Raw genomic sequence first — 243948 nt, 5'->3', positions numbered from 1 at the left:
TAATGTCATCCTTTTTATTTGATATTGCATTACAGAAGTTCCTGTCCTTTTACCTTTCGTGGCTCTTTGAGGACATCTATTACAATATTACCAGATATTGTTTTAAATTTCCCCACACCAACTGAATTTGATTCAGTTGCCCACACAGGCATCTGGTGTGGTCTGAGATATCCTAAGGTGTTCTTAGGTTAAAAATCTGACTTGAAAGAACGTTTTGAAACTCATCCCCCACTTGTCTCCTTTTGTCTCCTGGTGGATGAGTCTCAGGGTTTCTAAGACCTACACATGGGGATTCCAGATGTGGGTGAGACCCTACTGGAGATCAAAGACATTCTGGACCAGCTGCTGGATACTTGGAAAGGTACCTGAGGGCATTTTGTATCACACCAGATGCTTGCACGTGGGCAACAAATCAAGCCAAACAGATTCCTTTTCTTCCTTCCATTTTTTTTCTTTTTGGCTGATGAATTACAGTAGACTATGAGGTTTTTAAAGTAAGTATATCTGACATAAAATTCATCTAAGCTTTTCTGTTCATGCAGAGTAGTGTGATCCAGATTGTTGTATGAAAGTCAGGCTAGCAGAATACATTCATTCTCCTCCTGCACTGACCTCAGGCCTGGAAGCAGCAGAAATTAGTGTTGCTGCCTTACCTACAGCAAGAAAAAGGAAGGCTGATGTTATAAGGAAAACCTCATCAGCCTCAAGCTGTGGAGGCACCAGGTAGAGACAAGGCTGTGTGGGGGGACTGTGATCATCTCTGCAAAGTGCCATGACTCTGCATTTGACTGGTTTTTGTAGGAGAAAAGAAATGAGACCTGCATTTAAGAACTGGATAAAGTCAGTGAAGGGAGTGATAGAGAGAGGTGGTTTGTTCATCTACAGAATCATTAATAACTCCACAGTAAATATTTTTAGTATTTTTTCTTTCATTGAAGCATTTATAGAGCTGACCTGCAACTAGAACCAACAAACTTCCGTCATTGGTAGAAACACATCAGTAGTAAGATCAGAGGGGCAATAAAAGCCTGGCCTAGACAGCAGTTCACCGTGTTCAGACTTTAGAGTTGTGTCCTTCGTCCTGACTGAGGATCAGGACCAATCTGACTTTCAGTTAGTCTGGATGCAAAGTCAGAACTTTTCTCCTCCTATTTCCACATTCCCCCTTAAGCATGAGTTAACCTTACAAATGCAATTATTAAGAAAATCAATTTTTTAAATGTTTTGCCCCTTGGCTTTGTTTTCATTCCTGCAGCTATTTGAATAACTAGCAGATGCTTGGCCAAACCACCTGCATCTCTATCATTGCTGCAAAATCAACAAAGATTATGAATGTGCATTATAAACCATAAATTCCTGGATACTTGCCACCAGTTATACCAACAAATTTAATTTTCTTCTTCACTTCGACTGTTTACTGCTCTTTATTTGCTGCTTGAATTTATTCCCTGGAAATGCTCTGGCACTTGCAGTACTAAAAGTGCTGCAGTGCTGAAGGAAGGAAAAAATGGGCTACCCGAAACTTGCATAGTGTGCCTTTTACAACAAAATTCACTGTTTCATTTAGCAAACCAATACAGATAAGAATTTTTTGTCATAGATTAAGGTTCTGGTTAATTTTTCCAGCATTTATATTCAAAGGTACTCCTAAGGAGAGCACTTCAGTAGTTAACCTAACTGGCCTCTCTGTACTCCTGACCTCTGCAATTGAATGGAGCTGAACCAGAAGTTAGACCAGAAGTTAAATATTACTGTCATAGTTGTGAAAACTTCAGCATATTATCAAATGCTAATTTTGCATAAAAATGCAGAAATCTATTGTTCAGTTGAGATTTTAACTAAATGGAACTACACAAATTTTTTACCTTTTTTTTTTTTCATTTTGATTGAAAATACCAAAAGCCACTCTGAAGAGAACATTTTAGCTTTCACTTACAGGGTTACTTGGAGGGGTTCTCTTTTGGCATGTGCAAATGATGGTGTAAAAATAAAACCACATCATTTAACGAAGTGATATTAAATGTGACACTAAATGTATAAATCATTCTGTTCTCATATATGTGGTCATGAAACCAAACCTGTTATGTTCTGATGTAAAATAGCAAAAAATAATCCAGAAAAGTAATGGTCATGCAAGTTTTATAAACAGTGATTTTTATTATTGATTACAAGTAAGTAAATAAATTGAAGGGGAAAGCCCCTTAAATGAAGGCACTCTTCTAGATCAAAAAGGAGTTAAAAGGCAAAATAACCCTCTTGTCTTCTGCCATGGGTTTGTGTATACACAGAGATATGAATTTGATAAGCACTTGGTTAACCTCTACTGGCCTGCACTAGCATCAGTTTAGATGAAAGTAATGATTGTTTGTGGCCTTAGAAGGCTGTGAACCATACAGGCTGTGGCTGCAGTGAAGTGGCACTGTCAGATCATACAACACAACTTGCAGTGAAGAGAAGTGGTTGAGCAGCTCTGGGCCTGGGATGTGAGGCCACCCTGCAGGACAGGGATCCATACCACTGTGCTGCCCTGTGAAGGGCACTGCAGTCCTAGGCAGGGACTTAGGCCACTAGATCTCACTAAGCTCTACCATTAAGACCTTTCTTACCTTGAGGTCAACAGCCCTCCAGAACCAGCTCAGATTTTTACCCAAAATAGCCCCAAGCTCTTCTGCACATGCCCAGCCCTGGCAGCAGAAGAGCTCACATACAACATCCGGGCTGGGCCTGGCAATGACATGTGCTGCTCCTCTGGCTTGAGAGGCTCAGCATGGCACTCAGTGTGGGATTTTATAATCCAGCATCCCACAAAATGCAGCAGGGGTTAATTCTGTGTCTGACAATGCTGTGTGCAGGGGTAGGAGCAGGATACAGCTGATGGGGAACAGCCCGGCGGCAATACAGTGTCTGTTTAGTGAACCACTGAACAGTTTATGTAATACTGTAGGTGAGTTCCAGGTTTTGGCCAGGACCTCCTTAAAATCTCCAGGACAGAGCCATGAAGTTTCCAGGAATGTTTTAACTTGTGTCTTGGTTGTTGGGGGGGGGGTTAATCTTTGCTGTATCTGCAGATGCATACAAACAATGTAAGAATGAGGTGTTTTCTTGCTGGAGAGGAATGTTAAAGAGATGCTGCCAATTTTAAGCTTTGGGGGGAAATACTTTTATTTTAAAGAATAAAATTGCTTTAATATTTGAAAAGCTGTTCTGCTTTTCTACAGAATTTGCTGAAATACCTTTTCAATGTTTAAGAAAATATTTTAACTTTCTTCCAAGTCTAGGGAGCGTGCAGCTTGGGCCATGGAAACTTATTAACAAAGGAGTTTGAAATGGGCTGTCTCCTCTTCAACTGCTCCAAATGTTTGATCTTGCTGTATCAGCACCAGTTTGGTGCTGATAAAAGCTTGCTATTGTGTAACTGTAAGGAAAGTCAACTGTCTTAAGAACAGCTTAATTTATTAGTCATTGGGCATCTGAAACTAGAAATTTTTGCTTGTGGATCCCAGGCTTTGGAATGCTGTCCTATGAAATCTAACACTGCAGCCAGATAATTAGACCTGATATCAGGAAATTGTAGGTCCAAATTAAACAGAGTCCTTGAAGCAGACCCTGAATATGATATGCATGTGAAAACAGACCTAAATTGTGCACGAGCAATAAGACTCTTATCAATACGGAAACATGAAGGATTCCTTTCTTCCATCCTTGTTCACCACAGACATGGTCTGGCTACACTGATGTTAGTGGGAAACATCCTGGCCTCATGTGGAGGGGAGCATGGAGTGTTGAACTGACAGCAGAATAGGTGGCATGGCCTAAAGAACAGTGCCAGAATTGGACCTACTGAAGGAGGAAAACTGTTGCTTCAACATACAGAATGAAGCAAGGGGCTTCTCTTGTTGTAGTTAATCCCTTTTGCAAAGCTCTTTACTTCTGTGGTGTGAGACATAGCTCTATTCTTCAAGCACATCTTGTAAAAGTTATTTTGTATTGAAGAATAAGGATGTAGCAATCAAATGGAATTTGGAAGTTTTTTTTTGCTCTGGGCTGTAACGAGCTTTCAAGGCTGCTTGGTGATTGAACAGGCTACTGCTACTAGGGGAGGAATTCAGGGACTGAACCTCACCTAGCCTGAGTCACTTGCTTTAGGCATTTGGAAAGTCACCCTAGCCTCTCTCTAGAGTTAACAAAGACATACCACCACAGAAAAGCCTGAGGAGCACCAGGCTCTGGGGCTGCTTCTCAACCAGCATCCTACAGACCCAGCCTGGGTGAGCAGCCAGGGCACAGCCTGCTGCACAGCCATGTTGCAGAAGAACTACATTAATAGAAAGGATTGCTCAGAGTACCTACACAGGCAGCATAGAGTCAAACAGAATAAAAGTGTTGGTTCCTACACTGCCCCGTTTCCTCTTTCTTTCTTGGGTCCACAGCACATTTAAGAATAAAAAGATTTCTGTGAATAAATACTGGTTTGTGGCTGATTTCCATACTCAAAAAGTCTTTATTCATGTGCACCACATTCCTCCAGAGAATGTTTTTGTACATATTCTAAAAATTGTAAGTATTGGTCTTAATCATTCACAATTTTAAAATATTTTAGGCTAGGAACACAATATCTCTTCTTATATATGTCTGTGTCTTTAAGATTACTGAAACATGATTATGAATAATTTCTAATTGCTAGGTATCCAGAGATAAGAACCTCTTCTTATTTTTTAAGGTGACGATTACAAAAAAAAAGAGTTTTCAAAGTAAACAATAATGCTTAAAAATACTAATGATGAAGATAGTGATTTAGAAATCAACCTATCTAGAACAGGCTTAGAAATAAGCCAAATGTATGCTTGAAGACAGGCATTCTCAATTACATGTGTGGCCTCACATCATCCCTGTCCACCTCCCACACTGTACATCTCTGGTGTAGTTGTAAATAATCACTTTTTACCTTCAGAATTGCTCACTAGCCTTTTCTCTGTCTTTCTTCCAAGATCAAGCCTGAAGGCTGGAAAGCCAATTGGAGATACAACTTGCCTGTCACAGCTGACTGCCACATTCATTCACTGGAGAGGGACTTTTCACAAGGGTGCACAGTGACAGGACAAGAGGAAAAAGGTTTAAGTTGCAAATGGGCACATTTAGATTGTGTTTTAGGAAGGAATTCTTTACTGTGAGGTGGTGAGGCAATGGAACAGGTTGTCCAGGTTGGGGATGTCTCTGGAAGTGTTCCGGGCCAGACTGGATGGGACTTTGAGCAACCTGGTCTAGTGGGAGGTGCCCCTGTCTATGGCAAGGGGGTTGGAATTAGATGATTTTTAAGGTCCCTTCCAACCCAAACCATTCTGTGATTCTTCAATTACCAGTTTGACACTGAATTCACAACCTGTATTTCTTCTACCTCCTGCCTTTCCCAGCACCTCTCCCACCTCCTCACTTTGACTTCACCTTCTCACTAACAAATCCAAAACCACATTGCAGAGTTATTAGTATCTGCCTGCCTTTGTTTTGTCAGTAATACATGATTTTTAAATGAAAAAGTGATAATTTCTCAACAAGCCATTCCCATGCAGTCAGGAGGAAGCTAAGGAGGAGTATGGCATCTGTGTTTTACTCTTGATTTAGCTGGGGACTTAATTAGTAAATGTATTTGTCAGACTTTCTGGCTGTTACATGTCTTTAAAATAAATGACTGTGGTGATATGATTGACAAGGACTGTGCAGAGAATAATGACTCCCTAAGTAATTATGTGTTTGCCAGCTGTGGCAACTATTTGAAAGGCTGCACTTCTGGCCAGAGATTATTAGCTTATATATACCAGGTTACATACTTTCATATAATCTATTGCTTAATGCTTTATCTCCCTTGAGGGCATTAGAGATATTAGGCAAAAACCTGGATTCACATTGAGGGATGATTTGCTTTAGGAAGAAAGATGTTTTTATAGTGAATAAGCATTACATGCATCATGTAAAGATTCAGCCAAGATTCTGGAAAATGATGACTGAATCTGGGTACATTTCTAGAATTCTCTAAAGGATTTATTTTTCCAATGCAAGAGAACAGAAAACTTAGTCTTCTAAAAAGAGCCAACTTGCACATCAGAACCATTGCTTACCACACACTAACATTTGTGTTTGTGTGTGTGACTCTGATTTACTTCCCGCTGAAAGATAAAATAAAATGGTTGGAAAATCTGAAGACAGGTGCTAGTAAGGGCAGTAACCATATTATCACACACAATCACACTAGTTTCCTGGACAGCTGAAATAATAGCAGCCTGATTTAGTGCCTTGGACCAGTTTCTACTGGGTGACTGCACTTCACAGTAAAGCCTGCAATACATCTGTCATCAGAATTGACAGCACCTTGAATGTGACACTGAATAACTGTGGCAGGTGCTGGGAAAATAAATCTCCACATCTGCCCAGGCTTGGTTTCACTTCTTGGAGAACCAGGGAGATGATGGTTTGAGTAACAGAATATTTTCACCATTAACGAACTGGACTAAGTTTTACAAGACCTGAATTAAACTTTCAGCTCAGCTCATATAAAAGAGGAACAATGATGTTTTTGGTGCTTTGCTGATCCCTTTTATTATCAGTATATGGATCATACATTATCTGTGTAGAAACTTCCTTTTCTGAGTGAAATGATATGAGGATATAACTCTCTTTGGAGAGAGGAGCTCCAAGTACTGATACAAAGATGGTTTGAAAGTAGTGTGCACTGGAAAAACTGGTTTTTAGAAAAGAGATATTAGGTCTTAAACATGATCCCTTGCAGACAGTCCAAATCCCAACAGCAGCATGCATTTTGAAAATTAATTCAGTCAAGAAGTTAGCAACAGTGCAGGCAGAGAAAGAAAAGGCAGTTGTAAACAGCAGAGAAATCAGAAACTGGTGGAGTGAACATCCTACAAAGGACTCAGGAGGAGGGAATGCAAATGATGGTATCAAACAGAATAAAATACGGTTTAGGAGAAGAAGTAAGGAAGAAGCACTGAGAACAAACAATGCTGCATTCAGAACTGGTTGGGCAAAAGTGGTTTGAATGGGAACATGGAGAAAGCTCTGCTGATTTCTAAATAACAGATAAAGATGCTGAGATAAATTAAAGATATTAAGGTAAATTAAGTATCAATGAGCTATAGACAGAAGCAGGGCTGGAGCAGCATGCAACAAATTAAAAACCAAGTTAGTGGAGGGGAAATAGTTGAGATAGTATTGAAGAACAAGGGCTCCACTCAGCAAAGATTTAAAGTGATGATCACAGGAAAGAAAGAAGAGAGAATAGAACTGAGGGACAGAAAGTCGAAAGGGGGAATGGGAGATGACTTGAAACTGCAGAGATGAATTAGGGGACTTGAAACTGGAGAAGGAATGTAAGTATTAAAGAGAGATCACATAGATAGTTATTGCTTCTCCTTCATTCAGAAGTATTTTGGGGGTTTTTATTATTTCCTTATCTACTTACTCATGCAGCACTTTTTGTATTTACACCACAGTTGCATTACATGGTTTTAAGATTTGTTATTTCAAGCAGCTTGCAATATGACCTTAGGGGAGGTTTAAGGTTTTATAGCAACCTTCTACCCACTCACCACCTCTTCTCAGGAAATTTCCAGTTCATTCCTGCCATGACTGAAATACTGCATGATAGCATCTTTACAAAGCCTTCAGAAACAGCACCAGGCCAGAAGCATCTTATTGCTTCCCAGTTAGTATTCTCTCAAAAGTCAGTTTAATCCCACATATTTAATGCTGCAAGCAAGCAATTTCAGAAAATTAAACTGGAATTTCCCTATGTGTTTATGACATGGCAGTAATGATAGATTTTTATTTGTAGTTAAATATTATCCTGCAGTGTTTACCAATTAAACATTCAAGGCACACAGGGAAAGTGATTGTGGGCTTGATTGAAAGCCAGATGAAGGGAGAAAATGTCATCGATTCAGCTGTGGTTTAGAATTGATAAAACCAGCCCAGAGAATGATTTGTGAGTAAATGTGGGCATTTCACTAATACACAGGAAGTGTGAATGCTTGCTTTTAAGGGCTGGAACACTTACAAGATATTTAACTCCTAAACACTTTATAAATAGAGCTCTATGTTGCTTTCAGCAGAAGGATATACTGTAAATGTGTTACTGGAGGCTACCATTCAGACAGACTGCACATAATCCAGGCAATGGAATATGCCATGCAGGATGGATGCCATACGAATAGGACCACTCTGACAATAACACATGCACTATTAAAGTTGAGCTCCATGAATTATTATAAAGTTAGAAGGCTTACTAACAGAAGTAAGCTTAAAGCTAATGCTATTCACAAGATATAATTTGACCAGAAATATTACCTACAAGCACAGAACTATGGTCTCTTTCCCATCAAAAAGTACTATTTAGATTTTGAACAAAACACGGGGGAAAAAAACTCAAATACTTTTTAGCTTGATATTAATGAATGAGAAAGAAAAACACTAGGAAAACTATGGAATGGTTAAGGCTGGAAAAGACCTTTGAGATCAAATCTAACCATCAACCTAGTGCCACCATCATGTTCAACATTCAACCATGCCCTCCAGTGCCTTACCCACATATTTTTTAAACACTTCCAGGGATGGTGATGCCAACAGTTCCCTGGCTAGCCTGTTTCAATGCCTTACAATGCTTTCAGTGAATAAATTTTTGCCTAATATCCAATCTAAACCACCTCTGGTGCAACTCAAAACCATTTCGTCTTGTCCTGTCACTTGCTACCTGGCAGAAGAGACTGACCCCCACCTGGCTACAACCTCCTTTCAAGATGTTCAAGAGAACAGTAAGGTCTCCCCAGAGACTCTTTTTCTCCAGGCTAAAAAACTCTAACTCTCTCAGATGCTCATCAAAAGACTTGTGCTCCAGACCCTTCATCAGTTCTATTTCCATTCTCTGGACTCACTCCAGTACCTCAAATAAATCTAATTGAAAGTAAAGCAAATTTGTTGCCGAGTGGTCAGTAGTCTAAACAGTGCTATATGCAGGCAATAATGGGCTTGCTCTCTTGTCCAGAAATCAAAGAAAATTTTTGGAGTCCCTTGGGTTAACCCTGCAAAACCACAATCATGTAGTCTCATAATAGAAAGGATCCAACAGTAGAAATGCTGACAAGAAAATATTTCCAGGGAAGAAGAATACTTAAAGAATAAGGTGCTTACTAGTATATCCTCTGACCATCTTGGCTTTGTCCTGGAGCTCTATTGCAGCCCCTCCCTGTGATCCCATGGGACTTGTTTCCATACCAGTAGGGGAAGCACTAGAGCCAGTACTGTGCCTGGGGATCAGAGGGACCCCAACATCAGTACTCAAGCCTGTTTATGACAGGATAAACTGTTATCTCCTAGGGCCAAGTCTTTTAATCCATCTACATAGTTTCAGCTCAGGACAGTGTGGGAAAGCAGAGCTGGGTGCTGCTCCTACACTCCTGCAGTTCTGCAGCCAGCAAAGGCTCCACACTAAGTCTGGCTGCACTGAGCTGCCTGTAACACAAAGGAAAGCTGGCCCATCCACCAGGGGAGCCCGGGGCTCCTTGTGCAGTGGCTCTCAGTGCCACAGTTGTAACCATGTCAGAGTGCAATCAAATCTGTGGAAAAGTTTTCTGAGAGAATGGAGTCAGGCAACTGCATAATTTGTTCCAAGAAGTGTGCATGACATATTGGTTAAGTTTTACAGCTTTGTTTGACATGCCCAAAAGTGGCTGACACAGAGAAAATGCATCTTGTCTTTTCCTGAGCCATTTTTGTTGCAAAATCTATTATTCAGCATTCATTGGTCAAAAAATGAATTTGTACACTTTCTCATTAGTTCTCACACACTTCCTAAGCAAAAAGTAAAAGTTAAAGGCTGGCAGTTCAGTATTGTTTATTGTTACTTGGGGCTCTGTCAGTTTGAGTATGCGATGAAGAGAAATACAATAGTGCACAATTTAAAACAGGAATCAGGAAGAAAATATAATCCAAGAGCTTCATTTCAGCATTCTCAAATATCTTTTTGAATCAGTGTCTTTTGGCATTGGCAAGACACCAGCTTGAGGTCTTTTGGTACAATGAAACACAGTATCATTGATTATAACAGATGTAGCCCTTGAAAACAGGGCTAAATAGAAAAAAGGTCAGGAAGTAGTGAGTGCTCAGAACACAGCAGCTTGAATTCATCAGAGTGCAAAAACAAGGCCACCGTATCACTGCCTAGATCAGAAGAGAAACCTAACCAGGATTTCTAGTACCCTGCAGGTATGACAATACATTCTTTTCTTCTTACAGCTTAACCCCTGCATAGAAGCAATCCCAAAACACTGAAAGCATAGGAGCCAGACCAAACTAAATTACCCACCATTTGCTTTAGGTCATAAAAGCAACCTTTCTGTCAAATTTTAATTGAAAAATTAACATGTTTCCACACCAGAAATTCTAATGATATTACCTATTCACTTATGTTTTTAATTTTGCATGTCATGCTGGTAATGTTGGGATTGGGAAATGACAGGAAACAAAATAGCTACTTGCTTTTATTTCAGGATTCATGAACTCACAAAAGTAAGACTCTGAACAGATAAACTTAAAAATAAAGAAAATACAATTGCACGTTATTCCATAAGATACTTGAAGTCCTTAGATTACAGCACGCTGTAATCTTTTGTGTAGCTTACTCTGTTGAAGCAACTTGCATCTTCAGTGCCTATGCTTTGATATAAATCTTGTAAAGGGAGTTTTTTGCTTCCAGCTTTTTTCCAGACAGAGGAAATTAATGCCAGTTTGAATTCTGTATAAAAAATTATTTTTCTCTGTCTCTTTTTCCAAGTCTGCATGACTTTCACCATTTTCAGCCCAAAAGTCAAAATAGATACAGTTCTCAAAAGTTCTGCCTTTGAAAATTATCCTCAGGTGTTACCAGTAGCTGCAGGTTCTACTGGAAATCCCCGTAAAAATTGGAAAATCTTCCCTCTTACAATTTCCACCTCTTACCTCTTTGAAGAAAACCTTCCAGAATTCTGATGCTAGGAAGAAAAAAAAAAAAAAACAAAACAACCCTACATTTAAACTTTGCATATAGTAAGTATTTCTATCTGATTACTTTTCTGATTTTCTTGTATTTGAGGTTAATGTTGCTGCCAATAATAGTCATTAGATAGGTGTTGCAGCCAAAACCTCTAAGCAAACTGTGATATCTTTTGAACAACTGCTCACTCATTGACAATATCTTTACATGCCATTCTGTGTTCATCAGAAGCTCTTTCAGTTTAAAATTAACAGAGTAAAGAAGTAAAGAAAAGTAAAGAAGAAAAAAAGTAAAGAAGAAAACCAAAAAAGAAGTCTAACCTGTTACATAACATATATTAAAGACTGTAAAAAATCATACCATAATGGAAAATTTGTGTAGAGTATTAGAGAGTATTATTGTGCAGAATACGTTATTCCCCAGAGGAATTTAGAGCTACCTGTTGAATTTGTATTTTTTAAAATGTCACAGCTGAAACAACTTTCATCCTCATGGGTGCACAAACTAACAGAGAAAGGAAGTACTGTTACCACCAATTTTTGGGAGGAATAATCATTAGAAACTTAAGAATTAAAACACTGATCTCCTGACTCCTAACCTACTGCTCTAGTTTCTCTCAAAGTATCTGCTGAGATATTTTAGTAAAGACTGAGCTGGTACCAGTGGGGACTAACTTCTGCAATCAGGATATCTTAGCTGACAAACTTCGGAGTTGGAAGGACACATAAGTTTTCTGATGTTTACAACAGGCTGTTTCAGGCTGAAAATTTTTATGTTAATTCCAAAAGGCACTTTGCTGTAATAACTGCAAAATACTGCTTTATTGAGTTCTGGTGAAGTTTTGATAACAGATTGCAACACATTATTATTGTGTTACCTTATTAATGGGTCAGTATTTTTATGTAGGCTTTGGAGAATTAACTACTAGACTTTTGTCTGTTCCTCCAAATTTGGTTTATCTGTTTTAGCTCTAATTGTGCAAGAATTTAGATGAGCTATAACTTTGGATTATATTCTTGACTCTACATTTTGATTTACATTGCACTGAAAAAACATACAAATGTATGATTAGATGTCACTTGGCAACTTGTTAGAGGAACTGACTGTGGAAAACCATGAAGTCTTTCATAAAGTCCTTTCAAGTTTTTCTGTGATGTTATTTAATGAACTCAAAGATGGTCTGACAGCAAATAAAATGAGATCATGGCCAGCTGAGTTGATCAGTATTATCTTACTGTATTGCTTTTTCCCCTGGAAAACTCATCTCTCTTTTTTAAGCACATGCTGTTTCTTATTTACAATAGAAAATGGAGAAGTTTGTACAAAAGTTTCTGCTAAGGAGAAAACTTGAAAAAAGTAATCATGGTTCTCATCCCCACAAGGCAATTCTTATTTCATGTTGAGAGTATCACTGAATAGAAGGAAATTAATTCAATCTGTTCAAAGCACTCCACGAATGTGGAATTCACCTGAACTGTTCATAGGCAACAGATAGAAGAACACATTTTATCTGATCTGGTTTAAACTGCAGATGAGATAAATATATCTCAAAACTGGCTCTCTTCTGTTTCTGAATGCAGTCAAGACCACCAGATCAAATACAGGCTTCTGGATTGTAGACATCTGAGTTAGAGGAGATGAGCTTCCTGCGCAGGGTGCACAGGAGAGCTGGTGCAACAGCTGTTCTGCACTGGTACCTTGGCCTATTTACACAGGCACCTTTCCTTAATCTGGAAATCCCTTTACAGAAGAGACCATTCTCTGACTTGGGATTCGTATTGTACTTGCAATCAAAAGGTTCCCTCAGGACAGGCATAATGGTAATACCTCACAATGAGAAAACTGAACTCATCAATAAAGTAACACCCCTTATAGAGTTCCGAAGGGTTGAGTTGAGTTTATGACCTAATTGTAGCTAGTATGAGTTATTGACATGTATTTAAGCATTTTGTTCATTCTCCTTGGTTTTATGTTTTGAATGCTGTTACATACAATTCTGCCTGGAAAGTCAAATGACCAGGTAAAAAAGAGTACTGATCTTACCTTGTCTGCAGTGCACCAGACAAATACTGACACTCTGTCCCTTGAAGGTAGCATTAAGTCTGTCTTTGACTTCAGTGCCAACAGAATTTCACATAAGAAGCCCTGAATGCAGTATATAATACAGATACAAGAATAAAATTCACACTATCATTTATCAGCATTTCTCACAGAGTGAATGCTGAGGCATCATCACTCAAAAGATAATTGGAAAAGATAACTAAAATGAACAACTTTATGAAAAATAATATTGTAAAGTTTAACAATATGTACATATAAAGTACACATTACTGATGTCTAGTTAGGGTAAAACATCTTTTCTATTGTGGGTTTTTTTTACATTCGTCTCTTTTGCTCATCTGTTCCATTGCCTCCATGCTGTCTGGATGAATTCGTTACTCTAATTTTAATCAATTTACCATCCATTCTACTCTGTGCAGGGATTCCCTCCCTCCATAAAAAAAACTTTGATCAGAAAGAATATTATTATCTTCATGTTATGAGACTAAGATTACAAATTATCACCCCACATATATTTTTTTCCTGATATAAAGTTTTACAAGGAATAAAAGAAATTCTTTCACCCTGATCGGATTGTTTATGGTTTGCTATAACATTTACATTGTTTCAATTGTAGCTGCTAATGTTGGTTGGAAGAAAGAAGAATGATATCTACTGGATACAGAGTGCTGTGATGACAAAGAGGGGATTTACCTTTTCAGTGTGTTTTCTGATATCTAGGGGTAACTGTCGTCTCTGAATTTCTTGCTTTCAAGTGTTTGAGTCTTTGCAGCAGCTTCTCACGCTGCTTCATGTAAACAATATTATATTCTTAGAATTTATCTGTATGTTTTGCATTCTTGTTCTCTGAGAGAGAACTTGACTGATGGTCATATTGACCAATGGACTCTCAATGGAGTCAGGAGGTTGTAACCTTTTTGGGCCAATCTTGGCCCTCTGTACAAAATGTATATAAGCCTATTGAAGTCAGATAATAAAGAGCTTTCCATGATTCACCAAGCTGCTGCCTGCTGTCCTCTGTGAAGGTCCACTCCCACGTCACAACGTGTTGCCCCTCTAAAGGCTTGGGGTAACAGGTAACCTCTTCTTGAAGTCACCTGCATACCATGGGAAACGATAATCAATAGACAGGATGCTGTAACTTGAAGGGATTGGGGAAACTGGTTTTGTAACTGTAATTATTGGTTTTGTAACAGTAATTACTAGGAAATATGAACAAAACAGAAGGAGAACAGAAAAAAAAAAACCAAAAACCAGCAAACAACCAAAACTAGCGTAATGTAATAGAAAAATGATTCTGTTGTATTGCTGGTGGAAACAAGGGCTATCCTAAGGTCACACTCAGCCACCCCTAGCACTGGTTATCTGACCTTGCCTGAGCTTGCTGTCATTCTGCTTTGTGTGCAGGGAAATGAGGCACCAGAATCCAATTTTTACTGTCATGTTCTTTTGATTGTGAACCACCGGTCCTGTCCTGTACTCTGTTGTAGTGGTGTGTCTCTCACTCTTGGACACACACTCAAGCCTGGAAAACCTGGGCATCTGCCCTGAATAAACACCTTCTTTACCACTGATTGTGAGTCGCTCCTTCTCTGACATAAGCACGCTTCTGCCCGGGTCTGGACCTGCCTAAAACTTTACGATATCATGACAGAGCCCAGCAAGCCTGAAGGCTCTCTGGGAATGGTGACACTCTGTAAGCCACCACTTGGGAGTGGTTTAGATATTCTAACACACTGATGCAGCCATCAGACATAACTTCTATAGTTTAGGTCATAAAAGACTAGTACTGGCAGGTCCTGTCAATGCCTGAGGAGGTGCATCCAGACAATGTGACAGTCATGATAGAAGGTGGACAACCCAGGCAAGTCCTGTGGTTGCTATCCAAGATTATGATCATCTGATGTGGAACTGGGAATCACCTGATGAGCTGCCCATGGGATCAGATGATGACTGGGGACAAAGCAAATAGGGGAGATCATCTGATAGCAGTTATATAAAAATGTTCCTCAAAGGCTCTTTTTAAACACCAAGAGTGACTTCTTATAGGACATAATTGTTCTGAGAGATGACACAGATGTTAAGGAAAAGCTTGATCAAATGTTGCTGCATCACGTGGTGAGTTCACAGGGAAGACTGTGGTTGAGATGGACAAGCAGGGTTCATCTAGCCTTTCCTTGTATTTGGTTTGGGTGTGAGGAAATACTCATTAGGATTCTGGGGAATTCTGTCAACTGGTCAAACATCTATAGAGAAACACAGCAAGAGAGTCTGTCAGGTCTGTGGCATTTTGGCAGTTGGGAAAAACCCCAACCCCAAACCTCTCAGTATGTGCAGGTTAGAGGTATGATGTGGGCTAAGCTTACAGGATGCTGCTGGGAAGGCAAAGGTAAGGAAGGGTCTGTAAGTGGTTTCTGTAGCTACTTCTCAGTGTTATCAAAATAATTTGTTAGTTTCTGTCAAGATTGAAACCTGCTTAGCGAGTGTTTTAACACAAGTAAGGTGTCCCTGAAGATGTGCAGGATGACTTGGATCCTGGGATGACTGGAATTAAGGTCTCACCTCCATGGTAAATAACCTCTGCCCAAAAGAAACAGACTGAAGTGTATTTGGACCAAAGGAAAGACCAGCAGTCTGACTGAAATCCAGCAGAGGGTTCTCAAAAAGCAGGGAGTATAATAGGTGCTATAATTTATGGTAGCACTTATTTAAGTAATTAACTCTTATCTGAGTTTGCTAACTTCCTGAAATTATTCTCTTGTTCTGTGAGAAGTCTTACATCCTATGATATAATTTGACTCTCCAGGGTCTTTCTTTGCAGAATTGAAAACAAAAAAGGGGAAAAAAAGAGTCTTTATTCATCTTGTAATTCACTTGAGTAAGTTTCCTGTTGAACTCAATATGCTTGTTTTTAAACTTAGAGATTTTTCTCATAATTTCCAGTAAGATGTAGACGCCACACTGCTTAAATTTAATTTGAAATGGACAGTTTGTTATCCTTTTTTTTTAAGCCTCTAGAGCTATGCCCCAGCAAGCCTACATATTAGATAGAAAGCATCCAAGAGAGAGGGGATAAACTGCATTTTAGTAAACAGTAACATGCTCAGGCACAAAAGTAGAAATAGAATTAAAGAAGTAAATTCATTACAATAATCAGTTCTAGTTTTCTTAGCTGTATTAAACAGTTGTTTACCTCTAGAAAACACAAATTTCTTCTTATATAATAAGATAATGCTGTTTCACAAAGTGGTGAATTTCATGTTTGGTCACAATTGTGATACATTTTCACCTCAAATAATTTCTAAAACAACCATTAACTTACAAGACCCTTTCCCATCCCACCCCACAAACATTTTTTCTAAAATGAAGTATTATCTTCTCTCTCCTACCTCTCAAAATTTACCATGACCTCTGTCAATGGTAAGCAAATATTTAAGGACTAGAGATTTGTTTAAAAAAAGAAAATTCCTAGGGAAAAACTGATCCAGTTGCACAAACAGTGAGGATGATGAAAGCACTTTCAGAGGTTTGCACCAAGTTCTACCTCTCTTCTGTTTGCAGACCTTGCTTTTCTCATTTTGGTACTGTCTTCTAGCAGGCACTTCAGGTTGGGGTTATATGTTTGCACATGATATTCTGTTTATTTAATTGTATTGCATTAATGTTTAACAATACTCTGAATATACAGAAGCAGGCATGGAGAGAGAACTTATGTGTATGTATATTTTAGATAGATATATTTAATTTCAAGGTTTCAATTAGCATTATGAAATGGCCACATTATTCCGAAGTGATAAAGCCATGAGACATACAAGTGTTCCCAAACAAGGGCTAACGCAACATTGGGAATTCCTGTCTTAAATGTGTCATCGCTTTAGAAACTTTAACCGCTCAGGAAAAAAAGTCTACTATTGTTGAGCAACCCTAGTGAACCCTAGGCTGGATTCAGAAGGAGCTGAAATTAATGAATTTCTGAATGGTAATAAACATGAGGAAAAAAATCTTTTCCTTAAAGGATGTTTCTTAGCTGTGTATGAGGAGAAGCTGGGTTTAACTTTCATTCCTGAGGTGAACTTTGGATTGTGGCAGTTGTAGGTGAAATATTTTCAGAACAATGAAAATCCAGAGATGGATGTAGTCAGAGAGGATGAACTGGGAACCTGTGGTTAAAAATGCTATTACAACCTGCTTAAAAAAACCCTTGAGACTTGAAAACTTGGTATTTCAGCCTCCTGTGATCTTGTATGAAGAACAGAGGTTATGGAGGCAAAAACACATATCTAGAGCAGGTTACTACATACTGTGCAAAGCCTTTGCCCCAACTATTTGCCAGTGCAAGATTGTTCCCATCAGCTGGTGTCTTTTATCTAATCTGTCCAATCTACCTGTAGAGGGTATAGTCTCTGCCCTTAATTTTCAGCACAAAGCTTTTCAAACACTGGTACCTCAACCTTTTTACAGTTTCAACTTTTGCAGTTTCTATTAGTTTCAAAACATGCACGTAATCTCACACTGAATAAACTCTTTCCAAGCAGTCTGTGCTAATCTTAACAATGTGATGTCATCCAAAATCCACAGCATTTGTGAAACATGTTTTAATATTCCAGATCTTTTGATCTTGTCTCATAAATCAATCCCTTCATCTCTTTAATTATTTTAATTGCTCTCTTTTAAATTCCCTTCAGTGTAATTTTCTAACAGGAAGATTCCCTAAAATATCCCAGGCATGACCTAGTTAAGCAGTATGCACAGAGAAGTCATGCCAAAGAAGTGGAAGAGAATTGTATTAGTTCCTTCCTCAGTGATGGGATCCTTTACATGGAGGCTTAAATTCTGTGGGCTTTGTTTTTATGCTTTTCTGTAAAACCATTTACTGTAATTTACTGTTTGCTTTCAGTTCTACATATTGATATTGCAGGTTTCTTCCTCTTGTAGGATGTTTTCCTTCAGCTCTACCAAGGCTTCCAAGATGAACCTTTTCTTTTTCTTCTTTTCCACCCTTTATTGAGTTTGTTCATGTTGTTTTGCCAGCTTTCCCAGTTCCACCTAACCCAATGAGCAGCTGCAAAAGCCATTTATGGATAATAACTGTCCTTTAAGTCAAAGTTTAAGAAAGACTTCATACTGTTCTTTGTAATAACTCATTAGCCTTTTCAGCTCTTCAGCCCACTGTGAAGCCATAAATTTCCATCATATAAAAAAAGGACACAGTAAGACCACTGTTCTTTTTTCCGTGGCAGATTTAATTAAAAAGATGATGTTTCAACTTCTCTAAGTGCCAGTCTGAAATGGTTGGCCTTAAATTGCAAAACTAATGCCAGGAAAAGATTTGGATGACATATTGATGTTCCTTTTTTTTTTTTTTTAAATTTCATTTTTTTTTCCTGTAAATCCAGGAAAGTTGTTCATGTGTATGTAAGGGCATAATTTAGCAAGGCACTTGGCACTTAAAAACAAATACATTTGAAGGTACTTAGGTTGCAGCATCACTATTATCTTTTTCCAATTATTCCACAATGGAAAGACAATGTAATAGGTTGAACAGAACACAAGGTGTTGCTCCCACTGAAGAGAGTAAAAATTAATCCAATGAGCTTGTTTATGGAATGAGGTAACTGAAACCACTGCAGCAGCCACAAGCAAAGGTGAGAGATGTAAGAGATTTTAAAGAGCAGGGATTTTACTGTCTTGTGGCAGTTGCATGTCTGGACTAAAAAAAATGTAGAGAGATTGAAGTTGGCAGCAAGGAAGCATTGATTTTGGTTAAATTAAAAAAAAAAAAAAATAAAAAGAGAGAGGGCACTAAGAAAAGTCAGAATTCCTGATGGAATGGCAACAAGGATACACAAGCCACCAAAACAGAACTATGTAATCCCCTATAATATTCAGGGCTGGACCAAAGACATTGAATGGGACCTGCAAAGCTGAATATTTTAGCTAATCAATCATAAAGCCCCCCAGCCTCTCATGTATGAGCTGTGTCAAATGAAGACCATCTGAAGAAAGGATAGTCACTACAGATGTGCAGATGTCTGTGCATCTTCTGATTTTTGCACATTTCCAGTGAATGTTTCTGCTTTGCTTAGGGTGCCTGTTTGGAACTACAACTGTTCAAAACAAGGATACTGTAAGTCTGCCCTGAAAAAAACCTCTTTGAAACTTATGGAAATAATCACGGTAGCACATTAGATTACACACTAACAATTACTTGTAAATCTCTTCATTTAATTGTGGAATCATGTGAAACCATTGATGCCATGGCATTGTGCAAATCCATTCTCATTCATGCAATAAAATTAAATTTGCCAGCTGGCAAAACTCCCAGTAACTGACACAGCCAAACATCTTCCCCTCAGCACTCAAACATCTCAGCACTGGCGGAGCCACACCTGGAGTCCTGTGTCCAGTTCTGGGCCCCTCAGCTCAGGAAGGACATTGAGGAGCTGGAGCATGTCCAGAAAAGGACAAGGGAGTGGGGAAGGGTCTGGAGCACAGGTCTGATGAGGAACAGCAGAGGAAGCTGGGGTTGTTTGGCCTGGAGGAGAGGAGACAGAGGTGACTTTATGCTCTGTACAGTTCCCTGAATGGAGGCTGTAGACAGATGAGGCTGGTCTCTTCTGCCAGGCAGCCTGTGACAGGATGACAGGACACAGCCTTAAGCTGCATCTGGGGAGATTTAGGTTGGACATTAGAAGGAATTTCTTCACAGAAAGGTTAATGGAATGGGCTGCCCAGAGGGGTGGTGTAGTTACCATCCCTGGGTGTTTTTAAGGAAAGACGGGACGTGGCCCTCAGTGCCAAGGTCTAGGTGACACGGTGGTGGTTGGTCACAGGTCACATTCGACGATCTCAGAGGCCTTTACCAACCTAATTTACCATATGCTTTTGTGATTCTGTGATAAATCCTGCAGCTAACTACTCCTGTATACTATTTTTCTGGGCTTGTAATTGCATGTGATTAATGTAATTTGTGGCTTCAGCACGCTGTTTCTACACTTACCCATTATGAATAAAAAGGACTTTAAACAAAAGGCTGTAAGGACTCCCTGGCGGTGGAGGGACAGCGGGCCCCTCCGTGCCCGCGGCGGGCGGCAGGTGACACCCAACAGCCCCATCGCTGCCGGGACCGCGCCGTGGCCTCACGCCAGGGCCCCAGAGGGGATTCCAGGGGCTGGGTGCGGGCGATCGGGACCCCCGAGGGCTCCGCGGGCTCTCCGGACACGCCGAGCGGGGTCTCAGGGCCCGCCCCGGCCCGCCCGGCCCCGCCCCGCCGCGCTCCCCCCGCGGCGCCGCCGCAGCCCCCGCGCATATAGGGCCGCTCCGCCGCTCGGGCCGCGCCGCCGCCGCCGCTCCAGGCATGGCACAGGGCTCTACCTCACTATGGCAGCAGCAGCGCGGCACAGCACCCTGGACTTCCTGCTCGGCGCCACAGGTAACCGGCCTACAGGACGGCGGGGGGCGCGCACCTTCTTCCCCCACCCCGTGTCGGTGTCTCGCCGGGGCCGCCGGGGATGAGGCCCACGCGGTGCCGCCGCCCCCCGCCGGCCCTTTCCCCGCGTTCCCGCCGGGCTGTGTTTGCTCCCGGTACCCGCCGCTGTCCCTGGGCGGGCGGGCGGCCCGCTCCGGCCTCCTGCCCACAGCCCACCGCCCGCCGCCTGGGGGGAGCCGGCCGGGCCGGGCTGGGCCGGGGGGATGTGCGGGTTCCCGCGGCTCCAGGCGGCTCCAGGGCGCGCTCTCCCCGCGGGGGCCGGGGCTGCCGGGCGGGAGGTGCCGGACCGCGGGGCCGGGGGAGAAGGGAAGGAGAGCCCGGCTGTTGGCGAGCGGCCGGGCCCGGGCACCCCCGCGGCCGCTGCGGCTGCGCCGCGCCTGAAGCGGGTGCGACGAACGGGGCTGGGGCTGCCGGGAGGGAGCGAGGGAGCGCGGAGTCACTGCGGGGCCGCTCGGACCGGGGGCTGCACCGGGGCTGTGGCACGGCCTGACCCCGCGAGTGTCTGCCGGGAGCACGGTCGGGAGATGTGACGACAACCACGTTTCCCGGCGGTCGAGCCGGTCGAGAGGTTTGATGGGGGAAGGGGGAGCTGCCGTGGGCGCCAAAGCGCCTCGCTGAGTGCTGGGGCAGGCCGCGGGCCCGCTGTGGCCTTCCCGCTCCCGCACCCGCCCCTGCGCCCGGGGCCGGCCTGGCCTCCCGTGCCGAGCCCCTTTCTCCTTCCCGGTGTGGTGTGAAAGCAGTTCTCTGCGTCTGCAGACAAAATCTGTTAAAAGCTTGGTCTGAGAAGGAGGTTCCTGACCACAGGGGCTGTGCTGCGAGCTGTCCCCTTTGTGGCATTGCTGCATGTGCGCTTCAGAGAGCCGGGGGCAGGGAGGTGGTACTGCGGTTGTTTGCAGAGAGTGCTTTAGGCCAGTGTACTCTGGTTTTCACAGCGAAAGTCTTTCAGTTTCCCTTTTACACTGGGGTTTTTTCAGGCCAGGTTAGCCACTCTAATGGTGACCTGAAGGCAAGTGGAGTAGCCCTGCTATTTTCCTTGCATCTTGTGCTTGACTAATCTAGTATAAGCAGAATTGGTAAACTGGACTAGTGTAAAAATTAGTTTCATAGAAACCAACCATCTCCCAGAGTGACCTCTTTGCCTCTGTGGTTCCCTGAACTCTCATGGGTTGAAGAGTTACAGCAATGACTGGCTTCTACAGAAGGGTCAAAATTGCCAGGGATAAAATAGGCATATTGACAATATGCCATAGCTGTGTTAGCTCCTGTAGGATATAAAAAGCAATGCTTTTATAGTTAGATAATATGGTAAGGATCTTAACTATTGCTTTGATTTTAGGTAGACTTTTCCATTTGCCTTTACTTTTGAGGACAATATTTGCATCTTTCTCTGACCAAGATGGATGTACCTAATCAGGGATGGGTTGATGGACCCACTGTAGAAGTGTTGCTGTGTAGATTAAAGGAAGGAAGAAGCATTTTTCCCTTCTTATGTTTGTCTCAGCAAAGCAGACATCTTCATTGAGACATGAAGAACTTTATTTCAGCTGTGACAGCTCAGTAGTTGGTTTGTACTTTTAAGTCAAGTTGTTTCTCTTGTCTAGTATTTATGGTTCAAAGCACAAAGAGTCATCTAAATAGAAATATGTAATGCAGTTAGTAAATGCACACTCCTCCTTTTGTTCCTCAAAACATTATCTGTGTCCTTGTTTTTGACAAATGTGTATTTTTATATGGGTATTAATCTAACAAAATTTGCTGACTTATCACAGATGGCTTAACAGGGACATTAATGGTTATCTACTTCCAAATTCTCTGCCATGGGCAGCTACATCTTGGGCTAGGTCAAGTTACACTGAACCCCATCCAACCTGGCCTTGAACACTTTCAGAGATGTGGTATCCACAGCTTCTCTGGGCAGGATCTCTCAATGCTTCATCACCCTCACAGTAAAGAATTTTTTGCTGACATCTAGCCTAACCCTACTCTCCTTCAGGTTTAAGCCATTCCCCCTTGTCACTCCAGGCACTTTTGAAAGTCTCTCCCCAGCTTTCTTTTAAGTTCCATTCAGGTACTGGAAAGCTGTGATTAGGTCACCTCAAAGCCTTCTCTTTTCCAGACTGAACAATCCCAGTTCTCTCAGCCTTTCCTTGTAGAAGAGATTCTCCACTGAGTCCAGCTCTTGCCAATTTAGAAAAAGGATGTTGTGGAGGATTGTATTAAAGGAGTTACAGAAGTCCAGATAAATGGCATCTGTACTTTGTAGGAAGGTTGTACAGTAGTTTGTTTTATTGCAATGCATCTTACAGTAATTGTATGTGGTAATGGTGTTTTTTTTTTTTTTTTTTTAAGAATCTGTTTGGTCTGAGAGTCATTATACATGGTTGAAATAATCACTTTTAACACAGCAGCTATCTAAAGACATCATTGTAATTGCCTACCATCAAGACTGAAGGTGGTTATAAAGGCTGAAATGTTAGTAGTTCTGTGGGATATGTTTATTACTTTGTTCTCTGGTATGTATGACTTGTCCTTATTGAGGCTCTTTGTGAGTAAAGGATGGAGGCTGTCTTTGTTGCTGGCAGGGAAAAGATCCACAGAACACAGCTCTGCATGAGGAAGATGGGATTTTGTCATGTGTTAATACTTGTTCAGCTATTAGCAACTGCTTGTGCTGCAGGATGGTGTGGATGGGTTCTGGTGGGTTGTTCTCACTGGCTGACATGCTTGGCGTGTTACAAACCCTTTCAATAACAGCCCTGGTTTCTTCAGGCAATCCAGTTGCCTTGAGTATTGGACTGTGGAGCTTGTCATGTACATTCTTCAGGACTCAGATGTACTCAGCAAGGATCTTGATAATGATAACTCCTATGTAGCCATTTCTTAGTGTTTGCAGTCATCTCTTCCATTAGGTTGTTGGAAATGCCTGCAATGTCAATGAAAACATGGGTCAGGGGAGTTAGAGAAAACAGGTCCTCTTGTGTTGGTTTGAGATGGGGGAACACAGTATTGCATTGGGAATGGGGTTGCATGAGATGATTAAAGCTATATACTTCTGCTAAAAGCTGCTAGTTTATTCAAACTTTTCAATAAATTTTTGTGTACTACAAAAATCTGTATACTAGTGAAAAAAAAGACCCTTTTGCCTGTCCTTATAATTATTTCCTCTAATTAGGCATCTCATTAGTTTCTTAGGAATAATAATAGTCAGTTAAATATTAGCAGGGGTGAAACTTTGATAGCTGGATAGCATAGCCTGACTTTCAGCAATGATCTTCTCAAGAGCTGATTAAATTAGCAACTATAGAGCTCAGCCCTTTCAACAGAAATATTTGCTTATCTGTGACCCTGGAGATAAACAGCTTTAGCAGGCAAACAACATAGTGTTCCCTATCCTAAAATACAAAAAGACTACTTTAACATTTACAAAAATGGACACCGCTTGCTGCCCTTCTTTAATTGGGGCATAGAAAGCTTTAGTTGTCTTTTTTAGTTGGAAGAGCTGAATTTGAGACTCCTCAAGTTACTTTGTTTGAGGACTTTATTATGAAAGTATATAGATATTTGATGCCTTATACCTGTACAGAGTTGATTTTAGATTTTACTGTATGTTGTAAATCTGCTTGCATGTGGGAGTTTTTCCATCCATTCATGAAGTGTCAACTAAGCTTAGTCTTCTTGGTTGTTGAGTATTGAACTGATTAATGTTTTTCAGATTTCTCTAAGGGTGGGAAGAGGGATAATATGGAAACCCTTGTGAGATTTGGGTTCCTTACTTCAGAAAGTTGCTTTGAAGGGCAAATTAGTTGGAAATCAGTTTGAATTTCTCCGTGTTTGCTGTTTGCAATTATTGCTGGGGGGATTATATATAGTTCATGGTACAGTGGCACAAACAGTTGTGCCCATAATACTCAGGACCAGGGCACAGATGAGTGAGCTGGTGGAGGAGAGTAGTAATTTCCTGAGCTGGCACAGTTACTAAAACAAATGCTTAGGAAGCTCTTGGATGAATTATGCACTCTGGGAATGCTGGGGTTGGAGTGAGTGCAGGTAGGGCAATGCTTAAATTTTTAAGTAAAGTGTTAAGTGAACATATATGTGCACATGATCTGGTTTTCCTCAAATTAATGTTTTTAAGGAGATAGAAGGGAATGAACTTTTGTGGGTTGAGCATCCTCTGCGAGTAGCTTTCTGCTTAATTCTGACACTGCAGGGAGGAAAAATCTTAACTATCAGGTGTTCTGAGTTACTCCTAAATATTCTTTGAGTATTGAAATTTGTATGTAGGCTGTCAAATTGTTAAATACTTGTACTGAATGCAGTTAAAATAATTTCATTCTTCCCTTTGTTTGGATTGGAAGTCTTAATGTTCTTCATGGAGCAATACTAAAGTTTAATGTGCTTATTTTTGGCTCTGCTGATCTAAACTTTTGAGAAGCAGAAAGACTTGACAGGCTTTTTTGTTGAGTTTCCTTACTTTAAGAACTAATTAAGAAAATGACTTTCTGAAAGGGTAATCTCCCAGGAGGAGGAGTGTTTAAGAGAGCTAAATGTTGAGGGTGGGGTGGGGTGTGCTGTCTTGGCTCTTTCTTGCTACCATTTCTGAAATCTCTACCCTAATTTCTATCTGGGAAAACCCTGCCTGAGTTCAGTTTGCTTGTGTGCTTTGAATTGTCTTGCTGTAGTAAAGGCAATTTGGAACTGGTGCTGGTTTGGTTTATTGAGCAGATAATCAGTAGTTCTAGATGTTGAATCATTGTTCATCCCCCGTAGTAAGGGTGGAAATAGCAGAGAATGGAGCAGGAGATGACTGGCATTGAAAACTTGATATTTTTCTTGAACTTATGATTTCTGTCTCAAGCAAATCAGTCTAGTGTATGAAGGAGCAAGATGTCAAGTCCAGTATTAGCTGAAGCCTAAGATAATAAATGAAACTCATCAATAAAAGATTTGCACTTACCTATGTAGAGAATTACTTTTAATTTGATGTTCTCTGGTGGGTGCTTTTGTTGCCTGATGTACTAGAGGACCTAGGACTTTCTTTGTTCCTGTGAGACAGATTTTGCTTTTGTGGTTGGAGCTGGCTGCAGTTAGCTGTAAAAACACGTTTAAGTATATTTGAACTTCTTGAGGGAATGGTATCTCTGATCCTTGTAGCTAAATTCAACTGGTTCTGTCAAGCACTGGATTGTCTGAACTGCTGAAACATCTGATTGCAGTGATAACATGCAGATTATAGGCTTATCTCCTTGCCTTATTGATTTATGGTATGTGAACAAAATTTGCTGACTCTTTAGCTATGATCTGTATGTGATGACCATGTAAATAAGAATTAAACAAGACTCAAATGTCTCTGGAGCTTGCAACTGTGTTATCAACCTCGGCTAAAGGTGTGTTTGCAACTGCAGTTGAGGAATGGGTCTGTTTTGGTTGTGTTTCCTTAGCAGCCTCCATGAGTGGTGTGGGCTCAGCCTGTGCCTTTGTCTGGGCTGTTGTGAGCTGAGCCCTGCAGGTCTCCCTGGTCTAGTTCTGGCAGGCCTGGACTGAGAACTGGCCTGCTGAGTGTCAGAGAACAAATGGGGCTTGTCAGGAGGTGTTAATACAGGTATTAATAGCTTTCCATTTTTAGCAGTGAGGACTGTTTTGAACTCATTCCCTGATTTTGTTGGTTTCTAGTTTTGAAGATTAAAATGCTCTATGACTGGAACTCTAAAAATATAATTATCTGATTCTCCAGCATGATGTCAAGTTCTCAATGGCTGCTTGCTCAGGCATGAAGGAACTGTCACCTGCAAAGGTGGAGGCTAGCAGTGTGGGAGATGTTTTTTGTGAGGCTCTGGTTTGAGGCTATAGAGCAAATTCTTGCAGGAAATGAAAACTGCTCTTGACACATCGATGTTTCCCATTTCACATACTTTTTTGTGACTATGCCTCTTAAATATCAAAATCGTTGAAAGGAGAGGAAAGTATATAGGACAAGTACTATGCTTAATAGGTGATTAAGTGGCTTGAAAGAGGCAAGTGACTGGAAGAGCTGATACTATTTGGACTTGCTGAAGTTCTGTTACTGAGTGTGTTTCCTTCTCTGTGGCTTTTTTTGTGTGAAAGGGCTGCAGGTATTTCAACAGATGCTAAGGTTTAAAATGTGAACTGTCTTTGTGTGCCAGTTGGTGAGCTTCAGTTGTGTGTTGCTGGGAGACAAATTAAATTTAAGGTGTTGAAACTACATTTGTTGATACTAAGGCTCAGGTGGAGGCCTGTGTTGTTTTGGGTTTTCTTTGAAGTTACCAGAGAATTGCTTTGTGATCTGTTTTCATGTTTCCAGGAGATGGGCATTTAAAAAGTTAGCTGTAGTTGGATGCCATATCATTATTAGCTGCAATTAGATGCCAGGTATAGGAAAATACTTTTAAAGCATATATATTTAATTAAAAATAGAGAAAGAAATAATTTGTAAATATCAGAATGAATGGGGGAGACTCTAATAGTGATTGAAAATATCTTTCCTAATGTGCTTCCAGCATCAATGGTCTTCTAAAATTTTGCCAAAAGCTAACAAAGGAAAACCCCATCACAGGTCTCTGGGGTGGATTCTTTTTAATTTTCCTTAATACGTTGTGCTGCAGGAATCATTGGAAGTGAGCCTTCAGAAAACAATGAATCCACAAGTAGAGGCACCTTGTATTTGTGCAGTAAATTAGATTTTTCATTGTCCTAATACAGCAAATAAAATAAAGGAAAGGTAAAGGAATAACTTATTTTTAGCATATTTATTCTATTATGGAAGTGGATGGATTTCATAGACCTATATTTGCTGAAAACTTGAGATCTTCTGTAGAATTCTCCCTTGAAAGTGATTAGGGAGCTAATACAAAGGTGGTAGTAGTGCAGGGGAGGAGAGTTAAATTCTCCTTTTTGTAGGTGGGTATTGTTAAACTTTGAGAGCTCATTCTGATCATGGTTGTTTTACCCACAATTTCCTGAAGGACGCTTGGATGCACGGAGTGACTCCCATTAGCTGTGGTGATCACATGGAATTGAGTGCCAGAAAGTTCATGTCCTTGCTGGTGTGACACAGTATAACTGGATTTGCCTGTATTCAGTATGTAGCTGGAAATCCTTAAAAAATAGGAGTGTGGGAGGTATACTGTGGAAACCTTTAGAAAAAAGCAACCTTCTGCTCTTTACCTTGCGTAATACACAATGCAATAGAGTGAGTGCACTAGGAAACTTGATCTGTGTTCTCGTGTATGAATGAGTAGTAGATGACTATTTCCATGTGCTGCCCCCTTAAGCTTTGTGCCATACATGATTTGTTGACTTCTGTGTCTAAGTCAGCATAATCAAGATGGCCCTCATGGGTGCAAATTGATTGAAAGGAGTAATTTTAGTATAATTTTCTGCTTCCTACTGTTTTCTTTTGCAGAGCTGGCAAGGACGAAACAAAGGATTTTTCCTGTGTGTGTTCTGATGGGAGACTTTGAAACTTAATAGCCAGAATGTCTATGTTGCTAAAGCCAGTTGTTCATTTGCATCCATTAACGTGTCAGGAGAAAGCTACCTGCTTTGTTCTGGGCAGTTCTGAAAGCGGGGCTCTTGGAGGGGGTACTGTCCTGTGGGGTTATTTTGTTGTTGGAGGACAAGGCTCAGTGTAGGCGACTGTTGGCATTCTGACTTTAGTTGAGCCTGTGATACTGCTGTGAAAACTTCTCTAGATAGTCTGTTAGCACACTGATAGCACCAGTGTGCTCTGCTCACTCATTTTCCATGCAGGCAGATCGTTTTAACTAGGACAAAAGAAGTACAATTAAGTTTTCTAGTTCTAAGAAAAAGATTGCAGTGCAGGAGTTGATTACAAGTGATAACAAGTTATCTGCAAATTATTATGTACTGCTCTATCCTCTCATGTTCAATGGAGAGGGAGACCTAGGAGGAGGAGGCAGCTGTTGACTTTCCATGAACTGTTGTGACTTTTAGCTTTTTTCATTTTCAGTTTCTGTTTTCCAAGTGCTAAAGGAAATCTAGGACATGGAAAATACATGGGCACCTGAAGCTTCTCCTTGGCTCTGGATTTTTAAAGTTTATGAAAAACTTGCTCACTAAACATTTCTGCTGCACACGTTTTGATTCTGCAGTGTTTTCATGGTTAAGATTGAGATATAATATTGGCATTGGATAAATGCCTTGGGTTAATTTGTGAGTGAGAGATTCCCTGTACACCCTGAAGCCTGAGGACACTGTTTCCAGGGTGGTGTATGGGGCCACTGTTTGACTGTGGTGGGCTCAGTGCCAGGACATTCAGGTGTGCAGCTGTAGCAGGTTAAAGGCACCCCCTCCTGCTGCTCGTTTTGAACTGCCCCTGGATCTCAGCTACCTAAAAATGAATCTGTCAGCTGTGTTCCTTCATTGCTTGTATGTGAGGCCCTCCCACCCTGTCTCTGTATTTCCTTTTCCTGTAAGATTTTTGAAGAGTTAGAGTTGATAGGTAGAGTGCCTGCATGCAAGGATATCAGACTTGCAAAACACAAGGATTTTTTACAGTGAAACAACCTATACAGCTCTGAACTGAAACAATATGCCAGCACTTCAGATTGCTATTAACCCTTTGCATATTCTGCATCTTGATTCTTAATGCAGAATCATATATAAGTGCTTTGATGTGTTCTATTGTTTTGATTATGCTATATTCTCACTTGTTAGAAGAAATGATTGAAAATCAGGGTAAGAAAAATTTGAAGTTGGAAATGGGGTGAATATTTTCAAACTAAAATTAATCTGTTCCTGTAGCTTACTGAAATTTTGTTAATCATAGGACATGAAGTCTTAAGCCAGAATAAAAATAGGTATATTCTGGCTCAATAGCAGATGACTCCAACACTGAGCTCAGGTGTCAGGCTGGAACTGGCCAGTGTAGTGCATGAGGCCAGACTTGATGCTTACGGTGACTCTGGACTTTGCTCTCATGTTCACGTATTACTGTCAAGTACTGACTGCTTTGCTGCTCAAATTCAGAGGAACATCTGCGACTGCTGCAAGTCTTCTCCTCAGATGTGCTGGGGTTCAAAAACCTTATGGCTAAACTAGGCATTAACTCTCCTGAAAAATACATATATTTCAGATCCTGTACATAGTGAGTTTTGTTCCTGTTCTCTAAAGTTGAAACTCCGGGCATTTTTCATTCCTTCTGGCAAATAATTATCAAATACCTAAACCAGTATTTTATAGTTGGTACCCAGAGTTTGTTTCTTTTGTTCCTGAATAAGAAAAAAAAAGTAATGACTACTTGAATAAACATTCAGATGTAGATTCAAAGGTGTTCCTAATGGTTTAATCACCATTGTCCTATTTGCTTATCAATGCATGATAAGAGCATATCTGAGCTTGGAGTGAGGTGGTGACAAGTGGATTTGAGGGAGAGATCCTGAGATTGCTGAAACTTCCTGATGCCTTCAAGCAACCACTTATGCCTCAGACATTTTATAAAGGAATCTCCAACTTGGGAGAATTAATTAGCCCTCCAAGGCAAATCTTGTGTGGTATAACTCAAAGGATACCTGGTAAAAGAGCATGTTGTTTTAATTTCCTAAAGTTAATGGCATAACAGGGAGAGCTTAATCAAGCTTGTGCCTGGGTTCTTAGCAAAGAACTCTGCAAAACTGGGTGATGAGCTGTATGTGAGGGGTTGGTATGTTCATGGAGCAGAAAAATATCAGTGATGATTTGTCTTGCAGTGTCTGCCAAGATGCACCTAGCAGGATTCCCTAAAGCTGTTGAAAACAAGCTAAATGTGGTATGAGTACTTCAGTTCTTTCAGTCTGTTCACCATCTTGCTGCTCTCTTGCAGGAGCTGCAGAAGTGAAGTGCTTTAGGAGTTGGTTGGACATGAGTTCAACTTGGGTTCCGTGTCATTTTACTCTTGGCCCTGGGAGGGTATGGGATGCATTAATAAACAGAATTCTTTAATATTTTTGTGGGAGTGAATTAAGAAGTAAAGGATGGAAATGGGCCTTTGTTTTGAAAATGATGGAGAAGGTAAAGGAGTTAGACAAGGAAGCAAATGCAACTGAGGAAGTGGGGACCACATGTTGGAAGTGGCCAAAATTCTTTGTGAATGTACTTGCACTGAAGCAGCTGCTCTTACCTTCCCCAAGTAGGGCAGATGCCTGCCAGAAGCTGCAAATTTAAAGTGAGCATTGCAAAGTTCCCTTCCCAGTGCAAGGCTGCAGAGGTTAGAACCAGTTAAGAACTGTGGCTCATAGTTATAGTCCCATTCATCTATTCTTTTGATGTCGGAAAAACATGTTGGTTTGATTGCTTGCTCACTTATTACTACTGTAACCATGGTTACTGGGCAGACAAACTGTGCACTCTGAGCCTTAATTATTGCCTGTGCCATGGTAGAACCTGACACTGGATAAGAAGTCTAAAAACTTACTGGTACGGATGATGCAGGTTATTGCAGGAGGATAGGGGAAGGAAGAAGTTTCACGGTGGTAGTGGACTGTGGTGTTTCATCAGTGGTGCTCCTGACTAAGAAGGAGAGTTAAATAATTCACTGTGGTCTAACAGAATTTAGTTTTGCTAGTTCTATTTGCCTTTAGTTTGCAGCATGGAGTTAATGAGTGAGATGTCAGTGAAAAATAAATCTGTCTCAGAACATGCATTGAGATCAGTATTAGCAATAAGCAAAGACTTCTACTTTTATTAAGTATCCTTGGCTACTGGAGAATTGGCTTGCTCTTGACTTTGTGTTTGAAGAAAAGTAAATACTCTGTTACTTCAGTCTGTCTGGCTGAAACATTCAGGGGTAATTCAAGTCTGGGGTTTATAGGCAGGCAAACATAATTTTCAAGCAATCAGATTTTTAGCTTACCCTCTTGTGGAGTTGGATAGAGGTGATTGATTGAACTTTGATTTATTTGGTATGGATTTTTTTTCCACTTCTTTGTAGCTTGTACAACTCCTGTTTATCCTGGAAACTGTTGCTGATTATGCTGCAGACTACTGGTTTCCAATGCATTATGCATTTTGGGAGTGGGATAGAACAAAGTAAATACCTTGGGAATAACTCTTCAAGAAAGTCACAATGGGGAAGGTTGTGTCTGTGCCGAAGCCTTTGGTTGGAAACTGTGCTTCTGTACTGTCTGTGTCAGGTGTTTTCTCTGGTAGATACTGAATCTTGGTTACATTGTTGCCATATTGCATGACCACAGTGCCTCAGTTCTGTGTTTTGTGAACTAGACGTGGTGCTATTTGCCTTATGGGGACAGCCTGTAGATTGTTTTGTTAGGTCTCCCCACTGATGCTGGTGTGATGGTCTTTCCAGTTTTGTTCCTGTTCTGCTAAGTGCAGTTTTAAGAGCATCTTCCACTAATTCACCTTGTCAACTCCAAAATAAATAGGCAAAATTTGCAACTTGTTTTTGAGACACTTACTTGAAGAAACTAAAATTGTTCATTAAAGCTGTGTTGTGGGTAACAAACCCCCACAAAACTGTACAGCAAACTTGAGACTTCTGAACTTTGTATATTCTGACTGAAGAAATACCTTTATGGACAAATTATCTGCTTGCTTTTGAAGGTAGTTTTAACAGAGTAATGTCAGTGTTTTTCCCACGTGAGTTTTTGTGTGCTCTTCTGAGGGATCTTTTCCATAATATTGTGAATATTTCAACTGGTGACTTGCTCTGACCTGGTTGTTTGAAAAAAGGATGTTTGTGTTGGGGTAGAGTGAATAGGTTAGTCTTCAATGCCTATCTAGTTATACAGCTTAACACTTTTTTGAGGTTTCTTGGCAGTGCTGTGGTGGGTTTTTTTGGCATTGCTGTTTGTGTGCTAAGTGATTTTAAAAGTAATTATGTGAGTAAAGACTTGTGTGGATTGTGATACACTACGTGACCAATAGTAGCTGTAATAAAGTACTCTCATAACATCCAGAGTGATAACCATTTTTGCTCGAGTGTGTCAAAAACTGATTTAAAAGGAAGTTGTTTGGATACCCATGCACTCAGGAGTGTCTCTGTGGAGATGAAGATAGGCAGAAGAGAAGATACATGAAAGAGTGTTCAATTGGTACTTCAAGAAAAATTAATACAGGCCAGGAAAAACTTTCCAGCCTCTAAAAAACCACAGAAGTAACTTGAGTGGAAAATCCTCACTGATTATTTTTTCTCTTTTAATCTTGCAGCTGATTGTAATGCCGTTCTTAAAGCTCTACAGCCCATTTTTCAGGAGCAGGGAATGACAGAAACAGTTCATAACTGGGAAGACCATGGTTATTTAGTGACCTACATCAAAAAAAATGGCAGGTGAGTGGATTTTCTTTTGATTATGTCTCCACTGCACTTCCTTAAAATATTTATTTCTCCCTCTATTGGACCTCCTGTACTGTTGACAGGGCAAGCTATACTTTTATCAGCCTTGTATATGAAGTAGTTACGATGAAACAGAATATTGTTTCTAATCTGGACTATGTCATCTTGCAGTTTGGATATCAAAGTTGAGCTGGTCAATCTGGTCTGTACCATAGAATGGTGCCTTGGTCTCAGCACTTGTCCTTCCAGATGCAGGACAGCTCAAGTCAGTTCAATGTATTTGTAATTTTTCTGACCATTAAATGTCTAAACATGTTGGGAGTCTAACCTTAGCATGTGAACAATGATGGCTTTGTGTCCCTCTGTATTTACATGCCGTTATGTGCTTCAAATTCTCAAGCAGCTTCTGAAGTAATTAACAGCATGATAAGGGTGGTTGGTGTCATTAGTGAAACAAAAGCTGAGTCTGCTGGGACAAACTGATAAACTAAACTACATTCGCTTTATTTCCTGATGCTGCTTCACAGTGTGAGGGTTAGTTGATTATGGTATTCATTAATCTGGTCCATTTTATAAGTAACTACCTGGATTTTATTGCATTTAATTTCCTTATAGTCATTCAGTTACCTGTTCTTGACATAACTGTGGCAGTTGCTACTTGTTTTTTGCTTGTTGGATTTGTTTTGTTTGGTGGTTTGTTTCTGTTTGTTTGATTGGGATTTTTTTTGTGGGGAGTTTTTGGGACTCAAACAAAAATAATAAGTAAGTGGATATGAGTATTTCTATGTTTATCATTCTCAATTGTGCTCTATGAAGTTTTTAGTGTATTTCAGTTAGCTTTTCAAATGTGGCACTGGCTTTTTCAAAATTATTTGGTTTTTATACTTGAAATGCCTAGAAGAAACTGTTAGTTGTATTTTGCTTTTGTACAGCAGAAGTTATTTAGTATTTTGCTTTTGTTTAGTCTGTCTTTAGTTACATGTGCTTTTTTATTTCTTCCTGAATAATTTGATCAACACTGCAATTCTTGTAACCTTTTGTCTCTGAGTTGCTGAAAAGATAGTGAAGTTGGTAATTTTCTACTCTGGTTCTAGCCTTCCTTTCTATTGAGTTAAGCTTTCATGTCATTTTCGTAAAAAGGTAATATCCAGGTTCTACAAACTCTGAAGAATTAAAAGATAATATACCTAAAAGTAAAAAGAAGTTAGAAGGTTAAAAGGTTGGGTATATTTGATTACATGGCCTCATGTTGCTTTCCTATGTTTCCTTGAGTTTGAGGGACATGACATGTGAATTCTCATATTGGGTTTTCTTTTTGTGAATTCATCTAATCATTCCCCTTAGGATGACAGCCTCTTCTAAAGGAGCAGTTTCAGTGTGAAATTGCCTGTCTTCTGATGTGTTCCAGGAACTTCCTAGAAAATAGTCTTTTGTTGAATAACTTTCCCAGGAGATAAGTGAACTGGCACCTGGAAGCATCTCTGAGAAAGGTTCTTAAAAAACCCTAAAATTTAAAATATCTGACTTGATTGTTCTTGTTACACTGCCAGTTGAATGTGTGTGCAGGAGAACTTTCTGTGAGTTCTGGGGCCTCAGCAGTTTTGTTTCCTCTGGTTATAGAAAAAGCCTGAATACTTTTTTTTAACAGTATATTTCTGCTAGTGTAGTTTGTATTTGTTTGATGTAGTTTCAGTTAACTTAAACAATGAGGTTGTAAACCCATAAAACCCAACAGACTGGACAGTTAAAAAAACCTTGCAAAACAAACACATTTCACAAGTTATAAGAATGAACTGATGAGCATATGAGGGATTTCATACTGACTATACAGGCTTTATTTTAATACCAGCAAGTTTGTCTGTACTTTATCTTAGTGCCCTAAAGTATCATACATCTTTAGTTAGCATAAAAATATTCCCTGACACAACTAGGAAGAAAGTAGCCAGGGCATGCAGATTTTTCCTCTTCTTTCCCTGCAAAACAGTGAGTGTACTTCATTTCCAGCAGCAGCTTGTGGTAAAACTTGGAAAAACAGAATTGTGGTGGAGGGGTAGGTATGTCATGAGCAGTTCTTGTAAGGATGGCTGGCTGCAACTTGTCGCAAGTTTCCTGGAAGGAGAGATGGAATGGATGCTGTAAGGGTTTTTTGAGCATGTGCACACAAACATGTTTTCAGCCAGCCAAAGGTGACTGAGCAGTTGCAAGAGAGATGTGCAGTTGATGTAACAAGCTGGGTACTAATCCCCGGGAAAAATATTTGAGATGAGATAGTAATATGTTGCTAAAACAGTTTGGAGTGCACTCCAAAGTTTGCTGAGATAACCCCATAGCCTGCAGGGTGCCCCTGCTGCAGTCTGTGAAATTGTGGGCACTGCTGTTGACAAAACTGTCTCTGACAAAGCTGCCATGTGAACAGCCTCATGGAGGGCTGTGCTGGTTGCATGAATGGGAGCTGATTTGGGGATTAAGACATGCTTTCCTGTTGTCATTATCAAAGCAACAGATCCCTGTTCTCTTTTGTCCGAAGCTAAGCAAGCAAAAGTCATATGTGGCAACTCTACCTGGTCCATTTACTTTGTGATTTGTTTTGACAAAGAACCTAATTGAGGGAGGTTCAGTGGAGACATTTACTAACAGGGTTGTCAACACAAGGCTCTGGAGTGGGGCAGGGAATGGCTCACTTGAGCCACTCAAGTTCTCTGAAGTGGTGGGATGGATGGATTCCTCTCTGCTTTCCCAGCCCCCTTGCCCAAACACGGCTTGGGGAACAGTAGCATGTGCTGGAGAGCTCTGTCTCTTGAGTTTTGAGGCCCCAGCAGTCTTGTTTTTCTGAGCTGTGTGCTTTTAGATTCCTTGTAGAATCGTTTGTAGCATCACATTAAGCAGCATGCTTTTACTGAAATGTCACTATATTGGACTAAACAGTTAAAAGTTAGGTTTAAAACATGTGAACTTTTTATCTTATTCAATGTATATGTAACTTTGTACAGAGTCGTAGTACCCCGTATATTTCAACAGATTGAGAAGTGTTGCTGCATCTAAGTTAAGGAGAAAAATCAGTGAAGGTAATCTTTGGAAACTGATATCTTTCAACTAATACTTTAATTTCATTACTGCTTGTGAGAAAGTAGCCTTTTATTATACTGCATAGAGCCATGAGACTTCTTTCCTTGTGCATCTATGCTCCTTTTGTCGTATTTCACCTTGAAGTTCTTCAAAAACCCCCAAAACCTGAGTCATTGTTTCTACGGTTAGAAGAGTGTATTTTAAAAAAAACCTCCCCTATGCACATATCCATTTTTAACTTCAGTGTCTGAGTTGTTGTTTAGAGAAGTATAATCCTACTGGTATTTGACTTGACTGTTCACAGCAGTGCAGGCTTTACCCAGTTGGATTTGGTTTGTATGTCACAGAGATGCTGATGAATATGTCAACACTGTGGAGGGAGAGGGGAGTGTGTTTACTTTTTTCTTTTCTTTGTTAGTCTTTTGCTAACCACTGTGTATGCTAGACAGCATATTTTAAAGGAGCAGGATGGACATTCCTCACCTCTTTTTTTCAGGCTAAAATGTTGTAGTTGCCTGTGGGGTGACCCAGAGTGTAAAAATGGGCTGAAGAATAGGAAGCAGTTAGTAGGAATCAGCAACAGCCTCCATGGTAGCTTTCAATGGTTTAGTTTTCTTACTCTGTAAAAACAGAATGGGCTAATGGTATAATGAAGAAATGTGATTGCCTAGCTCCTTAATGTCCCTCAAGTACTTTGTAATTAAGGTGAAGAACACTATAAAAGAGTATGTTTCACAAAAGACCAATGGTATGCCATTTTTTAAAATTTTACATTTTCCTGGTATAAGCAAATTTTTATTTCTTCCCTCACTGAATAGTTTGACAGGTGATGTGTTTAGTGGCAAGCTGTTTTTGAACCACTTGAAATATTCTATTTTATAGTGATTCAAAGTTAGCAGATAAAAGCTTTGACAGGTAAAGAGGAGTTTGTGGGTACCTGTCTGTCTATCCACCTTTATTCTCTGGGTGTGGTGGTTTAGGAAATCCTTTCTTTCGTATGTGAGATTGCAATGTTTCAAGTAACTAAGGTAGTATGATACATTTTTGGGTTAGAATATTTTGATCTCTGTTTCCTAGTTCTGTTTCCAGCAGTTACTTTTTGATTTGTGCAGTTTGGAATTATTTGTTGACATCTGATGTTTTCTGATGTTCAGGTGCTGAGATGCAAGACTCAGTAGAATTGTGTCTGTAGCTGACACCTGTTTGCCCACAAGCACAAAGAGCTTGAGTGCTGCCTTGGAGGATGTGACAGATAAGCAGGTGCAGCAACAAGTGGAGTGTTCCTACAGTGGGGGCTGCTTTTCAGATGCAGACTTCTCTGCCAGATGGAAAGGAAGAGGATACCTCCTCACTGAGTTTTTTTTCCCCTTGCTGCTTTTATGAAATTACATGCAAGCACGCACCAAAAGTATGGCAGGGGCTTGTTTTTTAAAACAGGTATTATATTTTTCAGAAAGATGAGACAGGAGAGGCTAATTTTGAAGCAAACTTGATTTTTCCCCTCATTTGGATTCTAAAATAATTTTCCTATATTTTCATAGGTAGGAAATACAGACTATTCTGATTGTTTTAAAGAACCTTCTTCCACATATTAAAGGAGCTGCTGTTGATAAAAACCTTTGTTCATATATGTTCTGCCAAACAGACAAATGCAAAGTGACAAAAGCCAGCATAGCCTTTGCTGTCTGCTGACTGAAGCTAGTAACTTTTGTGAGTTCAGCTTTGGCCTACCCCTACTGTCTTAATACTACTTAATACTGGACTGTTCACTTTTTTGGGTACACTTGTACTATTGGCTATGTGCTTAAATCTTTATAGGCATTTTAGCTTATTTTAAGTGTCTGTTTTTATTCAGATAACTTATATAAGGTATAACAAACTCAAACCTGTATTATTGTTGAGAATTTTGAATTTCATTCGGGGTGGGTTTTTTTGGTTTGGTTTTGTTTTTACCATAAACTAGCTGAGAATATCAGCCAGAAACATGGAACTCGAGTTTTATCCCATTTTGTCCCCAGCAGGCCTGCTGCCTGCTTTTCATCTCTTACCCCTTGCCTCAGGTGTCAGGACCCTGCTATTCTGCTAGAGGTGACAATTGGATGAAATGGTTGGTTCTGCAGTGCTGTTGTCTCTGTATTGTAATGTTGTCATATCACTTACAAATGTGAAGTTGTGTGACTGTACTTTCGGAGCAACTCTCCTCCTGCCTCTTGCCTCCCACCTGAAAGCAGGGACAGGAGCATCCCCTACTGAGGCTCCCATGGAGTCAGTGGAGTCACAGGGGAAGTGAAGGTGTCAGCTGTCAAATTTTAGGACAGCTACGCGATTCTTGTAGGAAATTAATTTAAAAGAGAACATGAGTCATGAGGCAGTCAATCTTTTGCTTCTTTTGCCAACAGCAACTCCCAGAATATGGAAATAAACTGATAAAAAGTTTTTCTAACAGTGAAAATATTTCTGAAGCCATGCCAGTTTTCAGGGAATCGAATTACAGATCTCTTATGAACTGCATATACACATTTCTGTCTGTAGTGCCACAGCTTCGAGGGCCTGTGGACTTCACCCTTTTCACTGTGAACAGTCGTGTCCAAAACCTGCTGGAGTGACCAGTGGTTCCATCTTTTAAGTTCTGCTCTTTTGTCTTTCTCTCCTTTTAAAAAATCTGAACTCTCATGTAAACAGAATCCTGACAGGCTTTTGTGTTCCCTAACCAAAAACCTGTGCCAGAGGACACCTAGTGGGGAAGCTCCGGCATGGAGGGAGAGTTGCTCCAAGGTGGTGACGGTCTGTGGGCTCTGCGTGTGCATGTGTGTAGGAAATAGAAACGCCTTTTCTTCCCGGTGGCAAGACCTGTCTGCTGAGTCTTTCCTCAAGACTCGAACTGCCTGGACTCATTGTCTGAAGAGAACTGGGTGACAATAGTAATGCATGAGAGCTGCAGATCACTGCTTTTCCAAGACCAGCAAGGTGTTTTTATTCTTGAATTGCTTCAGTCAGTTTCATAATTTGATTGTTACCAGAAGTTATCTCCAGATAACACAGAATAGTCAGGGTTTTATCTCTGACTGCAGCTGGGGTCTGAAGGTCCCAGCACAGTGGGGGAGGTGGTGTTCCTATTGGGGCTGACAGTTTGCAAAAGGAGCTCTGGAAGAGACAAAAAAGATGGGAGTCGTGAGGAGATGAAAGATAATATAAACTTGGTCACAACAAGAGTCGATTTGTATTTTCCTTTGGGGCTGAAGTGGGGTGAGAAAAGCAGACAGGCATAGAATGGAGCATTCAGAGAATGATACAGCTTTATCTGAGGCTTGTGTTGTACTACTGCATTTCTATCCCTGAATACCCTTCTTTCTTTGCTCAGTCATTCTTGTTCTCACCCCCTCTCCTGTGCTTTTTTCCAGTGTGTTTTTTTTTCTTCACTTCCTTTATGTAATCCCCTTGCAGCCTTTCTGTTTCTTTTTGTCTTCTCCCCTCCCTAGAATAGGAAGGATACTGCCTCTGCTACACTGTTTCCTTGTGTCCTTCCCCACCGCCCTTAGCTCTTGTATTTATTGGGAGTCTGGAAGATTCACTGTTCACCTGATGTCCTTACCATGGCAAAGCCTTCCTCTTCGGTCTTTAAATGTTCCTGTAGTAAAAATACAGTAGGAGTTTTGTTGACTTTGCATCTGTATTCATCAATGACAGTTTGCTGCTGCAATTTCTATGCCAGTCAAAGCTGTGGTTTGCTCTAGGATGCTTATTGTTTCTCACTTACAGATTTTTATTCAGCTTTGAATGTGATCAGTATCTCTGAATAGTTACTATTATAAAAACCACCAAAACAAAAAAAACCCAAACAAACAAAAAAACCCCACACCAACCCCAACCACTCTGCCCGCAAAACAAAAGAGGCACATCCCCAGAAGTGAAAAGGAAAATACAGGGGAAGGAAAGTGTCCCGCTGTTTTCTTAAGGCTTGTTTTCAATTAAAAAGCCCAAACCAAACAAATACACCTGTTTCCAGCAGGCCTTATAGACTAGCAAGCAGTGTATTCTCATTGAATGTTGTTGTGGCTTAAACACCCTGTTTTACTGCCTTGCTTCCTGCTGGTTGTATTAGTTGTGTAGTGATAGGCAAGTTCTTGCAGCTTTGTTTGCTCTTTGTGACTTGCAGAGGAAGACTTGAGCTGGCACAGCCAACAGTTAGAGATGCTGAGGAAAAATGGAAAAATTTATTCATTCTGAATTTTAATCTAACTTGATTTAGATTTTCTTTCCTTAATCTGATTTTTGATAATAAATCTTTCATCACTGTCTCTTTTGTAGTTTTGCCAACTTGAGAATTCACCCTCATGGATTAGTGTTGGTGGATCTGCAGAGCTACAATGATGACATGAAAGGAAGACAAGAAGTTGATCAGGTATGAGTGTTGCCTATTTTACTAGGATTACCTAACTGTATGGGGAGCTCCTTTTTTTCAGGTCTGGATGCTCACAGGTGAGCAACAGTAGCACCTGTTAAAGTTGCACACACATGTGAATGCATGATTGCACACACTTTTGCAAGTACTGGGCCTTGTGTTCTTTGTAAAAGTTGTAAAGATACAGCAGCCTTGGTTAGGGCTTGAGTCTCCTCAGCTACTCAGGGCAGTGAGGACATGAGATATTTGGTCTGCAACCTAGTGTATTAGTGTGAGACTTCTTTGTATTCTCTGTTCTGAGAGATGGGGAGCCTCCATACTCAGTCTTTTGCCCCATGGAGAAAAAGAACTTCATCTTCCCTGGCATGAAGGCTCTAGACATTGAATACTGCAGGGAAAGAGCCATTGCTGTAGCAGGAATGGAACTTTAAGTGGTTCTCATGTTCCCTCTTTGGCTGTGTTGTCCTGGAGAATAGCTAAATGCAGTGATGACAGCTGCTGAAATGTGCACATTCTTGATAGTAACAAGGCTGAGGCGGCCAGCTAGTTACTCATGGGCTTCTGGTGTTACATTTCAAAGCCTTTTCATAGCAGGTGCTATGCTTTATTGACATCCAGGTAGACTAATTTAACAGATATTTTGCATTAAGTGCTGATCTACAAATTCTGCCTCTTGTTTGCTATTTTTTTGCAGCTTCTAAACAAAGTAGAAGAAAGAATGAAAGAATTGTTTCATGGTAACATAAAAAGGGTGAAACGGTAAGTTTGTACCTCTACTTCTGTATGTGGCTCATCTGCACAGTTACTAAAGATAATAAGCAAGTTATGCTTTGCTGTAATGCAGTGAATAGCCTGGAGTATGAAGGGATGGATGGGATTTTTTTTTTAGTTTCTTGCAATGCTTGCATGAAATATTGAGAGAAAATGCAACACAGAAGCAGGAGTAGACTGTTCTGAAAGGGCTGGGCTGCCAAGGGTGGCAAAGGAATAGGCCAGGGCACAAACTCTACCCTGTGGACCAGATCCCACAGCTCAAGGAGGAGATGAGCTGATGATGCTGACCAGGATCAGACCCAGCCCTGTGACTGCCAGGCTGGGCTGTAGTACTGAGGCAGCTCTGAGCATGAGCTGGGTGTCAGGGATTGGCAAAGGCTTGGGCAGGGAGGGATAGAACTGCAATAAAGCTCTGGCACAGGGACCAGGGGGTGAGGATTAGAGCTAAAATGGAGCTCAAGGCCATAGAGGAGACTTTGCCCTGACAAGGTTTCCTGCAGATCTTTCTTATGTCTCTGCTGTGCCTCTTGGTGCTCACTGTGGGCATGTGTGATTCAGGGACCTGCCAAGAAAATAAATATGTAGCACATTCTTATAATTAAACTTAAAGATGGAGACTTTGCAAGCCCTTTGTCAGTATGGACTGTTTAAATTCAAGGCTCTGTGTTAAAGTTTAAGGACTCAAATTGCAGCTCATGGGCCTGGTGCTGAAATAACTTTCATACTGAACGTGGCTTGTTGTTGTCTTTGTGGTGGCTGTCTGGCAGTGACTGATACCTTGGAGCCAGGGAGCACTTACTGTAGGCATGCACATGGTAGAAAGTGCAGCAGGTACTTCAAGGAACACAAAAGTGTAAATGGGTCAAGAAAAGTGAAAAGCAAGTGTGAAATCAGCAAGGCTCAGTAAAGCCAAGGAGCAAACTACAAAATAGGAAAACAGTTAAGCAGTACCATGGCAGAAAGTAGATCTGAAGGTTATGAGAGACCACAAGTAAAATGGTAGTAACTTGAAAGTAGTATTATACTTGCATATTATTTCTGTTCTACGCTTGTATGTAAAACAGGAAGTAGTTATCTTGTTACTTCAAGCTGGTAAAGCCTCATAGAAGATGCACAGTTCATAAAAACATAGATGATCTTGCATCTGTGCTTATGGAGGAGAAGCTTTCTGAGGCTGTTTTGATGCTGAAATGATAGAGGGACTTTGTGGAATCCACGTGATAGGAATTTCTTAAAAACAGGTCAGGAGAACATCTATGTGGAGTGGTCTACATTTTTTTGTTACCTTAATGTAGGAAGATGAACCTCTTAGAACATACATCTGGCATGGATCTTGTCACTTGCTTCTCAATGTGTTTTTTTGCTTGTTTTTGATTTGTGTGTTTTTGGGGGTTTTTTTGGTGGAGGATGGTTCTTTTCTATTTGTTTTGCATCGTTTTGGTGTCAGCTGCAAACATTTAGCTGCAGTAGGATGAATGTAGCTGGAGAAGTTTTCCTGCCTTTTAATGTTGTTGCAAGATAAGGTTGCTCTTGCTCCCACCGTGTGCTGCCATCTGGCGGCTCACTGAGGGTAGGAAGTGTTTCTGGAATGTTGATTGGGAATCACTGAGGAATTTGAAAGAAGCTTCCCTGTGTCTGGTCTTCTGCTACAGCTTTCTGGAAAAAAATTCTTTGTGCCTACACATTTTGCTTAAATGCAATCCCTTTGATTGTTTGCTGTAATTTCAAAGATAGTATGTCTTTACAGGTGAAATACTGGTTTGAACCAACGTGCATCTCTGTGGAATTAAAAAAAAAAAAGCCTAAAACCCACAAACAACAAACCCAAAACAATCTTAGCAGATGCTTGGACCACTTAAAAAAATTCAGACTGTTGACTGATATCAAGGGTTGTGTTTATGTAGTGCAGGCTGACCCAGCTCAGTTTGAAATACTATAGTAGTTCTTTTGTTGTTTCTCTGTGTATTAAAATGTGTCTCAGCATAGCTTCAGAGTGAGATCCACTTAATCTCAGAGAAATGGCATTCTTAACTGAACTGAAGATGGAAGAGGTTTTGTCATGGTTTTTTGCCTACATTCTGTTTTTGTATTGTATCAATTTTTAGTCATGAGCTGATTCTTCTACAGAGGCTTATACATTATTTAAATTCTGTCTCTTAGAATAGCGAGAAATTCACAGGTACATTGTAGAAGTTCTACATGAAGAAGAGCTGTGTATATTATCTGTCCCTTAGCAAGTTCTGTGTATTTAACATATGACTGGTAGATTTCTTATATCTGTTAAGTGTTAAATGTGGTAAGTTTTTTTTTAGATCTCTTGTAAAAATTATTTATTATGGTGAATCTGTAGTATGTTTAAAGTGGATTTTTAAAATAATGAACATTCCAAGTTTTTGTAATCTTCTTTCATATTATTTTTTCTAGGTTGCCAGCCATTTTGAGGGGAGGTGTCATTGATAGATACTGGCCCACAGCCGATGGGCGCCTGGTGGAGTATGACATAGATGAAGTTGTTTATGATGAAGATTCACCTTTTCAGAATATTAAAATTCTGCATTCAAAACAATTTGGGAATATTCTTATTCTCAGTGGGGATGTTAGTAAGTATCATCTCATTTAAGGATCTCTGGCTTGAAAATGTCAGAAGTGTTGTTTTCCATCCTGCTATGGCAGTTTTAATGGATGTCTAAGGGTAATGGTTCAGATGCTGAAAATTGTTTGTGCATGTACACTTATATCTGTATATTCTGTATATATCTGTGTGTTGCTGTATATTAAGGATGTTAATCAGGCTGACCAGTGTAAAATCTAGAGTTCAAAAAAAAAAAAAAAAGGAATTTCCAGAGTTAGTGTCTTTGCTGCAGAAAGTGGCCTGGGAGAATGTAAGATGGTGTTCTATAGCAGAACTTGCTTTCCTCCATTCTTTTATATGAGCTCTTCTCTGTTGCCAGTCCAACCTTCTGAAAGCTTCTCTTTGACAGTAAAACAAGCTACATTTTCAGTCTTCAAAACACAATGAAGTTCTAAAGAAATATGAAGTGGGACCTGGTGTGTGTGTGTGTGTATAATCCTGCTGTTCCCTTCATTTTCTAAAGAAATTTCCTGCTTGGTGAGGTATAGGACAGTTGTATCTCAAACCATTTAGCTGCTTTATTGGTAAACATCTTTTGACTCTTCTTCAAAATATTAGAACTTGAACTCTAAAGTTAATCAAAATAGTGACCCAACCTTTATATGAGAGTTTTTATACGTGGTACTTTGTGCCCGCTGACCTTTGTATTTTCAAAAATGAACTTAGGAGAAGATGGGCTACTGTTCTTTAAAGCTGGAGATTGCTGTTTGCTGGAAAATCTAGGCAATAAAAGGACTATGCTTAGTAAAGTCTTAGTTCTTATGTTGAAAAGAACTGACTCTGGTAAATGAAGGACATTGCTGCCGAGGGATAGAATACCTATTTTCACTCTAATGGCAGAGTAATTAAGAAATTGAAATACAGCTTTTTGAAATCATGGGAAGTACCTCTAACAATTCAATTTACCTTTGTGCAACTGTCAAGTGGGCTTCTGTGCAGATGGCAGCTGAAAAGCATGGTTCTTGAATTCGTTAGCAAGGTATTTTCTAATCCAGACAGATTTGTATTAGAAATCATCAAAGTGGGTATTCAATACTTTTAACCAGAAATTTTCATCAGAGTTTAATATGGAGATGAGATTTTGCTTGAACATTATGATAATGTGCCTTGTAGAAAGGGAAGTATGCCATTACTTATTTCCCTTCTGTGGGATTTTGAAATAATGCTTTGTCTCATTTTGTTATTGTGTACCCTTAAGGTGATGATTGCCAGGCAGAATGACAGGATATGCCACGATGTGCTGCTGCACAAAGCTTGGCCCTTGTAGCACAGGTCTGTTGTTGCAGCTTGGGAGTGTTGCTGCCTGCTTTGAAGCTAATGCTGGCAGCAGGCAGGCTGCAGGGCCCTTCAGCACCTGGGTGTTAAAGGTCGTGTTTGTTTCTGTGCAGGGATCACTGGTGTGCATTGAGGTTGCTCTTTTTAGCTGGGGTCCACAATGGATTTTCAAAAATTTTCAGATCTGTCTCTTGCAGGATGAGTCTGAGATAAACCCACTGAAGTATCAAGTGCGAGCATCAAATTAAAAAGACTGATGGTTTTGCTCTGCTACTTTTTATCTTGGCGCTCAGTACTTCACAATGGTGGGATGGGTGTTGTTGGGTTTGTGTGGAGAACTGGAGAAATCGTGCGTGGGATTCTGAGAAGAATCTCATTACTTGGACTGTCTCTGAGAGACAGGTTGTTTCTGAAGATGTTCTTGCTTTGGTCTGTATTGTATCACCTCTGGATTAATACCAGTTAATGAGAACTACTGAAAATTTAATAATTCTGTCCAATTCTCTCTTTCTTCCATTCAGATCTGGCAGAAAGTGACCTGGCATATACTCAAGCCATAATGGGCAGTGGGAAGGAAGATTACACTGGGAAAGAAGTGCTAATCCTAGGAGGTGGTGATGGAGGTATACTATATGAGATAGTCAAACTGAAGCCAAAGATGGTTACTATGGTAGAGATATCCTTTGACAAAGTGGCCTGTCATTCATATCAACCTGACCTTTCTGCTGATACCTTAGCACTGAACACAGTTACCTGTCAGGTTCTGATTTGCATGAGGAGATAGATTCTAAAATGAAATCTTTTTGTCATCTTAGAGACCCAGTGACTACATACTTGTGCATCATTGTGCAACATCTGCTTTCAGGTTCCCAATCCATACTATAACTCTGAGTAGCAGTTTACATAAGGCTGGAAAGGAATGCCTCTGTCATCAGACTGATGCTTTCTCTAATAATAGGAGACAGGTCTGTCAAGTTTGTGCCTTGGGCTCACTTCTGTCTTTTTGAGTTCATCTGTTTTTCTAAAGAAAGCTATAAAAAATAGTGCCTAGGAGCAAAATACTGTAATCAATAGGAATGTGAGGACTTGACAAACTGTATTGATAAATTGGCCAACTCTGTTTTAAAGGTACCAACACAAATCAAGCTTTCAACATTCTGTAGTTCATCTAGTTTGTAACATAAACCAGTGTTAACCATATGAGATATTGATTGTCCTAGGTTTTGGGATCCCTTTGCTAAGACTAAAAATAATTGTTTTAAAAATGTAGATTAAAATCTTAACCTAGTTTAACCTTACGGAGTTTTCAATTGTCTTAGAGTTCACATTTCAGGCTTTCACTGTAATTATAACCTAAAGTATCAAAAATACTGGTTAAAACTAAAAATCAGCACTTTGTAATAATCTAATTGATTCTGGAGGCCAGTACAAAAGGTTGGCTATTGCAGTGTAGTATATCAATAGACACATCTAATCATCTTTTTGTGAATGCCTCTTTGAGAACTTGTCTCTGAAGAAGTAGAATCTCTTACCTGTATTATTTCTGGAATGTATTATGCCTTGACAAGCTTCAAACATTGACCAAATGGTGATTGACGGGTGTAAAAAACACATGCGTAAAACGTGCGGAGATGTCTTAGACAATCTGAAAGGAGAGTGCTACCAGGTAATGCTTTGTTTTTCTTTCATTACGAGTAATTTCAAATACGTGTAGACCTAGTCTGGAAGACTGCTGTGGCACGGTTTTGGGGACAAGTCCTTTGACTCAAGTTTGGGAAGCTTTTTCTCCTTTTGTAGGACACTTGTATGTTTTATTAACTGGAGTTCATGTTGGAAGTATTTTAACTCGGTCTTCAGACTCCTAAAATTAATTGTATATGTAGCTTTTGAGGAATGTGAAATAAGAGAATGTTTGCTGTAACGTAGAAATGAGGAGGAGATAGCAGTAAGAATGTCATATTTAACATCATTCCTTATTCTGTTAAAAAGGTAGAAGAAATGGGTATTTTTTAGTTGTTCTATGCTGTTGAAAATATCTGAGTTTATAATATGTATTTAATAATTATTTTTAACATGCAGGCAAAATCCCTTAATATTTACACTACTATTATATTAAAAATAAAAGCTCCCAACAGATGTCTTGCATCCCTGCAGCTGAAGTCTTTTTGCTGCATCTGACAGCACTTAAAAATGAGCCCAGGTTTAATTTAACATGTTTCTGTTTTCATTACTAGTTCTTAGATATTGTCAGATATTAACTTACAGGAGTGAGCTAATAAAAACACACAAAAAAATTTACAGAGGAGTCATATGCTACTCTGTGGAGATCAGTGGCCCTTCACATACCTAGTTTAACTCATCTGTTGGAACTGCTAACTGTTGTCAGCATTTGGTAGGAAGAACAGTGGTCACAGATCTAGGAATTTCAGTCCTGGAATGCCCGTGTTTTCATTGTTATAATTCCTACAAAATTCCTCCTTTCTATATGATGTAAGAGGTTGAAAGTGGAGCCTAAAATTAAACATGTATTTTATTTTGTAATTTTTGTCTTAATTTCTGTGAATCCACATTTGTTCTTTTTACCTGGTCAGTTTTAGGGTATTTTTAGGACTAGGAACAATATTTCATTCTTACAGGTTCTAATTGAAGACTGTATTCCTGTACTGAAGAGGTATGCCAAAGAAGGAAGAATGTTTGATTATGTAATTAATGATCTGACAGCTGTTCCAATCTCCACATCTCCAGAAGAAGGTAAATCTTCTAATTTATTTACTTAAACATTCTGAGAATTTTCAACACTTCTGTCCTTCTGCTGCATAATAGTCTGCAGTCTGCTTTCATTTTCTATTCAAAAAGCAAATCTGAGCAAAAGAAAAAACATCTGTTTGTAAATTTTTTTGTGTTAGAAAAGACCATCAAGTGCCTAGTACTCTTTTAAATCTCTTATTCCAGAATAATACAAACCCATGTAGTACTTGAGAAGTATTTGGAGTTCATATTCCACTAAATTTTCCTCACTTCATAATTTATTGGAAACTTCAGGAAAATTCCTTTGAAGCAAAACAATACTCCTGCCATCATTGCCATTGTGTATGGTTTGCATTTGTTTTTTTTAATCCAGGCTTTAATTTTTTTTAAATTTTCAAGTCTTGAATATGTAATAAGTAATCAAGCCAATAATGTGCTGTTCTGTTTTACAATCATTCCCCATATGCAGATTCCACATGGGAATTTCTACGGTTGATTCTTGACCTCTCAATGAAAGTCCTGAAGCAAGATGGAAAATATTTCACACAGGTATGATACTTGGATGTAGTAAACTACTGTGTTATATCTACTGCAATTTCCATATTTTCAGTTTAAAAAAATAACTAAATCTACTTGGAGCTGGTTTTCTCTTTTAATGACTTATCAGGCATTTTGCATGAAAGTTAGGATTTGCTAATTGACTTGTCTTTTTCATTATTTCAGCTGAATATGTAGTGCTTTTGTCTGGAGTTTAGAAGCATAATTTTAAGAATCAGCAAGGCATACTGCAGAATATTGAAGCTAAACAATTCTTGGAAAAGCAGAACAGATGTACTTCATGAAGAGACACATGGATTTAAGCTAATGTCTCAGTGTAGAATATGGAAATTTGTCAGTCATTAAGGTGTAAGCGTTTGACATAGGTGCAGTGGGAAGAGAAAATTAGTATAGCCACCTCAGAGATAATAGAATTGTGGTATAGCTTTCCGCAGAAGATACTTCAGGTAATCCTGAATTTGGAATGCCACAAAGTTGTGTGCAATTGTACAAGAATGTGACAGGAGCCAGCAGATGGTTCAGTGAAGTCTCTGAAGTTGTATTTCTTTTGTCATGCTCATAAACTAGTCTTCTGATGTGTGGAGAACCTGAGTACTGTGTTTTGCCGTAATATCCTTAAGCTTGAAAATATATAGAAATTAGTTTACTGTAAAATTGTGCAGGTTTATAAAGAAATGCAAAACTTGTGGAATGAGGTTTCTGGCAGTTATAATGTGCTGCTCTATTTTAAAATGCTATGGTTGTATGGGCAAGAAAACTTACCTTGTGGTTGAAATATGATTAACATGGTTTTACCACAATGTAAAATTTAATTTCTGTCAGGCATTTGTCCTGTTCATAGTGGAAATATTTGTGGCAGACCTTGATATTAAAAGGACACTAAATGTTTTGGAAACAGCAAATGGTTGTGTTGCAGTTGCCACACTTGTAGCATACACAGTGACACTAGCTCTCCTTACTGGAATGATACATAGTGGTACTAGCTCTCCTTATTGGAAGGAATGTAAAGAATTGTTTGAGGACAGGTTTTGTTGGACTTTGCAGAAAGACTCTTGAGAAGAAGCTTGTGCTGAAAGCTGAAGTGATGGCTGTGCTGCAGCCAGAGGGCAGGGGAGTTGTTCTGTGTCAGTTGGAAGCAGTTGAGGTGGAGACTGGTGCAGCCCCTGCTGATTGTTTTGTCCTCATGGGAGGAGATAAGTCAGCTCTCCAGCATATGCTTGTACAGAAAGAAAGGACAGCAATCCTGAACCAGCCCTGGTAGGTTTTAACTGCTGTAAAACTATGCAATGTTATATTTTGTGGTCCCAAAGCAACAAGGTGGTATATGGCAGGATGGGAAAGAAACTATATTAAAATTGATGTGGCTTAAAATTAGACTTAGAGCTAATGGGTAGCTGTTGTGAGGACTAGAGTATAGAAGCAGTGTCCTCTAGCAATTTAGTCTTCCTGAAGATGTTGGAAAAAGGACAGTTAATACTGGGGCAGACAGATGTCAGCTTTTGGTACATCTGTTGATCAGCCCATTTGATGGTCCTTGTAACCACTTCCCAGCTGGGCCTGGAAAAAACAAAGTAGTCCTCTGTGAAAATGGAATAACCCTCTCTATTGTGTTTACGTGGCCAGGTTTTGGTAGCTGGGGGCAGGGATGGGTGCTGTGGGAAAGGCTCCCTATGTCCAACAGAGCCAATGCCAGCTGGCTCCAGCATGACCCTGCTCCTGGCCAAGGCTGAGCCCATCAGTGACTGTGGTAGTGCCTCTGGGATAAGATTTTTGAAGGACCAGAAGCCTTCTGCACAACAGCAGTTGCAACCAGAGAGAAGTGAGAATATGTGAGAGAAACAGCTCTGCAGACTCCAAGGTCACTGAAGAAGGAGGGGCAGGACATGTTCCAGGTACCAGTGCAGAGATTCCCCTGCAGCCCATGAAGCTCCACAGGGGAGCAGAGATCCTCCTGCAGCCCCTGGAGGATCCCATGGTGGAGCATGTGGGTGCCTGAAGGAGGCTGTGATGCTGTGGGAAGTCCACACTCTAGAGCAGGCTTCCTGGCAGAATTTGTGACCCTGCGTGGAGCCCATGCTGGAGCAATTAATGAAAAACTGCAGCCCATGGAAGGACTCATGTTGGAGAAGTTCACTGGGGGACTGTCTCCACATTGGAGCAGAGCAGAGTGTGAGGAGGAAGGAGCAGCAGAAATAACAAGGGATGAACTGACCTCAGTTCCCATTGCCCACCCCCATCAGTGCAGTGGGGAGGAGGTAGAGAATTTGTGAGTAAAGTTCATAGTGGGGGGAAAAAAGAGGAATAGGAGAAGGTGTTCTTAAAATTTGGGTTCATTTCTTACTGTCCCACACTGATTTGATGAGGAAATGGAGTTTATTGCCCAAGTCAGATCTGTTTGCCTGTGATGGTAATTGGTGAGTGTTCTCTCCCAATCCTAATCTCAGCCCATGAGGCTTTTGCAATATTTTCTCTCCTCTGTCCAGTTGAGCGAGGGAGTGACAGCGTGTTTTTTGTGGGCACCTGTCATCCAGCCAGGGTCAACCCCACCATGCCCTCAGACAACTCAACAGTCTGGTCCAACAGACTGCTGGGATGCTTTAAATAAAATTACCTGTCTATAACTTTGTTAAAATTACTTAAATTTAAATTCAATTAAACTAATAGAAGCTGGCTACTTGGAGGATTGGTTAGACTATAGACAGACTATAAACATGACCACTACCAACTTTGGCAGCTTAGTTACATGTTGGGAACTCGTAAAAGATTTTGAATGTTCTGTTTGCTCTTAAATGCCAGTGGATTTAGCTCTGTGTATTAACATTGGGAATTTAAATTACTTTTGGTCCAACTATCTACTTCTGCTTATGTTACATAGCAGGCCTTGCTGAAGAGATCATGTGCCTTTTAAGGCAGTTGTGTTTTTAAAATGCAGGACTCTGCATGCCCCCCAGCCAGTTTGCAATTTGATTCTCTAAAACAAAAAATATTAAATATCGTCAAGAAAAGTGACTGAGGGAACGTCCACTTGTGAGAGCTTCATCTTTGCTGTGATGAGGAAATGTCTCATAGGAAAAATGCAGCAAAAGGATTGTTGTCCTGGTGACTACTAGCCAGCAATTACAGTTGCCTCTTCTGCCTTGGCATTATGTTGTAGTAGTGCTGAAAATTTTTGTCCTTTGTAGTCTGTCCCCTTGCATCCTGAACAGAATCGTGTGCTTCTAGTTAGGATGTCATTTGTTTCAATGCCGAAGAACTGCTTTACCCAAAAGTGGAGTTGTGTTCACAGAATGCCATCCTTTCCCATACTGTATTGCTGCTCATCTGTCTAAATGTCACTGCTGGGGGAAAATAAAAGGAAATGCTCATCACCTCTTCATTGAGCTCTGCACAAGTTTTGGAAAATGCTCTGATCTGCTCATGAGTTGTCAGCAGGCAGGGTCTAGTGCTGTCTAACTCCAGATGGATATAATTTATCCGAGATTATAAAAATAATTATTTCTGGCATGCTGCTCTTAACATACCTGGTGGCTCCCTCGGGGTTCCTTCCTTGGTGATTCTCAAAGTGGTCTCCAAATGCTGCTGCAGAATGTCCTGTCACCACTAGGTGGAGGCAGGTAACTGCTGTTGCCTGGCAGTTTATTAACATTTATAGAGATTCTGCCTGTGGAAGGTTTTTCAGACTATTTATTTGCATTCCTGGGGGATATAAGAACTTATGTAGCCAATTTTAAGATGCAGGAGGTACTTCTTCCCTTTTTTCAGCTCTGGAAAAATACAAAAGGGCAGTTAATGAATGTCATTCTCTTCTGCTTTAAGTTTGTGTCTGAGTGTGTTTGAGGAAAAATGCCTCCATACTGTCTTTGTGCAAATAGTAATCACAGTTTAGAACAAAAATTTGTGTGAGTAGCAACCATGCTTTATACACTGTTGCTTTTCTAGCTGCATCATCCATATTAAGTATTGCAGCCTACACAGGATCTGCAAAGAGAGGCATGAGCTTTAGGGCCCTTAGCCTGCAGAACTTGAAAACCTGTCTTTGGACTTAAGACTTGAAGTTTGTTTGTGAAAACTTACTGTTAAACATAATCCCACCCCTCTGAGGTTCAATAGCATGCTCTTATTTCCATTCTTCTTCTCAAGCTGGTGCTTTGAAGTGTTTAATGATATGATAGGATATGAAGCCATGTCTGTGAGGTGCTTGGTGTTACGTTTTCCAAGAACAAACAGTTAGAGATACAGGCTCCCAGCCATCACAGTGGAGAGAAATGGGAGTTGATGAGTATCTTGGTGTTTCCTGTGCTCCACTTTCATCTCTAAACACCTTCCCAGCAACTTGTTTCCAGACACATCAAGTGTTTTTACAGTATTGGACTTCGTAAAAGTATGATCTTTAGATGGCCCAAGTGATTTCTTTCAAGTGTGTATATATACTTGTAGATATCAGCATGGTAATGTGGCTTATGTTTTTCTGAACCATCACTCTGTTGTGCCTTCAAAGTAGTGTGTGAGGATTGTCTCTAGAGCTGTGAAACCATGCTCTATTACGTGCTGAGACTGGTTGTAAGGTTGTCTCTGAGTGACAGTGGATTATGTGTAGCTAAGAAAATGCCCTTTTCTGTGCTAAGTTTTTGTTCTGTTGATCTAATTTTTGAGGTTGCGAAGGCTGTCATTTTCAGTCTGTTTATGTAGTAGAACCTTTAAAAATACCTCTGAACAGGAATTTGTGACTTCCTGGTTGGGGTCACTCAGCCCAGGCAGGATAGAAACTCAGACCACTCACAGGTTCCAGTAAACAGCACTGACCCTGGTGCAAGGGATCATGTGTCTCCCACATGAACATGTGGCCCCTTCACTAAGCTGTCTCTTCCTGGCCACTCTCTTATACAGCCCTCTAAATGTGCAGACAATCATCATGTTGCTCCATAGTTAGACTCCTTTTTTTGGCTGCTGTGTGGGCTTTCTAATTAGCACTTCCAATGAGGGAGCAAGATTCTCCATGACTGAACCATGAAAGGAGGCTGGAAGAATGGCTGTATTGTCCCAATGTGAGCTTCTGTGATTTCTTGGTAGTCCGAGAGACTTTAAGGAACAGACATTTTCATTCCTTTTGTTACTGAGAGTTCAGCCAGTGGAGGTACTTACGGTCAGGTTTGCCTCTATTATTTCCTTAACAGCCCTCGCTGTCCCCCAAAACCTAAGCTTAGCTTTGATGCTCTGTGTGTCATGCTGTCTCACTGTGAATTAGTCACTCTGAAGTGAGGAAGGATAAAACCCAGCCATGGCCATGTCCAATTCTGGCCCATCATAGAATAAAAATAGAAACCCATGCTAAAAAAAATCAAACCTTTTTGGAATACAGTCACAAAAAAAAGATGTCCAGTGACAATGACATGTAAGAAATGTAAGACGTGAGAAATCAAGACACATAAGAAATGGCTAAGTATAGAAAAAGGATCCTTTCACCTGCTTTCAACTCACTAGTTTACTTTTTGAGAGTTGGAGGAAGCATAGTGACCTAAGCCTGTAACCAGTAACCAGTTGATGGACACATCCACTTTATAGATAGGCAGAGTTAACTGGAACTTAGTGTTAAACTATTTTTTTTTCTGACTTATTTTAAGGAATGTTTTTGTCTGTCCAGAACTGTACCTGTTATTTAAATTTGTTGTGCATTGTCCTGTAGAAACCTAAAAGCTAAGCCCATGGAACTACAGAGTTTATGCTTTGTGGGAGCCCAGAGAAATGGATGTTGGGAGCCCATGAGCTGTTGAAGTGAGTGCAAGCACTGAGCAGACTCAGGATGCAGAGTCTGTGAAACAGTTCAGGAGTCATCTATCTTAAGCAAGGTCTTAGAGATAAAGATTTGTTAATCTCAAAGTTAAAACTACCTCAAGTACTTTCGTGTCTTAAAGATCCATCTTAAGGGATAAAAAAACTTCCATCACTCTCCTAGTTCTTACCTGTCAAATTGTTTGACATGGAACAGAGATTAAGTGAGGAGGGCTGGGAAGAGGAGTCTGGTAGCAGTTTCTGTGTATGTTGAAAATTTGGCTGAACCCTGTGGGAGAAAAAAGAAAGCGATTTTGCTTTTTGAAAGCATGTAATTGGTGAGTCATCTGCTTTAAACCTTATTAACAGCATTCAGTATTAGCTATTGTTTGAGTTATATGGTGTCTGTTCAGAACAAACAATGCATTGCTCTGCCATACAGCTCTTCATTAGGCAGTGGAAATTAAAGTGAGCACAGGTTATTGGACAGATCTCTGCATTGCATTCTGGGCTTGGTTCCCTGTGGCATCTTAGTGATACTGGAACTTCTAAGTGTGATTGATAGTGTTACTAACACTGTAGTCTTGGTTAATAAAGCAGTTATGTTTTAAGGAAAGATGTTAATAATAGTGATTTTTCAATAAGTTTATTGAAATAAGCCTTAAGTTTTGTAGATTTGGTTTTTGGAGTGTTTAACTTTGTATTGAGTAAAGCCAGATAGTTACCAAAAATAACTATTCAGATCTATAAAATCCTGTAGTACTTCTCCAGAAGAAGGAGGTTGATAGAAGAGCCAGGTGAGTTGTCTGAACCTTTAGGCAAGATCTTGATTTGGAGATTAGGGAGTTGTGGGTTTGAAAAGTAAAAATAGTTTCTCGGCCTGTTCATTGTTCCTGTAATTTGTTTTCCATGGTGTCTGCAGTGATTTGTCCCTTGCTAGAGAAGGGGGAAATGATGAAGTACTGAAGCAACAGTCTGGGAAACTGGATACTCTTCTATCATTCTGTATCCTATTCAACTTCCTACGTAATAGTGGTGTGCTCTGTAAATTACCTAGCAATGTTCCTATTTATGATTCAAATTACACACACAGGTTGTTTTTTAGTTTTCTTTTGCATTCAGTCTAATGTTGAAACAAAATGATATGTTCGGTAAAGGGCAGCTGAACCAAAAAAACCCACCACAATCCCCTGGATAATAACAGGTTACTAAACAAGTACTGCAGCAGTCTGTTCATTGTGCTCAGTTAGTGTTAGTCTTATACCTTTTTTGAGTCTCATTTGTTTTCTGATACCCAAACATGAACAATTCTATATACAATATGTCATCTTCCTTTAACAAATAAACAAGTACTGGTTTGTTTGAGCAATATGATCACAACTATAATCAAACGTGTTTTATGCAAGTTCTTTTGAAGGAAAGCTTTCCCAAATATGATTCTTAAAAGATGAGAGAGTGATAAAATAGAATGGAGTCGTAGGATTTCCTGGTGTGGAAGGGGCTCACAGCAATCAAAGTCCAGCTCCTGGCCCTGTCTGTACAGGACAACCCCGAGAATCACATCATGTGCCTGAGACCATTGTCAAGATGCTGTGTTAACCTCAACTTAGAAAAGGTTTTCTTTTGTACTTGTGAAAACTTGAGCACAATCCAAAAAAAATTGAGCAAAAATTCAGAGGAAGATGAGTGGAATGAATTCTCTTTTCACTTCCTCTGGAAATAGAAATGTTTTAAATACACTGTGAAAAAATCCTACCAATAAAAAGTAGAAAAAAATAGCATAAATCTCAAAGTCAGAATGTACATTTTGCACTTTTGGTTCTAGTCATCATCTGATGTTGTTACATGGAAAAAGCAATGTAAATGGAGCTGTTTAGAAATACTGATTTCAAATGTGACCTCTGCTTGTTTTGGCCTCTGCCTGTTATGTTTTACAGAGCACAGATAGTACTTGTTCAAACTCATCTTAGTTCCTTGCTTTCTGAAAATTAATTTTCAGTTGCATTTGTGTGCATGTAATAATTTTAAGGCCATTTAACAAAAATCTGTGAGCACTGAAAATAAGCTGCACAGTAAAACAAGTCTTTATGAAAGACTCTACTCCTGGATTTAAAAGCTTTGCAGTGTCTTAGGAGAGCAACACAATGTGTGAAACATAGGGAGTCAGACACTTAGGAGGCATTGAGTAAGTCCTTGGTTCCTGGGGTCCTCATTTTGAGCTATAGGTCCTAAAATATTGAGTAAGATGTGACTGTAAGGGAGTTAATTTTTTTCATTAGATACAGCTTTTTCTAATTAAGCTGTGTTCTTTCAGTCAGGTGCAGGTTACGTTTTTGAATGGCAGGAGCAAACAAGATATTGCATTCAATGGTCAGTTAAAAAAAACCCCCAAAATTGTGTGCTTATGTGTAGACACAAACACTTTCCAAAATCATTCAGAGCAACAGAGATCCTGTCATTCCATAGATGGAGGCTATTGCTTTAGACTCCTTTTCTTTCTAACACAACTTCTGTGCCTTGCATTTCTTGCATCATTTTGTGGGGCTTTGGCTCTTGTGCTGGATCATTAGGAACTGTGTATTCAGTAACATAAAAATTTCCTTCTTGTTCTCTTTTTTATCTACTGTGGCAAACCTTCCTTCACTATAAGTAGCAAAATGTGTGGGAAAGCTGAGGATTTTTATATTGAGAGTAATTCTGGAAAATGCTATTTAATGCTTCCATATCTACTGGTCAGAAATCAGAGGAGGAAAGCAGGCTTTGTGCTAGATCACTGTAAAAGACATCTGTACTACATGCTAGTAAACCCAACCATTAGGGGAAGATGGGGACATGCATCTCCTGAAGATCTCATCCTGGCCTACATATGGCCAGACTGGCACATACTATGTGGGCAGGAGAGTTTCATAGTCATCATATAACTTGCTGTTGAGGTGTAGTGTTACAGCACAGTTGGTTTATCGTGTTTGGGGCTTATAGGTTGAGCTGAAGATTCCTCAGGAAATTGGTGGAAGTAGATCACAAATCAATTCATTTGGCTGTCAGTGTACCAAGGCCTTTTACAACATCTCCACCCTAAGGATGATCACAGAGTTGTTATCTCTGTGCTGTGCCACAGCAGCAGTGTACTTCTTTTTGGTGAGTCTTCATTCAGTGCCTTATGCCTGGAAAAAAACAACCTGAGTCATTTTTATACCACACAGTGGTGACTGTATTCAACTTCTCTTAATTTCAAATTAGTGTCCAAATAACTTGTATTTGCCACACTCTTCCTAAGACTGTTGAATTTAAGGTTGTAAAGTATTTGCTAGTCTACTCAGTTATGTAGTCAAAAAACTTGACAAAGTTTTTTTTTTATTGATCTTACACAACTGACTTTTATTGCTTTGGATAGTTGGTGTTTGTTCAATCTGGTGTTCTGATGAGCTCACTGTAACCACTAAATCTTCAAATGTGTTATGGATATGGGGAATTCAGACTTCTAATTAGAGTTTTCCCCGTATGGGCATCCCAGGCATACATTGCAGTAACTTCTGCTTCTTATTAATACTTATCTTGGGACAAGGTAGTGCTTGCAAATAGGAGTTGCTTGGGGGAGAGTTGGGTGGGGTTTTTGTTTTCATTTTTTTCAGGGGGAGGGGATAGGTGTTTGGTTTTTTTAGGGTGGGGTGGTGTTTATTTCTTGGTTTTGGGTTTTTTTTAAATTCCTCATTCTTTGTAATCCTTGATGTGTTTGTATTCCAAGAATGGTATGTTGTTTCACCTCTAAGACAAAAAAGTATAGGAATCTCTTCCTTTTCAGAAGCATAACATGTGGAAACTCAAGACAACGTAGCCTGCAGCCAGAGAACTTCTGTATAATGATGTATTTCATCATACTGCTTTGTGAAAGAATCTGTTTAAAATTAATAGGCTATAGTTTGTTAATAGTGCATTTAAACACTGTAAGATCTAGGCAATGTTAAATAACTGAGAAAAATCTGGATGTTGTAATACTGTTTGCTAATACATTTAAGCAACCATAAAGAAAATGGTTATGCAGTAGATTTTATAGGTAAACAACACATGGTGGTCTGTTTTAACTGGAAGCCCTCATATAATGGCTGCTTCTGCTAATGAGCGTATAGATAATCCCCCTATACTTACCCTTTCTTGGAGGATACAAATTGTTGTTTGCTGTAGGCAGAATGAAGACAAGCTGTTCAGTGTTTGCCTTGTAAATATTAAATATTAAGATCAGCATGTATCTGGTTCTGAAATATGTGGGAGCCTTGCAGTAATGCCAAAATGTATATATTAATCTGAAATTTTGCTTATTTGCTTGATTGTGACAGATTTTTTTTTTTCTTCAGGGAAACTGTATCAATCTGACTGATGCCTTGACTCTGTATGAAGAACAGCTTAGCAGGCTTTATTGTCCTGTGGAGTTTTCAAAAGAAACTGTGTGTGTTCCCTCCTACATGGAATTGTATCCTTAAAGACTGAAGAAGACTGGAGAGTGTGTATTAATAAATCAAGCAGGCATAGATTAGTTGGAGGTAATGAACTCAAGCAGAAAGGCAGTTCTGATTTAAACACTTGATGTTTTTTTCATAGTAAATGAACTACAGCAGTTTTATTTTGAGGATAATTGTAGGAATTGTTTTCTAAAAGTGCTGTGAATTCACAGCTGGTGAAATGATCAGCACCTTTCATGAACAGACTTTTGTTAATGTTTTTAAGTGGTGTATGTGATGTAGGATAAACTGTACGATAAGAGTAATGCTGCCTGAGAGTTCTAACAAGGCTGTATCTTACTTTCTTTTCTCTTTTACAAAAATAAGAAATTAACTTCATATAGATCAGCATGGTCTAGATCTTTAAATATTGTCTGATAGAGCTATTCTTGAACAAATAGCTCAGACTTGATTTTTAAGGCCAGGGAATGGAGAAGATTGGTTCCTAACAATCATTACTAGTTAGTGTTACTGGAAGAAAATATTCCAAGTAGAAGGGTATGCATATTCTCAGCAAAATTCCTAAAAATAGTCCTTCAGAATTTTTTCAATTTGTGGATATCAAGAAAGGTATATAAGGAGCCTAGAACTTTCAACTTCAAGCCCTTAGTGTGAGAGGGGCATTTTGATCTACTGTAAAGTGGTTCTGCTAGCTGCTTTTGCCTTGTGTTTGCTGCTTTTGTGGCATCTCCCTGGGAATGTTTCTGCAGGGTGAAGCCTGCTGTGGCTGTCTCTCTTGACAAGGAAACATCTTTCCACGATCTTCTTATTCATAATACATTAAGCACATGGTACTGCCACAGCCTCTCTTCTGTTGTGTGTGTTAATTTGCCTCCCTTCTGTGTCTCTAAACCTGGCAGTGTTCACTGCTGCAGCCTCACGTGACCCTGTACTGACTCCAGGCTGACTATAGCCAGCTCCTCCTGCTTCTCATTATTGTCAGCTCTTGGTGAAATGCAGATTTGCCCTCGCCTTTTCAAGACAAAAGAATGTGAAGGATGTCAAGATACTTGCCCTTAAAGCTTACAGAGAAACTGGTTATTTTTGCCTTTACAACTGCCAGACCTTAGTAGAACATGTATGTGCTTTGAAGAGTAGGCATCTTTGAACTGCTGAGTCAAGAAGAGAATCCAGGGAGATTTCACTTGAGTGTTTTGCCTACCCTTTATGAGCTACCAGTAGTTTTCAGAATTTAGATATAAGTAAAAAGAACTACATTTTAATTGTTACAACTGTTACCTTTTTTCCTTAACTGCTTATTTTCTCCAGATGGGTATTCTACACGATTTGGAAGAAACAGACTGGCATCTGAACATCAAGATTATTTGAGATTATCTTAAATGTACATGCTGCATGGTGCATATAGGCCTGCCACATGCTGCATATTGGCATCTTGAACCTTTAAATTATATGCTGTAGATGATCCTGAAACTTAGTCATGCTATTGATTGTGAATTCTTTAAATTTTTTTTTATTATTATTTTAATTTAAAAGCAAATGGAAAATGTATATTTTGACAAGCTAGGGTGTTATTTTTGAACGTCAACTTAAAGATGAATAAGCAGCACAACTGTATAGCTGCTGACTGCACTGAACCTTTAGAATGTGATCCTTTTTATTTTTTTGTAGATCTTCACAAACTGGTTGATTAAAAAAGACATCTTTAGCATTTCATCACTGAAGGGTGGTCCATGGAGTTTTTGTTGATTTTGTTTTTCCAACAAATTTTTCATTTATGGTGCTTTTGAAAATGGGAGAGGGGTTTTGTGTGGTTTTGGTTTGGTGTTTTTTTTTTTTTTTTTTTTTAATGAACACTGCCGTGCTTCCATATAGAGAAGGACATAACTAAAAAGAAAAAATCTTTTGAGAGAATACCCCAAGTCCATTGTTGCAAAGGGAAGAAAGCCAGTCTTAAGTTTTTATTTGCCCTAGTTTCATTCATCATTGCTGTAATCTCTGCTGCAGAAGAATCTTTGGCCTTTTTAACCTCCTGAAGTTCTTTAGTTGCTGCCCTCCTGATTATTTGGATTCTGATAAAGATTTGACAGTAGCTTTGTATGGAAGCAAAATGATCAAGGCTGGGTTTTCATTCCCCCACAGTGCAAGAAATTGAGTGTAGTGAGGTGCATTTGGCCATATCTTCTCCCCAGCCTTACAGGAAGCACTAGATTTTTGCAGTAAGGGTTGGCTTAGAGGATGAATAAATGTGGGTGTGATGTGATCTATCATTATGTGCACCTGTACTGAATGTTTTGAAGCAAGTGTGTATGTATGCTTCAGCAGGGTCAGTGATGGTTGTATTGCCACAGCTGGCCCATATTGTGTGAGGCTCTTGCTCAGTGAGACTCACTTGCAGTGTAAAAATCAGTAGAAGCTGAGGTGCACTGTAGTTCTAAAAGAAGATGCATTTTTCTTTAGCAGTTTCTCATGCTGTCAAAAGTTATATTTTTGTAAGAGTTTGCTATGTATCAACTAAAATACGTGTTTAAAAATCGTACTTGAAAGGAGGTAGGAAGCATGTGACCAATATGTGCATTTTTTACTTTTCCAAGGTAGAATAAAATGTATACTGTTTCCCTAAACACTCTTATCCTGAACAATAATCTCATTCAACATCCATGTCAACATTTTCTTAGTTTTATGGAGAGAGTTGATTTGCCCTGCCCACCAAGATACTGCTAATGAAAACAAACCAAACAAAAGCTGTCCTTTATGTTCTTAAATCATACATAAAGAAAAAAATTATTGCATCCCACATATATCTCTTTGTAGAATCTGAGCAGCCAATGCAGAATTCCAGACAGATACTAGAAAATGTGCCAAAATTTGCTTTTTTTTGTCTATAATTGGTCTTAAACTATTAAAATGTTTCCAGTTTGGATAGCCAATAGAAGCATTTTTTCAGTCTTACTATTTTAAATTTTCTCAGTTAATTCTCTAATATACCCAGGATGCAGTTCTTCCATGGCCTACAGCTTGTGCATCACTGAATGCTCCTGAAGAACAGAGTTTCCCTCTAAGTAGAATAAAGTTTCCTGCATTTCCCTGAATGTTCTAGCTCTGTTTTAGGCATCCTAGAAAATACTTTGATATTATTACCTATAATCTAGTAGAGACTCTTCATTTATGATCCAGGACTGCAGTCAGTTTATTGTCTAGCTGCAGATGAATACGGATATCCTATAAAGAGGTGTATCCATAACTTTGCAAGCGTGAATATTTCTATTGGTGTGATTACTCATGTAGGTGAAATGAAGCACACAGGGACAGAGCTCAGAGCATCTGTGTTCCTGGGTGAGCTTGGCAGATGTAGAAATCAGTCACAACAAGTGGGGGTGGTTTGGTTTTTAGCAAGGAGTGATGACTTAATCCGGTCATTGTACCAGGGCTTGTGCTTCCCTTTAGCATCACTGCACAGGGAGCTGCTGTTCTGTTAAGATTCCCAGAATGACCAGAGGACCTGAATTGGATATTAATAGCTGAGAGGCAGCAGTGCAAACTTTTCAACTAATAGGGTACGAAGAGAGTAGGAAGATGTTTTTTTTTCTTTAATTTTTTTAATGTAGTGTTTTGAAGTGATAGATGCAGTATAAAACAATTCAGCAAACACTGAACATGATATTTTTTTAAGTTGCTGAATTGATTCTAAGCAAATATATACACATTGTTAGTCTTTATTTATTTGTTGCTGTAGTGTCGATTTTTTTTTTTTTTTTTTTTTAAAGAAAAACAAGTCTCTGTGTTAGAATTTTCAAATGCAAACTGCTATAGCTGATCAGTTTTCCGTGTTTAGGGCCAGTTGGGAAAAGGCTATGATTGCTGCACTAGATATGCAAACAGTTCCCTAGACATGGTTAACATTAGAAGTTTCTTAATTCTTTGCACTAAATGCTGCTTCCACCTAGAAGTTATTGACTGATAGTAGCTTGTGCAAGGAGAAGACTGCTGGCGTTGTATCTACTGCACCAGTGCAATGCACATGTTAAAATAAAAGTACACTGTCATTACTTGTGTGTTTGAATTGTTAAATCCATTGTGGATTCAGTGTTCAAATCACAGAATTGATGGGTATAAGCTTACCATTGTACCTCCTTTTTCCTTGTCACATAAAGGTACTTCCTGGTCTTTTTATTGAGTATCTTTTCTGTCTCAGATTAATAAATTCAGTTATTTTCCATATAATAAATGCTCAGATAAGATACTCTAGTGTGGAACTGCGCACTGATGTTTGTAATGAGGGAATCACTTGGGACTTCAGTGACATTTGCCTAGAAAGAGTTAATTTTCTGTACAGCATTTCAGATGTGAATTCTTTGAAGGTCTCTAAGTGGAAGTTTGAGTTTTTCTGCTAAAGCAGTAAGTTGGCTTTGGGTGACAGTGTGACTCATTGCATGGCACAGAGAAAAGACAGGCTTAGGAGAAGTCAGTATGACATTGAGAATGATGGAAACTGGCACAGAAATTTAGGAAATGGAGAAGGGCACAAACAGGACAAGCACATCAAAGAAGTTATTAACCTTACCAAATCACACCCCAGAATGTCATACAATGAAAGAAAAACATGACTTCCAGAAAATATAGAGATTTACATGAATTCCAGCTAACTGAAAAAGTGAAGTATTTACATCTGCATTAAGTACAGTGATAGTAGAAGGCTTACTAGCTTGGAAAAAGAAAGGGGGAAGGCTTAACTTGGGAAAAAAATCTCAAATATAGACTGAGGGTAGAATAAGGAGTAATTTTGCAGCGCCTACATGCACGGTAGGGAAGATAGGTATCTTGGGTTTTTATTTTTGCTGTCTGAGACTTTGAGGTGTTGACAGCTTGCTGGAGGGAACAGGGCGAGGGGACGGGTGAGAGGAAGAGAACTCAATTTCTTATTTTAATTGAGGAATAGGAGACTGCAGATGATGTTGCCTGTGGGTAATAGGAGAAAGCTGACAAACTTTGCCCACAGAGAGAAGAGTAGCTGGAGTCATTAGAGATGTCGAGGGAGCAAGTGAGAGAAGTAGCAAAATAAGCAACTGCTGCAGTGATTAATAACAGCATTGAGCAGCATAGAAGTACCTTTTTGAAATGTGGAATGCTTTAGGAAGCAAGGAATGTGGAGTGGGAGCTGGGAGGATGTGAAGAAGTTCATACTGTGGTCATACATTAGGGTGAATTTGAACTTCGGCGGTAGAAGTGAAAAAGATAGAAGGAAAAGTAAAATGTGAAATTAACTTCATAATTGGAAGTGTGCTGAGAAGTATTCCTGTGCAGCATTAAGAGTGGAAAGGATGCAGGGACAAGAGGCATTAAGTTGGAAAGGAACTGGGGAAATGAACCAGGAGAAGGAACAGGACAGCACAACAGATGGGATGTGAGGATTTGAGAAACACATCTGGACATACAAAAAAGTGCCAGTCATACTGCCCAGCCTGTCCTCTGATGGTATTGGACAGAGAAGGAAGAGAAATTGAAAACATTTGGGTTTGGTTTTTTTTTTAACTGAGTAATGAGTGCAAGATGTCTTCTAAGTATTTTAGAAGGAAAAGAGTTTAACTGCTGGAAATTAAATGAAGACTAAAAGGAAACTTCAGATTAAGGAATATTTAAGGGTAGGCTGATTACTGAAGCAAATAAAGACAAACTTTATGAAGTCCAAGGGCAAGGCAGCTGTGGGATTTAACTGTCAGGGATTGTCATTGAGCATGGGAGGGAAGGAAGGCAGAAGGATACCAGTGGCATCTCTGCTGTCTTCAGCTCATGGAACTGGAAATACTAATCAGAACTGGCAAATGTACAATAATAATTAAGGAGCACTGCTATGGCCATCTGACTTCAACATGTCATGATAACTTTGTGTGTTACTGTTTCATGATTCAACAATGAATGTGCCATATTGCCTGTGCAGCCCCCAAATACAGAAGTATTTCATTGCTGTATAATGGAAACATCATGCAACTGTTCTTTGTATAGGCACAGAAATGCACCAGTGGAATAGAACAGTAGTTTTAGTAGATGGGAATAGCAAAGATGAGCATGTACAGCTCCTCTGTGAAGCCTTTTGTTGTTCTGGTAGCTGCTAGTGTTAATCTAACACTTCCCCATTTAAATTTAGTTAAAGATCAAACCTGATGGGTTTGATTTTAAAAATTATTTAATTTTATTCCATGCTTTTTTCCTGATTCTGTACTTAGGCTCCTCAGTGGGACATCCTGTGAAATTGCTTCCTAGCAATTGGCATGTCTTCTTGTAACACAGGTGTTTTCAATGATGTTTTATAACCACTGGTTAGTTAATTGGGGTGGAAGGATGACAGGTTTTTATTTTCAGGAAAGAAATTTTTGACAGCTCATTGTTTAAAATCACAATGAAGACTGACAGAACACTTATGGGAACATGCACAGACACTTCTTCTTAGAGAGGACCAAATACTGTTGGAGATTTTCACCTGTGTCTTGAATTAAAATGTTTCTACTAGGATTGTAGAATTCTTACAGTAAATATAACAGTTAAATACTAAGGAAAGGGAAGTTACCTGCTGGCATTTTCTGGAGCTGATTTGCAGGCAGCTTTGTGGCTTAAGTTATAGTCAAGATGCACTTAATAGAAGCATGAAGGTAATCAACCATTAACCTAACACTGTCAGCACTAACCCATGTCCCTGAGTGCCATATCTACTTCATGGATGGTGACTCATCTGTTTCCCTGCACGTTCCAGTGCTTCACAATGCTTTCAGTGGAGAAAATTTTTCTTAATAGCCAGTGTAAACTGTCTGTGGCACTAAATGAGGCCATTGGCTCTTGTCCTACTGTTTATTACTTCTGAGAAAAAGAGTGACCCCCATTTCTCTCCTTTCAGGTAGTTGTTAAAGAGAGCAATAATGTCTCCCCAGTCTTTTTTCAAGGCTAGAGAAACCCTCTTGCCTCAGCTGCTCCTCCAGGGTTTGTGCTCTAGGGTCCCACAGAGCGAACCCCCAAAGGCCTCTAGAGGCCCCCGAGTTACTCTGTTCCTGACTCTTCACCCACTGCTGGGGCCTCACCCACCTCTGGGGGCAGTTCAATGGCTCCTGGGAGATGGCCTCGTGTGCAGGGACTTCTGGTTTTTGCTTCTCTTTCTGCCCTGCTCCAAGGAAGGGTTGCCTGTGTCTCCTGGGCAGCTGCAGAGGCCGCTCACGGTGCAGGTAAAGGGGTGTCTGGGCCTGGTGCAGGGAACCTGCAGGACGGGCTGGGTGCAAAGTGACAAAATGCTGTGCAGTGGAGTTGGGAACAGCCCTGTGGGCAGCAAGGTGAGAGAAGGAGGAGAGAAAGCATTGCAGGCATCAGAGGAGAGATTTCCCCTGCTGCCGTGGGCAGGATTCCAGTGGAGTATGGACTTCCCTGCAGCCCTTGGGGGGAGCTAGGCCAGATAGGGATCCACAGGACCTGCACTGGAGCACATGAGAATTTCCTAAAGAAACTACAGCCCCTCTGGCAGCAGGTTTATCCTGAAGGACTGTGTCCCTTGGCTGGGATCCCACTCAAGCAAGGGAAAAGTGTGTGGAAGATGGAGCAGCAGGGTAGAGTTGGTGGTAGTGACTAAGCCCAGCTCGGTGCCTTGCACCTCTCAGGGGAGTGGGGCAAGGAAGGGGCAGGAGTGAATCTGACCCCAAGACAAAGGACTTGGAATGTGGGAGGTGTCTAATCTTTGTTGCTCACTTCCCTGCATTTTTAACTGGCAGCATATTGAATTTGCTAACTGGTAAAATGATGAATGGAATGGAAGCTCAGCTGGAAGGAACATCTAGAGCAAAAAGAAATACCTAGTCCAACTTCCTGACCACCTCAAAGCGATGAAAAGTTGGAGCATGTTGTTAAAGGGCATTGCCCAAATGCCTCTTAAATGCTGACAGGCTTGAGGCATTCACCACCTCTCCAGAAGGCCTGTAGGATGGACATTTTTCTTAGGCCTCCCTGGAACACCTTGAACCTTTTAAAAAAAAAAAAGGTGATATATTAGGTGTGACTGGGAAAACAAGAGAGGAATTTAGTGCTCTTCTGGGTAAGTAGGGCAAGAGACAGCCTCATTAAAACTGAGGAGCCCAAACCATTTTCAGGTTGCTGACTGCTTAGCCTGGAGGCATAAAAATATTAACAACTTTTGGAACTTCTGGAACAATGAAAGAGGTTGTTATCTTGAGCTAAATCTAAAGAGCCAAACTACTGCCAAAGCCTTTCTATTGCAGTGTGTGTTTTCAGCCTAGGGGTTGTGCTAGAACTATTTTAAGAGCTTGCTCCCAATACAGACCTAATCCTTAGGTTTGCTGAGGATAGAAAGTAAGAGTCCCTCTTGTTCACTGTCTCTCTAAACTTCTGTTTCTAGAAGTGCTGCAAATGCTTATGAGATATATGGAAATTTTATTAGCTGTAACTTCTCAAAGATAAATATTTCAGACTTTCTTGACTGGAGTGTTTTCTAAGGTCTGTTTAACCCAGTCCCTCCAATGCTACAGGTTATGGGAGAAAGTTGCTGTGGAGTCATTTATTCCAGTAGCTGTGCCATGTCAGTGGTCCCAGCTATCTCTGCACTCCCATTGCTTTGGCCTCACCTTGTGTTGTCCCCTCTGCCATGAGAGTTTCAGGGAGCTCTCCCATGGCCATGTGACCAACCAAGTGGGTTAAAAACAGGCAGGCAGAGATTTAAAGGGGAATGGACAACTGATGTTGCCCAGCTACACTGCTGTAATGAACGGATGAAAAAGCTGTCTGTGCTTTAGACAGACCTATCTGGCTCCTCATGTTCTGGCAGAGCTCAGTGGTGACCAGGAAGGGGAACTGGTGGTGGGATTGAGGAGCAAGTCATGCCAGGTGTAGGATATGGGGTAAATGTTTAAAATAAAGGCTGCAGAGCATCATGGTTTTTACTTGCTTTAGAAATATGGAGAGGAGTTGTTAAGGGGGCTACCCCTTGTTTTTTTCTTGTCTTTCTCTGACCCCATCTACTGAATTGCTCATGGGTCCCTTCCAACCCATAGATATTCTATGGTATTATGATTTCAGTCATCCAGAAGTTTCAAATCATTTGAGCTCTTGAGAGCACGTAAAAGGTGAGCTAGTAACTTTGATCTAGTGGGAATTGAAAGCTTTATCTGTGTCAGTAGTTTGCTGGTGGTGTAGCTTTGTTAGGTGTATGTGTTGTTTTTCAGTTACTTGTTGCCATTCATACCTTCAAAACTTTTAAATAAAATTTTATGTCACCAATTTGGCTGTCCCAGTTGATTTTGGTTACATGGACTGATTTTCTTCTGTTCTTCTGAGGTTAGGTTAAAAATATGATATTTTACTCAAGTTTCAGATACATTTTCTCACAAGGATTTTGTTTTAAAGAATATGGAGACAGCACCCATTTCGTACCACATGAGCTTCCTGGCTCTTGACCTTCTTTGCTCTCTTCTTTAAAAAGAAACACACATGAGGCCCATTATTTAATTTCATTTTTACTAAAGCAAAATCAGCAATGTGGTTTTAGATACCTTTGCAGAAGGAGTGCTGCTGTATGCTATCACAAAGGAAAGCCCCTGCTCAAGGAGTTACAGTGGCAGGGTGCCTGTGTGGGCCATGGTGAGTTCCTTCATCCAGTGGAAGTGTTTTTCTGTACCGAACATGCATTATTTGGGAGAGCAAAACGACATGGTCTAGGTCTGGATTATGCTTGTGACCTGGCTTTCCAGCACTGCTTGGCTCTCTAACAGTGAGTGAATAGTTTTTCCAGTGAACAGAAATGTCACCATTTTTAAGCACTTAATTGTGAACAAATTATGCTCAAATACATCTGAACTTCAAACACACTAAAATACATTTTATGTCATGCTGATCAAAATATATTTAAATAGCTTTAAATATTTTATTGTGCATCCAGATTCATGCTCAATGGAATGAGCATGATTCATGCTCAATGAAACTCCATGGATGAGTTTCATTCAGTATTTTATTTAGTTTAAAATTATGTTTTATAGTTGCTTTTATGCCCTGATATGGGGAAGAAAAATATGTGGTTAAAATAAAAGCAGTAAGCCATAAATGTTTTTATGAAATGAGGTTGAAAACATCCCATACCTCTTAAGAGTGAAGGCTGCAATGCCCCAAGAAAATGTAGTCATGGCATCGCACTATGAAAGCCTAGATAGGAGTGTGAGTTTATCTGATTGACTCAGAGTGAAGTGAGCTGCATTTGCATCATCCCTGGTAATGTGTTCTGGAGCTCTGAAAAGTGTGAGTAGTGACAGGAAAGGGAATGAATTAATTTCAGCAATGGTCAGCACCTTGGTGAAAAGCAAGAACATGGCACTGCATTTTTTCAGGCTACTTTTCCAGGGGAAGACTTGGAACCAAAGAAAGTTAGGAAAGGCCTGTGTAAGAGGAACAGGTCTTAGCCTCCAGGAAGTATAAGAAAGACCTGTGAGGAAATGGAGGGCTTTCACTTAAAACAGTTGATATCCTGGGCTATGGGACCACATTCTGGCTGGTTACAGCACAGCCTGGGATCCTCATCTCTCTGATGCTCCTGGTACATGGAAATTCTCATCATGGTCTTACCAGTGTTCCTCTGTCCTGAGCTGCCCTGAACATGGTGGGGACTGAACCCAGATGTGGAGTTAAGGCAGGTTTGGAAAGCCAGTAGGAAATCCTTTTGTGTGTCTTAGTCCAGACGTAGTCCAGCTGTGAGTGCTTTCTCTCTGTTTTGGGGAGATGGAATATGCCTCTCCAGGCTCATATTTTCTCTCATTAATTGCTGCTTCAAAAGCCATGATACTCTAGTTTGTTTTTAGAAACTTACTGCCAGCCTGCAGACTTCTGCTTAGGTAAAGCAAATGCTGTATGTTCTGGCCAATCTGAATTCTGTTAGTAGTCCGAATTACAAGACACTTATCAAATCTATCACTTTTTTAATAAAAGCACAATCTTCATGGAAGTTTTACTTGAGTATTGCTTTAAAGTTGGATAATGATTTCCCATTTCAGTCAAGCAGTTCAACCAAGAAGAGGCTAATCATGTTTGCAGCAATTTCAAAGAACTAGCAACAGAAACAGCATTAAATTATTAAAGACCTATGAATTTATCACCGTCTTTTAGTGGACTAAGACTCTGTTATTTTCTTGGGAAGTGCATATTGAAGAAGCTAAGGAAATTTTTTCAGAAGAGCATGATCCTTTGCAAGTTGTAGGCAAGGATTTAGCTTTGGTCAGCATAATTTTCCTTCCCTTTAAGCAAGCTTGGTCATGACTATTTTTGTCATTGTTATTAACTTTCCTAACAGTATTGCTAATTTCTTTGCATGGTTATTTAAATGTCTAAGAGTAGCTAGTTAGAGCCATACTGAGGCTCTTTCATCAGTTTCCTTAATCCAGCTACTTGTTCTTAGGTTGATGAAAATTTATGGGGAGCAATACCATTTAACGATCCAGCTTTTGATCTATAACAAGTAGTTTGGGTATGTTTGACAGTACGAAGATCCTTGTTCTAAAACCTTGTGTTAATAGTAAAGAAGACCACAAAGCTTTATTTGAACAAGAGACGTTGGAAACTTAAGGGAAGAGCTGTCAGAGACATAGCAATTTGACTTGTAAAGATAATTATAGTTGGTGCATAACTGATTTTTGAGGATTTCTGCTGCTTCGGGAAAGCAAATGTTTGGTCTTAATGATCCTGTCCCATGGGGCCTCATGCTGTGGTTTCTACCTGATCTGACTCTGGTCTCCCCTTTACTGAGAACTTGCTGGCTAAATACATTTAAACTCTGCTGAGGGGCTTCTGCTTAGCATTATTAGATATGTAGATACTGGAGTTGCACCGAGATGAGGACAAGAACAGACAATATCTAGAAATACCTCCACTGAATTAATACACAAAATCTCACATTGTCAAGGGGCGTTTTATTTAGGACATCATATTTAATGTGTGATTTTTCTGGCTTTTAGCTGCGTGTGAAGCAAATTTTAATCTCATTTTGAGATGAAGAAGAAAAAAGAAAAAAACTTAGTGGAATAAAATGCTTTGAAATAAAACTAACTTCACAAAGACCCTGAGCTGGTTGTAGCAATACCCTGGAAGAGCAGGATTTAGTTTTTTGGGTTTGTGGTTGGGGTTTTTTTTTGGTGGTTTTCTTGGTTTTTTGGGTTTTTTTGCCAAGCTGATTTCTTCTGAAAACAGAGATTATGCAGTTGTGCTTCCCTGTCTCTGTGTCCCCTCTCTCCCACCCAGCCTTCCCATGTAATGCTGGACCTTGCCAGCCAACTTCAGTCAAATTTGACAAAGGGGATCTGGGTTCAAAGATATTAATTCTGACAAGTCTTTGCCTGGATGAAGAAGAGTCTTGTTTCTGCTACAAGCCCTTGGTTAGGTGCATTTGCTGTGCAGAGGAATGTGACCCCACAGCCCCTGTGCAAGAAGAGCTTTCACCAGAGCTTGTGCCTGATGGGACTGCTGAGCTCTACTGCCTTGGGGTTAAAGCACTTGCAGGAGTTTTTGCTTCACTTTTTTTGGTTTCCTACAAAAGTTAGCACAAGCAAGCTCTGAGTAGATAACAGTGACAGAGTGCCTGTTACCTGTTCAGTGGCACCTCTGTGGAGCGATTGCTCTGCTCCTGGCTGCAGCTGTCTCTGAGCTGTGTTGCTGCCAAAGACAGATTTGTGCTGCTGGAGATCCAAGTGGGAGAGCAGGCAGGAATCATTGCTTTTGCAGAGGCAGTCATGCTTCTCTGAGAGACAGGAGGTCACAGTGGAGGGATCTCTTTGGCAGATGCTGAAAGCAGTCACGTGCAGGACTGGTGGCTCTCCTCTTAATTTAAAATGCCAGTGAATGTGTGTCTCAGTGCATGCCTGGAAATTCATTCACGGGACACAAACTCCTTGGTAACCAAGCTTCTTGCTTCCACTCATGTAAATAGACTTTGACAGCTGTGAGCAAACATCTGGACAAAGCAAAATAAATTGGTAAAGCTCTGATGGAATGATGCAATATTTTAAGGAAACAGCAGATACTTATTTTTGTTCTATCTCCCTGTATCTACAGCTGTGATCACTGGAAAAGTGACATTTCCCAGCAATGTCTTTATAGCCTATGTATGTAATTAGATTATATTAAAAAAAGGCAAAAATTTTTCTCTGAGTTATGCAAGGGTATATTATATATTTCTTAATCCCCAACTGAAATGCCTTTCTACAGCCCATGTCAGCATGCACCTTTGTTTAGTCAATACAGCAGGATGACATATGGGAAGGATGCCCGTGTGATGGCTCTGTCTAAACACTCTCTGGCTGTAGTGTGAATGTGGTCTTTAGGAGAAGTAGTGTTTGGTTTAGCTAGAATTTAATGTGCTTCTTGACGAAAAATTGCCGGAAGACCTAAAGCAGTTCCTTCTGCTCGAGAACATATGCATTGCTTCATTAAAGTGCTTTTTCAAAAGCACCAAATAAAAGGCTTGCAAACTTGAGTGGAGTAACTTTAATCATCCCAGATGTTGGGTTTCATAGTCGGTTGCTGTTTGGGTTAAGATATAAGCACCTTTTGGTCAGAGACTTCAATGTTTCCTGCAGCAGGGAAAAATTTTACTTGGATAATGAGAATAGCTTAGTCTACTTGGAATCAAAAAAGAAAAAAATGATTTGGGGTATTAAATGTTGGAGAACAAAGTTTTCTGCTTTGCAGGGTGTTCTCCTTGCAGTTGCAGTTACAGTTAGTGGAAAAGCTTGCCACCAGCAGTGTTTGGAGCCCTGCAAATCCTGTTGGCTCAGTATTGACTCCTAATTAATGACCCACATTCTCACAGATGCACTGAGGCCTTCTGTGATGTGGCTGTACCAGTGGAAAACAATAGAGTAATTTATTTCCAGCTGTATCTGTCCCATGAATGTAGGACATGAAGTAGTGCCAGAGTGTGGTTTCTGTTGGCTGCAACACAGAATTTTTACAGCTTTTGTAGCCAAGGGAGTGTAATTTATAAAATTCAGAGATCTGATGACAACTGGTCAAGTTGTCTTCAAATGCAGCATGTTGGGCTTTTCTTGAGCACTCTGTGTATGTAAAGCCCAGTTCTGGCTACAACAGCTGCATAGTTCAGAAAAACACTTCAAGGCCCAGGGTGAAACCCCTGAAATGGGATGGAATATAGCCTTTACTCTGACCCACACTAACTAGTCTCTTTCAATGAAGCCAGCATATACCTCTGTTTCTATGAGGAAGCCACTCAAGCTGTATCTGGTGTCTCTGCTTCCATCAGTGTGACGGTGGCTGTGTTTTCCTTCTACCATGGGCTGAAAATGCTCAATAGTACATCACCAAAGCTGTGATGCTGTGATTGTGGACTGCTCCTGTTAAGCTGTACTTGCACTAAAGTGCATTGGGCACCTCCCAGGTAGGGCAAGTCTTTAATGTGCACCATGAGGACAGTGTCTTCTGAGGCAATGTCTGTAACTCATGTGTTGATGTAACCTAATATATTTTACCTGTGTTACATTGGAGTTTACATCTAGAACTGAACCGGGTTTTTTTCTCTTTGTGTAAAAAGTATCAGTGATTGTTTTAATATGTTCTGAAGTTATCTAAATGCCAGAAGGGTTAAATATTTTACAGTACTCAGGCTCATTTTATGCATGTTCTTTAAGCAAGCTTGGGCTGACCATGTGCTGATCTCAGGCTGTTTTGCTGTTCCAGACATTCACTAACACCTATGCAACTGGTTTTGACTGGTCCAGTGAAAACTGGGAAATATGTGTGATTTTGTTGATCAACTGAATAATCAAACCTCACTTCCTTGGGCCAATCTATATGAGGAGAAGCTGATATGGTCCTATTGATTTTAGCTCTGATAAGTGCTCTATTCTGACTGATGTAATGGCTGGAAGTGAGAATTGTGTCTTCTTGTGGAAGAGCAGGATAACACACACTTGTGTGTGTTTGTGAGTGTACATTCATGTGCATACACACACACTTATATTCACAGACAATGAATAGAGGCTGGGACACTTCTGTAGTTAAACCCAGAGCATGTTCCAGAGGGTTTTCCAGCTCTGGCATATAACCATGGATAGAATTTTTTGTGCATTGCCCTGGATTTGCTGTAAGTGCCAGAGTAAACCCATTGTTTGAGTGGAATCTTAGTCAGGTGGAATTCTGAGTGAATGAAGCGTGATTTGGAGCATGGAGCATTTAGTTATTACTTTTTTGCCCCCTGTGTCTGTTCAATGTTTTATGAATGTTTAGTAGAGTCTTTGCACAGCCTCATTAAGTCTCTTATTGGGCTGCAATGGCCAGGAGTGCTGTTAGCAGTTCCAGCAGGAATTGTGGCCATGTATCCTGTACCTGCCAAAGATCTGCTGGAGTTGGGATGAGCAAGGCAACCAAATCCTAGAATGCTCATCAAAAATGTGAATTAAATTCCACAGGTTTCTGTCACAGATCATCGGTATCTGGAATTTACATGTGCTCTGTGCACCTTTTCAAACACTGCCAGAAGTGGACCTCTGCAGCTGTTGCCTGCAGCTGTTTATGGTTTAGCTGTAATTTCATAGTTCTGTACATGCTGGAGAAACCAAGATGGTTTATTGACTACAGGCAGACTCTACAGCCAGAGAGGAGGATGCTTTATACTGTGCCACAGTGTAAACAAACCCACAAACCCAGACATGGAAAAGTCATTCTGTTGTTGATTTGTGATTTTTCTTGCCACAAGGATTAGGTGCTGCTTGGAGCTGACTTGCCAGAGTACTCCTGTAGTTGGAGCTTGCTGGATTTTGTTGGAGTAGCTCCATGTTCCCATAGTCCTCACCTTCTGGTGTTTGGGAGAGGGAATGAATTGTCCAGCTTCTCCCTGCTCCTTCCTTTCTATCTTGCTATCTTTCTTCCTTGTTATCTTTCCCTCTTTCTCTGTCACAGATTTCCAAAGAGAAATAACTGGTTGCTGCTTTGTCTGTTGAAAGCTGTTCTTGGTTTCTGGCTTGATGTTGTCCTAGAAAGAGATCAATTGTGACAATGCAGAGCCATGCAAATTCCCCAGGCAGTGCAAAGGAAAGCTGCTTTATTGCAAAAAACAAGCCTTTTTAAGCAGTTAGCTGGTTATCAGTTTACATAATGTTAAGGCACGACAAGCCCAAGTCAACCACCCACCATACACCACGATGTGGACATGAGGCAGTTATGCAGCACGTCTCTCACATCTCTCTACCCTTATTCCAGCTGAGTCACTCTCCCATAGTTCCCTTCTAATTAGCCTAAGTAGCAGGCCCGAGCCATGATTTTATAAGAGTAACAAGGCCCTTATTTTATAAGGCTATACCTATATGCAACAATCAATGAAAGCAAAATCCCGCTAGTGAAACACTGATAGAGCATGATGTTCAGTACATACTAGTACTTCTCAAGGGGGAAGAACCTGAAATTTAGAAATTCTGCAGGAACAGATAATTCAGTGTTGGTTGGAGGGACATTAAGCTAAGAGTACGAATTGATCTAATTGCTCAACATTTGTAGTGTTGAGGTTCAGTAGAAAAACCATCAGGTAACCAACAGCAAATACTTGTCAAAAGGTCCTTCTGAGGTTTACTCAGTGGTCGGATCATGGACACAGTGGATTAAGTGTTGAGATCACACTGTCCATGCATTTTCTGGGTCAAGATCCTGCCCTTTTGGCAGCCCCTTTGAGACCATAGTGATTTCTGATATGACTACTCACTTGCACCAGCATTACACAAATACGTTCCCAAACCTGTGCTGGTAACAGTCTTGTGCTGAGTATGTATTATAACCAGATATCTGCTCACACCCATGAAGTCATTCATATATGAGTGGGAATTTTTGTACTGGAAGGCATGTGGTCCTCCTGGTTCTGCAGTTTCATTCCCCTCTCCTGCCTCACCTGGTGGATGTCAAAATAACAGGTTATATGTGGGACAATAGGCAGGTGAAGAGGAACAAATTTTTTTTCCTGTTACGTGCCAAGCAGAGGTGAGAATGCCCTCTTGGAGCTTCCTGATGAAGAGGGACAAGAATAAGAAGGCATTTTGAGGGCATTTTGTTTGCAGGACCCTAACAAGGCAGTAGAGGGGATTGAGAAGTGAGGATTTCAGGACCTTCAAACTCTAAGTCTTCTTTTAGATAGAGTGTGCTTTCCCTTTATGTCCATGTGACACCCAGGGCAATTTGTGTGCAGGTGCCCACATGGAAAAAGGTTTCAGGCTCCAAACTGATAACTGCCATCACACATATTTTGTGACACATGTAAGTCTTTCTTCTCTCTACTTGTGCAACTTTTTATCAGCATGGTTGGGGGCCAAGATGAGGACTTTTAAGTCCCCACAAAAGTAAGTAACTCAGGCATATAAACTGTTGCTGAGGGCATGGGGGTGCCTCTCCTTGCATCCTTATGTTTTGTGTGAGAGTCCAGCTCTTGAGAAAACAAGAGCTCTTCAGAGGGCTGAATGTTACACTCAGCTTAGAAAATTCACCCTGAAATGGCTAATTTTTTTACTTGATGAATGGAGAAAGTTTGCTACATGGAGAGAGGACTATCAAGTCTACTCTACTGAGAAATCCATATAAATAATTTTTTTTAACCCTCCACCATCTTCAAGTGCCAAATAGATACTTTTCCACTAAGCTCATAGTAGTACTTGACTTTGAAGCATAAGATCATCTCTTAAAATGTGTTGTGTACCAGCAAGGACTGAAATATCTAGCCTGGAAAAAAACAGATCTAGCTTTTAGAGCAGGACTCTTCTGTAGGTTGTGCTGATTATTGCTTTGTGCTGCTTGACTGTGATTTTTGGCACACAGCGTCACATACCAAATTCCCGAAATAAAATGCTACATGATATTCTAAGAGTTCTTATGAAGCTTTAAAAAGGGATTTGTCTGCTGAGTGGGTACCTCTTCTGGTGAAGCCAAATGATGCAGCAGCAATGGTTTAAAAGGAGAAAACTTTAGTCAGCAGATAATTAGTCTTTTTAAATAAGTGCAAGGAGAAAAAAAAGAAAACCTTCCATCAGACTTGTGTTTGTAGAAGTTGTCAGCAATCCTGCTTTGACTGGAGAGGGTGTGCAGCTCTTTGAATAGTTAAAACATCTGTTCAGCGACGTTGTGAAATGCTCGTGTTTGGAACCCCTGATAAGGGGGACTGCTGAGGGCTTGGCTCATAGAGGCTCCACAGGCAGCAAGAGCTGCACAAACTGTGGCCACTCCTTGCCTCTCCTCCTCCTGGGCAGAGCAAAACAGAGGAGACAACTACTATTTTACATGTGATTTTGCTTTGAGAGGGAGAGAGCAGGAAGTGCCTAGGAAATGGTTCACGACAGAAACCTGGAGTTTTAAATAGGAGAGAGGAGGAGGAGAAGAGCTCATGGGCACAGTTTGTGAACAGTTGAAACACTGACACAACAGCAGCAGGGGAAAACCAGACTTCTGCGAGAGCAAGCACATCCCAAGCCATCCCGATGGAAGGAGAGACAGTCCCCGAGGCCAGAGGAGCGTCCAGCAAAGCCACTCGGATTGCCCTCGGAGTCTTTGTGAGTGGCACTGTCGTGCTTGGCGCCGCTCTTTTCTTGGGTAAGTGAAAGCATTGACACTAACCTGAACACAACCCTCCCCAGCCTGTCTGCTGGGTGCCCGTGTTTCTGCCTCATGACATCTTCTGGTGAAAATCTAAATCTCTTTTTCTTTCCCTCCTTTTTATATTTATCCTGAAAGGGATATGAATCACTAAAGGAGTTCTTGTTGTGGGAATCCTAGAGCTAGGAGATGCAATGTGAACTCATGTAACATTTTGAATGCCGAATATAAATTTGGATAATCGGTTGAATGTGTTCTGACCAGAACTGGGTTCTTTCACAGGACGGAGAGAAGAAGGTGAGATTATGTTGGTTACAGATTCAGCGGTTGTGACCAATGTGGAGTAATATTCTCCGTTTCCTGAAAATGAATCTGTGTAGTGCACACATTTTATGGAATCTTTTGGATTTCCCTTCATTTGGTTTTCATTTAGGGCTTGACTAAAATTCCTGTAGAAAGCTTCAATAGTGCATATGTGTGCACATTTTTTAGATCTTTCTGATCTTCTAAGATGAATTGCGAAGTCGCCTGTACAAAAGTCATAAAGAGTGCATCTAGGATGAAATTGAAATATTTTCGTCAGATATATAAACTGTAACTAGATGCAACAGAGAAGGAATTAGTTTTTCCCCTCCCAGATTTGGAATTGCCTGTAGATTGGTTTTGTTGGAATAACACTTGAAAGCATATGTCTACACTTCTGAAATTACATGTAGAGTATAAATATGCCCAGAAAATCCAACCAAAGAGGAAGCTGAGTTGTATTGTGTAAGAACTTTGCAGAGTTGGAGCCTCTTTTGGAAAAATTCAGCCCAACTTTTTGTTACTTTGGACCAACACAAATTTCCCTAGATTGGTGGAAGCCTTGCCTCTAAGCATATATTTTGCTTTCCTCCAGTCTTTTATGATATTGTGATCTTGTTTGAAAGGTCTGCTTTGTTTATAGTCACAACATAGAAAACAATGTCAGGTTTATATAGAATAATTAAAGCACCAGGCTCATTCTTGGTTAGAGTTTTTCTGCTCTGGAGCAATTTCTGCAACTTTTGCAGGCAAATGACTTCTGTGTTAGTGATCCCATTCAAGTCAACAAAACTTTTTATAACCATAAGCAAGTTTGAATCTTCAAATTTCTAGATAAAACAAAAAAAGTTTTTCACTAAAGAATGGAGTATAAACACCAGGGAGTAATAATGGAGAGAACTTATTTCTTTTTGCCTGCACTAGATTTGTTTGATTTTGCTTAGAGCAATAAAAGCAATAGACATTTAATAATAAGAGCAATAGACATTTACCACCACAGCCTCTCAAAAATAGAACTACTTTATCCATAGGCCAGGTGTAAAAATGTAAGCAAATATATTAATACTTGTGGACAGTTTTCCAAGTGTGCCTGTGGCATGTTCTGTAGGCAGAGATTCAGTGTCAAAATTTTCATTTGCATAACTGCTAAGAAAAAGAAAATGCTGGCCTTGGGTCAACCAAAATGCTTTTAGGGTTTGTTTGGAAATTGTCTGAAATTTTAAACCTAAAGAATCAAGGAAAAAAAGTTAAATTGTTTTGGTTTAACATTTTTTTGGTTATATGTTTCCATGCTTCATTGTGACATGGTTTTGTTTGTTAAGTTTGAGCTTAATATTCTTTTAGTTTTATTTAACTGTAGAAATGGACTTTTTTTTCTGTCTGTATGAAACATTTCTGGCACCTCAAGATGTTCTTTTTTTCTTCAGTTTTCATTTAGTCTGCAAAACTTGGTGGTTTTGGTACACCTGAAATCAATTTTTCAGCCTGAGGAGTGAAATGTAGCTTTCTCCTGCTTTCTTCTTCTCGTAGTTGCTACAAGTCTAAGGTGGACGTGGGAGAATCAGGGTTTGATATTTACTATTCCTTGCTCATACTGGCTGTGACCTCCCTGTGACTTCAGTGAGGAGCTCCCAGGGCAGAGCATTGCTGGGGTCCTGCCTGTGACACTTTGGTGGGAGTGGGGGCTGTGACAGGGCAGATGTCACCTTCTCCTTGGAGAAAGAAGATTGCTCTCCAGTTCCCTTGGGTGAGAAGACAGGCAGCTTTGATTCTCAATTTGAGAGCCTCTCCTCCTGACTTGGTAGTCCTTTAGGCTTCTCTCATCACAGAAATGTTCACATTATTTGCTTCTGTACATTTGTATACTGTTTCCCTTATAGATTTATTTTTTAAAAAACTCAATTGTTGTGTGTATTTGCTTAAGAATCTGGAAACAGGCTTATCAAGGAAGAAGCTAGGATGTTGAGGGTTATAACCATGACTCTAAGTAATAACATCATAATTAGTCATCTTAACAATAAAAAGGCAAGAGAACAAAAGTGTGAAAACTTGTTTCTGTTAAAATTAGCTCTTACTTAAAATGGAGACGTTACTGCCAAAATTTGATTTTAATGATAAAATTGTAAGTTTCCCAGTTGAAATGGCATTTTTCTTTTGTTTATAAGTATCAAAAACACAGGAGCTCCTTCAGATTAAGGATGAAATGATGTCTGGACTTTTCCCTCCTTTCTCTGCTTTGTTAAGAAAAGAGTCTAGCAAACATTCAAGACCTGGATGGATTCTAAAGAGCTAAATTCTAATCAGCCCTATAATCAGGGAAAAAAGGTGTGTTTGGAAGAGTGCAACACTGAATTAAAAGGGACATTATCCATCATTTGTAGTTCATCATTATAGTGGCTCAAAATCATATTCTGGAGGTCTCCACTTCTCTATTTTCTCCTGTTCTTCAGTATTTCAATTACATTCTTTTTATGCCTCAAAACCTTGTGTATTTCTTGGTTAATTTACAAAGGTGTTTGAGATATTGTGTTTCACTGAACCAATGCAAGCTTTGAAAAAGCTGTCCAGAAATAGGTTTACATTCCCATTTTCTGGGAAACTCGGATTGAAATCCAGCTATTTCTGTCATTAATTGCCATTAAAACTGTGAGACTGGAAGAGATGAAACAGCTTTATATTTAATTCTAGTTTTAGGACCTTTTGTAAAAAAGAATTCCTGGGTTGAAATGATGTCTCACATTTTTCTATCACTTTTGGACAACATGTAACTACAGCAGAAATTGCTTTATAACTATCAGCACTGTTAAAGCTATGGTACCATAATATATTCCATTGTTGGTTATTTTTTGTTCAGTGTTATTTGCTTTTTTCATTTTTGCCATGGACTGTTATTAAGATAATGGATATAATGAGACATTTCTTTATGCCTACTGAGCACATCTAGTGAGTGCTATTTCACCTATCCCTTGGGATTCTCCCTTCCTAATCCCAAGTATCAATTATCTGCATATTTTCTGCCTGAGAGCAGTGTCTGAAATTAGCAATTCCTGTGCTTAAATTTCAGTGGCAGTTGTAATACATGTTTTTAAAAGATGAGCAAAATTAACTGACAATTTCATAGTTCTTCTCAGCAAGGCTTTTGGAAGCAAATGCAATTACAATACTTTTGGGAGATGTTCAGACAGAAACTGGGTTGTGCCTTATAAAGCACAGCTAACCCTATGCCCATTGCAATCTGCTTTGTTCCAGGCTGGAATAAGGAGACCCTGGGAGTGTCCTGTTGGTGCTGGGCAGTGCAGTGCTGCTGCACGGCAGTGTGAGCCCCCAGCTCAGGGGAGCTGTGGAAACCCTGCAGAGGGTGGTGAGACTGCTCCATGTTGTATTTCCAACCATGGAAGGTGCAACCTGGTCTAGTGGAAGGTCCCTGCCCATGGCAGAGCATTGGCATTAGAGGATCTTTAAGGTCCCTTCCAACTCAAGCCATTCTATTTTCCTGTGTCTCCAGGCTCTGGAGGATGGTGATAATGCCGAATTGTTTGTATTGTGGTGGTGCTCACTGTCAGTGAGTAGGGCTGAAGTGATGCTACTCCAGACGCTGTGCAGAGACAGCCCTTGCTCTCTGCTGCCTGTGAACAAAGAGGGGGAAGGAAAAAAGTGGGACTAGGAGGGGAAAATGATTTGTACGAGCTGCAGTATTTACATAATATACATTCTAAATATTTACTTAATATACATTCTAAGTGCTCTAAATAGCTGCAGTCAGAGAGGCACTGGGACCGGAGGCTGCACTGATATTGGAATGATCAAGTACACAACATTTGGCTGCAGTTGTCAAAATTCATTGCAAACGATCTCATTATGGTTTTCCATTTTGCAGTTAGCCAAGGTCTTATAAAGTTTCATCCGAAGCAACAGTACTGCTTGACTGCAGAATGCATTGAAGCTGGTAAGCAGCAATTTTATCCTCTCAATTCTATCATGATTATAGTATGTTAATGAGATATTTATACCATTTAATTTCTCTCATTATACATTTTACTCAGAAAGCTTAATTAATGAGGGAGAAAGAACAATAACCCCAAACTTTTTAAAAAGTCACTGTTCAAGTTGCTTCAGTTTTGTTTATTTTGTACTATTAAAATTCATGTTTTAATTTGGTCTAATACTAGTCCAACTAGATTGGCTCAAAGTTTCCCATAGGGGTTATTGTTCCTTTTATTTTAATAAGAAACAAAATGTTAACCTTCAGGTAGATTTTTTTGCTTCCTCTCCAGTTATCAGAAAACTAGCAAGTGAATTGTTTAGCACAGAGATGCTTTTGTACCAGATCTGGCACACACTTTATAGGATTTTAAATTAAAAGAGGGTAGATTCAGATTAGTTGTATGGAAGAAAATTTTTATGGTGAGAGTGGTGAAACACTGGCACAAGTCACTCAGAGAAGTTGTGGATGCCCTATTCTGGAGGTGTTCCAGGGCAGGTTAGATGGGATTCTGAGCAACCTGGTCTAGCTGATATGTCCCTGCTTATTGCAGAAGATTGGACTAGGTGACCTTTAAGGGTTCCTTCCAACCCAAACACTATGATTTTATGACTAGGTACTGAAAAGCTACTGAGTCTTGGGCTTGTCAGACTGATCTCTCTCTTTCACTGACAATAATAACTAGTAAGAAAGCTGTCATAAAATGGAGCTGAAAATACAATTATCTTCTCCAATATACTGAAGATCAGAATTTGATTTGTTTTCTAGTGCAGTATTCAACTAGAGGTAAACTCTGCATAGTTACTGAAAAGCTAATCACAATCTACTTAATATGTATCACTACTAAATTCCTCAGGCAATTAATTCTATCATGGCAACAATGGAGAGCCTGTCTTCAGGTGTCTGGCTCCAGTGGCTCATGTTCATGCAAGTTCAGTCATTGTTGCTGCGTGGCACTCAAGAATATTCATTGCAGATATTTTGTCTTTATTGTTTGTTTGTTTGTTTCCCATTAATCATAATTTCTGGACTGTGGCCTCGTGTAATTCTCTGTTTAAGAAAAAGTGTTCCACAAAAATCAATGTAGTGTATTTTTACAGCTGCTGGCATCTTGAGCAAGATAAATCAATCTGTAGATCCATGTGAGAACTTCTATCGATTTGCATGTGATGGCTGGATATACAATAACCCCATTCCTGAAGATATGTCCAACTATGGTGTTTATCCCTGGCTGCGACACAATGTGGACCTCAAACTAAAGGGTAAATAGATAATTTCTAAAAGTATTTGGTTGGCTTGTCACTGTGGCTTGGTAATTGGTTGGGTTTGAGATGGCCAAAAATCTCCACAGTTCTCATCACTGGATAACATCCAACAGCCTGACTTGATGTTCTCTTTTAAGTATATTTTTCTTTTATTTTGAAATTGAAAATCACATTGAGAGATACTGAATTTAACATAAACAGATTTTGGGAGGAAGTATAGAACTGTTGGGAATTCTGGGAATTCTACCAGTTAAGAATGAAGGGATGAAATGATACTGATTATACCAAAAGGAAAAGACAAGGAGATTTAACTCTTTCCCCCTTGCAGCAGATGGTTAGACCAGAGTGCAGGAGCTCAGCACACACATGTAAGAATGTCCCCAAGTCAATCATCAAGCCAGGGCAGTAGGCTGTCTCTAACAGTTGCCAACAGCAGGAAAATATAATAAGGCCAAGCCAGAGTGATATTTTTCAGTGCACTCACCTAGCCCTTGGCAGAGGCCATTTTCAGGCTTCCGGAGATGGAGGTTGTTTGGGTATTGGGTTTCCTTCCCGCTGCCATTCAGGCTGCCACTGAAGTACCTGGGCTATCATCAGTGAAACAGAAAGTTACTTAAGAATATTTCTGGAGGAAAAAAATAGCCCCAGGGTGGAAATATGTAGGAAGAAAGGTATTTTAATCTCTATGTGACTTGACTTTGGGCTATACTCTGCAGTTGGCTACCTCACCAGGAAGCCCTGCAGACCAACTGGGGAGAAAGGGTGATGATTATTGTTAGGTAAGAAAATCTTCCCAGATTCTTATAGTCTTGGCTAAAAGCGAGTCATTCAAAAAAAGGAATACATGTGAGATTTAATATTGTTGGTGGTGTGCTCAAGCTTTGCCCACCTTGAGTACATAGTTGATATATTAATTGAAATAAGAGCCTGGCTTGAGCTCACCACAGAACAGAGGTCAGTTTTAGGATTTAATGCTTAAATATAGCACTTATTTTTCTTTGGATTTTCTGCAGGAACCAAAGCCCTTCTCCAATTGCTTTCTTCAGTCTTAGGGTATTCAATTTTCACATCGTTTAGTATTTTAAAAGCTGCATTTGGGTTCAGAATATGAGTTTTGGTTTTCAGTGTAGTATATGATCTCAAGATTTGCGTTTAAATTCTGCTGAAGACGTCACAAGAAAAGGAAAAGAAATATTGCCAGAGCCTGTTTTAAGTTATGCTTTTCATTCTAATTGTTCTGTTGCCAGAATTGGGCTGTATTAGATAACAGCACATCCTGCATGAACCATAGCCACAAAGAGGCCAGTCTTAATTGAATATGGAGTAGCAAGCTGTCACTGTCATCCTTAATTTCCTCTTTTTACAGGTCCTAATCAAGGACATCATACTAAGCCAGATTTTTATTAGATTTTGTTCCTGCAATCCCTTTAGAAGTTGCTAATACATAGCTAGAAAAAATGCAAGACAAAGACAGAAACATCCAAGTGGGAAGTATTTGCTTAATGGAAACTCCATATCAGATAAAGGCAGTTTATACAAAATTATTTAATAGGAGACCCTTGGCATGGACAGGAACAAACTTGTGAAATGCTGGTTGGTGTACAGGAGTGTTTTTAAAATAACATTTGCCATCTACTCCTTAAATTTTTACTTCATGATCTGTCCAAAATATATTCTTTGTAATTAAAAAAGAGAAAAAGTATTGGTAGCTGAAATAACAAGCATAACTTCAGCCTCTAGGTATATTTGTGTTTTCTCTGGAGTTATTTCAATATATTAGCTCAACACTGAGTTATTAATTTGTGTATGACCACAACCTTGCTAGCAGAAGTTTTAGCAAGAGGAAGAGCTCTGCATAGAGAAGGAATTATAGGGCTGAATAGACCTTGGAAGCAAATTTAATCTCTCTTTTCTCAAGAACTCTTAGTAGAACTTTTTACCACATTGACATTTGGTAGATTAAAAAAGCCTCAGTCTTTAAAGACCTGGTTATTATGCAAGTTCTATGCTCTGAAATACTTACCATATTAAAGAAAACTATCAATCTTAAAGTGATAACAGGGCTTGGCCAGAAAGACGTTTTTTATATTTGATTTTCTTTGATGGTATGATATAGATGGAAACATTTATTCAGGCTATATATTAAAAAAAATTATGTTACTTAAATAAACTATTTGGACATCTAATCTGTTTTCTGGTCCCTGAATGTTCCTGAGCCTACTTCTGTTCCTGAGAAAGGGATTTTGGGCAAAGACCTGTTACACAGGTTGCACAAGTGTACCTTCAGTGTTCTGGAAGCTTCATTTTTTTTGTTCAGGAGCAATTTCTACAGAAGAAGATCTTCCAGTGGATAATGGGTAGCAAGTGTAAGAATTAATTTGGTATTACCAAAAAAATGTAATTGTAGCTATTTAATGTAATGTACTGAGCTCGCCCTGTATTAGGTATTAGTGGGTTTGAGAACGAAGCATTTTTTCTGTTTGTTTTGTGTTTGGGTTTGTTTGGGGTTTATTTGTTTAGTGGCAGCTTGTTTGTTTGTTTGTTTATCTTTGTGTCTGTGTGTTTTTTGGGTCTTGCCTAGTTTTCTTTTTCCCTGTTTTTTTTGGTTTCTTTATTTCGGGGTGTTTTTTTTGTTGTTGTTGTTGTTGTTTTGGTTTTTTTTTTTTTTCTCGTTGTGTTTTTGGGACTTTTGGAGGTTTTTTGAGAAGTTTGCAAGAGCAAACAACATTGCAGCTTCAAAAAAAGGTAGAAAATTTTTTTTGTTGGTGAAGGTTTTTGGTGCCTTAGTAGGGAATTCCAAAGAGAGGAAATGGTAGTAGGTCAATGTAAAGTAGCTAAGAACTACTGGGTGGTGGATTTTTTGTCTGCATATCTCTGATTGATTAAAGGATCCAGATTAGAACCATTAATTTTGAGGTTCTTCTAGAGCTGCAAAATGTAATGTGATCATGAAAAATACCTTTTTTTAAGATTTGCGTTTATAATGGGGTAGGAATTTACATATAATGCTCCCAAGGCTTTCCCTAGCTGTCTTCAGATGCATTCAAGCTAAAATCCTATTATTATTTCCCCTTTAATTTCTTTTCCATACATTGTTTGCGGGTCATTTGGGTTTATTTTTCTGTGCTCAGAGGAATCCACAAACCACATGTGTAACTCACTTTGATCTCCTGGCTATGCAAAATAAAGAAAGTTCTAGCCTGGGGAAAGTAGTGGTGGGTCTTTCCTTGGATGTGACCTTCAGCAGGATTTCAGGCGTCGTGGAGGAATGTAAAAAAGATAATTGTAGAGAGCCAAAAATATCTCAAAAGCAGAGGTTTGTGGTTTGGGTTATGACCCAAATCTAGGTAAGGAACATGCCATATTTAGGTTAAAATTTCTTATAGATCTGTTCCTTACAGAACTTTCCTGGAGAGGACTGAGGTACCACTACCTCCCCACAGCCATTCCTGGCTGGACCAGATTGTCCCTGACGTGAAGCCAGCCTTTCCTCTTCAGCCACACCACAGGCACATGAAAAAGTACCTCGTGTTGGTTAAGAGCAAACACTCCTAGTCCCCAGTAGGCCTCTGATGGGAAGTCCTTGGAGTCCTTCAAAATGGAAAGAATCTTTTGGTTGTGGCCTGTGCTGTATGAACAGAAGTGATCTCAAACTGTAACAGCTTCAGCCTTGTGTCAGGCCAAGATTTCAGTAACTGTGAGCTACTTAATATTTTTCTACTTACCATAAATTCCCTGCAAAGCTATTTGTGTTCCTGATTAATTTTTCCATTTTGATTTGTTGACCTCCATTAAGGTTTTAAGAGTGCTTTTGTCTTGCCACTGAAAAGCAAGTGGCCTTTTGTGAAGAGCTCAGAGCTGGAAGTCTGAGGCACGTAATTCAGTGCCTGTGGTGAATGTTGGTTGTGAACCCAGAAGTTTCTTTTCCTTTCTCTGAAGTCTGAAGTACAATGGTATACAGCTGCCTTATTTTTTCTTTTTCTGAGTGGCCACGCAGGAAGCAATAAATTAAAATAAAAACAACAAAACAAAACTCCACAAACAGTCCTAAATCTCAGAACTGCAAAGGACCTGATTTTAATTATGTGAATAATTTCTGAACATGTCTTCCAGACCTTTTAAATTTAATTTACGACTGTGGAAACCAGTTTACAAATTAAGTCTCCATACTGTTCCTTGTCCAGTGAGACACCTACTTCAGGCTGATTTGCTGTGCTAAGCTTTGTAGAGTGGCTGTTTTCTGAATGTCAGTCAGTTTAAAATGAGGAATTTCCAATGCGGTAAACAGAAAGAAATGGAGGCCTTTTAGGAGGATATGGTGTGTGGGTTTCTGAAGAACATGAGACAGACAGCAAACAAAATATCTTGGCAGCATAGGCAATTTTTCCCAAGACAATTTGCAATGATTTCCTTTGGAAAATAAATCCTTTGTAAGTAAAACCAGTAAGTAAAAATACCTCTTTGGAAATTTATGCAGTTTGACTATAGGATATCCTTTCAGACTGATCCCAGGAGTTGGTGTTGGGTAGTTGCTGTTGCTGTTGTGTGGTTGCTGTCCTGCACAGAGGACCCTGTGCCACAGGGCTCTTTTAGGGCTGGGTTTTTTCTCCCACCATTCACCTGGGATCACAGGGATAGTTTGGAGGTGTCCCATGAAATCTGAAATGCAGCTGCTGACACTCCTCCCCAGGTTTCTGTATTAGCTGACCTGCCTCTTGTGATTTGTTTCCTTCAAAGTTATTTGAGCTTTGAGAGCTGTCCCAAGTATGAGGAAGAATACCAGCAGTCATTAAAATAAAAGAGAATATTTCTGGTTTTGCTTCCCATATATTTCTGGGTAGCTGCTCTTGAGTAAAAAGAAAGCAGAAAAAAGCAATAGCACTTCATGCTGTTTTGCTAGGTCTTTTCTGCAATAAAAGACCTTTTCTCTTTTCAGTGCTACAGGCACTTTTTTCCAGTGGTCTAGATCTTTCCTATAGTGGCTTATTTATCTGAATGTAAGAAAAAACATAGGTGGCACAAGTCAGGTAAATCTCTCCAGGCAAGAAGTTAGTAGCTTTTTTGGTAAAATGAAATACCTAAGTCAAAAGTGGAGAAGCCAGGACTTTTTCCAGGCTTTGTGGCTGCTCAGAATGAAAACTGTGTTCGTAATGGGTGATTTTGGAAAACCATGAGTACAGAGAGGAGACAGTTTTGGTTCCTAAATGAGGTTTAAAGGCAGCACAGTAACGGAGCCACAGGATTCCCACAGCATCCCCCTGGTTTGGAAACTGAAATGGCATCCTCCTCTGAGCCCTCAGCTAGGACCAAAGTGGTGCTGCTCACTCCTGTTCCACATGGGGCATGTAGTTCCCCTACATTTACAGTGAGCCTGGGGTTTGTATGATATATATCATTCATACTTGCAGATACTGAATTTCAAAATTTTTGATGGCCATGTTTGGATGGGTAATTTTACAGAATGGGGATTGATACCTTGGAAGGCTCAGCAACCCATGACATCTGATTCCCTTTTTTGACAAAAAAAAAATTTCTACAAGTACATGTTGAAAATATTATTGTAATGAAGTAAATGTTATGCTGTCATTTAGTATGGAGCTCCACCTATATTGTAATGATTGGGAAATTTGAAATCTTCTGGTCTAAATGTGGTTTAAAATCTTTTGCCAAAAATTATAATGATATGTGTTACCTCCTAAAGCATAATACTGGGAGGCCAGAGGGGCAGGGCAGGGAAGAGGGCAATCTACTCAAAAGAGTAAGATTTATTATTGAAATTAAATTTATGAACAGAGGCTTTCACCTCCTTATAAAACGATTTTTGGTTTGGTCACAGCTCGTGTACAGTTATGTTGACTTTCGGAGGAACTCACATGATGGGCTTATCTTTTGATATACAAACTTAGAGAACTTACAAAATGCTGAAACTATAAACAAACAACATTTCCGTTTCAGCAATGTGCTGTGTATTAGAGCACTGAACAGCATTAGGAAGCATTTATGTAAGCACAGCTGTGTGAAAGCTATTTCCATGAGAACTTCCATATTGCTAAAATGGATATTCAAGGAAAGAATTGAGGAATTTCTTTTCAAGGGGCGAGGGGGAACCCTAGAATGTCAGTATATTAGTTGAGTTTATTTGTCTAAATACAGAATCCTTTAATGAAAGTGGTATTTGGGAATATATGTTTGTTTTACTTGGTTTATGTTCCTTGGGAACTAGAACCTATATGAATTGATTAACTACTAGATTTTCATGAATTTCTGTGGAAGTACATATTCATATTAATTATGTCCTTGTGAGTGCAAAATTAATTCATAATAATTTAAATGTTTCATTGGAATATCAGAAGAATTAATAGTGAGGGGCTGTTACTTTCAAGAGCCATTGCTCCATCCATGGTGAGATGAATGCTGCCATCAAGAAATTGTCTGATGGATATTAATTGTATCAAATACAAAAGATAATTTCCTGAATTGAGAGCTGGTGTCTTGATCATGATTAAATACCTTAAAAAAACCCCAAAAAAACCCCAACCAAAACAAACAAATAACTCCCATCAACCCCCCCAACCAAAACAATAATAAAAAAAAAAAGCTAAACAAACCAAATTCCCGCCCCCCCACCAACCAATCACCAACCCATCCTCTCCCCTCAGCTCACAAAATAAAACAAGAGGAGGAAGGAGAAACAGTTTATCAAAACAAGGCAGGCTTACAGGCTTAGATTAAGGCATCAGCTCTACAAGGACCATTCTGAGGAATGAACTAATGGAGCTGCAGAATACAGTGGTAGTTTTATTAAAGAAAAAAAACCAAACAAACAAACAAACTAGTAACTGGTTTGAAAATATGACTTTTTTATATTTAATATCTAAGGCATATCTGAGGCTATGTCAGCCAACACAAGGCTTTCTAAAAGCGACTAATGGCCCCGTCCATTGATGTCCTGGGTGGTTCTGCCTTCCAAAGAAGTGGGAAAATACAATACATCAGGCATATGGCAATCTGAGAGGAGTCCAGTGCTCTGCTTTATTTCATATTCCTGTGTGAATAAGGGGTTTGCCATTATGAAATTTGCTTTGAGTGATTATTTCAAGCACTTATGCCCTCTAATAAGATTACTCTGGTTATCTGATTATTACCAATCGGGAACTGAGAGAAAAAAGGTAAGAAAGTAGAAGACTGGTTAAGAAGAGAATGTAAGAAACATGAAACTGGAAATTAAGTATGCTTTACAAATATTTAAAAACTGCATTATAAACACCAGAAAGGTATATTGATTTGCTATTTTATTTCACTTTAGACACTCAAAGCAAAAAGCTTTAATTAGGCAAGGATAGATTTAAGCATATGGAGAAAGATTTTTTTTTTTTTTTTTTTTTGCAAGCCTTTCATGCTAGTTTGTTCACCCATATATATATATAGCAAACAGTAGAGAAATCTGGACTATAATTCATCAGAAACTCAAAGGAGGTATTTATAAAATGCAATGAAATATATTTTGTACTGCATTAGACTTGGACTGCTTCCCTTCCTGTGCTCTGAAACTGAGAATTGTTTACAGTCACAAAATTTATGCACAAAAAGGAAGAAGAGCCTTAATGTCACTAACAATTTAGCAAGTATTTAATTTATTTATGGTGGCAAGAAAACTTTTCATTGTTTTATTTATTTGTGAGAAAGTAAATATTTTATCTTTAGACTGTGTATTTTCTTATTTTGGACTTTTGGAAACAAATTTTTATTTGAAAACCAATCATATGCAGTTCACTTCTAATAAAGTGTCTGGTGGGGAAGAGGACTCCAGACAGCACATGTCAGACTGCGCATGAGACACCTGAACTAGAAAGAAACACTGCAGAGCAATTAGCAGAACTAGGATTACAAAAAAAAAAATAAATTTAGGTTAGCTCATATTTTAGGGAAACCTCAGAAACCAAATATTGCTATCAATTGCTGCTAGAGGAAAGAAGTGGTTTTGCACACTTAAGTTGCCTATCAGGAAATATTCTCAGCAGAACTTGTGTTTTAAAGGCATAAAGAATTTAACGAGGCCTTGAAATTATGTATTCTCTGTGGTATTTTCCAGGCAGGCAAGATCTTGCTTTGTTCTTCTTCCAAGGCTTTCAGATGCAAAACAATTCTGAAATTGAAGCTGGACAGGTGCATTCGTGTGGGGGTTTGACCTGCGCTATTAACCTGCTCAGAGGGGTAAAATTGTACTGAAACATTAAATGTTTTGTCCTACAGCAGATGTCCATGTCTTTTTCAGAAGAGTGCTGTGAGGGAACAGATTTAAGAATCTAAGATCTAAGAATAATCTTGGCTTGATGATACTTGTCTTGATCCCAAGAAACATATTCAGCCTGAAATACCAATCAAGTCTGTCACTTCCCTTTAGAACATACACACATACATATGTACATACATATATACATGTAATATTCTTCACTCTCCCCTTTAGACCCCCTTCCAGCTATGAGTCTCTTTTTCAAACTGATGAGAATAAAAATATATGTATCAGAATTTCTTCTTTTGTAACTTGGAAGGTTGCAGTCTAATTAAATTCTTATTTTCATGTATCAAGACAGGAATGTTACCATTGGATGAATGATTACACAACACTCTTGTGTATAATATTATATTCTTTGGCCAGTGCTTTTATTTTGGGCTAGAACATTGTGCCCCTAGTAGGCACAACGAAACTTACTACTGCCACCTCTCCTTCACTTTGGACTGTGAAAAGGAGGAATTGGAAACCAGATACTCTAAATGGATGTCAGCTGGCCCAAAACCATTCTGAAATGATTGCTCTTGGAATGTGTAAGCTCGTGTTGCTTCAGACTGTACGTTTGTCTAGCTGTGATGTCTGTAACAGCAGTGTGGTTTTAAAGTTTTTTGTGTGCCCTTTGGCATCCTGGCCAAATCTTTGCTCTGTGAACCACACTGACCTTGGCTTCTGAAAGCCAGTGCACTGAGAGTTCGAAGAGAGAGCAATGCCTTCATGCTACAGCTGGAGTGCTAAACAACCCCAGTGACACAAGTGCAGTTGGATACTTGGGTTTTAGGGGTTACTTTTCAGGAGCTTTTTTGCCATACCTCTTGAGCATCAAGAAAATATGGGAATTAAGGGTTAGATATTCTTAAGGAGGACTAGATTAATCCTGATTATCTTATAGTTCAAGGACCTAAGGGAATGACATTCTGCACATGTGTTGTGTGTTTGGTTTAATTGCTAAACTCTAACCAAGGTTTGGAAGGTTTTTCTCTACATTTAAGAGGTAATTCCTCACAGGACATCTTTAAAAGAACCTGCTGCTGGCATCAGAGGATCATCTGCCATTTTCTGAAAGATAACTTGGGTTTTGTTTTTTTCACAGAGGTAACATATAATAGTGCTAACTTAGGGAGAAAACAAAGCTTGTCACTGATAGCTGGAGATGGGAACAGCTCTTTTAATTATTCTTCTCATCAGTTAAGAAACTCAGTTCTTATAGCTGTAGAGCAGAGTGTGGGGAGGGTGACTAGTAGAATCTTTATTGCTCAACTATTGAAAGAGAAATTCTCTATCATTGGGTATTTGCAAATAAACCTGCTCAATGTCTAGGCCCTTGGGCTATTTTTTGAGTCTGATCCCAAAAAGAATGCATTACAAGCTGCTTTCACTTTAGTACTGAACATCATCTGGCAATGCCAAGCAACTCCCACTGTCTCTGAAACTAAAGGGACTGAGGGCTATTCACCATCTCCAAAGGATCAAGCTCTTTGCATGTGTGGATCAAGTTCAACAAGCTTTCTGCTCACAAAGGAGCATTATTCCAATCACTGGGGCTCTGACATGAGTTAGATAAGGAGCAATCTGTGTCTCACTTTCTTTATCTGCAACAATGGATAATGGCTGTGTCTCCTTAGTCTGTCATGTCTAAGAGTGCTTTGATATCTGTATCCTAAATTTATAGAGTACAATTGCAGGGGTAACCACTGGTTTATTTTCTATGACCTTTTTTGTGTCACAGGCAACTACATTACCCATGTAATGTAGCTCAGTAGCTTGCACCGGGATAAAACATAATTGCCTTTGGGGTAAAGTTTATCTCCCCAAAAAGCATGAAGTCTTGAAAATATTAAGGGGCAGAGAAGCCACTGTCTCCTCTGGTTACTGGTTCCAGTGGTTAATCACTGTCACTACTGAATTTGTCTTCATTTTTTAACAGTTGGCTTTCTTTGGGCCATTTTTCAATAGGCTAAAGACCTCTCTGGCATCAAGCATTTTCTAAAGGTGCTTTGATATTGTGATCCTGTCACCCTTTCACATCTCTTGTGAGAAAAAACATGTGCCCTCATTGCATGCTTTTTTGTCCCTCTCTTCTATTTCTCAAGCTACACCCTCCAAAGAAACAACTCAATTGTTTTGTTATTTTTCTGCCCTCTGTCCAACTGTCCAACATTGTTTTTACAATTCAGACAGCCAAAGGGCAGGCTGTGTTCCAGTCTGTCTCACCAGCCTGTGTACACACTAAGATCATCTCCCCACTTTGATACTTCTCTGGTTTTGCAGTCCAAGACTCCTGTCTGTTCTAACATTGCCCTGCGAGTTCGTGCTGAATTATTTGTCTGCTTCTAGCTTTTCACTCCTCTAGGGTTACAACTTTCCAGGAAATGGGATGTCCCTTGGGGTTCTTGTATAATTTTTGTTTGTTTACAGTCCAAGCATATACCCTGGGGGATGTTTGCACATTGAGTTGTTTTTTCTTCAAGATACAAAGCATAAAAATATATTTCAGAGCATTGTCAGATATCACTGTGCAAACACTTGAGCTTGCATTTTCCACACAGAGCAAATGTTTGTAAAAGGGTAAGGACAAAAAACTACTGGAAAAAATGCTACTGTCTTTACTAACAGAATGATTTCTCTATATCCAGGGTTGTAAAGTGCAGAGAAAACTTTTATTTTTCCCACTAGAATAGGAAATATCCTCATGAATAACATAGTATTTCTCAGGATTTCAAATATATTTATAGAAAACTGTCTGATAGCATACAATATATATACAATCTGATCAGGACACTGATAAATCGAGTCAATATTTCTAATCTGAATAGATGGAGTGCATGTTTCTATTCTCTGCAAATCTGGCTTTACAATCCTTTTTCATGCAGTCCAAGTCAGAGGCAGAAAAGGTACGGGATTTCTTGGTGCCATAAATAAAACATGGTGGCTGAAAACCAAAGTGAAGCTGTGCAAGACAGTGGGCTGGAAAATCAACAAGGGCTGGAAATGGAAAGTAAGATTAAAGGTAAAACTTAGCCACAAGACTATCCTTAGCAGCTTTAGAATAGTATGCAGTTAAATAAACACACATGCAAAGCTTACTTTGTAATGTGCCTTGCTCTCACTTTTAACAGCAGATGATTGCTATTTACTCAAGGGTAGTGAACCACAGGAAGCTGGCCTTTTTTAGCCCTCTTGCCCTGAAAAAGAACTATGTGAAGGCAATTCAATATAAACTCTCTTCCTTCCCATCCCAGCTCCCCACCCCCAGCTGTGCCTTTTTTCCTTGACTGTATATCTGAGCATCCCCAGTTCAGACAAGTGAAGATCACTCCCAGCTATGGAGTGTTTTTTTTGCTGGTGATGCGGAGACTTTGTGTTTTATGCAAGAGTCAGGGAACACAATGATGCAAACCTGCCTGACGTGGGGTGACAGAAGTTCAAGAAACTTGACTGCAATGGGAACTTCTGCACCCCCCAACACCTTGGTACAAGAAAGTGAATGATTAAGTCATTTGCAACCTCGGGAAGTTTAGGATATTTTGAACACCTTTAATCAGTTTCTGATTGTGCAAGTGGTAGTTGCTTAGTGAGATGAGGTACATTATTACAGAACTGCAGAGTGCAATTGACAATAGGTGTTGACACTTGTCATAACTAAGTTGTATGTGAAGGGAAACATAAATCTTGCACTGGGGCATGCTGTGCTTATGGAAACACAAACAATGAGGTGCTGAGGTCAGTGATAGAGGCCAAGATCTTTTTTTAGCCCAATGAGAATGACTTTGGAAATAATTTAAAAGTGAAGAAGGTGAAAGATGTAATTGAAAAAGAGCTTTTTGCTAAAAAAGTCATTCAAATGTATAGTTGATATTTGGCTAAGGAAATGGGATCCAAACTGTATATTCAGCTGGCTTAAGCTATGCTGGTTCACTTTGTTTGTCCTGGTAATTTTTGGTTATGATATTCCACTTTGCAGTGGTATAACTCAGTAGCAGTAATAAATAGTTAAATTTTGGTTGATGTTAATAACAATTCTGTGCTTTTTCAGATGCCTGGAAGTCAGCTTAGATTGTGGTTTCTTTTTAGCCTCTGCAGCCAGATTGCTATTCTATGTCTACTGTATCATTCAATTGAGAGCTGACAAATGTGCTATTATTTAAAGAGTGTGTTTTCAAAATTGTTGGAGTTATGTGTATTTCCTAATGTGATGAAACCTATTCCTAACAATTCTTCTTTAGAGGTAAAAGATTGACATCCTAAAATGTAAGATTGCTTTAAGGAATTAGAACTTTTAGTTTGCAACAAGAAAACAAAAAACAAGAAAGCAAGCAAGCAAGACAGCTCTAATAACAAGCTCAATGTCCTTCTCAGTGCTAAATGAGCTGTTTTAGTCAAAATGTTGGTAGCCCTGTTCTCCCTAACTAGGTCAAAGTTTAAGGAAACTGTGCTTAAGGAAAGCCTATCAGACTGAACTTCTCAGTGGATTTATATGAATACACACAGTTCCTTAGTGAGACATGAGAGTTGGAGATTGGAAAGACAAAGTAAAAAACTAAACAGCAAATCTGTGGTATCTTATAAGGTGCAACATTAATTGGTCTTTGGTGATCCTTCTCTTCTTATCCCTTGAAAGATACCAAAGGTTTTGCTTACACTTGGTGTCAAAACAGAAAATATCTGAAGCTATTGCACTTTTTTAAAGTGGAAAGACAATTCTCCCAGACAGCTATAGTTCAGGTGATTTTTTTCAGAGGGGCTGAATTTGCTCTCCATGTGTCACTGGCTGGCATTTCCCTTACTGTAGATGAGAGCCTGAAATCCATGTCATGTGTCAGGAGGTGAAGCACTGCTCAGAGAATGTGGGATGGCCCTGGGGCAGGTTTGCTCAACTTGCAGAGTCCTGGGAAAGCAGAGGCTGAACTGCTGCCCTCCCAACGGCTGCCCTGTAGAGAGCAGTGTGCATCGACCCACACAAACAGATATGCTCTGGATGGAGTGGGTTTGTCAGAGCCTGCAGCTGCAGCCAGGCTACTCACAGGACCCAATACTGCTAATTTAAAGAGAGCTTGATGGGCCTACATTGATTTCAATCACACTAGTGAGTTTCTTTCCACGAATAAACAACGTCTAATTGATTGCATATATCTTTGGTCAGTATGCTGTGCTCTTGCCTTTTCTTGCTATTCATCTTTGAGAATTAGGTACTCAAGGACATGTAAAATCCATATATATTTGTGAGCTAAATAAGAAGCAAATTTCCAAATCTTGTATTTGGATTTTATACTAGCTAATGTAGAAATCATGTGGATGTGAACAGTACTCCAAGTTTGAGCCTCTAAATCTTTCTGAAGACTCAGAGTTAAAACTAGGAAACCTCCATAGCCTAAAGACCAGCCATGGATCATACCCCCTATTTCAGTGTCCACAGGATTCAAGCATCTTATTAAGTCTTTCTTTCATGTTTGATCCCTGGATTTTATCTGAACCGAGAATTGTCTTCAAAAAAGAAATCTGAGCAAGCTGGCAACATCTACCCCACCTCACTCTCTGCAGTAGTGAAGTGGGGTAGATGTCACAATAATGACATAGTTTGATGGGAAAACACCAGGTCTGATTTTAACACAATTTGATGCAGTTATATCTCTAGAGTTGATTTTATTGGCTCTTATAATCTGCTTCTCTCTTGAGCTTTAGCCATTGGATTTTATTAGCTTCAAAATTTCGTGGTTGTACAGTTCACTGGCAAAGACAGAAATTATTGTAATGGCTTTAATGGGAGGGTAATTTTTCATCCTTAATTTTATGGAGGATTAATTTATCATTTCTTTTAAAATGCCATTTAAAAATATAAATGAGTCTGATTATGCTGCTAAAAATTGTGCATACTGAAAATGTATATTGATGATTGGCATTGTATTGTGTTTAACAAATTGGGAAATATTAGAGGATTTGAAACCAAAGCTATCCTCTTCAGAAATATTTTTATGGAAATATCTTATTTATGACTAAAAATGAATAATCTCATTAAATTTTTAAGGGTCTAAGCAAAAGAATTGGGCAATGGGGTGTTTCTTTGTTTGTTTGTTTGGGGAGAAAAAGGATTGGAGGGAGAGAACAAGTGGCATTTGCTCATCACTATGGTATTCCTTGAGTAACAAAGTAATAAACAGTTTGAGGTCTGCATTATGGTCCCTGAGTGCTCACACGAGCTCAGGAGGGGAGTATCTAAGAGGGACAGCATGGCTGGTTCCTGAGGGTGCTATGGAAATTCTGGGAAATAAATGCTTTAAAATCCTGCCTCAAGCAGCAAGCTCCTAACTAATACTGAGACAAGCTGTGCAAACCCAGGCTGTTCTCAGCTGTAGAACCCAGCAGTCACACCTTTTGCTTCCCAGGAGAGGAGGCATTGCAGGGTGTACTCTGGCAAACTGGGCTGGAAGAGCAGGGCTGGAGAGTGAGCAGCTGCCACTGTTTGCAGGAGGGTGCTGCTTTTGCATGACAGTACCACCTCTTCAGTACTCTGCATGTCCCCAGCCAGTCCTGGCAGAGGAATAACGTTGCATTGACCTCGATCCAGCTGTATGTGGGAGCTGTTTGGTCTTGCCATGGCTGGTGTTCAGTGTCAGTGGTTCTCTGCATTCACAGGCCTCTGGGACTCTGGTATTGTACTTTGTTCTCCTTTTTGTGTGGAGCATGCTTCTCAGCATATTTGCACTGTGCTGTCTCTGCTCATTTGAAACCCAGAGCCCTGGGTGGTACTTTGGTGCAGGGAAGGAAGTCTTGAATTTTTCTAGGCTTTTTAGCTTTGGCTGAGCACACAGGAGGAGGGACTTGATGCCAGCCACTCCTTCCAGTGGTCCCAGTAACAATAAGGTAAGGCTGTGCAGGACCTGCTTGGGTCTTGCAAAACCAGACAAGGTCCAATAGAGTTTTCTAGCCCTGTTCATGTGCTGTGCTCAAGAGTTACCTTCTTCTCTTGGCCATGGAAGTGCTTGTGCTCTGCAGCACCTGAGCTCACATCTCTCTGAAGCTCATCTGCCTCTACATTTAGACACAGTACCTTTTATCTGCAGCTGCATCATGGCTGATTTACAGCTTTCATGTAGAATCCTGTAGCCTTCTCAGTTAGGTCCTGATTTCGTAACGTACCAGCACCAGAAGCTGAGCCACTTGAAAAAAATTCCTGACTCCCTGCCCTGTGTGTTGGTTCTCACCCTCACCCCACGACTGCCTGTCACCTCAGTTGCTGAGGGTAGCTGGTTGTGAGGATGAGTAACAAGCTGCATCTGTCATTTGGCTTTGTATCAGTTCTCTTAAAAATAAATAAATAAAAATTCCGTCTCTGTTGGGGATTGAAAAAGGTGCAAGTATGTCTGTGCTACTGCTTAAGAAAGTACACGTGGAGCCTCATACTTAATTAAACCAAATGCTGAAACAGGCAAACAGTGTCTATGTTTTCCAAAGTATTGAAAAAAATTATTTTTTTTTCAGCATTGCTAGAGAAACCCATCAGCAAAAGACGAGACAGTGAAGCTGTACAGAAGGCCAAGATCCTTTATGCATCCTGCATGAATGAGAGTAAGTGGATTGATTTGAGGAGGGCATAGATGTATTCCCTGCATTTATAAAGGCAGGCTTTTTATCTCTCTGCAGAGCTCTGTAAAGCTCTGTGCAGATGCATGGATTTTGCTGATACAGATTTAACTGAATGCAGTGGGTCTTTTCTACACCTGAAGCTGGCTACTGAGACTGAGGTACACCCAGGCACAAGAAATCAGTTTTAGAGAAACCTCTGCTTGTCAGCACTGTGAAGAGAGATTTATCTGTTCAAAAAGATGTTAAACTGTGCCCCAGGGTTGTGGGGTTAGCACCTGAGGTTAGTAAATCAGAGGAATCTTCTGATGAAATTCTCATACTGACATTTTCAAGAGCCTGTTGCTCATCACCTTCTACATTTCTCTAAATCTGTTTAATCAGAACTCTACCCCAGGGCTGGGTATAGACAGCCCTGGACTCTTTAGCTTTGGTATCTGCATGTTAAGCAAGTTAGCCACGTTTGCAGAGTGCGTCTCCTCAGCTTGTAGCTGCTGCTGTAAGGTAATGTACACTAATTTGGGACACATCACTACTCCTAGGTAGCTGCACAGGTGAAAGAAAGCCTGGAAGTCCCCTTTGTCCTTCTGACTCTTTCAGGATTTATTTCCTGCAGTTTTCTTCCAGCATGGCCTGTCTGACTGCCAGCAAGTGAGACAGCCTGCTCTAGAGCCTTGGTGCTCAGATGCTGCACCTCTGGCTTTGGTTATGATCAATAACCTCCCTCCCCAAAACCACTGAAGTTTCTATGCTAATTCCTAAGCAAGAAGTGTTTTGTTTGCTTGTTTTAAAAATTTACTTAATTCCAGGCTTTGCCTTTTTTCATAGGCACTGACTTGTCTCTCTTTTTCTTGATACAGATAAACAGGGTTGAATTTCTATGCTGCTGTGCTCACAGGCAGAGCAGAGGCTTTGAGTTTCAGCTATTGTGATTGCCTTGCCTGGAAATCAATTGATGCCAATAAATCTTTGTCTTGTGTGGCTGCTGCTGCACTTGAATTGTCTGGAATGTAATTGTTGTCACACTTTGACATTTCAGATAAAATTGAAAAAGCTGATGTGAAACCCCTGTTAAGTATACTGAAGCATTCACCCTTCCGCTGGCCTGTGCTGGAATCCAATATTGGACCTGAAGGGCTGTGGTCAGAAAGGAGGTTCAGCTTAGTCCAAGCCTTGGCAACTCTTCGTGGCCAATACAGCAGCTCTGTCTTCATCCGTCTGTATGTGGCTGCTGATGACAAAATCTCCAATCGCTACATCCTGAAGGTACAGTGCAGCATTTCTAATAGGGGTATTAGAAATACTTTGCAGGGTATTTTATGGTCTCTTTTTTAAAAAAACATGTTTACATACCAAATGTTTACATTTGATGGTTGTCATTATTATCTACTTACTTACAGATGTAGGTAGGTGCCAGTTTATGGGAATGTAGAAGCCACTAGCAACCACATGCTATTGAAAAGTATTTTTGTACAGGTTTTCTTCTTTCAAACGGAAAAAAAGTAATTAAAATGTCCAGTAGACCAATAGCCAGGGTCTATGTGCATGAGAATAAGAAGCCAATATCTAGTTCTGTGTTGATGCTGCTTATGAGTTTTCAATTGCATGAAGAATGGTTTTTATCTGTGAGGATGAAAAATGGTCCATCAGTAGCAGATACTTTGCACTTGAGCTGTTTTTCTTGAGATGGAAACACTTGATCTGGTGCTTATACAGCACTTCCCAATACAGATTTATCCCAAGTGCTTTTAAACATGAAATAAGAGAATTTACCATTTCCCTGAAATGCTATTGTTTTTAGACCAAAACATTACCAATTTGTTAATGGTGCATGGCATTGCACAACAGTTTAGTAAGAAAAAGACTCAAGAAATGTTGCCTCCCTGTAGTCTGCCAAAACTCCAGATAAAATTATATAACTGTGGCAAGACTGAGTGCCTGGGCCAAATGTATTGTTGTTTAAGAATGAATTCAGATGAGTAGCCAGAGCAGACCCTCCCTCTGTGGCTACAAGAAAATACTTCATGAAGGCAAGAAAGAAGAAACATAAGGAAATAAGAAAGTTATGATGACATTCATCACAGCAAAATAGGATCTATGATCCCTATTTTGCTAGCATCTTGGCTAGCTGTAGGAATGTAGCCAAGAATACAATGTATTTACGGACTGTGGTGGTGCTGCAGTGGATGTCAGTTCTAAGTCAGTTCTTCCACAAGTCTTTTGACTGAGGCATTTAACTGGCATAAAGCTGAAGGGTAACTTTTCCCCATCTCTAGGACATTTTCTGGATAGCCAACAGCAGATCAAGAGTTAGCTGTATTAAAGATGTCATTCTGCTACAATGCTGTTGAGATCCTGTCAGGTTTTTTTTCAACTGGAGACTCACTTAAAAGAACTAAAGCAGAAAAATCAGGGAGATGTTTATTTCGGTATCTCCTGTCATAATATTTCAGTTCAAGTCACCTGTCAGCAAAAGGCTGGGCAGGGACACTCTCACTGCTGGTCTTTTGGAAATGATTAATAACCAGCAGTACTTTCACTTGCTATGCTTAGGGGCACCTAGGAATTAAATATCTAACTGAAGCACTACATGCTGTGAATTACATACCATTCTGTAGGGTATTCTGATGTTAATTTGATTAGAACCTTGATCTGCAGAATGCATCAGCCAGTGCTTGACTTTGTCCATGTTTTAACAAATTCCCTGGGGTGTAGATGTACCACAGAGTATTTCAATCTGCTTGTGAAAATGGCTTTATTGCAAAATTCTTTTTGTTCAGCATTGCAAAATCATCAATAGGTCATAAAAGAAGTGGAAACTCCAAATAAATCTTTATTCAGCATTCAATATTATCTTTTTTTTTTTTTTTTTTCCGAAGCAGTCGGTTAACTTCTTTTGTTTATTTCTCATATTTGTGCTCTCTTGGTTTAATGTGCTGTCAAATCTTATTCTTAAGACCAGGGAATTTGAATGAGCATTTAATGTAACACTCACATAATTGAAATTCCCCAAATAACATGAAGTTAACTCTTGCAAAGACACACGCACAAAAAGCATAAGAGTATGGATTTTTTTTGCATCATTGTGCTGAGAAAAGAAAATTATGCTGTTTTACAAAAAATGAGAGTTACACTAAGCATCACAATTACTCCTTTTTGAGAGTGGTTTATTTGTTTATGGTATATTTTAAAGGTTGTGAATATCACCTAGTAGAGGAAAAGATTACATTTATTTATTCAGTTTAAATTCTAAGTTTTATTTGTTTCTTATGTGTAGAAAATGTGAAATATAAATCACTTTACCTAAAGTATTTAGATTAAAAAATACTTATATGAATTGTATTAATAAATACAATCTACTGTCACTAGACTTATCTTTTAAAAACAATTGCAACATCAAACCAAAAATGTTCAGAGTGTCAAAGCAATTGTTTCTGCTCCAATCAGTATCTTATTCAGAGTTTGGAAGCTGGTTGATTAAAGTTTTCAGCTTTGGCTTCTGTACCCTAACCTAACTTGATCACTTTGAAAAGTTCTGGAAAATCTCAGTTGCCAGTAGTTATTATAAAATACATGCTGTGCACTGAGTTTTTCCTGGTTAGGAATTTGAAGCAGTATGCAAATATTCCCATGTAGATGTTTCCCTCAAAACACTAAATGCAGATCTCAAACTTTCAGGCCTAATTCCAATATTAGGGTGAATGTAGACCAGAAAATCTGATTTGTGTTTAGATGGAGAAGATAAGTGAAGGTCAAAGTTCCATCTGGACTACTACACACCTTTAGCTAAAGTACTGGGGACATAACAATATCCTGTGCATGCAATCCTGGCTGGTAGCCACTTCAGTTTCAGTTCATCAGTTCAAAAGACTGAGTACATCACCCAGTGCTGGTCTAGGGTGAAGCTCAAAAGTGTAACCTCAGTTTCAGTCAAAAAAACCTAATGATGCTTCCCAGATAGTCAGCAGCTCACATGCTCCAGCACCTCAGGGGCATTTGGTGCACACACTAGGCTGGTGTGGTCCCAAGCTGACTCTTGTACCCCTGAAACAGGCATAGGATGAATGCATGGTCATCAGCACCAATGGTTTGATCCTGTAGGCCCAGTTCTTTTGCATTTCCTACTCACTGATATAGCTGTTTTAAACACCTAAATCACACCTGTGATTCTTTTCTTTAGGTGGCTTAGCTATAGCAGAGGTCATCTGAGGCTCCCCAGATCACAGCAATGTGATTTAGTTAATACCTGTCAGCACAGCATAGCATTTTCCTGTTGTTTTAAAATCCTGTTGAACTCAGACTGGTGCCGTGTTAGACATTTGCACAGAACTGCTGTAATTGCCATAAAAATATGAACCCTTCCAAAGTTTCTTGTCAGTTTATCTTTGAATCTGATGAATCTAGCTGTTAAATGTTACTTTGTGTTGTTTTTAACAGCTTGATCAAGCGAGCCTCTCTCTGTCATCTCGAGAGGATTACCTAGAAAATACCACAGAGGCCAAATCTGTAAGTATTGTCAGCTGGAAAATAGAGCCACCATTTTCCCCCTCATCTTTTTTCATTGTTGGTTTTGTTTCATTGAGTTCCAAACTGAGAAAAGGTTGTGCTTTGTTTGGATTTGGGTTTTGCAGGGTAGCAGAAAACCCCACTTCTATCAAAATACTCTTGTAAAGTTTCCTAAATGAAGCTTGCACTTGTATACAAGTACTTCTGTCCCATGTTGGTTGCTGTATTAGCTGGCCTAAAATACTGGTGTACATTTTTACACATTGTGTCTAATCCATTTGTAAGAGCTGGAAGTTGATAGTCTAATCCAGAACTGTCATTTACAGTTCCTGAGATTTGTACTCCCTGAACCACAGCAGTTATCTCTGTCATGCATGGTATTTTTTAACAGTGTTATTTCTCCTTTTTAACTTGCTTGGCACTGAAAGTAAGGAAAGCAAAACCTTGGTTCCTAAGGCATGGAAGTAGTCTACTCCTTCCCATAGCTGGGCATTTCTGGTCTATTGCTACAACTCTGCTCAAGAATCCTGTTGTCATTTCAGTCTTTCTCTTTCTTTGCAGTACCGAGATGCCTTTTTGCAGTTCATGGTTGATACAGCAGTGCTTCTGGGTGCAAACGCCTCTCGAGCTGAATCTGATATGAAATCAGTTCTAAAACTGGAAGTTAAAATAGCAGAGGTTGGTAATCTAATATAATCCTTTACTGAAATGGAAAGCCATTATATCAACAGTGTTAGCAATAGGGATTTTAGAAGCAGAAAGAAAGGAGCACATCCTGATGAAAAAAAGGATGAATAATATTTCTCCCTTAGTTAATTGTTAAACTGTAAATTTTATTCTCAGGGGAAAAACCTTAGCCAAATACCTTGGTGTTTTAAAACATAATACCAGCCAGGCTGACCAGAGGCAAGCCTGGGGGTGGCATGGCAATGTTTGAGGGATGGTGTATTATTAGCAAGGTGCTGTGGTGTGCCACCTCAATGGAGGTGGATGGAGATCCATATGGCAACAGAGATACAGGGATTGTTGATATTTTAGAAACTGTGGAAGTGCCTGAGGATAGTCCCATCTGAAAAGGTGATGAGATCAATATCCCAGCTGCAGTGCATCTACATCAATTCACTGCTACCCATGGGCAGCTAGAAAAATATGACATAACTCAAGACCTTACATGTCTTTTCCAACCTAAGTGATTCTATAATTTTGAAGCTGTGTAGAATCTGAGCTCCTGCTGTGCACCTGTGTTGAGAATATAATACCCTGTTGTTTAAGAAGCAGACTGGGCTGATTCTCTGTGGAACAGCCTAAAGGCAGTGCATGATTGACGTGGGATATTGGATCTTGGTGGTGAGAGAGTGGTGTTTACAGCAGTACCACCCTTAGCTCCTGAAGCGTTCCTGGAGTTGTCTTGGAAAGTGGATGAAAAACTCATGAGTTTTGATTTAGGAGATCAACTGAATTTAGCGAAGCTAAGCATATTTAAATCTGGTACTTCATTCTGACACTTGGTTAAATTTTTCTTCCCTCATGGAGTTTTAAATTATGCCACAGGATTATTGCAGGTTGAAGGAGTGCTTTTGCTTCTCTATATCTCTGTTTCAGTGTGGCTGTTACAGGAAGCAAGTTCATTATCATTTCAACCTCTACTAAAACTAGAGAGAAGGGTTGGCCTCAGTGTTGGGAAACCACCAAAAGTAAGGCTGCAGACTTGATGCTGGTTTGCAGAACTGCTAGCTGAGCTGAGTATTCCTTCAAATTGGCAAGGAAATAAGCTATCCCTGTGAAATGGTGGTCTCCTGTTAGAAGAGAAACCTGTTGCATGGGACAGGTGATGCAGCAGATGTCTTTTATCTGGATTCTGCTGTTGCAGGCTACAGGATGCTTCTTAATGGGGTGTTTGTATAGAAGTGAGACCACCCACAACAGTGGCCAATCAGTGTTTCCATCTCTCTGCTGAAAGGGAGGAAATTTTGTCAAATAACTAAGCCAAGCCCAATATTCATTTTCAGTTATTTAGCATGGAGGCACAAATACTTGCTTGTGACCCAGCACACTTGAAGAACAGTAAATATTTCTTCTGTCTAAGAGTGATGGCATCAGAAGATGTATCCTTAGCTCTGGTAGCCATAATGCTTTGCTTAACAAGTGTCTTACAGAGCTTTAATCCACAAAGTATGTAAGTGAAGCTGCTATGTAAAATGTCATGGATCATGTAACAACCCTCAGCATCAGTAATGCACATGGTTATGCAACAAGCCATGCCTGCTTATAGGTTCTTTTAGTAAGAATAATCCTCCTAATATCTGTCCAGATATTAGGCATGAGTCAATGGACATGGATTGCTGCATAAACCCTAATAAACAATGATTATATAAGCATCTTACTGTGATGGAGGTAGTCCTGTTTGTCACTGGAGATTTTACTGTATCATGTGTTCCTCTGCATTTTTTCAAGTAAACATATGTAATGGAGTGTTTCTATGCTCAGGAAGAGGCAGCAAGAATACTTTGGATATAGGAAGGAGTGGCATGCTTTGAGAGAGCTTGTTGTGTACAAAGATTTTTATTAAGTTTGAATCACAGGAGAAAGAGGGAAAGTTTTGAGAGGAAGGGAATAAATGGCTGCAAGAAGTGTTTAAAGATTTTTCAGATAAATGAAATTTGCAGAAAGGGAAAAGAAAGTGAATTTTTTTTCCTCTATGGCTTGAGCAATATTAAAACCATAAACACGTACTGGAGAATTTTGGCTGGAGAAGTGCCAGCTGTCTGGTTAGTCTGGCGTCAATCTCTGTCCTTTAGTCTGCCCAGCACACAGCCTGTTGTGTAGCATTTCCCTTGCAGCAGGGCTGGAATTGCCATCGGAAATTTTTGTTTCTCTTGAACACTGAGAAAATATTGAGCTATATCTTGTACTTTGTCTTACTATTATGAACCATAGGGCTGTCTTGGAGTCTGCATGTCCTTCTTGTCAGTTCTAAAAGGACTTGCTTCATATTTAGGATTTCTTTTGCTGAGGAACTTGAGATCTGGCTCCTCTGGTCACCCAGGTGAGAGGCCTGGTTGAGGAATGCTTTATTCATGTCTGGCCTATATATTCAGGTTTTCTGCTATGGAAATCAGGATGATGGGGTGAAATGAGGAGAAACTTGTGTGTATCTGGCTGTTCCCCCAGGTGAAGTAAAGCCCTAGCAAGAACACATTCAAATCCAAGACATGAGATGCACTTCCAGTTATGAAGATGCACCTATCTCAGATTTGACTAATTAAATCTGAAGTTGGCTTCTACTTGATAGGAAGGAATGAATAAGTATTAATAGTCAACCTGTACTTTTATCTCTTATGGATTAACATGTCGTTCCTTAGCATAATCAGAGCTAGATCAGTCTAGTAAGTCCAAAGAAGACATGCAGCTCATTAAATTTCCCAGTGATGAGTTAAACATAAAAGGAACTATGTTCCATTTCTTCTAGTTAAATGCAATCCTCAGAAATGGAAGTTAATGCCATAAATGTTTGGAAAACAGGTGGTGAGATATTTCTGCACTGGGATTATGAAGGATGGTAATGACATAAGAGTCCCTGAAAGATAAACCTTGTTTTGATGGTTTTGTGCATTTTTTCTCTTCACCAGATCATGATTCCATATGAAAATCGAACAAGTGAGGTGATGTACAATAAAATGAACATATCGGAGCTTACTGCCATGATTCCACAGGTTGGTTGGGGATAATTGAAAAATTATTCTTTTAGTATCTGACCTATATAATTAAAACTGTCTTTACTGTTCAGAGCAGCATGTTAAAGAAGCATCATTAGGAATGTGTGTGCTCATTTACAGTGTATGTTCTTTTAAATGCAGTTCCAACTTTAATGAGGATTGAAAACATATGTAATGACAAAGTTCAATAATTTCTAAGTTTTTAATAAGTAAAGCATTGAAAACCATTACTTTAAAAGGTATAACTTAGTTAATAAATAATTTCTCTTCATAATCTGCTTTAACCAGCCTTCTCTTTGTCATTGCAGTTTGACTGGCTGGGATACATCAAGAAGGTGATTGACACCAAACTCTATCCTGAGCTCAAAGATATAGGTCCTTCAGAAAATGTGATTGTCCGTGTTCCCCAGTACTTCAAAGATTTATTCAGGATACTAGAAAATGAAAGGAAAAAGTAAGGATTCTATGATGGTTTCACCCACACTTGTAAGGGGACATCAGATTCTGGGCTTTTTCTATTTTATTTTTTTTTCATGAGTTTCAGCTATTCTTGGAATCAAGTCTCTAGGCAAACAGTCTGTTTGGTTTTGTCTGAATGAGGATTTAGGTATTACCTTGTGCACAGCAGGAGAATTTTCAGTTTCAACACCTTTCTTCTATGGTTAACACAGGTTGCAATAAAGCTGCTCTTTCTAGATGCATTCAGCATCTTTTACTTGCATAGGGTCTTGTATCTTGGGAAATTCTTTACACCTGTAGAACATGGTGGAAAAATGCAGGTAGCTCAGATTAAACATGGTAGATGTGCTTTGCACAGGGAAGCAAGACAGCTTTGGGCAGTGGTGAAAACGTGACACCCCATTTGAAACATCCTTACTGATGACATCTAAGGGATTTCTGTGATAATTTGTTCTCTGAGGCATGTTACTGAACTTTAAAATAAATTTTGTTAAGATGTTGTTTCCAAATATGAGTCTTTGCTGATTGTACAGTATGGCCACCAACCAAATGTATTTCAGGAAAAAAAAATGCGAAGATTATTATATTGTCACTCTGTGTCTCTAGTGATGGAATACTTATATTAATTCATAGTGCCTGTAAAAACAGCACACAAATCATACAATAAGAAAAAGAAAAATTACTGATTTGCCTACAGACCATCAAATATTCTTTCTTAAAAAGATTCAGATAAGTAGGATTACTGCCACCAATATTAATCTATTGAAGAAATTTTTTAAAATTATTTGGGCTGTTCCTGCTTTCTAATTCAAAGTTTGTTACATTAGTGGGTATAAATGCGTGATTTAGAGGATGCATATCTAGCAAGATGACAGGGAATTAGTTATTCCCTACATACGAATACACTTAAATGCAAAAACATTCTGTAACTACAGAGTAAATACCTGGAGACTTTTTCCATTAGTTTCTTATTCAGGAAAATCTGAGTATTCAAGAGAAGTTAAGCCAGCCTGTATGTCATGGCAGAAGGAGTCTGGAGTGATGACCAGAAATAATTGCAATGCCTGTCTTTAGCAAAGCTCAAGAGCAGGTTTCTGACCTCACAGATCAGGGGGAGAGGGTGAGCAAAAACGGTCTTGGTATATTCACACTGCATATGTTATAGGTGTTAATGGCTTAGGCATTTTCTGCCCAGTCTTATCCTAAGAAATTTGCATCATAAAATGTTAGAAATGGCAAATAGTGCTAAACTGAACCCAAGCAGGCTTCCAATTCTTGAGTGTAAAATGTATCCAGACATCCCAGGCACAATAACCAAGTTTATGTTTATCTATTAGGTGATAATGTTCATTACTTAAAATGTCAGAGTCTGCTCCAGAGGTAACCTTGCTATCTGGCCTGATAAAATTAGGAAATCATCTTAATGTGAAATCCTACCAATGAGGTCTCAATATTTCCCTGTAGGGCGAACCCTGAAAGGTTAACAAGGATATTTTCTTTTAGGTAATCTCGTTTGTCATTCTCCATGACATTTTAAAGGTTTATTTAATGTAAAAAACATGAATTTGATTTGTTAATCAATTTTGTAAATATCTAGACCTGAAATTCCTAGAAAAGCATTTCAAAATTTTAGATTTGCTTCAGTGTTTTTAATGGGAATTATCTTATCATTTCAGGAGATGGAGTGTCATTAGGTAAAGCAGGTACTTCCACCAAGTTCATATTCTTTTCATTTACAAGGCTATCCCTAAAGTATACTTTTATTCCAGTGCCTTGTGTATCCTCTTCCTGAATGAGCACTCTGCTAGCCTGGGTACTATTTAAAATATCACAAAAATATGGGTCATGTCCCAGTGATCTGGTAAAATATTTCATAAAATTTGTTTCAGGTGGAGGAAAGAATGGAGTGAAAATTAACTCTGGCTACAGAAGCAGTTTGTGTTGGAGGTGGCAAGTTGTATGGACTCACAATCCTTGTATTAAAAATTTCTCCCATGGAGAACCTTCTGAGCAATCTTGAATTGTGAAATCAATCACAGGTCAATATTACTAGCAGAGAGCTCATTGACATGTTGTAACATGAATTTAGAAGAATTTTACTTAACTGCATATAATCAAGTTACTGTGTGGAGCTTGCAATAGGTGCAGCAGCGTGGTCAGAGGTTGGTCTGAACTCCCCAGGCCAGGGCACTGCTGTGACTCCAGCCCAGGAACTGGGCTCTCCCCAGTGAGCTGCCCAAGAGGCTCAGCAACCAGCCTGCAGGAGGTTTCATCAGCTTGGGGTTAGCTAGCCTTAGTCATGTCAGGTGCTGAAGTAAGTCATACCTTTGTAAGAGGTCTTCAGGGATTCTTTCAGCTTTTTGGTGTACTAATTCATTTTTAATGGGGTTTATCTCTGTTACAGGAAGAAGAGGGGTGTGTATGTTACCGTGATGTAAATGAGCAATGGCAGAGCTCCAGTGCAGCTGTGCCATGTGAGGGGGGAGATAGAACTGTGCTGGCACTAATTAGGAGCTTATATCCCTTCCCTGTTACCTGTGTGCTGGTGCTTTATGTGAGCCATAAATAGGATACTCTAAATTGCATCCTTTCTGGAGATCTTTGCAGCTGTTGAAAGAAGCAGCTTTATTATTTTCATAGATCTCAGCGTACATAATTAGTTTCAAAGAATTGTAGAATGGTTTGGATTGGAAGAGATCCTATAGATTACCTTGTTTGACCATCCTTGCCACAGACAGGAACACCTTGCACTAGGCTGGGTTGCTCAGAGCCCTACTGTGATGACCCACCCTGAAGGGCAAGAGCAGCCTGGACTTGAACACTTTCAGGGATGGGGCATCCACGGCTCCACTGGACAACATGTTCATGCCTCATCTCTCTCACAGTAAAGAATTTCCCCGTAATAGCTGATAAACCTATCCTTTTTCAGTGTAAAGCCAGTCTCCCTTGTCTTATCACTATATGTCCTTGTAAAATGTCCCTCTCCAGTTTTTTTTTGTAGCCTCCTTTTCCTTTGTCTTACCTTCCCACATATTTGCAGTATGGGACTATTAATTGAGAAGAACTCTAATTCATATAGCATATCACAAATTTTCTTCAGAGATGGATGGAGGCACTAGATCTCTTTTCTGGTCTTAGTATCCATCTGAAAAATTAGAGAAGTTACAATAATTTGTCTTGAATTAGTGCCTCTAGCAGTAGAGGCAAAAGTTTTTCAGTACTTATAATTTGATTCGTGACTCAATTCTGAATACATTTTTCAAACAGATAAAAAATTTATGAAAGAGATCTTTTTCTTAAAATATCAATTAATTTTTCTACCTATCTCATATTAAATCTGTCCTCTTTAATTGCTACCATGTCTGTTGATTAAAATACTGCAAACTCAAAGAATTTTACATGAGCAACCTACTTTATTCTCAGACAGGACAGAAAGTACTTTAGTAAATATTCATAAGTACTGGTTTAATTTTAACTGTCCCAGCAAACAATCTCTCTACCACTTCCTTTGGGAGTGTGTGTCACAATAAGGGTCATACTGCCTAAAAGTCAGCCTACACTTTCTGCAACTGGCGTTTGGAAGTTAAAATAGAGTGTACTCTTCTGAAAGCTTACAACGACAAATAGTCTGGTCTCATCAAAAGAGCATAGAGGAGTTTTATCTTTTATTTGTGTACTGGATTTTGCTCCCTGTGTTGAGATTAACTTCTCTGAGCCTTAGTGAATTTATTTGTGAAACTGGGATAAAAATCACCCCAAGATCTGCACAGTAGTAACTTTATCAGCAAAAAGTGTCAGTTTTTAAGCCAACTGACAATAACCAAATTATTTGAAGTTTGCATAGTTAGCCTAAAATGTAAAATAATCATCTCCCAAATAGGTAAACAAATTCAGATAAATTACTGTTTTAGTTTGTTTTGGAAAACAAACTAAAGCACCCTGCACTTCAAACGCGTGACAACAAACCCCCTCAACCTTTCCACCTGTTGCCCACCCTCCCAATAATAAGCATTCAAGTGGAACCTTCCTGGGATTTTTTTGCGTTGTAGATTCATTTTGGTTACAATCTGGAATTATTACTGTCTCACCATACAGCTTGGTTTTAGCATGTGTCAGCCTTTTCCCTCCCAAATTAAAACAATCCCCAATTAATTATATTTCCTGCAACTGTCATCTGTCTTCATTACTTATACCTGACAAAAACATTTCTGAATTCTTGTTGATATTACTTCTCGGGTTTAATCTGGTTTTTTCTCACCCGAGATTCCAAGGCTGGTGGTTTGTGTGGGCACGAATGGAGTGATTTTCCCTCTTGACCTCTGAAGGATTTAGGGTCTGCTGTCTGACTCTGTGTCTCTGTGTTCTGTGCTGAGCTCAGTGCAGCGCGAGAATGAAGGGAGTCTCAAGGTCTCGGTTTTCTTGGTTTCTCACGTTGTTTATTAGTTCTTATCTTACAATTCTCTGTGTCCAGCCAAGATGTTCACAGCAGCTTGGACACGAGGTGACTCCCCCCCGTGATGGGAGGTTGCTACCTCTTATACAGATAACTACGTACCATTATTTACAATTCTGTGCCAATGTCTATCACCTATACTAACAGAGTCATTTCTACTTTGACCCAATCCACTGAAACTACTTTGTGCCCACGTCACTGCAGAAGATGGATGCCAAGGGAGAAGAAGAACAACTCAGGGTACTGCCCTAAAATCTCCATCTTGTCCCTTTGCATCTACATTCTAAAAATCCAAAACTACAAAATCTTCTACACAGTGATAAACTACACTACTCTCTGTCACACATTTGTGACTTGCAATTCTTCTCTCTGTTGGATGTTTTTCACATGGACCAAAATCAAAGACTGTGTCTTCCTGGGCTCTGTGCCAGGCAAACCCCCTGCACAGACCCCAGACCCTCTTTCTCGGGCCCCAGGCCTCTCTACCAAGGTCTGTGACCATCCAGGGTGCCCAGAGGGCTGCCCTGGACTCCAACAATTACTGTCTTTCAATAAGTCACCGTTTTGAGACCCAGCCTTTATGAATTTCAGTCTTTCATTCACTACCAGTTTGATAGAGGTTCCCCACCTCAAACATAAGGACAAACATTGCTGTGTGAAAATAAGTACACAGAAGAGAATTGATTTTGGTTTTGGTGGTGATTAAGTACAAAATTGTAATATAAATTGATGTGTGATAGCGATTTATTTAGCTAAGGATTTTACCTAAGGCTTTTGATTAGAAGCAAATCTTTAACCTTTTAATCTGTGAGATTTGTGTAAATGCTGCAGAAGTTGCTATAGCTGGATATTCTTCAGCTCTGCTGAAATATCTGAGGCAGATTGTTGTGAGGTTTCTGGAGTTCATGTCATTTACCAAAACAATGAGAGCTGAGTGCTTTTAGGGTGCTTCACTTGTCATTGAGTGAGAAAATTCCACATTGTCAGAAACTTGTTAAGGAAAAATCTGAGCTTTGTGGCATTTCTTAGGTTGAAATGAATTTTTAATGACCCTAAACATTATCTCAAGATGGTATGATTATCTAAACAGAGCTAACTATTTTGGCTTTTGTGGCACATACTGTCTTATAAATGTATATTATTAATGCTAAAAAATCCTTTTCAGATATGTTTTGCAATTATTGTGGGCATTTAGGTGCACTATAGAGTATATCTGTGTACTAAAAGAGGGAGTATACCCAGTATGAGAGGTGCAACAACACATCTTTAACTGAGGCTTTGTGTGGGTGGACTGGAGCTTAGTTAGAGGCAAAACTGAAGTTATGTCTCAAGCAAATGCTGCTGTCAAGGCAGCATGCCCACAAAGTGTGCTTCCAAGCTGTTATGATTCAGAGGAGGGAACTGCTTGGGATGTGCTTCTGAGTGAAGCTAATGGAGTGACACTGCAGCAACAGCTGCATTGCCCCACACTTATGGCAGTGGGAGATTGCAGGAATGGGAGTTTTAGAGATGGGGGAGTTGTTCAGACAGTCCATAACAGCACTCTCGTTTGCATAGAAGCCATTTTCCTACCTACAGAGAAGTCTATAGCCTGTCAAAAATAATATGTATATCCCCGTGGGGAACAAATAACATTTGAATATCCTAGCTTTGAAGCAATGACTATCCTTGAAAAATGTGTCATCTATAAAAGAAGATGAGGATAAGAAGTGTAGGCCATTGTTGGACTTGCTTTGAGACTGTTTGAATTGCACTTGTTTTGAGACTGTTTGAATATTTCAGAATGCACTCTTAGCTCATGCAGCCACTGATGAACATGGAGAGAGATCAATTTCTGGATAAATCCTCCAGTCAGGTGCCCAAAGTTTTAGAAAAGGGGCATGGATTCCAGATCTCCTAGGAATTTTAAACAAGCTCTTCCTTGATCTCTCAGCCTCAATTCTTATAAGATTTTTGTTACTGACACTTCTCTTTTTTTGGTATTTCAGTTATCCATCTGACAAAATAGGAATGGTAATACTTTAATAACTTTGTGAATAGTAGAAGTTTTCAAAGCATATTGATAACTTCAAATGAAAGATACAAATATGAGATAATGAGAGTGTATGGGATGGACCGTTATCTATTCTGTTACCATTTATGTGCCCTACTAATGAGGGGAGATAACATTCACTTTGATCTATAAAAGAAAAAAACAGTTAATCTCTGGATAGAACTTTGATTCCACTATTACTATAACACAGTTCTTGGCACTTCCAAGGAAAATGAAAACTGCCTTTTAGAAAAAAGAAATTATCTAAAAATGATGTACAAGGTGATGGACCTGTTATACATAATCCTTCGAAGATTATTATTATGGGACAATTATATGTTAAATGGCTGGAATCATACAGATTCTACTGTGTAATTGGGATTTATCAATTTGGCCATCAGTCATTAATTTTTTAGGTGAAATTTCCACCATTCAGGTAAAATGTTTGTAGAGCTGTTTCTGTGAGTGCTTTGTGGTACTTCATATGTGTTTACATGTCTGATAAAAATATGCTTGATTTGACAGGACTCTTGCCAATTACCTGGTGTGGAGGATGGTTTATTCAAGGTTATTTAACCTCAGCAGACGTTTTCAGTATCGGTGGCTGGAATTTTCTCGGGTAAGATTTGCTTTCATAGCATTTACAAGGGTCCTAGTGTTGATACAGTTGGTTTCCCTTATAGTTACATATATGTTAAAGTTTATACCTTTGCAAAACACAAAATGTTTTCCATGCTGGATAAATTTCTTGAATAAACTTTCTTTTTTTTCTTTTGAAGACACTTTCTAAAGCAATTGGAATACATATTTTTGTGTATAACACTAAGACATTTATAAGAACTAATATGACACTAAAACAGAAAAGTTTTTTGGATGATGTTCAAGAGGTTTTAGAACATCCCCTTTTAAAAAACTTGGTCTTCTTTTTCAGAAACTTGAAGTAGGTTATGTGGGCTGTGACATTCAGGCCAAGCCCTTTTGACCAAAATCTAAACTTTTTGAAAACTACTGTTTGCCCTCATGTGAATACAGCTCTAGTAAAAGAGAAGTCTAGGATTTCACTTTTTTAAAGCTTGCTCAAACTTCTCTCATGCTCTAATGCCAACGTCGCATGATGTCTATTTAGCACAAGAGTACCCAGCCACTTCCACAGAGAAGATGATCAAGTGCCTTTCAGCTTGGGGTTGCAGAACCAGAAAACTTCCACAAGCTGTGAAAGCAGAACTAATTATCTGTTCAGTAATATGGGCATTTATGTAGAACACATACATTTGATTAAGTGAACCTTGAATAGAAAGCCACCTTGGTAATCGTGTGGGCAGTGTAAAGGCTTCTTAAGTAAAGCAAGGATGAAATTGAAACTGAATGGAACTTTGTCTTCTGTCTAAGCCCCTTTGGATGGTGAACTTTGTTTGCCATTATGAAAATTGGCTGACAGTAGGAGACTGGCACAGTGCAGGAGGTGTGGGTGTTCTGGCTTCCTTGGTGAGGCATGCAGGTGACTAATTGAAGAACCTATACTGTTTTTCCTTGAGTAATACTGGAATAATTCTGTGTTGATCACATACCTAAAAATAAACTCCAATAGCTTGATGGAAACTACACAGGAAAGGCAGCCTCTTGTATTTCTGAGATCATATTCAAAATAGTCTTGTTAAAGATGCTATTTTCTTCATGTAAAATATGATAAACTGGCTGTCAGAACCACAGTGACAAGTTTGTAGGTGTCCCCTCCTGGGACATTTCTTGCTAGTCAGGTAAAATAGATTGATGCTGGCTATCAGCCAGCATGTGGCATAATACAGAATTACACTGAGTTACATAATGGCCACAAAAAATCCTGAAAGGGAACATTAATTGTATACTGTGCATTTTAATATGGTAACTGGCTGCTGTCACATCTCTGGGACACAGAAGCTTAGGGAGAAATCTAATTTAAAGTGATTCAGTGCTTATTAATAATCTCATCAAGGCTGTCATAGAATTGGGTCAAACTGGAAGGGATCACAGTGGGGTCATCTGGTCCAACCTCCCTCCCTGCTCAAACAGGGCCATCCCAGAGCACATGGCACAGGGTTTTGCCCAGATGTTTTTGAACATCTCCAGTGGAGGAGATTCCACACCCTCTCTTGGCAATCTGTGCCAGTGTTCATTCACTGCACAGGGAAGAAATTCTTCCTCACGTTCAGCTGGAACTTCCTGTGCATCAGTTTCTGCCTCTGGTCCTATTGCTCAGCATGACAGAAAAGAGCCTCCAAAAGGCTCCATCCTTTTGGCACCTCCTCCTCAGATATTCTTAGGCATTGATGAGGTCCCCTTTCAATTTTCTCTTCTGAGAGCTGAACAGGCTCAACTCCCTCAGTCTCTCTTTGTAAGAGAGATCTTCAGTCCCTTAATCATATTTGTTGTGCTCCACTGGACCCACTCCAGGATCTCCAGGTCTCTCTTGTCCTGAGGCAAGACACAGCACTCCAGACCAGCCTCCCTGGGGCTGAGTGGAGGGGCAGGATCCCCTCCCTGCCTTGCTGGCAGTGCTCTCCCTGATGCCCCCCAGGATCCCATTGCCCTCCTGGCTCCAGGGCACTGCTGGCCCATGGACAGCTCATTGTCCCCCAGCAGCCCCAGGCCCTTCCCTGCAGAGCTGCTCCAGCAGGTCAGTCCCAGCCTGTGCTGGTGCCTGGGGTTGTCCCTCCCCAGTGCAGGGCCCTGCATTTGCCTTTGCTGAATTCCAGACCGTTCCTGTGCCCATCCCTCCAGCCTGGCAAGGCCCTTCTGAAGGGCTGCAGAGCTCTGGGGGTATCAGCCACTCCTGCCAGCTCTGTGCCCTCAGTGAACTCCCTGAGGAGGCCTCTGCCCTTCCTCCAAGTCACTGATGGATGAGTTAAACAATACTGGCCATGTAAATGGCTGTGAAAGTTACAGCACAGTAAAAGCAGTGAATCAGCAGCTCATTCCTGTTATCTGCCCCTGGGACCTGGAGATGGAGAGTTAGTTGAGTGAAGTAAACAGCAGTAGCTAATAGTTAATAGGTAAAGTTAATTGGAGTAAACAGCTCAGTGGAACAGACTTCACAGGTCAATAGAAAGGAATTTCAAGGATTGCACGGCATTGGATTAGTCTATTGTTGAATAGATTTGTCTAGTCAAAGGATGAAGAACTAGAGACACTTTAGAATCATAAAAAGGACCCACCAACCCCTTGTCAGGTAAGTGAATAAAACTTTGTATTGCTACTAAAAAGATATGACCATGAGATAAAAGTGACCCTTAAAGGAAAGGATGTATTTTATACATTCGTTGTTTCATTAATTCAGTCAGTCTCAACCATCACAAGCAGACTATTTTTTTTCACCAGTTCTCATTTTCTATTTGTGGCTTTTATACCTTGAGTGTAGAAATCTTGGCACCAGGGCCTTAAAATCTTTGCAAGGAGAAGGAAAAATACATGATGAGACTTTAAAAGAACTTCAGGTTTAGAAATAGGACAAACCTGCTGACTCAAGAGAAAGTGCTTTGAGTACCACATCAGCAACTATCAGCAGCTCCTCTGCAGTGGCACTTTGAGACCTTGTAAATGTGCAGTGGCACCTGGGGAAGAGGTTGGTTAATTGTGTCGTGAAGCTCTGAATTGACTGGGAGGGCTTGAAACCTGCTATTTATAGCCACTGTTACTACCTGAAGTACTGTGTTTTAGAGTGGTACATTAATATTAGGAGGACCATTTGAGGGAGTTCCTGTTGGCTGTTGTAACATAAATATCAATAAACCAGCTGTGAGATATAATCTATTCCTCTCAGCTCTATTTTTATTGGTCTCACAGCCTGTGCTGCCTTTATGTCCTCCTTACAGTCAAGCCTCCCTCAAAATAATTATAATTATTATGTTGTAATAATAGTATGTCACAGTCTAAAAGCCAGCTCTGTCTCCCGACTATTTCTATGGTTGATGCATACTCATAGCCTTTGGAAGGAATTTCAAGCTCTGATGACTAATGCCATAACTCCCCTTCTTCCCCTTGCATCAGGAAAAACTCCTTTGCAGGTTTACTCTCACCCCAGAGAGAAATTTTCTTCACTTCTGTTCTTACCTTTCTTTGAGTGTTTTGTTATGTTACGTAAAAAGGTTGAAGAATTTGGAAAAGAAGTTGATTGTCAAATTTGGCTCTGTTTAGAAAAAATATCACCTTATTATGTATTGGTTTGACTAATAGGGTTTTCTTTTAGAAGCAATGTACTCTTTGCCATCGAAAATCTATTACTGCATACACAGTATTAATAAAAAGCATTTGGAAATGCAATTCACTGGTGTATTTAAGTGTGAGTCATTGATTATGCTTAATTACAGACAATATGATAGGGAAAATCAATCTTTGAACTACCAAAATATCTCACCTTCAATAGCTGAGGGTTAAGCTGCTCTGGAATTTTCCAATGAAATCTTTTCCTATTGGAAAAAGATAAATCCAAACCCTTCAGTTTTGCTGGACATTTAATCTTCTGCTCAAAGGAGGAGAATAATGGGGAAAAAGAAAAGGCCCAGAAAGTGCAAAATTGGTGCTTAAGAGGCTTTTATAATCTGTGAGAGGCCAAAATCCATATCCCACCTGCTCTGGTCTGGTGCTGACTATACTCTGCCTTTACACAGCTCTCAGGTGTTAACTGCTGGACTGGGATTGGGATTGGGCTTGTTCTCTGTGGAAAAGTTTAAAAACTTCCTTACGTGGAAAGGGAACACTTTGAACCTTGAAAATAATGAAATTTTTTAAAATCAGCACTGCTTATTGCTTCCATGGACCCACATCCTATCTTGTGTGCGGGATTTATTTACACAAACTAGATCTTGATGGGTAATGTAATGTTAGCTGGGTAAGCACCCACAGTAATAACATTCTTCCTCTGAGAAATCAAAACCAAGGCAGCAAGCGCTCTTGAGTTCTGTTTCGCCTTGTTCCTTGTTGTGTTAGCCATTGACTGTTTTTTTTTGAAGCTTATTTATGGTGACATCATCAGAGTCTGAAAGTATGTATTTTATACCATTCCTTTAGTAAAATATGCAACTTGTCCTACCAACATCTTTCTACTGCAACATAGACTGATTTTTTTTTATTTTTGGGGGGAGACAAACATATTCAGTGCTCTTGATGATTCAAACTGATGATTATTTTCTCCTGAAAATGCTTCATTTGGGAAAGGAACTGAAAGCAACTCTTATACACAAACTACCATAAAAGTAGTTGGACAAGTAAATGACAAAAAGGTGTGGACACGTACCCATCTGTGTTAGATGTTATTAGTTCATAGCAATGGAGGGCTTTGCAGGAGGTGTTTCATAAGGACTAACCCAATTTCCCAATTTTCATGAAGACAATTTCCCTAGGCTTCTCACCCTGTCAGAGGAGAGGCAAATGTTTTCAGGAGATACCTCACAGCAGGGTTTTCCTAGAGGAAATTGTCTTTCTACTTAACACAGAAAGAATACCAAGATTAGTCCAACATTAGCACTAATTCTCTAAGTCACTGCTATCATTATCCTGTTCTTAAGTTTAAAATCATTTAAACAGGTTTTTTGTAGTGTTCAAAGTATTTGTCATCACATTGGATGAAAATAGAAATAACTCTAAAGTATCAATAATGTTTCCTTTTGGTGGCTTTTTTTGACAAATGTTCTTTGGCCTATACCACGTGTGGGTTCTTAAACAGTATGCCCCTGTCAACAGGTGATCCATGGGACTACAACTTTGCTGCCTCAGTGGGATAAATGTGTGGACCTTGTAGAAAATGCCCTTCCCTATGTTGTGGGTAAGATGTTTGTGAAAGCCCATTTTCAAGAAGACAAGAAAGAGATGGTAAGTCCTCTGCAATCTCTGTCTGGAAATTTTCAATTAGTGGTTTCAACCTCACAAATTGCTGATGTTAGAACAAAGTTTAAAAGAGATAAGATTCTTAAAAATGTTTTAATTGAATTAAAAAACCCCAAAACATGAGGAGAAAATTGAACAAATTTGAAGAAGTGTTACCTTTCTGCACATCTGGGCACTGCCCCATCTTTCATCTGTAGTCCTTCAGACAAATAAGCAGCCAGTTCAAAAACAGGTTGAATGCTGTCAATTTATGTAAATAGTGAAAGCCAGGTTGTGCAGGAACAGAGTGAGGCGTATTGATGAGAAATTAGTGTAGCTAATATAATTTATTATAGTAAAGTTTTTACTGACTAATCAAAAAACTAGTTGAGATTCCTCTGCTTTAGGACTACCCTTTGAAAGCTGTGACTGCTACACCTGTAATCTAAGCAAGAAATGTGACTGACGTCTGGCCCAAGTTAAGGGAAGCTGAGAGCCACATAGTGAGAGTTTATATTTGTGATTCAATTCTTTTCTACTGAATAGCAGAAGGACATATTCATCCATACATTTGAGTCTAGGGAGATGTTCATCCTCATTCTAAAATTTCAACAATAGCTATGTTATTGCTCCTCTCAATAGCATATTCAAATAATTAATTACCCTTCACAATAATGTATGACTTATTTTCAGTTCATGTTTTCCTTATAAGGTTTTCCAATATCTGCTTTTACAGCCATTGATTTTCCAGCAGTAATCAATTTTAAATTGACTTCTTTGGTCATTGAACTTATCTTTCCATGCAGGAGAGGCACAACCATTTAGGAAATGGCATGAGATGGCACCCTGTGCAGGGAGCAACAGCTCTGTGAAACCCCTGCACTGCCCTGCCTCAGCAGCCTGAGTTGCCTGTTTGACTTTAGCTACTTGGAATACTTTCTCAGGGAAGGAAATCAAAAATCACAAAAAAGTTTTAGAAATCACACACTTATTTGACTTGCACAAATCTTTGTCATCTGTTTCCCTCTCAGGTTCTGCATTTCTTTTCATATTTGCCTTCATCTAGAGTTTTCTCTGAGATCCAGCTTTTCAATCCACTTTTTCTTGATCCAGTTTGTAATGTGCTATTTGGCCATTTTGTAGCAAAAATATGCCAGGCATATGCAGTGTGTTATCCTGCACAGATAAGTGGGAAGAGTAGGAGTATAAGAAATGTACACTTTATGGAGGGGATGGACACTTTTTCATATTTGCATATGTGAGGGGAAATTATGAGAAGCAGATAGAGCAGAGACTGGTTTCTCTTGAAATGTGAGTTAATTGGAATATTTCTTAGTGTGCACATTCCTTTTAGACCAAAGCTTTGGAAAATTATCAAGTCTGAATTCACAGTAGCACCCATAGTCAGAAATGTATATAAAATTCATAGTGTAGGTCACAACATTCAGTCTTAAAATGGACAACCTGTGAAGATAAAATTACATACAGGTGAAATTCATTGGATTTAATTTAGAAGTGTGCTTTTCAAGTTAATAATTTGTGGTGTTATCATTTTCATTTCACTGGTTTTCAGTTCTATTTCTCTTTTTTAAGCATTAAGAAAGCATGTGAGTAAAGCACTCTTATTTGTACAGGGTTTCCCCCTCTCTTTTTTTTTCTTTTCTAGCTTACAGCATATATCTGTCTATGATAAGCAAATCCTGAGTTTCGAATAATATGGATTCTTTCCCTCACCACATTTTGTGATTGATGTTTCATACCTTAGATACTTCTCCCTTTTTTTTTTTTTCTTTTTTTTTTTTTTTTTTTTTTTTTTTTTTTATCAAGAAAGACATTATTTGTGTCTAAATATAGCACCGCTTCTAACTCAGAGTGCCTGCAGTGTTTTTTACAGATACGCCTGAGCAGTTTCAGTAATAACTTCGATAGCAGGAATAGGTTTCTGCCCCTGCCCCCTGCAGCTACAGCTGCTGCATAAAGCCTAAGTATACACCAGGGCCCAGCTGCAGAGCTTGAGTTTGAACTTGTAACCTCCAAATGCAGGGAGTTCACCTCATTAGTGAAGGAAGTTAATTGAGTCAGTGCTCTGTCACCAATATCTTTAAGCTACCCTAGTTCCTGGGATGTAGTTTACTGTGAATGTTCACTCTTTAGTCATATTTAATGCTAGACTTGCTCTGGTTGACCCATATTGCCTCTAAAAATAAGAAAATGTATTTTGAAAAGAGTAGGAAAAAAATGAATAATCCAAGGAACTTTGCTGCATTTTTTCTGACTGCATCACAAATAAAAGACAGTTCCAGATTAAAATATTCTCTGATACATTAATGAAAATTCAGCTAAAAGTAATGTTATTTTTGAGGGTTTAGTCCCTGCTTTTAATGACATTTCAGATCTACTAGATTTATAGAATGAGATTATACAAATCTCTGCTGCTTGACATTTTCATTATTTTTAAATGTAACATAACTGATAACGCAAAGTTCCAATAAGTCTTCATCTAATGGGTATCTGTCATGTCTTGTGCTGTCTCAACTCTGATTTGTGGTAAAAGACTCAGGCAACGGCTGGATCCCTCTCATTGCCTCACTCTCACAGCATTCCTCATGGCTACCTGTCATGGGGTTCTTCTGATGATGTAAATAGAGGCAGCTGGTTCCATACACTTTTCTGGGCTGCCAGACAGATCTATAGGAATGAGGACTCTTTAGACTCAAATAATGCATATCTTAGCCATTTCATTTCTTGTTTTCTGTCATTTCAGGGTTTTCTTACTGTGCATACTCACTGAACAGTCCTATTATTGTTATTTTTTACTTGCTTGAGATGTGGTCTTGGCTTTGCAGAGGTATCTAAAGAAGCAGCTCAGATGAAGTGGTTGTGGGCTTTCCCAGTTTTGCACAGATTCAAGTTGTCACTGGTGGTCCAGGACCACAGACACAGTTAAGGCTGCTCACTGGTGTGAGCCAGGGCCTCCCTGTAAGTAAAGGGTAGCAATGCTTCACAAATGGAGGCTAAATATTTGGATACTGCTTTGTATTTGATGCTGTCAGCCCAAATTCAATTCTTAGCCAGTATTAATAAGGCATGTCTCAGTCTCTCACATAAACCAAACCAGGCCACAGACATTCTCTCTGAAGGAAAGGATTTTTTTGTGCAAATGCATTTCAACTGGCTCCTTCTTCATGGGCCAGCAATCTAGAACCTAAGGACCAGAAATCTCCCCAAAAGACTGCAAATCTCTTGGTGTTTTTTATGATTTCAAGATGGGTATTCTCACAAATATGACATTAAATGATCAGTGATGAACAGGGTGTGTGATACCCAAAGGGAAAGGAAATGGAAAAAACTACCTTCAGAAGAAGTGTCTTAGTACTGGAGAAAGCAGAAATTAGCCTTCAAGAAAGGGCAGCAGATACCATCTGATCTTCAATCATTTGTGGTCTAACCAAGTCTATCACTCCTACATATACCAAACCTTTCCTTACAATGATTCAGCCGTGATATATTTTACTGGGGAGGGATTTACTAAATATTTTGCAGATGGAGGAATTGACTGAAGGAATTCGCTGGGCTTTTATTGACATGTTAGAAAAAGAAAACGACTGGATGGACTCTGAAACAAAAAGAAGAGCTCATGAGAAGGTAATAAATATAAATGTTGAATAAGTAAAATCCTGTTATGATAAAGATTTGACTTGATTGATAACAGTATGTCATGGACAGTAATTGCAGTTCCAGTTACTTACTGATCATTTTGTTTGTGAAGGGACGCATTTGTTTTTCTGGATGCCAAGCCATCTGATCTCCTGCTTCTCTGCAGTAGTTATTTTTGTTACCTTGTTCTTCTTCCCTTGTGTCCACCTTTCCCTATCTGGCTCTGCCTGATGTAGACTATGAGCTTATTTCAGATTTGGCTTTTTTTGACAAAGTCTTCACCTTGACGGGATCTCAGGGACACACCAATCTACACACAGAACACAGTGTCTAAAACACCTGTGACAGCTGAGGGTATTTTCTGTGAAGATGAAGGATCCAGCATGGAAGGGGATATGAGAATAATTCAGGTTTCACCATTTTTCCAGTGTTGTGGTGGGAGGCCTAACTTGAAGGCTGTCTTTTGAGAGTGTAGTGGTGATCCCAGCTGAACACCCATTTCCTAACAGAATAATGCCAGTTATGAACTGTTATAATCAAGTATGGCACTGCTGGTCTTGATTGCTTTTGGATAAAGCCACAATAAAATGCAGGAGGCAAAGGTGAAGGCAGGAGGATGTGCTCAAAACCTCCTTTTCACTCTATTCCCATATTTGCAGGATGTGATGAGTGGCAAGGAAGATTGTCCAGATGCAGAGCTCTGCCACCAGAGCAGAAATTGGAGGGGCCATATAAAAAGAGAAGTGGAGGGAGTTGTGTAGGTCTGTGTCCTTATTTGTTGAGGCAATGGGATATCAGTGAATTAGTAAGCATCTTCTTTGAATAAACTGACAGGCAAGTGCAGCTGAACTGTTCCTGCTCTCTGTGCGTGAATAAAAATAGCAGTGTTTTGATTTAAAAGCCAACATGGCCTTCAAAGTTTTTAGTAATTCTAATGAAAAAGCTGTTGAGCCATTTTATCATTGGAAAGATTTGAATTCCATATGCAGTCCATTTACATTTTATACAGCTGTGCTCTTCATATATGTGCAAATGAAATAGAGCTGCATAAATGCACCAATAAACTCTATAGCAAGAGAACAATAGTAAAATGACATTTATTTCCTGCTAACCTAGTGGTAAATGGGCTGCAGTTATTACTTCTTACTGGCTGTTATGCCTTTTTTTTTTTTTTAACTAGAAATACCATTAGAAATATAATGATCTGTAATTTAGATATTTGTTAGAATTGATGCAAAATAGGAGCAGGAAGATTTTCTAATTATTTCCTTAATAAAGATATTTCTATATAACAACCTGCTTAATGATTTTGTTCAAAATTTGCTACCTACCTTTCAGCAGGGAAACAATACAAACATTGCCAAAAATGAACTCATAAGAAAAGCTCTCCCTTTCCTGTTTTTAGGAGGGTTTTCATCAGAAGGTAGGCTAGATCTTTGGTAGATAGAGAGGGCTGTTTCCCTCTTTTGACACATTTTGGAAGCATACAGCACCTTGCTCCCAATTTAGACATGTTACTGATGGTTCTGAAGTTAGTGGAGTGAGTCTGGGCTGAACAATGCATGACAAACTAAATTCCATAAGTACAACAAAAATAATACTACAAGGCATAGTACTATCAAATGAATATCCAATGGTTTAAAGCCATTCTCACTGAACTGAAAAACTGTTTCATAGTTTGCTGACATAGGAACCAGGTCAAACTTGTAAGACAGGAGTGTTATATAATGCCTTAGATGCTGCAGTAACAATTATGTGATACAACTTATGTCGATAAGTTTAAGTTCAGATTCACAGAAATAGCTACTTGGCTGGAAGGAAAGAGCCTAGAGAGACATTTGGTAGATTTCCAGACACGGAATGTGTGCATGTTTATTAAATATTATTTATTGTTAATGATAGATCTTCTATTTGTCCTGGAACTTTTGGATGAGCATGTTTTTAGTTCAAGAAATAGATTCATTATGTGTAGGGTCAGATAACTCACAGGGGAAATCTAAGTTTTATAATACAACAGAACCTTCAAAATCTGTTACACTGTTCTAATTAAATCTCATGAGCCTAGCACTTTCTGCTGTTACTTTTTCAATACTTAGGCTTTAATAAAGCAGCACAGACAACCCTGAATTTTATGAGGGAGATTGGTTGGTTAAAAAAATCCCCAGTATTACTTTATTGTAATTACTTTGTTGTAGAGATCTGCAAAAGTTACATTTCTTTGTCAATAAATGTCATCCACATGCTGGACTCTGCATCTAGGATGGAGAAGCACCAGGCACCAATTATTTATTGGGAGAGAGAGGGTGCAGGGCAATAGCTAGGGGCTTGGGGGCTGTCTAGTTTGCAGGAAAAGAGGCTGAGGGGCCACCTCTACATTTTCCTGAAGTGGGGAAGTGGAGAGGGAGGTGCTGATCTCATCTCCCTGGGGTCCACTGACAGCGTGTGTGGGAACAGTTCAAAGCTACTTCATCAAGAGAGGTTAGACTGGACATTAGGAAGCTTTTCTTTACCAAGTGGATGGTCAAACACCAGACCAGGCTTGGTTAATGGCCCAAGCCTGCATTTAAGAGGCATTTGGACAATGCCCTTGAACATGCACTTTAACTTTTGCTCACCCTGAGGTGGTCAGGCTGGTGGTTATCCACCAGGGTGTCCATCCTAAGGTAGACAAGATGTTCTTCCTTCCAACCAAAATGTTCTAATTCTATTCAATCAATTAAGTAAAGAAAGGAAGCTATTAGTTACATAAAGGATGTTTTGGTCTTTTATGTTTCCATCAAAACTATCGCATTGTCCCTTGTAGTAGTGCAGATTGGAGCTTCTGCCCAAAGTTCCATGGCAGAACTGTATCCTACATGTAAATGACTGATTCAGATATTTTGCTCATCCTCTGTATTTTTAATCTCATTGCATTCATGAAATGTTCAAATGCTCTGAAAAGAAATTGACTGCAGAAACCTGATGGTGGTTTTGTTTACTGTGCCTGCTCCATGTGATCTATTTAATTTGCCTTTAGTTTTTCTTTAATTCCAAGCATATTTGGGTAATTAATGAATTTTTTACTCATTTCCTGAGAGAAGAAGGTCAGTGTGGGATCTGGGTGTCTGGACAACAAGCATAGAGAGCCTTGTGGTGATTGTACCTTTAGATGACAACATTGTAATTAAAGGACATGGCAGTTTTGAAATAGAATTAATTACAAATCCTCTCTGTGATTCAGATACTCACTGGTTCATGTGTTTTCTGCTTCCTGTTTTCTGACTGATGCCCACCTTTCTTTTGTGCTTGGCTGAGGCCAAATTTGTATACCTTGCTGTCAGCCTGATGCTTTGCAATCAAAGGAACCATCGACCTCCAAAGGACTTACAAAAGACCCTCTGGTAGAAACTATTCTTAAATTTTGCTTTAGGCAGCTTGTCAGATCTGTCTAATCACTCTGTCTTGTGACTCTTTGTGTCTGTCCTGTTGTTTTATGTTACTCAGAGGGGACACTACTAATTTGATGTTAAAAGCATCAAATCACTACTCCATGTGACACAGGGAACAATTGTCTTGCAGTCTCGATATCTGAGAATAATCTCTTTAGCCCTTGTATAGTTTGGAGTTAAGGTTTGACATTCCTTTTGTAACAAAACAATATAATGAGATAACATCTAATAATTTACCTCCCTCCTCTCTCCATTCTTTTCTTTCTGTGATCGAAAGATGAATTTAAACCAGACCATCTAAAAGCCAATCTTACAGAAAAGGTTCCTAACAGGGTTAGGTGACTCTGCCTTCACGTGCAGTTCTCACCTGGCTCTCTGGATGGAGCTCACGCTGCTTCCAAAGGAGCTCTGAGTCCGAGAGAAGCGCTGGGCTTCGTGCTGTGATGCTGTTTTCTCTCCTGTCCTTACTCCTCTGCTCTATTCAAGCCCTTCTTTATTGTACCGTATTTAACTACCATCTTAATTTTGCTTCAAGTATGTCTGTTAGCCTCCCGAATTTTCAACGGAATGCTCTGATAAACAAACAAACACCCCAAACAGGTTTTTGTTCTTACCCTTTCTCCTTTTTTTGTAAGGGTCATTACATTTTGCCCTCATTTGCAGAACAGAGAAATCATTCAGTTGGGTGCAGCTCCAAGGGCGTGTCTGGCAACGCTCTTCAATGCACGTTCTGTGAGTTACCCATGGCCATGTCCCAGCCTCTGAGCAGGACTGCAGAGGTGGGGGGAGAGAAGGGATACCCTCTGTTTGTTTCCCTCACATGAAGGTGCAGAATGCAGGCAGCTATGGTGGTTCAGTGGTATTGACAGCTGTGTTTTGGCATGGTGGGCCACAGGGGAAAGGGGGAACTCACAACTGAAACTCCATTGACGTTACTTGTGTGATGAGGGCTCACTTCTTTCAGATGGTAATTTATTGCTTCTGCTCTTTAAAGGATAATTCAATGGCAGATCATCACTGACATGTTAAATTATTCCCACTCCTGGGCAGGGACCATTATTTTATTAATCACTATTTTTCCTTAATAAAATGCCCTTTGTTCTTGGGTTTAACTGGAAGCTTGAAAAAAGACGTTTTTCTTGAATTCTGCTATTCTTTGTAAAATATCCTGTTAGGCTATGGCATAGGAATAACTTTCTATTTGGAAGTCAGGGTTTTTTTACTTTACAGTACTATTTTTAAAGCATGGATGATGAGCCAAAAAAGAGTTTGTTTATCATCTAGTAAGATTTTTCTGTAACATTATTAACCTCCTTAAGACATGGAGCACAAATCCCAAGGTCACTGTCCAACCATTTGGCTCCTGAACTTGCCTGCTGCTTTGCTTAATTTCTAAGGAAGTTGTATATGCAACATTTTTTTTCCACATCTCTGAGTCTGAAGACTGAGTCAAGAGGAGCACAGGAAAATGTCAGGACCGTGCCTAGCTATAGGTGGCTCTCTCGGGCAGTGTTTGGTACTTTTGTTTAGCCTACAGGGCTTGTTCTGCTGTCTCAGAGAACTACAGCAAATCGCCCTAGACAACACAGTGTGATTTGGGCCAATAGCCCTTAGGAAATGAAGAGCCATCTGTACAAGCCCTGATTTTACAAAGTATAGGTACTTTAAAGGAGGTAGGTGTCCATGGGTTATCCCACTGAAGCCATTCGTTTCCCAGCTGGAACTTACTGGCCCTATCCAGCCCTGCACTCAATTATCTGAGCCCCAACCCCCCTTTTTCAGTTCTCTGTGGTCTCTCTCTCTTCACATTTGGGTGATTTCACAATGACCATGACAGTTATACTACTCAGAGCAGAGTCCAGTGTCTGCTTCGAACAGCAGCCAAGCAGTAGCAGATGTTTAGAGATGAATGTAAGGACAGGGCAAGCACAAAGGGACACATTCCCACTGTCCTTTCCTGGCCTCTGACAAACTGCAGCTCACTTGCTTCCTGAGCCAGAAGTGGTGTCTTTGTATTTATTCATATTTTCCTGATGTGAGTTTGCATAATGACCTCTTGAACTCACAGCAGTTTTCATCATCCACAACTTCCCAAAGAAATGAGTCCCACTGCCTCACTGTGCTCTGTGGGTAAAAAGAATGTCTTTTTCCTTGTCTGAAACATGTCACCTTCTCCTATGTTGTGGTAGTGCAGAAACCAGAGAATCATCATTTCCTGTTCTCTTTTTGTGCTCACTCTTGCTTCTGTAAATTCTTAGCACAGCAACACATACTGGGGAAATGGAGTCTCCTGCTTTTCTTTACATAGCCTGTCCAAGGCATGCACTAGATACAGTTCTGAAAAATAACATTTTGTTGAGATCTGAGACAAACCCAGGCAAAAAGACCAGGCACCACAGCTTCAGGAGCTGAAATTAATCTTGCTTAATGCCAAGCTAGTGTTGCACAAAGATGACAAATCATCCAGTCTTGAAAGTGGTCACTGAGTACTCTGCAAAAATTAAAAAGGTCCTTTGAATCTCGTGGGGTCTGTGGACCCATCCTATGAAAAATAATTCAAAAACATGACAGAGGAAAGAGCCCTGAGACTCAGTGCCTCTGATTTCAATGGCTGTTTCTAGAATGAAAGCCAGCACAAAGCTGATAGAACAACACTTGGTAAAAGAGAGGGATGGAATTTCAAAACTAAAGCTTGCAAGATACCTTTTACACATTCCTTTAAGATCATTTTATGTATTTGCTTCAAGGATGTCAGAGAACTTCACAAAGTGTATGACTGCTTCAGAGCATTCATAGAAACTGCTAGACATACTTCAGAAGAGCTAAGGAAAGCAGGAGGAATTTCCAAAGGCTCTAATTGCAGTTAGACACTTCATTCCTGTCCAAAAGCCTATAGGGGTGACTGCTGACTTCCTAATTTACTGGTTTTACTGGGAAGTTTGATTCAGATATTCTTGAAACAACCTTGCCATTTCTAAATTGGAAAGTGTACTTTTGTTGAGTACCAATTAAACCTTAGCCATGCTACTCCTTTGTGGAAGTAAGCATTCTGAAATTGGAGTGGATTCTGGATCAAAAAATTCTAGGGTCTGGTTGGATTGTAGCAGTTGCATTGCAAGGAGCAATGAGCAAATCTCCTCATAAGGTTGAAATGTGTTGAATTTTGGTAAGGACAGAGTCATATTTTAACTCTTTTCCAACATGTCTGCAATTCTCTTGTGCATTAAATATATCACTAGGGGTTTATCTTCCTGGTTTAACTAATCTTTCACAGAATCACAGAGTGGCTCAGGTTGGAAGGGACCACAGTGGATCATCTGGTCCAATCTCCCTGCTCAAGGAGAGTCATCCCAGAGCACATGGCACAGGATTGTGCCCAGATGGTTCTTGAACATCCTCAGTGAGGGAGACTCCACACCCTCTCCAGGAAGTCTGTTCCTGTGTTTGGTCACTTCAACAACAAAGAAGTTCTTCCTCATGTTCAGGTGGAATTTCCTGTGGATCAGTTTCTACCTCTTGTCCCCATTGCTCAACATCATCAAGAAGAGCCTCCAAAAGGCTCCATCCTCTGACACTCTCCCTTCAGATACTTATTGATGAGGGTCCTTGTCAGTCATCACTTTTTGAGGCTGAACAGTCCAGTCCTTCTTCTACCATGTGCATGGACATATGACAGTAAGGGGACAACTCAGTACAAATCTGGAAGGAAAGTAGGTGCTGCTCAGAAATGATGTAAGGTGTTTGAAAAGTTTGCACTACTTACCTAGTTTGGAATTTGATCATGATTTTGAGGCTGCCACTCCTGCATCATTCCTGAGATAGCTGTTTGGAAAGTGCCGATTTTTAGAGTAACATTTTTTCACCTGGGAGAAACAGAGAATATTACTTTCCTTCTAGAGCAGAATGCTATTCTTTGAATAAAAATAGGTCTTCACTTTCTATCAGATTAACATTCTCTTTTCTTTCTTATTTATTTTACATCTGATATTTATTTCTCATCACAAACTTTAGTTTTTGAACTCTAAGAATAATCTATCACATCCTGAATTTAATTTAACCTTCTCAGGAAAACTGCGTTTTCCTGATCAGAAACCACAGGAGATGATCTTCTCCATTGGCCAGAGTTGAAACTAATAGCCATGGCATGTTTGCTTATCTCTTATCTCTGGGGTTAGATTGCTGCTGTCAGCTTCTCCCTTGTTATCTGGCTGCTGCTACTGCTCACTCAGTTGTGCAGGGATGTCAGTTCCATTAATAACCTGAGCACCGTGCAAACAGATAGAGGAAAACAGGTGAAGGGAGAGGAAATTGTGTTTAACCCTGATCTCACGGCTGTCATTTTTCAGACTCTGCCATGACTACGTAAGGCCAGAATGGGTGTGTGACATCAAAACACTAGTGACAAATCTCATGCTTGAAATAGGAAGGAGACAGATGGACAGACCTGCAGATGCTCAGGGACCAGGGTGAATCTGAAGGTTTTATGGCAGAAACGGAACATGAAACCATTGTTATGCTAAATGATAGAATAATTCTTCCAAAGAGCAAGAGATCCTCCACCACCCCTGGAAGTCTTAGACAGTTTCAACTTTAATTTTCCCTATTTTTGTTGTTTTAACAAGTAAACCTATCTCCTGTAGAGGTACAGTTACAAAGACAGTGTAGTTCCCCAGCTCAGCAGTAGCAGATATGGAGGTGCAGCAGAGCCATTCTCTGTGTGGAGGAGTCTACAATGGCATGCTCAAGTATCTGCTTGGCATCACCTCGCTCTTTGCAATGAAAGTGCATCTCCTGGCTGTAGGGATCTCCATGTGCTGGAAATGCCCACTGAGAGGAGAGCTGCCTGCTGCCTGGGAGGGGGTGAGGAGCTCAGCAGGGCAGGGCCATGGGCTGGGACCCCACCATGGACCCTCAGCCTTGGCACTGAGCTGTCCACAACCAGGAGTGTGAACCAGCAGCACTTCAGTTTGCTCAAGTATTGTACCAGTCACTGGGGTCTGAAGCAAAGTTGTGAGATTTTAAATGGCTTCAGGTACTGGTATTGTTGGAGTTTACTTGTAAAGGAGCTTTACCACAAGGAGCTCATCAGACTCAGGAATTTGTTCATTTAGTAGCCTTTTAGAGGCCAGGATGCTGTGACTAAGAATAAAGGCTTCCTCAGTTTCCCCATTTGGGAGGGAGCTGTGAAGTGTCTTGTGCTCAGTTTTCTGCATATGGAATGAGCTTCATCAATGTGAAAATACCTAGATATAATTTATTTAAAAAATAAAAAATATGTAAAGGTTTGGAATAGGAGGGAATATTTTCTTGAGTAGAGAATAGAGTATTTTCTGAATATATTTTTTCTATGTTCTGCAGCCTATCTTTTTTGTTATGTATGCATCTGCTTTCCCCCCATATATTACAAGGCATGGACAACTAGTGACATGCTTACTGGTACAGTGCTGGTCAGGGTCCCTGTCCAAGAAAAAGGAATTCCTCCTCAGAGATAAAACATGCAAGTCATGAGTAATACTTGTGTTTAAGTTCTCAGTCACTATTTCAGTTTGAGTAGTGTTAAAAGGGGTCTTTGCCATGTCTGGTTTCACTTGCATCAAGACTGTGGCTGAAGCTCACTTGTGAAATGAGAAATGAAAAGAGAATTTTTCACATGCCATTCTTTATTTAAGAAAAAAAGTGTTCAGCAACCTTTGCTTAACCTTGAAAATGTTAAATGAATGTAAACTGATGCAAGCAGAGGCTAAGGTCAGAAGTTGTCTCTTTCTGGAACAGGTTATTCAGAGTTTTGCATAAAACTGGAAAAAAACCCACTGTAGTAAATCATGTCCCATACAGTTATGATGGGCAGAGAGCTTCCTCACCCTTTCCTGATCTCTGAACCTGCGCCTCTCTGTGTCCAGTGCTAGAGATCTCAGCACAGAGAGGTTTTTTGGATCCCTGGGGATTTTTTTTTGTTAGCACAGTGGGTTTTCTTAAGCCTTCTGCTTGCCCAAAGCTGAAACAAAATAGCAGAAAAGATTTTTGGATCAAGGTGGGTGTGTTTCTAGCAATAGGTGGCATGAACATGGGAGTTTGGATCAATTGATGAGGTGTTCTGGGGGTGAGCAGTGAAACGGGTCCAGGAAGGAGTTTCCATGGAAAACTGAATATAGTAGTTTTTGCAGCTCACCAATGTGACAAGGACCAGCCAAAGGTGGCTTCTTTTTTTTTTTTTTTTTCTTTTTTGCTATTGCAAATCCTTAGGATCCTGATGCAAAATTTTGTCAGTAAAGATATCTAAGGTAATTTCAAAACACAAAGAGAATTTTGAGTTGGGGGAGTGTGTTCAATTGTTTTGTTTTTGGAGTATTGGAAAACATGAAATATTGCCTGAAAATAAAGGCAGGAGGAGTATGGTTTTTACAGTGCTAAGAGTCCTAGCCTAGTTTGGCATGAGTCCTATCAAAGGCAGCTTAGCAGCACATACCATGGGATATGTATCTATATCTATGTCATGATACTAATGATAGTCTGTGCCTGCAGACCACATTAGTTTCTGGCTTGTTTGAAGTGCAGCTGGAGCTCCCAACTCCCCACACACCCTGGTGCAGTCATGCCCCTAGTGATCCACAGGTGTGCAGGGGGGAATCTGCTGCAGAAACCCCCATGCCAGAGCTGACCTGACACTGCTGGTGGGGTGCCATAGCTGAGTAATTTTGATTATGTTGCCATCATCCTTTCTTCCAGTCCATGGGCATCATTCCAGCTCCACTGAGAATCCGAAGACCCTTAAAACTCACCTAGGTGCTTTAGGTAGGAATAGTTAGCAGTTAAGCACATCCTGTGCCAGGAACTTGGTCGTGCTGGTCTGCAGTATAAGTGCACTTGTATTTTCAAAGATGAAAAAATCTTCTGTGTGCCACAAAGACAGGTATTGCAGATCTGACATTCTGTTTGTGAAAAACAGAATATATGTCTCTCACATATAATATTGTGTGTATAACATAATGGAATCATGCTAGTTGTCATACAGAGGTTGCAAATGAAAAATGGAATTAAAAAAACGGACAAAGAAAATTTTTTTCTTAGCAAAATGAAAGCAAAGCTGGCAGCAGAATGAGTTTCTGGTGGAAGGAGAAAATATGAATAGGTCTATTAATTGTAACGCTGCATTGAACTGAGGAGCTGTGCTTATGAAAATATCACAGTTAATTAGTATGTTTATATAAGTAAGGCTGAAATAAGGATGCTAATTTCACACTTTCTCTGACTTAGTCCAGTTCTATTGCTAAAAAAATAATAATTTCATGTGGGATTAGTTTAAAGTGAAAAGTTAATTCCAGTGAAACTTTCTTCACAGTGCTTGAACCAATGACTGAATCTTTGTATTCCAGAAAGCCAGAAGGGATTTAAGACAGGGAAGAGAGGCACTGATGCACATTGTTGCTTTTCTGACTCTTTTGTCCGTGGTAGTCCTACTAAACTTTTAGATGCTTTAAATGTTATTGTGTGTAATAATGTCTTGCTGAATAGTAGATACTAAGAGTGAACATATAATCTCAAGAAACACTTGTCTTAGGAATTGCTGTGTCCCTTTTCCTCTCTGTTTCCTAGGATTATAAGGTATGGCATGGTATTTTTAAGTGTGCTAAATAGTATTGTCTTGTCAGTAAATTTCCTCTGAGTAAGGCTTTGTTTTCAAAAGGTCATTTAGAGGAGGAGGTAACTACTGTACCACATAACCGTTCTCCACTTGGTCACACCATGTGCCCCCAGCACTTGTCTTGTAAAAGTTCCAGAACTTATTTGGTCACTCCATGTAGCGAGTGAGTGATTCAGCTCAGTGATCTGGCAGAAAATTAGCTGAGGAAAAGCTTGTTTAAATTGCTGCTGTGTTATTGATGTGTTAAGTGGTCCAACAGAAAGATCTGTTGAGGAGCTGAGGCAGCATGAGAAGAACTATGGACAGAGCTGAAAGGAGCGCGGAGGAAGAACAAGGACTAGGACATTTTTATTTTCATTTGGCAGCACAAAGTAGTTAAATGGACTCAGCTACTTTCGAAACCATAATGTGTATTTAACTAAAAGCAATTTTCTGTGTACATGGGTGTCATTATTCACATAAGTCACTTGATTATTTATTTTGCTTTTTCTTTAACCTTGGCCTCAAGCTATTACAAAGATGGAATGATAGCTGTATTTTCTGTCTTCATTATCTTAGCAATTATTTTAGAGCATTCAAAACAATTATTGTAGTACAGAGGGGATGGTTATGGTGCAGTTTGAAGTGGTGGTATATGAATTATTATTAAATGAAACACCAGCTCTTGAAAAGTCTACACAGCTTCTATTATTGTGACATGCAACAAAAAGGACAGTTAAGCCAAGTTTTAAAAATAAATAATGATAATCTGTATTCTTGAATATGGATTAGACAGTTCACTGCAGGTCAAGTACTGTTTAAAATTGTCATTTCAGGCCAAGTGTTCATGTTTGAGTTGCCACTTCACTTTCCATTGTAGCTGACAACGTGAAAATCCCTGATATTTCATTTTCCCACAAAGGAGATGCTGTGCATCATTAGGGTGAACTAAATCCATCTCTCACTTAAGTCAGTAGTGACTTCCTACTGATGTCTGTAGGACTGGGCTTTATCCCTGTGATGGAACTTTCCTGTGTTTTGCCAAGATCCATCACTATTTTCCTAGTTTTTCCATATGTAAATCCTAGGTAGATGCGGTTATATTTATGCAGCAGTTTTACCAGATGGCTCTTGTATCATCTGTTCTCAATGAAAAATGAAAAGACTGGGCACATATATAAAGGCTGAATTAATCGTTGTAATTAAATGGAACATTACTTTGCCATGAATGATTTTAGCTTTCACAATGTATTTCATGCTAATTTTTCAGTGAACTGTAATTGTATCAATTTTTTATATGTTTAGAAGCTTAAAAATGATCTTCACAAAGTTATTGAGTCAGGTTAATATACAGAAGATCTCTGCCAGACTCATAAAACTTTGTAGTGAGATATATGCTTTGTTTTGTTTTCTCTTTACAGTAAGTAAAATATATCAGTGTGTAGTGTTGTAAAAAATATCCAAGTCATACTCTGAGAGGCAAAAAGGCTCTCAGAATGCTCACACGCTTGGTTGTCAAGTGAGAATTTGAATGGGCTGGAAACTGGGCTGCTTTGGAGCCCAGAAACATGTGTGCATTCCCACGTTGGCAGGTTGTTAAGCAGAGACTGAAAGCTGGTTTATTATTTTGTCTGTGTAGTAAACTGACTAGCAATGCTCTCACTGTGACAGAAAGACACTGATGGTAAAATCCTGGCTGTTTTGAAGTCAGTGGGGAAGCTTCCATGCACAAGGAGCAGTGGAAGTAGTCCCACTCTGGCTCCTCTGCCTCAGAGCCTGCTCTCTCTGGCTGCTGGGATAGAAACGAGTCATCATAACTTCTCTAAAACACCCTGTGAGAGCCTCTTGCTTGTGATGGTGGGAGAGAGCCCTGCAGCAATGAGTTTCCTTAATTTACCCAACAGCCCAATGCAGGCTGAGTGCTTAATGATGCCTGGGGGAAGTACCCCATTGCCTCTTTTCTTCCTGTACACATGGCTGTTTAATATGCAAATTAGAAAAAGGAGTTAAATGAGCCTTTAAACCATAAAAAAGTTGTGCATGGTGGATTTATGAAGGATTCATGTGCAACTGCCACATGGCTGGTTCCTGTACATTTGTCACATTTCATTTGACTCCCTGTGCTTGCCTCCTGGAAGGCTGGACTCTTATACATACTTTTAATCCTATCAAGGGGAAAATAACGACATCATTATCAAAGAGTAATCAAACTGTAGAAGAGTTTTCCACTTCCTTGTGGTGTATAAATAAGGAATCTCCCAACTGCTGTTAAATATTGCACAAGTGAACAGAAAAATAGACACAGAAACTAGACTTCCAACATGCAGATTTAGAAACCTGCTCTCAATATGATACTTTCTAACTTGCAAGTTGTGTAAATAAATTGGGCCAAGTCCTGGGCTCTGCTGAAAAGGTTTGCACCTGATGCAAATCTTCTAGGAGTGATCTCAGTCACAGGGATTCACAAGGACTTCAGAAGGCTTATGTTCTCTCATGGGTTTTGCTTTGGCTGTAGGAAACAGTTTCCCTAACCAGGAGCCAAACATATTTCATTGTAAGCATCAGCTTTGTCTGTCTCATTTGCTCAAATCTCTAAACCACACATATTGTGATAATGCCTTTTAAGTAATAAATGCAATAATGTAAGATTACCCCTCTCTCATCTCATTCTCACTCTCTCTCTCTCTCTCACACACACAAAATACAGATAGCTTTAGACATTGAAAAAGCATCAAAGTACTAAAAGAAGCATTACCTTTTGAGTTTGCTTTCAAAAATCTAGAGATACACTCTTATTTATTAGGGGTTTATATAGCCTTTATTAAAAAAAGTCTCCATAGGGTCTGACTATTTTATTCTCTTGCTTAGAAATCTCAGTCTCATGACATCAAATGTGAACATTACAAAGCAAGTGATGAAGTCATGCAGAACAATTGAGTTTCACCAGATTTGTTTAAGTTGCTGGCTTAGCAGAAATTAAACTGATGGGTTTTGCTCTTTCTAAAGCTAGTTTTAACTAGCATTGAAACATGAGAAATGGTAAAGATAATTTTCTGATTCCTTGCAAAGTTTGGTCAGTTAGACCTAACAACACCACCAGGAAAAATGCAGACACTCTTGATTACATACAAGCTTGCAGATGAATCGTGCTCCCTTCCTGGCTTTTTATTCTACTTCCCCACCACAGCATTTAAAATATCGTGAAAGACTGCTGAACCTTCTGGCAAAGTGAGGAAACATTCTGTTGAGAGCTAATTTAGCTCATTTCATATTTTCCATTCAGCATTTTTCTTCCATTGCTTTTTTTTATTACTAGGGAAATTTGCATGACAATGGGATCTTGCTTAGGAGATCGTCTGCTCCTGCTGCTAATTTCCTACCTGAAGTTGTTACCTTCTGTTTGTGATACCTTAATTATCTCAACCACAATTAATTGTGATGTCAAAAATGGAGCATTATGGCTTTGGGTTGGAAGCGAGATTGAGAAATTGAAGGAGTTTGAAAAGAGAAGAGGCCTTTTTTCTTGAAAAATAAAAGAGAACACAGAATGACTTTGGTTAAAGGGAGGCAATCCTCAATCACTTTTCCTCTTGGAGTTGTGGAACAATTGGTTTTTACATCTTGCTGTATAGGAGGCCCTGCTGTATTGAGGGCCTGTATTGAGATACTGTAAGGTGGGGGAAGGGGCATCTTCCCTTGAGCAGTCAGTCCCTGCAGCAGGAAGGAAATAAAAGATGTTGGACCCTAGAGAGGTCCAGGCTCTGCTCACAGAGAGCAGAATGCAGGGTTGGTAAGGTTGTATTGGTTAAAAGGCCAATTATTTATTGCTTTTTATATCTTTCAATATTCATTTGAATTTTGACGTTGGAATTTGAAGATCACAGAGGAGCATTTTTTGAGGGGTGGAGCGAATTCCAAAAACTTATTCAGCATCCTGAAAATATAAAAAATGAAACTTTTGTGCTATCCTAGTCCATCATAGCTGTAATTTATCCTATGGACTTGTCACATTTCACTTCTTGGTATGTCATCTTATCTTTTTGTATACTTCTGCTTTTCTTCTGCAAACCTGTTTCCACAGAGATTCTGGGTGTCTGAGTGGCCTGCTAGTGTTTTTGTGAGGACATTACCAAGGCTGTTTATACACTCACACCATGACTGACAAAGTGAGAATACTCATCTATGGCTAGTTCACACTGGACTGTTTACTCAGGTTGTGCATAAATGCTGGGACCAAGTCACAACTGAAAGAGGATTAATGAAAAGTGAAGTGTCTTATTTTAACACCTCTACTAACCTTAGGGAAAGGGCAAAGACTGCAAAGTAAAGGAAGGAAACTGGAGAACTAAACACAGATCAGTCCTGAGGTTTTCAAAAAGTACAGTGTCCTTCAGAAAAGGACTCATCCTCAGGTGCAAGTAAAAGTGGTCCTCGGGGAAACAGCAGTCTGCACTTACTGGGTCCAAGGCAGATTCACATCTGTGCATCAAATCTATTTTAGCAGTTGAATGTGTATCAGCTCCTGTGCCACAGCAAAACAGGCCACTTCCTGTTGTCCTTTGGAAAACGTTGTACAAACAGGCATTTGACCATCTGATTAACACAAAACCCTGTAGGGAAAATCAGCTGTTAAGATTTTGCACTCAGGCACGTTGCTGTGAGTACGCAAAAGCTCTGCAGGCAGTGGCAGACCCACTGTGATAATCTGACAGTGGAATCTGGACCCTCTGCGCTGTGATGCCGAGCTCATCTGTGCCACCAAGTTTACCTTGTAGCCAAGTTGTTTTGAAGTTAAATTAGGATGGCTCTAGGGAAGCATAATAATACAAAGTGGAAACTGAGCAAGAAAGAGAAAAAGCTGTATGCTGAGAAGTGGTTTTATCTGTCAAAACTTTTTTCTCTTTTTCTTTTTCAAAGGCAAAAGCTGTTATCTCGAAAGTTGGTTACCCTCAGTTTATAATGAATGACACATATATTAATGAAGACATCAAAACAGTAAGTGTCAGGCTTGCAGTCTTTATTCATTTATTGCAGCCATTCTTTGCTCTGTTTTGCTGCTGTCTAAAGTCAAAGCTAGTCTTTTGTTTGGCATGCACCTGGACTCATGCTTGCCTGGTTATTTTTATTTTATTTTTGAAGTGTGCTAGCTCTAAATTGTGCCTAACTAGTCAATGGTGTTGTATCTAAGTGAGATCATGAGACCTACTGGAGTAAAATCTGCCTGGGTGTGAAGAACCTTCCTGCTATTAAGCATTGTAAAGGTTAAGCACACACTGTAATAATTTTGCATTTAGTTATAAAAATGGAACAAACCAGAAGCATTTCTTCTCAAAATAATGATTTTCAAAAAGACTAATGCATTTTACCTCAGAATATCACAATTTAAGATCCCCTATGTAAGTTCTGCTCATCTCTCCAGGCTATAAATTTCATTTACAATTGATGCTTATAAATATGCCAAGAAGTCCTAACCAGTGTATAGGCCTATTGTGCTGCCTGCTGGACAGGGATACTGTGGAGGGACTCCTTCCTGCCCCACTACCTGTTCAGCCTAACTCAGGCAGGAAGGCAATGATTAATAATAATAATAGTAATAACGTATTTTACTATTTTCTAGCTGTGGCATGCATTTGATGAATTGTATTACTGAAAGTCACAGGCAAACTGGAAACACAAGTTCAATCCTGAACCACTAAAATACAAGAGCAATCATAATTTTTGCCAGAGCACAAGAACAAACACTTAATAGAGGCATCACTTATTGAGAGAACTAACTCTACTAGGCTAGTCCTTGTCCAGGGAAACTGTAGGGTGTGATGATGCAGTGAAAACAGTGTAATGAAACAGAGTATGTGACCAACTCTGTCACTCAGTGTATGGAATTATTGCTCAGATAAGTGGCAATGTCTGCTGAAAAATACTTGTTAATCATACTTGGTTAAGATGTAAACCATGGTTTACATCTGAAGAGTTTACAACTTTCTCACAAATCCTAGAGTTGTTTTAAACTGATGACAGAGATTTATTTCCTATTAACTTCCCTCTTCCTTGCCCATTTAGTTTTGTGTGAATGCTATTAGATTTGGAAACCTATGGAAGCATGGAACCCTATGGCTGTAAATATTTAATGTGACAGAACTCTCAGAAGGCACAAAATATGGAATATTTGTTATAAAATGTAAAGCAAACTGAAAAAAGGGAGTTTGTTAGATTGTTGGAAGTAGTTTTAAAATGCACTTGTAAAAATAAAAGTAATCCTACTTCCTCCTGGAAAAGAGGCTTACTTAATAGTAGCCAGAGAAATGTGCAGTCTGCAATCCATTGTTGGGTGCTTATGATTCCTTCAGCAGCACTCTGCACAGTGAAGAGCTTTCCTAGTGTTCCAGACCCTTGTGCAGATCTGTTCAGCCACTTTTTTTTTTTTTTTAAACTAAGCTCATAAAATATTTATTCTTCCTACCAAGTGTGAAAATTCTACTTGCTTTGATAATCGCTAAAAAATTAGGTGATTATCTCATATAAAATAAAAGTTCTGCTTGTTTTATGTCAGCTTTTGTTTCTTTGGACATGCTTTAAAAATATCTGTGCTTTCTCAATACAGCTGAAGTTTACAGAAAGTGATTATTTTGGCAATGTGTTGCAAACGCGCAAATACGCAGCCCAATCTGATTTCTACTGGCTTAGAAAAGAAGTTCCAAAAACAGAGTGAGTAGACAAAAGGCAAATTTACATAATCTTCTAACAATAGTTTAACTATATTATTTAATTTTTATATTAGATACTGTTATATATTAAGTTTTAATAGAATTATCTTAACAGCAATTTGTTATGCAACAAAAAGCCTATGGGCAAACTCCCATTATTCGGAAATTTCTGTGGATTTTTTTTGGTAAGTTTGAGGTATCCCTGTTTATATGCAGAGTAGTCACATTCTTGAAGCTTAACTTAATTTAATGAAAAAAGGGGTAATTGAATCGCAATTAAAAATGGATTATGTCTCTTGGTCACAGTTAGAGTTTGAAATGGTACAGCAGGGATTTATGAAATAAATTTTGTAATAATGAAATCATAGTAAGAGATAATGTTATTATTAGTAATACAAATCAGCATTGTGAGTTACCTGCTGTTGATAGCAATGATACAGAATGAAACATAATTTAAACTATGTATGTTATTTCTATTTATTTGTAAACATGAGAGTGCAGATTGTGTCCCAAATTGTCATAAAATACATGAGAGAATCATTCTCTTTTCTTACTGGTGGGTAATCAAATCCTTAAAATGCAAATTAAAACCTAAGCAGAACTTAATTAGTCTAATCATGCTACTTAAAAATAACTCCTTCTACACAAAGACTTTGAAATCAGTGCCAGTGCTAAGCTCCTGTGGTGGCATTTCCTTAGGACTCCAGAAATCCTGAACTGAACCATACCTTGTTCCAGGGGTGGCTCCATGCTGTCTGTGAGGCAGAGGGACAAACAAAGCCTGTTCATGGTTAGAGTATTTTAATTTGGCCCTATGTGTTCAAGGCACTATTTATAGCATAGATTTAATTGTGCATTTTGCCTTCTCATCACAGCTTTCTCTGACATTGCACTGGTCAACCCCAGGGGATGATTTTAGGGATTTCCCTGGATGTCAGGACTAGACCATGATGGTGTATTCTCTTCAGGGTAACAGTTCTGAGAGAGCAGTGAGACAACACTGGGCTTTCCATAGCAGTGGTCAGCCCTGGGGCAGCATGGATGCAGAACCTGTAGGTTCCTGGCACGATGGGAAAGCTTCTCTGTAAGGAAATCCATTGGTAGGCAGCCCCTGACTGAAGGACTCCATCTGGGAGCTGTCACATGGGTATGCTTAAAAAATGAAAGTGTTATCCAATTGCCCACTACAAGATTGAACACCTTCTCATGGTGGTCTTTACCACCTTAATTCTAGGACTACATGAAGCCAGCCCCTTATCACCTCTGTAGCTCTTTTCTTGTCAACCCTCAGAGTGCATTCAGGCCTGTGGGATGCCAGTTTGATTTCTGGTCCCTTCCCTTTGTTAGCACAGCTATTTGCTCTGCCTTCTGCCGGGCTGGAGGTAATCTTCACCTGAGCCCTGGCAGGGAGGGATAATTAGGGCTCCTGCTGGGACATTATTCTGTCTCTGCAACTGTTCAGTGATAGAAAAGGGCTCTGAAAGTGGTGTCACTCTGCCTGCTGAGGAACACCAAGGCACAAAGAGTCATTGCTGCCTGCAGTAATTTTAAAAAAATATATTAAAATAAACCAATAATTTCCACTTACCAGTCTGAGGCATGTCAAACCTGGCCTCAAAAATATCAGCCACTTTTTAACCACTTCCACTTTTAAATTATGATAATTCACTGCTTTCTGATGCTTTTACCTCTCTTTTTTTCCTCTCATTTTTCTCTTTTTGCTTTTTAAACTTTTATATTTCATAGAAATCCACAGAATTTTTGATGAAGCTTGGTGCTATTTTAATAGCTAATTACCCTTGGGTTTTTGTTTCTATTTGCTTCATTTCTTCTTTTCCCTAGTTTACTAGCTTTTAGCATAACATTTATATTTCAAGATAGATATTATAAGATCATCAAAGTTGTGGACTGAAAAAGATAAGTAAGAAAATGAGTGTTTAACGGAATAAAATAAAAGTTGCTAAAGTAATATTACACCCAAAAGGTAAAACACTATATTCTTTTAGCAGGCAGTCCATGTTTCTCAGTAATGTTGAGAATGAGGAATCACTTTCCTCAGCTAAATGTGAAATTAAAAGGATAGTCATTCAATCAAAGCACCAGAGAAAGACCATCAGGGGATGGACAGAGGACATGGCAGATACAAGACAAAGCAGTTGGATAAAACAAGGGGGAATGTGAATAACAAACTGGGAAAGAGTTGTTTTGGAAATTTGACAGTTTTTAATTAAAAAAAAAAAATAATGGAAAAAACCTTAAGCAGGAGTAATTGTCAAAAAGCTTTGTTCTCTCTTCTGTTCCTTCCATCCCTGGAATTTATCTACCTGACAGGAGAAGGGAGCATGGAGGAGCTCAGATGAGGCATTGCTCAGGGCATGCGTTGTGGGACATAACCTGGCCCTGCTGGCAGCAGAAAGCTGTGACAAGGCATTGGGGTGCTGCCATTCTGCCCCTGTTCCAGGGCTCTGTTCTGCCAGTCCTGGGGCCAGGCTCCCCTGAGGGCACCACAGCTCTGGCAGGTATTGCTTGTGCTCAACACCAGCTTTGGATGCCAGCTGCCATCCTCACAGCTGGCTGGGGAGATGGCTGTCACCTTCACAGCTGGCTCTTTCAAACAAGAAAAAAAGTGCTCAGGTATCAGCAGAGAGAAAAATTAAAGGGATTTGTGCAAGAGTGAGGAATATGGTGCACAAAGTAGTGCAGGCTAGGTTGAGAGGGCTCAGTGGAGAGTATGGAAGAGGCAGTGTGGGTGGGTGGGCACCAGGTGTGAAGGAAAGCATTATAACTCAGGTGAGATATAGCTGGAGCAGAGGAAAGTGAAAGGAAGTACAGGGGGATGTGATGGTGATGTGGAAGGAAAAATTAAGGAGAATCAGGGGTTTAGTTGCATTTGTCTATCCATCCATGGAGTCATACATGTCATACATACAAATATAGGGGGGGTGTGTGTATACAACACATATCTACAACTTTTTATCAGTGATAGAATCTGTCCTTCTTAACACTGATATCATACCTGCAAATAACAAAGCATCAGAGGACTTCTGGGGCACACCACTTCATTATTATTCATCTTTCCCCTTTGAAGTCAGCATATAACCCAAGATTTTTAGACCTGGCCAAACCTTTCTCCATTTTTCACTAGACTTTCAGTGTTGGGGATGTAGACATCTGGTATCCCGATAAGAGGATACAAAGGAAGTAGGCTATGAGAGGATTCTGAGGTCTCCTCCAGGACCTATCCCCGTTTTCCTTGTCCACACACTATTGTGTAAGCCCTGGCTCTTGGTTTGCCATAAGGGAGGACAGCTCTGAGAGGTTCTGGGTTGGATACCACTAAGGGCAGTGTAAAAGCTTCTTCTGCAAAAAGGAAGAAGCAGCCATTAAAAAACAACAACAACAACAACAACAAAAAAAAAAAAACAACAACCAAAAAAAAAGGAAAAAAAAAAAAAACAACCAAACAAAAAAAAAAAAACCACTGGGCAGGCTGCTGTCTGTTGGAGAGATGCTGCTGGAAATCATGTGGCTGGGACCTGCCCTGGAGAGGAGAGGCTGGAAAGGAGCCTCCTGGAGCCTTTTCCTGCTCTTTGAATCTTATTTTAAGCAGTGATGTGGCACTGAAGGCTGGGCCCAGCCTTACTATCCTAGTTGCTTTCCCATTCCTAATGGAGACAGGTCGCAGCCTGGCCTAGGATAAAAATCTGTTTCTATGTGGGAAAATGTATAAAAGAGACTAACAGTGGGAAGAGGAAATAAAATTTTGAAAGCTACCATGAAGGTTGCCACTCATTTAGAAGTTTTTCTTTATAGTGTTTTCTTTGTAAAACATTTTTCAGCTTCCAGAAACTTTGTACAGTTTTTCACTTCTAACCAGCTTAATTCTTTGTACATTCACAAGTTCATTTACCTTGTTTATATGATTATTTATTTTTTATCTCTTACTTTGAATGTTGAACAGCAAACCAAATTATTTCTTCCAATTCAGAAAACTGAGGATCAATTTGCATATTCAGTTTGTGCTTTACAGAGAATTAAATTAACTAATAAGCTTTTTGCTGTTTTGTAAATGTTCCCAGCCACCCCTGTTCAGGAATGTCAATCTAGCCAACACAGAAAGAAAATATCACAGGGAAAATTGCAGCCTCAACAACACAGACTAAGAGAGTTTCTGCCCCACTTGCTATCTCAGTGTATGTTTCACGTTTTATTTCTGCAAGGGAAATCTCAACCTTACTAGTGTCAACTCTGCAGAATTAGGCTTTGACTGCTGCAGTAGTAGATAGGTAATGCTACAGGATATAATTCAAAGCTGTGCCTTTTTCACAAACTAATAGCAAATGAAAACAGTGTAAACAGTTCTAGAATTTTCATTTATTTACTTTGTAATTAATAAGAATATGTAATGGAATATGTAATGCCTTTCTTTTTTCTATCCTTCTGTTAGTAAATAAAGTGCACAGAAATTGTAACCTGACCTAGAGCAAATGCTCAAGGAATCATCAAACAAGAATGGGAGAGTTATTTCTAAATTTGCTTCAGCTTAAAATTTAACAGCAACAGCTATTTGTTACACACCTTCATGTTGTAACTTGGTATGTTATTAGTTAAGGACTATCCCTGAAGGTTCAGTCATTTCAAAGAGCTCACTGAAAGAGCATGGCAGATGAGAGGTGAAGTCTGCTAGTCTGGATGGAAGCAGTCTTGGTTATTGCTACTCTTTTGTGGCAAATACTTCCTAAATCTTTTTGAGGCAGCTCAGAATGGTACCACAAAATGCTGGAATGGAAATATGCTTCTGGCCAGATGTCAAATATGAAATACTCTGCTTGTTACTAGAGAACCCTGATTTTTCCTGACTCCTCAGTTTGGCTGCTAAGTGTCCTCTTCCTAACTATGCTTAAAAGCATAACAAACTTCATACAGGGTCATTCTTGAGGCCTCGTTATGGAAGAGCAATTTGGAAAGAACTGAGTTCAGTTCTACAGTGGGAAAATCAAGGCTGCCCTCAGTCTCTGGCTCATGCTAAGCTCAGCAAACAGGATGGACTCTGCTGTTGTGGTGGTAGATCATGAGAAAAGCAGCAGTCTCAGGACAGGGATGCTGTGATAGGTTTTAGCCTGCAAGCTACAAGTCTGTGAGTTCATAAGTGTGAAAGTATGGCCAGAGGATGGTGTGATGTCTTCCCTCAGTAAATGTGGACCAAATGTTGCCAGCATTCACTGTTGCTCTTGGGCAGAGTGAGGAGCTCCTGTGGGGACAAGTACCTGCATCATCAACTTCTCATCCAGTAAAAACAAGTGCAAACTTGTGCTGTTGGAGAGCTGTCTCTAGTCAGTGAAGAGCTCTTTGCTGCTGCTTGTTGTGGCTCCTCTCTGCATCTAGCTGTAGTAAACCCCCTCAGAGGATGGAGAGAAGAACCACAGCACATTAATCTGTTTTGAAGTATCTGTTATACATCTCAGGCCCTTGATCCTCTGACTGGAAATAAAAGGCTAAGAGGAGTTTATAAAAAGGGAGCATTTTCTGTCCCAGAAGCCTTTTTTATGCTTAAAAATTGCTGTTTGAGAACAGAAAGGCTGTTGTAAGCAGAACAAGCCAAGAGGGTGAGATGCAAGACACTGTGTCTTTGCTCAAACTTACAGTAAAATATCAATTGAAGTGTTGACTATCTCAGATGGCTCCTTTTCAGATGGCTTTTCCCCTTGTCAAAAAAGGGACAGTCCTCCAGATTTACAGCTGAGCCTGGAGCCCAGGTCCCAAGACATAAATGGCAGACTTGCATCCTTCAAAACAGTTCAGCTGATTGCTGCTGAGAACAAACATGAAATTGAAATGTAGTTAATTAAGCCCCTAATTTTTCTTTTTTATTACCCCGTCACCATATACATTCTTCCTTCAATTTTCCATTATCTCACTACATTACCTCTAACATTTAATCTCCTTATTATGAAGAAAGCAGAAAACAGACCAGAAAACAACCTCCCCCTGCTCCTCCCCTTCACAATCTCCTAATAAACAAAACAGGGAGACTTGTCTCTGACAATTAGAGTCTGTAATGTGGAGGATGGTTAAAATATGTACATGACATCACTCTTTCAGCCTTCATTGATTAGTTTTTCTAGTTGATGCATTGCAAAATAAGCTGCTCAGCTTGGAGAATAAAACAAGTGGTTAAATTTATTGATAAAAACCAAAATGCTGCCATTTTAAAACTCTCCCCTTTGTTACATGGTTTAAGTGAGGACATTAGTTTTCAGAAAAACAGTCAGGATCTGCAGATTACTCTTTTATTAATGGGGCTATTTTAAAGCATGGATTGTTTATACATTGTCACTGATACCACATATTTTCCATATTCTGATAGATCTTTCTTTATCTTACTCATTGTTTTGCAGCTCATTTCTCTTGTCTTTAAAGGAAATTTTCCAAAGCAATTTCATTGCATTCACATAGCTTTATAAAACTTTTGAGTATTATTTTGCTAATGACATTGGGATGTTCCTGTTTGGACATTTACTAGAGCTGCTTCTAAGTTATTATGAACTAACTACTAATTATCATCATCTTTATTTCTTTTATCTCACTTCTCCCTTATAAAATCATAAAGTGAAATCTTGGGCTCACTGAACTCATGGTTTCATTTGAGGAGATTTGGATCCTGCTGAAGTCAGTCAAGATTTTCCATTCTTATGGTTGAAGCCACTGTCAATATAGATGAGCTTAGGCTAAGGAGATTCATTTGCTATTCATAGAATCATAGAATAGCCTGAGTTGGAAGGGACTCACAAGGATCACCAAAGTCCAACTCCTATTCAAGTTTAGGGTTTCTTCCAGTGTATGTGAGAAATCAAACTATGAGAAGAAATGCCTGACAGGAGGTCTGTTTGTTTAGGGTGGTCATGTTCACTGTGTAGGGTACAAAACATGAAGCTGTTTATTTTGAATATACGTTCCCAGAAATTACTTGTTTATGTTGCTGGCATAATCCTAATTTTTCAACCAGCTGTTTAGCAAAGCCTCTAAAGCCACTTTAATTGTCTCAAAATGCTCTCCTCTAATTTCAACAGGGAGTTCCTCCACAAGTGTTTGAAAGACGCCCAAGAGAGGTTTTTTTGACAGCTGCTGTCAGTGTTGCAGCCTCTGCTGGGTGAATTTTGTTTCATCAGCATGGCTGGCCTCACAAGCACAGTGGTCACTTAAAAATTAAACACATCACATGATAGGAACACTAAGAATCACTCCTGTTGGGCATTCATTGCCTGTATGCAGGTAAAGGCATTAAACAATAGATTTCAATGCTCTAGAAAGTGTAGGTAGCATGTACTGAAATGGAGAAATAATTAAACTTCAATGTGTCTTAATTCCTTAATGTTTTTGCTTCCTTCTACTGAGTTCAATTTTTATCTTGGCTCCTTTGATTCATAAAGGCGAATGTCAATGTACTGACAATTCCTTTTGTTCTTACTACAGGTGGTTTACAAGCCCAACTACTGTAAATGCTTTTTATAGTGCATCTACCAACCAGATCAGTGAGTATCTGCCTTCTGAGCCTCCTTATAGAAGGACTGTTTGGGAATGTATGTATCAAGCTTCAGAAAACAGGTGTACCTATTGTGCTGTTTGTGATCGAAAATTAGAAGTTCAAACCTGGTAATTCAGCTGTGAGACTTAAGTGAGAGAATCATTTTGGAAACCCAGAACTCCTGCTGATTGGAACTACTGCTGAGTTACCCTGTATGAGATTAGGTGCAGTGACTCTGTGTGTGTGTGTGTGTGTTTGTACTCTGTCCATTGTGAATGATAGCTTCAATCGCTTTTATTAAAGCCTAATGTTTCTATCTTCTGTTTTCTATAGCAAAACCATGTGCACACACATCTCCATAAATACACACTGATAGTAGTTCTGCCCTCTAGAATTGACAGATATGTAACAATAAATGTAACTAGAGAAGACTGTGATATAGACCAGAAAACATAAGAAGGTGTATCCAGTGGATTTGTTCAATACCTTCAAGGACAAGGAGTGATATCTGTAGTTAACTGAAAATTCTTACCTGTGTGTGCAGTACTACCTGCCTTATTCTAATTTTTGTAACTGGTTGTTTTTGGATAGCATATATTCTAGTGTGGAAACAAATAAGGTAAAAGAGCTGAGTTTTTCAAAGATATGTTATGAGTCTGGATATTCGTTCCTGTTTGCTTTAATGGGGCTTTGAACTGAAATTTTCTAACAGTCTTTAAAATTCTATACCAGTCTTTCTGTGTAAAACAGTGTTACCTTTACCCTGGCAATTCTCTTTGCTGTTATTATCTTTGCATGTAAAATCAGCCTTCTTTTTCTGTGCTGTTGGGGTCTGGAAGGTGGCTTCCACCATTTCTGTGGTCTTAGTCCCCAGAGACAGGACCTCGAAAGTTGTTGAGTGATTCCCCATTTTCTCCTGAATCTCTTTTGGCCGCAGAGAGGCACAAAGTTAACATATCACACTGAAGAAGGTATGGCAGAGCACTGGCAAATTGAGTCTGCTGGTATTTGCTTCTACCAATTTCTGTAAACAGTTTTGCCTTCAAACCACTCACTGAAATTCTTCCATGTCTAAGTGATCTCATTTTTTAAGCATGTATATTAATTAGGCAGTTCTTTAGATTAAAATTAGTGCTAGATTTAGATAGCTCTGCCTTAGTTAGAGGGCTGCCATCATTAAGCAGTCACATTTTTGTTGATCATCTGGGGGAGCACTTGGCTGAGGTGGTCAGAGCCCTGAGGTACCCGTGAAGCATTACAGCTTCTCTTCCTCCAGCCACCACTGCTCCGTGTGAGTTTTGTGTGAGTAGAGAGGAAGCCTGCTCAGAGAAAAATAAGAGCCATCACTGTTACACCTTATTTGATATTGGGGCCTTTCAAATTTGAGCAGTGCTCAGCTGTCCCAGCCTCTTTGCCATGGCCCATTAGGGAAAACTGTGATGAGAGGCTGGAGGTACTGAAAATTTCACACTCATTGTGTCTAAAAGAGTCAGGAGACAGAGTGTTGGCAAACATAACCCATCAGTCAGGGGTGTAGGGGTAATTGTATTTTCTATCATAACTGCTGAGCTTCTCGTTCTGATGGCAAGTGACCTGGAAGTTTGGACAGTGCCACTCACTCTCAGTCCTTTAGGACTGTTTCAAAGAGGAAAGGGCTTTAGGTTTCCTGAACAAAACCCTCTCATACCTGAGAGAGAGGAACAAAGTAACCATGCCCTAAAAATGACATGTAACAGGAGGGGAGATTCAGAGAAAGGCACAGCACTGTCTTCCGTTGCTGGTTGGTGTGTTTTTATGGGGCAAGAGGCCCTGTGTGATGTGGGAGGAACATCCTCTGGTAGAAGTTGCTGATAAATCACTACTGATTTCCCATTAATGCTGGGGGAAGAACTGCTACCTTACTGCTTTGCAGCTGTGATTTCAGTAGTAATCTGTACAAAGTTCTGGGGGCTGCTCAGCCACAAGAACTGTGGCATTTTTAAAGGGCTAGTTAAACAACGGAAAAAGAGTTCTAGAAACCAGAGTAATTTGAGAATTACAATTAAGTTTGTACTCTAGCAAGTTAAACGTAAAACTGTGATACAGCAAGCCCAGAAAGATTTAAAGGACCAAATTTCTAGGAGCATAATAACTAATAATAAAGCATTTTTGTCAAATTCAATGAGGGAAGAGAGTTTCTAAGGCATAAAAATAAGATAATTCTTTGCATTGGAAGAGTTTAGGATGTTCTAATTCTGGAGCTTTTTCTTGTGAGAGGTTAGTCCCAGAAATTGTTTAAAATTTAGTGTCAATAGAAGGAACTTAAGAAGAAATTCATACAATGAACTGTGACAAATACAAGGGCCAGGTAATATTCTCTCAGGTATTTCAAAGGAACTTAGACAAAAAATTTCCAAACAACCAGCTTTGATGTATAGCCTATGACTTATAGTGGCCTCAGCACAGGAAGAATAGGTGTGGCAAGTGTCAAATCCTGTTTTTCAAATGACATTTCAGAGGGATCTGTGTAACAAATCATTTTAGCCTTTATATGAAGGAATCTGTTTGTGAACACATCATGATTGAGCAGAGAGAATGAATGATATAATGAAGAGTGAACATGAGAGTGTGAGATTTTTTTTTGCTTTTTCTTTTAGAAAAATATCTTTCTTAATCTACTAGAGGGTTTTTTTTTTTTAATTCAGAAAGCAAGTAAGTATGCTTGATACAATGATATGGTTTTTTCCATAGAATATTTTTGATGAGGTTCTTTCCCAATGCTAATAACAGAAAGTTGTCGTGGGACAAGAAAGACAGCCCTTTCATAAATTAATGACTGATTAGACGTAAGAAAAGGAGGTAGGAACCAATTACTTGTTGGCAAATAGTTGGAGGGGCATGTTTTGAGGATCTGTGCTGTTCACTGCATTAGCAGATGAATTGAAAAGAGAGTATTCTGTTCTGTACAAAAGAACAGAGGGATATAAACCCAGTCCAGGAGGACTGTTCCCTCTGGTCCTGGCTGCTGGCAGGTAGGAATATGTGCTGGCAGAAGAATTACCTCACAGGTTGCTGCCTGACACCTTCCCTTCACATCTACTACTGATCACTCCTGTAAATGAGTGAATGGACCAGATATTCTCTTCATCTGCTTGAGTGCCTCTGCTCTTCAGTGGGCAAACTGGACTTTAGTGTCTTCGAGGCCCATCTATTTTTGCTCTTTGTAAGTGAGTTTACTAAGAAGAAATTGAGAATAAGAATTTTAAAATGCATAATAGAACTTGATTATGGAAAGTAGTTTCTACATGAATTGGAAAATCCCCAGTTCCAAAATTTGATTTTAAAAGTTAGGACCATTAGTTTGGAAATGGAAATGTACTGTGTGATGATATCAACATAACCACAGCCACTCCAAACTCAATTAGTCACTGGAGGCTTTTTGAAAAAGTTTAGAGAAAAAGAAACATCAGTGCCTTGACCCATGGATTCTGAAAAGGAATGATCATCAGGTGCCTGCACAAGGAAAGGGGAATGGGGACACCCTGATCTCTTCTGAGCTTTAGGCAGCTGCTTTTGCTTTCTGTGTTCAGAGCACAGGAAGGTCTCTGACACTCCTGATGGAAGGATCACAAATTCTTCTCTCTCTATAATCTGTATCACTGACATAAATGCTGGAATATCCATACCAGTCCTTGTGATCTTCATATACAGGCAGGCTCTTAGTGCTTAGTGTTTTCAATTTGACTACTCACTTACTTGGAAGAAAAGGTCTTGTTTCACTACAAGAGAAAATTAATAGAGAATAGGAACTAGATAATTTTAAAAAAATATTAGATTTGGGAGAATAAAGCACATCTTGCATACGCAATAGATGTACCAAATTTTGCTGTCTTCTAATGCACTTTTGTGTTTGCTGTTGCTTTGTTTTGTTTTGATTACTAAACTATTGATAGTTTGAATGGGCAATGATTCTGTTAATATCTCCAAAGGAGAAATAAATAGCTGCAACAAGATGAGATGTGCTGCAAAGAGCAGAGTTAAAAAATAGACTACATATAATTTATCTTAATATTATACAAGTTTATTCCTAATATTCTCTGTATGTGAGTTCTACTTATTTCGTCTTTTTCCATAATTCAAAGTGTCTTAGATGAATCATTATGCATGTTTATAATTGTTGTTAATATTTTTTTAATCCTAGTTTGGATAATTTTTCAATTTTCTGTGCATTTGCTTGTCAATTTCCCCTTTAATTATAGGTACTTAACAAGGACAACAGGTATGTGTCATTGCCTTTAGAGTCTCAAAATGTGTATCTAAGTACACTTCATATCATCTAAGCAGCATGAATACTATCTTTTTAATTATCATAATTGGAACACCAAAAACACATTCCTAAAAGATTAGTTTATTTTAATGCACTCTGGAGCAGTCAACAAATATGTGCTGAAAATAGGCACAAGTGATGATCAAAATGTGCTAGCATACTTCTGTTCAAGGAAATGTTTTATTTCATTGCAGCAATAAAATATTGGCCTTTGAATATGTTAAGGATAAAAGGGAGCTGTTCATCAGACATTTGGTGTGTTTAGGGTTTTTTTCAAAGTGTAAATATGTATGCCTCTAGAATATATAAAAATAGTCACATTTGTGGGCTGTGAACAGCAATGAAAGGGAGATTTACAGTGAGCTGAGGCAAATATAAGCAATGCACTCATGAGGTGTAAGCTTGAATAGATGTACTGGATAATTAATGTTGATATTATCTCTGTAAGTTTATATCCATGCTCGTTCTAAGTCATTTGTGCTGTTACTGCAGTTCTCTAGTGAAAGTCAAGAGGCCTCTTTAAAGAGCAGCCTCAATACATGTTACAGGAAGCAGATATAATCTACAACAGAATGTAAAAATTGCATTCACATTAGCACCCATAGAGAAAACCCCAGATGAGAGCTCATATTAGCCAATAAGTATCATCTTTACACGAAGCATCACGCAGATACTGACGCTGGCAGCTCACTGATGCTGTGAGTTGCAGGGGAGAACTCTTATCTTGCCAGGAGCCAGGGAAGTGCTGGCAAACAGCACCTGGTGTCATGGCCAGGGCAGGATAAGGGGAATGTGCACAGGGGCATTTTCTCTTCTGTTAAGAACTGGACTATTTGGAAGGTTATTGATGAAGTAGTTTCAAGTGTGCCATTAGTTTCCTGGCAGTTAATGAACATAACAGCTTTGGACTGAACACTTTCTGAGCCCTGTTCTTAAGTAAGCTTTAAGTGTCTTAAGTGAGCTTTCATTTTCAATTTTCTGTGTTTACTAAAGACCACTATTCTCTTTTATTTAATCATGGTGCATGATTCTTACCTCCATTCTTTATTTTTTTCCTTCCTAAAATTCTTCTCCATGAATGTATAAAACAGAAGAACTTGTCCTTTGTTCTTCTCCCCCTACTCCCATTCCCCCTCACCCCAGGGAATCCACTGAGGCTTTTTCCTCATAAAATAAAGATTAAAGTTTATTGTAAAACAGATGTTTTCACATTTCCTACTCCCTTAGCAGACAGTATTCCTTGGCACCTCACAGACCACGTCATGTTTCTCCTCATGTTGCCTCACTGAGGCTGGTAAACACCAGGCTCTCTCTTTTTTCCATGAGTAGAAAAGAGCCTCTTTTTCAGGTGAAGCAGAAACCAAGCCAAGAATTGAAGCAGAGACTGCAGAATCCTCTGCCTTAGGACCATTACTTCCCTGTAGCTCTTTAATTAATTTATTCACTGACTTGATAAAATTAAGCTTTGTATTCATGCTTTGCATGGAAGAATTACTGTGCCTCACACAATTGTTATTTTCTATCCTTACACAATTTTTGTTTTCTATCCTCTTTGTCCACAGGAAAAACTTGAAATAAGGTGTATGATTCAGGTCCATGTAATGACAGACACTTTGGTCTCTGTCACCTACATATGGATGCTCAAAGCTGTCCGGGGTGCTCCACAGTGTCTGAAAGGTTTTCTAATGTGTTTTATCTGAGATAAATCTTGCAGGAGAACTTTGCCATTGAGACTGGCAGCTGGAACCCAAAGAGGACATCAAAACCATCACTGGGATGAAATTCAGTTGTCCAAATAGGAGTCTGTGCAACATTATAAACAAATGTATCCTGCTCTTTGGGCTGCTTTTAGACAACTAACCAACACCCCAGCTGTCTTCACATTTAATTCCTTATGTAAATTCTATATTCTTTGATTACTGACCCGTAGTTAGTCTTCTATTTATCTTCTCGCTTTAAAACTCCACACCTGAATTCATCCAATGACACTTGAAAAAAACAAGTCAGAACTTTTGAACACATCAGTGCACCAACTGGCACCAGGGTACCCTGTATATCACAGTTTAGCACCTGTCTCCCATGTCTGTTACTTGCATATCGGATTCACCAGCCTGTCAGAAGTTGCTTTAAACAAACCGACCTTATTATTGGAAATTGTAAATGCACTAACTTGGAATAAGGCTTTGTCTTGCTCAGTTAAAAACATTGTGCAATATAACTGAATAATGCAATTGAACTATAAAATTTGAATTCATATTTAGATTTGAACTCCAAATTCCCTTGTGATTTAGTGAGTCTTCTCATGTGTCTTTGGTTTAGTTTATCCATTATTGCTCTGCATTTTTCAGGGAATTATCAGATCACATGTAGTTATTTGTGTCTTCTTGGTAAACTAGCAATATTATACTGAGGTAAGGGTATTCATGTGCAAAGAGTGTATAATAGCACTGTGAAGGTATCAGGTAGTAAATGGATTCATTAATGGCAGTAAAGCCCCTGAAAAATTGGAGAAAAAGAAAACACCTTCAAAAATTTAATACATTCTGACAAGCTTTACAGCACCTTGCTGGAGAGAGATGCTTAAAATCATATGGATAAAATGAAGATAGAAACCTTCGATTACATTAATAGTAGTCCTGTGCAGGCAAAGTTTTGTCAGAGTTCAAGATGAGCATAAATTCAGAGTGAAATATTTGAAGTAAGCCAGGTGTACTCAACTGCTTGAAGTGCCCTGCATTCCAGAGCAGTAAGGTGACTAAAAGGAAAGTTGAACAGTAACTGTCTAAGACACAGGGGTTTGGAAAGCCAAAAGCCTCTCTAGAGATGAATCTGGGAAGAGATGTGAAGAAAGGTTTCTGCAAGTATAGCTGTAGCAGCAGAAAGTTGAGGGAAAATGTAGTGCTGAATGAGGGCAGGGGACTTGGTAACAGAGAGATTTACCCTTCGTGGAGGAGGAGTAGGTTAAGAAATGTTTAAACAGAATGGGCAAACACAAGCCATGGGCTCTGACAAGATGCACCTGCAAGCTCACAACATCATTTGGAGGCCAGTCATAACCTTTGAAAGATTATGGTGACTGGAGGAGGTTCCTGAGGACTGGAAGAAAGCAAATGTCACTCCTATCTTCAAGAAGGAAGATCTAGGGAATTACAAGCTAGCCAGGCTCACAACAGTCCCTGTGTTCATGATAAAGTAAATCCTGGAAACAGTTTCTCTGGCCAGCTTTCTACATTGAGATTACTAGCTCAGTGGAGGAGGAGAAAGATGTGAATATGATTTATTCTTCTGAAAAAAATTCAGTACTGTTTCCCCTGACATGCTTAAATACAAACTGCTGAAGAATCCGCTACTCCAGTGGATGGTCAGGTGATACAGTCTTACATGTGGCCAGAGTGTAATGAGCCAGTGGAGATGTATCAAGTCTGAGGGTTGACCTGTAGCCCCCTAGAGTGGCTTAATAATATTGTGAGATGGCTCCTTGGGTGTGTTTTGTAAAGCAAAGGTTTTAATAAAATAGAGGATAAGAAACAATACAGAAGCAAAAGAATAAAAGCAAAGCACAGGTTCCAGAGAAGTATCTAACACTTGACTATGACACACCAAGAAGCACTTGAGCACCTCTGGGCTCCTTCTTTAATACGTAATGTTTCAGGAGGGCTAAATTGGCTTGCTGCCAATAGAAACAGCTACAGGTTGGGAGAAATGTTTGGAGAAACATTTCAAAAGCCCAACAAGTGCCCCTGTGCTGGCACTGGGACAACCAAGATGTAGGAAGAACAGAAAGTTCTGGTGTTTCTCCTTGAAAGTCGGGGGTAACTGAAACCCCTTTTCCTTATTTGGAAACATGTTTGGGTGTGGAAATGCACTGCTACAGTCAGGTAGCACTGAAAACTCCTTGAACTGCTGGGCTTAAAGGGCTGTGATCAGAACAGAATGATCTCCAGCATGTTGGGATGAGTGGCACAAAGTCCATTTTGGGGATGATCTAGCCTGGCTGTCCCACCTTGCCACCAGTAAGGTGCATGGATTCAGGTACCAGTGCTGTCCTGTGACAGCCTGAGCTCAGCTGTCCACAGAACAGTGCTCTTGTGGCATGTGACACCAGTGCCCATCTCAGAATGATGCTGCAGCCCAGTGGCATTGCTCCAAATGGGTAGGTTGTAAGAAAGTAGGCAAAGCACATTCTGCAAGTCTAGGTCTTGATGGCAGATGGATTTGTGTGGGGGTCTGTGATAAGATAACACAAGATTCTTTCTGTGTGCTGTTTGTGAGTAATGGCCTTCAGTGTAGACACTGGGCCTGCATTTCCAATCTAGTGTATAAACAGAGAGACTGTCAGCCTGTATCTCCCTTCTGGAGCTGTGTAGAGGGAGAAAGCTTTAAAAGATGCACAACATAGGTTAAATTTGTGGTCAAGTGTTAGCTCAAAATACATTCCCAGTGCCTGTATCTATTCCCTGAAGCCTGTCTGTCTTGCTGCTTCAGATCTGTCCTTTGCCTGCTTGAAATCCAGTAGCATATAAATAATTCCATTAGTATTTATTGCATCTGCAGCCTACTATGAGCTCTCTGAGTTTTGTCATTAATTCTTTTAGGTGCAATATGCCAAGCAAAAAAAGAAACAGGCTTCACAAGGGAATTGCCTAAATCGAGGGATTCAATTAGCACAAAATAAGAAACTGTCTGGTGATCAATCAATCTCATGTTGCAATTTCAAGGACATTCTAGGTATAAGACATTGTTATCCTTTCTCCCCCCCAAGGATGTTGCTTGCCTGAAGGAGACGTTGCATAAAAAATGTTGCCAGATCTTAACATGTCCCTTCTAGAGTTGGAATAGTGGACAAGCACCCACAGCCTCTCAGTACTGCTGACCTCTGGGGAATGGCACCCATTTGCTTTACTAGCTCACCAAGAATCACTTTCAAAGCTAGATTTTTTTTTTTCTTACTAAAAGCAAACAAACAAAACCAACAAAACCACGAAAACATGCACGCCTCAAACAAAACCAAACAAAACAACTCCTACAGGTGATTATATATTCCAGTTTTCTGATTTTTTCTGAAATGTGTATTATGTTCTACTGGCCTCTGATTCTGCTTTGGACTGAAAATACTTCCTGAGCTGCCTTTAGTGCAAACTACAGAGGTGTTTTCACACATGTCCAGAAGCAGAAACCATTCCTTCAACCAGCACTTTGCTCTAACCTAAAATGGGTCCTGTCTCTTAGTAAAATTATCACCAACCTGTTGTACAGATTCAGCATTGGAGGTTCCTACCATTTGTTCACATTTATTTGTTCAGTGAAAACTATCTCATGGCTTAACTCACAGCTGACTGTGTTTCAGCAGTGTTCTATGAAGACACATTTAGTGTAGCTGGATAAGCCTGAGTGAAGATTTGCGCCTAATTTGCTGTAAATAATGTATATTGCCTCTACTGCAGACAAGTGCAAATTCACTGCAAATTTATACCTGGAAAAAAAAGATTGCAGCTCTGTAAAGTATCTTGATAGCCTCTTGGTGCAGTGACAGGCACCCAGGATTGTGTGATCATTAAACATAAATTGTGGGGTGACTGTGCTACCTTGGTTCATATCACCTTAAGTATGGGCTCATTTGTTCATTTTGGCCACAGCTACTCTCATCCTTGCTGTGGGGATAGGATCATTTAGAGTTAGGAGAACCTAAGCATTCCAAAACCTTTCCTGAATTTCAGTGTTTGGAGGAAACCAGTTCAGACTAGATTTTCAGCTCTTAAGGCCTAACAAGAAAATTTCATCAAGTTGGATGAGTGTACCATTGCTGCTTAAAATGTTTAAAACATGCAATAAATAATCTTCTCTGTGTACTGGGAGGCAAGGAGAGTTAGATCAGTAAAACTTTGTCCTTGACATTGGTAAAGTTGTGGTTTGTAGTGCTGGAAAAGAAAATATTATCGTGCTTGAAACAACCAATCAACATGTGGAGAAGTAAGAAAAAAACCCCAGACAACACTTGGAAAATAAGTTTGAAGCACACACTTTTTATAAGCTAATTGCAGATAGGGAAGGATGGCAGCCATGGAGGAGCAACACAAAAAAGCAGCTGGGCAGGCCAGAAGGACATGCCTTGTGCCACATCACTTGGCATGAATTACACTCAGAGTACTGGGGTGTTTTGTTTTGTTTGGTTTGGTTTTTTCATTTGAAAGTAAGTTTTTAAAGACTTTGTAAGGAAAAGACAAAGATCTTGCCTGACAACTTAGGTCAGATATAAAGAAATCCATGACCAAACTATCAACACAAAACTGAATAGGGTTAGAATCACATGAATATGGTTTTTTGTGTTGTTCTGGGTGTTCAGGTGATTTCTTGAAGAGATACCCATAGGGTAAAGCAGCAGTTCCTGGGAAAACAAGTGAGCCACTTGAGGAAATGTTCTTCCTCAACAAGGTGATGGCTGTGTGGGCAAACCCTCTAAGCAGGTGTGTGCCTGTGCTTTATAGATGGCAGGTTGTGACACAAGACAGTAAATTCCACATCTGGGCCTGGAAGGATGGCACTTTTCGCTATCACATAAGAACTTTGACCATGGTTGTATGTTTTATAATTCTTTGGGCTGTTAAACTTTTACCATGTGCAGCTCCGCTGTCTTTAGTATCCTGGTATTAAAATGTCACTCTGGAGTTAAAAATAAACCTTTGTGCCTTTGAATTTGAGGAACAATTTTGATTCCTATATGAAACACAAGTAGCTCATCACTCACCAGAGTGTCTCCGTTGATATATTTTTGGCAACTGGTTAGTCTACCTGAAGCAGACAGGTAATATCTGTAGCTAGACTGACCCTACAGCCTTAATAATCTACAGTTTTCCCTTACAGAAGTGCCTAAGTATCTTCATATACCTCTGTTTTTCACAGAGTAAATAGAATCAGGCTTACATTTTATCATTTTCATATTTCTTTCACTGAAGCCTCACTAAGCTAACAGTATTTTAGTTCTTATTGCACTTTACCTATGTATTGTCTATTGATCAGTCAGCATATCTGAGGGTACTCAGTACTCTTCACAGGAAATATGAGGTGTGTTTTTCACAGGAACACATGCATTCATTCAGACGTGTGTGGCAGGATCTCTGCTGCCTCTCTGCAATCTTCTCTGTTGCATTCGATCACCTGAGGGAAAGCTCCCCTCAAAAAACCTTCTGAAACCAAACAAATGAGGTTATAAAATAAAAACCCCTGGGCATAGTGACAGCTATTCAGCTGCATTCAATTGACCTCAATTTTTTTTTTCTTTTTTCTTTTTTGTTATTGCAGGATTCCCAGCAGGAGAACTTCAAAAGCCATTCTTTTGGGGAACAAAGTATCCTAGGTAAGTACTGCACCAGGGAACCTCATCCACCTAGAACTGAGGAATACCAGGGAAAGGTATTACAAACACATATAGACAAAGAAGAGGGCATGGAGAAGAAGGCTGCAGTACTGAAAGAAACCAAAAGGTAGCACTTAGGAAAACGCTGTTGTCCTTCTGGGTTGTTTCTTCTCTCCTGCAGTCTCCTGCTTTTGCCACTGGAAGAGCTGACTTTGAGAAGTGCTGCTTTGTGCAATACTTTTTCTTACCCTTGGGAGCCATATGTGTTGCTGTTGTCTTAAACTGATGACTGATTTCTCACAGGAATTGCTAATTAAGTGCACCCAAGTGGAAGTGTTTCAATGCTACAGCATGCAGATGCAGCAGTGTGCACATGGCAGGTATTAAAAGGAATTGTAAATCAGGTAACTAACACTTCCTGAACAGAAGTGAATACCCTTAGAAGCCAATTATTATCAGTTTATTGTTCACTTTCTGCTAATATCTAAGATTAGCAGTGGGCCCTTGTCTGTGCCTGTTGAGGTACATGAGAATATCTTCATGTGCATAAGAGATTGCCTGAGATTGCCTGAGAAGGCCCATGTGCCAATGTAGCTGAGGAAGGGTAATTATAGGTCACATACATTAAATTTTGAAAAATCACTGCTTTTGTGCAGTTCAGTAGGTTTCTATTTTAGAGCAGGACGAGACCATGAAAAGTTTCTGATGGCAGTTTCTGAAAGTTATTTTGCAGTTATATAAAACCAGTTACTGGTAAAACATATCCTTAATAAATCTTTGTTAAAAAAAAAAATCAAACTTTTTGATCATTTTGTGTTTGCCATCATCCAATCTGGATTGTGTCCTTGTAAACAGGAAAATTGGCAATATATGTAGAAAGACAGGTTCAATTTAGGAACAAATTAATTTGTATTCAAAGAGAATTCTTGTGGGCCAGCTGACTCTGTAAGCAGTAATTGGGGATAGAAGAAAGTCCTTTTTTGTTAAGGTGAACTTATTTTCTGTTACAGTTATTGCAGACCTGTTTCCAGCTTTTCTTTCTGAAGAGATTTCTCTGTATCCTGACCTCCTGCCATAGTGATAAAATTGTGGTTCTTTCAAAGTATTATACTTTGCTCATTTCTCTTCTTTAAAGGTTACCTTAGCTTAAATTGGTTTTGCTTGAGTAGGTATCAAAATTAAATTTAGTAAACAAATGTAGCTGGTTTGTATCAGACAATACATTGCCTTTGTCCTTGAAATATTCTGGATGTTTTCTGTCTGCTTAGAAGAAACAGTACATGGCAGTGGAACAGATAAACCATCCAAAAGTCACCAGTGCTTGCTTGAAAAACTGATTTAGCAAATATTTAACATTTAGTGGCATTTTAGTGTCCATTTCCAGACCAGCCATCAAAAACCAGTTACATCTATTTGCATAAAGCAAAGCTTACCTATCACTTTTACATCTCAGTACATGAAATAAAATCATTAATGTTCAAATCATTCACAGTTGTGACTCTTCAGTGCCAGGTATATTGAAGTACAGACCTGACCTCATAGCTTCCTTACAGTTCTCTGAGCCTCCCCAGTCCCAGAAAGTTCCCCTTTAATGTCGTATCTGCTGGGCTGCACCTATCCCTTCCAACTCTGTCCAACTTTGCCCAGAAGTGAGAAGCATGAAAAGAGCTGGAAAAATTTCTGGAAAAAATGTTGTTGAGCTGGAGAAAATGCTGGAGTTCACAGGTTCAAAGGCCAAAATTCACTGCAACCTTATGCTCATCTTTTGGAGCTAAGGAAAACTATAGGAGTGCCAGAAGACCAGCCTGTTCTTTCTCCCGTCACTCATGGTGATAAAGATCCTTAGAGGAAAAATAAGTTTCTTCTCAATCTCTTTCCATGTTTTGTGCCATTATTTTTATACTTCTTCCGCTGCAAAAGATCCTGTATAACCCCTTTACTGCAGATACGGAAAACAAGTCTTACATAGTGCATTTATTAGGGTAATTATCACCGTGTGCTACACAAGATTACAGATTTGTCACCCAAAGGGATGATATTTCCATTGCTGAAACATATAATTTTAGCCTGCATTTTTTGGAGATGGTTTGTAACAGTACTTAGACTAAAAAGCAGTAGGGAAGATTCTAACACATGCAAAGTACCATTCAGGAAAAAAACAAAGTGAAGGGTTTTCATGGGAGCAGAGGGAATTAAATGATATAATACTTTTTGGGTATGACTGAGATGAGCAATTAGTGCACTATGGATCATTAGGTCCAATCATACATTATTTGAAAACTCTCTGCCTTTCTTCTATTTCAATAAGATGTGTTAGAAATACTATAAGCTACTTTGAAGTATAACATCTCAATAATTGAAATAATTAAAATCACAAAAGGCAACTCAATATATGAAAGATACATTGAGTAAATCACCTAGCCCCATGATATCCACTGTATTTGGTGTAAAAAAAGCCCTGAGCTTTTCTCTCTTTCATCCCTATTTCTCCTAAAAGCAGTTTTATTGGGATATAATAAGGAAGATATAATTAATTGTCAATCAGGAATACAAAGTATTTCTTTTTACTCTGTTTCCTGGGTGCATTAGATCTGACTGTATTATCATGTCCTATTCCAGGGCAGATGCAAAGGAATTATAAGACCTTTCTTTTTAAAACTGAATGGAGATCTGTTAATGCTTTAAAAAATATAGTCTTTTAGAGTAGTTACAGATGTAACTTTGTCCTGTTCCCAGTCAGGACATACAGAGTGCAGTCAGCTCAAGGAGACATTTTGGAGCTCATATGGTGCTGATAAGGGATTTGGTTGGAAGAGTGAACCATCACAATAATTCTGAAGTTTTAGATTAGATGTTACTTTTAAACAAGAGTTTAATGTTAAGACTTTCAACATCTTTAAGTCAAAATTGTGTAGGTCTGATTTTTAGACCCATACCCCCTGCCTCCTCACCTTCTTTTTAAACCAATAATGATCTTTCCTGAGGTCTTTTGTCCTTTAATGTTCATGACTGTGAACACTTTCTGAGGAAATTGTTTCTTCATGTTTCAGGTCATTAAGTTATGGTGCCATAGGAGTGATTGTTGGCCATGAGTTTACTCATGGATTTGATAGCAATGGTGAGTATTTGACTGCATTTTGATAACTTTTTTATTTACAGAGTTGACAGATTAGAAAGCTGACTTGTACATGCTGTAGCATTTTTATTGTTTTGGTTTTTCTAATGGTGCTGAGTTGTGTGAAAAAGTCATAAACTTGTATTTATTATATTTATTTACATGGGATCTTGCTTGTCTGAATTGGATTTTATTTGGTAAGAAATGCTACAAGTTTGATTCTTTCTGTTTGTCTTGAATGAAAACTGAATCAGCAACAGATTCTGAAAGTCCTAACAGAGCAGTGGGAAGGGCAAAGGGATAATTTCTGATTGATAAAAGTTACTTCCAAGAAAACTTTTCATTCCCGGTTTGACATTTTTCAAAAGATAATTGCAGAAGTTTTAAAATACAATACTGGAACAAGAGTGGTGCATAAAAGGTGTTGCAAAATATTTTCCTTCATAAACTCCCACCTTGTGTAGGTGAGCACCTATCTCCACCTTGTCTCCTGCCAGTCAAAAGGGAACCTAAGGTTTGATTCCCTAAGCAGCCCCCTCCTTCTTGCCAGGGTCTTACCTTCCAAATATAGAAATGAATACACCTCTAGGGAATTTTTCCCCTTCCACAAGACAATACACAGAGAAAAGGAAAATAAATAAAAAGATTAAACAAAACATCTTCAGTACTTGGTATTACGTCTATGTCGCTCCTTATCTCTCTCTCCTGCAGCTGCAAGGAAGAATCAAGTCACAGAGCAAGGCTACATCCACATGGGCAGCCAAACACACTCCCAGAAAAGTCCAAACCTGTCTTGTGTCTGACTGGCTGGAGTCATGATGGAGATGAAATATTCTCCTACAAATGATAGGGAGCAGGGACCTGAGGCTGAAACAAGCCACTGCTGTAACCATCAGCCTGGGCAATGGGATGTATGTACTCCCTGTTTCCATGAGTACAGTTTAAATGTTCTGGCTTTGCTCCAAAATCAAAAATAGAAACTTCAGAAGTTTGCATGAAATGGATTTGTTCCTGATCAAGTAAAGAATTAAGAATAAATTAGTTATCATAATTTCAGGATTAAAGACATACAGTCTGAGGATGAAAAATACAATTATACTTGCAAGAGAGCTAAGTACCTCTTACCCTATGTAATTATAAAATGTACTATAGAACTCATTAGTCATTACTATCTTTTTATGCAAAAGCAAATTACGACAATAAATAGAATGCCAGCTTTTCACTGCTGATTTGAGTGGGGTCAAGATTTTGGTCACTGATGCTATCCATTTTGTACATACTCTTACATGAAAACATTCACCTCTCATTTCTGTGAAGGGGATAGATTCCTAAACTGTAAAAATTTTCTCCTGTAAAAACATTTGTTTTCTTTCTTTCCTTTTTGAGGTCGGAAATACGACAAAAATGGAAATTTAGACCCTTGGTGGACGACTGACTCTGAAGAAAGATTTAAAGAGAAAACAAAATGCATGATTAATCAATACAACAATTACTACTGGAAGCAAGCTGGCTTACATGTATGTAAACCACCAGTGACTGAAAATAGTGGTGCATGAGAAGTTTGGGTAGTTGTGCTTTTTTTCTAAGTTCTCTTTTTATAAATCTCAACATATTGGGATATTAGGCTACCAACTTCATTTCTCACAACAAATGATTTTTTGAGGTGAATAATTGTGTTAAAAATTGTCTGTCAGGTTTGATTAGTCCAGTCAAATACCACTACCCACACTCTGGTGAAGGGTCAAATCAGAGGAAGAGGATGAAGCCACTCAGCAGGGCTGGTCTAATTATTGTGAGCATGTTAAATATCTTCTGAAGATGAAGTCTGTAATGAAAACTGAGCAGTCACTCTTTTAGGAAGAATATAATATCATGTTAAAGATCTCTTTAACAGTTCTGCCTTTTATTTATTGCAGCTATAAGATGGATGCATAAGCCCTACTTTATTTCAGATTCAACTCTTGCTATTTCTTCCATGTGTGCACACAGACCCTATTTGTATGTTTAATCAAGGGAATATGACAGCAGTAGCTCCTAGAAAAGGATTGAGAAAGAAAGTGCAAGAGAATTGTTTCTGTTTCATTGTCTATCAGAGATATGGGCTTCCCTGAAAATGTGTATATTCATATGTGTGTCCAAAATGAGGATGAAGAGGTTACATCCCAGACCTTCAGAAATGAATAGCTGAAACTCCAGTAATGTTGTCTGGGACAACATTTTAATCTTAGTTTCCAGGATAAAATTCATACTCCAGTCCTCACTCAATTCTATCACCTCTACCTACATTTTAGAAATACTAGGTACATCCTTGCCTTTTAAGAATACTGAGGCCCCATGAAATACTTATCAACAATTCTAACACTTTTCCCAGGCTTGTTTTGTGCTGATCTTAGAGGTAAAAAAAGCCATATTGTGTTCCAAACTGAAGCCCAGCAACTCAGACTTGAAATACTTCATAATAAGCTAATTTACAAATAAAAATTCTCAGGGTCATTCTGGAATATTTGTAGGACAAAAACTGTCATTACAAAAATGCCTCTCAAAGAAGATCATTAAAACCTTCCTCAAGGATGTAGCTGAGCCCTTCCCGTGCCTCTGCCACTGGCTTGGTCATCCTCTTTACCTTTTGCACTGTCCCTTGAGATGAGGTGGGTCTGAATTTTCTCCCACTGTAGATACTGGCTTTGAAGTCTGTGGATGGGCTTCCTAGAGAGATCCTCTTACCCAAAGTCTTGTCATCCCACTTCTTCTATATCCACAGGATAACCAAAAGCACTTTTTAGATGATAGAAGATTTTTCCAATTTTCTGCCATATTTTCTATCTTTTGTCTGAAGAGCTATGCAAGCAAAGACCTTTTTTATTATCATTTTGGCCCGTCATTTACATCAGTACTCTGCAGGTTTTTTTTACCCTTGTATGAATATTTTTCATGGATCAAGAAACCTATTTCTTCTTCTTCTTTCTCATCTGGTATACAATAAAAATGTCTTCAGAAAAGAAGCCTAATGAAAGAAAAAGTGGATATAGAAATTGCTTCAGAGTGCAATAATCACATAAAACCATCTCATCAAATATGGGGCTTATCATGGTCCCTGATCCCTGCCACAAACTTTCTGTGCAGAGTAGTCTCAAAAACCTGATCCAGAGATGTTTGAGATCAGCAGAAAGAATTCTTTCACTTTTTAGATGACCTGTGGCCATCTGTTAGGTTACTCTGATCTTATACTCTAAGTCAGTCTCCTTCACAAGCCCAATGCAAGTAAATTGTGTAAGCAGGAAGGCCAGGGGAAAAGGCAGCTGGTGTGCATGCCTGTTCCTGGTGTTCCAGCACCTTTTGTCCTAAAAGCTTCTCTCTCACCTCCATCTCCATCCTGCTGAGGGCAGGGGAGAGCTGGCAGGAAAGGGTTGCACTTTCCTCAGTGGCTCCCATTTTTCCCGTAACACTGTACCCAAGGCATCAAGTAAGATGTCCTGAAGTCCAATCTGGGTGCTCCTCTGTCTGAGTGTGGGGCTCTGCACAAGTACCTGGCCATTCCCTTGGTGTTTTTACATCTTCTTCTCAATTTTCACCTCTTTTGCCATCCTGAAACTGGGTCCTATTACCAACCCCACTGTACTGATCCCTGTGGCACAGGAGAGCTGATGGCTGCAGCCAGCATTGACCTTCAGAGCCCTGCTCAAAACTGTGCCCAATTATCTTGCTTATTTGAGGCAAGGAGAGAGGAAAAGCTCTTAATTACAAGTACAGTTGGTAACACGAGGACCTTAGTAGGCTGGGTGAGTAGAGATAATGCTACTCCAGCAGAAATTAGGATTTCTTTGTAATGATATTGTACTTGATGATGCCAGGAGACCAGTTCCCTCACAAAGTTTATATAGTGCAGTTTCCCATAATACATTCTTGTTGCCATTGCTCCTGCTCTTGGAATCAATACACAGGAGAAGCAACAGGAATCTCCTTTGCTGATATTTTTAGAGCTGAATATACTACCAATTTTGATTCTGTCTCGGACAGTTATTTTTAATTCTGCTTATTTATGTTATGACTTAGATGTTATTTTAGCATCCCAGTAGTATATTAAGAGTTATGTAGAGAAATAAATATAGCCTTTTGGATAAAAGTTTAAGAGGCTACTGGATCTCACATATCACCAGATATAAACAGTCCTTTGGGAAAATTACTGACACTCAGCTCAAAGATCAGGGACTGGATTCTTAAGTGCATTCTATCTACTATATTTTGTGCTACAAAGATCTATGACCAGAGCCAGGATAACTCATCACAGAAAATAGTTCAGTGGCAGTTTTCACATGGAAACCCAGTTTTCCTAACCAAAGTTGGTTGAAATTCACTGAGGTTGTTCTTGCCTTGTTTTACTTTCCCCCCTCTTTTTGAAGCTGATCAAGAAGGAAGTTCAGAAATGGGTCAAATGACTGATGTTCTTTCATTCTGCCAAGGTGAAAGGGAAGAGAACTTTGGCAGAAAACATTGCAGATAATGGAGGCTTGCGAGAAGCTTTCAGGGTAAGTAGATGAAAAATATCTGAAACATCGTATTATTAAAAAAAATAAGAGAAAAAAATAGCTGTGGTTATCTTCATGTTGCTGAAAGGCACTTAATATCTCTTTCTTATCAGGCATACAGGAAATGGATTACAGAGAAGAGAGGAGGAGAAGAAGAGCCTTTACTGCCAGGCCTTGACTTCACACATAACCAGCTTTTCTTTCTGAGTTATGCCCACGTGAGTAATACAAATGCGTTGCAAATCCCCATCTATTAACCTGAACAATATGCAGTGCAGAGATGAGCTTGCTTGGTTTCAACAATCTGCATCATCCAAACACAAACTTTTGAGAGTATAAGCAGAGACTTCTCCCACAATTATTATTTCTTTCTCTTCCCTTCTTTATCCTCAGCTACCCATGGTGCCAAACCTGCTGAAATTATTCTTGGTTTTGCACAGTTTTGTCACAACATTCTTTCTTCTTTTGACTTCCCTGCACTAAAAGGGTCTTCCTGCATGTATTGACTCCTCAGCCTCTTTCAATTTTACCTAACACCATTTGTTACTGTGTACACTGTTCAAGGACACTAAGTACCAGTGAAGAAAATCTTCATTTATTTTTTTTTCCCATCTGTACACTAAATATGCTGTAACAAAACTTTGGTAAGGGATGTGAGCTTTTTAGAAAAAACATAGAGTAAGGGAGAGGATCAGAAATTATTTATTTGGGTAAACAAATTGGGGCAAGCTCCCTACATAAGGGGTAAAAGGCTATAAAACTTTGCCACCTGTTGAAGGAATGAATCATCCCAAACTGAAGAAACAGGAACCAATGCAACCAGTACTGGCTGAAAGTAATTTCTCTGCTGAGAGTCAGTGTAGCAGGCTGTGGGCCTATGGCTGTTTCAGTTTGACTATATTGAACAAAGAAAATATTCCACTCTCATCGTTTATGCCAAATTAAGTCTCACCTTGTGTCAGTTTTTCTCCAAGAACATTTTGAAGCAATGGGGGACATCTGGGGGTCTTACAGGACCAGTGCAGGAATCATATGTCCAGTGGTTCATCACAGGGAGGACGCATGCACACTGAGAGCACTGTATGCAAGGTACCATCGAGCTCAGTCTATTTCCACAAAGCTCAAGACACTCGACAGACTTACTTAAAATGTCAGAACTGTGTTGAGCCAGACAAAATTGCACTGAAGTCCACTGAAATCCTATGGGAAATCTGGCTTAAAGGATTTTGTTGATAGGAACATTTAATGTAGAGACTTAGGTATGGTAGGGACAGTTTAAAGGAGATTTTTGATGCAATGGATACAGCATAAGAGGGGTTATTCAGTTGTACAAATATTCTATCTACCCGTTTTTTTTGTCAGTTATGACTGGGTTAAGTATCTTATCAGGAGCAGGAGACTGGGGACCACTGATGGAAATGTGGAAAATGTGTAATTTCAAAAGAAACTGGCATTCCAACATGACATAAATATGTCAGGTAATATAGCAGCAATTCTAGAGATGATAAGCATCATTATGTGTACCTTTTATACACATTGCATAGTTTCGAGACCAAGAAGTATGTTTGGTAATTATTAAGGTGTGAGATGCTGCATCACAAGCTGAAAGACAAGCTACCATTATAGAGAACTTAAAAAAAAAGAACTACTAAAGTGACTGTGATTAGATGATGGGAAAGAGCGTGTAGAGAAAAACAGTGGGTGGACACTGGGTCTATTAGGGGATTTGAAAAACAAGAGAATATACCAAGAGAAAACTGCAGGTTAGCAAAGGTGAAACAAAGTAGGAATTTATGGTGTCTTTCCATTTTATGCATTTTATAAGTAATAGGCATCTTAAGAACAGTGACATTACATTTTGCTTTACATAAAAAGTTATCCCAGATAATGTGCCTGTTTCTCTTTTTTTTTTTTTTTTTTTTTTTTTTTTTTTTTTCTTTTTTCTTTTTTCTTTTTTTTTATTTCATTAGGTAAGATGCAACTCCTTTAGACCAGAATCTGCGAGGGAGCAGATATATACTGGAGCTCACAGCCCTCCTCAGTTCAGGTAGTGCAAATGTGGTATTTCCTCAGTGTACACATAGAATCAATCACTGCAGAACAGAAGTGCAGAAATATAGCATTTTAAGAGGGGGTTAAGAGCAAACACAAAATTGGACTGTGCTCTTGGTTTAGATGGAAATTGAACTGGTTTTATTAGCTTATTTTTCACTATTACAAATGCTCTTCTGTAAAATTGAGGAGCTTGCATCTACCTTCAAAAGCATTTGAACCAGAACACATTCTGATCCCTGTGATGTCCTGTAATCATGGCTTGAGTACCTAAAATGCCTCATCTATCACTTTCTTTCCCTAAGCAATTCTAGTTTAGAAAACAGTGAATATAAGTAGGGTCCTTGATTTGATCTGTCTGAGTTCATTAAAAGCTCCTAATTCTCGACCTTGAATTACATTGACAATGCAAAGCAAAACGTGCCCTGTGAGTTCAGTTCAAACTCTTCCATTGGCCTTGAAGTGACACTTTGCTTGGAGGAGCTGTGGCTGTCCAGCCATAGCAGAGGGAGTCTGTCCTTGCCAAAGGGCCTCCCACAGGCTCCTCCAGCCACAGACACTCATGAACTCCCTGCCATGGGAAGGGGGGAAGTTTTAGAGACTACATAGGAATTAGGAAGTCGGAGCTTATTTTTCTGCTTCTTCACCAAGGACATATTGGTTTTGTTGGGATTCATGTTGGTTGCATTTACTTAACTAAGAGTTCTGTGTTTACCCTTGGTCAAGTACTGCATTACTTCTTTATTTGGACAAAGGATGTTATCTCCACAACAAAATTCACACAATACAGTGGATTATCTGCCTTCTAGAGAATCCTGACACTTTCTTTTGACTAAAAGAGTGTTATACCAGCTAGTGAGGGTAAAAGTAGTGCATATGCAAATCTCTGTGCCTTTTAACATTAAAAATACATCATGATGATGAGGATAGGAGCATTAGGCTGACCTTTGGCCTACAAGGATATTCTTTTCATAATTCCTACCCTTGTTAAGATTTTGGTAAAGTAGCCATCTGTTCTCTTTTAAAATCCTCAGGTTTATTTACCTATAGATGTATTTATATTCTGAATTGTTACATAGATACATTCCCATGAGACGGTGATATACATGGAACTCTAAGGATAGAGTATTAGGAAAACTCCTGAAGGCCTCAGGCTATTAAAGAAAATTCTAGAGAAGTTTAGATTAATTTGAGATCTAGAAAATATAGACAAAACTTTTTCTTAGTTTTCGTGTGAGATACTGAGAACTGGCTCCTGTTTCAGAACTGAAGAAAAGCACTGGTGCTTGGCTTCTCTTGCAAATCATATCAGCTGGGCTAACAAATTATCTATTTCTCCCAACTTGCTTTCATTTATGTCCCAAGACCATTATAAGCATAACTGTAACACAGCCAGCTCCAACACCGACAGCTCTTTCTGTCCAAAAATCTCAAAGAGCCCTTTTAAAAGTAATTATGAAAGGTAACAGTAAAAATTATAGAAACGACAACACATGTCTTGAGCATAGGTGTGTGCATCCAAACTATTCACACCAGGTTTTTTTTCACAGTCAAAAAGGAAATGGCATTTTAGAAGTTAATGTATATATAAAAATAATCTCTTGGCAGGTAATAAATTTAAATTACTTAGACTCTGCAAGTACATCTTTCTATTGATTACCAAGGGAGGCCAGCGTGACCTGCTCAAGGAAAGGTGTCTCTACTATAATTCAATGGGATGAAATCCAGACATTTCACTCTGATTTCAGTTAATGTATGGCAATATCAAACCATGGGTAAAAAAGTGGCTTGCATGCACACATAAAGATTTTTCCACCGGATAAATTCTGGGTTTATTTGTTTCTAATTGGCAGATTTTCAGTATTAGCATGTGTCTTTGCTATTTTTGAATGCCAATTTCAGATTGAAATCTCTGGCATGGCAGGCAGAACTCTCACCGACATCAGCAGCAGTTCTGCATGACCAGCTCTTGCTGTTCCAGTCCCTGAATATGTATCTGCAATTTTTTTACAGTAAAGCTGCATATCTTATTTGAAGCCTAACCTAATTTGGTAATCTTCTCGACAAAACTGACCTTTTGGTATTTTTGTGCCAGATGACTGCAAATTTTCTTACTCACATAAAGTCTAATCAATGTAATAAGAATATTTTCTTCCATGCTGAGCTACACTGAGAAGCTGATTGTCTGCAATATAGAAAAATGCCTCCCCACTGCATAACAAAGGAAAGGTATACAGTTACACAGTGAATACTTTTCTGCTTTTAACTCAGAAAACTCTTTAGTACTATTTGATGTTTCAGGTTAGTAAATCCCAAGATGGTTAAAAGCATAGGAAAAAGCAGCAGACAACACAACAATCTAGCAAAGGTAAAATAATAGTTTCTGACTGCATCAAATAAGGCAGACATGGAAGCAGGAGCCAAGGATGACTGCATGCAAAGACTAAGCACTTCCCCTATGCCTGAAGGTGCCAGTCTGGAATACAGATACATTGTCCAGCTTGTGTCAGGCAGGGATGTGCCACTCTTTCTGTATCACACTACCTGTGGTAGAAGCAAGAGAGCTTGGGAGCTGGTCAGGGCAGAAGGAATAGAAAATATAATTCCAAAATATCCGAGGAGTTGAGATGCTCACAGGTGGAAGGCTGAGCTGCCCAACAAGAGGCTGTAATTGCCCCCTGAGCCTGCAAAGTCCCAGGACCCAGTGTGTGAGGGTGTGTGTGGGTGGACAGAGAGTGTGAGGAGAATCTGGAGCCACATGAAACCACTGCCAACACAATCCCAGTGTGTACTTACATCCTCCTGCCCACTGCACTGCAGCTGTCTGGCAGGGCTGGAAGAAGGATTCCACCCTGCACAGCTACTGCTGATCTCCCAGCTGTGCTGCCAGGAGTTACATCAAGGGTTACCTTAGAAAATTGTTCTAAAGGACACAGTATCACAAAATGCATTTGTTTTTTATCGAGTTTCTAGCAAAGAAAGATGTTTCTCAAAGCATGAAACAATATTTGCTTTATATTAACTTTAACTGGGAGCCCTTCTCCTGGACCTTTTGGTTTTATTTGTGGAAAAAATTATATAAAAGCCTGAAAATTCAGCCTGAAGGTGAAAACACTGAAACACTTGCAGACCTGTAGTGTTTGACACAAGGCAAGCTGCATGTCAATCACTTTTCTCTTTGCAGGGTAATTGGAGCCATGAGCAACTTTGAGGAGTTCCGTAAAGCTTTCAACTGCGCGGCGAACACGACGATGAACCGCGGGGCAGAGTCCTGCCGCCTCTGGTAGCTTCTGGTCCCTCCCAGCTCTTCTGCCAGCAGCAGGCTGCAATGTGAACTGCTCAAACCCATTGCCAGACTTTCAGAAGGATGGTCTGAAATCTGGAGAGGAGTTATTACTTCAAATGCATCTTCCTTGTCCATGCCGATGGTCTGCATGGATCTGATCAGTCACTATTTAGAGCGTAGAAACATTCCAAATAGAAGAGCTTTTCTTTAAGTGTAATAATAAAAACTAACTCCTTTTAACCATAAAACTACTCTGGGTCATCTGCAGTTGCACTGCTGTTGATGCATAACTGCCATTATCAATTCTAATTCCTGATTTATAGTTGAGCAAGACGTAAATGCTAAAATCCAGTTTTAATCTATTGCTCTGCGGGGGTTCTATGCAGAATGCTCCCACACAAAATTTATTCTTTCTGGATGAAGAAATTCATGACCTGCTATAAAGCCAGCTCCGATCTGCTGCGTGATACTGCATTTTCATAACTTAAGCTGTCACAGCCCAGCATGCCATAAATGATGTTGCATGATGTAAAGACACAAGACTTTATATGAGTTCAGTTTAATATGTCAGATTAGTGCCTCTGGTTTTGGAACAGTTTCAAGCTGAGAAAGTACCTCATGGTATCCATCTGTAGGACTAAATCATAAAGGATACTTGTCAGATCGTGGCCTCTTCTAATTTTAGAACAGTTTATGATAAAAATCAATGTATGGTGAAAATCAGAGGCTCTCAGAGGGGATTCCCAGCACCACAATACTCATAAATATTGCAGTATTTACCCTGGATTACACTGTAGGCAGTTTTTTCCCCGGGGATGGTTTTTACCTTGTGTTGAAGATAGTTTAGTCTACATTTATTTTTTTCAGCCAGAAATACTATACCAGTTTTAAATGATGGATTTTATACTATCTGGGTTTTACATGGTGTTGTAAGTATTGTGCATGTTTGCCCTCATGTGCTGGATGGGGCAGGATGAGTTGTGATTTTAAGGTAAGAGTCTGTGACAGAAAAACAGTATACCCGCATCATTTGACTTGTCTGGATAAAAAGAGCAATTTAGGAGTAGAGGACTTAGAAAACATTAAAAATACAGACCAGTTGAGTTTTCAATTTGATTTTTAAGAATATTAATGATAAGATATTTTATTACAGCAGAAAAAAATTAACACATAACTATTATGGTGGGGGGTGGGATGGGAGGTGAGGCAGGATGCACACACAGGTCTTTTTTTCCTAACAGAAAGGTACCTATATAAGTGGTATATATTTATACCTTCTGCATTATTTCATTTTTTACATGGTGGAATTTTTTCAAAAGGAGTTTCTTTAGACTGATTTAATTACTGCGAATCCATATTGGTCTCTCTGTGTATATACATATATACAAAATATAATTTTTATATGCTTTATTTTATCAGTATAGAAATGTTTGTAAGATAAACTTTTTTTACAAGGATTGGTCAAATACTGTTGGATAAAGAACTTGGCTGGACAGTCACATCCAGAGGCTGATGGTCAATGGCTCAGAGTCCTAATGGACTTCAGTGACAAGTGGTGCCCCTCAAGGGTCCATACTGGCACAAGAGCCATTTAATATCTTCATTAATGACATAGATAAAGGGATCAGAGCACCCTCAGCAAGTTTGCAGATGACACCATAAATAAACCCACAGCAAGTCTGCAGATGACACCAAGCTGAGGGGTGTGGTTGCCATGCCTGAAAGATGGGATGGGATCCAAGGGGACTTGGATGAGGGGAATTGACCCTTGGGAATCTCATGAGGTTTAACAAGACCAAGTGTAGGGAGCTGCACCCAGGACTGGGAAACTTCTTATATCAACAAACTGGGGAGGAACAGATCCAAAGTAGCCCTGCCTAGGAGGCCTTGGGAGTGTTGGTGGGTGAGAGGCTGGACATGACCCAGCAAGAGGCATTTGCAGCCCAAAAAAACCAACAGTGTCCTGGGCTGCATCCAAAGTACTGAGGGCAACAGGTGAAGGGAAGGAAGAAGAGGCCACCAAGATGATTAGAGGGATGGAGCACCCCTCCTATGAGGAAAGGTTGTAAGAATTTGGATTGGTCAGCCTGGAGAAGGGAAGGCTTCGGTGTGACCTAAATTTCAGCCTTCAGTACATGAAGGGAGTCTACAAGAAAGATGGAGAAGAACTTTTCACAAGGGCATGTAGTGACAGGACAAAAGGGAATGGCTGTAAACTGAGATTAGTTTTGGATTAGATGCTAGGAGGAAGTTCTTTGTTGTGAACATACTGAGGCACAGGAACAGAAATGCTCAAGGCCATGTTGGATGGGGCTCTGAACCACCTGGTGGAAGTGCAAGGAGGCATCCTCACTCATGGCAGGGGATTGGAATTAGATGATCCTTAAAGCCCCTTACAACTCAAATCATTCTGTGATTCTAATTCTATGAATGTCCAAGAGTCATGGTGGAGGAAGGTTTACTGAAGCTAATGAATTGAAACAAATTGGGTTATTTTCCTGTGTGCCTTTAGAAAGGAGGAGGACATAAAGGAAGCATAATTTATGGAGAATGACGGGATCTCATACTACCTTCCAGGAAGCAGACATTCCTGTCCTCAAGGCTGTGTTGCCACTTTTGCAAAACAAAATATTGTAATTTGGGACCAGAACGTTCTTTAATCAATTTTTCCCTGAAAAAGTTAAAGTTTTCTTAAGAAGAAAGAGTTTTCTCCTCCTTCATGCCATCTCAGTTCCTGAGTTCCATGGATTACAGATTATCATTTGAATTGCCACTACTAAATTTTTTTCCTGGAGGTATTTTTCACATAAATAGAGGTGGTAGTATTTTCATAGAGCTTTTCCTCAAACAAGCAGGTATGAGTCTTTAGCAAAGGGATACTGTTTACTGGGTAATGGAAAAGTTCCTTAGCAAATAATGTATGTACAGTCTTCATTTCTGTGCTCATATGAGCACTGACATGATTTGATGTTGGCTGCCTTGGGTCAACAGCACAAAGTTCAGGGTTGATATCCTGGCTCAATTAAAGGTAGTACCAATCTGGTTGTTCTCAGAAAAATAAGGACATCAACTCAGGCACTTATCTGAATTTTCTAAATTACTGGAATATACAAAGACGATTTCACAACAGTCAACTTTGGGTTTTCTAATTTTATCTCTCAAATCAGAGATGCATTTGCAAGAACTCCTTTCTCATGGTTATTTTCCAGTGGGACAGATTCTGTCATTTCGTGATTTATGAAGTTGTTTCTCTGTACTGGATAGGATTTTTTTCTAAAATGTCTGATGTTTATTGCCTTAAATGTCACTCTTCCTGCTCCTTGTTAGGCTCAGGTCTTTCATGTTTAATACCAGGGATTTCTGCACGATGGTGTGCATATTTTCAATGGCACAGGAACAACTGCAAACTCTTTCATCCTTGCTGGGGCATCTCCTGCAGCAGGCAGGGGACAGGATCTGGGCTGGGGGAGGAGTAGGAAGCTGGGTGTTTTGGGGGCAATGCAACAGGAGAGAGGGAGAGAGGAAGAGAGGCCACGACCAGATTTTGTACCCTGATTTTGGCAGCTGAGAGGGTACACACTGCCAGGGGGATGCCAGAAATCCTTGTTGCTGACTGGTACATTCATCAGTAATATCCTAATTCAGGAAACTCTTGCTGTTGACTCAGGTTCTCAGTGTGTGGGGTTTAGGTCTTGCCTCTGTCCACACAAGAACCCTTGCCTGCCTCACCTACTGCTTTTTTACCTCAAACCAAAGAGTTGATTGTGCAATCAACAGTTCACTTTGGATAAGCTGCTGAGGTATCATTTGGAAAGCAAAGCAGAAGTAATTAAAAAAGTTCTTAAAACTTTTGTCATCAAAGACAGCCAAGACATTAGTGATGGTTTGTGAGGGCTCTGTCCATTGCTTCTGTTTTATCAGACCACCTGGCTGTGCTTTGGTTTTGTATTGTGCCTCCTGGGTCTGTGCCAGCAGTGCCTTCCTGTGTTGCTCTCAGCTTCACTTATTGTATCCATGCAAACAAATCCTTCACCATATGTATCCTTTTCCCAGATGCTTAAAATTGTTATTTTGCTTGATTTTCAGTAACATTATGAAGTGTTTCTTCCTGTCGGCTCAGTAATCTACTTCTTTTTCAGTGACCAGGAGGGGAAAGGTCACCTATGAATGAAACATTGAAACATTTTTACCTTTGTAAATCTGAGGAGAGATTTTTCTACTGTGTAGAGATAAAGAAACAGCTTTTACTCCTCTCATGTCTCCTTCTTCAGGTCCTAGAAATACAGAAACCTATTCTATTCTAGTTAATCTAGTATCTTTTTTTTTTTTTTTTTTTTTAAATCCTGAGATGCTAGTTTGTACACTGTGAATATTCCTGAATTGTGGAAGACTTAGCTCTCTGAAAAGGCAGCTGTGCTATTCACCTGTGTAAACTGCTTAGGTAAATAAATGATGTCCAAGCTGGGTCTGGATGCTGAAGGACCAAAAAATTCAGCTGAATTCTAAAACTCTGCCTCATGCCCTGTGCAGGGGTACTTCACTATTCTTTAGGCAAGATAACTATCATGTCACTAATTGGTTGAATAATTTATAAAATAATCAGGTGGGTCTGCATATAACTTTTCATTGAGTATTATTCAATCACAGGCTTGGAAGTATATCTCATAATAATGCTATATATATATATATACACACATTTATCTGTCAGTGAAATGTTAAAAGCCTGACAACTCAGGAGGCAGAACTATAGTGATTTAAAAGGCTGTTTGTGTTTAAATCTTTTTTACCTGATTTTTATTTACTGGTCAGTCTATTGTACATTTGAGGTTTTCTACTTGCATAGTACATTGATTGACTGTTTTAAAGATATATATGTGGTCTTAATGAGATGTAATAAAGAGCATAATGACATGGCCCCAGGTTCTCAAGACTACTTTTACTGCTTGACAGGCTAAGAAGCACCCCCTCTCTCACAGAGTTGTGTAGGCACAGTCAGCCAGAGTATAGGCTGCACTTGCCCTCCTTACCCTGCTGGAGGCAATTGAAATTAACATCTGGTGAGCTGTTGTGGATGAGGGCTGGATGCTGTAAAAGCTACAGAGGGGCAGAGAGCAGAGCAACCAAAAAGCCACTGAAAGAGAGTGAGAAAAGATGTCTGCCTGCCAGCCCCCCTCTTCCTCAAGTCCATGCCTCTCTCAGCTTTTCAACTGCTCTTAAGCAGTTTCCAGAGGAGTTTTTGATAGGATAGTCCTTGTGCCATGCCTGAGTTTGAACTTCAGCTCAGCAAACAATGCACTTCATGAGTGTGACTGAGGACTTGTCCAAGGGCTCTTTGGGAACAGGGGCTATTCTGGGGCTTTATACATCACCAGCTGGGCTTTTCTGGGCTAAATGCTCCATTTCCTGGGCTCTGCCCTGACCGATTTTCCTGACACAGCTTAGGTGGCCATAAGCAGTGATACTGGCCCACTTCAAGGCAGCACCATGCCAGTGAGCATTAAGGAGCAAGTTCTGCTGGCGGGGGCAATGGGTGGTGTTGGTCTTGCTGAATCTTTTGGATGATGCTCTGTGGTGATGCAGCCCCTTGCAGGCCACTCTCCTCACAGCTCTGCGGTTTGGGGTGGCAGGGTGTCTTCAAATACCTGTATCAGTTCTGTCTCCTACTTCACAGTGCAGCCTTACAAAATTTCTAAGGGCAGAAGCAAAAGTTCCTGTGCAGGAAGATGAATTAACAAATCAAAGGTTGTGGTCAGACTGTGAAACCAGCCTCAGCCCAAGAGACATCTTAGGCTTAATTCTCATGGGTTTATCAGCACCTTGGAAAGATGCTTTAACAATGTCTATAGAACACCCTGAGGAATTCGGGGTTTAACTGCTGCAGCAAGAGCCTGCTTCACTAATCAGACAATTTAATCCCATTTGCAGTGTAATATATATTAATAAAAAAGAAAAGAAATTAAAGATACCCGAGGGATTCTTCAGCACAGCATTATATTTTATTAAATATAACATCAAAGTTGGAAGTTACTGAGAATCAAGATAATGTGTTACACTAAATTGTGATCAAAGAAAGAGATATAATGATATAATTTTAATAATTCCTAAGCACCAAAGCTGGAACACTTTTATGTATGAGGTTAGACCCATACACAGCTGCATATATTAACTGTGGTTGTGAACTGAGATGCACATTATAATACATGTCTCTAAAAATTTTATCACATCCATATCTACCATCCAAACGGGTAAAAAAAGCTTGGGGAAAGGCTTCAAAAGGGATCTTAAACTTTTTCTACCAAAAAGTTTACCAAAGTTTATTTAGCATACCAGTGCTGCTGTGAGCAATGACCAGTTCAGTTGTTTTATATGGAGGATGCATAGTCCTCTTCTGAAATGTGAGTAGCAGATATTTAAGTATAGAAATATAAAAAAATATGATGTCACATCCTCTTGACACTAAGAGAATATTTGGGTAGAACCAGGAAAAAAATTACATTCTCAAATACAACAATTAGGGAAACAAACATGTGAGTTTATGTCATGCTATGCAATAAGAAATAAAAAGCTATTGTAGGATATGAAATTGCCAGACTGGGTCAGGGGAATGGTTTACAACTTGACAGATTATTTCTGCTGGGAGAAAAACCTGAGTGCAGGAGACCTGGTGCCTTTGTAACTTCCTGGGGGATGTGTGTTACAGCTCAGTCCTTTGGTGGGGATCACAGTGCTGTGCCTTCTGAGAGTTCACCTCAATCAGCCCTGGGGCATGAGGGGATATTTGCTTTCTCTTGGGTGTCTAGAGTATCCAAAAAGGCTGCAATTCTGCCACTGATTTCTAGTTTAATATATTTTTTTTGTTCTTTTCCCCAAGGAACATGTCATATGAATCAGCCACTCTCTATGTCATGGCATTTGCTATGTATAAAGAGGTGCTTTTGTAGGTCTGTGCTGCAAAACAATGCAGTGCTTCTGCATCTCAAAAACATCTGTGTGTTTTGTGAAATAGGCCTGCTCTTCATCAGACAACACATGTGCTTTCATGTCATACTGCTAGAATGGGTCTTGGGTGGTTTGCCCTGGAGAGAAGAGAGCAAAATGGGAGTAACATCTGGATGACAAGGAGAAATTAGAAACTCTTTAGTGTTGTAAATCAGTAAAAGATTTTACAAAACATTAGTACAATCACTGCTATAAATGATTTTATATATATGTGGGCACTGTGCAGGAAGTCTGTAAGTCTGTGCTACGTGAGTGTATATAAAAATGTCAGAAACGTGAATTATTTTTTTAAAAATTGCGTCTCAGGGTAAAACTCTGACCTCAGTGAGTTCATTGAGTGATTAATGTCTATGGGGCCAGCATTTTACTCCATCTGGATAATAGCACATAAACTTTACTGATTTAAAACTATTTGGGACACGTTTTTTTTTCTAGACCGAAAGAAATTTCTAGCCTCTGGTATTTTCAGAATCTGCTGTGTCCTCAGTCATTTGTGTAGGACTTACTCTATTTGCTCTTGTTTAGCAGATTTTCATATTTTCATATTTTTAAACATTTCGAGAGTGACTTTATCACTGTTTCAGAATTGCAAAGTAGCTGTTTCAACTTGCCCTTTCCAGATATGGTTCTATTAATCATTAAAATAAACTTGATATGTTCCATTGAACTAAGTGTAGGCTTATTTATGACACTGAGGCCATAAATATTTTTGTCTCCATAAATGTTTTTTTGTCTCTCCTAAATGTCTTGGTCTCCATGATGTGGCAGAAAAGTTTTGTGTTCCTGGAGTGACAGGGGGAGCTGTTGGTGCCTGTGGCAAGGTCAGTGTTCTTGGGCTGCAGGGTGGCTGGGGAGGAGATGGGTGGCTCACGGTGGACACATGAAGCTGCTCAGCAAGAAAAAGTCTGCTTGTCTGTGTAACTTGCATTAAAATGGCACAGCCTGACAAAACAAACTAATCTATTGTCCTGACCAAGAAATTAAAGTACATTTCTTGGACAAATCAAAAAGGTTGGAAGACTTGAGCCATCATGCTGACTGAGGCCAGTAATAAAAGCATCTTGCTTGTGAAAACTCCAGTGATGTTGCAGCCCTGCAGAACTGCCTCTGCCTGCAGCTTCTGCAGTGTCTTTCCCTTTGTTTTGAGATTACTCAAATTGCTGGATGGTTGAGCAAGGAACAGAACTCACCACTATGGGGAGTGCAGCACAGAAGGAGGGCTTGGAAGGAAACAGGGCACCCCACTGCTGCCCAGAGAGGAATCATAGAATCCTGTAGGCTGCAAAAGATGGTTAACCTGCACTGTCAAGTCCACCAGTAAACCATGCTCCTAAATGGTACATCCACACGTCTTTTAAATACCTCCAGTGATGGTGACTCAACCCCTTCCCTGAGGAGTCGCCACTGGCTCCACCACCAGCTCCCACCACAGCAGTGGGGACAATGCACCCTTTTACAGTGTCAGGTATAGCCCCATTCAGTTAAACCTCCTGCCTCCTTAGGGAAGCCTACTGTGAAAACCCTTGTGGAATGGGGAGGAGGAAGGGACTTGGCCCAGAGAGGTCTGTTAAAGCCCTGGGCACACCTTGGTTTGTGTAAACACTGGAAGAGTGGTAGGACAGGTGTGTCCCCAGCTGCCAGGGTTCCTGCATTCCTGCAGGGCTCCTGCCAGGGTTCATGCCCTCCCCTCCCTCCCTCCCTCCCTCCCATACATGGGTGCAAATGCCCGTGTGTGCTGTGTGTACACACAGTGAGTGAATGTGTGAGGTGTGCTCTGCACACCAGCCTCTCCTTATTCCTGCTCTCTCCTACAGCCAGGCAATTCACCACCAAGCTGGAGTGGGAAGCAAGCAGGGTGCCCCCTTCCCAAGTCACCCCAGATGAGCTAATTCCCTGGAAGGCATGGCTTGCAGCAGCTGTGTGGCAGCACAAACTCATCCCAGCCTCAGACAGTGGAAAGGTGTCAGGTCATTTTAGAGACAAGATAGGAACATTTCTCCTCCTAGCCTGGGTTGAGGTAAAATGTCATGGTCTGACTTCAGCTTAATAATTATTTTAGCTCTTCAGTGTATGACAGAAGGGCAAAATATGGAACCTTCCTTTAGTGAACAATTTCATTCTTTCAGCTGGGTTTTCCTTTGTTCTGCCTCAGTTCAGTGACAGCCGGCAGCTCAAACCTGCCTGCACAGAAGTCCTTGCACAAACAACATGTGTTGAGGCAATCATTGTGGCTGTATTCAGCATGCTTATTCAGCCTTCTTTTAATAAATCCAGTAACAGACTTTCAGAGGCAATGAAGGGAAAGGAATAATTTGGAAACAAAGCTGTTGAAAACAATACAATCCACACGCAGTTGAGGAGAATGTGATTTTAGAGGTCTGTGCAGCTGTTTAATTTCTTTAGAGGATTTTCATCAACATGATTACACAGGGAAGCAAAGGGATTTTAAAAACAGTATGTTTATAATCAGTCAGTAGAGAAAAGAAAGAGGTGTTTTCCCTTTCTTGTATCACTCACTTTTGTTTTCTCCCTTTCATGTGATATTACAAGTAAAAATCTCTTATTAGCTTATTTTAATTAAAAAAACTATCCATGCTAGGGGTTTCCTAGAGAAGCAATTTCAGTCTTTGTCCACTAGATCATTTAATCAAAGATATCCTAATGCTTTCAACATTGCTGTGGCTGAACCCATCTGACTGCCATCAGTATAATGGCTTTCCCAGTGGATTTGAAAAAAAAAGTGTAACTGGACATAAGCCCATCCTTTCAAGGTGGATTAGCTGCTTTGCTGCAGTCTTCCCCTAAATTTCAGGGTCTGATGTTCTTTTCTTGTTCCTTCTGTACTTACTGCTGCAAAGCAATCCTCCAGTGCCATCTTTAGAAGTGAGCTGTGCAGGTACAGACAAGGGAAGGACTGTGGAGTTGCACTCCTGCCAAAGGCCACCTTTCTATGTCACTAGGAGCAATTAGTGTCTGGATAAAGCTGGGGAGACCCTACACCATTCCTCATGAAAGAAAACTATATCTGTGTAGAGGGAATTTGCCACTTGTCACTCCTCAGGGCTTTTGGATGGATTTCTCCAGCAACCTCCTCCTACCTACATCCTCTCCCCAATGGTGTGCATATCAGGACCCTAAAGCAAATCACCAGCAACATTTTCCCTGCCCCAGCAGCCGTATTCTGCATATCCCACCTGGAGGCCTGAGGCTTGGCTGCCCTTACCCTGCCTCATGCTCACCCAGCAGCACAGCTCCCTTGCACAAGTTCTCTCCCCACAGTGCAGACACAGACACCCCATGGTCACCAGAGGATCAAAGGACCGTCAGACACACCCCTGTGAGCAAGCAACCACAGAAACCTTGAAAGATGTGGGACTTCATGTGCTGCCTTGCTCTCTGCCTCCTTTCATAGGTGAAAGAGTATTTAGTGCCTTCTGTCCAGAGCCCAGAGCTGTCCCTGTACACACCATTTTTGCTCTGTTATGTGTTAGATGGACAAATTTAGGTCAAAATTTACCTTTGCCTTTTCTGCTAATAATGGTTCCCTAACTAGTTTTTTCAACCCTCTCTCATTGTCAAAACTTTCCAGAGCCTAACCTTTAGTCGACCAGTGTTTGTGAAGTTATTCAAGTGTTTACACTGCCAAAAGCAAAGGAAGTCCAAAAGAGGAATGATTCACTTGGGTGGGGGAAGACCTACATCAGGATGGAGACCACAGGCACACTGTTCCCCTTCTCCCAGTCCTGTACCACACCCAGGTCACCAGCAGCAGATGTGGCAGCACCAAAGCACTGAAGTCCTGACCAGCCTCCAGGACAAAGGTGTGCCCAAGGGATGCTTTATCTGGAGAGAGATGATTTCACACATGAAAATATCAGTTTCCATAATGGCTGATCTGGGTTTGACGCCTTCCGTGGAAAAGTCTCATTTTAAGGCATTTCCAGATCAGTTTGTTGGGTTTGTGTTATATTAGGTGACAGCTCAGGAAACAAAGACAGATCAGGTGGAATTGAAGGTGACAGGTCCTTGGGGTGATTGAGTGAAATGTCCTTGGAGTCAAGAGGACAGTGGAGGAGGCTCCAAAAGAAATATCAAGAGCACTGCATGTCTCCTCATCAAAGTTAAATTTCCCAGGATTTCAAAGGACACATGAAGACTGCCTAAGACTTTCTTGGTGGTGCTGCTGGTGCAGAGGGTGGATGTCACCAACAAATTTAGGTGGAACTATCATCAACTATTTAGAAGGAACATTTACTCCCAAAAAGAGCTGGCTTTGGTATGTGTGAATATAGAAATAATTTCCAGATAATTCTTGCAGGAATTCACTAACTGCAATTATGTAGTGCAGGAACTGGAAGAGCCTTGCTCCCTGTGTCCAGAAAACATGTAAGAAGTACAATTCAGGTGTGGTAAAATAGAGATGTGAAACTGTGATAGAGCTCTTGAATGTTTAAATGCAGGAGAGCATAAGCCAAAATACCACATGAGATGAGAAACAGAAAGGTGATTCACAAGCTGATGTGGGAAGAAGCTTCAGGAGCTGGGAGAACATGCATGATGTAGGCAATCAAGAAGGTAATAGTCATATTATCCCAGAGGAGCATTTCATGGGGGCAACGTGCAGCAGTGCAAGAGGGGATGTCAAAATGGACAGCTTCAAAACAATGCACTATTTGCCATTTTAAGCTGTAAAACAGCTGAAGACCTGCTGCCTCAGATCCCTGCCATGGAAAGAGAAATGTGCCTGAAGGCAGCAACTGAAGAAGGAGCCAGGCTGGCTCTGGGCATTAATAGACCAAGCAGCAGATGTGTGACTAGGTGTGCGCTTTGTTTTGTGGAAAATGAAGCAAAACTGGAACACTTTCCTTATGCATCATTGCAAAAAGTTCAAAAGAAAAAGAGAGAAAACATTCGTCATCAAAGGGAAAAGGAGATAATTTTGGCAAGATAGCTGATATGAACTCTACTCTTAGTTTTACAGTGACAACCTCAGTCTGGAAAGTTACTCGAAAAAAAGGCAAGAGGCCAGTTCTCCTCTGGTAGTCACTGATAGTTTTCTCTTTTTGTTGTTTTCATACCTGATATAATTAATGAGAAAATGTCAAAAATTACTCATAGCAAAGACAGTGAATGTGTTGAACCCTCTATGAGTAACAGCATAGTTCACATGAAATATGAAAATTAATACCTGGCAGCAAATTAAAATCTTTAAAGAAAAGAATGAATACACATTTATTTCATCTTCTTCTAGGGTTTTAATATTTGCATGTTGAAAATACTGTAGTCTTTCATTGTGAAGACTAAGAGGACATGCCTACTGTTTTCCAAAATTTTGTTTGCACCAAGATTCTCCTAAGAAGTCCTGAGACAGGAAGGATTTGAAGGAAACAGTGCTTTGTCCCTTGAGTAGGTGCTCAACCATAGATTTTTTTTTTTTTTTTTTTGAGCTGTCTTACATCTTTCCAAACAATGATGTTTCATACTTGACAGAAGTGGTAGCAGTTCCAATCATCTGCATTCAATTCTGGGCAGCTTAATTAATTAAGTGCTTATCTTAATGTGCCATGGGAAAAAAACCCAAAAGTTTTCTTAGTGAAAATAGATATAATGTGCTGACAGAATGTTAAAATACAATTGGTAATTAGTGTGCATTGAGAGTTAAAAATATAGCACAAGAGTCAGAGTTTGGGAAAGCACTTGAGCTGCACAGTAACAGAGGAGAACAATGATTTTTCTTTCTCTGATGTCTCTTATAAGATGAATTTTCTATGAGCTGTTTTCTTTGAGGATTTCAAATTTTCCATGGAGAGTTGACATCTGGAAATTGTCTCTTTCCATCTGGTTTCTGCTTCTAAGTCTTGAAATATTTAGATGCATTTGTCTATTTCCCTTGTGTGAATGGCTCCAGTGAGTTCTTCCTCAGAGTTTTTCTTACTACCAATAGGATAAATTTATTTAATTTACTATAATAAAAAAAAAATCAGAAAAGCAACTGGAGTTTAAATTAGCAAGGGAGATGAAGGACAAGAAGAAGGGCTTCTATAACAAAATTGAAAAAGGACAACTAAAGAAATTGTGGGCCTGGTGCTAAGAACAGCTAGAGATGGAGGGACAAAGAACACGGAAGAGTGAAGGTGGTCAGTGCCTTTTTGCCTTTTTTGCTGTGCAGGACTGCCTTCAGACTCTCCTGCTATGAGGCTGGTTGCAGTCTTCTCTGTGGCAATACCCAGAGTGGAGGAAGACAAAGTAAAGGAGCACTCAAGCAAGTTGGGCATACAGAAGCCAGATGGTCCAGATGGGATGTCTTTAGGAGCACTAGAGGAGTGGGCCAACATCACCATGTGGCTGCTCTATAGCAGCTTAGCAAGGGCATGACAAAGTTTATGGAGCAAGTCCTCTTAGAGGTCCTGTTCTGGTGCTTGAATGTCAAAGGGGTGACTGCGAGCAGCCAGCATGGAGTTAGAGCAGCACATTGTGCCTGATGAAACTGATTGCTTTCTGTGATGAGACAGATGACTCATAGTGTGGAGAGGGTGGTGGATGCTGAATATTTTGACTTTAGCAAAGCGTTTCGTGTGGTTTTCAACAATATCTTGATAGCCAAATTGGTGAGATATGCTTGGCCAAGCAGACAATAAGCAATAATGGGAATGGATAATTGCCTGGAGTATGTGTCTTCAAGGATTTTAATCAATAGTACAATGTGCATCTAGTTGGTGGTCACTGTGATAGTCTTCAGGGATTCTTACTTGGGACAGGACTGTTTTATGTCTTTAATTTACCTGGATGATAGGACAGTGTGCACTACTCAGAAAATTCACAGCTGATGCCAAGTTGTGTAGAGGGAGATCTTGCTAGACTGGAGAAATGCATTGATTGGACTCTCATGCAGTTCAGCAAAGGGAAGTGCAAAATCCTGCACCTGGGAAAGGAAAATCCCTGCAACCATCTGGGGCAGGGACTAAGTGATTAGCAGGCAACCTTGCTAAAAGGGAGCCATCAGTCTGGTGCTACAAGTTAAATATCAGCGAGCAGTGTATCCCTGTGGCAAAGGCAGCCAATCACTTCCCGCACAGTTTTAGCAAAATCAGACCCAGGGGGTCCAAGGAAATTACTATTCCAATGTATTTGGCATTTATGAGGTTGTGCTGAAAGTTCTGAAAATTTTGGGCTCCCCACTACAAGAAAGATATGGACTTTCTGGGGCAGGTTCAGCTCCGGTCATGTTCATGGGGCTGGAGTACATAATATAAAGGAAAGACCATGGGGACTGTTTTTTTCAGCAGAAGACAAGGCAAGGGGGGGAGTTTATTGCTGTCCACAGCTGTTTAATGGGAGGGTGAAGAGAAGACAGACCCAAACCCTGGTCGTAGGGGTGCAGTGAAAAGAGGCAATGGACAGAAATTGGGATAAGTAAAATTACAAAAAAATAGTAGGAAAACCATCTTCAGTGTGAGGAATGTCAAACAATGATACAAATGCCTATGGAGATTGCACAGTCTCCATCCTAGGAAACACTCAAATTCAACAGGAGGCAACCTGGGCAACCTGCTCTAGCTGGTCCTACTTTTAGTGGGAAGTGGACCGGAGACTGGCAGAGCTCTCATCAGACCTGGAATACCCTGCAATTCTCTGGCAGTGTTAATCCTATAATAGCAACACTGTGTGAAACTAGAAGATGGTGGATTAGAGACAATGATAAAAGCAACTGTTTTAGTTGGCCAGTCTAGGTATGGGGATGTTGAGAGCATTTGAGATGCAAGGGTAGACATAAGAGAGCTTTGGGATTTGTTTGATGTGGTGAGCCTGGGGGAAGGAACTGATGCAGGGGCCAAACATAAAGACTGAAGCTATTAAGTGCCTTATGGAAAATCCTGACTCATTGCATGGTAAATGCTGTTCATATCAAATTATAAGTGAGAAATGTGAGCACCTTTTGTGAGAGAGACCAGAATTTCATGGTTGATAACTGTTTCCAGACTGAGCTAGACTGGAGTGCTGCATCCAGTGCTCCAGAGCTCTGAAAGCAGCTCAGCCTGAGACCTCAGCAATATCTTTGAGAAAGGGCAGGTGGTTCTTTCAGCTGTCCTCCTGTAAAAATAGTAGTTCCTGAAAAAAACACAAACTGAACTATCTCAAAAGATGGCTTATTTAGTGAAGTAAATCTTTAGATCTGTCACTTGAAGAACAATGATTTTTAAACTGACTTTGAACAAACAGTTTGTGTGACTATTTAATGTGAACTGACTGTAGTCATTGGCTTGCCCACTAAAGCTCTAGCTCAGATGTTTGTCTTGTATGTCCAGTATGACACTCAGCCTGTTCTCAGTGGCCTAAATGTGTGGTCCCCTTCTTTGGCTCTACTTAGTACTGCATTTCTCCAAAAATGCATTTTCTTCAATTACAGAATAGAATAATTAATTCTGGGAATTAATTTCCATGATAATAAGTAATATTTCAACATATTATTAGTTATTATCTAGAAAATGGCTGGCAGCATCGTGTTACAGGCTAGTTTTTCCTAGTTGTGACTTGCAAAATTCTTTTTTGAGAGAGGCTGCTAATGCACTCTGGCCATTACCACATACCTAATAATTGCAAAGGACATAACTACCTGAATTCAGGATTTTCATTAGTAAAATTGCTATTCTCAGAATTCTGAAAGGCCCATGTCAAATGGAATCCTAGAATGCTTCTCCTAAAACCCATTTTTATCAGCAAGCTCACAATACTGCTTCTGTCTCTGCTGACATGTATTGATTCTAAGTTTTCGTGACAAAGATAATGGCTTTGCTAATGGCACAGTAAGTATCACAATTTACATCAGCTATAAATCATCGGGTATCTCAAGAGCATATAATCTACCATGAATGAGCTGAGTCATAAATTGTGTCCCTGCTACATTTGTGTCAGTCCAGCAAACCTATATAACTTATCTCTCCCCAGCCTACACATTTCAAAGTGCCACAGGGGAGGGAAAAAAAGAAAAAGACAACAGATAACTCTAGAAATTGATTTTCAGACATGTAACAACACATCTAAGAAAGGTCAGCAAGTAAACTCCTTCTTGGGGTTGTTGGCAAAATAAAGTAAAATTGACACAAACTAAAAAAAAAAGGATGACAGCAAATTCATCTGTCTGCCCTCTGGTTTCAAGTCTACCTGTGGCCTCATCATTTAGGAGGAAAGACATGGATCCCAGAGAGCACCACACACATGGACAGTGCATTAAAATGGACATTTTGTCCTTCATCATGAGCAGGTGGTTTTGCCTTCAGAAGTGGTGTGGCAGTTTCCCAGCCTGCTGTGGAATAGTTCTTCACGGGCAGCCAAGGAGTTAATTTAAATGATGTTCTCTCTGCTCCCTGCCAGGAAGATGAGCCTTCCTGGCCAGGGCAGAGGGCAGAGTGACCTGCTGCTGCAGGGGACACAAATGCAGGCTCAATTTTACATAACTGCTTTAAAAAATTTAAGCTGTCATTCTTCAAGACACAAGGACTTGACTGAATGGAGGGAGCAACCCTTGGCCAGTTTTCACTAATCTCTGTCCTGACTGCTGTGCATTTTATCTGTGTCTGACATTGACAAATGCAGTGGTTGTAAAAGCCTTCAGTAAAGGGAAAAGATTGAGATAGGCAAGCAAATTAACACAAAGTTTAGCCTCAAGCTGTTCTCTGCTAAATGTTTTCCTGGCATTCCTTCTGCTGGGGAAGTGCAGCTTTGGGACTCAGGACTGCCTCTGTGATGTGCTCTGCCATGTGGGCTTTTGAATAAGCTGGTATCTAGTCAGACTCTGGTTTTCTCTCCCATGAGTGCCAGAAGTTGTGAACATTTGCCAGGGTTTCTCTTCAGACTTTCAAAAGTTGTGCCTAGATTTGTCTTAGTACATAGACTGTATCATGTCAAAGAAGTCAAGTCACACTGGGGTCTTGGATAGTTTAGCTTGGAGGAAAACAGATCAGTCTGCTGGATGGTTTATCAGGTTTGAAAAAAAATTAATTCCTCTCTTTTTGAGGATTTATACAGGACCTTGGTGGAATTAGCAATGCAAGCCTAGTTTTGCTGATCATGGAATCCTAGATTGGTTTGGATTGGAAGGGACCCTAAAGGTCACCTAATTCCACACCCCCTCCTCAGGGATGCCCCACTAGGTCAGGCTGCCCAGAGCCCTCTGCAGCCTGGCTTCAGTCAGAAGCAGAACCAAGCTTGACTGCATGGGATGCAAAAACATTTGACGTGAATAACATGAAATGAGTCTACAGAACAGGCAGCTGCAGTACTGCCTTTCAGCAGAGCTTGAATGGCAATGCAGAGTATTTTAAAATGTTTTGATATCTCTCTTAGGCCAGGAAAACCCAAGAGATCACCCCACTCGTGCTGCAGAAAAATTTTCAGCCAGTTGTGGAAGACCCTCATTCCAGTTACCAGGCTCTACAATGCCTACAGCTAACTCTAACCTCGACAGGAACTGAACTAAGATATTTTGCAGAATAGGTATTCACAAATAACAGTTCTATCTCTTGATCTTTGCAAAAATCTCATTTTATTTAAAAGTATTTCTAATAGAAGTTGGAGCTGTTTGTATAGATTGTGCCCATGAAAAAATTACAAATAACAACATGGACATACTTTGAATTGTTGAATAGTGAAACAATTGGCTAATTTTGTGCAATGTTCTTTTCTGAGGCTCAGCAAAGCCATGAGAACCCCAGGTTACCCTGACTTCCTCCAAGTCATCATAAGATCCTTTGCTATCCTGAGCAGAGACACACAAGGCAGCATATGGAATTTTCTTATTCTATGTAGTGCAGACAACTAAGCAGAAATAAAATTCTGAAGACAAAAGTAAGCACAAAATCTATACATTCCCCTCACGTTGGACCTGTGTAGTCATTTCTTTGGTGTTGAAAGTATTTCATAGGAGTTTTGCTTGGTTTTATTTTACTTAAACTGTGCCCATATAAAGCCTGCTGTCAAGCACAGGATTCCTGGAAACAACCATCTCTGGCTAGAATACCTTCACATTCACAACTCTGTCATGTTGGAGTTTTCTGCCCTGCTGTGTATGTTCCATTTTAGAGTAATAACTCATTTCCTTTGTAGGTGAATAATACATGGTCTTTAATAATGGAATAGCCCCTCACACTGTAAAATAAAGCATATTTTGAAATGTTTTACTCTTAAATAATACTATAATTAGTATGCATTTCACTACAAAATGTCTCAAGAACCTTTCTATTCCTCTTCCTAAGAAGCATTCAATCAAGTTCAGTTATTCTGGGGCTGGAACATGAGAACTACTGCGACAAGTTTGTGATGCAGTGTGCTTGCTGTGGAATGGGAGCATCCTCACTCCATAGAAAGCCATAGATAATTAAATAGAACTGGTCTCTTCATAAATTTTTTTTCATCTATGAAACATTGTAAAGAAGCTTCTCCTTTCTTCTATGAGCATCTTTTATTTTCTTTTTCTTCAGAAAGATTGTTTTAGGTAGTGCCTATATTTCAACAAAAAAATTATAAAGAACATAAAAAAGGTTTTGTGATAGTTGCTACCACTTTTTTTTTCATCTTCAAAGTCAAATATTTTGCTTTGGGCCTTTACTCAAAGACTGCTATGATAAATAATAGATGCTATACTATTTGTAAAATGTTATTTTTATGTTCTTTCTATTTCAGCAAATCCTGCCCTTTTCTAATATTAAGAAATCTCTATGGTTGGTATCTAAAAATATTTTTCAGCACAAGAAAAATGATCTTCACTTTCCTTTACTCATTTGTTTTTGACTAAACTTTATGGGTACATTTCAGCTGAAAAGAAATTAATACCATGATTGGGACTCCCCTGATATGAGTGCAAAGAGCTGTGGGTGGGAGGAGGGAAGGAGAGAAAGGCATGATTGCCTCTATAAATAGAGTATTCCCTGCACATCACCAATTCTGCACAGATGTCTGTCAATGGCATAGATGCTACTTCAGAAATTACTTAAACAGCTGCATTTCAGGCAGAGAGGAGACAATTAGCAAATGGATTTGGGTTCCAGAAACATTTTGTTTGGTGATAGATATTTGGATACAATCTCTACTTTTTATTTATGGAATAAATGCTCTTAATCTGATTTCCTTCTATTATTTATCAGAAGAACATAAGTAATTATTTTCTAGGTGAAGATGTTTATATCACAATCCAAGAGTCAATAATTTATTACTTTACTAGGAGAAAATAGATGCCTTTGAAGTACTGTTTGACTAACCACAGACCTTTTCTTTGGGCAAAGCACAATGTTTGATGAGGGAATATATAAAATCTGAAGCAGAGGGGCTACTTTCCAAGAAGAGGACAGATTTCTCAGGGAGAGATTTTCTAGGGGAGTGTTGGCCCATCCTTTACAAATGTCCCTGATGGGGATGTATACTCAACTTTTCAAGTTTCCAAACCCAAAGTAAATTTCCTTCTGGAAATTCACTGGTAAGTGAACAAGTCCTAGATTGTTATATAAAGACTTTTGCCTAGAAAATAATTCTTTACATAATAATAAACTGCTGGATAACCTGGGGGAACACGAGACAAATTCAATATGCAGGATTATGTAGTCAGATTAGGTAACATACTTGTGCCTCCTTGTCTTAAGATCTATGCATCCTTAACAATTCCCTTTCAGATTACTAGGACAACTTTCAGATTTTGGTAAGGAGTGCCATCACATCCTGTTTAAATTAAGTTGCTTAGAAATACCGTGGGTAAGGGTTTACCTTCCTTGGTAGTTCCCTCTCATTTCAGTGACTGAAACAAACCTGGAGGACTCCTAAAGGGACTAGGATTGCACTACTTGTTTTTGAAGTTATTTCAAAAATATTTGAAATATTTTCCCTTTTCCCCCCTTGCTTTGCTAAATAATCTGTGTGCCTGTTCCAAATCAGTTGGCATTAACAGGAGCCTGGGGTGAAGGAGACAAGGCAAGGGGAACTGGAAAGGTGTTTCAGGGAGTGTGGGGAGTGAGGCAAGTGCAATGGGAGGGAACCAGCTGCTGTGATTTAAAGTATGTGGTACGTGTTAGCATGGAGCAAAATACATGCAGGGAGCTAATGGAGCTGGTGTAGCCTCTCAGAGGAGATAATTTAGGTATGCTGGATATCCTAACTGCCTTTTTTAAAGCCTGGAATAATTTGGTTCTAATTTCTGAGCAGGGACTTGAAGACCACACAGCAGTAAGTCTTGATAATTATTAATTATATGTTTTCCTTCTGTTCTCTATGACCTTGTTTGTAAAAGCTGTGTGGCAAAACTAGAATATTAAGAGGTTTATGGGCTCTGGCATGCCACCTAGCTGGAATAAAGGAAAATATTGAAAGAACAAATGGATAACAGAAAGGATAACCTTGAACTTGCACCCTTTCAGAAGACACTGAAATGCAGAGTGCACTCATCCTGCACACATGGTCACTGAAAGAGTGAGGAGATGATTTCCTACTTTAGCTGCAGTTAAAATTCACACACACTCTCTTCTTTCAGTCTGATCTAAAATGTCATGAGGCAGCAAAGGCATATGGCAAACTACCCATGGAGGAAATTTTAGCTTGAAAAGCTGCCTTAGCTTTATCCCAGCAGAGATCCAGACACCACTGCTTTGGCTCAAGCATTACAGCGTATCACAAAAGGAAGGACCCAAGTACCATGGGGAACACAAATTAAATCTAAAGAGAAGAAACTTTGGTATGAAATTTTTGTTTCTACTTCATTGCCTTGTAAGAAGCTGCACTACCCTCCTACTACAAGATCACTGTTTTCTTTTCCAAATGTGGATATTAGTCTAAAAATCCAGCCTTCAGTAAATGTGAACACTTACGTTGTTTTTTTATGTTGTACCCACTTAAAGAAGTGCTGCCCTCTGATCTTTCTCCAGTTGTCTGTCTCCCCACAAATTTTCTTTTTCCCACTAGAAATAATGAAGTAAACCTGACTTGCAATAGGAGAACAATGTTCTGGAAACCATGAAAGCAGGCTGTTTGCCACAGTTACAAAGAGAAAGTATAATACAACCTGGATTTTAAGATGCTGAAGAGATAGATACATTTTGCTTTTGGCTCCTATGAAAAATCAATCCTTGACACATTCAGAAGAAAACATTTCCTTACTAGTTCTGTCATGGTTTTCTTCCACAGCTTTGGAACATGTCATTCTCTGCATGGTAGCTTGTATATTAAGTGAATTATTGCAGTGTTGTTGGGAAAGAGCCCCTGAAAGTTCAGACATAAAACCAGTGTCTACCCACACTTTACTTTTAACATTATCGCACAACACAAGCACAGAATATCTCAAATTAAGTTAGAAATCTCAAACCTTTTATCTCCTGCCCTTTTGACTAACAATGTAATGTGTTTCTCAGCTCTTTAAATTGCACAAAGTGGTCTCACTAGAGTAGCAAACTTCTGTGATAAAGATTTATGCGCAATTATGACTAGTAAGAGAGGAAAAAGAAAGGCAGTTTTATGAAAGCATAGATGTCTGCTGCAAAAGGTAGATTGAGCCGAGGAAGTTGGAGCAATAATAGAACACTCCTTCTTGCCTGAATAATATTTTAAAACACATCACTGTTTGCAGTGTGATAAGTGCAGCAAAGAGGTCACAGCTGGCTCTCAGAGCTGCTTGGAAAGTGGAAGAAATTATGAATTTTTCTGTCACCTTCCCTTGTCTTTGTCCTCTCCACATTTGCTTTATCCCCCATTTGTGTCTTTTTGGTGAATCCATAGATGTATTCTCTCTGAGATAAAGAAGTAGTTTTTAGCTTGACTGGGCTCTCTAGTGAATATGGAAGCACACGCTCTGTTTTACAAGGCAGCAGTGGCTCAGTTCCACCTGGTGAGGACTAGAAGCTGAAAATTGGTTAGCAGAACCCCTGACATTCAGATTAGGTGCTGCCAAAATTTTCTGTCTGGGAAAAACTTGGAATAGATTGCACCTGGGCCACTAATTTTATTTCAAAAATAAAGTAGCTCTCTAATGTGAGAAAATAAAGGTTGGGTAAAAATAGGAAGAGACTATTACTGTGCTCACCTGCTGCCAGTCAACTGGGAAGCATCAACCATAAATACAGTTCCTGCAACTTGTGAGCACATTGATGGCAAAAGCAGAAGCACAGGAGGAAAATTTGGTGCCAAGGAAAAGCAGCAGTCTTGAAACTATCTTTAGTGCCACCAACGGTTTGGCTCTGAGTCCTCAGGAGAGCAACAATAATTAATGGACTTGTGTGGATGGGCTTTAGAGAGTTGGAAATCCCTGTGAGAGCCATTCTCCAGGCAGAAAAGCTCAGTCTGCAACACACAATCAGGGCTGATTATGTGTATTTCCAGATCAGTTCCAACAGGGACTGCAGAGACGTGGCTGCTTTACCCTTCATGGTGCTCTGTAGGAGCACAGACCACCTGGAGCATCAGGTCTGCTCTTCCACTGCTTTATTTTTAGGACCAGTCATCACTCCTTCCCTTAACAGCTGCTCAGAAGTGTCAAGTGATTCACATTTTCTTGTCTTGCTTTCTATATAGTTACTTACTGCTCTTTATATAGTTACATCAAAATTTAGAAGCCCAGGTGAAACTATGGCAAAAGGAAAGTAATTAATACAGCGTCACTTTATTTGCAATCCCTGCAACCAATGTTACACTTCCAATCACATATTCTTATAAAAACATGTAAGTGCTACAAAAGTTAGTGTGTTATGTAAACACAGCAGCTGGCCCAGAGGAAGATTTATCCCATTGTAGTTTGTTATCATGGGGATTTTGCTCCATTAAATTGAGCATGCAATGACCACATCAGCGAACAAAAATTCCTTAGCAAAGAGAAAACACCAATAGATACAACAAACAGCAACCTCTCTACACAGTGCACACTTCTGGCTGTGGTCACCTGAAATCAGAGGGATTTTGAACATTGTGCCCCAGGTTATTACATCTCCAGTGTATGTCAGGGATATTGCTGGTGCTTTAAATCTTGGGCTTTTTATAGCAATATTGTACAGAATCACACACCTGTCACCTGACAGTATAAGACAGAGTTAAGGATAATAAGATCTTTTCTTGATGTTCTCTTCAGGTCTTGAAACTTTAGTGATTTTTTTTTTTTTAACTAAAATTAATATGTTACTTTTTTGGTAGTATTTGAGTGCCTATAACTACAGCTGTCCACAGCAGTCATCTGCAGGAGAAGAATAAGGGTTATTCAGCTTTAATGTGTGATTCAGCCATGAGAAATTGGGTGCCTTTAACCAACTGATGCCAATGAGAATCTACTTTTAAAATAAGCCATTTACATCAGTGAAGAAAGATGGCAGTGTAGAGAGAACATATTGTCTGGCACAACCAGACCCTATTAGGTCTGGCCACAGCCTTCCAATGGTATTATGAGCAAGACAGCTAATCACTCAGTGCCTCTGTTCCTCAGCTATATAATAAAGGTGATAATTCTTTGCCAGGCTATTCCTTTTTTCTTGTCTCTTCAAGGCATAGATTGCACCATGTAGGACCATCCTACAGGGTATTATTTTTATATCAGTAGTACCTTCAGATATGAAATGTAGGCTGAAGCATCTGTTTTGGTTGTTATTGCTAGAAGAAAATAAAGGCTATTTTAGATTTAGCAAGGGCTTCATCACAGAAAGCAGCTGCTAAGCAAACCATCCATTTAGAATTACTTTTGGATTAATATACATCAGGTTTTAAATAATTCCTACTTTTGAATGAACTGTGATGGCATTAATAAAGGATCAAATCTTCAAGTTTTACCTTTGTAAGGTTTCTTGCCTGGTTAGAATGTTTTAGCATATGGTTCCTGCTGCATTAATTTTGGATAAGCAAAGCATGGAGGATGCTGGGGGGTTTTTTTGGGTCAGGCACATGGCACATCCTGCCAAAAACAGTGGGGGAGATGGGAGAGGCTGCCACACCTGGAGGGGCCCTGGAGAAATACGTGGACACAGACAGGGCCTATGTGGTTCTTTCCGACAGAGGGATGGGCAGGATGGATACTCAGTTCCCAACTTTTTTAACTAGCTTTTATTAAGCCAGAAATGTTTTTTAGCTTTGTAAATCGTTTTAATCTGGTCTGTCTGTTTGTGTATTAACTTGGAAGATTCAACAAATCCCAGTCTATGCTTGTAAGTCTTGAATCACTGTGCTGTCCTGGACCTTAAACTTTTTTCTTGCAGCTAATAAATGAAGACCTGTCTCTTCTCCACAGGACCCCAGGCATGTTTTTTAAGGCAGCACGTAGCTTCTTTTTCTTTCCTGCTCTTGCAGTTGTTTTGTAGAAGACAAGATGCTTTGCAGTGAGCCATAAAGAGGCATTTTTTCCTCCTTAGGTTTTAACCTACACAATCCAAGCAACAAATGCCATGTTTGTCTAATTGTGGGGAAGTGGATGTAACTAATGATCAATACCAAGAACGGAACCGTTTTCCCCATTTGCAAATTATCAATAAAAGGCCTGGGGTTTCATGATTTGTCTCTTGTTCCAAACTAATCAGTCAGGGAAGAAACTCTAAATGAGTCACAGCATATTCACTGAGCAGGTATGGATGCTGATGGCTGGAAACTTTACAGACAGGGTGAGGCGAGTCCAAGAGCCTTCAGGAGCATCAAGTGAGCAGCTGTGGCAGGGTATTGCCAGGAGCTGGCCCCTGGGGAAATGCCAGACACAGGAATTTTAAATCCCGCCTGCAAGGCTGTCTGCCTGGGGCAGTGGTGTAGCCTCACCACATGTCCAGTGTCAGAGAACCTGCCAGACCATCCCTGCTCTCCCACTATTTGCCTGGGGATTTAATTATTGTATTACCATCAGACTACCTCTTGCATGTGTGTGCAGACCTAATTACCCTGAATTTCCTTGCTGCATGGGGTTTGATATGCCCAGGGGGAACACCTGTGCAAGAGCCCCCCCATGAGATCTGCAGGCTTCTAAAGAAGCAGTCTGGTTTTCCCTGGAAAGCTCATGATCCACAAGAGTATCTGAAATGTGTTCCTCTGCCTCTTTTCATTTCAAATTCGAGCAGCACTTAAACATAAACACAAGTGTCCATTCAGTTTATATTTGCTCCAAAAAGGCCTTATAGATCAATACTTACCAGGGACTCTGGTGGGAAGCCATCTTCTGCCTCACTGTCCATCTTCAGCCTCTCTTCAGGTCCATTCAAGCCAGATAGAAATACCTAGGAACACACATATCTTTATGTATGTGACTTTTCACCAAAATGGTAACTCTCCTCTTTGGGTATGTCTTTCTCACCACACAGTAGGTTTAGAGTTCGTGATAGTTGTCAGGTTTGAAGCCCCCAAGAGATGTATTTTAGGATTTGAGATATCCCACATGGCATGAGGCAGCTGTGGGCTGGCTGCTGGTGCCTTGTTCCTCAGCCTCAGCTGAGTGTGGGCCCTTGGAACTGGTGAGGACCATAAGGGCTGTGTAGCAGAGCTGAGGCTTTCAGTGCAGGAACCTTCCTGATTGATAAGGATTGTCATTTCTGTGCAAGTTCACTTTAAGTGTCTCTCTTGCCCTGGGTTTTAAAAGGTTTTAAGGTCATTCACATGACCAAGATCAAGCTGCTGGTACCATGTCTTTGTTGAATATAGCTGTGGAGTCCTGCAGATAAATACCTGACTTCTCCAGCCGGGTAGGTTATCCCTCCATGTCTAATCTGTCACAAAAGATTTGTGTTTGAAAGCAAAATAACAGTTTTCTTACTTTATTTTTTATTACTGTAAATCTGTCAAAGGCAAGCAGCTGGAGCAGAGCTCTACATCCTGAGGGGAAAGAAGGAAAAATATTGTTTTGATGGGAAACTCAGATAAATCGTTTAAATTAAGAATTACTGGCACTGTGGCTGCTGGAGGTGCAAATGGAACACCTAACTGCTTGAAACAAAAGTCTGGGAAAAGTCAGAGAAATTGTGCAAAAAAGAAATTGTGCATAACTTTCTCTCTTCTCTGGTCCTTGTTAACCTAAAGTTTTTCCACACCAAAACACCATAGGCTATTGGATGGTGAGGAAATGGTCGGTTTACTGTTGAACTACAAGGCTGGAGTTTGAAGAAGCAGTGGATAAAATGTAACTAAAAAGGAAGTGGAAGCTGAATTTTCAGATTGTGTTATCCAATGTGTGTGGCCTCCCAGCCAGGAAACCTCAGCCTCACACAGCAGCATGTGTTTCAGTGGTGAGCAAGAACTGCCTCAGTTTTCCAAGGGACCTTTAGTCCTGCTGAGAACTGCTCTACTGCATAAGCAGGCTCCTGGAAGACCACTGAAGTGTTTCTAATGAAAGACATGAAAGTCTGGACAAATTGGTGAAGATGGCACAAAATGATGCTGCAATTCACTGCAGAAGGCTCTTTCCCTCCTGATCAAAGACCAGTGTCCTGAGCTATAAGGGGAATCCACTGCAGCCCTTTTCATCAAAGTTAAAGCCACAATTTAGAGTTAGACATTCACCTTTGCCATGTAATTAAATAAAGACAACATCAAGGGCTTCAGCAGAGACAGCACCCTAACTGTAAAGAAAAAAATGTGGATGCAAAATCCTTGTGTGTGAAATGGCAATATTGATTGCAGCCTGGATGTGAGGGAGCACACAGGCAGCATGACTGAACAAGGGTGTACATGCCTCACTATTTATGATAATTAGAGTTTGAAGGTCAAAGTGCTCCTTAGATGCAATTTGCTGCATTGATCTCAAAGTTCTTTACATAAAGAATATTTATACTTTACAGAAGAGTTTCCCTCCCTTCTGCATGTGCAGCCTGGTTGATAGTGGGAGCTCTGCACATGTATCCTGGGTGAACACAGCCCACCCTTGAATGGCATCCCAAGCATCACAGCCATGTTGACCTAGGAAATGTGAGATTATTATAACCCCCCCAAATGAGTTTGCAGTAATTACTCAAAGGCAACAAACTATTTTTTTTTATGAACAGAACACAAGACATTAAACATTTCATTAATGACAGCTTCGCATTTCTTTGAAGTCATTATGATTAGGGACACATAATGCAATATAGCCCTGCATTATGAAATTGCTTAGATTTCTCCTTCACTCGTCACAAAACCAAATCTAATATGATTTTTTTTTTCCTCATGTAAATTCACCCTATCCAGAGCAGTGCTTCCAAGGCATACATTTCATTTTTATTAGCTGGGCAGTGTGAGTCATGCTATTAATCGGTATCAGGAGCAACACATCACCAGACTGTCCTTTGCTGCACAGCCTATATTTAGAAAGGGAATGAGGCTGCTGCTGGGTTATATAATGATGCAGCTATTTATAGATCTCCATTATACCTAGAGAGCACCATCCTGCCATCTGAGTTGAGAGCAGCCAGGCTGACAGAGGTGTGATTATAGATTCGTCATCTTCCCTACCTTTCCCCCAGACACAGTTGCAATTTTACATTGCCACTGTTTCTGTTTACTTCACCTGCAGTAAAAATACATGTAAAATCCTCTGTTCAGACAAAAAAATACAAACCAACATTTTAGAACCTGTGATTACTTGTGGAAAGGTAAAACAGTGTCACAATACAAAAAATTCCCAAACCAAAAAAACCCTGTATTTTCATTAACCTTCCTTTTCAATTGCATGAAACTAGTGAAATAGACCAGCCTTAAAAATAAACCCATATTTCTAGTAGCACTGCACTAAAATTTTCAGATTCTGAGTTTTTTCCACTTTTTCTTTTTTCTTTTATACTGATTTCTAGTGGCTATGAGTAGAAAAAGCTATGAGAAACATGACTTTTTCTTGGGCTTGTGTAAACATAAGGATGGGGGAGTCAAGCATTTGTGTTGGAGGTAGAAATGTGGTTTTTGCTGTATCTAGCATGTCTCACAACAAAACACTGGTTCAGTCCTGCACAGCAGTTAGTTCAGATGAAATACATTTTCAGACAAATAGTTGCAAAGCAACAATTTAAGGTGAGTTACAAAGAAGGCTCAGGGAATGGTCTCCCTGTTTGCACATCTAAGGCATTTCACACCTTGGATGCTCATTTGTAAATTCTCTAGAACTGCAATTTTACTTCTGGAATAGTAAATAGACCAGATTCCTGCCCTGGCCTCTTGGTGCCCACAGCACCCCAAACAGAAGGCTCAGTCCTAGCTGGAGCTGCTGAAACAAAAATCTCACTGCTGCAATTAGCCCACCCCGAGGCACAGTGCCATACTACAGTAGGCTCTGGGTGTGGGAAAGCATAAGGCTCAGAGCTGGTACAGAACTGGGATGAGTGTCTGGTGCACCAGAAAGTTGTGCTGACATCCCAAGGGGCCTCCACAGGCAGGAGAAACAGGCTGTCAGGAACCTCGTGAAGTTTAGCCAGGGAAAGTATAAAGTCCTGCTTCTGGGGAGGAAAAACCCCAGGCACCAGAACATGCCAGAAGCTGTCTGACTCACAAGCATCTTTGAAGGGAAGGATAAGGGGTCCTGGTGGACAACAGCTTTGACAGGAGCCAGCAATGTCCCTACTGGTAAAAAAGGCCAACAGTGCCCTGGGCTGCATTAGGAAAAGTGACTCAGCCCTGGTGAGACACACCTGGACTGATGGGAGTTGAATTTGACCATCCCTAGAAGGGTTCTCCCACCTAAGCTTGTCTGCAGGCCTGGGAAGGCTGTTCCTCAGCTGCAGAATCACTACCTTAATCTTTAAGGTCCCTTTCCAGCACAAGCCTTTCTATAACTCTACACCTGTTGAACAGGACGGAGTCGGCATGGGGCAGTGGGTGCCAGGCACTGCTTGCTGCAGGAATCCACCAGAGTGGATCCTCTGTGGATCTTTTCTGCAGTGAACAGACAGGGTAAGGTGTGTCAGAATGGATCTGCAGGACTTGGAGTGCCAAGACCAGAGTTACCAAAGGTAGTCTGGTTCTCAGCTGCTGTCAAATGCCTGCCTCCAAGAGGGTTGCAACACATGCTCTGGAGTTGTGCAGCTTCCTATCAATAAAACAGCTAGATGCTTGTCTTGCTGTGCAGTAAATCACCAGTTAAAGGTCTCCACCAGGCTGTGGGAGATCTGGATCTGTCCCTTCCTCTGCTCCCAGGAATTTATAGCCTTGGGGCATGACTGAGGGCTGCTCAGAGACCTCCTGGTTGAAGCCCAATTGCACACAAATGCTCAGGAGACACCAGTGCCAAGGTGTTGTAGTGGCTAAAAGTAAGCAGCTCCTACCTGAAGAAGTCAAATGCGTTTTCTTCCAGCTTCCTTGTCTTCCACACATTTGTTTCTCCCCAGCCCATGGAGGTCCATGCACTGGAGTGGAGCACAGGGAACCCCAGAGCAGTAAGTTCAGGTGTCTTTGTGCTGTTGATTGTAACTGTGCTTGGCAGGGTGTAAAGTCCAGGTGCTGGTTGTGTGTGGGCTGGGTTGCCTGATGCCAGGAGTGGATGCACCAAGGTCTGCATCTGGCGGCAAACATGCTGATGTCTAATAAGACAAGAATTTTTCTCTGTCTCCTTTTCTCTTTTTAATCTTTCCTTTCTTTTCTTATCTCCCCCTCTTCTCTCACCAGGGTGTTAAATCTGTCCCTTTTAACTCTATTCAGACACCCTGTGTTCACAGAGCTGGCAAAAGTAGGATACCCTTGGAAACTCTGTCAAAGCTGATTGAAATCAGCTACTGACTCAACAGTTTTCAAATACAGTCCCAGTGCAATCACATAAACATAAAGAAACCAGGATTAAAAGTATTTCCTTGCAGTATCAAAATAGTTTATTTATGTTGCTATAGTACTAATTACCTATATTATATTACTATTGCCTAGTACCTATGCCTAGAGGTGGGTTTTGCTAGATTTGCAACAGTCTATGTCATCACATTGTGCCATCACAGGCCACTGTTTAGAGCAAGCACAATAGTTCCAGCTTATATCATCAAGTGCTATTTGAAGTGCTTAAAATATTAACCATCAAGCATCAGCCTCTTCACTCTAATTATAAGCAGCTTGTTTCTGCAAATTGAGATAGGTAATGATACAAAAACCTGATGAAATGACACACATTTTGTTTCTGGTCAGGGTTACATTTCTCTCAGGCCCCAGAATATATAAAACTCCCTCATGCCCTTTAGCCAGTACATGCAATGCATTCATAAGTATCACAAGAGAATTACAATATAAAGAGGGGCACTGTCAATCTGATGGCCATTAAAATATGGTCACTGACCAAATCCCTTAATATACTGAGTTACTGCTCTTGGCTTTAAATACACTTTGGAGAGGATTAACTGCAAAGCATGTTAAACCAAGGGCATATCTCTCATCCTCAGCTGCCACAAATGGGATATAAGTTTTGCATACAGGAGAAAGGAGAAGGATTTTGACAGCTGGAGATGCTTATCTTTCCATACTACAGGGAAGGCTGGACAAGATGCTGCCTGCCACCTTTCCAGGCTGACATTATCTACACATCAGTGAGGGTGCTGAATGTCAGTCTGTGATAACTGGGAAGCACCTGCTTCCATATGCAGAGGAGCTTGCCACCACACAGCAGCAGCAGATAACGTTCTTTGAAGTAGGGCGGGGGGGGAAGCCACAAAGAATGCATTCAGAATAGGAACCATCCTCACAAATTAGTTTGAGGACTGTTTATTGAAACATGTAATAACATTGCAAATGCCTACTTTAGCTGGCAATCATTATCCATCATATTTAATTAATCCATTGATATTTAACTTACTCTGAGCTTCTTGTTAATATATGGAGTTTGATTTTTTGTGACAGGTATTGAATAGTAAAAAAAATACTTCCACTAAGACAATAGGTCAAATTGCTGTGGAAGACAGGAAGTGTTGCTGAAACATAAGAGCTTTCTGATGTCCTGGAAGCAATTCAGGCCAACTGGCCTGTTGCTGAAATGTAAGAGCTTTTTAATGTCCTAACTGAAGGTGGTACAAGCCCTAGCTGTTGAGCCATTGCAGAGGGGGTGGTGGCACATTATCAACACTTGATGCATATTTGAGATCCAGAATGTCTCTCTGTTTGGAGAAGAAGCTTTCCCAGATCCTACAGAGAGATTCTCAGAATATGATGATTAATACTCCCAAAAGATATTATTTTGGTGTAATATTACTCTGTGGACCCTCTTTGTGTGTTGTGCTGTACCGCAGCAGTTGTGTCCTCTTGTGGTGTAGGGCACTGCTCATGCTTCTTGCTCAGGGAATCCCTTCACCAGCAAATACATGCCTTCTCTGTCCTGGTAGTCTCTTCCAACAGGGATGCTTATGCAGCAAAAGTTTTCAGTTTTTCCTCCTCACTGTGTAACTGTCAATGTGAGACACCTGAGACCAGGCTCCAGAGAGGCCAGGTAAGGAGTAACATCCACAACTTCTTTTTCTGCTGCAACAAAATGAAACTAGGGTAAGACGCAGGATAAGAGCAGGAAAGGGGGAGCTGAGCTCTCTAGCCCTGTGATTTATTCAGTCAGTCACTTGAGGAGAAAAGTAGTCAGAGGTTGCTCCCAGTTACAGGGACTGATAATATATTTTTTCAACCCACAAACAAACTGTTCCCCTCTCTTTGCCAAATGAACAGCTCTATTCCCATGTGAATGGAGGCATGTATACTCCAGGGGCAGATAGGAATTCAGGTGTGTAACTACATTTAGAGTGCAATTCACACAATCATTTAGATTAGAAAACACCTTTAAGATGATTGAGTCCAACCATTAACCCAGCACTGCCAAGTCTACCACTAAGCCATGTCTCTACATCTACACATTTTTGATCATTTTCTACCACTTTCTTGGGCACCCTGTTCCAATGCTTGTCTACCCTACCAATGTAGAAGTTTTTCTTAATAATTTCAATGCAACCATACAGTTAATATACTCAATTGATGCAGGAGGGCTACTGACCAGGTCAAATGTTAGTATCTGTTACAGGTGAACCCCCTTGCTGACTAGACTGAGTCAAGATTCATGTACTTGAATGCAGCAAGCTATATTAAATTATTCTGGTATTATGTACTTTCTCCCATCAGCAGGCTGAGATATTCCATAATCCCCACATCACCTCAGCCAGCCCTGTGTGCGTGTCTTGGCTGCCCTTCAGTGTCTCAAGTGGCACCAGGATGTGACTCTGGGGAGTTGAACTGGAACCTGACTTCCCACTGCTTACAACCAGGGTCTGATCATGTTGTTCACATCTTGGCACTTCACAGACCATGGTCAGCTTTAGGTGTCACACCCTGCCAGCACTGTCTCACTGCCAGTGTTTCTCACTGGCAAACTCTTGGTAATCCCCCTTTCAGACTGTAGGCTTTTTGCTCCTGGTGTCCTCAGCTGGCAGACATAGCACCCAGACCCCATAAGTCTCTGAACTTCAGGTTTTAGCTTTGGCTTGCAGATTTATGGAGTTACATCAGTGAGAGGAAAAAGAACAAGCTTCAACTCCTTGTGAGAACAGAGCCTGAGGTGGGGGGAGGGCAGGGATGAACAGGGAAGGCAGTGGTGTGGCAGTAAGGTCTCATTGCTTTACAAATCAGGTCTCTTGGCACACCTGCTTTTGTTTAATCACTGTTGAATGTGTTCTCAGTGTAATGTCTACAAATGATGCTTCAAATGTATAAACAATTTTTTTTTGTTTAATAGACACATAGGTAGTAAAATAGTGATTGGTCATTCCTGCTTAAGTACTGGAGGGAGCTTGAGTAGTTGGGAATAGCTGCTATAAAATGTTTGAGGTCAGGATCCTTTGAGATTTTGAAATATTTCACCAGGTTTTTAACTAGTCTTAGTGCGCTGTCTCTCCCTGCCTCCAATTAGTGCGCTTTGTATTTTGGGATTCTGTTATTCATAAAAGTTCTGCTTTACCTAAAGGAAAATAAAACTGCCCTTTAGCAGATATATTGCTTTTCAAAGAAAATTGGTTTCACTATATTTGGAAGCCCATATGTGCTGAAAAAAGCCCTTTAACTCAGAAGAGTTACTCAAAGCCCATAAAATGAACGTACAGTAAATGTTCATGAGCTCAAACCAGGGAGCTGTTTCATTGAACTGCAGGAGACATAATACAACTGTAGAACATTGTTTTCTCCTTTTCTTCACTTTTTGTTTATTACTATTCAAAGCAGGTGCTACCTAATGGTAGAAACAAGTTTTCTAGCTATATCCCTTCTGATATTGCAAAATTGATACAATGCAAATTAGGCAAATTCTGAGGCTTCCCTCAGCTTTTCAACTCTCTGGTTTTAAAGTCTCCAGTTATATTGCAGTGCTGGTATGGAAGTAGGATATCCTTTTGTGGCCCTGGGCTTGGGGCACTTCTTGGGTCCATATCTACGCTTCACAATTTGCTTGAACCTTGAGAGACCAGAGAGGGCCCAAGGACAACTCTGGGCTACTGAGCTTCAGAGATCTGCTGGAGAGCTGGACCCTGGTAACACTGATGAGCTCTCAGATCCCTCATGGTGAAAGCATTTCCCAGAGCTGGGGCTGTGTGGGTGTCTGTCCTTAGCATCTCTGGGATTAGAAGATATGCAAGGGCTGAATTACCATGGGATGGGAGAGCTCCCAGAGAGCCCTGCCGGAATTGTCATGCATTGTGCATCACAGCCTGGGGAGAGGCTGCCCTCCTCTCAGATGCAGAAAGACATGGAGAGTCTTTCATTTTGGAGACAGAGAAATGAGCGAATGTGACTTCACAGGGGATGTTTCTTTCATGATAAAATCTTTACAAGGCAGAGCAGGACTGCTCCTTTGCAGAGACAAGGAGCTAGCTTGTGAGCCACACAATTTGATGGTAACACAACACCCCACGTTCAGCCCACATGTTCTCCTGCCTTCAGAAGCATTCTAGTTCTTCTGTACACTGCTCATTGACTGAGAAAGTAAGACACAACACCTTCCTCCCTGGCTTCTAGGATAATTTATTGCTGATACCAGAGAAAACTCAGCTTCTCCTGCCCTGCCCTTGCATGTCCCTATTCCTCTGAATTATTGCCTGAGGTGCTGAGACAAGCTCTCCTCCCTTGAAGTCCAAAAAAGAAGTTTCTTACCAGCAAGCTACAGCTGAAGCTGTGTGGCTTTCCTTTCTCATTTCACCTGGAGCTCGTTAGAGACAAATAAGGGTGAGGTGACAGCTCTGAGCAGCTCCTGGGAGAAGGAAAGCTGAATAAGCTGCAGGGGAGAAAGGAAATTTTGTCTTCACAGAACTTCAGTAGGAAAGTAAATAAGAATACTGCCCTAGATGGGTAAATTAAACCTGGGATAGCTGGGGAGGTTTAGCTGTCACAACCATCTGCCTCACCTCTCTCCTGGAAGCTGCCTCTCCAGCTGAATGATTCATGAATCACCTCAATTTACAGCATGGCATAGTCATAGGAATTAAAATTAATGTGCACTGGCTTTGATACACTAAGCTGTAAGTGCAGCATTGCAGAGACAGAGACACATCCCAGTCAGGGTGTGCCTGATCCAAGAGGAATACTTGGCTCTGCAAGAGTGCAAGATGGTTCCTGAAAAGAAGAAACCTGTCAACCTTCCTAGTGCCATCCATGCCAAATATGTGGCAATAACTTTATCACCCCCAAGCTATCTTTCCTGTGCCCTCTCGAAATAAAATCTTAAAAAAAAAAAAAAAATTGAAAATATTTTTAGTTTATTTGGTTCAAAATTTGCTTCCTCAGAAAGACTTGTATTTTTTTTCCTGTTTCTCTCTGAAATGTTTTAAGATCCTGAATTGCAATTGTCTCTAAATAGAACAGCTCTAACAGGCAGTTTTTACTAACTCAGTTTGCTTTGGTTTCATGCAAGGAAGTGTCAGGGTTTATAATCACTCTTACCAAGAGGAATGAACAATTATACTCATCACTTCCATGTTACCTGAGATGATCTTGGAATAAAATTTAGGTTTTTACTGGCATCAAGATCAGTACAGCAGAATCATGGATAGCATGCATGAGCTGAATTAGATGTATCTCTTCAGAATTCACACTGGGTTTGATCTGTCTGCCTTGGGAGGTCATCGCTAAAGGAATGTAGTTTGTTCCTTTCCAATGTACCCCATAAGTGAACTTAAAACTTTAAGTCTTTTGGAGAGCAGCCTCTAGGGTTTCCTGGGACTTGGAGATAAACGAGGCAGTCTCTAACTACTACTGAGCTGAAGAGAGAGGACAAAAGAGGACTTAAGTACTCTAAAAAACCCCCACCAAAATAGTAAAAGCTTCCTTTGACAAGTTATAAAGAGAAAACCAAACAAGCATTAAAAAACAAAGTCTCTTAAGTGAATTGCATTTACATCCAGCTGGTGTTGTGAATGATTTAAGGACAGACTCAAGTCCCATTGCCCTGTTTTCTTTCCTTCTCCTCCTTCCCCCATTCCCTCCTCTCCCTGCTCCCCAGACACGCATGCTGTGTCCTCTGCAAGCCAAGTGTGAAATAGCTGCCTCCATTCATGTGTGACCTGCATCAGCCCTCTAGGAGTGTGGAGGGGAGGGAGTTTTTCCTCCTGACTGTTGAATGCACAGGGTCATAGGCAAGACCTGCAAAGACAGCTATATTGTCTCATCTTCTGTGTGTGAGGCCCACAGGTTCTCTCACACAAGTACTGAGAATTCTGCCACCAGGGCCCTTGAATTGCATTTGTTCTGCTCTAGAGCCAGCTGCACAATGTTACAATGATGGCAAATGCTTCAAGGCTGTGGGGGCTGAAGCAGAAAATCCCCTGGGGATCACTGATAGGGGATCACCTTGCCTTCTGCAGCTCATGTTCTCCCATAGCTTGTTCAGGATAAAGTAGAAAAGAAGGAATCCACATCTCCCAGGTATAAAATAGCAGTCTCTTTTTAGTGTCAGGTGCATGTCTGAGCCATCTAAAACATGCCACCTATTTTATTATTTTGTATGCCTCTGGTGTACAGTTGTTATTATTGTGAGGACAGAGTTATTTTTTGCTTAGGACTGATTTTTCTAAAGGAGAAAGTGGTGGTAGCTCTCCTGTTACCAACTGCTGCTCCCCAGAATGTGAGCTTTTCCAATAAAACCAAATCTTGCAGTGACAAGGAGCTGAAGCAGCCCAACACAGCACATATGAAACTGAAAAGTAAATGGAAATTGCAGCTTTGCTTTTATCAGCTTGCAGACAGCTGATTCTTTTTGTCTTGGCTAGCAGAAGAACCTCACCTCTCTTTTCCCCCAATAGATCTGGAGGCTAAAAATAGACATGGCAAGTTCCTCTGATAGGCTTTAGTGGTGTCTCTTGAGAAAAAACGGGCAATCACCAGTCCATCAAGTTAAGACTTTGAGAGAAAGACAGCCCAGGAAGCACAGGGTGAGCATATTGATGAACTGCCTTGTTCAGCATTTGTTTAGGTGCCACCTGTAGCTGAAGAGGTTTTGCTTTTCTCTCCTGTGCTTGATTGCGTCAGTGTGTGATGCTTTCCTTGCTGCTTCCTTCCTCCTCCTCAAAAAACAAACAAACAATTAAGTTTAATGCCATGCTTATCAGGGAGGCAGGGTTGGATTAGCTTACAAAAATAAAAATTTCATGGTGTGCTGGAGACAGACATGGAAAACACTTAAATAGCTGTGTTTGTGCAGTGCTCTGAGCATTCAGAGTGTGTCACTTGGACCTCAGCAATCAGCACCAGCCTCCTGCAACAGAGCTCAGAAACCATCCCCTTCTCTGGGGCTGCTAACCCAGGGCTCACAGCTGGTTTTAATAAGAAGACTAGTTATGGTACACCCAGCTGATAGGTGTTCCCCAATTGAATGAAAAACTTAGGGGAAATTGCTGTTTAAAAAAATAGCTGATGTTAATTTTTCTAGGAATTGTTGTGAGCCTAAAGGGCACTTTCACAGCTGTGCTGTTGATAGCAGTGTGTAAAGACCAGCTTGTGGTTCTTGGGAAACAGTAGTGGCTACTTTGTCTTCTTTTCCACCTGCATAGTGGCAACCGCATTTTTAAAGGATAATAAATTAAATTATATCTTGACTTCATGAGAGAAAGGTGAGAATGGTCAGTAGTTTGCTTTTCCATAGGAATGTTGCCTAGGAAACCTCAGCCTGTGGCAGCTGTATGTTAGCAAAGGCAGATTAACTTTGTCGTGAGGAGGCGTGTCAAGAAAACGCTTCTAAAAGGAAGGGGGTGCAGGGAGACAAAGACCCACCCTGCAGCCTGTCCTTGCTTGCCTGCAGTTAAGGCATGTCACTAACAGCTAGAGCTGCCAAAGGACCTTGGGATGTTCCTGGCACCCACTGGTACACTAATTGCTAAATTGAGGTGATCCAAGCCTCTCCTTGTCTTTGGAGCTGTTTGAGAGGCACATGATACACATGGAGCATAACTGAGATGGATCTGCCTGTGCCTCGGTGGGGGCACAGCGACTGGGGATCTGAGGATGATTGCTCCAAAACACCTGGACAGATTCAGAAGTAATCCTAGAAACACTGTTCTGAGGCAGAGAGATGGCATCATTAAAGAATGAGAGGTGACAGAATCAGATAGTAATGAAGATCCTGTCAATACCAAGGTAGCAAAGGGAAAAGAAAATAAAAGCTTTAAGGGGAACAGGGCAGCTCTCAGGAGGGAGGGAAGAAAATCTCACTCTTCCAAAGGTATAAGAGCTGTAATTAAAAGCATACAGAAAACAAAGCACAGCAGTTTGGAAACATGTTGAAGTTGAGGTGATATTATCAATAGAGGAAGAAACAAGGCACCTTTTGTTCTTTCATAAATGCTGTCAGAAAGCTACCAGATGAATTGGAAAATAATTTTCTATATGACAAAACTTGAAAAAAAGAAGATTTTGTAAAAAAACCTAGGGAAAACTGGAACTAGTGAATGAATGACTTCAATACAAGCTGAAAAATAACTAGATGTCAAAGCTAGCTGAAATCTTGTGGCATGTGTAATGCCAGGTACAGTATTGATTTCCTTGGAAGGCAGGGTCAAAGACAGGTGACTTATATAATTTTAGAATAAATACTCTTTTCAATCCAGCACTGCAATCACTGTATCATATCTGCATTTCCTACAAGTGCAAATATAATAATTCTATAAAGCCCATTTCTCTTCACTGCTCAAAAGCACCTTGATTGTTCATTTTTTAGTGTATGTTATAGTTGTACATACATATAGTAGAGAATGACAGATTGAGATGCTCCTTAGAAAAATGGAGGTTCAGAAGTGAAGTTTTTAAATACCAGGAACTGTTTTTTTGTTCAGTCCTTACCTGTAAATCCCAAAGATCTGGGCATCTTCTAGCACTTCTAGAACTTTGTCTGCATTCTGCAGCCTTACCAAAAGGTCCCTGCTGGTTGACACTGCCACTGGAATTCTGCTTTGTGGTTTGCCATAGAAGATGCTGTCAAGCAGCTAAAGCCAGCCCAACAGAAAGATTCCCAAAACCTCATAGAACTTTAAAAATAGAGACAGAAGAGACTATCTATTCTCTGTCTTTTCTTCTGGCAGAATTTCATGTTCAATTTGTCCAACTTACAGTTTACAGTCCTCCAGTGGTGAAATGGTTGGCTGTCCTTTTCATCAGGAAACATTACTCCATGTTTTATCCTAAATTTCCCTTGCTGCTGTTTATGCTCACTGCTGTTTTTCCCAGCCCTGTTAGGGACGGGGAAAAATTACTCTATATTTTGATTCTATATCTTGAACACATAACTGAAACTAATTATCAACTAATTTTTCAGCCTTCTTCTTAGTGAAAAAAATATAAACATCTCATGTGCAGCATCTGCATCCAGTGCTCAGTAGATTCCCCCAAGAGATCCCACAGTTTTGTTGATGTATGCTGGATATCAGCAATAAACAGAATAGGGGGATTATTGCTACATGGGTTTGTTTATCTATTTTTCTCCTGAGTCTGATCCTGTTCTTTTCCCTGCAGGGGGGAGAAGATCTTCGATTGCAGCTGGTAATCAGTGGAAGTGTTCTAGCCCAAGGCACACAGTGTTGGGGTTATGCTCCTTGGGAGCTGTGGGCTGGTATCAGAGAAAAAACCCAGCCAGAGATTTCTCTGCACTAAACAAGGTGCTGTCCCAAGGTCACTGATTGCATCTGGCAACCCATGTCATTCACCTTGAATATTAATGCAAGTGACAGCATGGTGTTATGAACTTGTCCTATAATTGCTCCGATTAGCCCAGGATTCTTGACCTCCTGGACTTTGGGGGATGCTTGGATTTTTTTTAAAAAAATATTTTTACCATCATTATAACTTCACATTGTGGTCCTGGTTGTGTTAGGCAGTCAGAGATGATCTTCAGGATTGATTTAGCAATGAATGCAGCAGATGCTCTGAGAAGGTGAAGTCTCTAGAGGGATTTTTGAAAGTGATTCTATCTTCCTACTTGCGCAACTTGCACCTGAGCTCACGGTGGGAAGAAGAGATCCATCAGCACCTGTTAAGGCTCAAATAAAATGGAATCTGCAATATAAATAGTTCATGTTATCCATATTGGCAGATATGGCCCCTTGGGGGGACCTCCCTTTCACTCCAGACTGAGTCTTTGCAATGAAGACCTGGTTGAATGTGCATATTTCTGGATTATCTGGAAAGCCCTGAAAATATCTCTGGAACAAAGGGACTCTAATTATGTGGACAATGAGTTTACCTGTGTCATGGGCATCTGTGGAGAGTCCTTTGTGCTTGCAAAGGTCATTAAACTTTCAGCAGTTCCTATCCAAATGTAGCAACAGTGGGAATCCCCTTTCTAGGGAAGGATTTAAAAACAATCCCTCAGACAGTTCCATGCAGGTGTCTAGCAACATCTCACAGTAGAGACACACAAGACACTTTTTTTTTCATGCAGCAATAGCAGCCCTTTATTGTTCACAGTTCACATTTATATGGTTTTCTAAAAGCATCATGTTTAATTTTAATTAGTTAGTAACTTGCTGCTACTCAGTTCATTAGTTAGTAGTGGCTAGTGTGTGTGTTCACCAAAGCCTTTCTTCCCTAAAGATGTTTACATTCTTGTAGAATAATTCTTGCAGGTACAGAATCAATTCTCACTGGTACCAGTTTCTTTTTTCAGGTGCAGGCTCCTTTTCTCATGTCTCTTCACTCTCTCATAGTTCCCTTCTATGGGAATAGCAGGCCCGAGCCATGATTTTACAAGGGTAACAAGGCCCTTATTTTATAAGGCTTTACCTATATGCAACACTAACACCTCTGCAACAGGGAATAAGGAACTCTTCCCTTGTTACAGACAAAAAAGACCTCATGTGAGCTACAGACTAACACATACCTCAGTGAAGTGAGAATGGACATGCTGGGTGAGAACAAAAGGCCATTCAGCTCTTTTTGAATGTGTCCAGGAGAAGATTATATCACATGAAAAACACACTGTGATGATTTTACATGATGTATTTTCTCAGCTCTCAGCAACTCCTGGTTTAGGGAAAATAGTAAGAAATTGCAAATGTTCAGGAGGGGTGGACTGGAGGAAAGCACATAAAGCAAAAAGGAACATGGTGGAGGTCATTTGTATTGAAGACCCAGGGGGCATCCAGCCTTTGGGAAGATGGGTTTTCACACTTGTGATAGAGGTAAAATCATAAATCTGAATAAAACATGGGATATGTTAGCAAATCTCTTTGACAAATACTGTCTGCTCTGGCTGGCTACTAAAGACCAGACAAGGGACAGGAACTATGGATTACAGGTAGAAAAATTTCTTAAAGAAGGGCTGAGCTTTCTTGGATTTAGTGCATAAAACAGATGTAATGAGCAGAGTGCCTATCATCCTGTGAAGGACAGGGGAGAAGGAGGAAGGAGAAAAGTGGGTTAGCAATTAGCATGAATCAGCATGGCTCTGCTGGCTCTGACAATGCTCTGGTGGAGCTCTCCTGAGTCATTCATGTATGTAAGAAGCAGTGTTAGTGACTGAGGTTGTATAAGGAGATAAAATAGCTTTGTACTGATAATTACAGACTGGTGGTAGTCATAACTTATTTTCTGACAAGGAAGGAGATCCATGCATCTGTCAGTTTGTTCAGAGCTGTTACCATCAACTATATATGGGGTCTGACTTTAGGATGTGGAGGATATTGGCTACAGTGGAGCCCTGCCAAGAGTGTTAAATGACAAACAAACAGAAGCAGTTTTAAATTGAGGCTGGAGATTTTGTTCAGAATAGACTCAATGGTCCAAGCTGCTTTTCTGCAGTAGAAATTCTGACTTGCTTGCTCCTAAAATTCCCAGTACTTTGTGACCTGAGAATGTTGAGACATGTAAAAACTGAGTGATGAGGAAGTTGATCGTCCAAATTTGCCTGAATGTGAGGGAAAGTCTCAAACCAGAGTGTAAATCATTAATTCACAGGAATGTGTGTTGAAGTCACTTTTTAAAAATTCTATTTTTAATAGACAATGCTGCCTTTTATTGATTAGATGGGAGCATATCACCCTATTACTCCTTGACATGCCATAACTCCAGGACACTCAACTGTTTCTGCATTAACAAGAATATATTAAAGAAATATTCCAAAACAAGACTTTTTGGATGATTTCCCAAAAACTCCAAATAAAATCATAATGTTCTTCAAGTTATAATAAGCATTGATTTCTCCTTAATTTTAAACAGATGTACTATGACAATAAAACATTGTAACTTTACTTGTTCAATGGCAATATTTTTATAGAGAACTCTCTAATTACCTTGTGTGTTTTCTATTTTCTGTTTAATGGTGACAAATGACATTTAATTCCAGCCAAAATTAACATCATCACAGAATAATGCTGAGGAAACCACTGTTCTACATTTGAACTTCACCAGTTTCTTCTCAATGAGAGGAAATATATTTCTGCCTGATATACCAGGTACTGTCTCAAGTGAAGCCACATGCACTGAGTTTTAGGGAGGAAAATGCTAACAATTTTAATGTTCCCATATTCCATTTGGCAGGGGAAAATAACTGAATTTTTATGGCAAAAGGTTGGATTTAGAGTAAATCTTTGTTTCTGAGTCATGACAAAGGAAAGATTGATGTGATTATCATACTTGATAATGTTTAGGGAAAATAATGATGCATCCATCTCTTTCATGGATTCCCATTTTAGCCAAAACTGGCAATGCAGAATCCTAGGGATATTATTGTAATTTTTATTTTCCAAACAGTCTTTCCCAGTAAACAATTCTTCATTGTGAGAATGATATATCAAAATTAATCAGGCATGATTGGGAGAACATGTGTGTTTATAGGTGTGCATGAAAGAGCAATTTTGGAATAAAAAAAGAAGGCAATTTACTGACAGACTATAAATCCATTAAAATGAAATTTTAGACCCTTTGTCTGCAAGATGGCTAAAAAAATCTCAACAGACAGCCTTGAGAAGCACCTTGAAGCCAAAGTTTTCTCTGTCCCATGGAGGGGATCATGTCCTACTGTGCTCTCATGTGACAGACCATAAAGCAATTGAATTCAGCAACTACCACAATCACTCTAGGCTCTATCTATTGATTTAAAACCTGATATATTTTATTCTTTCCCTTCAGATTCAAGTAGGCTCTGGGTTATGGAAGGTGAAGGTGCTAGAATTTTTGAGAAGTTAAAGGGGTTTTGGCAAAAATAAGATTTGCAGAAGGATAGAGCAGATGAAGATTTTCAGACAAGCAAAGCACTGTATGTTTTGATTAAAGCTGTTCTCAGTGAAGTCATTAACATTGCTAATTAAATTGTCACTTTTAGATTTCATGATTAATAGTTGATGGAGATGAATGGGAAAAGTCACACCTCTCCAGTCTTTTGCTCCAGGCATTTCAAGATTTCCTTCATAACCACAGAAGTTAGTAGCTACTTCCACAAGTAGCAGTAGTAATGTGATCTGTGTTCCTTAGCTTTGCATTTGAAGTCAAATGCTCTAATATTGAATAGGGTTTGAGTCTCTGAGTGTTAGGGGGCACTGGAGCCCTCCAAGCACACCTGTCTATCTTGACTCATCTGCTACCTGGGCAGTGGGCAGTGCATACTGAAGCCTTGCCATCCACGGGGTCATTTAGAGATCCTCTCTCTCTCTAACCCAGCCACTGATTTTCAGGAAATTGGTAAAAACACATAGTTTTTTATATGGTTGTCTTTATGTTAAATTTGGATACTGTCCCAAAGTCTAAAATTTATTAGGATTGAGTAAATAGTGTGCATCACTTAGATGCACATAAGAAATGGTTTTCTCAGCAAGCAGGGTAGACAACAGACCATCTCTTCAGGTAGGATCAATACCTGCACACACCATTTTCTTCCCACTGAGGGTTAGGGCTTTATCTGTTTTCTGCCAAAGATTTTGACACTGGATGATAAACTTGTCACTGCCAGAGAGGCAGCCCTGCCTTAGGGACAGTGGAGTGCATGCAAGCTTTGTAACCTTCAATATCGCCTTTCTTGGTGCTTTTTTGAGTTTTGTTTGGTATTCGGGACTGTAAAACTTCTTCTCCCTTGATGCACCTGCTTATTAGTGCCCATGTCCTATTATTTCAGTTTGCCACTAACCTTTTGCTTCCTCCCCTCCTCTTTTTCTATAAAACCTATGGAACAAATCAGATAATTGGGAAAGAACTGACTACTGTGCTGACTCATACCCATCAATAGTTCTCTTAACAAACTTGTAAATGGAGGATGAGTATTAGTGCTGATGGTCCACAAGGAACTAAATAACTCTGTTTGATATTCAGATCAACAGCTAAACAGAAGCGGCAGTGGAGACAAACCAAGATACTTCCATTTGCAAATTGATTCAACTAATGCAGAGCACTTATAAAGAAAGAAGGCCATTTTAAAGCTTAATCTTAGGCACTAACTGAATTTAAGCAAAAAACCTGCATACGCCTCACTGCAAAATGCTCTCATGAGCTAAAAGGGTCACTTGCATTTTCTGCACCTATTCAGTCACTGTGAAGAGGAGGTGAAAATGACTTCTTGCCTTCTTCATGGGAAGTGAAATTTCCTCACTTTTAGATATGCATTCCCAAGGGAGAAATGAAGTAATGTGATATTAAGAGCAGCAACATTTAACATTTCAACCTCGTTGAATTCACAGCTGCTGAACTCAGTATCTGCTCTTACACACACCAGGCAAGAGGGCTGGCTGACACTGCATGTTCACAGCAGCTGCCAGGCTGGGGGGAAGTCTGCCTTTCCTGCTCAGAAGAAACAACTGAAGAAGAGAGTTTCCTGGTTTTTCCCTCAGGCCTAGGTTTAGACTCACCTCGGGTCAACCAGAAAGTACCTGTTACCCTCTGGGAGGATGAATATCTTCTTTCTTGGAGTTTTTCTGATTAGAGGCTGAGGTGGTGGAAGTTCTTTCCAGCAGTGACTGGAGACCACCCTGAGCATCAGTGGCTTGCTCACTGTTCAGCCCCACTGCTGGCTAAACAACCCTCCTGGGCGGGAGAAGTGGAGGAAGCAAAGAGAAAGAAAATATCTCTACCGTCAGTAATTTAATGCCTGCCTGCCATTAGTGCCTTCTCAGAGCGGTGAAGACTTCTCCTCTTGCAGGGAGGTCCTCTCAGGCATGACAGCTTTGTGTGTGTGGATACAATGCCAGGCTACCTCAGGGACCAGCCCAGTGTTCTAGGATTTAACCAGCTGTGTACTTGCTGTGTAATTTAGGATTAGGGAGGAATTACTTGAGTGGCAAAATGTCAAATACAGAAACTTAGAATTTCCTGAAAAGGCTGTTGTTTATTTATTAACTCTGTTACTCTTAAATATATTGACTCGGCATTTTATTTTTTATTAACTATTCCACAAGAGGAATTAAAATCACAGAAGAGTCCTGTATTTGTATGTTTTCAGACAGGTTTACATATCATATGGATAATTACATTATTCCTACTAAGCTGAAGGAAATGTAAAAATGAGAAGCTCATCCTCACACATGAGATGCTATTAATTAGGTCAGATATAATCTATCGGTTAATGAGAGCCTTTAGACTTTGAACACAGCTTCTGTTCAGTTCAGAGCTTTAGACACTCACTGCAGTGTACAAACCACAGGTGATTACTGGGATCATATAGGACTAGGAATGGCCCTGTAACACAACCAGTTCCAGCAGACAGTCTGGATTGCACCACATCATTATCACTGCCCTATAAAAATGGAACCCAAGTTTTGAAGAGTGTCATGAGAAGACCTGGGTTTATGAATGACAGGCTTGATGACACTGCTATTGGCTGCAATCTGAATCAATGTTATTTGGTAAATAGGGAGTTTTGTTAAGGGAAATCAATGCACAGAAGTTTGCAACCTATCTTCTTTTCTTCCTTGGGATTTTTATCAAACATATTTTATCATGATTGTGAGCTATATTAGGCAATAATTCATTATGGACCTGATCCAAAGACCATTTAACTCAGTGAAGGAAATTCCATGTAATTCAGAAACTACCATTCACTGCAAAGGGTTCTGGATCAGCTCCAGCAACTATAAAGTCTGTTCTGGAAAAGCTCAGTCCCAGACTGTATAGCAGCTCTGTATCAGTGTGACCAGCAAATTAATACTGGAAATTTCATGAGTTTTTCTCTGTTTTGGTTAAGACTTCCATGTAAATGTTCCCACCTGCATGTCATTAGATATGTTAAGACAAGCAGCTGTGATCCCCAGGGTTGACTAGGGTATCATAATAACCACAGCCAATGGTCTGCTAAGTGCCAGAAAGAGTCAATTATTTACCCCTTTCAGAATGCACCTGGAGAGCTTGCATGGCCATAGAAAATTTTTTTCACATTAAATAAGCCCCATACATTCATAGACATCATTAAAATTTTGCTACTGCAGATGTTTACAAGATCCAAGATAATGTAAAAATCCCTAAAGTCCTGCACAGGAATTAAAGGGAAACAGCCAAAAAAAAAAAAAAAAAAAAAAAAAAAAAAAAAAAAAAAAAAAAAAAAAAAAAAAAAAAAGAGTTAAAGGTTTAAAGGTTAGTTCTTCTTTGTGTCATGGGAAAGAAAAAGAAAATCAAATGCTATAACCAATAAATATTTAAACCAGTTGAAATGTCCAAATGAAAACAAAAAAGCTAGTCTAGGCTGAAATTAAGCCCTCAGCTTCCTTCCCCCCCATATTGCACACTAGCCCTTACCATTCTAAGAGACCAGATGGTTTCAGAGGAGAAAGGAACTGAGCTGAATAAGTAAGCTGCAAGAACCAAATTATGGTCAAGCAGTGGAATAGAGCTCTGTAGGTAAAATTCTTCTTATGCATCTATGCATGTTGACTGATGAGCTGTGAGGCAGAAAAGTTGTGTCTTCCCCTTTCTAGTTTATTTTTTGTAAGATAGTCTATGGTTTTGCTGTTCTTCATGTGGTTTTGCAACATAAAGTTAAAAAAAAAAAAGTGTGTGTACTCTAGAACTGAAGTTTTATATAATATTGCTCAGCACTGTAAATTTGACTGCAGACCAAACATTTTGGACCTCTTCCTACTTCAGTGCTAAAGGAGATTGAAACACTTAAGAACTTTATCTATGTAAATATTAGGCTTAGAAATCTCTGCCCTTAGAAAGACTTCTTCAGTGCTGGGGGAAGCTATTTATTTCCTTCTTTGTATATAGAGCCATGGATTCCCCCAAAGACATGGTACCAGCTCTCCCAGCAGCAAAGGGGATACTGGTAGTTAGAGATTTCACCCAAGAAAATAGACTTTTTCTCTCCTCTGTGTAATATACAGAATTCAGTCTTAACTCAAGTCAAGTGAGCAGAATATAGGCCTGGGTATTCCACATCCCAGGTAATGTTTTAAACCAAGACACACAGCAGGTAAACAGAAATTTGGGAGAACCACACTGGAGGGACAATTCAGGTCCTGAGATGCTTTCCCCAGTGTCTAGGGACCAGATCTGCAAATATCCATTTTTACAGGCCTCTAATATTTCCAGCGAATCATATTTTCTGTGCTTGCATGACTACAGTGTAGCTCAGGCACAGAAGGAGATGGACATCTTCTTGAATTGCTGGAAGCACTATAAATTATTTATGCCAGTGAAATGGAGAGACACAGAAAACTTGTGGGGTCCCCATCCCTGGGAGTGTTAAAGACCAGTCTGAATGGGGCTCTGAGTAACTTGGTCAAGTGAAAGGTTCCCTGCCCATGCCTAGGGGTTTGGGAGGAGATGTTCTTAAAATCTCTTCCAACCCAAACTGTGCTATGATACTATGAATTGTATGTGCTGATCAGATGTGCTACAGGGCAATAGGCAGTCACCACTGGATCAGCCCACACAGTAAATCCAGTCTTATGAAACTATTAGACTGAACTGTAGATGTGCATGAAGGTCCATGATGTCCAGTCAGAGTTATTTTAGGGTAACTCTGCTTGGGCTGCTATATATCCACAAACTTCAGAAAAAAAAGTATAAAAAATTATGCATGTGGACAAAATCTGTGCTAGAGCTTGGATGCATCCCACATAATGTTGTGTTACTCCACAGGAATTCAGGAGTTCTGAATGTACTTATGCAGCAGCAGAAGTCTCACAAAGTGCTCCTATTAACTAAAATTACATTTTCTGTTATCTGACATGAAAGGAGAGACTTCCTCCAAATTATCTTCACTTTTGATAAAACACCTTGCAGCTTTCAGAAAGGTGCAGAATAATAGAAAATCCACAGCCTGTTCAAAATCTGAGACCATTAACTGAGGCTGATTTCCCAGAATAGCTGAGAGAGTGATAACTCCTCCTGGATATTCACGGACAAGAAAACTCTTGTGAAGAAATAGATTGTCAAATCACTAAAGAAGGACTGGGCATGGGCAGATTAAATTTGAACTGTGCACCTACAACTTTAAAATAACACCCATATGAGTCCTGAATGTGGCTCATCCCACTGTGGGGATCCAGGAAGCAAGTTGAGTTATTTCTCATGGATGCAGTTTAATTTTTCCTTTTTCCAGCTAAGTGTCAATGACTAATGAAAATATATTGGCACAATCCTTGCAGGTTATTGTTCCATGTGGCTGTACTTCTTAGCTGGGAATTTGCAAGCAGGTCATGGCTGAAAGCAATATGAAGGCACTCAACTATTCAAATATTCAAAATGTATCATGCTATATTTATTGGAAGCAAAGTCTGACAAGATTATGTGTATACTAGGAACTGATAATGCAACATGGCATTGCATTGGCACTGGCTGTGTCAGCAACAGAGAAATTACAAACTTTAAATATTTATATAGTAAAATGAAATGCAACTATTAATGTTTCCAAGAAGCATGCACTGTCATGCTATAGATAGACATGAAGAATAGAGTTTTGGAATATCTCTAACAGGACAATTTATCATTTTGTGCAGAATAGTTCCACGTCTGTGGAAACATAGTCTTAAAGAAATTAGAAAAAGAGTTGCAAAGAACCAGCAAGGTCTGAACACAAAAAATGGATGTTCCTAAGGGCTTAAGTACACAATGGAAAATGAATGTCATAAGTAATCTATTTTTCGTATTGCTGATTTATTTATGTTGATTTAAAAACAGTAAGTACACATATTTCTTTGAAATGCTTTGGAAGCCAATGATATTTATGGTCCTTCAAGAGATCATATACTTATTTTCTTTTCGTTAATTTAATTCTTTGAAAAACTACCACTTTGATGTTTATTACCTTTGGTGTGGGATGAGGAATAAACAGAGCAACCCCTAAACACTGTTAATGGTGCTAAATCTCAGTTGCCTTTCTATGCTGGAAGAAATCCTGAGGTCCTGCCAAGAGCATGAAAAAGGAACCCTGGGAGCACTTAGGATGTGGGCCCATTACACCATTTCCTTCAGCAGCTTGATGGAGCAAAGTTTCCTGTTGCAGTCCCAAATTCATCAAATATAAACCCAAAAAACTACAGCAGGACTGGGATTTCTCTTTACTTACTCCCCAAATGGGATGAAAACCTGGTGATTTCTGCCCAGCAATAAGAAAAATCCGTTTGATTGCAACACCAAAGTTAGTAATTTAAAGTCCTGGGAAGCTATGCATATTGATTTTGATTGTCTTCAGATGTCTTGTCTAAGCTGCTGGCATAAAATTATAGTATTTTTTTGACACAAGAAGGGCTACGGATATGGTGTGGAGCACTGTGCTTCAGTTTCTGTTTTCCGCATTTCTTTTTTGGCTGCTGTTTAGTCTAAGCTCACTTGAACCAATTAAAAAGATGAACTGGGAAAAATTCTCTCCCTTGTATGGGTGATGGCCACAGCAGTGTAAATCAAAACAATTGCCACCACGAGCTGCCTTCCTTTTCTCTTGCCCTGCACAGGCTGGGACCAAGAGAACATCCAGCTGAGACCTAACCCAGCAAAACGAAGCAGTGCTCAGTCTGAAGCCAAAAAATTCCCTGAACATCTCAGCAGCCCTCTAGGTGAACTTCAGCATCAGTTCGGAGAAGGATGGAACTGAGTACTGGGATACTCTCAGGTTACATTATCTTAAATTGCTGGGGAAGGACAAACTTGGTGTCCATGCAGCTATGACAGAGTCTTTGGTGATTGTTTCCTCCTTATCTCAGCTTCAGCAGAAGCACCCATGTGGTATCCAGATGAATTTTAGAATCTGAGCCTTTGGTATGAATGATGTATACAAAATGCTATTTTTTCCCCCATCACTGTATATCTTGACTCTGAAAAATCATTGACAAAAGAAGAGGATGCATTGTGCAAAGGTTTTTTATCACTTGTCATGAATTGGACAAAACGTATCTCGTGTATGGTGTTCCATCACCACAGAGATCAGACCCTCCCTGAAGGCGATGGAAGAACAACTCCTGCAAGTTGCAGTCAGCCAAAGCACCCACACTTGTGCCACATGGTCCTGAGGCTGTCCAGGCACTGGGACTGTGTTGGAAAGAGGGAAGGACGTGACTTGATCTGTACGTTTTAAGAGAAGTACATTCTATGCTTAAAACCACAGTCATGATTTCTGAGCTCTGACCTACTAGAAAATATATTGATATCATGCTCCATTGGAATTCTTGCTGAGCCAGGTGTTTTTAGTTCCACGAGGGTCCAACACACTCTAAGGGTGTCCAGCAACTCACATAAAATGGCTTTAAATAATTTGCTTAAAATAATTTTAAGCCATTTTAAATAGCTTAAAATAATGGTTTATAAGATGACATCATCAAGTGTGTATTGAAAAAGCAAAAAAGGATTTAATAAAATAAGAAAATAATACAAAACCAAAGAACAGAGCTGTTCACAGTGTAGGTACAGATCCCACACACCTGCTGCAACACCCTGAAAATGCACTTGGGCACCTCTCTGCTCTTTCTTAAGTATACAAGGATCAAGGAGGGACAATAGAAACAACTACAGGTTTTGAGAACCATTTCCAAAGCCCAGCCAGTGCCCCTGTGCTGGCACTGGGCCAAACACAGTGAGGGAAACAGGAAAGTTCTGGTGCTTTCCCATAAAAGTCAGGGGTGTAACTGAAACCCCTTTTGCTTATTTGGAAACGTTTGGGTGTGGAAATGCACTGGTACAATGCTGTGTGTATCACATGTCACCAAACAGCTGCTGGGACCTGTGTATATGCAGTGATCCTCAGGTCTTCAAAGTCTTAGGCAGGCCAAGAAACTTATTTAAAAGTAAAGGCACTTGTATTGAACTTCATAACCTCTGAGCAGAATTTAGTCTGCCATTAAATTCCTGTCCTTTTTTCCAACTATAAGCTTCAAGGCTTGGAAAAAAAAGTGGTTTTTTCTCCTTATAGAGGCATGGAAATTCTATTGCTAAATTTAGTGCCTGTGGCATCACATACAAAGAAACAGGAGCTCAGGTTAATAGAACTGTATGGTGCCCAAGCTGCATATTTTGCTTCTTATCTTACAAGTAATGTGGTAGCTTGCTTTGGTTTATCTTGGTGGATGATGGCCATTTACAATTCTGAGCATGGATGCTCCTTGGGAGGTGAAATATTCATTCTGCATTTTCTCCTCAAAATTGCTGTACAGCAAGGGAAATATCATAGTACTAAAAAAAAAAAAAAAAAAACCAAAAAAAAAAAAAACAAACACCCAAAAAAACCCCTGAAATGGTATTACAGACATACTTCTGAAAAATTTGGCTGATTTCAACTTTTAGGATCGACCATCCCTTAGCATTCACATTTGAACCTGGCTGATGGATATTTTTCAGCCAGGATCTGTCTCTGCCACTACTTCTTCCACAATCCAAGTGATCAACTTGATTAAACTAAGCATCAAGCAGAGAAATGCAAGGAATTCAGAAGAGTTTACAGAAAATACCACAGCATTCACACCAGAAATTGCAGTAATTATTTCTGTTGCACTAAAGGGTATAAAAGTCTTGTCTTCTAAATTTAGTAAATGGGAAGGCCCAGGCAATAAGGACAAATACATTTGCATTATGCATATTCTTCATGTGGAAAAGTCTCTCTATGGGAAATGCTGTGGTAGAACTGGTCATGAATACTTTAATGTCTTTTGGGAATTTGCAGTCAAATGTCTTTTCCATTTTAAGAAAAATCCTTCTTGGTTGAATGTGCCCCGGGGGGTTTGCCTGATCCAGGACTGGGGGTTTCCTTTTTTCCATTAAAGTGAAATATCAAATTACAATTTAGAAGTAAATTTGCAGTCTATAGTGATAGCAATATATCATCTGATACAGAGAAGCATTTCCAGAGCTCAGGGAAATAGCTCTCTGCATTCTCAAATGTCTGAATATTTCAAATACAAGAGTGTCAGCAACAGCATTTTAACCATACTTCCTAATGGGCAGTGGCAGGGGGAAGTGGAAGGATATTTCACATTTCATATTTCACATCACAGCAAAATCGAATACAAGCAGTGGAGCATTCATGCATTTTTTAATACTTGCCATTACTCTGCAGAGAATTTAGTTTATTAAATAATGGTTCATTTCAAGAAAAGTTACAATATTTCATATCAGATGTTGTTTTTCTCCAGAATTTTTCTGGGTTGCTTTTTTTCTGTTGATTTAGTTTGGGTGTTTTTTGTGGTTTGTTTGTTTGTTTTTGCCTTGTTCAGGTTTGGGGGTTTTTTGGGGGAGTTGAGACTTCATTATTTTTGGTTGGGTTTTTTGGATGGTTGGGGTTTTTTGTGGGGTTTGAGGGTTTTTTGGTTGCTGTTTTGTTGGGGTTTTTTGTTTTTTGCCTTTTTTTTTGCATTGTTTTGGGGGTTTTTTGAGGGGTATGAGTGAGGACACACACAAACAAACCCTAGTCCAAACTGGATCAGGGCATTTTCAAAGGAAATAAAAAATAGGATAAATATGAACTTAAACTCTAGGTAATATTTAATCAGAGAGCATATTTCAAAATACTCCTGCATATATATATAAATATGTATATATAAGAAAATTATATATGCTTATACTTTGAGGATGAAAATTAATAGTTTACTAACATGTTTATCAAGGAGAGGAAAAAAGACAGTTATCAATATAAAGGGATAAGGTGAGTTTTATAGGTCATTTTATTGTAGAGTGTTTTAACTTGGACGGGCATAATGAATGTTCATTTACTTTACTGCCCAACGCCATAGATAAATGTGCCAAAAAAAGGGCAAAGAGGACAAAGAATAGAAAATCTGAGATGAATTTTCTATTCCTTGCCTCCTGAAATTTCATAAATATACCTATCTTATGATGCACCTCTGACATTTCTCTTACTGTTAAAGAGTTGAACTCCTTCTCTCTTGTTTTGTAAGGATTAAAAGCATCCCCACCACCTGGTAGATTTATTGTGTCACTGCAGTATTTACAGCATCTGATGTCAGTAATTTAATGTTGTACAGAGGGCAATAATTTCCTGTTCTGCTGAGCTTGTTTGTCAAAACATGATTCTTTAACCCAATTTTGATGCATTCAGTGGAGAGGAAAAAAACATACACACAGCAATGCTTGTAAGGAGCTGAACAGACCTGCATGGCAATGACATTGAAGCACTTCCTTGCCCTGATGTGTACTTGTGTTTTCATCTGTGAGTGATTTCATTCCATACAGATTTTCTAAGCCTTTGCTTACTAAGATGGTTGGCTTAAGCTTGCTTCCAGGATATGATTGTAGCGACACTCCAAAACCACAAAAAAATCCCTCAATCTAGATCTCAAGTGACTATAGAACATTTTAAAGTGCTTTAGATACCTTGAGCTAAATTTTTAATGGCATTTATAGAGCTCAGTGATGTCTCTTAGTCAAACCCTTCAATGATGATCCACTTGTCTTTGCCTTTTCAATTCTTAGTGCTTCTATTCCAACACATACCTTTGCTTTCCCCAAGCAGCACTTGACAGGGGCAGTTTTCTCTGCCCTCCCTCATCGACAACACCTAGCAAAGCAGACAATGAGCAGTAAATATTTATGTAATGTCAGATTTCAAACCCAATATGAGCACAAACTTTCTAACTGAGCTGTTACCAATAGCCTGAGAACTTTTCAGGGATGTGCTGCCTGCACGTCTCTTGGAGATTTCCCATTCTTCCCTCTTGGGCATTTGTGACACAGTGGCACAAACCACATTCGTGCACATAAGTTTGCTGTAGGTTTGGGTTTGTTTGGTTTTGTCTTTTGGTTTTCAGCCAGGTTGCTTTGGGAGCTTTGTGCATTTGACAGTAATAAGGAAAATATTGTCCTTATCCCCTTCCTTTTGGGAGCTGGAGGAAGTAAAGCACTTTTTTTTTTTTTTTTTTTTTTTTTTTTTTAATGAAACCATCAGCAGTATCAAGCCACATATCACAAGGACCCATTTTGGAATAGAATGGTAGCTTTTAAGTGTGAATTAGTAACAGAGGTACATGTTGCCTCATTTTTTTTAATGGTGTGAGGTTTCAAAGCAAACTGATGAATTCGGCGTGACTTTCTATAAATCCATGCCTCTTTCTCTCTGGAGTTTAATCTATTTACTTTCCTCTGTGCTGCCTAGCATAAAAGCATCTTTGGTATTGAACAAATGCAAGCAAATTTTACTCTAGACGTTTCTCTAGGAGTGGGACAAAGAAAGATAAAACATTAGCAGCCCAGATCATGCTATGAATGATACATTTCAAATATCATCACAGATCAATCAAATATCTTGTATACTTTGGACATACAAAACAACACAAAGTGATAACCAAGGTCTATCAACTTAACTTCTTGGCATATTTCTATTTGTTTCTTTATAACCTGCTCCTGAAACTCATTCAAATTCAATTAGGGTTGCTTCTTCTGCTTGATCAGCTTATTCCTCTTTTTTATGACAATAGTAGTCGGTGAAGAAAATTTTAAATACAATATTTATTGAAAAAAATAAAGGTGAATAAAATCTTTCAACATTAGTGCCTTTATTTTGCTCCTGTTAAAGGGGCCTAGTAATTTTTTTCCTTCTCTCTTCTTGAAACCTCAGCATAGTTTTCACTTCCTCATAATTTGAAATTGGTTATGATATGTCTTATTGCTTCAGTAAAAACAACTTCTCTCAACTGAGGAAGCATAAGTCTGGATGCAGAAAGAAATCTGCTATTATTCTATTAGATGTTGTTTTAATTTATAGAGTTTACATTTTTGTCACAGTTGTTGGCTAATGAATCAGTTGGAAACTAAACATACTTTGCCTGAATCAATACCATTGTTGCAAATATCCACCTACTAATTCAGCCAGTAATTTTCAGTGGATGTAATGCCCACGACTGATTTGTTTAGCATGCTAAGGCCACTTATCTATGTTAAATGCAGTGGTTTCCTTCTTGTGAGTAAAAGACCAAAATGTTTTATGCATGACAGTAAAGAATAATGAACTTCAGGTATGAGATTTGGATCTAGGCCTCCAGTTTAGTAAAGTAGACTACTGAGACATACTAGCCCATGAGATTGGTACATACATTTGTGATTAATTAATATTTTAAGCTTTCTTAGTCAGAGAGAGCTGAAGTATTATTCATGAGGGTATGAACATATTAATTCTTTCATAATTTACCATATATGATAGGTTTAAAACATGAAGCCATGGTAAAGGAACAAACTAGTTCTTCACAGGATGTCTGTGTCATTCAGTGGATTAAAACAGACTATGTTCACTTATGGGCAATTATTCAGCATTTTGTTTTCCCTTTATTGCTCAGTGTATATTCCAACCATATTTATTGCACACAATACAGTCGTATTTTAAGACAGATTTATTCAAGTCCTCAAAGCTTTTCTATGGCTTTGATACCTAGTTTTGAAGCCTAGTAGATGTTTCCATAAGCCTTCAACTCATCTTTATGGAAGATTTCACCCTATGTGGACCCAAAATAATAGATACAAATCATCCTGTAGAATTGATTTCTGCTTGTAATTATTTCCCTATCTGTTAATGCTTGTGCAATCAGTACCAGCAATGATTCATACTTTCCTTCATGTCATAGGTGAGAATATTAAAAAGTGCCAAGCTAAAAGCAGGTCTTTTGGGTGATTTGATTGTTGGTAACCGCTTTGGGAGGTGATTTTTTTCTGTTATTCCTGTAATTTGATATGTACCATTCAGTCAGTTTAACTATCCATTTACAAAAGGTTACATTTTATTTCAGGTAATGCTATTATTTTAAGCAAATAGTATTAGATGAAATGCTTTTAGAAATCTGTTGCTGTCTTTCCTTTCTGCCAGGTAAGAACCTCCTCTGACTGTTTTTAGTATTACCTTCAAAAATCAAATAAGCTACAACTTTTACTGAGATTCTTTTCAAAGTGATGACATAAGCATGATTTTAAAAACCTCGAAAGAAAATTTATAGCATAAAAGGTGTGAAAATGAGGTTCAAAAGCTATTGAAATATTTTTTTTTCTCCATACCCCCCTAAAAGTTATTTTCTAGTGCCGTTTTCCCATAAAAATGGACATTTTATGTTTTTTCTGCAACCAGCTAAAATAGGATTTATGATCAGCTTTGAGAAATTTTATGGAAAAAACCCCCAAATTTTCCATGAAAAAATAGGCTTTTTTTTTTACAAAAGGTCAAACAAGAAAAGATAATTGATCTGCTCAATTATGCATTAACAGATGTGGTCAACAAAGTAATTTGCAAGTGCCCTCTGAGTTTTATTGGTTGCTAGGGCTCACCTAGTTTATCAAGAACTGACTCAAATAAAAGAAAACAGTGATTTTCAGTCTCCTAAGCTACTCTGACATGCCATTTGTTTACTTTTTTCCTGACATGAATATGCCATGCAGTGGGCCATGAGCCATATCTGTCTGGAGCCTTTAGACTCAAGGTCACCATGGATCAAACCTCATCTTTGGGTGTCCTAAGATCCCCAAGACTGCAGTGCCTGACCTCAGACATGAGAAGGACTGGGAATACTTTACCCTATTACAGAAATGTGTGTGAGAAAAGACTGGATGTGGCACTTGGTGCCATGGTTTAGTTGAGGTTAGGGTTGGGTTGGACTTGATACTGGAGGTCTCTTCCAACCTAATGATTCTGATTCTGATTCTGATTCTGATTCTGATTCTGATTCTGATTCTGAAATGGTGTTGGTCTGCCTGCTCCTGAGACCTCAGTCTTTATCCTTATCTGCCTCTTTGCTATGCCCAAGGAAACCCTACCACTCCTATGTTTCAGGGTGTTCATACCAGCCTCCTTGGATGGGCACGTGGAGAAAGGGGGGCAGTAGCAGCAGAACTGTTGGTTTAAGGGACGTGGAATGGCAAACTTAGAGAAGTGATTGTTTTCTTCCATTGGTTTATGTGCCTGCTGTATTCTACTGGCACTTTTGCTGCTCCAGTAGCATCACCAGCTGTAACAGGAACACAGCAATGATGATTAGATCCTCTTAAATCTGATTTGTAGTGGCTAAATCCAATTCTATTTAATTTGAAGATTTTATCTGAGCTTTTACTTGCTATCCAGAGACTCAAGGAGCAGAAAATGGCTTACCATTAATTATGAATATCTGTGAGAAACAGAAATCCAATGACAAATTGTGCTGCCAACTCCCCTTGATGGCTAGTACACATTGGTCATGCTTATTTTGTTCCCACAGAGTGGTTTGTCTGTCATACTCCTATCAGCTTCTTTTATGATCGCTTCTGCGTTTATATTATTTTTGATTAGCTCATGTTTTAGATCATTAGTTCAACAAATAACCTGTAGCCCGGTGACAGATAATCTGCATTGAGTGAGCATCATTCAACCAATTCCTGACAATTCCCCCTGACTTAGTTTTTAATAGTCATTTTAAACACTTTAAGAAAGAGTTAAATGAACATGAAAATTGTTCTCAGTTTCAAATTTTGTATATCCATCATCTATTAGACACCCACTCTGGGTTCCATCATGCTAATCAATCATTTTGGGTAAGTTATTACATTTGCATTACATAAAGAGATAAACACTTTCATTTTTCAAGCGCCATTGTACCTTTTATTCTTTCTTGTATGCACAGACAATGACCACAGGAATAGGTTAATACCAATTTCTGTTTAAAAATTGACCTTTGAATGCCATTAATTTATTGATTTTTAAGTTTCCATACAGTATAAGTTGCATTAATGGATTTTAAATCACCTACTGACCTATGTTTCTCCTCTAAAGTCCTCTAATTTTCTGGGAAAGAATTGGATTTGGGGCAATAGAATCTTAATGGAAAGACATAGTTTGGGTATTGCTCAAAAGTGCTAATGCAAAGAACAATGACTTCCATCAGTACAGATGTCCTAAGGAGGAAAATCAGCTAATTATAACACTGGTTTTCTTATTAGGGAAGTTTAAAAAGATTCTGAGTAGGTATTTGCAGACTTGTAATGTTATATTCTATAGTTTCTTATCAAAACTGAGATAAAACGATAGGAGGAATATAGAGGTAGGGGGAGGTATTCAAAAGCTGCCTGCCACTAAGGTCTATGTCCTTATAATAGAATCACAGAAAAATTTAGGATGGAAAAAAAATCTCTAAAATCATTCAACCCAACAATTAACTTAACAATGCCAAGTCCACCATGAAACCATGTCTTGAAGTGCCACATCTACTTATCCTTTAAATACCTCCAGGGATGGTGACTAAACCATTTCCTTGGGCAGCCTGTTTTGATGGTTGGCAACCCTTTCCATGAAGATATTTTTTCCTAATATCCAAGCCAAACCTCCTGTAGCACAAAGTGAGGCTGTTTCCTTTTGTTCTCTTGCTTGTGTTTTGGGAGAAGAGATCAACCCCCATCTCACCACAACCTCCTTTCAGGTAGTTGAAAAAAATGAGAATATCTCCCTTGAGCCTTCTTTTCTCCAGGCTGAGCCCCCCCAGCTCCCTCAGCTGTTCCTCATCAAACTTGTGCTCCTGACCCTTCCCCAGCTCCATTCCCCTTCTCTGGACACACTCCAGCTTCTTAAGATCCTTCTTGTCATGAGGAGCCCAGAACTGGACACAGGATTTGAGGAGCAGCATCTCCAGTGCCCAGTACAGGTGACAATCCTGCTCGGGTCCTGCTGGCCACACTATTGCTGATCCAGGCCAGGTGTCATTGGTTTTTTGGCCACCTGGGCACAGCTGGCTCATGTTCAGCTGGCAGTCCACCAGCAACCCCAGATTCTTCTCCGTTGGACACCTTTCTATCCACTCTTCCCCAAGCCTGGAACATTCCCTGGGGTTGTTGAGACCCAAGTGCAGGACGTGGCACTTGGCCTTGTTGAATCTTATACAAGTGGTCCATTGATCCAGTCTGTACAGACCCCTGTCTATTCTGGACATACAACTACTATTTTCCTTGAATGCTGTTGTTTTTCCCCTTTGAATGGCTCTATGAAGATGGACAGAGAGGGCAGGGTTCAAGACAGAGCACCATCCTCACGTTGCACAGGGGGCATCTGTATCCACACATTATATACATATATATATATATGTATGTATGTATGTATACCCAAATAAAACATACAGAATAGATATAATGGATAAAGTGTGTATACAAATTCCACAGGTAAATCCATGTGCTGCATGAGTATGTTCCTGCACCCTGTTCTTGCTGCAGGCCAGATCTATGGGCATCTCTAAAGGCCAATCAAAAATCAAGGGCAAAGACGGGCCAGCAACTTCAGGTTACTAGGCAGGCTCATGCTGCAAGCTAAAACAGAGAGAAGTCATGAAAATCACTAGTTCTCTGTTCTTGGCTTACTATCTTTCATCTGAGATATGCTTCTCTCTTTTGACCGTGTAGACTGGCTTAATGTGTGCTTGCCCATCAGCCAGGGGCACAACTTAGCATGTGTTTGTAAGACTGCCATGAACCAGTGTAGTATTGAAAGGTCAGTCAGTCAACCATTTAATGAGCCCTCAGTTCATGTCAAGAGACTGATGACAGAGATGAGTCTTACTGAGAGTAAGAGATCTCTATTTTGCAAAGCTTGTGACCATGCTGTGCCATTCCCAGAAGTGTGCCATAGGCCAGAAGATAAGATAATGGTTTGCAGATCCAGATCCAAGGCTGAGGTAGTCCACTGTACAAATACCCTGCAGAACTCAGACAAAACTTGGAGACCACCAAGCCCAATGGAATGCACTACAGCAGAGAGTCTCAATGATCTCAGACGTCTTTTTCAACTTAAATGATTCTATCATCACTGCTCCACAGTTTCAGCACTATGGTGAATAGTTTTCTCGTGAAAGAGTCTGGTTTTAAACACTAAAGAGAAGTTTCTGTTTACCAAACTGTAGGCCCCCCTCTGCTGACCATAAAAAATCCAAATGGATGCATGCATGGCTGGATGAGGAGTAGGTGATTCAATTCAAAGTGTGGCATGGCACATATGCGTATTAAAGTGGGATGAATCAGGACAATAGAATGCTCTGATGCTACTACTAGTCAGCTTCTACTTTTGTGAAAAGAAGAAAAATTCTGAGAGAAAAAAAACCTTCCAAAATTGAAAAAAGATATTTTGATGTCATTGCAGTTATTGCCCCTAGACAATTGTTTTATTTTATTTTATTTTATTTTATTTTATTTTATTTTATTTTATTTTATTTTATTTTTCCTGATGCTGCTTGTTCATGCAAGTTAACACTGTAATTTCAAGAAAGTGGCATATCTAGCTGAAGATTTTGAAAGCCTTAAAAGGTTGCATCTTAAGAACAGTATACTCAAAGGACTATGTTTTATTTGAAAGCTTGACTTCCTAACAGCAGTTATTTCTCAGTCTTGCCTTAAAATGTATGAGTTGTGCATAATTAGTGGGTTCATATACAATTTCCTTGAATAATCTTTTTTCTCCTAAACTTGTAGAGCAAACTTAGTGGCTTTTCAGTGCTTTCTTCCCAATTTCCTTTCACTGGATTTAATTCTCACTGAAAGTGGAAGACAAACCATTACAGATGCAAATCTTCCTGTAAGACATATTTAATTTAAGATGTATTTCTATTGCAAGAAGAACATAGAAAAACATCTTCTGAGAGACATTTGAAAAATGAATCAAACAATTCTGTTGTAAATCACCAAAGGCAAGTGCAATCTTTTGAAAATTTCATGGGAGAAGTGATATGCACATGCAAAAATTTCTTGTTGAACCTCAAGCTCAACAGCATTCTCTGCTCCTGCTCAAAAAATGACAAGGGCATGCCCCAAATTCACACAGTTACAAAGTGAATGCGCTTAGGGAAAACACTTTTCTTTTTCTGAGTGGAGGAAATTTGTTGTGTGTGTCAGATTTTGAATGCTCAAGGGATACTAGTCATGATATCCATTATTATCAGCCAATAAATCCTCTTCTTACTCCTCAGGGAATTTCAGCAAAAGTCTGGAGAACTATTCTGACAGAGGGAATGCCTCAATGTAATGAAAAAATGTTTGAGTTATCAACCTCCTGGCCATTGCACCATATGGGAAGCATTGCTTGGGAAATAGTTGTCTAATTTAGCCGTATGTTACATAAATTAAGTCAATGATCACAGGTTAAATATCAAACTATGGATGATATAATATTTCGCAACACCCAGACTAAAAAAGACTGGTTAAACAGTAAATAGTCATAAATGTCCAAGTATGTGAAGCAAAACAACTACATTTACTTTTAGGCATCTAATAATAGAAATTTTTTCAAAAATGGCATAATGTGTTCTGGCCCCACTAGCAAAATCTGGCTGGAGAGCAGAGAACAGAGTGAGTTCAACTCAACATGTATTAGGTAATTTCTCAGACTATATTCTAGTTTATGCCTAAATTAGATACCTAAATATCAATGCCCACATTAAATATTTTCAAAGTTTCTATTGCATGTAAAGAAGTCCAGCTTTTCCTTGGGAATTCAAGTGCAGGGAGTTTCCTCTTTAAAAAAAACCCAAAACAGAGGTCATTCTTAGTGAATGCTAAGTAAAAGATTTTCCAAAGGAAAACAAACTGATAACCTAGGAAGTGTGATTTTTTGTCTCACAGAAAACACTATATCAATTTTTCTGGTTTATAAGGTCCTGATACAAGAAGTGCAAAATGCTGCACATCTGACCTTGCTTTGAGCCATGTGTACATTTAAAAGTTCCTTGATAATATTTTTTATGTTACCAAGAATCGTGAGGCAAGGTAACTCAAATCCGTATCTTCAAACTGATTCTGATCTCACACGGACTTTGTATCAGTAGAACACTGTTGGTATCAGTTATATCACTTTGCTGATTTGTACTGATACCAATTCAATCAGGAAGACTCATGATAAGTAGATTGTGAATGACTGGATATCATATGCTCTCCCTTTTGCTTTCCACTAGAAGTACTAAATCAATTTTCTAAAGTGCCATATATCTTTATAACTGTGGAATTTTGTCTCCATTAGCTTCAAGTATTCTTGTTTCCCTGTCTGTCATTTTTCATGGATGCTTCACAAACATTGCAGTGGCAAATTACCATTGCCCTTTCTGGACTCCATAATTAATGTAAATGTTTATGGCATTTTTATATGGTGGTACTGTGATAAAATCTGAATGTTAACACAGGCAGGGAGATACTGTACCAGGCAGGTAATGGCAGAACTGAACCAGAGTTCAGGGTAAGTCTGAACAGAGCCTGTTCAGAACACCTTGGAAGTGTTTCCTCAACTCTGTGCCCATCAAAACTGAAAGCTGTTGGGAGGTTTCCTGGAGTCACGGACAAGAGATGTGATAAAAATAGGGTAAAAATTCGTGTATAAAATAATAATTCGATGTATAATGAAACAAAGCTAAAGTAAAATTGTAAAATCCAATAGAAGGGTAACCGTTCTCTCTCAGCCTGCTAATCTCAGTTGAAAAGACAGGACAAAGGTCATCAACTTAGACAAAAGACACTGGCCAACCCTGATAAGAATCGCTTCCTCGCCAAGGCAAGGAGAAATTCCTTCCTGACGTCGATGCCAATTTCATCAACTTTCTGGTGCCACGAGCGGAATGAAATCAACATAAGACAGACCCTTGGAATTGACATAAGAAAGGAGCCTTCCCGGAATGAGACAACTAGACTTGATGAGGTCCGGGAGGGCCATCGAAAAGAAATCCGGACTATTCAACCCACCTTGGACACCTGGACTGCCTAAGGGCAGAAAATTCCTATAAAACGGTGGACTGAGAGCTGCACTGGCGTGGACTAGGGCGTCTGGTACATCGGTGCGGACCTCTATCCACCCAGCGCGCGCTGACAATTTCCTATTTTTGTGGTTTTTCTCTTTTTCAGGTGCTCGATATTCTGTTATTAATAAATTGTCATTTATTAACCTGAAATTTGCCTTTGCATTTATAACAGATTTGGTGCCGTGACTCGGATTCGGAGGAAGCTGCGGGGACCTGCGATCCAGGAGGGTACCCCCGCTGATTTCGGCGGACTGGTGAGTGAGGAGACCCCGCGGCTCCACCCGAACCTCCGAACCAAATTTAGGAGTGAGAAAACCACAAAAATAGGACAGGGGAAAGAACGGATCCGGGGGCAAGGAGAGCTCGGGAAGGCAAAGGGCCTTCGGAAAAGCCGCGGCTTGCAATTGCTCGTAAAACGTCTACGTGCACGAAGACATCCACGCAGGAAAAGGAGCTGTAAGTACTGCTGGTTGAGCGGGTGATTGGGCGAGTGTGTGAGACGTGATCTGATCACGGAGCGAGTGCGGACTTCAAGGTCGCAGTTCCGTCTTTTCCCGCGAGGGGAGCGGTCGGCCGCGAAGGAAGCGATTTCGTGTGAAACTCTCTTACATTGCTTGTCAAAACCGGGACGAGGGAAGTCTCGGGGACCGATCACGGAGTGGGCAAAAAGGGGAAGGGTACGTCCTGTTGAGCTCGGGAATCGGTAAACCCTTTTTGCCAGCGGACCAAGGTAAGGGTCCAAAGAGAATCCGAAAGGATTGAGAACCGATCAGGAACCCTCGGCACAGCTCGCTAGAGGGGGAGTGATTGAAAAAGCCCCATCCCCTGAGAAACAACCAAAGACACAACGCACAGGCAGAAAAGTCGACTGGCAGGGAATTTCGAAGATTTGGTAAGGAAATTCGCGAAATATGGGACAGAAAAAGAGTAAGCCCCAGAAAAAAACCTCAGAAAGCCCCCCCTCTGGTAAGGGAAAAGGAACCATGAAAATCCCTCGAAATAGTCCCTTGGGGTGGATGTTGGAGCACTGGGGAGATTGTCCACAGAGGAAAGAGAAATCTAAGGAAAGAATGATTTACTATTGCATGGATGTGTGGGGTGGAGAGAAATTGGGGGAACACCTTACATGGCCGGTAATGGGATCATTTGAAAGCTGGACATGTAGTAAGTTAAATCACTATGTGAAAAACAAGAGCCCCTCGAACCCCGAGGAGAGGGAATATGCCCGGCTTTGGTTAAACACCCGAGCTGGTTTATTCCCGATAAAACAGAAAGGGCGGCCCGGAACTGGGACCGAGCCCTGGGAGCCCCTAGATCACCTCCCACCTCCCTACATTGGGCTGAATTCCCCACCCTCTCCAGAGCAAGTGGTGCCCACAGCCCCTTCCGATCCTCCAAACCAGCTTTTGGGGGCACAGGCATCTCAGGTGGGGAGTCATGCCTCCCCTCCATTGTCCCCACTGGCAGCTCCCTCACTGCCACCCCCGCTCCTGCCTCTCCCGTCTGGCCTGGGTCCGTCGGCGGCGCCCCCGCCGATAGATGCCATGACCGCGGGAGCCCCCTCTGAGATCCCGTCTGCGCCAGCTTGGGGGCACTCTCGGTCACCTTTTCCGCCGCCACCAGGGTTGCTCCGAGCGGAGGAGAGACCCCCCTCGGCTGCACAGGCGGCAGTCCCGCCCCCGCAGTCCGGGAAAGGGAGACAACCCACTGCTACCAGTTCTCCCCCTGCTAGCAGAACCCGATTGAAAGCAAGGAGGATGAGTGATGAATGGGGAGAGAATGAGAATGTGGGACACAGTTTACTTCCATTAAGGGAAGTACCAACGGCCCCAGGGATCATTGGATTTGTAAATGTGCCTCTCAATACAGGAGACGTAAGAGCGTTCAAAAAGGAAATGGGGCGATTGTTGGATGATCCTTTTGGTGTAGCGGACAGGTTGGATGAGTTCCTAGGGAGCAGCATTTATACATATGAGGACCTGATGGCAATCCTGAGGTCTTTATTCAATAGTGAGGAAAGAGAGATGATAAAACAGGCGGGTATCAGAGACTGAGACCGGAGGAACCCACAGGGGACACCTGGAGATCAAAAGTGGCCCAGCTCTAGCCCAAACTGGAATGCACAAACAGAGGACGGGAGAAGGAGCATGGTAGATCTAAGGAACATCATAATTCAGGGCATCCGGGAAGCTGTCCCAAGGGGTCAGAACATTAGCAAGGTTTTCAATGAATGTCAGGGGAAAGATGAATCCCCCACTGAATGGATTGAGCGATTAAGGCGAAGTCTACAGATATATTCTGGGACGGACCCTAATTCCCCTGTGGGGGAAGTTCTGCTCAAAACTCAGTTTGTGGCAAGGTCATGGGAGGACATTCGGAAAAAATTGGAAAAGATAGAGGGTTGGCAGGACAAAAGCTTGCAGAAATTGTTGCGGGAAGCCCAGAAAATATACATGAGGAGGGAGGATGAAAAGCAGAAAGTACAAGCTAAGGTTTTGGTAGCTGCGGTGAAGGAGGTCCAGAGACAGGAACAGGCTTCGGGGAAATATAAAACCTTACCCCGAAAGTCTCAAGGCCCCCGAAAAGCAGCCCCAGACACGAGAAGGGAACTGCCCGAGTGCTACTATTGCAAAAGGGTAGGACACCTTCGAAGGGACTGCAAAAAGAGAATTAAAGATGAAAAAGTATTTCAGGAAGATTAGGGGTGTCAGGGGCTCTTCACCTTGGGGACCAGGACATCTAACGAGCCCCTGGTAAAACTGAAAGTGGGTCCCCAGCGTCAAGAAACCGTTTTTCTGGTGGATACCGGGGCAGAAAGGAGCACTTTACAAAATCTACCAATAGGGTGCACAGTCGGTAAGGAGAAAGTTGTGGTGGTGGGTGCAAAAGGGGATCCCTTTAAAGTACCTGTGATAGAAAGCGTGGAGATTGAATCAGAAAATAAAGTCTGCCTAGGGAATTTGTTGTTGGTAGAGGAAGCTGATTACAACTTGCTAGGGAGAGATATGATCATAGCTCTTGGAATTAGCATAGTTGTAAGAAGTTCCGATCTTGTGGTGAAAATGTTTAAACTCACTGAGAAGGATGAGGCAGACATCAATCCAGAGGTATGGCACTCTAAAGGGGAGGTGGGGAAGCTAGAAATAGACCCTATTCATATTATAATCGAGAACCCCGGGGACCCTATACGGGTCAAACAGTATCCCATTCCCCTGGAAGGGAGAAAGGGATTGAAGCAGGTTATCGATGACCTCTTGAGGGGAGGAACAATAGAACCATGCATGTCCCCCCATAACACCCCTATACTGGCTGTAAAGAAGGCAGATGGAAGCTATCGGTTAGTTCAGGATTTGAGGGCAGTGAATGCCCGAACCAGGACTAGGTTTCCGGTAGTGGCCAATCCGTATACTTTGTTGAATCGGCTTACGCCTGAGGATGTGTGGTATAGTGTGATTGACCTGAAGGATGCATTTTGGACTTGCCCTTTGGATGAGAAAAGCAGGGATTACTTTGCTTTTCAGTGGGAGGACCCCGATACCAACAGAAAACAGCAGTTGAGATGGACGGTGCTTCCGCAAGGATTTGTAGAATCCCCTAATCTATTCGGGCAGGCCCTGGAGCACCTCTTGACTCAGTTTACCCCAAAGGCAGGGACAAAATTGTTGCAGTATGTGGATGATCTGCTAATAGCAGGATCTTCAAAGGAGCGGGTGAGGGAATGTACAGTGGAATTGTTAAACTTTATTGGAGCTAAGGGTCTGAAAGTTTCAAAATCCAAACTGCAGTTCACGGAGCCCAAAGTGAAGTACCTGGGGCATTGGCTGTCCCAAGGGAAAAAGAAATTGGACCCTGAGAGAGTCGCGGGAATTATAGCATTGCCCGCGCCAAAAACTAAAAGGCAAATACGCCAATTGTTAGGGCTCCTGGGATACTGCAGGCAGTAGATTGAGGGTTTCAGTGAAAAGGTAAAATTTCTGTATGAAAGATTAAACACCGACAGGGTGAAGTGGACCGAACAGGATGAATTAGATTTTCAAAAATTAAAAGAGGTTCTCATGACAGCCCCAGTACTGACCCTTCCAGATGTGAATAAAGAATTCCAGTTGTTTGTAGATGTTAGTGGGCAAACTGCACAGGGAGTCCTGACTCAGGAATGGGCCAACAAAAAGAAACCCATAGGATTTTTATCAAAAATCCTGGATCCTGTGAGTCGAAGTTGGCCTACGTGTTTGCAGGCTATAGTTGCAGTGGCACTCCTGGTGGAAGAGGCGAAAAAGATTACCTTCGGAGCCTCTCTGGTAGTTTACACCCCTCACAATGTGAGAAACATTCTGCAACAAAAAGCGGAAAAGTGGCTGACCGATTCCAGGCTTCTGAAATATGAAGCCATCCTAATCAGCTCCCCAGGATTGGAGTTGAAAACCACCTCGGCACAAAACCCTGCACAGTTCATGTTTGGAGACCTTTCTGAGGAACTGTTGCATGATTGTGCTAAGATCGTGGAACTTCAGACAAAAGTAAGATCAGATTTGGAGGATCAGGAATTGGAGGGGGGAGAGAAATGGTTTGTGGATGGGTCGGCAAGAGTAGTCGAGGGGAAAAGAAAATCAGAATACGCAGTGGTGGATGGCAGAACGGGAAAAGTGGTGGAATCGGGTCCCCTAAGACCCGAATGGTCGGCCCAGGCTTGTGAGCTTTATGCTCTCCTGAGAGCTCTCAAAGGGTTAAAGGGAAAGAAGGGGACCATATTCACTGATTCTCGGTATGCGTTTGGGGTGGTTCACACTTTTGGGAAAATTTGGAAAGAAAGGGGCTTGATAAACACAAAAGGAAAAGGTTTGGTCCACGGCGAAATGATTCGACAAATCTTGGAGGCAATCAGAGAACCAAAAGAGATTGCGGTGGTGCATGTAAAAGGGCATCAGGTCGGGTTGCAATTTCAGACGCGTAGGAATAACCTGGCTGACCAAGAGGCAAAAAGGGCAGCATTACTCACAGTAAGAATCCCCGAGGTGATTGGGGAAGAAAACTCCGGAATCCAAATATGTCCCTCTGAAAGGGACATTGAAGGATTCAAGGAGATGGGAGGGGCATTGGAGATGGGAAAATGGAAATTACCGGATGGAAGGGAATTGGTCCCGAAAGGGGTGGCCAGAGGGATCCTGAGACGCCTGCACGAACAGACCCACTGGGGAACACGGGCATTGGCTGACCAGTTTCTAAAATTCTTTGGGTGCAAGGGGATCTTTGAGTTGGCAAAACAAGAGGTACAGGGGTGCGTGACTTGCCAGAAAGTGAATCGATCCCGATCCAGACAAGCGGCTTGGGGAGGTCGTCCGATTTCATACCGGCCGTTTGAAAGGATCCAGGTGGATTTCACTGAATTACCAAAGGTCGGGAGGTATAGGTACTTATTGGTTATTGTGGACAAATTGACACATTGGGTAGAAGCGTACCCAAGGGCAAAAGCCATGGCTCAAACGGTTTCCAAAGTATTATTAGAGGAAATAGTCCCCAGGTATGGAATAGTAGATTGCATAGATTCAGATCAAGGGACTCATTTTACCTCGAAAATCATAAAACAATTAACCGAGGCCTTGGGAATCAGATGGCAATATCACACCCCCTGGCACCCTCAAAGTTCAGGGCAAGTAGAAAGAATGAATCAGACCTTAAAAACTCAGTTGGCAAAACTCATGCTGGAAACTAAGATGTGTTGGGTAAAATGCCTTCCCCTTGCTTTGTTGAACATAAGAACCATGCCTCATTCTGATACGGGACTGTCCCCCTTTGAAATGTTGTATGGGATGCCATACAAACATGGAATGCCTGTGGGACATCCCCGAGTCGAAGATGTGCAGTTACAACCTTATCTCATCACTGTAAACAAAAATTTACAGGAGCTCAGAAGGCGTGGACTCATCCCCCAAAGTGGCCCTCTCGGATTTGCAATTCATCAGATTCAGCCCGGAGATAAAGTGTTAATCAAGACTTGGAAAGAGATTCCTCTCGCCCCGCAGTGGGAAGGGCCGTTCCTGGTACTACTCACGACTGACACCGCAGTTCGAACCGCTGAGAAGGGTTGGACTCATTCCTCAAGGGTGAAAAAGATCGAGGACCCAAAAGCCTCGGACTGGAAGGTCACCACCCCTCCTGGAGAGCTCAAAATCAAACTCAGGCGTCAACCTAGATGACCGACCAGATAAGTTGTAATACCCCAGGTTGTGAGTGCTTTCCTTTCATTCACTTTGAATGCGTGTACTGTAAACAGGTTTGGGTCACCCATTGTTGGAGAAGGAGTCGACCTAAAGGTCTGTGCACTAACTGTCTAATCGAGGAGCAGGTTAACACAGACCGCCTCTTAGTACTTGCCACTCGGGCCGGACTTTTTGAATTAGATTCTCCTGAGTGGTATCAGATTTTCAAAAAGGGAATAAAGGGAAAATTGGACGCTAAAGCAGAACCCTTAGCAATTGAGTGCCGGAGGACCATCAAGGTACCTTGCCGAGGAGATACAATCAAATTATCCCGGTGGGCAACCTATAAGAGAAGGTTTGCCATCAGGACCACACGGGCCCCTGAAGCAAACCCTTGCTGTCGGGAAGATGGTTTACCCCGCCGTATGTTCCCATACGGGCGATGGGCAAGGCAGAGGGGTTTTTCGGTGGGGAATCCTGACGGTCCTGAGCCTAGCCGTGTGCTGGGCCAAGGGGGCCCTTCCAGGGGCGCTCCTGGGGGAGAATCCTCCCGCGAAGTGTGAATGGTGCTTAACAGCACCAGAAACCGGGCCGATAATGGATTGTCCTCTAAAAAGGCAGTTGGGTGATTGTTGGGCTAATGGCACTCGATTTCACCTTTGTGAATTGGAAGGAAGGGTCCGGTGCCAACGCTCAGGGGCAAGTCCTAAGGGCGGGCTGTTCAGGGATCCTGCTCACTCACTCGTTAGACGAAGGCGGGAACTCGAAACTCCTTACCCGGTACCAACATGTCAACAATGTAACAAAACTGTATGGATGGGAGGAAAAAGGCAATCTACCTTCCTTGCCTACTATAAGGTGAATCCCCTGTGCTACGACAAAGCGAAACTAAAAATATGTAATATGGGTGGAAAATTGTATTGGGAAGAGAGGAATCTCAAACATGAGGAAACGGGTTTCTTAGACTCAGAACCCATCATTTTCGAGTTATTGCCTCCGGGAGATAAGCGTGTATGTTTGCAGTTTGACCAAGTTTTTTGTTTTTCAAGGGACGAGGAAGGGATGGACCCTGAAAGTAAAATGAAACAAGTAACATTGGAACTCAGGAAAAAGGAAGCTGAGGCCAGAAAGAGGAGAATTGAGCAGAAAAGGTTGAAATCGCTCAGTGAACAGTACGAGCAATTGGAAAGGCAATACGGGGATGGGGGATTTCTGGCCCCTAACCAAAACCTCTTTGTAGAACTAATGCAGAAGATAGCCACTGAATTGGGGCTGACGGATTGCTGGATTTGTGGGGGATTAAAGTCAGCCGAAAGGTGGCCCTGGAAAGGAGAAGGATTAGCCCCGGAACAACTTCTAAAATGGGAAAGCTCTAAATTGTCAAAAATAGTAAAGAGACCGGAGGGATGGATTTTGGAAAAAAGGATAGTGGGAACTATCTGCATCAGCCGAGAGGGGAAGGAGTTCACCGACCTGGTGGGTTATACTCCTTGCATAAATACCCTAACGGTGAATGACAAAACACGGGTCTGGCAACCTGAACCACCCTCCGGATATTGGAGCCAAATTCGAGAAAAAGATTGTGAGTGGTTTGAGACTATGGGACTTTGTTGGCACAAAAGTCCCGGGGCTAATCCATTTCAGGCACTAGCGGGACTAAGAGAGTACTGAGACGAGCCAGGGAGAACCAATATAGGCTGGAAAGCTCCAGATGGGATATATTGGATTTGTGGAAAGAAGGCTTATAGCGAACTTCCCCAGAAATGGAAGGGGTCCTGTACCCTAGGAATGATAAGACCCTTCTTTTTCACCTTGCCTAGAGCTGAAAGCAGTTTGTTAGGAGCTCCTCTGTTCGAAACATTAAACCGACAGAGAAGAGAGATAAGACGAGTGCTACCCATAGCCGGAGGCAACCAGAAATGGGGGGAGGAGGAGTGGCCCGCTGAAAGAATCATTGAGTATTATGAGCCAGCCACCTGGGCTAACGATGGCAGTTGGGGATATCGAACACCTATTTACCTCCTGAATAGGCTGATTCGGTTGCAAGCAGTGGTAGAAGTGGTTTCTAACCACACCTCAAAGGCCTTGGA

General features: G+C 40.1%; 2 protein-coding genes across 3 annotated transcripts; both read left to right on the top strand.

Annotated features, from left to right (window-relative positions):
- Positions 1–20395: 20395 nt before the first annotated feature.
- Positions 20396–60297, top strand: SMS (spermine synthase). The gene is made up of 11 exons (XM_083884647.1): positions 20396–20528; positions 32769–32889; positions 40270–40363; positions 41058–41122; positions 43562–43737; positions 45566–45722; positions 46623–46710; positions 47681–47795; positions 48262–48341; positions 58472–58587; positions 59885–60297. The coding sequence occupies exons 1-11, from the start codon at positions 20477–20479 to the stop codon at positions 59925–59927; spliced, it is 1107 nt and encodes a 368-aa protein (XP_083740773.1). The 5' UTR covers positions 20396–20476; the 3' UTR covers positions 59928–60297.
- Positions 60298–76628: 16331 nt separating this feature from the next.
- On the top strand, positions 76629–180819 carry PHEX (phosphate regulating endopeptidase X-linked). Of its 2 annotated transcripts, XM_083855407.1 has the most exons (22): positions 76629–77176; positions 81360–81428; positions 82565–82726; positions 98499–98585; positions 99640–99866; positions 103038–103106; positions 103668–103784; positions 106736–106819; positions 107131–107276; positions 114292–114385; positions 119482–119610; positions 123148–123249; positions 139228–139305; positions 140912–141015; positions 148488–148546; positions 160145–160199; positions 163250–163317; positions 164701–164831; positions 167775–167840; positions 167954–168058; positions 169811–169887; positions 173077–180819. In XM_083855407.1, exons 1-22 carry the CDS (start codon positions 77065–77067, stop codon positions 173177–173179), a joined length of 2244 nt encoding a protein of 747 aa, XP_083711533.1. In that variant the 5' UTR covers positions 76629–77064; the 3' UTR covers positions 173180–180819. The 2 variants fall into 2 exon arrangements, with proteins under 2 accessions (XP_083711533.1, XP_083711534.1); XM_083855408.1 differs by lacking the exons at positions 81360–81428; positions 82565–82726 and having other exon boundaries at positions 76633–77176.
- The last annotated feature ends 63129 nt before the right edge of the window (positions 180820–243948 follow it).

Source organism: Zosterops lateralis, assembly GCF_965231275.1.
Source record: "Zosterops lateralis genome assembly, chromosome: 2".
NCBI classification, from domain to species: Eukaryota; Metazoa; Chordata; class Aves; order Passeriformes; family Zosteropidae; genus Zosterops; species Zosterops lateralis.
The sequence above is the reverse complement of the archived record's forward strand: the minus strand, read 5'-3'. Positions and strand labels throughout refer to the sequence as shown.

Bases quoted from the DNA above. Each gene is read 5' to 3' on its own strand.
- SMS (XM_083884647.1), top strand. From the start codon at position 20,477: ATGGCAGCAGCAGCGCGGCACAGCACCCTGGACTTCCTGCTCGGCGCC. The intron at 20,529-32,768 runs GTAACCGGCCTA...TTAATCTTGCAG, and splicing joins CTTCCTGCTCGGCGCCACAG to CTGATTGTAATGCCGTTCTT. The intron at 48,342-58,471 runs GTATGATACTTG...TTTTTTCTTCAG, and splicing joins ATGGAAAATATTTCACACAG to GGAAACTGTATCAATCTGAC.
- PHEX (XM_083855407.1), top strand. From the start codon at position 77,065: ATGGAAGGAGAGACAGTCCCCGAGGCCAGAGGAGCGTCCAGCAAAGCC. The intron at 141,016-148,487 runs GTGAGTAGACAA...TTCTTACTACAG, and splicing joins AAAGAAGTTCCAAAAACAGA to GTGGTTTACAAGCCCAACTA. The intron at 164,832-167,774 runs GTATGTAAACCA...CATTCTGCCAAG, and splicing joins GGAAGCAAGCTGGCTTACAT to GTGAAAGGGAAGAGAACTTT.